This window comes from Lathamus discolor, chromosome Z (assembly GCF_037157495.1).
Source record: "Lathamus discolor isolate bLatDis1 chromosome Z, bLatDis1.hap1, whole genome shotgun sequence".
NCBI lineage: Eukaryota > Metazoa > Chordata > Aves > Psittaciformes > Psittacidae > Lathamus > Lathamus discolor.
In genome coordinates, this window is record NC_088909.1 from 6222737 (window position 1) to 6487273 (window position 264537).

Here is a 264537-nt window from a genome sequence, read left to right on the forward strand (position 1 = left end):
AAAAATAATGAGAAAGTTGAAGCCGAGTAATACCAGGTTTGTATTTATTTATACTCAAATGGTAATATTAATTTATAAATCGATCTGTAGATAGATTTATTTATAAATAAACATAATTTTAACAGTTTAAAACAAAATACAAATATTTATATCAAAACTGTTCAAATATGGCAAAACAGAGTTCATTTTGTAAGTTATTTTGTGAAAACAAAACAAAATATGACATCATTTGACCAAAAAGGAAAAAAAAAAAAAGTCAATTTAAAGAATCATGCAGAAATATAACTGGATAAATGGTCCTTTATAGGATCTATTAAGAACAACCATCTCCCTGTACATGACAGGCACCAGCTTCCACTGGTCTGGCAGCACAGATGGAGGTAACACGCAGAGTGTTGACCTGATAACAGAAGTCTTCTGCAGAATGAGGAGACCTTGGCTACTCTTGTGGAAGGAGAGCCTCAGTTACAGAGCAAAGGCAAGAGCTAAAGCTGCTTTTCGATGATTTCTGTAGTCTAATAGCCAGACTGTAGCACTTGGCATTGCAAGAGCAGTATTGTTGCAGAAAGTATGTATTTTTCTAAGAAAATAGCCAAACCAAAGAAGCAGCAGAAGAAAATCCTTGCTAATGCAGAAAAAGAAAAACAAAAGATTTTCAGCCTCCTCCTATAGTGGACATCAGCAAGGTACTTTGATGTCAAGGAGGAAAATGAGTCAGCAGGATCAGAAATGACCAGGGCTGCAGGAACAGATGTCTTCTGCATATGCAGAAGTCGTTGCAATGCTTCTCCATCGTGCATCGCACATACGGTCTGCTCTGTCTTTAGCTTACCTTCTCGTGAAGAGCAGCTTGCTACCCCCAGAAGATGAGAGATAAGGTCAGTGGGAAAGCAAGGTGTTGCTACACTGTGGCTAATTCTTTTAAATATTTTTATCAAAGAGAGGAAATAATGTGTGCAGAGTAGCAGTGGTTCATACTGGGTCAGTCAGGAAGTGTGGGGCTCGGTATTTAAAAGATAATTTTGTGTCTTGTTTATCTCAGGGAACAAAAGCATACAAGAAAACTTATTTTAGCTAAAGAAAAAAAAAAGCAAAGTTTGGGTTCATATAGCTAGCTGAGTTTTCAATGGACATCATGTTTCACACTAAAGAATGTCACTTTAGGTGGAATACACTGCATCTGCATCTGTAATTGTTATAGAAATGCCAAAGAACTAAAATACTTGGGTCATAGCACTGATAACAGCAGAACACAGGACAGGAAAACATTGAGAAATTATTAACTCTCTCCCTACAGGTGAAGAGCAGAGGCATAATTTGTTTAAAGCTGTTTCGTGTACATATAGCGAAAAAAAGCCCTTATAATGAAAAAAGATAGTCACTGTTTCTGCTGTCTTTGCCTGCCTCTTGCTGTCTCTACCCCAACTTGAACCATGTAGATAATAAAGAAGAGGCCTAAGGCATCTGAAAACACAAACCCAAAACTGACATTGTGAATATTGCAAGTAGTGGAAAAGAAGGAATCGGCTGGAGGCATGTCTTTTTAAATTACAAACCAGTTTTTAATCTGGCCTTCCGTGATCATTACTTATTAGCAGTAAACTAGCTGACAGTCTTTACTGCTGTAAATGTTAATGAAAAATTAATGCAACAAAACCACTCAGAAGCTCACAACAATATTTCTTGAGCAGCAGAGTAGGCTGAAATAAATACCCAGAATTCGATCTGCATGTTACACAGGTAGTTACATCTATCTTCTGATGAGGAAGCTGGAAAAAAGTGACAATTAAGCAAAGCATTGTGTGTTTTAAAATTTGTTAATGAAAAATCTACAACTAGTTCTTGTTATGACGAAGAGATAAAGGAAAAGCTCTGTTGTGCCAAAACATTTATGGACACCTTAAAATACATTAAGACTTATCACATTTGATTTACAAAAAAAAAAAACAAAGAGTAATCCATTTGTCAATGATATACTAAAACACTAGAAAAAAAAGAACGTTTTGCAAACAGAAGAAGAATCACCAAGTTTTATGAAAACTTCTGTGATTGTGAAAACCTCCATGATGCTTAAAAAAAAAGTCCACACTCTAATTTCTGTTGAAATATTCAAGAATGTTCAGAATAGTTGAGAGTAGAACTGCCTTGGAAATGCTGTTCTTGCTGACATACCTTTTACAAAGTTTTTTAAACCTTCAAACATCGTGGCTTTGTTTATGTGTGTGCTGAGAACAGATCTGCTGCCTTCCAAGGCATTATCAAAAATGGTGTTTAAGCACTCTATCAAAAATCAGGCTCTGCAGAAAACTTAGGATCAGGTGGAGACAAAACAAGCTGCAGTTGCTCCTCAGAGTGTGCAGAGCTCCTGCATCACACTGGTTTAGCCCTACCTTCTACTGTTCAAAGCAAAGGTGGACGTTTTGGGGATAGGCAGATTCTACTAGCATAATGAAGATTTTTTCTAGTTAGTCTTCCTACAAAGTGGAGAAGACCAGCAGTCTTTCTGGATTTATTTTATGTGAGAAAGACATGGGAGATATGGCTGTACTTGTACAGAAGTGCTAGGTTACTGCAGGATGAGAAGGTGGCCCAGGCAGGGTACAATCCTAGTTGATTTCACAGGAAATGGGTTTTCTTAAGAAATTACAGATATATTTTTAGCAGCTGATTTGCAACATCTTGTTCAAAAAAATACCCTAAAATCCAAAGACAGGCACTCTTTATTTCTGTAGGGTTTGCTTCAGGCCCTTTAGAACAAAGACCATAATAATAATATGGCCAAGGACATAACTGAGTCTGTGGTTTTGCAGCATCAGGTCACACTTCAGACACCACCATCTGATGTGCTGCCATTGTGTGGCCACTGTCAAGCCACTTATATTGAGATGAGAACGGTGCTAGCTCATTTGCTTGTTCATACCGCTACAGGAAGAAGTCAGAACAGAGCTAAGCAAAAGTCTTGCAAAGCATCCAGGGGAAAACAGTGAACTCTATGGAAAGCAACTGGTATTTTCCTTCCTTATTTGTTCTCAAATCGTTTGAGCAAATATGATGGAGGTCTAGATGTCAAAGAGGACAGGGACAGTTCTCGGCAGAAAGAGCTGCATAGGCATTTGGAGACAACAGCAGCACTCACAAAGACTGTAAGCCTTCTTCAAGGGACTCAAACCATCTCACTACAGTGTGGTCTTCCCAGTCCCCTGGCCAGACCCCCTGCATGGATGCAGATGCTCTACACAGCACAGGTTTTGCATGTCGGGGCAGACTTCTTCCTGGGGTCATGGCTGCAGCTGCACTCTTCTCTCCCCAGCTTTAAAACACCTTTGGGTGTCTTTGGTCAAGCCACTTTGTGCCTCAGTTTCCCCAGCTGTAAAACGGAGAAGGCGATATTTCTCTTTGCTGGGATCTGCTTGGAGTACAGGAGGCCGTATTTGCAAATACAGTACTTATCAGCAAGACAACCCTGCAAATGCTAGTATTATCATTGCAAAGACATAGCTATTATGTTACTACTGGAATGGAATCTATGCTAACAAAAATTATGTTTCTCTATTTAGAAACTAAATCTGTGTGAGTGTAGCACTTAAAAAACAATTTGTGATTCTGAGGCCAATATGCCAGCTATACTCATCTGTATTCTTCTTTTCTCAGCCAGCATATGATAGAATCATGTTAGCAAAGAAAGAACGTTTTGAAACAGCAGTTGTTGATGGCAGCTTTAGCATCTTCTATACTAGTTTCCCGAAGGCAAAGGATTATGTAATAAAAAGAAAGTCAATATTACAGCACTGAGGTTTGAAATTAGCGTGATAAATTTAATTTTAAAACAATCCTGCCACTATCATGTACTTACAGATGATAAAACATATCAGAGCAGATGATTTATAGTGTTGCCATTAAGAATATAATACGGGAGAAGAGTGCCAAAGTAATATTCCTATTCATATATATCACGTTACGTTTGTATGTCACTTCTGTTGCATTTCCTCAAGTTGGAAGGCTATTGTGTGGAGACTGTAAGCCTCAGTCACCAAATGTGGTCCAGGTCCAGTTCCACTCCTCCTGCCTAGAGCTCTCATATGGGATAAATCAGCAAACCTCTATGAGCTCCTGGCTACTGTGGTTCCAAGCCAGTGACCCAGAAACACCAGTGAGCATCTTTGCATTATTCACATCCCCAAAGTTTTCATCTCCCAGGAGGTTAAAATATAACCTATGTTATTTGTGAGCACTCTGACACATCTTTTGTTACACAAACCAGGATTCATGCGCTTTCTTTTAGTACCATCAATGTCAGCCTTCCTTTTAATGATAAACTAGTAATGGCTCAGTGACTCCGAACATACCAGGTGTTTCCATCATCAGAACCTATTATGTAGTGCATTTCTATGAGCCATGAAGAAGGCACATCAGTTCACAGGGGGAGAGGAGACATGACTGCTTTTCTTATCACTGGGGACTGCAGAGAGGAAGGAGCAACACAAGCTTCTCTGGCAAATGACTTTGTTTCCATAAGCTGCACTATATGCAGCATTACCTTTGGGCATATGAACAGGACACTGAAATAGAGGTAGTATCCCCATCCTGAGAACAACCCCTCCTCAGCCTCTCATCTTTGCTGTGTCTAATAATCTATTTGTGCTGCTGCTTCTTCTGTGATACCACAATGCCACTCACTGCCTACATCCAGTATTAACAGGCTTTCTGCTCGGGAGTTGTTCAGTGGAAATGTTGCTATTTCAGCAGAAGCGCACAAGTTTCTGTCTTGGCTTCTCGGTGCCTTTCTTCATGCTGGGCACCCACTGCATCTTTTTTGTCTGGTCTCTTTCAAAGGGGAAACATAATTGAGCAGCTAAATCTAACTGCATAAGCAAAGTCACCTCCGGACACCCCAACAGCCACTTGTGCAAGATCTACTCCAGCCCTCTGACAGCTAAGAAAACTTACCACAACTGGAAGAGACACTCTCTTTCCATCTGTGCCACAGCCCTTCATCCATCATAGAAAATGAAACTGCATGACATGACCAAACGCCTTCATCCCACCTTCACCAGTTACATCTGCTCTTCCCAAGGGTGCTGGTTTTTGCACAGACATAGGGTAAACCAGATCAAGGAACTAATCCAGAGTAACACCAGCTGTGTTTTGTTTGCCTGGCATGAAGAAAAGAAGGTTGCCTTTCTTCTGCCTTCCACTTCATACAATTATGCCATTACAATAGCTTTTAGGCCTCAAAATCTTCACTTTCTCAGTTTCTCAGTGATTTTTCCCAGGTTTTAACTCATCCATGCAGGCTAGTTGGTGCCTGGTGATCTCTTTCAAGATAGTTTACAACAAAGATGGATTAAAGATCAACTCAGCTATTAGCTTAGCAGGTTGCTAGCTTTACTTTCTTCCAGAGATAGTCCAGTTTAGCAGCTTATCTTCTAAAATCTGCTCTTGCACATGTGGCCTATATTTGAGTATGGTACGTGTCTCATGATAGGGTAGTTTTACTCCTTTGCACACTATATGTTACTAGCCATTGTACATTCTTCTGTTTTAGTAAATGCTACAAGAACTCACATAGTTGTGCATCATATTGCAAATACTGGGATTTAGCAACAGGGAGGTGAACAGTAAGAAAATCCCTGTGCTAAAATTAAGCTTAAATAAAATGAAAGCAAAGGTCTACTGTTATAACTAGAAATGGATGTGGGGTACTGTACTGAACACATTCAGAGTACCAGAGTTTCGCATAGGTGAGAAGCAAACTGAATTTAGACTTCCTTGACAGTTAGTAAGATCTATAATTTGATACTTTCATTAAATACAGTGTTTACTGGTAACAGCAGGAAGAAGACCATAATGCAAACAAATTTTTACTATTACCATCAGGTTGGAGCATCATTCTTTGCTATCTGTCTAGGGCTCAAGGCTTTGTTAGGTCTTCAGCATAAGTAGTGTTTTCCTAGATGACTTGCTCTTGGGAGGTCTTGCTGATTAGCTTCCTAATAACTTCGGATGGAGAGCATTAGTGAAGATGCTATATAATAAAAAAAACACTTACCAAAGAGCAGACAAGGACTCCCTTGCACAGATTGATAGCTTGGTTTGTTAGGTGGATATTTCAATTTCAAGACCTGTCTTACAGAAGCTCAGATTTATTACTGAACGTGCCGAAGTCCATTGATGATCAATTTTCTGTATTATTACTGTGGAAAGGGTTCCATCAGCACTTGCAAAGCTGGCCATAAGCCTGTTTTAGCATTCACAAATGAAAGATGTCGTATTCAAACCATGCTTTTGAATTTGCAACAGAAGATGCTTATTTTCTTGCCTAGAAGTGCCATGGGAGGGCAGCAGAGATTGTGAACCGGGGACCTGTTCTGCCAGGACTCTGTGTGGACAGGGCTGGGTGGCAGTGACTTGAAGGGTGTCCCTGGCCACCCTTGGCTGCTTTGGTGGCTGCTTCGGTTGCTATTGAAGACAAGCTGCAGGGACTTCCCTACCCTGCACCTGAAGTGTCACGGGATGCAGAGGCTGTGAGGAACTGAGCATGGCATTCAGAGAATAGATGATAAATAAATCTCTACTGGGGCCATAATATTTTAATCTTTTATTGGTTTTTATTTAGTTCTGATGGGAATATCAAGAAGCACGTACAAAGCACAACTCAACCTGGCAAATGTCGCATTCCTGAGCTGAAACATAAGCACAAAAGCAGCTGAAAAGGAAAATAATAAAGTTTGAAAGCCTGTTTCAGAAGAGACGTATGTTCGCATCTCTTTCATCCTGTGTCCACAACTAGTTTCCTTTAGCAGCAAGTTTCTCCAAAGCAGGCACAGAGACTGCAGATTTTCAGCTTCTCAACAATTTATAAACAAATATTTATAAATACATTAAAAGGGAGTAGGATAGTGGGAAACACTGGGTGGTTTACGCAGTGGCAGTGCTACTCTCCCCACATACAATGCAAAGAGCGGAAACAATGCAGAGCAGCCAAAGCCTGCGTGTAACTTTCATGCCTTGAGCAGAAAAAGCTCAACACCGAGATTTTGGCTGCACCTGACCCTGATATGCAGAGTCTCAGTTAACTCTGTTTGACTTGGTCATACTCGGCGACTATTTTATGAAGGAAACGGTGTCATTCATCACCCCGTGAGGCCAAACCACAGCTTCAGTTCTTTCCTTGCTTATTTGTGCAGTTGCCATGAGGTGGAGCCGTCCACCAAATCCCAACCAACGCGACCAAGAGCTTTAACTCTGATTTCTTTCCACTCCAGCAAGGGTGATCCTACACCTGTGGCTGTGTTGGTCTGTCCTGATTACTCTTGGAAAAGACACTTTATCGGGAGGCTGAGAGGGCCAAGTACAATTCAGAGTGGATAAGCGCCAACACAAAGAGGCAGGTACAGGTGCTTTTCTCTAAACTGCCTCTTGACCCTGTAATGATCTTGTCCCCTATAATCCGAAAGCTTCAGATGTTCCTACACGGCTCCAGTGTGCTTCCTTTTACCTCTGTGCCCAAGGACACTATGCATGCTGGCTGCCAGGCTGGATTGCACTGCTCCACCCAGAAGTGACTGCAGGTGTCTTAGGAAGCCAAGCCTGTTCGCAGAAACTGGTGGGACAAAGCATCTCAACATAAGTCTGACGGCAGCACAGACAAGGATTGGGTGGATGTTTGAAACTGGTCCAAGGCAAGCACTGTGATTCGGTTTCATTTGGACCGCTCCACCTTGAAATAGCTATTCTATTCCTGGTATAATTTTCCTGACGGAAATTTGAAAACCTGCAAGATTTTAATTTTGCAGGAACACTATTTTCCACTTAAAAACAAGCATGTTGGAAAAATTCCCAAGAAGCTCTGAATAATGAGGCTGTAATACTGACAGGCGTAAACCCTGTGATTGTATGTCTTTCGATGCCTGGGGTCTATTTAAGCTGTGAATCCCATCTGTTATGCACAAGGAAGGCTCCTGAACATCCTGATAAGAGAGGTGTGATTTTTCTGGAAATACAGCGTACAATAATGTTTTCTAATATTTGGTGTAATAAAGGAAATATTGTCGTCGGTTACCTCACTGATCTGTAACTTTCTGTTGGCAAATCTTTCGCAGTAAGGTTATAATAACATCACTCTTTGGCATCTCTGCCAGATACTCAACTCTTTATTTTCTGTTCTGTCATATAAGCTGAGTAATTTATATGCCTGTTCAATACAAAAGGTGGTTATTATATGTTTGAAGAAAGAGATTTGACAATACCTGCCTTGTAAGAACTACCAGATGAGTCGTAGAGAGGAAAGGCAAAGGAAAATGCTCTAAATCAAAAGGTGATAAGGCAGTTTTCAGATGGAAGATTAGAACATTGTTCACGGTTCCACAAACAAATATGTTGAATTATACACAAAAAGCCACTTTCTCGCATCTGTCCCCTTGTTGCTGCAGTCCTTTTAGGGACATAAATCCCACTGAAGTCAAATCGTGTCTATAAACTGAATTCCAAAATTAATCCATAAGTAGAGTCTGTCATGGAAATGCTTATTATTAGTTTGATTTGTACAAGATGTATAGATATGATTTCAAATAAACATTATGGAAAAAATTACGTCAATTGCAGTTTTGTCTGAATAAGGACTGCACAGTATGAATGCTCTCCCAAAATAACACATCTGCAGTGATCTAAGTGGAGCTAAGCTAGCATTCCCTACACTGTATTTTTACACAGGTAATTTTGTGTGACTGTTTAGCCACATCTCTAAAATGGCATTGACTCCCAAAGCTTTGACAAATGTATAGCAGGAGAGCCCATTGCTCTACCCGGTGAGAAAAAGCAGTGATGGACACTGGCCTGATGCCAGCACTGCTCTTCAATCTATATAAAGATGTGAGTAGATGGATTTCAGCTGAGGGAGTAAAACCACTTCACCAGTTGCAATTGTGCTGAAACGTGCCATACAGGCCAGCAGCCAGGCACACAACTTGAAGAGCTTAAGTAAGGCAAGAAAAGGAGGTGACAGAAAGCCCCTTTGGGTATGGGACTGTGTGCCAACACAGCTGCAAGGGAGCTGTGGAAAGCTCCTGCAGATGACCACGGTAGGTAACCCCAGCCCAGCAAACAGGATTCAGAGCGCAAGGTATTAAGTATGTTGGATGCCAAGAACTGCTCATGCAAACTGCCTTAATCCTGATGAGCAAGGCAAAGGAGAATGCCTGAGCACCGTGGGAAAGAGCAGCTCATCATAGACAGACATGCAACACCATCAGACACTGATCTCCTCCTAAGAGGATCATAGGACAAGCCCACCCTGTTTGTGCTGGTCTGTACTGTCCTGCTTTCCAGGGCAGTGCTGCTCTACCAGCCAGCTCCTGGGCCACCTCCATGGGGATTATCCCATTTTCCCTGTGCCCTGGACCTCACCATGCAGCCCGGTGACCCTCAGCAACTCCAGGGAGCAGGTCTCCTAGGAGGAGCATCCTGCTCCTAGGCAGTACCTGGCTTTTGTGAAATTGCAGAGGGACAGCAGACCAAAACATGGAAAGCGACATGCATCCTCCTTTCATCTTCCCCTTCAGCATTTTCCACTCTGAGGCTGGAAGTCCAGATCCCAATTCAGAGAGTGAAGGAGCTTATCATTAGGTCTGAATTAAAACAGGAAGATTGTTGCCACTGAAGATGGAAGGGGACATTCCCTGTCTTGGAAAAGTTCACTTCGAAAAGGAAAAGCACCCTCACATTGCCCTGGGGAGAAGAACGCGGGTAGCTGCTCTTTTGAAGAGGCAGCTGGGGTAGGAGCCTTGTGGCAGTAGATTTAATCCTCCCTCTAGAGGAGCTGTTGAACTGTGAACATGCAGAAGTGGATTTCCAAGCCAAGCAATACCTGCTGCCTTGAGTGACCTACTTTTTTTGCATGCTATGTGAATAGGATGAGGCAATAGTTAATTTGGTGCTGAAAACTAAAACTGCAGGGCAGCAGCAACTATCACATGTCTGTGAACTACACTGGAAACCTCACTGCTCCATGACAGTGGTTACTGGACAATGCCCCACTTCAGACCTACGTTTTGGCAACATATCTAACAGGAGCACAGCCATTTTCTACGTTGAGCATAATGATTCAAATTCATTCATCAGATCCAATGGGAGTTTTTTTTTACTACTATGCATGGTAATTTAGCAAATGTAGAGGTTTTTAATGTTACTTCATAAATCACAAAAAAGTGAAAGGCATTTTCATGCTGAGCATCCAAGCAGTTCCATGCCTCTGGATGAGCAAGGCTGAGTGAGTGAGTGCGGCTGTCATCAGGATGAGCACACTGGGAAACCCAGCTTTTCCAACAGCATTGCCACATATCGCAAGCCACAGCAGCTATAAGATCCCATCCTGTGTCAAGTATCACTCTTAGCCTGGCCCTGTGCTAGCAGGTCTTCTCTGCCATTATTTCATCTCATCCATGCCAGCAAATGCTCAGCTGAATCTGTATTGAGCCATCACTAGCCAAGTTTTCACTGAGATTTTAAATGTTTGTCACCCATACAGAGAGGAGAAATAAGTTAACAAGTGAATCACTCTTTTGGACTTTGAATTAGTTTCTAGTGCCTGCACTAAATGACTAACAACCTTTTCAGAAGTTGGGTTTTAGTATATTTGCTGATACTTTGACTTGACACAGATTTTGATTTTTATTTTTGAACATCTGATTTTGTGGTATATTGGCCAATCAAAGCTCTTCTCAGAATGACCCCTAGAAGAAACATAACTCTGATGATGGCAGCTCAAAAGCCTGGAACGTTTAATCTCCCTTTTTTTTCCCCAGAATGAGATCCCTGATTCATGGGCACCAGAGCTGATCTCCACAGAGAGTCGCAATCAAGTCAACTCTTTCTTTGTAGCACAAAGGAAATCACATTTCTTTGAAACACCAAGGAAATCTGAATGTGTGTTCCTGTTTAGCATGATTAAGGTGTCACATAGCACTCCCACACACCCCGACACAGAGAACTTCTTGCCGGCTGCTGATGTCAAAGCAAATCAGCTGAAAACACAGAGGGGTTCTGAGAAACACAACTAGGACGCGCCAGGCAGGCTGCCAGCCAGCACCCAGTGTCATATAGACCAGGCAGCCTCAAGGGCCACCTCCACACAGGGCATCGGGACAGCACACCTCCTGCCCTCCTCCAGCAGGCTTTTAATACAGGCATGGAACACACTTTGCCATGTAGGAATTCCTGCATGTGGGATGCTTGTTGCTGGTTCTAAAGCCCTTGAAGCATTCGAGAACATCTCCAAGGGTATGAGTACATGTTCTTTGCTTTTGAATTTACCCATAACGTTCTGTTTTTGTATTTTGTCTTGGTCTCATTAGCCTGGAACATCTGTCTCTATCCCAGTCTCCCTCTTAGCATCTTGATGCCATCCTTTTGCTTTTCTTCAGCTCTTTCTTCTATATATTTTTGCTTGTGTCCTGTGGTTTGTCCACTATTAACATTAATAATTTAGGGAATTGTCTGCTTCTGCTGAAATCAATTCCTATGCTACTGCTGCTAAGTGCTGGGCCTGGGCCCAAGAACCACTATGATGGGACCCAAACAAAGCAAGAAAAATTAAATGAAAGCAGAGGAAAACAGGCCCTTCACCTTTTCACTATCCTGTGAATTTAGGTAGGGATGTCCAAAACCTAAGAAACACAAACATCAAATTCTAGTTGAAATCCCTTCATTTTCAAAGCTTTCCCGTGTATGTGCTTTGGTCCTGGTGCTGGAAGAAGTAGCCTCAATGCAGGAGTCCCACAAGGTCCATGTTACCTGCTGCTTAGATACAGGCAAATGGGACTGACTTGGTGGAAAATACATTGCTTAGTGCCTCTGCAGGTGTCCATCTAATGAAAACTGTAAAGGACCAAAGTGCTTGTGCAAAGCTATTGATCCAAGTGGCTCTTTCTAAGCCCCCTGTCAGACTTCCATCCTGCTGCTAGGGACCATTTCCAAGAGCTACACCAACCTTATGCAGAAGACCTAATTTTTAAGCTGTCTGCTGTCTTGATGGCAATCCATTTCCTTGCAAGTGGCAGAGGAAGTGAAGCATGTCGTGTCTCAGGGCTTAAGCCTTGTGGCTTGATGGGGATCAAATTATTTTGTTACTTCCTTCTCTAGCAGCTACACTGCTGAAGGCCACATGTGGGGAAACTGTCAACTGCAGAGGGCACGAACTCTGTATCAGAGAGACATTTTGTGTTCTTAAGCCCGGGACTTTAATAGCTCTGTGGGGGAGACAGAATAAATAACCAGACAATGTAGACAATGATTTCAGGACCAGGTATGCAGTTTAACTACGGCTGAGAGGATAAATTCATCTAATAAAACATCACTGAAGCTCAACTCTCATCCATGTTACTGAGCTACACAATTGAGCTTCTCTGTCCTTTCTCAAGCAGCATTTTAGCAGAAGAAGGACTTATACATTTAGTTTTAAGTAGATGGATTAAAATGCTGCCCCCAGACACACGCAGGCTGCAGCGCTTCCTGATGGCAGCAGATGCTGGCTAGCCAGCAGAGCACTTGCGCAAGGTCTGGAGCATGGCTCCCACCAGGAGCTGCCAGCACACCGCAGAGCACCCAGCCTGGCTCGTCCCACACCCACAGCTGGGAGGATTACCAGAGCACAAGAAGAAGCCAGCACAAATCCCAGCTCGTGCAGCCGGGAACAGGCATGCCGAGCAGGGTGTGAGCACCTCCACCTGCCTCCTCCTCAAGGGCTTGGCTGAAGTCCCTTTGGGGCCACAGGCCTGGATGCTGGGGACCCAGCACTTCACCCACAGAACCCTCATCTGGGTTTGGGTCCGTCCTTACTCTGGTGTTTGCTAGCCACTCACAGCACCTTATAGGCAGAGACGTGAGGATACGCTTTCTTTATCCACCGGTGTCTGAAGTACTTGGAGGCTGGGCAGAAATGTGGTGCCAGTTGTGGTGGGTTATGAACAGAAGCCAGAGCAGCGTACCATAGTCACATAATTAAATAACAAGAACAGATTAGGCAATCTCTGTGCTTCATGTTGACAAGCCCGAAGGAAAGAACAGAACATATAATCAAAAGTTGGGGGAGTTTGTTCTTTATTTTGATCAAAAGACAATATTGCAACAATATAAGAAGTGGCATAGCATGCACTAATTATGCTACTGTGGATATTTCCCTCTTGCAGGTCTAAGGATAAGAATGAGGTTCTTATTAAAGCCCAGGGGAGCAAAGAACTGGACGAACTGGCATTCATTGGGGATGAAGTACCCAATTCATTTAGTGCTTTTTCAATAGCTTTTGCCCCTCCATTCAACTAACCTGCGTAGGAACACATTCTGCTGTCACATCAGCAACCTGCAATCAGAAAAATGTGACCTGTAATTCAGCTTCCTCCAGGAACAGACCAATATCTGCATGGTCTTCTTAATCACAGATCAAGCTGAATTAAAAGTACAAATACACAATTTTCTCTCAGAAAACATCCAAGTCTTTGTTCTTTTGATGATTTCTGTAGAGATAGATAGTCCTGCTGAGTCACTGAGTTTTTAGTGTCATGTGCTAGCCCAAGGCAGGGGCTGCCCACTGCTGCCTGCGATCCCTGGCTGTGGAGCCTCAAATGGAGATGTAAGGAGCACCTGGTTGATTTTCTTGGGCCTTCTTGGCCAAAGCAGCAAGCCATGATTGGAATAAAACTGTAAAGAAGAAGTAATCTGACCTGTACCCAAGGCTTTTTAGCTGAATTGCTTCACTAACTTAACTAGCAACTGAACAGCTAGTTATCTGGCTACCCATTTCCCTGACCCAAGGATGTAATTTGGTGACTTGACTTACCACCATTCCAGGTACCAGTAATGATAGCTGGAGGGTTGTATTTTTTTCGCAAACAACTGATTTCAGATACATAATTAGTTTAGATCGTGTTAAAGATAAAAGAAGTCTGCTCCTGATTTTTGTCTCTATGGCAGTAAACACTTCTATATCAAGTAACGCTTTCTGCAGCAGTGACCTTGCTTACTCTGCTCTTGGGAACCATCCAGATAAATGAGGCTCTTTGCCTTTTTGAATCACCTTTCTTAAATGATCTGTGGAGAAAAGCTCTGCCTTAGAAGTGTCAACCCAATATTGCTAAAATGTCCCCAGGTCTTAGCAAACCCACTACAAAGCTTGACAAAATTAACCCAGCACCTTTAGTAAAGAAGTGCTGCCACATTCAAGGGGGCAGGTATAATGGGCTGCAGCAAGCCACACTCCACGCATGCAAAGAGGCACTTTACCCTGTTGTAAGAAATTGCTGGCTAACTGGTAGGTGACACTGTTCACTGGCATTGTCATTTGCCCCAACACCTTTCTGGTGGGAAGGCAACTTGTCATAGCCGAGATGTGTGTGGAGTTGCCTTATTTACTCTCCTGGGGTGGCATGAATCAGAGTTGAAAAGTGCAGTATGTTGAAGCCAGCCCGAATTCCCATGATGTGTGAGTGTGAGTCACTCAGCAGGGAGATTCTGCCAGGGTCCCTCCTGGACGACCCGGTTCTGCTAAACACGCCGGAAAACCCATGGATAAAAACAGCCCCAGTGACGCATGGGAGTGAGCAGGCTCCAGGCCTTTTTGGGGAAGCTTCTGAAACGCCAACGTTTCCTCTTGATCAATAATCTGGCTGGCAGAGCAGGGCTTTGAAGCAGCCCAGAAAACACAGCATTCTGCTTGCAGTCACTGCTGTTCCCCTGCGGGAAGGTGACAGCCTGCGTAACTCCAGGCGAAGGCAAGCGAAGGATTTCTCTTCCGTGTATATTTAAAGCTGGGCCCTCCTGGAAGAGCTCTTGCTTACAGGGAAGATAATACAGGATGTGAGCAGGCTTTCTGTAATGTGCAAAAAAACATAGACAAAAAAACATAGAGTCCCATCCCAAGGTCCCACAGCTGATTTCTCTTTCTCTTCATCATCTCCTTTCTCTCTTCTCTCCATCCTAAATACTGTTTGTGGAGTTATCGTGGAATCTGGGAGCAAATCAGTATGCATACTGCAGCCTGAACAATCAGAATGGGGGGTTTTGGCCTTAAAAGCCATCACTCATCTGATCCTATGCTTACCAGAGCTGACCCTGTGACCATCACAGTGAGGGCACCGCTGTCCTCAGAAGTGAGTTCCATGCTATCATCCCAACTCAGACTGCAAAGAAAAGACACTGACAGGAATATATCCTTATAAATATCTCATTAATTTTAACCACAGGCAGCCGTGAGTCATTTCCCCTTAACTACACTCCTCTCTTGTGACCAGAAATCGGGTAGTTGAGATCTGGTGCTGAGTAAAATTCATAATTATTTCGAAATAATTTGATAATCAATCTCAAAAATTCAGGCCTAGAAAAACCCTTCAGATTTGCTATTAGCTAATGGCCTTTACTCCTACCACAGCTGTATGATAAACCCAAGTCATTTTACTGCATCTTTTAGAGTTCAAGAAGCAGGTTCGGTTTCCGTTCTCTTCCCTTCCCTAGTTCTGCCTCCTGGTAAATTGTGTTGTTTCCCTGGCCAAACTAAACCTGGTGTGAGGTGATGCTCACCCTCAGGCACCCACCGCAGCGTGCCCTTGGTGGTGTTCCCCCCTGCTGGCTGGCTCCTGCATGCTGCTGCCAAAGTTTTCTCTTCCTTTCCTTTCCAGCAACTGGCTCAACTCAGCCAGCTCGGAGCCTGATTAATCGCAGCCCCTGAAGCCTGAAAGCCAGCAGTGCCTCGCATGCCAGCAGATGTTTCTCTTTTAGATGCATTGGTTCTTTCTTTTCTATTTCTGAAATAACAACAGCGTGACCAAGATCCCACACTGCAACTTCGACAATAAAAGCTGGAGCAGTACCTCGGCGCGCAGAGAGGCAACTGGGGGGTCTCTCTGGGTCACACAGGGCTGGCTGCTGCTGCATTTGAAGTGATGCATCAATTGCCATGATAAATCACTGGAGCCTTTAAGCCTGTACTCAATATCCACTTACAAAAAACCAAACAAAATTCCCCAGACTGCTTAATAGTCACTCAGGCCTGCCTTAAAATACACTAAAAAAGAATCTTTTCAATCAGCCTTCATAGGGTTTGTATCATACATTTTCACTGGAGGTGAATTCATAGCAGGACAGGCCTGTCAGCAGCAGCCACCAAAAGACCTTCTGCAATGCTGGAGGGGCCTTTTGGATCCTTTTGGGCTGCCAAAGCTGCTGTGGGAGCTCTGGTTGGGATGTTCACACTTGGCCAGCCTACAGCATGGCTTCAGCTGAGGGTAGCACTGAAATCAGGGCCGTATTCAGTTCCAGACCTCTTGCCAAATTGTTTTCCTCACTTCAGTCACTGCTCGTTAGCCTGTGGGTTCACCCTGGTGACTAATGACAACTCTTGTCTGGAATCAGTGCATTTCAGTGGAATAACCAAACTTTAGGGGGAGTTTCTCATTTGTACTGATGAAAGTGGAGGGGGGTTGAAAAGTGGTGGTGGTGTGTAAACACTATTGCTTCATCTCATTAAATCCCCTAATTCTCCATGGGGGCTGATCCCTGATGCTGAGTGCACTCACAGTCTTTTAACACATCCCTTTCAACCCAAACCAGTCTGTGATTCTATGGACCTGAATCATAGCGGTGGGAAAGAGTAACACAGAACTGGCCCGTGTTGTGCTGGCACAGCCTCCCAGCAAAGCAATGGCTGCAGATGGGTTTGCTTTGTGCTGCATTTCAAGCCATGGAGGAATGTGAAATGTCCCACGCTCCTGCTCCAGCACAGGTCACCCTCCAGCCGCTCACTGCACTGGGGATGGGACCATGCACACTGCGCCCTGTGGCCTGTGCTCCTCTGGAAACGGAGTGGGCTCCACACCACGCCGGGCTCCTTAAGCCCAGTGTCAGTCCAAAATGGGCCCCAAACCCCAAAGTAACCTCACTCATGAGCACATGGAGGCCAACAGCTTTGTTGAGGTCTTCATGGAGACACGGGCATCCACACCAGCAAACAGGAGGTGACCCGTGGTGCTGGCAGAGGCCGTTCACAGAGCCACCATGTGCCATGCTGATGGCAGAACACCCTTGTCGTTCCCGGGCCACGCTGGAGCTGCTGGGATGCAGCTAACCCTAATGAGGGACAGGGAGCGGGGTGCAGCTCCTCAGCAGCGGGACAGGGTGAGGAGGATGAGGAGGAGGAGGAAGGCCCGGGGCCGCCGCAGTGCTGTGTGCCGGCGCTCAGGCGGGTTTCCTTGGCAGCCGCAGCTCAGAGCGCTCACCATACCTAAGTGAAGATTTTGTTGCCATGGCAGCATTGATGTCATCAGCTCTGCAGTGCCTTAACCTCAAGAACAACTTTCTTCTTTCTTTATGTTTTTGTTTCTTCTCTCCCCCCCTCCCCCCCCCCCGCCTCCCAGTTTGGGGCTGGCTCTTACCCACTTGTTCATCCCCTGCAGGAGGTGACCCTTTCCATAGGCCCTGCAGCAGTGTCCACTGGACCCAGACCCTTCCTCACACCATTCAAGTTCACAAACTGACAGTGTTTCCAAGGATGATGGTTTGGAAGCTCACAAAACATGAAGGAGGTGACATGGGGAGAGGCTTTGCACTGTGGAGGTGGCCCACAATGGCAGACCTGCTCCAAATGGTGCTTGCGGCTCTCACCACGCAGGTCCAGAGGAGGCCACGAGGATGATCAGGGGACTGGAGCACCTCCCGTATGAAGACAGGCTGAGGAAGTTGGGGCTGTTCAGCCTGGAGAAGAGAAGGCTGCGTGGGGACCTCAGAGCTGCCTTCCAGTACCTGAAGGGGGCCTATAGGGATGCTGGGGAGGGACTCTTCATCAGGGACTGTAGTGACAGGACAAGGGGTAACGGGTTCAAACTTAAACAGGGGAAGTTTAGATTGGATATAAGGAGGAAATTCTTTCCTGTTAGGGTGGTGAGGCACTGGAATCGGTTGCCCAAGGCGGTTGTGAATGCTCCATCCCTGGCAGTGTTCAAGGCCAGGCGGGACAGAGCCTTGGGTGGGATGGTTTAGTGTGAGGTGTCCCTGCCCATGGCAGGGGGGTTGGAACTGGATGATCTTAAGGTCCTTCCCAACCCTAACTGTTCTATGATTCTATGATTCTATGAATGCAACAAGCTCACTGTCACCCCACATGACAGTGGAGCTGCTGCCACTCGCTTTCCTGTCAGGAGTCAGACAGACTCACCAAAGTGGAAATCCCACATCTCCATGAGGGACACAATGCCTGGCAGGAGCATCCAAAGGCTGCACAATGGTGGCACAGCTCTGGCCTTGCTGCTTGGATGAGCTCCCCACATGCACCAGCACAGGGTCCCCCCAGCACTAAACTAATAATCCCTCTTCAAATGACATCCAGCGTGGTGTCATTAGCTGTGACAGGGGGACCTGGCTTCTTCACCGGGCCCAAGCAAGAGGACTCAGACCTCTTCCAGCCTCAGGGATGCATATAATCCTGTTAAGCAAACCCTTGATTTCCATGGAGCATCCTTTAACTTCCATGTATCAGGACTATTGCTGTTAATAACGGACCATTGCCAATGTCTGGGTCAGGCTGTTCTAGCCAAAAGTATTCTACATTTTACCCAGTTCACTGCAATGTCAAAACAAGAATTTCACCTACATGACAGGACAGCAGTAGTGCTACAGCTCAGCTTGGCTTTCCTGGGCAACCCACTCACACACAGTCCTTTTCCCTGAGCCATGAGGAACTTCTCTTTTAGATGTAGCTGGGATTTTTACAAAGATCTGGTTTATTTTCATTGTTCTTGTTACACTGAATAAATCCTGCTTCTACATTAGCTCATCATGCAGAATGGGATATGCTCTTTTCCTTAGCAAGATCTTGATGGGCCTCATCCAGCCGGCTCCAGGCTTACAGGCATGGGGATGCTCACCCGGCCCCACTGCTCATCTCATCCATCAGGGAAGGGGAAAGCACCACAGGGTAAAACAGGACCAGGGAACAACACAAAATCAGTCAACAGACTGGTTTTTAAATACTTCTTCTCTTTTACAAAAACGACAGCCAAGCAAAACTTGCATTTTTCTAACATGATGCTTAAACTGAGATTCAGGTCATTGTGATACATGTGTTTCTTCAAACTTCAAGGGTCACAACCCTGCCTCTTGGAGCAGCAGTAAATAACAAAACCAAGCTCCAAGATCTCAAAGCACCTGGTAAATGAGTCAGTACATTCGTTATCTTTAATGTCATCATAATTGGTAAAATATGGAAAGAAAAGTATCTCTAAGCCAAAGTTTCTGTATTTTAAACATAACAAGGTATACTGCATACCAAACACACAAGCAACACTTTCATTAAAGTGGGACAGTCAGCGGGTCAGCAGGACCCAGTATTCAAAACAAAGTATTCTTTTCAAAAGAACTTAATAAAATTTAATACAGAAGCACTTACTTGCTGGTTTTGTCTGAATATATTTAAAATATATACATATAAAAACATAAGCCCTATTTTAAAGTTACAAATATATTTCGGCACTTCTTCTAGCTGTAGGTGAAAAGCATGAAAATGAGGTCTAAACCAAAAAAATAAGTAATAAAAAAAAGCAAATACAGGGCTAGCAGGAAAAATACCTGCATATTTAATATTACTGGCAAAAAGGGTATTCCAAGATCTGTTATTAATAAAAATGGTTTATCTCAAATATTTACTTCAGATGTTCCCTAGTCAATAGAAAAGAAAATGGAAAAAACCTGCGTGGTAACATCCTCTTAAAACAAATATTTTGATACATGTACTCTACTTAGTTGGAAAAAATCATTAAAAATTCAAGACACGGCAATATAGTTGACTGATGTGTTCTAAGAGGTACAGCTGGTTGGCTTTATAGGGGCTGGGAGAGGTCAGCATTGCCTTCAGCGTGAGAACGGTTGTAGCACTACGGTCCTATTCCTCATAGACGTATAGAAAGTTTCAAGGAGCTCTTTACTGAATTAGAAACCCTTGTACATACGAGCCAGGAGGTTATTGCTCCTAATAGCTCCCAGCTATCAGGGGAGTGTAAATCCCAAAGAAGGGAACAATCCTAGATCCTGTGTTGTCCAGAAGACAGCAATCTTGGGTGGCATTGCATCTATGCTTTGCTTTTGAGCCCATCATTCCTATTTCATACCTTTACTGCATTTATTTATATTTCCAAGAGGTCTGTACCTCTTCAGAGTCTTTGGAGGTATTTAGAGGCTTTGATGCTCTCTGGAAAGTGTAAGAAGTGAGGAGTATCAGAGGCACTTTCTGTGCTCAGTGCTAATGCTTAGAGATGGAGCCTCTCCCCTGCTTGGCAGGGGTGGCCCTGATATAGCAACAAGCCTGCTCAAAGCCCATTGACAAGGTTTGTCCAATCTGGGGACACACAGCCGGCTCTCAGGAGACCAGGATACCCACAGACCTCAACAGGGCACCGAGCAATGGGCAGATCAATGCCCTGAGGACAGCACAGATGCTCTTCCACACCCTGGTGCCATCTACCACATCTCATCAGGTCCCACAGCCATCACTCAGTTCCTCACAGACAAGGCTTGTAGATAACCCAGGCTCTCTACCCTGTGTGAAAGCACCATACGAACATGACATACCAAGTTCTTAAGAGGTACAAATACAGCCACACAAGACTTCAGGTCAGCAGCTGTTGCAGCACTCCCCTACAAGCCAATGCATGCTGAATTGTAAGGATTTTACACATACATTTTACTCTGAGCAACAAACACTGGAGGGAACTGACACTTTGTGTGATTTGAGGTGTTTTGGCTTCTGAAACTCAAAACATAGCTGTGAGCAGTGGAAGAAACAATAGGAAGGTAGTACCACTGCTGAGTTTTAACAAAGATATAAGAAAAATACTCCTGACACAGGCAGTGTTACAGCTTTATGTTCTTCTTTATGCTCTTTAGACTTGCATCAAAGCTATTGCACTAGATCAGGTTGAAAGCCAAAAAACTGCAGGTTAGACAAACCCCTGGTATTCACAAGTCCTGGGAAGATGGGCTGCAGTAACCTCCTAAATGAAATAGGGCAGCTTCTTAATGGCTCTGATTACAAGCCAGCAGCAGCTGAAAGGCAAGAGGGCACCATTATCCAGGTGAAAACACCAGGGCCCCGGTGCCACAGTAGGAAAAATAATCAGGGAAAGCTTTCTGTGCACAAGCTGAGACACAGCAACTCCTCCTATGCCACAGCTGTTCCTCCCCTTTGTAACCAATACAAGAATCCCTGGTCCAACACAGCCCTTAGGAGCTTCTAGCAATAATGCTCTGTAACTGCCATGGGCTGGAGGCCAAAGGCATGTGCCCTGGCCCAGAGATGACTCCTCTAAGGTGATACAGACCACATACCAGTTTACTTAACAACACGTTGATCACCTTTGAACTCACTCTGGTTTTGTTCAAATCAGAACACTGATTTGATGGCTCAGGAGGGGAATGAGGCACGGGGCAGTGATTTGTTGGAGGTCACTGCAGAAGGCAGGACCAGTGCTGTTGGGTGGGCTCACACATGCTTGTTCCCTGCTCACACCAGGTCATTGCTGGTATTCCAGCAACACTAACGTACAGTGGATGTCCAAGCTCCTTCCATTGCCCATGAGACTGCAGAACACAACCACTGTTACCGACTGCCCAGCAGGCAGAGCCTAGGGAGCAGCAGGGCAGGAGCCATCACCCACAGGAGGAAAAGCAGCTGTGTCCAACCTGTGCTTCACCGAGGCTTAAAGCTCTCCTTCTTTGGGCAACTTCTCAGTCCCTCATGCAACATCTCAGGGACATTTCTGGCTATTCAGGGCCCAGAAAGGCTTTGTAAAGAACCCGCCGTTGCCAGAGGAAGACAGCCCATACACAGCAGCGACTGCTCAAGGGGAAAAGACTCAAAAAGCCGACGGCTCCAGCTGTCTTGTTTCAGTAGGGAAAAAGTACACACATGGTTTATTCTCTTTATCAAGGGCCATCCTGTGACTGCTACTACTCCAAGAAGTGCTAGAAACACAGTACAAATCTTGTACTGCATGTTCTAGGATCTGTTTTGTGGAACAGGATAGAAAGCAGAATACAGATAAACGGAATACAGATAAACACAAGAGGATCGGAGCCAGGTAACATGATGAAGGTGAACATCTGCAGAATTGGTTTCAAGTGGGTCCCATTTGTTTAAAAGCTAAAGAGGTTTAGTAATTGTCTAGACAATTGAAGCAGGGTTGTGAAGCTTCAGCTGGATATTCTGCTGGCGTCCAGCCTGCACACCGGTGTGTTTTATCAAGGGCAGTGAGCAGACTGCAAACACAGCAGATTCCTACACTGTATGCTGCCCTGAAACACACCTTAACATACAGAAACCCCTCCCGAGTCTGGGTATGCCGCAGTGTTCCCAGTACTACTTCAGACTTCAGGCAACCAGTGAGAAGAACAAAACCCTAACCACAAATGCAGCTCTTTTGATGGCCAGTGCAAGGACTCCTGGAGCCTGGGAAGGATTAGGAAAGGTGCAGAGATAAATGGTCTAGGGTAGGGATGCAAGAACTGGCTGCACAGAGGCACAACTGTCCTCCTTCTGCACCTACCACAGAATCATAGGTCAGGGTCGGAAAGCACCTTAAGATCATCTAGTTCCAACCACCTCGCACTAGACCATGCTGCCCAAGGACTACCCCTTGTAGGTGATGGTGCCTCAAAACCTGATGACTGGTGCAAAACACCCCCAGATGCTCTGCTTTGCAGATGGGCGGAGAGAGGCAGTATTGGGGCACACTGAGGTGCACAGAGCAGGAGTGTTGGTTGATGAGAAAATGAACATGAGCTGGCAGTGTGCGCTCGCAGCCCAGAAAGCCAACCGTATCCTGGGCTGCATCAAAAGGAGCGTGACCAGCAGGGCGAAGGAGGTGATCCTGCCCCTCTGCTCTGCTCTTGTGAGACCTCACCTGGAGCATTGTGTGCAGTTCTGGTGTCCTCAATGTAAAAAGGACATGGAACTGCTGGAACAAGTCCAGAGGAGGCCACGAGGATGATCAGGGGACTGGAGCACCTCCTGTATGAAGACAGGCTGAGGAAGTTGGGGCTGTTCAGCCTGGAGAAGAGAAGGGTGCATGGAGACCTCATAGCAGCCTTCCAGTACCTGAAGGGGGCCTATAGGGATGCTGGGGAGGGACTCTTCATCAGGGACTGTAGTGACAGGACAAGGGGTAATGGGTTCAAACTTAAACAGGGGAAGTTTAGATTGGATATAAGGAGGAAATTCTTTCCTGTTAGGGTGGTGAGGCACTGGAATCGGTTGCCCAGGGAGGTTGTGAGTGCTCCGTCCCTGGCAGTGTTCAAGGCCAGGTTGGATGAAGCCTTGGGTGGGATGGTTTAGTGTGAGGTGTCCCTGCCCATGGCAGGGGGGTTGGAACTAGATGATCTCGAGGTCCTTTCCAACCCTAACGATTCTATGATCCTATGATAGGACAAGGGGTGATGGGTTCAAACTGAAACAGGGGAAGTTCAGGTTAGAGATAAGGTTCTTTAGAAAGACGTTCTTTACTGTAACGGTGGTGAGGCAGTGGAACAGGCTGCCCAAAGAAGTGGCAAATGCTCCATCCCTGGTGGTGTTCAAGGCCAGGTTGGACAGAGCCTTGGGGTACATGGTCTAGTGGGAGGCATCCCCACCCATGGCAGGGGGTTGGAACTGGATGATCTTCAGGTCCTTTCCAACCCAAACCATTCTGTGATTCTGTGCTTCTATGACAGCAGCATGGAGTGAGCTGTGAGAGCTCATGGCTCCTTGAGATCCCATCCTCATGAAGCCACCACCCTGCAGCTCTGGCGTCTCTGTACCTCCCACAGCATCCCCACATCACTGGGCCAGAGAAAGAAAACACAAAGCACGCAGCTAAAAGATACTCACTTACAGTTTATTTTTGCCTGAAATTATTTCACATCTCTTTGTACACAGCTACAGAACAGTAGTAGTAAACCATTGGTAAAAGCAACAGTGCTAAGGAAAATGTTGGCTTAATTTTTCTTCTTTCTAATTTGTTTTAATTCTTTCTTCCCATACTGCATCTTCATACAGCTTGGGATTTGAAGGGGGGAAAACCTGGCACGTTACTTGAGTTAAGACTCAATTCCCCTTTCACTCATTAAAAAAAAAGAAAAAAAGAGAAAAAAAAAAAAAGGGGGGGAACCCCATGATTTGGGCAGCAACAAAGGTTAAAAATAAAAAATAAAATAAAATAAAATGAACCCCCAAACAAACAAAACAAAAAACAAAACAAACAAACAACAAAAAAAAAAACACACAAAAAAAACACAGAAAACAAAACCAAAACAACAAAACCCAAAAGCTTGGCTTCCACTGAATAAGATTAAATATAATATATTTTTATATATAAAAAAAAAATAATAATTGGCTGCATGTGAAACCTTGAGGTGCTGAAGAATAAAATAAAGAAATAAAAGTGTTAAAACAGAAGAAAGAAAACGTCATTTTGTTTTGGTTTTCTTTTTTTAAATAAGCAGGTCTGTACAACGAAGGCTCATTATGAAAGAAAAGGAATCGACAGCGCAGATATAAAAGAAACCACAATTATTAAAAAAATCACCTTCTAAGCAATTGTGGAGTTTGAAAAATGTAGCAGTCACATTACAGACAGGTCAGAGCTATCAGATCAGCAACAACGCTATTTCTTCAGTCTCCCCAGAGGAACATGCAGAACAATGCGTGCACAGAACAGGTAGTGAGGGAAAGGGAAGGGGAGGGGGGGGAACAGAATGAACTGATGCACAACATGGAGGGAGAGCTTTTTTTTCTCTTTCTGAAATATCGGACGTACACAGAAAACAACGGAGGCAACTTGTAAAAGCTACAGAGTTTGGCGAATACCCCATTGGCAAAATACACGGTATCTCGTTCCTATCCCCACATTTAAACCTGACACAGTTTAAAAGACTAGAAAAAGCTTATAGGCTTCAGAAGGAAATGTGGCTTGTATTAATCTCTGCACCCTTCCCCCTACAACTATAACCCCATGACAGATATTTTCCTTCCTACTTTGTAACAGGAAGGAAATATCTTATAACAGTAGAGGCATTTCGAAGTCAGAAAGGACAATGCAATGAATGTCGTGACAGAGAGGGAGTATAATACAGTATGCGTTACTGAAAGGCAATTTTTCAAAGAGGACGAATCCTTTAAAAAAAAAAGAAATACTAATAACAAGACAGCAAACTAGTTTATACAGTTCTAAACGCAAAAAAGAGAAAGAAAAGGTAAAAGAATTAACAACTCATAAATAAAAGACAGGTCCCAGACCTGTTATTTGTGAACCATTTTCTTAAATAGGTGCATAATGTAAATCTTATGTACAAAAAAGAAAAACAACTACTTTGCGTAACAACTGCAGGACAAGGGGGGGGAGGTGAAAATCATACTGGTTTTGGTTTTCTCCTCTTGAGATTTCTGTAAGTCGGATTTTCTGGAGCAGAACTGGTGGCAGAGTTCTGACTGGCCGGGTGCCAGCCAAGGAAACCCAGGCAAATAACGACAAACAAATTATGCTTTTTCTTTTTCTCCACACCGCATAAAACACAAAGGCAAATAAAACCCACAAAGGTTTGGTTTGTTTTTTTTTTGTTTTGTTTTTTTCTTCTTTATAATCCTCTTGCTGCTACAAAGTTGGGTTTTTTTTCTTTTTTTCGTTGCTTTTTTTTTTTTTTTTTTTACTTTTCTATTTAAATTTATGTAGATTCTGAAATCACAAAGCTGAAAGAATCCATCTGGGTCCAGGCTTGCCCCTGTCCCCCCCCAACACGCACACACACAACACCACTCCTCTCCCCACAACCACAACTCCTGACACCAAGTCCCCAAAACTCACTGCTCTACAGGGATTAGACAAAAGTTATTTCTTAGTTTGTTTTTTCTCTGTTTGTTTTAAAAATCCTTTCCTCCTCGTAAGAAGTAAAAGAGAAGAGTTGGAGGCAGAGATTTCACCACGCTTCGGTGTAGCGGACATCCACTTCCTTCAGATTGGGTAGTTTCGCCTGTGTGGGAGGGTAGGGAAAAGGCAGAATTAATGACATGTTTAGGACTCAGGGATAAAGTTCCTGGCAAATCCACACCACCAGCATCCTGGGAGGATGGCTCTATCGGCTACAAAGTACAGGGAGATGCACTACACCCTGCAGAGCACCACTGCTGAGCTCAGCAGTGATCTGGAGCATACAGGTGTTAATGAAGGGACACAGTGCAGAGCCTCCATGGACACACAGGACCAAATCCAACTAGTGGCTTTGGTAGCATCCATGCACCAGTCACCATGTCCAGATCAGGTCCCATCCATTATACACAGGCTTAGCAAAACGGGGCTTGGTGCAACCTGCTCTAGTGGAAGGTGCCCCTGCCCATGGCAGGGGGTTGGCACTGGATGAGCTTTAATTTCTTCCAACCCAAACCATTCCATGATTCTATGAAAACCTGCTTGTCAAACTGTAGCAAACAGCCACATGCTACTTCTTCAGCCTCCACTCAGTCACTGCTTGACTTCTCCCTCCATGTATTAAAACAATCTGAGTGTGTTTTATCAACTTTTGGTGTCTTTGTAGTCTCCTTTCCACAACTCACTGCTGTTGGTCATATTGTTCCTCAATTACCCTGCGCGAGGCAGCGGCGAATCTGCTGTTTGCAGGGTTCCCACTTGCCGATCCTGTTTCCGTGCTCCCTGACCATAATCGTACGGCTAATTCTCTCAAAACAAACAAACACATTTAATTAGGCTAGGGCATAATTGAGGAGTTGGAAGTTTCTAGGAGTCATTATTACCTCACTCCTTGATTTATGTGCATGCATATTTTGATAAGAGCTAGTCATAATCCTACAGACACTGCCAGCAAATAATTTTTCAGTTAGGCAATAATGACTTCAGTAGTGGGTGTTTATTTATTGTCTGGTTCAGCCTGCCTGGTACATATGTGGGTGTCTGTGTGTGTGCAAGCGTGTTCAGTGGGGTGGGGGATGGAGAAGGGAGAGGAAATGTCATCACTGGCATGTGCCCGAAGTGCTCTCGCAGACCAAGGGGAGAAGAAGGAAAGACTTGTATCAAAAACGTCTTCTTTGAAGTCTGAGCTGTTCCCAACAGACCTACAACCATGTGCCCCTGGGGAAGAAACTATTACCCTTCCTTTAAACACACACATAGCTCTGACAAAAATGGCCACTTAGATAAATCTCAATGAAAGAGGTGAGACAGGGGAAAAAGTGACGCACAAGTTCCCTCAGCTTTTTTAATTCTCTGCAATCATCAGGCCTTTGCTCACAGCCAGTTTTGCTGTTTGCCCTGGCAAGTCACTTTCTCAGTTGCTGCTAAGGACTGCTAATGCAATACCAGAGCGGAGGGAACTGGTTAGGAAACATGAGTTTCGGTACAAACTTAGCAGCAAAGGGGCTCAGAAGCAGGGGCAGGACTATGGGAGACTTGATTTCAGAGCCCTAGTCCAAATGCAGCATTGACCTTGATTGTCCGTAAACGCTTGAGGCCTGATACAAGCTCCATCGTGTGAACCCGTCTGCAAACCAGCTGTTAATTCCAAGGGCAACTTCTTTGCATATACAATTGTGACACAAGCTTTGAAAACTTGGTCTTGAAAAATCCACACTAGCAGCGTTGCAACCAAGTCCCTGGGGGAGCCCTGGCTCCACAGCCAGAACCAAAGAGAGATACTGCAGTTTGAAAGCAGAGCAGCTGCAGGACTTGCCTCAAGTTCAAAACTCAACCCAAGTTTGTAAGCCTGGCACAATCGAAGGTTTCAACACACAAGACAACATAATGTTGAGTATATTCTTCAGCCCTTGAGTTTATAGGGTAAGACTTTGGGAGATGCAACTCACGCACCATCAGAGTGAAGACTAAGTCCACCTAAAGTCATGAAAGCCAACACATCTCAGGCAGTCTTTGCCTGAAACCACCTGGGCTATTCCCCTCCCACAGCTACATTCTAGTTCTTTACACCATTTTGTTGGGGCAGTTGTAAATTCATAGTACAAATCTCACACGTCAAACTCAGGAACTGGGCATTTGCACAGGTTTTTCTGTTTAAAGCCCAGGTCCAGTCCAAAAGGCATCAAAGATAAACCTGCACCTTCCCAATGCTTTTAATTCTCCCTTTGCATTCTGCATCATGGCTCTGTAATGCTGTTCACCCACATTACTTTTGATCCTGTTAAGAGTACAGGACACAGGACACACACTGGCGGTGTGAACTAGATTCTCCCTGTCTCTGTATCCTCACCAGAAACAAACAATATGCTCCTGTTTCTGAAACCTTTACTGTTGAAAGCACCGGTGAAAAGACTCAGTTTCTGATTCCATCTCATGCTTATCTATTCAGCATATTAACTGTTTCCTGAGTCAATCAAAGCCATCAACCTCACAATGCTGTTTTCAGTCATCACCTCCCCAAAACAACCCAGTTCCACCTCTTCAGATGGCTTTCATGCTACCCACTCCACGGGACCAGTCCTCTCTGCCCTAGGCACTACTACCATGTACTTGCTAACTGTGTAAGTCCTTGTCGGCCAGCTACTTTTCATCTTTAGTGGGTGCAATTCAGAAATACCTTGAGATCTTCGTAGGTATCTGCTGAAAGTTTGGTGCTGTTCATATTCAGGCTACACAGGCTCTTCATGGCTAGAACAGAAAACACACGGATTTTTATGATCATGCTGCATTTTCTTAAAATATCAAGCTTACGGTAGGTCAAAGCATAAACAAGACATGACTCTGTGCGGTGCACTCAGGAAAAAGCTGAATAGTGTAAAATATAGAAGTAAAATGGATAAACAGCTGTTTGGGCCCTCATCCAGGAAAAAGTCCCTATTTAGGAAGGGCCATTAAGCATATGCTTAAGTCCGCTGACTTCAAAGGAGTTCAGGCAACTTCTCATAATCAGTTTCCTGCACATTATTCTGCATAGTGCCCGTTCCCAGTGCATGGTGCACGCAGAGGCCATGCTGATCCAGCAGTCCTCCCTCCCCCCACTTCCATTTTAGGCTCCAGTACTTAGCAGAATAGTTTCCTAAGATGAGCCATAACTACTGGCCTGTCTGGCATGTCTGTGTAGGATCAAGCCTATTAAAGGAGCCCTTTAAACCCAACAGGCGAGGTTTATAATACACTATGTAGGAAAGGGTTTCATTCTGGCACGTCGAGCAGTTCACAGTGCACGGGGGAATCCTGAATGCTGCTTAGATGGCCCTGCTCTGCCTCACCCTGTTTAAATAGCAAGAGTTTCACCTCCCCAAAAAGAAGAGACAAAAAAGGGCCAGAGAAGGTACGAAACCTGCTGCTCACAATTGCAAAACTCACTAATAACTTGCTATGTGGTTTTGCAATCTTCCCCTCCCGCATCACAAGGTCAGACTTCCACCTGAAGGGACACCACACACAAAACAAAGCTGAGAAGTCTCAGGGCAACAAGTCACCACATGAGATCACAACAAGTGCCACTGGTAAAGTCAGAGGCAGAGCCAGAGTAGAATCTTGGACAGCAAAGCCCACTGAGCACTGGGCTCAGATCATCCTCCTGCTTCCCAGCCACTTGAGCGGGCAGGGAGGAGGGAGGTTTAAACCCAAACACAACCAAAGCCTGTCCTAAATCCCTGCGGAAGCAGCGCCCTGGCAGCCGAGAAATCAATCTTCTGTCTGAACCCACGTGAATTCCTCCGAACCCATGTCATTTTCCTCTGTAGCTTATTTTGGTCACTTACAACTAAGTGCCAGCAGCCCAGCATCTGTGACAGGCGTCTCGCAGAGGTTGAGCACTTGCAGCATCGTGAGGTGTTCAGAGAGAAGCCGCAGCCCTGCATCTCCAAACTGTGGGGCAAAAGCAGAATCGTTTTCAAACAGTGCATGAACATCACGTGCGAGCTTCTCAGTGCAAACAGGGCGCATTGAAACGAGGTTTGCAGATCAGCCCTCAAAGCCACACTCTGATTGTTTACCACAGTCTCAAATGACAGGAGAGAAAGCAAATAGTTTTATGCCCGTTTTTGCAGATGGGGAACAGAAAAATTAAGTGACTTGTGCACACTTAACCGCAGGCCATCATTTAATCAGAATGGTGCCTTTGAAGTCTGGACTTTGTATGAGGGCGTTCCCACCAGGGCTATACAAGATGGTTATGGCAGGCTCAGCCAGTTCCCAAAACATCACAAAACAAGAGCATAATGCAAGTGGTATTAATTAACTATTTTGGTCTCAAGAACAATGCACTATTGATTAGTAATTGTTCTATTGACCCACTTGGTTTCTGTTGTTGCTAAATCCTAGCTTAATGGAAACCAGGATATCACAAAATAAATGGAATTTAAACTTTTTTTTTCTTAATAATTAAAAAAAATAAAAGATGATACAAAAAGCAGGCTCTTTGTCCAATGAAATCAAACCCATTTTGAGCAAGAAGCATCAAAGTTTTCAAATCCCAAAGTTACATTGTTAGGACAAATCTGGAGGAGACGCAAAACAGTGTTAAAACAAGCAAGCAATCAGATTGGACTTCATATTCCCCACACAAAAAAGAGGAAATTTCTGGGATACAAAAGTAGTTAGGAAAACAAAACAAGATTATTTACATGACATTTGGGTGGGGAAAAAAAATGCTGCTTTTTGTGGTTGCACTGAGAATAAACATATTTTCAGTAAGCACTGCAAATAGGTGCTAACAGAAAATGGGGAAAACCCGTTCAATGGAGAAGCTCAGAGACTAAAACCAGCAGGGAAACGTAGAAGGAAAATTTAACTTAAAAAGCTCTTTCAATTAACAACTGAATAACTTATTCAGTTAACTTGGCTTCTTTTTGCTTACGAAATAGAATCATAGAATCATAGAATAGTTAGGGTTGGAAAGGACCTTAAGATCATCCAGTTCCAACCCCCCTGCCATGGGCAGGGAATAACCACATTCTCATTTATAGTTTCCTTCCATTTATTCATTATTTGAGTTTCTTTTTGGTGCTGTTGTTTTTAAAGAAATTCTGGTTGATCAGCATTCAGAGCAGTTCACTGCCTGCACTGCAAAGACTCTGCTTCACTTGACCAGATGAGCTGCACAGACTCCTTTTTGTCACTCCAAATGGGTGAAAGCTTAAGTATTTCTCAGATGAAAAGCAGCACAGCAAAATACACAGTATCAACAATACAACTGGAACATCCAACCCAAGCAGCGACTCCTTTATAATTGAAAATGTAAGAAATAATAAAAAAAAAAAAGTGGCAAAGAAAAATCAGCCTCCAAGATGAGCTAGACCATAGACAGGCCCTGTAAAAATAGCACAAACTCATTCTAAACAAGCCTCTTCACACTCTCTTCTTGTGCTGATGTAATGTGAAATTTCAGAATTAGTCAGCACTGGTTCCTGCTCTGAGTTTCAGTCTGCAAAGCACTTACCTGAGTTGACCACAGGTTCAGCTGCTTGAGAGAAGGCAGTTTAATGAGGTGCTCAGCACAAGCACTTGTCACATTGGTAAAGGCCAAGCTGAGGTTTTCCAGATTCCCGAAAGATCCTGAGCTTAGCAAGCGGGCCAGGTCTGCATCCTGAAAGCAAACCAGAGATGGATGAGCAAGACTATCGACTCCTCAGTGTGCAGTGTGCAGAGGTATCACGGATACTGTTAACCAGCAGGAGCTGCACAATTATAAGACTTGTTTACAGTAATAGAGAACCACACAGAGAAGTTTCCGTTTGTTTGGCAGGCAGCTGGGCTCTTGTGGCAGTGCTGCTTCACACACCCTGGGAAAAACTTATCCAGACGTGGGGACCGAAGTGTTCTTCACATGCGTATCCTTACGAGACACAAAGGCTTCAGTGGGCCTTTTAACTTAATGTTTCACTGCAGGTCCTAGATCCAAACCATACTCAGGACCATCACTTGGCCTCAGTGAAGTTAGTCTGGGTTTACACCAGCCTTAACTGCAACAGTGATAGGTCTCTTGCAGACCTGCATGTCTAAGATCCAGAACTGGACATCGTGAAATATGCTTTTTTTGATGCTAAATTCTGCCCCAAAATCTACCATTCCAAATCTGCACACCAGTATAAATCTGACAGCCTGAGGCTTCAACTCGTATTGGAAACTGCTGCACAGGCCCAAGAGCGGAAATACACCCTTACTTGTGTAAACTCCAGTTGTGTTGATAGAGAAAGTGCACGACTCCCCTCTCAACTCACCAAAACCCCTGTGCCACATGGCAAACATAAACCAAGTGTCTAAATACGTTAAGATAAAGCTTGTTTCTCTATTGACGTGATTAACTTACGGTGGACTTGGATGGCAGTGTTAATCTTGTGGGACCACCTTTTCTTTGCTGTAAGACAGAAGATATTTTAGTCAAACAAGCTGCCATTCTACATTTCAGACCATCTGAAGTCTATCAAGCTCAACATTAGGGCGAACCCTGCTCCAATTTCAAAGCTCCCTGCCAGCCCTTTCCCTTTGTCCCTGCTCTTTCTGCACTGACAGATTCTTTCCTGAGCGTGCTAGATGCAGGCCTGTTGCTACCCAGGGGACATCCACTAAATGCAGCTTCATGCTGTGGGTCAGCATTTTGTCTGATTCAGCCTTGCATTACTTGGTTACTTTCACTTTAAAGAAAACAGCCTTAAAATGCTGGGCTACGATAACAAAGGGGTTGAGGCTGCACAGCTGATAAAGTCATTTGTCTGACTTCAAAAAAAGCATATGCATTTCAGGCACGGGTTAAAGACAACAAATAGAAGTGCGAAGGAGGGAAGAGTAAGATTGTGGGTATGTCTGCATAGGTGAAAAAGTGTAGATCCCATCTTTAAAACTAAGAGGAAAAAGAAGAGGGGAGAATCTTTTTCTCATAGGCTCTTGCTCTGAGAACTAGACCTAAAGACCATCTCATGAAATGTTGTGAATGTCACAGCATTAAGAAATGCTGGCCAGCACTAGAACCATTTGCTATTCCTGCGTCAAAAGGTGGCAGAATTTGACAAGCTGACTTGCAAGATCTTGAGACATCAGGATTTCACCTTCTTTCACACGGATTCTAGGCAGGTTATTGAGTATCATTAATAAACATAGTATGGGATTAGACACATCAGTAAATATCACACAGTATATATATTCACAGTAAAATCCTCCAAATACTGCTCCCATCCTGTTGTTAACTGGGAATTTCACACCCTGCTCGTCTTTCTTTTGTACCTCCATTTCTGGAGAGGACAGACCACAATGTGCTATGGCAATACTGCATGCCCGGTGACATACCAGCTCTTTTAACTCTCTCTGCCTGTCACACAGCTGTTCATACATTCTCTTTCCCACGTCTGTGCTTTCCAGGGTAGAGATGATCTGGAGCTGGGTGTCGTTATTTTCAATGATGTTGTATTCCAGCATCAGACACAAAATCTAGCAGCAGAAAGAAAGAAGAGTGGTCACTGCAGTATTTATATTCAGTTGGTTCCAAATATCCTAATTACATTGGCCATGTAGTTTAAATTACTTGGGTAAGTTCTGAGAGCACGCATTATTCAGGCTAGATGAGAGGATCACAGCAACCTTTGCTGACCTTCCAACACAAGAAACCAATTTTTATTCGTAAAGAATGAACTCTGATGTCTGAAAGTCAGACTATCTATCCTGTCTTCCATTAGTGCTCATTCCTTCTGACTGAGAGGTGCAATTACTTTGCATCAGTCCTGGAAGATGGATTCATGCCACAGCCTGATTCAGAACAGGTACAATCGATCCAGTGTTTCCCAGGTACACTGGCTAGACTGCAGATTGGCACACTTGGGATATCAGCATCAGCACATCAGCAGCAGAGCAAAGCAGCTCCCTAAGTGCTGGATTTTCTGCCCCTAAGCGCAAGCAGAATGCAGGTGAAGTGTATCCTGTCTGCGAGGCAGGTTAAGGAAAGGCCAGGGAGGCTCCAAGAAAAGGTGATGCTGGGAGCTTGCTGCTGTGGCCAGAACACCTTACATCTCACTGGGAATATGCCTCACTCACCCCTGGGCAAGAGGCTGCCATAGGTGCTGCACAGGAGCAAATTAGACACCAGGGAATGATTCCAATGGGTTGCATGGGCTTAGGACACAAGCTGCACCCCTCATGCTGCCTTGCCTTTTCAGCCACACATCATGCCATTGCAATTAGAATGCAAAGCTTTTATTCCCTGCATCATTCTAATTATCTTTAATGAAAAAAAACAAGCAACATTATATTCAAATTCACACAGCGCACTCTGTTATTTACTGGATTAAATTAGCACACACAGATCTAGCTCAAGGAAAAACTGTAATTCCTTCCACCTATTTAACCATGCTCTATTTCCATTTAAAATGCATGATGCCATTTATCAAGAAACATCTTCAAAGAAACCCAGAAAAATATGTTTAAACTATTAGTGCAACAAAAATAACCAATCATAAGCACACAGAAAAAACAGTTTATTAATGCAAGTAAATAAGGTTTTGTAAATGCAGTACTTATGCACTGTTCATTTTGCATGTGGCAAGACAAGCATCAGGAATTTAGTCACAGAAAAGCCTTGTGGTTCTGAGTTCTGACCCCTCGCCACAGACTACATCATCATGGATGGCCATTTATTTCCCAACTTAGCTTCTCCAATTGACTTAGAGCAAACAATCTCTCTCCAAATATTCTCACACCCACTGTTCGTGTAATATGCACTGCAGAACAACAATACTCCATTGCACTTAATGAAGAGAAACATGACTGCTGGTTTTTGATATGACATAAACCTGAGCTTGGTTTCTATAGTTCCACTAGACCTGATTCTGGGAAACACTGGCAGCGTGAAACCTGAAGACTGCTCGTAAACCATAACCACGTATGTTTAGGGCTTACCTCAACCATTGTCTGGTTACCCCTTAAGGCCAGTAGCATGCAAGGTCCCAGTTTATTTTCAGCCAGCGAAAGCAGAAACTTCTTTGTTTTATAGCAGGATCCCATTAAAATATGCACCTATTTGAGAAACAGAGCTAAATTAGAGGCATTAGCCTAAGAAACATATATACCTCTGGAAGCGACATTGTTAAGACAGTCACACAAAACGTAGACAAATCTAAAGAAAAGGGGTCCCTCATTACCATTATGGTTGCAATCTCTCAACAGCTTTATTGCTGATTGGAAGTGATACCTAGTGAGATCTGAGGGAGTGGGTAGTTTTCCTCCATGAAGGAGCGCAGCTGACAGAGGCCTGATACAGGCTCCCCAGGAAACATCAAAGCAGCTGTGCAATTGTCCCCATCCCTAGTAACACGATGAACCCAGCCCCAGGGGAACCACAGGAGACTCTTCCTTCACATCTGTTTGCGGTCCAGTTTCTCTGGAAGTGCCAGCTGGTGAGCAAGGGTTGTGTGGGCTGGATGCCTAGGTAAAAGGCAGTGGTGCTGGCTGAACACTAGCCTTGCTTCAAGGGTGGTGACAGACAAAATCACCTGTTTGGAATGAGCAGACAGGAACTGACTGGGAAAGGAAGGAATGCCTTAAGAAAGCAGTCCTGAGCCCTAAGTCAGAGATGACTTCATGTGCTTTCACATGCTCTTGTGTCATTATCTTGCTTTCTCTCTTGCTCAGTTTTCTCTGAAAGGAAAGAAATGCTGAGAACACTGCCTGAGTAAAACTCTCTGGAGTCCACTAGTTGACAACACTGTCCCGCAGACTTCTACCTCCAGAGAGCACCGGATGATATCACATAGTAACACCTATGGCAGAAATGCAAAGCCACTTTTACAAATGAAATGTTAAGAGTCTCTTCTCACAAAAGATATTGGCAATATTCTTTCTCATTGAAAAGCCCTAGAGATTAGGCGCAGACAATTTCAGTTTCCCAGCTAAAGTCCTATTTTATGGCCCAGACAGCTGATTCACCAGTTTGCTGGCAGAGCACTGTGTGACAATTTGTAGTTTCCAATGACCTGGGCCGTAAAAGCTCCATTAACTACAGTTAAGTCTACATTACAATAAACTTGTAAACACGTTCTGTGGTTCCCCTGGTTCATAGTATTGCCTGGACTATGTTCAACACTGCTGAAAATATCACAACCACGCCATGGTGGGGTCAGTTCTATGCAGATCATGTGCTACCATGCAATTCTTCTTCCTCGTGGCTTCATTACCAGCAAGGCCTTTAGAAAAAACACAAAATATTTTCTTAAGCATCCATGTTTTTAAAGGTAACCTTTAAAAACAGTAAGCTTAACGCCAAGAAGGATTTCATTTCATGCAGTTATCATTAAGCTTTGTAGGAGGTTTTCTTGAGTGATGGAAAATACTGATGCTACCACTTAATGCAAGGTCCATCTATGATCAGAATGTTTTCCATACTTTATCATTAGTCGTTAGCAGCTCTTTAAGTATTTATCAACATCCTTGCAAAGGGCACAGAGTACTGCATATTGATGTATGTTAGCACTGTGCTCTCATGCACGCCATCTCCTGATGCTCATAAATATCATGGACCACAAAAGCTCTCAGGAGAAATTATATAATTCTGAAGTTTTCTTTCCAAACATAAAAGACAGAATCAGTAAAGAGGGATGAAACCTTTTGTGAACAGTCTTTGTCCATTACCTGTTTTAAAGGTATCTGATCCATCTGGATTAAAGCGTATAATAAGTTTTAAGTGCAGAAACAGACGTGCATGTTCAGCATGAGGGAGATGCACAAAGTATGGATCCCCCTGAAAGTCACTCCACTGTACACCCAACTTCAACAAATGTTATTCCCCTTAACAGGGAAAGGAAGTAATACCATTTCCATCTTACTTGGTATATGTATGGAGAATTAATAAACAGTGAGACTTACGTGACTTGACCCAGGCTGCACAGGAAGCCAGTGGCAGCATCAGCGATTAAAACTTATTATTTTCTGTCTAGTCTTTCTGAGAGTTACAAAAGAAATAACTACTAAGAAATAGAATTCTGGTTTCTAATTATACGTCCCCACAACAATGTAATTGGGCAGAGAAACCGCTAACATATTTTTATATCTATATATCCACCCTTTGATTAATTCAATGTTACTGCTGGCTTTAAATTCCAAGGTAGCCTATAAATGAAAACTATAGGTGTGGATGTGCAGAACAGTCTGTCGCACCTGCCTCCCAGTATTCCATATTCTGAAAGAGTTCTTTATACAGACAAACACATGTATTTATAAATACAAAAATACATATGCACACACACATATATATATGCATGGTTCTGTGCACTACACAGTGCAAAAACAACCAAAGTTCAAGAAGAGAAAGCTGACATATTAGCCAAATTGTGATTGCAAGGAATTTCAATCGCTTTGGTGATATAAAGATTTGGATTTCCTGGTGTGTATTTGTAGTTTACAGAACCATGACAAAACCGCATTACTTACTGCAAAGAAGTTACTAAACTCACATTATGGCAGACACGTACCATACTGGCAAACAGCTCCCCATCATCATCACATGCCACTCCACCAGGGCTGTAGAGCTGGAACCAGCCATCCTTGCCAGCCCGCACACTCAGCAAGCATGAGTGGACCTGCCAACAAATGAAATTGGGAAGGTTACAGTTCCTGCCAGTAAGCACGGGTGTCTCCCACGCTTGGCCAAAAGAAGTCACTACAAAACCAGGGTCTGCTGGAAATTCACAGTTAATATTCCAGTCTACAGAGCTACAGGCAAGTCTCCACTTGCAGAATCATTTTTGCAGTACAAGCAAGGAGGGAAGCTGTATCATCACTCACTGCATGGCCGCATTTGTTCCCTTTACACGAATTTGCTCTGATCTAGAACAGCTCCTTTCACTTGAAAAAACAAAACAAAAACCAACCTCATCCCCAAAAGAAACAAAACAAAACCACAAATGAAAATGAAACAAAAAGACTACAATTTCTGAACTTCTGCCATTTTTCCCCCATCCTACCGCCATGTGTGTCTATGCTTCTGATGTGATCTGCACACCAAATGCAGTTGGCCAATGGCTTGCTCCATCCAATCATTAAAAAATCTTATTACTCCTGCTATAATAAAACGTGACCAGAGTCAGGGTGAAGGAAATCCACAAATTAACAGGAATACGTAAGAAGCTGCACTGAAGAACTGGCACTAACAAGCTACCATTAGTCTAAATTTGGCCCACTGTAGAGATTACTGTATCTGTTCCCACAGCTTAATAGAGGAGTCTTAATTAAGGTTTTCTACAGCTGATGATGTTGAACAAGCTACACGTGCAGCAGTCAGCCACTATGAGGCTACAGATATGCACTCCTTCCAGTAACACACCTCCCACCCCCTTTCTCCTGCTAATTCATGGGAATTATGGTCATTTGCACACAATGTAACTGAAAAGCAGCCAAATAAAACCTGTTATTTCGCAAGCTGTAAGGGCCCGTGGATTTTGCTTTCCTTTTGTTTTTTGTATGGAAGAAAAGCCCTCAGAGATTCAGAGTGGGAAGATCTTGCTGGTTGCAGTTTACTGCAGCGCAAGGACAGCAACTGATGCCAGACAAGGAGGTCACAACACATTTATACATAAAGCAAGAAACCATTCATATTAACACCGTGTGCCCTGAGCGGCTATTACTCCCTAAGCAACATAAGCACAGCAAAACCACACCATGTTTTGAAACAAACTACTTAAGGAGAGATCTTCAGAACAAGCGTTCTTTCAGCTCCCCCTGTTAATGCTCCATGTAACCTGCCAACAGACTCACTTCTTGCCTCAGGTCTTCTGCAAATCTCTGAATCACATATTTCAGCTCCCTGGGGGGAAAAAAGGTAAAAGGACAAGAATAAGCAGTTGCTGGTTGCAGTATTCATGTGAGTGTCACATTTCTCTTCAATTACACTTCAAACTATATATATTCATGCACTTTACAGAGAAACAAGTTGAACTGCTTCCACAGGAAGGAAATGTGAGGGCTAAAAGTGATTACCAAGGACACTGTCTGCTCACAATAGCCTAGAAAAGGTTTCAGAGACATGCAGTGACAAACACGTTTGTAAACCCTACCAGCAATCAGTGCCTTTAGCCCTTGGGATACTGCTATCACAGTAAATTACAAAGAAAACTACATATTTTTATTACTAACAGAACATGCTTACGGCCCCTCACAGGTAAAAACATTAGAGACACAATACTGAACAATGCACCATTGCTATTATTGACTAGTACAAATACTTTAAGTAACTACCCCCCTTCGATAAAACAAGCAAGCCCCCAAAACTTACTTTGTAAATTTCTCATGTGCAAGAGCCCTGAAATTTAAAATAGAAAAGTATGAGGATTTGGGAGAAGGAAGGAAGGAAAAAACAAAGAAAGAAATGGAAAGGAGGATGGAAGGAAGGGAAAAAAGAAGAAAAAACAAAGCAAACCAAACCACAACCACTGCTCAGCTCTTTCCACATAATAAAGGATTTGCTAAGATACTGCAGCACACAAGACAAAAAGAATAATCTTTCCAAACAGATCAGGTAAAGTCTCTTTCATTAATCTAGGGGAGAAAATGAACGAAAACCAAAATATTACTTGGAACAAATCTTGTAGCTTTTCCTGAGTCCTGTCTAAGGACTTAAGACTAATGGCAGTGAAAGCTTTGAGTCAGAAGAAAGCTAGTAGAAGACTTACAATAAGGCTGTATCATTACAGAATTTTGGCTACCTAGAAGAGTCAAGTGAGTTCTTTAATTGCAGTATAATTATAGTATGGTCACAACTAATTAACATCATGCATCAATAAGGCAATTAGTGGTCATTCTGTGAAGTGCCTTGCATTGTGGTATGGTTTACACCTCCCCCAGGACACACGTTTGACTTAGGCAAATGATGTCTCTGTTGCCTATCTCCAAGCTCTCTCTGTAGCCCAGGTAACCCGGCACGGAGGATTAGACCTCTCTGATTCAAGACATCAGGTCATTAGGGGATGTGATAAGCTACCAAATTGTACAATTACAGGTTGTAATGTTTGTCCGTGGAGGTCTGCATTTTATAAACACTACTGCTCATTAATAGGTTTCCGAGGAAGCTTGGCTGATCCGTAGGGTAGCTTCTTCATTTAATGCAAAATACAAACGATACAGGTCTCTGTGACGCCAGTAAAGCATCCTCCTCCACTAAATCTCTCGCTTTGCTCTTCTCTGCACCAGGTTCCCTTCCTTTCCTGTATGCCTGTCTGCAGTTAACCATTTTTCTCTTCAGCATCATCTTAGAGGCATGGGAAAGGAAGATGAGGATGTCCCTCTGCCTCGAAGTAACCCTTAATTTTAAATGAATACTAGAGGCACAAAGCTCCTATTACCATCAGTTTTTACTTGACGCTATATTTCACCATAAAGCAACAGTAACAAGAGTAACCCAGTAAATACTAAGAGAGTGCAAACTTACTCCTTTGGAAATGGGATGGGTTGAAGCAAGCTGGCGAGGGCTGGTCTCCAGTCATCATAGTCTGACCTGAAAAAATGGACATTCTGTTAACAGGTTAGCAAGTTTTAAACATGGTGTGTCAACAGTAAGTTCAGAAAGTTTGAAGTTAAAGTTGGTGTAGGCACCACAACCCTTCTGGTTTACTGAGACACTCAAAAGATCCACAGTGACATTTCCCTTTCCATTTGCAGCACATTCTCGAGTGAGGCACAATACATCTGGTATTCACAATGACTTCCAGGGAGTCATTGTGACTTCGTGTTGATTTTATGTCAATTTAGAGACTTCATGAAACCTGTTGACAATTAATCACTAAGTAATACTTTCATCTAAGCTGGCACAGCAATTATCAGGCCATTGCTATTTACAGCTCTGCTCTGCATTTAATTGGAATTTTTTTAGTTTTGAGTGGTTCTTTTTTGCTATAAAACATAAGCTCATTTGTAGAAACAAACATACCCCCAATCCATTCTGACCTTGGCACAAAGGAATGGATCAATTCAAACAGTACAGAGTCTTTAGCTTAAGAGAGACTAACGAAGGAAACACTGTGATCACAAGAGTATAAATGAAGATAACCACAGCAGAGAGCTAAGGCCAGTGGAGCCAGTGTGAAGTGTCTGTTAGCACCACAGCTCCCAGCTGATGTGTTTTGTTTTCATCTCTGCTGTCAGTATACAGACAGTATAAAGTATACTGCGTACTGTAGACAGCGTATAGTATACAGACCAGTATACATATGGACAAGGTCTGTATGGCTCTGAGGAGCCATCCGTAAGGGGATGCTCATGTAAACTAGGATAAAGACAATGTACAATGTCTTGCATGAATTGGTCAGTGCAAACTCATCTGGCAGCATATCATCTCAATCTACCTGCAAAACACCAGCTGCTTGAGCGCGTGTGGTAGAGCAGGTATGCTTCTCGTGCAGCAGTAGCACTTTGCACACTGCCACCCCTCTCCTCCAAATGACCTCAAACATTTAGGGGTTAGTTAGCACTTATTAACTACCCTACCAATGCACTGCATGAAGAGTACAACCATTGTAGGATGGATGAAGGATACAGAAGATAAGAGAATTGGAAAAGTCAGCACCAAAACAGGGCACAGGACGCACCAGCCAAAGCCCAGATCCCGGAACTGCCTTGTGAGGCCACTCTCACTCCAATTTATACAATGAGTACACACTGAAGTAAGAGTAGTAAATCTCATATGGGGTGAAACACTTTGGGATGTCTGTAGAAGGCAAGGTACAAAGCCTACCATCTCCTCTTACTGCTGCTACCCTTTGGATTTCAGTTTGAAAAGTCAGATTATTGGCTGCAACTTATGGAAAGCTTGGCACAAAAGTATGGTGTTTCTTTAGGATAGAACGAAGTGTAATGTTCTCAAATGGACAGTTAACTACTGATAGCATTAGAAACAGACAACATACGCACAGGAACCATTCCAAAATAATGCTTTATTTTTTGCAAAGAAAAGGTTCTATCCCAGAGAAACTGAAGATGGATGCATTTCCAAAAGTGTCATCCATTTATAGAACCACTGAAACCAGAAGTTTCTATAAATTAATAATACGTATTATGTTGGACAGTCCACAAAGGCATGTTCATGGACATAAAGAAAACTTATGTGCATGAGTAGGGTATACTTAAGAAGCAACATCAGTGCTGGCTCTTGGGTCCTCAAAGAACTGACAAGTTCAATGAGCAGTCCTTTTCCTTTCTTTTTCTTTTTTCAATAAACATACCCCTGGAAATTCCTACTAAACCTGTGGCCAGTTTTACTCTAAAACCAACACATTTTTATTGATAGACGCAGACAACTTTCAGAACAGGCTATTGTTCTTAAAGGAGAGAAAAGGCTGAGTTAGGAAATTCAAAGGTGTTAAAGGTGTGTTTCCACATCACATGAGATACACTACCTACAAATCTTGCCTCAAAGAAGCCCAAGAGCCACTTGGAAGCCTAGGTCCTGTGACATCTCAGATTAGTGTTCATCACTAACATTCCTCCTTGAGCAGTCTGCGGAGTTCTGATCAGTAATAATGTGAACCAATCAATTTTTCATGGCTGATCTTCAAAGGAAATTGCAAGAGGAATTAAAAAGCTGCTTTGTAATAGACTGAGTGAAACTGCAGACAGAATTGGACAGTATCACACACTGACTTTTCTTGAAGCTGGGAGTTATGTGTGGCACCTATTTGCACGGTAGGTCTGTGAGAGAACAGCGATAATAAACTACAGCCTGTTTTCCTAGGAGAAGAAGAAAGGAAGAAAAGTGAGTCCTGTGAAACACAGAGCTTGGTCACATGAATGGGACCTGAACATAACATCTACACAGCCTGTAATCCCTTCAATCTGAGCTAGGAAACATGAAACAAACATAGCACAAGAATAAAACTAAACTACTTATTAAAAGCCTACGGTGTTTCTCCTCCTCCCACCTATTCCCTTTTCAAAAACATCTTCCTTCTGTCTGTGCTCATCTCATTTGCACTCTTCTTTCACTTCAGACAGTCGCTTTTTTCTTTTCTCTTTTTTTCAACCCATTCAAAGCTCTAGCACAAGAAGAAGTGTTTGAAGCGGGGAAAGAAAGGGAGATAGATTAGCTCTGGCTGCAGTTAACAACCACTGCTATGAGCTAGACAAAGAGGCCATGCCAGGAAGAGGAGGGAGCACCTGTGACAAACTCCTTTTGGAGCTCTTCAAAGGGCGATGGGCTGAACGCTCACACAAACATACAGCTTAAATCCCAAACTGGCCTTATAAGAGGGTCTTAGAATGACTCCCTGATGTACTCACCTGGTCTGATTTGCACGTTTAAGGTGAGAAGCACCATATGCTGGTAGGTCAGGGTGCCAAGTGGGTGAAGGCTGTCAGAGCAGTCACCTGCTGCAGCACACGGGTTTACTTACCCAGAAACCTATATTGGCCAGAACACTGGCTTAACCATAATAATGAAGCCCAGAATGCAGTGACTTTGCCTCTAGGCCATCACTGCTATTGGCCTGCCAACATAATACATTTTCCTTCCCCGGGATCACCTTTCACCAAAATGAAAACCTGCCCATGTGTCCTGTGCGGCACAAACAATCCAAAACACACTAGCAACCCGGGGCAACCCTGATAAACATGACATAAGAGAATCCACTTGGGATATTCAGAGCATGCCACTGACCTATTGGGGAATGCAGAGAAGGCAGGGGAAGCTCCAGTGGGGGCTTGCATTTGGAAAGCTGTCAGTCTTAACACCAAGAGATTGAATGCCCAGAGCCCTCTGTTTTTAGGGGGCAATAAAGACACAAGGAGCAACTGTGTGGAAGCAGCTTGTTTCTCCAGCTTGGCACAATCAGAAATCTTTCAGGTAACTCCTCTGTTATCAGAAAACAGTAAGATGACCAAGCCCTCCAGACACGAACCTTATCCCTTCTTTCCCTTGCTCTATATCAAATTCCCTACCAGACCCCCTGCCTTATAAGGCATAAATCTGCTATCTGCAAAACAGTGAGGCTTCTTTCTATGTTCAGCCTTCTCTGAGCAGGACTTCTTTGTTTTTCAAAAGAAAATGTAGAACCATAGAAAGGCCCTAGAAAGGCCCTGTCCTGGCTGCTGAGAACAGAAAAGGGTCTCTCCAAATGCCCAAACACTTGTACCCCTCTCAGGGTAAAGTCAGCTCCTTGGGCAAACTTGCATTGCTGTTTCCTGATGCTATTACACGGTGAGCAGTGTAGACCTGTTCTAGTCCAAGGAAGAGGATCCACAGCCCCTTTTACTGCAAATGTCAGTACAGCTGCTCAAGCACAAGTTTGGCTGTACAAGAAATTCTCTAATGCACGGGAACATTAACATGTAAGTAGGCGCTGGACAACACTGAGCATCTCTCAGATCTAATTTAATGTGATGAAACAAAAGATTTCAATTAATTTAGTGTATTTTCTACAGACCAGTTTAAGACTTGCAGCATTCAGGAGGCACTGACTGGCATCAGTAACACTATCAGAGTCCAGAATGCATTAGAGAATATTGACACAGAAGTTTGATTCACTTTTGAGCACAGGACAAAAATACCATGTTCCACTAGAAACTGTCTCCCCTTTAAAATCTGCCCTGACTTTGGGTCATCTGCCAGCATCCTTAAAGCCATCATTTTCTGGTCTCCTTTAGTATGCAGTAGCTATGTTCTGTTACTCAGCTACATTAGAAAGGGTCAAAAACGTTGTTGGTGAATTGGTAACAGCCACAAAGATGAACTTTCTTATCTGCACGATTATCCTTCTGTGCAAAACGTGAGGTATTGCAGTGATTATTAAATAACTGCTGTTACATTTTTATCAGTATTAGAAGAGCTCTTTTTTTCCCCAAAAAAGTAAGTATTGTGTAGGAGTTAGGTGAACAGTAAGATGTCCTCTGCTGAAGGTACTCTTAAGAATCCTTATTTATTAGACTTTCAATAATTAAAATCTGCCTAAATAAATTACTCCCTGCTGTCCTAAGTTGATTATGTAAAAAAGATATCATTGTTGGTGACTCTCTTGTTTTGATGATAATATTGACTCAGACACCTAAAAGAACAATTAAATTCAATGCTAAACAACTTATTTATGTTTGGCTTACCACTGTTACTAATAAGAACATTATTTTAGTGACTGCCTGCTGAGAGCTCAGCTACTGGATAGCAGTGGTCTTATAATTAATGTTTTCTTCCTACTGGCATGTTCTGCGACTCTCTTTATAGTCTCAGTTTTTCAAAGTACAGTAGTGCATCAGAAAGCCATCGTTCAAGAAGAATCTGAGCATGCAAGGAATAAGCATCACAACAGCATCATCTTGCATTTTTGTTAATAACTACCAGCCCTTCTACAATGCTTTTTTATCACTGGTTTAAGAGTTTAAAAATCAACGTTCAAAACCTTTACTTGTATTTTAAAGGTAAGGAAACTAAGGCACAAAAGGAAGCAACTTATTTAAGGCCTCCCAGCAAACCGGCAGCAGAATCAGGAGCAGAACTAACTTCTGCATTAATGCTCTCAGGCCAAAAAAACCCCAAGGGATGAACAAGAACAGAAGGGAACCTAAATCAGTGGCTCTGCCTCAGAAACCATCCTGTATTCTCACAGCTTGTGACCAAGCAGAAGGTGGACTCTGGCAAGGCAGTTGAGGAAAGCTGCACCAATTCTGTAGTATCGCTGGTCCTTCGCTATTCACATGTATTCTGTATACACAACCTGTGTGTACAGAATTACCCTTGTACAAGCTGGAAAATGGCACAAAGCTGCTCCCCACCTACAACCTGTGCAGTAACAACAACACTGTTTGTGTTGTTTTCCACTGTTGGTATTGAAGAGCTTGACTTTTAAAAAGACACCAAACACAGCAAAAAAAAAAAAAAAACCCTTATTTTAAGGTATAGAGTGAAATAAAAGTTCTTAGTGTAGGAAATTATATGGGAATTGACAGCTGGCATATCAACGGTTTAAAATGTGGAGAGACTGCAGAAGAACATGCCCATTTGTGAATTTGTTTATAAGTGTGTGTCAGCTGCGTGATGAAACCAAAACTGCCCATGCTTAGTGAGTCAGCATGCAAGCCAGCATCAGGACTGAAAGAGTTCATAGTGTTTATAGAAAACATCTAGAGTCAAGGGGATGGGAATAAACACACGATGTGTTTAATGTAGCACCTGGGTGTGTGAAGCCACCAGATGAAGTGAAGTCAGATGCTGTGCTATTTCAATGCAAACTTCTCTAAAGACAGAGGAGACTAGGCCAGGGAAAAACAATTAACAAAAACAATTAGCCTTCAGCAACTTCCTGCTCAAGAATCTAATGGGAACAGTATCTTGGATTCATCTGTTCTACCTCAAATTCTGTATGTGTGCTTATGGATGCATTTGCAGTGATTTTAAAGAATTGTGTTGCAGATTCGTAGTATGTATCTTGAAAAAAAATTGAAGCGTGGGACAAAACTTTCACAAAATCTTCCATTGCTTAAAAATAATTAATGTGGACATGTAACAGTTTTGCCGAAAGGCATACTGCAACTCAGTATGCTGTCAAAGCAAAGAGAGTTGTTTCGAGGTTGTTTTAGTGCAACTCTATTACAGGCTTCCATTCTGCAGTCCACCTTTTGTTTTTCTCCTCTGAATTTATTTATCTAGGGGAAAAACAAGCTTTTCCTGAAAAACTTTTTATTTTATGTTCCTTTTGAAGACACTGAGAAGATTTGCTTCCCTGGAAACCACAGAGCCATCAGTTTGTAAAGGCTATTTGAGCATTTGTTCACTAACAGAGATCTGCCGCACCAAAGCACCTGGTTGACAAACACAGGCTCCGCTCTAACACAAGTAAATCCAAACGAGTCATAAAACCTCTACAAAAAAGTGAAGGGAAAACACCTAAGTGGAAGACAAGATGCTGACCTCAACCAACTCCTGCTGAAGGCAGGGGAGCAGCGCTGCCTATCGCTGCACAAGCACTGAGCCTAGGACAGACCTGCTTTTTTCTAGCTCTGTATTGGGCAATCCCAAGAGCCGAGGAGGAGGCCAGTGGATGACTCTTTTTTTGGTGGGCAAGAACAAAACAGAAACCACTGACAACAACATCCCATCTTCTGTAACATGCCTGAGGCTCACTGTACAAATAAGCCTTCCGTTTTCATCTTCCCAATGCTATTTTTAGAGCGTATTGGCAGTGCCAGATGTCTCTTTCAAAGGCTGGACTCTTCAGAGCTGGAGTTAAGATTTATGACCATGTGCTTGCTGGCCAAAGATGTTGAAGATGACAGGCCTGCGGGAAGAGCCCCCCATTGTTAAGATGACATTGTTTGAAAAGCCGTTTAGAACAGTTACTCACAGCATCTTGAGTATTTCAACATAACAGCCAAGGATCCTGTCTGCCTGGGCACTCAGCTCAATGCTCAGGGTGCTGCAGGTAGGACTGACCATCAAGCAGTCAATCAGGTTGGGCTCGCTGTCATTGCCAGTGTTGGCTGTCATCTTCTGATTAGCTGTGTTGGTGCGCTCCATTTCCACGTGGATCTCATTTGAAGTGACAATAGGTGGTTTGGTGCGGGATTCAGTCACGGTGGCCTCTTGAGAGACCAGATCAGGACTTGTATGAAGAAGGCGGAGAGGCAGATTAGGCTTTCGGTCACACTGCTGCTGGCATCCATTCCTGATTTCCTTCAGGCTCGGTGAATTGTCTCGGCTGAATTTTAAGAACAAACAAATAATTTCAATGTACAAACACAGCAGCAGAGCAGGAGAGAGCGTTCAACACTGAGAAGCCAAGATCTTTGGCAATTTCCCACTGCATTTCACCCCAGCCCACTGAATTGCTTTCTTCCATGTAATTGGATTACTGCAATCAATTCAAAACATTAAAAAGCTCCAATAGGGCTGCTCGGCAGTCCCTATTCTATAAAGGTTCAAGCTTTTCATTACTCTAATTGGCATGTCAGTTTAGTATAAAGGTGAACTTTCCCATCCAAGTTGTGCAAAGCTGTAACAGAATCCATGCCCAAGTATGTATCTGGCTACAGCACATGCCCAGACATTTGTCTGCAGCCCTCACGTCTGGAATTCCTGTTGGACACTAAGCAGCTCCTGTCCGTGCTCTACCATGGGGGAAGTCAGATAGGCATAAATAAACAGGAAACATAGCAGAGGGGAACCCTCAGTGTCTACTGGAAACTGGCTCGTGTGCCAAGAGCTGTGGCATCTATTTTGTGGTTAGTCAGGAATCAAGTTTTCCACGAATAATGGAGACAGCATTTTGAAACCAGCTCATGTTCAGAGCTGTAGATACACACGGGTTAACACACTACCCCTCCTTCAAGACCTCAGCCTTCCCTTTGCTTTAGGTGTAACACGCACTTCATGCGCCAGAAAGGGAACAAAAAAGCCACTGCTCTGGGTAGTGCTTACTTCCCAGAGCCTGCTGTTGAGCACTTTCATCTGCTGCAGGCCTGAAAAGGCTGGTAACGGCTGCAGCCTGCCTTAGAGGAGTATCTCAAGAGTGGCCAAGCTCAGCAGGCAGCTGGCTGTTGAGTTTCATCCAGGAAGTTACTGCAGTACTTCTGTACTGGGAAGTGACAAGCTCCTTGCAGCAACAGCACTGACCCCATTTTCAAGCATGGGAGCTAAAGATGTGCGATAACAGATTGCCGTGTCTGCTGCCCCAAAACATGCCACAGTGAGTACAAGTGAATAAAGGTTCAGCATCTTTCAGGTTTTCAAGCAAAGAGCTTGAAATACAATCACGTATTTCCAAAACCATGCATGTGATTGACCAGAACCCCCACATGTAATGCCAGCAATGAGGAGACACACTCTCACATACCCACACCGATCTTGTTTACAGATGCCATGCGCTTGGAAGTAACATGTAGTCAGCTGGGAATTCATACTGACCTGTTGATAAATTCCTCGTAACACGAATAAATGGCTGCTAAGCAGACAGCTACAAGATTTGGCAGGACCCTGGGGTGGGGGCATTGTCCGGTTGGACCATGCATGCTGAAAAACAAACACCAAGGTGACATCACTGTGAAGACTTCTGCGGGCGAAAACAGTCAGACAAAATGGGGTGCCAGAACTGGATGCACTGCCTTGGGGAAACTTCGTAAGGGCAATAGGAGAGAGTAACTTTAACCCTCTAAATCCCTTGTTTATGAAATGTATCTCTACAGTCCCACCCCCACGCGAGATTTCACCATGACTGAGCATTATGTGGTCTCAAGTTAATGGGAATCTCTCTGGAGAGGCTCTGAGTCTAAATGTGTAAGAATAATGCACACACAGCCAAGTCCATGTGATTCCAGTGTGTAGCTAAGCAGAAAACCCCAGCCTTATTTGAGAATTAGTTTAAAATAAAAAATAAAATAATGAAAAAGATACTTCAGCAACATTGCCTCAAGGACTCTTCTGATTTATTTGCTGTTTGCCAGTACCAAAAAGCACCAGCTACTCTTAGTAGCCAGAAGAGAGATGAGCAGGGCTGTGAGAAGTAACACAGGTAAGCACATACACAGAACTTGAAATACACCATACATTAAATGTAACTAACCTATGAATAAACTTCTTCACCACCTCCATTCCAGCATTCAGCTCATTCAAAGCCAGAATATACTCCTGAGTAAAGAGCCGCAAACGAGGGCACTTCCCAAAATCCTGTCCGAAAAGGAGAGACTCAGTGAAGATGGTGAAACATGCCTGCAAGGGACGTCAAAACTGGGCTTTCAATAGAAATCAACCCAAAACACAACCAAATTCACTTTGTACTGCTGTCGTGGGTTAAGCCCAGCCGGTAACTCAGAACCACGACAATTATGCTGACAGCTTCAAGAGCACTGTGTCACTCCCTGCTGAAGTAGTGTTCTTCCCACTAATAACAGTGTGCTTACCAATCCTCCTCTTTCCCCCATACCCACCTTGAAACAAAAAGACATGTTTAGTGGAACAAAGCCCTACCTACACTTACATTTCTTTTGTACACTTCACACCTTCATTTTGAAATGGTTTTTTTTTTGTTGTTTTGCATTTTTGCTTACATAACTCCAGATTTTTTTGAAATGCGACTCAAAAGTAATTTTTTTATTTCCATTTTTCACATTCTATTTGGGATTTTGAGAAAATGTTTCTGACATGCAATCAGTAAGTGATCAAGTATAAAACCAGAGACCAGTTCTTTCTCCAGTGGTCTTACTCCAGGTACAATGTGATTTTGACAGATGAGCTGACTTTCTCCTAATCCTGCAGTCAGAAAAGCACCTGCTACCCAAAATCCCGCATCTCCACGTACCACTTGCTATTTTTAGATGTGAAAGCAGTAGATTCTACTGTCTGGCGAGTGTTCCAGCACATTTCTTCACATTTGCACAGGTGTAACCTTATTATACAGATGTTACTTAACTACAAGTTGCACTTAAAGCGGTCAACAAGGCCCACTGAGGACAAACGAGCCCTCCCAGTTATCCCTCAAGCAGCTGACTGTCGAAGAAGAGTCATCCTAGGAAAACACATAGCAAGTCCCTTCCAATCCTAACCATTCTATGATTCTAACTGAAACTTACAGAAATGCCACAAGTGGTAACACTGGAGGTCTGTAAAAGGGACGATACACTCCCAAAGCTCTGAAACCTTGGGTGGGATGGTTTAGTGTGAAGTGTCCCTGCCCATGGCAGGGGGGTTGGAACTGGATGATCTTGAGGTCCCTTCCAACCCTAACCATTCTACGATTCTATGATTCTATAAGATTAATAATAGTGCTTTTATTTTACTGAAACATTTGGGTTGAGCCTACAAACAGCTGAAACCCAAAGGTAAGGAGATGTTGCTGAGCACTCCCCAAGCAGCTCAGCACACAGCAGTCTCCAGTACTGCGCGTAACAGGTTCAAAGCAAGTATCAGCAAGACAAAAAGCTATCCTTGCTCTCTAATGATAGATCAATGGAGCACTTTCTCCCTATTTTATATGTGGGCAACTGTGGAACAAAGCTTGTTGTAAACTTATCGAAGACCCCAGGGCAAATCAGCACCAAAGGTGGGAACAGACAGCTAGGTCTCCTGCTCTAAGTACACTGAATCGCATGGGGCCTCCTAAGGTTATGAAGTTTACTGCAAACAGTACTGTCCCCCTAAAGGATAACTTTATTTACATGCACACACACATTCTGTAAAGGGCTATTCAGTACAGAAGTCCCTGAAGAGCAGTAAAGTGCCCAAATCCACTCCAATTAATACATGACACAGTAAATTCTCTGACTGCACACTGCGGTATAGGCATGTTGATTTTCAATCTGCAAATGTTAAGTATGGTAAATATACCCAGTTCTCTGAAGCTAACCAAATACAAGCATTATGCGATGCATTTACTTTTTATTTGAGACTCCTCAAGATCTCTGGATGCTTTAAAAAACAACAAGTGAGTCTGGAATCCAAGAATAACATTTACAGAGTATTTCATTGAACACTACAGAATATTCAAAAATGTTTGCATGTCTGCAGAGTGCAGGCACAGAGCCAGGACTGTGACCTCTTTGCCATCTTGGGCTTTCTCCCTAGTTGTGTAAACACAAGGAGTTAAATAATAATACTGTTATAAAAGTAAGAAATAGGAACTGTTTTCTGCTGGGGTCATACTATACACAGCAGGACAGCAGATGGTCTCTAAAATTACCTATCAGTTAGTGAAAAGAAGTTGATTGTGTAGTTACAGAGGTTTAAGATCCATCCTTGAGATCACAGCCAAGTCAACTGCCTTGAATATTTTATTTGCTATTCTTTGCTACAGCATTGTGAACTGAAATTTCTGTAACTTAAAAGCTATGCCAGGAAATGTATCCTCATCCACAAAGGATGGAGGGCTGGTAAACACTCAGAACTTCTTAGGAAAGGAATATGGATAATAGAATCATAGAACAGTTAGGGTTGGAAAGGACCTTAAGATCATACAGTTCCAACCCCCCTGCCATGGGCAGGGACACCTCACACTAAACCATCCCACCCAAGGCTTCATCCAACCTGGCCTTGAACACCGCCAGGGATGGAGCACTCACAACCTCCCTGGGCAACCCATTCCAGTGCCTCACCACCCTAACAGGAAAGAATTTCCTCCTTATATCCAATCTAAACTTCACCTGTTCAAGTTTTAACCCGTTACCCCTTGTCCTGTCACTACAGTCCCTGATGAGGAGTCCCTCCCCAGCATCATGGAAGAGTATCTTCAGAGTTAGGTGGAGAACACACAATGTTGCCAGGGTAGTCTCCTGCATTTATTTCAATCACTAAGAAACTGGAAATGAGAAGACAGCCTGGGAGAGAGTGATCATGAAACAGAGTACACAGTTCCTGGACTGAGGAAGAAGAATAGCAGAAACACATGAGGAAATTCAGGAAACCTAGGTAAGAACTCACTGGACATGAGCCTAAAGGAAAATGGAAATGCACAGAGCTGGGAGTGTCTTAAAGAAAAAAATGTTGAGGACCTCAGGTCAAAATCAACAAAGTCTCTATTCTGGTTTTATTATTTAATGCATTTTAAACCACTGTAACTACAAGGATGCCATGCAGGGAGTAAATAAGGAGCAAAGAGCCACGTGGGAGAGAACTGGAGCTGCATATACTGGCATTGCTGCCAAAAGAAACATTCCTCAAATCATGGCTTTGCTTAGATGCTTTTAAAAGTCCCACTGATTGCTTATTAGTTCTTCATTTACAAAGCAACACATGATTGCATGCAGCATTCACGCTCTGAGGGGTTAGATTTTGATATCACAGTGCTTTGCTCATTACAGGCAATACAACTTCTAATTACAAAAGGTATCACAGTAAAACTTCCCCAAACTGGGGAACTCCTGTAACGTGCACTCACCATGTTGTGTTTGAGAATCCTCTGTACCACTGGTGTGAACACTTCAATCACAACCATGGACCGCGGGCGCTCCCGGCAGTGCTGTAACGAGCAACAATCATTTTGTGAGCTGCAGAAATCATGGAAAGGGGTCTCCTCTTCACACCCTAGGCATGGATTACCCCAAGATTAACAAGATCCAAGGGCTAAATTAATCCTTCCTGGAATTAGGGTACTTGTAATGCTGCTCCGTCCTATATATTTGTGGGCCTCTAATGGAAGATTACCATGGGAGCTCATGAACGTGAGTCCCTTTTCCTGCTGCCCACTCTCCACAAAACTCACTGGATGTAGTATTCTGGGGACTTTTACCCATTTTAAGACTCGCCAGCAGTCTTAAAAGAAAATGGGTTGGGAAGAAAAAGATATGCAGACATAGGCAGCATAACGGCACAGACTTCCTTTCCTTGGTATCCAGGCTAAAAACCTGTGGCGGACCTTAGAGCGTACCAACAAGCCAGTCCCCCATCACAGGCTAAAACAAACAATCTTAATGTATCAACCAGAGTAATTTAGGTTGGGATAGACCTTTTGAGGTCATCTGGTCCAACCCCCTGCAATCCCTTGCCTTCAATCTGAGGCTAGATACGACCCTAAGACCGCTTTAATAAAATGCAACAGTCAGAGGAGTTTCTGAAACTTGACTTAGATTATGTAGGAAGAAGCTGCTGATTAGTAACTCTGGATGGGAATTATAAATAGCATCCAGAACGTATCCAGTCATCAGTAAGCAAATTTAAGCTGACACACTAACAGGCCTAGCAGAAAAGTAGTGTTTTCAAATCCAAAAGCTCTGCAATCCAAAGTACTCAGAAGTTTATGGAAACGAATGCAAAATACAACACAAGCATGGATTTACCAGAAAAGACGATGGGTCCTTACCACTTCCCCACTGCCATTAACCAATGACATAATACCATTAGGGCTGAGTTATGCATTATATTACCAACTCATCTGAGCACAATGACTCCAATGATTTTTGCATTAGCTACATAGAACATGCAGTAGGACATCTGTGGTACCCAGACTGAGGTGTGGGAGTCTGAAGATTTTTACTCTCACAGAGCATCACAACGATGCAGTCTGATGTACAAAGAGTATGGATCTATTTATCATAATGGTGCTGTTAAATATTTGGTTGTTGACCAAAAACTAAAATCAATTTGGACATGAGGTAAGGCACGATAGGAAAAAAACAACTAGCCCCTCAAAGAGCTACACTCATAGGCAACTGTGAGATTTCAGAAAGCAGAGCTGCTCTGATACCTTGCAGAAGAATTCACAGAGGTCAGGAGGAGGATGGTTGTTTTCCAACAAAGGTGCAATTGCCTTTAGAAAGAAAGACAGAAACAGAGAAGACAATTTAATCAGAGGATTGCAACTGGAGTTAACATTTAGCAGAGAAATTTTTTTCTTGGGGGAAAAGATCGCTTTTTAAAAGGAAGGACAAAAGTATCAATAGAGAAATTAAAGATGGGTGGGTTTGTTTTACATGTGTGTTTATTTTACATGTAAGCTCAGACACACCTTTGCTATGCATCCTCTGTAAAATCTTGCCTTTAACTATGTCAGTGCAAATATGTAACACACCACAACAGGAGCACAGCTTTTATAATGGTTTAAATGAAAACAGAAGCAGGGCAATTGCTTCAGGATGCAATACAACAAGGATGAATCAGGCTCCCTGTTTCAGTTACAACATCTCTCCAAAAGACAAACACCAACCCCCCCCCCCATCCTTACATCCTTTATGAAAGAGTTCAAGCTCTTTTTGTGAGAAATAAGTCATTACAAGTACCATAGTGCTGTTCTTACCTTGGTGGACCCTATTCATCAAAATCAAGCATCTAACTTTGCAAGCTGAGATTAACCATTCCTTCTCTGTTGCTACGCAAACCAATGTGCTTATGCTCGGTAAATACATTAGAGGTCATACCTGCCACTGAGGTTGTAATGAACTTATGTTGTTGTTACTTCCTTGGTAAATTAGAAAATGGCACTAGAATAATGTATTCTCTCTATGTGCTAGTGCCTTCGGGCTCTTCCAGTCTTGAGCTAAAGGGATTCCCAGGACCCATTTTAAAATAAGACTCTAAACACAGCAGCTAGGACATTTTGTATTAAGCAAGTGAACACCAGATATTTTATCTGGATGGCATCTGGAGTTTTACTAAGGCAGCCTGCTTTGTTTTTTTGTGCTCCCTCCTGTCTCCTTAAGGGTTTCAGCCCCAGCGACTCTGCTTACAATGACCCTGTTTTACAAAAGCCACTTTCATGCACAAATAGGCCAAGATTAATACGAAACCCGAGCGCACTTGTAAAGATCTGTTCTGGTTACACACAACATTTGTAAAGTTTCTGCTCATTATCATGCGCCATACTTCTGCAACTGTTCACTCCTCCTCTGGTGGTGGTCCAGCAACAGTGATCTGATGGGAGACTGGGACACTATTCAGTGAGACTAGAATATCCTTGCTCCCCAACCAACAACACCCGAGCTAAAGATCTCCCTTCAATCCATCTTTTGGAGTGTTTGCTGTAGGGCCTGCCAAATCACAGAGTCGTGTGCTGCAAAACCACCCAAGTGTTCACACCAGTCTGGTATCTGCCAGAGGATCACTGCATCAGAGATGCAACTGGATGGGTGTCAGCCTAAGGAAATGCACTTCATTGTTTCAGCCCAGTCCTTTCTGAATGTAGGGAATGACCACAACAGACACAGTCAAGTGGGTCATGACTCTGCCTGTAAGGTCAGTGTGAAACAGTGACAGCATGAAAGCACACTGTATTTTTTTATGTGTGCTCTGGGTAAAATCAGAAACTTGCTGTTCTGCATTGCCCAGTTGTGGCAACATATGCTTCCCCTTCCTTACCAGGAAAGGATCAGTTGCAATATTGATCCATTCCAGCACCATCTAGAGAAGGAAATCTGGTTCCACCTGCACGGCAAATCACTATGTACTTTCAAGACACTACATACATGGTATTAGCAATACTTCTTAAGAACAGCACAGATTAGCTGTGTAACAGCAGTGAACTCCGAACGCCCATAAACTGCCACATCCTTAATGGTTCAGGCACAACCTACAGTAGGGCAGGACTTGAAGCCATCGCTCAGAACCGATAAATAATGTAGGCAGAAAGGTCCCTTGGAAGCCCCCTGGTCCAACCTCCCCGCTCGCAACAGGGCCACCTTGCACCTTTCATTAAATCCTTCCCCCAAAACAACCAGGTGTAACTGGGGCCTGAATTTCCCTTGGCACCAAAGTGAAATGAAAGCTGCAGCAGATCTTGAAGAAAAGTAAAAGCCACTTCAGAAACTCATCTCAGTGGCTGCTTCCAGCTAAAATGGTACCTTATGCTTATTAACGCTTAACGGTACCTTATGCAGTCACATCTACTAGCAGCTACATGCCACCTTGTTATTCTGCAGAAAGAGTCATGGGGATGTGATAAGATCAGGTGCTGGTGAGGTTTTAGATTAGATTACCAGCAAAATCTCCTGGAAGTTGACAGTGGCTGAAATTAAATTACAGTGATGGGGAACCAAGTTCCAACTTTCTGATCAATCGTTGAGACTCTGTATTTCGATGCACAAAAAGATGGCATTCAATTCACTTATTTCTATGTCTAAATAAATGGAAACTACAGAAAAGAAAAAAGTTGAGGAAGGTATTAGTATAAATCAAGTAAGCAGGGGGTTAAACTGCTGTGCCACATACACATATCCACACTACACAAACAACCACTTGCTCACATACCATCAGCAATGGAGACATTCTGCATATGGTAGCATTAACCCCTCAGAAAAATCCTAAGCCTGAAGGTCTTATAGGGCACATCTGGAAATTATGGTTTTTGACTATGTGAAGTACATATATAGAAGTGAACACTGCACAGTGTAGCCTAGTAAGGACATCATTTTGGGAGATAATTAACACTGAAGGCGCTGTGCTTGACAAGGATACATCGTTGTTAGCCAGTTATGAAACAAGAGAAATGACAAAACCACACAAATCCCAGTAGAACAAATTGGTTTGATCCTGCCTCAGTTTACCAGCACTGGTGGAAATGCCTTCGTGTTTGCCTGCTTCACTGGGGCAGAAGCAAGCAGTAACAGAAGTATCAATAAACCATACAGATTTGTCCTTGGATTTTGTCAGAAAGATACTCACCACAATAATGCTCTCATGGTCTTGAGTGGTTAAGTTGTTGTTCTGAAAGAGTTGAATAGAAGAAATAAATGAGCAAAGAGTACTCTCAGTTGGCGTATCTGCGTACACAGTCTTCTTAACTACCAACAGCTAAAAGAAAAAGGCTAAAGACGTAAATTGCTTATTTTCAGAATAAAAATCATCACCTTGAAATCATTCTCTTCAAAGGAGGTCGTGTATTATCTGTTATGAGGGCTTGTGAAAGCTTCCGTTTTTCCCTCAGCACATTAAGATTCAAGTCACCAGAGCCATGAAAGCTGCGCACAAACACCAGGATGCCAGAGGAGGTCTTAATCAGTTGGAAAACTGAAGCTAGAATACATTTCTCAGAAATGTTTTCTTAAGACCAGCTGTATATTTCTCAGAAAAATAACAGAAGGATTGTTGTGGTGCTGTACAGCATTATGTTCGTGGCAGACTAACTGCTGCATTTTTTGTGAAATTCCTAGTATATACATTATTGCTACATGAATTACCACCTGTGGAAACGAAGACAATGGAAGTCCAAGGGAGATTTGTCACTCACTTAAGACATGAATCAGACCCATGATAAATTTATCATAAATAATCAAGAAAGAAACACAGTCAAGCAAAAAGCCCCAAGAGAAAAGTGTTTTGTCTTGTTTCTGGAAATCTACCTAACATAGGTCAAAATCTCCTCCTCCTCAGCAAGCACAGTTTCCACTCAAATCAGTAAAAGTCAGAAGCAGGCTCAAAGGTAGAATTTGGACAGCCCACGCTAAAATAAAACTCAACACAAACTTCCGACTTTTTGTCTCCCATCTAAATCAGTGACTGTAGTGACAGGATGAGGCATAACAGGTTCAAACTTACACAGGGGAAGGTCAGGTTAGATATAAGCAGGAAGTTCTTTACTGTGAGGGTGGTGAGGCACTGGAATGGGTTGCCCAGGGAAGCTGCGAATGCTCCATCCCTGGCAGTGCTCAAGGCCAGGCTGGACAGAGCCTTGAGTGCCATGGTTTAGTGTGAGATGTCCCTGCCCATGGCAGGGGGTTGGAACTGGATGATCTTAAGGTCCTTTCCAACCCAAACCATTCTGTGATTCTAAATGCAACAGTGCCTTACAGGAGCACTACTGAGGTTCATACCTCTGAGAGCAGCTTTGAAACAATCTCCAGTGGTGCCTGGTGAATGGACTCATCCTGAAGGGGAGATGACAGCGCCATGTCCACCAGTGTTCTGATCTCCTTCAACACCACCTCCCAGCGGCCTGGGTTATCGAGCACTTTCTTGTACTTGTAAATCTTTTTCTGCAAGAAAAGTGAAAGGGTCACACTGGCAACACCATCAACCCCTTGAAACAACTGACCGGATACGTGCTTCCTACATGCAACCGTCAAGTGGGCTGCTTTGTATTTTGAGTTTCGTCTTTTCTGATTGCTGTAAAGCTGTACTTGAAACATTAAATGGAAAAGAAAACTCTGTTTGTCAATACCAACTTGTTTTGTGGAAGCAATGAAAAACCATGGTTCCCTTTTTGTACTTTAACGTAAATTTGTAACTCCAAAGCATTTTTTCTCCATCATTTCTTCTTGTAAACACTTCACTCCTCAAGATTATAACAGACACCAGCTAGCGCACTGTTTCCAAAGCTGTAGGCCCTTTTAAAGGGAGGTAGTCATAAAGAAAGCACGGGAGAGAAAGGCCATCAAAGCATCATTCTACAGACGCTTTATTCTACACTGCTAATTGGTGAATTCACATTCAGAATGAATTAAGATCAATGTTATCAAAGTGCAAAATCCCAGTAAACCCACAGGCTCTTTTTTCGTGTCTTGATCCTGAAAAGTCACGCTGTCATCCTCCAGTTGCAACAAACTTGTAAAGTCTCCAAGTTTTCCATGCAACAACTCTTGCACTCTGAAGCATTCCCGGCTGCCTAATCCTATCTGCCCCACTTCTCTGCAAGCCCCTGCTTTACATCTAGTCATGCCCAAGCTACTTCACTGATTGCCCTGTCCACAGACCAGCAGAAAACAATTCTTACCTCCTCAGCAGCCATGTTTCCACAACTGACTGGAGCAGAGGCTGCTGTGTATTATAAATAGCGCTCTTTAGTTAAAACCCACCCTCCTAAATCCCCAGAGGGGCTTGATGCAACTCTTTAAGTTCAAGGAAACCATGACGAGTGTTACAAGGCCACTCCCAAAACCAGCCTGAAGGGTACATTGGAACCAGGAAAGGTTGCCAAAGAAGTCAGCGGCCCCAGGGACTGGTAGGGAAGGAGCTCTGCTGCTCGATGACAGCAACTGCCAGGACCACAGCACTGGGTTCAGTTCACATACCCTTCCACTCACCGCTATGTGCGAATCTGGCCAAAGCACAGTCAAGAAGCCTGGAAAGATCCAGTTTATGAAACTACAAAGTCTGGGCACTTCTATATGACATGAAACTATTAAGTGCTTAGCGCTAAAATTGGACCTTTAATTCCCAGGCAGCACTTCCAGGAAAATCACAAAAACTGCCCATGTGGTGCAGATTGAAGCTTGCAGACATAGCTGTGCATTTTGGGCTTTCAATAGCCTGTGTTTATTACACTTTGCAAAGGGTCAGCCTGCTCTGTCGTGTTTTGGCGCTTTGTTGCTTCTTGTCATTTCCCCCTCCGCTCACAGAGGGCAGCCCCAGCAGGAACCATACCAACAGACTGGCTCACTGTTTATCAGCTACTTCCTTCCCACCATGGCAGCAGATTTAATGCTCAATACAAAACACAGCCACCTCTGTACCCTACCTGAAACACAAGAGAACAATATGGAGAAATACAGATTTCGGATGCCTTGGGTTTGTCAATGTTGTTACAGGGGGGAGAAGAGAGTGGCACTGGGCTGACATGTAAAGGCTGATAAAGCAATCCAATTATCTTTTTAATTAAATTCATGCAAGTACAAAAGCACGCTGGCAGAAGTTCACACTTTCAGTGCATTTTAAGCCACTGAAAAGCTAGAGGAGCATAAAAACACATGCTGCAGACACTATCAAATGTGTTTGGGATTTCAGATACTGAGCAAAAATCTTTGTACTCAGTTCCTTGGGGCAGCGAGGGTCACCAGTGTTTTGAAGCCACTGGCATTACTTCTACCATAATCACAGATTTCTTAGAATCTTGAACCAGAGTTGAATTTCTATTATTCACATAGTGCCTTTTTTTAGGTCTTTTTCAGACCTTCCCCAGCACTAAGTAAAATCTAAACTTCAAAGCCAACCAGCTTTGTTAACTTGAAGCAACTCCTTTCTGACTAATTGAGGACACCAAAGCAAGCTAGCTCCTTTTCCATGCTGAAATTTATTCCTTGGTCCTGTACCATGAAGAAATCAAACTCAAAGCAGAATTCAAAGCTGGATGAGAAGCAGGAGCTGGGGGGGTGTGCAAGAGCTGGAGGACTGGGTTATTGCATCCCCGCCTATGGGCTGCCCCTTACTGCTGAAGGAAACCCTCTTGCCCAACAGGACGCTGCTCAGACAACCCTACCACAAATATCTTTCTTCCGCTGTCAAATCCACTCTTGCCTGGTGGGGAGGGAGCAGTAGGGGAGGTTTCCTTTCCCTTTTAGATACGTCCATTAACAAATAAAGTTATGATGATAATGACGTACATAGAAGAAGAGACAGCAGGAGCTGTGCTCCCTGCTACACATGAGAGACCTAAACAAGCTGCTGCTCAGACCCGGCAGACAGTGACTCTAAGGGAGCATCAGGGACAGCTACCTTTGCAGACCGCTGCAAGCAGGAACTCCAAACTAATCAGCCTCTGCTTCGTGCTTTCAGCACAAAGGGCTGTGCCTTACCAATGTCCTGAGCTGTAATCTGCAAACGGCATTGCAGAAGTCTGGAATGATGGTGGGAAAGCAGCGGAAAAGAAATAAATAAATGGAGGAGCCATCCCCAAGAGGGTTGAACTCTGCTGTCCTGAACCTTTGCCCATGGTTACGCTGCTGTTTTTCTCAGCAGAATGGTTTTCACTGTTGAGCGCCTTGCTGAAAGCCTCAATTAAAGCTTGAAACCTATCAGTCGGCTACAGAAGCGATTTGCTGTGTATCAGCAAGCACTTAGCCAGCACCAAGCCATCTGCTCTATTCTACCTGTGCTGACTCCAGAGCAAGCAGAAACAATAATCACTCACAGGCTTAAAAGCAACGCTGCCTGGTAAGGACCCGTACCTGAGAACAGGCATGTCAACACGTGTGAGGAGTTCACTCCCCCTGGATATAGGTGTAAAAGATGCCTTCAGTTGCTGAAAATACTCACACAACATTCATCTTTAACAGCGTACACTAGAAAAATACTGGGGTGGGAATCCAGTTTCTCCGGGATTTCACTAAAAGCAGCAGCTCCTGTGACAATTTATGTGAGTGAAAATAACACATGCCAACTTGGAATTTGACCCTCCTAGTTACTGACCAGCCAGAACCACACAGCTAGTGTCATTCCAAAATCTTGCTATGCTGACTTTAAAAGCAAAGCCACTGAATTTAGTAAGCACCTAAAAGAAGCAGCATGGGGAACTGACTGACACTGACAGGGCATCCTTCATTCTCAAATCACTCTAATTAATTAAGTCTTGCAGAAACCCAAAGACTGAAATGTCAGTCCTCTTTCAGAGGAGTCCACATGTGAAGAATTACTTTTCCAGTGTTATTAAGCAAGAAAATATGACAAAACTCCGTAAGCAGTGGTCTTTGCCAACAGTGCTCAAGAGCTCCTGAAGACCACTGTGAACAGAAAGTTTAGGAGAGCCTAGGAAACTTTCAGCTTTTTCAAGTAACATCGTTACATGTTTTTCAATCCCATAATAGCCTCATTCTGTAGCTCTCGCTCAAACGCCACTTCCATGGACAAGATGATAACACCGATGTAGTTGACATCTAGGAAAAAATGGACTCTAATGCACAAAATTGGACGACATGGAACAACTGCCTTTTTCAGCCCTAGCAAGACCTTTTATGTTAGGCACATCTCCAAGCACCTGATACAAAACGGGCAAGAAATTTAGCCCTCTTTATGACCAAATTTCATCTCTGCTTTGTTACTGGTGGTCAGGAAATGTTCTGTGCTCTCAGGAACCTATTTGCCCGTCAGCAAATAATATCATTACATTAAAAGAAAGAATTAATCTCCAACCCTATCCCAGAGCAGTGTATTGAACTAGCTCACTGCTCTTCAGCCCTTTACCACACAGCAGCACGCAACTCATCGCTTCTTCACTGGAGAAGCAGGAGCTACTGCAGGCGCATATGCTGACTCGGAGGGCTGCGTGTGCCAGCGATTGTTTATTTCTTGCTGAGCAACGAGGGCAGTCCCAGCAAAGGGAAAAGGTCAGCCTCCCGCACAGAGGTCCTCCCCAGCTCATCGTGGCGATGGCTGAGCCAAGCTAGTGTTACAGCTTCGTGTTGATGGTGCTTGTGTTAAATGGAGGTGCCTCTTGATAGATGCGAATGTACAGAGTGGGGGAAAAAGCCACAAAGAGCAACACCAGAAGGGTCTTCTTCACTATAGCAGCACTTATGTTGAAATGCTGTGCCACAACAGGAAGAGTTGCTTGTGATGTTCAACACACATGCTTGGCTCGTCCTACAAAGCCCAGGAGCTGCACCATGTATTCTTGAGCACCACCTGCTGGTATTGTGTCTGTTAACTCCTTACATTCATGGAGACATAGATGGCACGGCATCCCCATGCCATGCTACATCCATATTCTGCTTTTAACACTAGCAGGCACCACTTCTCTCCCCGTATTATGAGAAATATGCAAGAATAACTTGTTGCTAGGAGAAGATTCCCTGATAGCCAGAGGCTGGCTTAAATCACTAGGTGGGTCCACTGAAAGCCTTCTGAACTAAGCTCCTACCTGCAACGTTTACCAATATGAAGAAAAAGCATTTCACCTGAACAGACTAGGTCTATAAAAAGTCTCATTCCATGCAAAGGCCTGGAGCCATGATGAGCTTATAGAAACTTTTCCCAACCAGGGAATCCAGACTGCTCACGCTGCTGTATTTGTACTCTTCATGACCTTCCCAAGCTTTTGCACAGAAAGACTCATGTGCTGCTCTCTAAAACAGTTTCAAAACAGCAACAGCAAACTTTTGCACTGTACCATGTTTTCAAATCAAGACATTTTCTGTATTGTTCATTTTAGCCAGTGCTAAATGCTGAAGTACATCAGCTCCTCTGCTTTGGTGGCTTCTCTAAATGCAATCAGTTTGGTCAAAGCTCACTTGCCTGCAAACTCCTTGCCACAGGCCAGAGAACTGGGGGGAAATGCTACAAGCTAGACATGTCCTGATTTTCACTCAGTTAAGGTCTAAATAACACTTCATTTTTTTGCCAATTCATGTAAATAAATATCCTGATGAAATCATCATTATTTATTGCACTGAGATTGGCAGCCATGAATTATGCCCTGAATAAATATATCAAATGACAGTCTCTGCCCTGAACAGCTCATGGTCTTGATGATTTAAAGCAAGAAGGAGAGAGAGAGCAAGAAAACCAGGCTGTTTTCCTTGACGTTGTATGGGAATTCATGACCACAGCAGAACCGAGGTATTCTGATTCTCACACCTCCATATTAATTGCTAGCTCCTAAGGAAAAGCACCACCAACATGCACTGCGGCCTTAGCAAGCAATTTGAATGTTGATACCTACCCATTAACATCATCTTCCCTGACCCCCTTTTTCAGCCTACAATCATACACCTATTTTTCCCCAGCAGTCTCTAGCACCTTGCTCCAGACCTCACTAGTATCCAGGCAGGAACCCCAAACACTCAGATTGCACTGTCTCAAAGCCAACAGAGTTCAGTGGGTTCAGCAAGCGGTGACGTGGGTTCAGCTGTTACTAATGCACAACTGGAACAGATACTTCCCACAGGCATGGAGTTTGTCCTTTGCTCAGATGCCACTTGGACAGTACCACTGCAAAGTAAAGGAATGCTGAAGCAAACAGAAATTTAAAAGGATGGAACACGGATGAAACACATTTCTGCCTGGACCAAGTGCAAAGTGGATGTGGGAGCAGAGGGCTCACAGGGCAGCCTCCTTGCCTGCCTCCCAGCATGACACTGTACAGCTGCCACAGTAATGCACTGAACAACTTGCTCCTGAAACTCACTATATATATATATATATATATATATCCATATTTATGTATCTCCATTTCCTTTGCACACAGGTGCCACCTAACTGACCATCCCTCTGAGCTTCTGCTCTCCCATGTAATGACTACTGCAAAGATACCATTCAGCAACAAGCTGGGATGAGGGGATGGGAATGGAACGATACTCTTACCCAAGGGAAAAAAGGAAACTAGTAACACTGGGCAATGTTATTCACTGAATTTCAGAAGACCTGAAATTTAGAGGCTGCACTGAAAACAAATCTGCATGCAAAATGTGTGCCCCCCAAACGGGAAGGGAAGAGGGTGTCTTTGGCAGACCTTCCTACTACTAAGCAGAGAAACTAGGCTTTGTTTTTGCTGCTGGTGTCTTTCTCTCAACTCCCTGCACTGAGCCGGTCAGCCACTACGATGCAGGAGCACAGCTGGCTGATCCAGACGCTGCTCTACCTTTACAGCTTTACCTTTATTCGAGATGCTGTTTCCCCAGCTAGAAAATGCAAAAGGCCAACTGCGGTTCCAGCTGCACTCTGCATGGGCTAATGTGGTTACTACCGTAATCAGACCTGTCCACAGGGAAGACGGTTTTTGGCATGGCCAACATCGACGCATTCCCCGAAACCCTCCATCCCTGCTTCCATTTCCTTTTGGCAAACACTCCCATTCTTCAAGCCCCAGTTCCAGCACCAGCTTTACACTTCAGGTTGGCAAAACATCAGCTTTCATCCTGCACACAGCAACTGCTGTTCCGTATTTTTCATGTCGGAGCCAAGCTGGGGTTTGTTTTTAATGTTGCTTTGGCTATGCGGAATTCCACTACGACTGCAGACACGTTCCTAACAGAAACACAAACCGCTCCCTACTTGCAAAAAAGCAATGACAGAGATGAAGCTGCTATTTTGGGTTGCAAATCCCATGTAACATCTCTCCTCCAAATAAGAAATATTTTAAAAGATATTGTCTTGGGTATTTGGATGTTTTAGCTTGGGTTTTAAAGCGGAAGTCACAAAACACCTTTTCCTCCTGATCATGAGTAGGAGGAAACACTTCATCAACTTCAATACAGTTGAAGAACACAGTTGTCCCACACGTACAGGGAAGATCTGCCCTAGCTGAAGGCTGGTGGGTATTTACAAACCCTTCTGAATCGCTTTGAACTCTCATGCAGAATGAGCGAGAAAAATCTTCACATAGAGGTTGCTAGAGCCACATAAATAGGACAGGATCCAGACACGCTGCTTGATGTGCAGCACTGTAACAGCCTCTGACTCATCATCAGAGGGAAGATTTCGAACATGTTTAGGCACAACTGCCTCCTCCTCTTGCAGGACCTCACTGCTGCCTGCTGCAGCATTTCTGGCCCTTCTCACCAGAGCAGCAAATACTCAACACTGTCTGCATGCCGGGATCTCGATGTTCTGGCGCAACCCACAGTTTCCAGAGGGGTGCGAGCTTGACATGCTCCTGTATTTGAGTTTGTGCAGTATGAGCTGGAGTCAGCAAAATCATGTTCCATTTAAATAATAATAACAGAAGTAATAATAGAAAAGACTACTAGATGAAAAGCAGGACTGTATGTACGATATACAATCCATACTTTCCAAAAACTTCAGTGGACTAACTGCATTGCAGTGCATAGGTGAGGAAAAAAAATAGTGTTAAACAAATGAACTATAGCAGGCACTGTGTGACTGTGGAGTTGAGCATGTATCAAACAGAAAGCAGCAAACACAAAGCACTGTGACATTAACTGCCACCTAAACGCGGTCCTTGCTGAGTGCTTCTTTGTGCGGAGACCTACATTTACTGACCACATTACACAGTTCTTCTGACATCAAGCTGAACTGACCCAGGCTTTACATTCATGCACTTTATATTCCACACATGATGAGTGTGCCTGTGGAGCCTAGACCTTGACATCCACCAGCTCTCTGCCTGTGGTGGGAATAAACGACTTTGCCACCGCAGAGAAGAGATACGTGTGTAGGAAAAAAAAGAACATGCACAATCTTATCGCCACTGAACTTTGACCAGGTCTGCCAAATAAAAAGCTGTGTGCAAGGCTACCGTGGAGAGCAGCCAGGCAGCATACCTGCTGTGCAAAAACCCCCACACTCTGGCATTGCACCCTTCAGATCGCACTCAGGCAGGAGAGAGCTGGCCATCACCGGGAAAACAGGACGTTTCCTCATCTGCAAGGCTGCAAAACGTGTGCCAGTCACTGAAGGCACACACGAACTCTGCTCAGAAGAACTTGCCACCTGAGAAATCACCTCAAATTGGGATTAAGCAGCTGCTAACACATCAGAGTAACTGCTAACAGAAGATAATCTCTGCATGATAATCCATCCCCCTTCTATTTTCCAGGAAATGCCACTAAGCTTAGGTAGCACTGGGTAGCACACAAAGCAATTATTTCTTCCCAGATATGCAAACCGGATTAGAAAGCCACGTCATCCCTTTCCCTTATTACTCTCCATCGCTAGCAGTGGGCACCCTTGGCTTTTCTTGCCCGCCTCCCCTCTCACCAGTCAGCAGAACCTTCCAAATGGACTCTTACCCACCTGTTTCACTTTCTCCTCCTTGGCAAATGTAGTATTTTGCTGAATTTCTAGCACTGGCAACACCAAAAATGGCTTTGAAAATGGCTTCTCTCTCTTGTGCACCTGCATCATCAATGTCGTCAGCAAGAGAGATGTGCACGGCTCGAGGAACATGTTTGTGTCAGAAAGCTGCTGCAGAGCCTTAGGGAGAGCATAGGTACTGGATATGGATGTGATGCTTGCAAGCATCTTAAAAGGGACTTCAGAAATAAGGGTATTTCTGTCTCCACATCGCTGTGCTTTGGCGCTCTGAGTTGTCCCATTTCTCGCTGGGAGATACCAGATTCATAGCAGCATTTGCACCTGAAACCACCACTTTGTTCCATGTTTTTATATCACATCTTATTGCACCACATCATCACAAAACCCCAAAGTTCCTGCAACTCTTAACCAAAATGCCACTGCATCTCTTCTATTTGCTCATTGTCTCTCTCCTGTGCATAAACGGTGCATGACATCCAAGACTGAATCAAGCCTCGTGACATTCAGTTCTCTCATCCCCAGGCTAGCTTCCTCACAGAGGATCAGAGGCCTTTGGGGTGCTACCAAAACCATTGCCCACCTCACCTTCATGGACCAGCCAAGTCAAGTCAGTCACAACCACCCTGCTATCCTTGATTGATCCTGCCTCTGGTCACACAGCCTGATCTAGTATTCTCATGTTAAATACTACAGAAAAGTGCCACATAGACCAGTTTATGATAAACAGCTGTGATGCAATGGCTTCTGAATGAAGGGCATACTTTTACTAGCATTGCTTACTGTTGGTTGGGGTTCTTTTTCTGATTTTGAAACATTTGCTATTCTGGGTGAAGAAGAGACAAGGGGGTGTGACGGATGAGCATGTGACTTACTGCAAGAGCTAGGGCAAATGAAACCGGCTGTGACACAACACACTGTGTAAGGGTTTTTTTGTGGACATTAGCAGCACTTTTATAATCCTCTACTACATTAGAGAGTTTGTGGGTCAGGGTTAAAGGGAGAACAGAGATGGGGGACGTTACTGTGGGGATCTGTTACAGGCCGCCTGATCAAGAGGACTCTGCAGATGAAGCACTCTATAGACAGATAGGAACAGCCTCATGCTTGCAGGCCCTTGTTCTCATGCGGGACTTCAACCACCCTGATACCTGTTGGAGGGACAGTACGGCCCGGCACAAGCAATCCAGGAGGCTCCTCGATTGTACGGAAGACAACTTCCTTCTGCAAGTAATAGAGGAGCCAACAAGGAGAGGTGCCGTGCTTGACCTTGTGCTCACCAGCAGGGAAGGGCTGGTTGGAAATGTGACGCTCCAGGGCAGCCTTGGTTGCAGCGATCATGAGATGGTCGAGTTCGAGATCCCCAGGACAGTGAGAAGAGAGTGCAGCAAGGTCACTGCCCTGGGCTTCAAGGGAGCAGACTTTGGCCTCTTCAGGAGCCTGCTTAGTAAGGTTCCATGGGATATAGCCCTGGAGGGCAGGGGGCCCAAGACTGTTGGTTGATATTCAAGGATCACCTGCTACAAGCTCAGGAGTGCTGCATCCCAACTAGAAGGAAGTGCAGCAGGAGGGCCAGGAGACCTCCTTGCATGGATAAGGAGCTGCTGAGGAAAATTCAAAGGAAAAAAGAGGCTTATAAAAGGTGGAAGCAAGGACAGGCGGCCTGGGTAGAGTACAGGGATGTTGTCCGGGAAGAGAGGGACCAGGTTAGGAAAGCTAAGGCCCAGATAAATTAAACTTGGCTAGGGATGTGAAAGATAACAGGAAGGGATTCTACAGGTACATCGCAAATGAAAAACAGACTAGGGACAACATAGGCCCCCTGAGGAAGCTCTCGGGAGAACTGGCTACACAGGATTTGGAGAAGGCTGAGGTTCTGAAAGACTTCTTTGCCTCGGTCTTCACTGGCAAAGGCTCTGACTGCACCACCCAAGTCTTGGAAGGCAGACGCAGGGACTGTGAGAATGAAGACCTTGGGCCCACTGTAGGAGAGGATCTGGTTCGAGACCGTCTTAAAAATCTGAACGCGTACAAGTCCATGGGACCTGATGGAATCCATCCGCGGGTCCTGAAGGAGCTGGCGAATGAAGTTGCTGAGCCACTGGCCATCATATTTGAAAAATCATGGCAGTCAGGTGAAGTTCCCGACGACTGGAAAAAGGGAAATAGAACCCCCATTTTCAAGAAGGGGAAAATGGAAGACCCGGGGAATTACAGAGCAGTCAGTCTCACCTCTGTGCCTGCAAAATCTGGGAGCAGATTCTCCTGGAAGGCATGCTAAGGCACATGAAAAACAACAAGGTGCTTGGTGACAGCCAGCATGGCTTCACTAAGGGGAAATCACAGAATCATAGAACAGTTAGGGCTGGAAAGGACCTTAAGATCACCCAGTTCCAATCCCCCTGTCATGGGCAAGGACACCTCAAACTAAACCATCCCACACAAGGCTCTGTCCAACCTGGCCTTGAACACTGCCAGGGATGGAGCATTCACAACCTCCCTGGGCAACCCATTCCAGTGCCTCACCACCCTCACAGGAAAGAATTTCCTCCTTAGATCCAATCTAAACTTCCCTTGTTCAAGTTTTAACCCATTACCCCTTGTCCTGTCACTACAGTCCCTGACAAAGAGTCCCTCCCCAGCATCCCTATAGGCCCCCTTCAGATACTGGAAGGCTGCTCTGAGGTCCCCACGCAGCCTTCTCTTTTCCAGGCTGAACAGCCCCAACTTCCTCAGCCTGTCTTCATACGGGAGGTGCTCCAGTCCCCTGATCATCCTCATGGCCTCCTCTGGACTTGTTCCAGCAGTTCCATGTCCTTTTTATGTTGAGGACACCAGAACTGCACACAATGCTCCAGGTGAGGTCTCACAAGAGCAGAGTAGAGGGGCAGGATCACCTCCTTCGCCCTGCTGGTCACGCTCCTTTTGATGCAGCCCAGGATACGGTTGACTTTCTGGGCTGCAAGCGCACACTGAAGCCGGCCCATGTTCATTTTCTCATCGACCAGCACCCCCAAGTCCTTCTCTGCAGGGCCGCTCTGAATCTCTTCTCTGCCCAACCTGTAGCTGTGCCTGGGATTGCTCCCACCCAGGTGTAGGACCTTGCACTTGTCGTGGTTGAACTTCATAAGCCTGGCATCAGCCCACTTCACAGGCATGTGCAGGTCCCTCTGGATGGCATCCCTTCCCTCCAGCGTATCAACCGAACCACACAGCTTGGTGTCATCAGCAAACTTGCTGAGGGCGCACTCAATCCCACTGTCCATGTCAGCGACGAAGTTGCTGAACAAGACCACTCCCAACAACAATCCCTGAGGGACACCACTCGTTACTGGTCTTCAGCCGGACATTGAGCCATTGACCACAACTCTTTGTGTGTGGCCATCCAGCCAGTTCTTTATCCACCGAGTGCTCCATCCATCAAATTGAAGTCTCTCCAATTTAGAGACAAGGATGTCGTGTGGGACAGTGCCGAACGCTTTGCACAATTCCAGGTAGATGACGTCAGCTGCTCTACCCCTGTCCATCAGTTCTGTAGCCCCATCATAGAAGGCCACCACATTGGTCAGGCAGGATTTCCTGTTAGGGTGGTGAGGCACTGGAATCGGTTGCCCAGGGAAGTTGTGAATGCTTCATCCCTGCAGGGTTCAGGGCCAGGATGGACAAAGGCTTGGGTGGAATGGTTTAGTGTGAGGTGTCCCTGCCCACGGCAGGGGGGTTGGAACTGGATGATCTTGAGGTCCTTTCCAACCCTAACTGTTCTATGATTCTCTGATTATGTATGCTATGATGCACTCAATGCACTAATTAGATTGGAAGAAAGAAATGTACAGACAAAACCGTGCAAGAAAAGAAAATTTTAAAACAACACCTAGATCCCTTTTGCTTCTTCAAGCTTACTTAGGTCTTCTGACACCAAGAGTCCTCAACATGCATAATGGGGCCCCATGACAGCACTTTAACAAGGCACATAGCATGTGTCAACTCAGAGGGCTAGGTTTTCACACCCGAAGCATCATGAGAGGAAGATAATTACACTCCTGGGAAAGATTACCAGTCTTGTCCTGTCTTCATCAGAGAGCTCCTAAACCAGATTTTTCTGCAGCTAGAGACTAATTTTGGTGCCGCTCTGTTTTATTACAGCTCTATAGATGAGAAGTTGTGATTTGGTGGAACTAGTGGTCACCACGACCCGAAAGTCCTAACGCACAAAGTATTGGTCTTAATTTTAGCCCCGTAACAATATGGAGGAACAATTTACCAGCATAAAACCCAACCTCTTGGCCAGCAGAATGCTTCTCAGCATTCCTGAGAAGCAATCTACTCCAGCAATTGTGCTTGCTCCTCTTCAGAAATCTAAGTACACAATAACAAGCTGACCTGTTTCTGTAGCTGGTTTTGACACCCCTCTGTCTTCAGATCCACTATTAGTTTGAACAGGATAGCATCCAAGTCCAGAGGGAAAAATAAAGAGCTGGTCCTAACTAAGCTAAAGCAAGATAGAAAATAACTATCTAGCTTCTACTCAACTTTCACCACTAGGCCACAAATTGGCTTTTGTTCTGTCTCCTTAAAAAAGCCTGTTTTGGCAACACAAGAGGCATCTATGGGTATACAAAACCACGTGTACATATGGCTGCACGAGGGCAGAGCAGCTCCAAGCAGCAGCTCAGATCCAGGCTGGCATCTCAGCATGTTGCCGAGAGCCTCTTTCGGTTGGACAAAGTGCTGTGCTGACACAGATATGCAGCTCCCAGATTTAAAGTGATTCATGTTGAGCCAATGCAAAGCACAGACGATGATCAGCTGCCACTGCTGCAGACGTGTCTTATGGGAGGAACCTGATCCAAAGCCCCCACAAAGACTGAAGGATTTCCTAATGCAAAGGCAGTGAAAGCTTAAAAATCCCCTAACTGCTCTACCAGTTCTTAAAACACCACCAGTGTGTCATGAAAAAAATGAAAGAAAACGTTCTGTCAGCATCTTGTCTGTTCTTCATCTATTCATTCCCACTCTCCCAAAGCGAGATCAGTGCCCTTCTGCTGCAACAGCACTGTTGCCTCTTGCAAACTGAGATCCCAGAAACACAAAACAAGGCCAAGATTTTTCAAGTAACTTCTGATAACAGATGGCCTAAGACTGCCAAAGCCTGCATGGCAAAATGAGGACTAATGGACTCCATGTGCTATGAAGATATCCGAAGATGTCCTTCATGTGTACCCCTATACACACACACACAAAAGTAGTTGGGGAGAATACCTAACTACAAAAAAACCCATTAGGGATGTAAATGGCTGTATGACAAGATTTCCATGATGTTCCTCCTGAGTTTGCAATGAGGTTGTTTAGTCTACAGACTGGTCAGTATTTTCAGTCGTCACATGAAGAGCAAGGGGATGTCACTGCAGAGCCCCATGCATGCAGACACAGCTGCCTCTCATGTTATCTTCCAAATACAGAAGAATGAATCTTGGCAGTAAACATCAACCTAACCATGAGAGGGGGCATCAGGAACTGAAAAATGCCAAAATATGTATTTGGTTCACTGGAAAGCTCTAACTGGTACCAGCTTCCCAGCAGCACAGATGCGTTAACACTATACTTGGACCTTCCATCCATACCCTAGCCCCTTAAGTCCAGTATGAAACTCCATCAGGACGCTTAAAGTCCAGCAGGAGAGAGGCTCTGGCTATCTTAAAAGCCTGCTCGTGGTGTCCCACAGCTGGTACTTGTGCATTCCATAAGAAGAGTAAAATCACCAGCCAGAAATTTGTGGGCTGCTTTTTATTCATTAAAGCAAGAAACCCGCTCCTCCAAAACTCGTGTGTCATCACAACCTGCAATGCTTTCAAAGCCCCGAGGCTCTGAAAGGCAAAACTTAATTCCACAGCTGAGCTTTCCACCAATATAGTAATCAAAATACTATTGACTTGTATACAGACAAAAAAGGAAAAAAAAAAAAAAGGTAATTCGCCTAACTCTATGATAATTATTTATTATTTCACCACAAAATAACAGAAAATGGGAACTAATGTTCTGTGAAAGTACCTCAGCTTTTCAGCTAAAGAAAGCAAAGAAACTGCCAAGACAATTACAGTTGTGTGTGCTGTGTAACCACCAAAGAGAGGATCTGAAGTCCAGACACTACCACCTCAAAGAACTACTGAGCTCTTCGAGTAATATTTTCACTATGCAGCACAGCAAAGGGCTATAGAATTGTCACAGAGTGTCAAAGCTTCCTCTCTCAGATCATAAATCAGGTGATCAAATACAAATGACAGACATGGGCCCTTTCAACCATAACCAATGTGCTTTTTTCCTGATCTCATAGTTTTAAGCCATGATTTACCAAGATTTAAGGCTATAAATTTCTTTAATGCCATCATTTAAATTCTATATAAACCCCACTCCTGTATCAGCACTATTTTTAATCATTACCATGGTGACAAAACCGTAAAGGTGCTTTTTTACACAAGGAAGGCTTTACCACACTTTCAAGAACAGTTTCTGTTAACTTAGTTTTTTTTTGCAATTGTAAAGCACAGAAAAATAATTCTCTCTGAAGTTTCACCATTAGATACAAAAACTGATAGTCACCCAAAGCTATTGTATAAAAATATTCAGTTCTAAAAGGCAAAGAATTCATAACCTGGACACAGTAAAGCATAATGACATTCAGGTCAAGTATGACTTTGTATTACAGACAATCCCTTTACAATTCATAGGGCTGCTTGTGCATGGAAGTATCTATTTCCTGAAGACACAGATACAACAATCCCTATGAGAACCAGAGAAGTATTAATCCAAAGTTAAGTTTTTGAATGAAGGCCAACATTACTTGTTGCAGCATTCAAATGCAAAATGTTTGTGAATCCCAAATGACAGCGTTGCTCCAGTTCCCCAATTCATGGGAACCAAAACGTGGCAGTTTAAAACAAAGGTAATGTGATTGTTGACTGGAAGTCAGGGGCATGTATTCGTGCTGGGCTGCAAGAGCATGAGCACAGGCAGCAGGATGCGGGAGGTGACTGCTCCCCTCTGCTCAGAACTTGCGTGACCACACATGAATACTGTGCCCAGTCTGGGGCTTCACACAGCTTCAGACACAGCTCTGCTGTACAGGCTCTTATCAACCCTGTACAGCTTCAAAGTATACTCTGCACTGACTGAGGAAAAGGATGACATGGATGGGGAGAGGACCAGATGTGTTCAAAGGTCCCTTCCAATCTAAGCAATTCTACAATTAACACATTTGCATCGTCCATGCTAACAGATGGGTAAAACCCCTAACCAAGCAGCACTACTCATTAGGGGACAGTCAAGAGCTGGCTAATAGCACCAGTAGGAAAGACAAGGTATAGGTAATCCCTTCTTGAAGAGTCAGGTCAGAGGTGCGCAAAGCTCAGCCTGAGTCATGCTTCATACTTTACATCAGGTCTGTTCTTTCCATATTGTGTCAGTTCAGGACATTCCCCCAAAGGCTGTCAACTGACACATTTCATTGCTACATCATTCAGCTAACTAGAACACACAAGCAACCCACATCCCATGATGAGGGTGGCGTTCAGAGTTTACTGTCAAGCATGCTAAAAACCAACATGCCCTGGGTAACCTTTAGGTGTATTCCCTCTTCCTCACCACGTAAATCAATACCTGTACTCTGCATCAGAAGAGAAGACCTAAACACCCTGGAGAAGACCTAACTAATGTCTTTTTTACTGACAACAAACAACATGGTACTGTATTACAAGTGGATCTTTTAATGACTAATACTTCAAGCATGCAGTGTAACAGGGCTCAAAGTTTTTACAGAGAATGGTACCTCTATGTGCCCAGTACTATACAAACACAGAACATTCTAAGCCCAAAGATGGCAAGATACAACACCACAGACAGATGCTTTCTGGGGAAATGCCAAGGGTAGGTAGGCATTTTCTTGTGTGTGTCCTAAAATTACAAGTCACAGTACCCCTCAAAGCCAAGCTTACCTGTGTTCAACCCCTACAGAAGTAACTGGTGACCACTGTATCTAGCCTAGATCCACAAAGAGCAATGAAATGCACGTGTTACTTTATTTTGTATATTCACAGAAAGCGTTGTTATCTTTACTGATACACGGTTATGACTTATCAGCTTCCAAATACCAAAGATTACGTATCATGGTTTCAATCCAACCTCCTTGGTTGAAAGGAACATTCCTTACACAATGGATTAATGATTTGTTTCTGTGTGAGAATCTGGAGAGTTGTTAACATGCTCTGTTTATGCTCTAGACAATGACAGTTTGGTTTAGCCCTAACCTGAATGAAACCAGGATTTCTAAAAATTGGCGAGGGTGGCCAATAATCCTTGAGGAGTTGTGATACACACGGATATCCAGATTAAATGAGGAATTATGAGTAACCCTTCATAAGAAGGTTTAAATGGAAAACCCAAAGAGAAAATAACTACATAAGGAACAATCTGTTCTTACATCCATGCTTCCTTCAATGAGCCCAGCATTCATGGAGAAAGTCACATCTGAAAAGCTGTGTAAGCATCTTGTCATCCAACTAGTTAGTTGGATGACACATAAAACCACTTGGAGCTGGATCTAAAACATGGATAATTATGTGCTTGGTTTTCTTTTATTCCTGTTTATCTGCAGCATCTCTTTTATTATTCTCAGGATTGCAGAAAAAAATTATTCTTGATTTTTGTTTCAATGTTTGTCTCTAGAACAGAAAAATATTTCCAGGGTGCTGGGTGGCAAATTTAATTCCCACAGTGTCTTAGTCCTTAAAACTGCGCTACATAAAAGCTCTCTCACAAACCTTAGCACCTTCATACGGGACGAAAGGATAACCAGTACGTGCCTGAACCTAAATGCTTCCCCAGATACTTAACAACACTTCTATTCATCCCAGCCATTTTCCAGGTAGCTCAGATTATATGCAGCATCTGACTCCCAAAGGCTTGAAGCACAGGAAAAGGAGCCAGAAGGACACTGACAGAATAAGAACCTGCTCCCACAACTGTGATCTGCGGAGGGGCAATCCCCACTGCTGGGAACTCTCACAATATTAGTTTGCTATCTGTCAAATGGGTTCCTCCAGCCTTTTTTGGGCAGGGCAGCCAAGTGAAGGTCTCCTGCTCCACCAACATCTATACTACTACTATAGTGGGGCTCTGGGTTCAGCTGGAGACCCTCAGTGCTTCCACCACACAAGTACGAAAATTAGGATGTGCATCTCTGTTGAATGTTTTCCCCTGAATAACTGCTCCAGTTATCTGCACCAGTTTGCATCTGTGTTTTACATGCCCACAGAAATGTTTTGACCTATTATTTGTGAGACCACTGGACAAATATACCATTCATCAGCACAACCACCCAATTACAATACAGCTGCAGCGATCTTCCTGCCAGCTGGTGCTTTGTGTAAATGACCCATTCCAGAAGAATAGGCTTCCTGTTGTGTTTTTTTTTTTTTTTTGTGGGTTCCCTCACTACCTGCTTAATCATCACACCATACAAATTAGGGAGTGAGATGAATCTTGGCACCTGGCTCTTAAAGTCATAGGCTATGGTACCAGTAAAGCGATAAACCTCACTAAGGTAGACCACATAACTGCACCCTGCTCCCCTTCTTAGGTACACTGCTTGTATTGCCTCTTAGTTCTGCTGTGATCTCACTTAAACCTGCCAAATGTCAACCAAAGTAAAGAGCAGAAAGCTACCAGGTGCTCTTCCTCTGAACTGTTAAGCAACAAAACCCATCAGAACTATGTCCATTATAGCAAAAAGGAATTCATTAGTGTAAAGTACCTGGGCAGTGACTAAACCCTGTCACTGTTCTTATGGGAAAAAGCTACTTGCTATTCTCGGTAAAGGGAAGGTCTTTCAAATCAAGATAATGTTTCACTTGTTTTTAAGAAACGAACTTAATGGGGGTGGGGAGGGAAGCAAGGAAGCAAAAATAAATTCTAGTTTGCAACAAGTTAACTTACTCAGAGTTTCCCAAAATGAGAGGCTTCGTCAGGAGCATTGGAAAGTTTAAGAAATACTCCTTTAAAAACAACTCCCACAGAGCAAAGCTCCCTCTCCATGACTGAAAGGCATGTGAGCAAGCCAGGTCATTCTGTCTAGGCTTGCTTTTTCTTTTTTCCTTTCTTTCCACAGTTTAATTGATGGGGTGTGAGGCCAGGTTGCATTTCTACCACTCCTTACCTCTTTTTACAGAGTTGCAGCTCCGACCCAAATTTTCCCCTCACTGCAGGAGCAAAGCTGGCACATGCCATCGGCACATCATTGTACAATCCTTGCTGGGGCTGAGGCGGAAAAAGACATTCCAGCATCATTTCTGTCTATGCTTTCTCTGATCATCCCTGCCTGCCAAAGCAGGAGGGAAAATAACGGCCACATGGAGATACTGTCTCTGCATGCTTTAAGCTCTTTGTTATCCTCAGGAGTTGCAAAGAAAGCAAGACTGGCTGGGCATTGTGTTAATGATACTGTCAAGAGGCCAAAATAAAGTGCCACACCACAGCCCAGCCTTCTCCTATCAGCACTCTGGTCCCACACTCATTTAGGCAATCAGGGTAACAGGCTGGAGAATATGCCAGTGGTCTGGAAAAGATCTTGACACTTGGCTTTTCCTGATAAGAACCTGGATCCGCTCAGAGTATGATCCTGCCACACGCGGATGGCTATACAAAGCACACCAATGCTGTAGTTTTGCCACACAACTGTTCTGCAACTATCAAACACACCTACAACAAAACCAGTTTGGTGGGAGGGACTTACTTATATTCTCACATGTGGCTGCTGTCAGCAGGCTGGAATCTTGATAAGCTACACAGCCAACCTGGCCAGCTTCACTGGAGCCCTGCCAAGGACAAGTCCTGAGCTGAAAAGCTACTGCTTGTGTTTCCCACCACAAGACAGGAGAGGACAACCACATGCAACATCTGGCCAAAACTTGTTTCCAGCTGCATCAAAGATGCATACAGATTCCATCCAAAGGTCAGCAGCTACATTTCTCAATGAGGAATGCACTGTTTTTGAGACACAATGTTGTCACTGTGATCCACTTCCCTACCGAGGGCAATCAACCCATTGTTCCCACTGAAAATGAGAAAGGGCTCAAGACATCTGAAATCAAAACTGCCTTTAAACCAAAATCATCCTAAAGCATAAACACAGACTGATGTGTAACAGATTGATCCTACTTGCAGTAAGCAACTCTAAAAGACACCCTTTCTCCCTAGTTTCTCCGGAAAAGAGAAAAACAAACAAAACCCCCAACTATCTTCGGAGTCCAGAGCATGTGATCGGGCTGTAGGCATTCTGTAATGTATTATACTTCATAGTGCAAAACCAAAATCATCCTCTATACTGTTTAAATGTGTATTTACTAGCTATCTCTGAAGCCAATCGTGTTGATAAAGCTGGGCTATATAACAAGTTAATTTGTACACTTCATTCATGTCATAAACAAGTAGAAACTGCATACATGTCCTAATTTAGGGTTTCTGAAAGACAAGGACTTTATCTATTCTGGGCTCTTAATAATGAAGGAATAGGGAATGCTAAAAGGTAGAGGCAGACAAGAAAGACAGTGAAGCGCAGAACTTACCTTCCACTGCAAAGAATGGAACCACTGATCCCTCAGGTAACTGTTTGCAGCCTGTAACAAACAAAAGTTACAGAATCATTAGTTTCCACCAGTTTCAGATCACCCAGCCAAAACTAAACAAATCATCCATGTGCGTGCCCTAAACCCAATGCGGCTGCACTCACCGTATTCTTCTGAACTTTATGACCCTGTTTAACTTCACCCCTAGCCTCAGAGTGAAGGCAAATCTTCACTCAAAGCTACAACTTTACATTATAACCGGTTTACTTCCACAGAAAGCACGGAAGATGTTGCTGCACATGTAAAACACTGAACCAAAACCTTACAAAACATTAACCACCTATAAAACACTGTCCAACCTAAAGACTGTGAAAAATCCTCCCTGGTTTCAAGAGGTTTTGGTCAGATCTTTAACGTCTGCAGGACATTTGCCTTTGCTATTAACCACCGGGAGCAGAGTAAGGAGATTGGTTGACATTTTACACAGGGGGCAAGGCATCCATTTACTATTTTCCCTTCTAGTCCTGTTCCTCAGCTGGCCTCAGAGGCAATTCAAACAACATCTTAGCCCTTTCAGGGGTATTAAAACAGAGTGAAAAGTGTAGCACACGCAGAAAGACTCGCAGCTACATGCACAGACTGCTTGCAGCAATGGCATAGATGTTGCAATAATCACTCCCAGTGATCGCCCGTTTTTGTCCGTATTGAGCACAGCTGCCAAAAACCCTCAGTGTGAAGCCAGGTTCGTAGCCAATGAAAGGAATAGTTCAACACTCCCAAAGGTCAAAAGGCTCAGTATCAAAAAATATAAAAGCATCTACAGTGACGTAAATATGCATGCCTTAACAAGGTGACATAAGCTTGAAGTATTTGAGTGGGTAGAGATGCCCTTTGGCTTTTCCAACTCTACCTTGCCGCTGCCAATGGGTAATTTTTACTCACAACTCAAAACACTTCACACAACCAGTGAAAATTACAGGATAGCGTGTAAATTCACACTAAAAAAACAAACAAAAACAAATAGCGAGGTACCTCACCAGCTAAAAGCCACATACTTCCAGTAAATTACAGCATCATCCATGAAATTTCACTGCCCAACACCTTTTCAGGTAAGTATTCAAAATCCACACCATAGAATGCATTTCATTTCCTGACACTGGCTCAGTTCACTGATAATGGCAAGAATGCTGGAAGTATAAATGATGAATGGTTACCAAAACCATGTTTAATCTCAAGCTCAGATACTGATGTCTTGGTGACATAAATTTGGCCTGGTTTCTCTGAATTAAATGGAATAATGCTTGTTTAGATATGTATTACATATTATTTATTTATGAAATAATGAGATTCTATTGCTCCTCCAGTAGATCTCTAGGCAGTAAAGCAGAGTAAATCTATGATAAATAATCTTGGCTGACCACAGAGTTTATCAAAAACAAACTTCCCATTTCATAAAGAATGCTGACTTATCAGAATATGAATTTGCTACAAATAGACAAAAAATCCATAACTTCCTTTTCTTTTTTTTTCCCCTTCTCTGCATGGAATGAAAAACTATGAAAAGTTTCAGAGTGCAGATCCTCATGGTTTGCCAAAATTCAATCATTTTCTTCCCGTTATTTACACAGTATTTTCTGTATATGTGTGCTTTGTAACAGATAATGGCAGGGGGATTGAAACTAGATGATCTTAAGGTCCTTTCCAACCCAAACCATTCTATGATTCTATGATAAAACAGATCTTTTATCTCCATATTACAGAATTTAAGTTCAATTCAATATACTTCACACTATATTTTAATATAATAAAGGTCAAAAATAATTTGCCACAAAAAGCCTGAAGAACATTTTTAACATAATCAGAATGCATGAAGTAAATACGCTTAGATATTCTCTATATTTGTCCAGACATAATTCTTGTAAAAACCTCCACACTTCCTCGAAAAAATCAATTTGGAATGGAATTTTCTTTTTTTAAGAAAACTGTTTCATGGACGGAAACAAAAAACCCTTCATTTCAAATGCCAGCCTCAAAGCCCTTTAAAGAATAAGTAAAGCTGAAAGCTTTTGTAGGCTTGGATATGTATACAAAGAAATAGCATGAATAATAGTGCAATTTACGCATCCAGTAATTTCTTAAAAAACATGTGCAGATTGAGTATATATGATCTATGCAAATTAAGATATTGCTATTTAAAATGATGAAACCCAAAATATTCTAGGGAGATGAAGTGCTTGTCTCCAACAGGGAAAATGTCCATCTGATTTAGTCCCTGGTCTGACCACTACATGATTTGAACCAAAAATGCACTGAAGTCTAAAGTAAGAACAAAAGCTAAAGCCTAAATGGGAACTGCTGAGAACTGCTAATTATTCTGCTACTTCTCTGAGACACCACTTAGACCATTGTGTGCAGTTCTGGTGCCCTCATCATAAAAAGGACATGGAGCTGTTGGAACAAGTCCAGAGGAGGCCACGAGGATGATCAGGGACTGCAGCACCTCCCCTGTGAAGACAGGCTGAGGAAGTTGGGGCTGTTCAGCCTGGAGAAGAGAAGGCTGCGTGGGGACCTCATAGCAGCCTTCCAGTACCTGAAGGGGGCCTATAGGGATGCTGGGGATGGACTCTTTTATCAGGGACTGTAGTGACAGGATAAGGGGTAACGGGTTAAAACTGAAACGGGAAGTTCAGGTTAGATATAAGGAAGAAATTCTTTACTGTAAGGGTGGTGAGGCACTGGAAGTTGTGAATGCTCCAGAGAAGCTGTGAATGCTCCATCCCTGGTCAGTGCTCAAGTGTCCAGGCTGGACAGAGCCTTGGGCTACATCGTCTAGTGTGAGGGTTACCTGCCTATGGCAGGTGGGTTTGAATCAGATGATCTTAAGGTCCTTTCCAACCCAAACCATTCTATGATTCTATGATTCTGGGATGTCAGCAGCTACTGACTGTAAGACCACTACAAAGAATTAGCAAACACTATGTTTAGACAAATTGTGCAACCAACTGGAGCCTTACATAAACTGATGACAAGAAACTTTAATGAGGACAACAGCATCAGGCAGAGGTAGAACCACAAGTGGTCTGGACAAGAAAAGAAAGAACGTTGTAAAAGGCAAAACCAAAACCAGCAGAGGAAAGACTTGTTTAGCTTGACAGCAGCAGTATATGAAAAGCATTCAAAAAGTCAAACTAGCAAAGTGATCAGGTTTGAGGCGTGGGACCAAGCATTGTCTACATATAGTGCTAGCTACCGTAAACGAGACGTGACCAACCAAACTTGCATCTGGATCTAGGTTAGGAGTTTGAACCACTCTCAAACTAGAACCCTTCAGAATGTGGGTTGTCATTCAAGACCACTTCCAATGAAAACAAAGACAAAGACGACAAAGCAAACACAGAAGCAGAAAACCAAACCTTTAGGGAATCCCCACACTTCTATTAATGATTAGAACTCAACAGTCCGAGGCACTTGGCATCATTTCACCAGCATTCTTTCCACAGTGCTCACTAGAGATAGACTGAATGCATTTAACCCAACCACTATTATCTGCATGGAGCTGTCTGACATCGTCATTCCCTGCTTCTCCCAGGCAGCCAAGACTAATCCTTCCAGTGCACCCTTCCGCCTGACTGATTCCATCACGCTGCAAAACCACAGTGATGTGCAGGAAATGCTGCATCTTTTGCAGAGGACAACAAGGAGCTCATTCTTGCACAGCATCTCTTGTTCCTCCCTCCTCTTCTTCAGGCTTGCACTGAGAAAGGGACCACAGGGAGTATTTCTTTCTTACCCAAAGAACCGTGAGCTTCGAAGCATGCCAGGACGACAGAAGAGCCACCAGGCTCTTGTCAGTGCTCATCCAGACATCTGCCCAGATGATGGCCACCTCTGCACACAGTGACTTACTCAAGCATACACGTTATTGTGCATAGAACATTTTGGAGCAATGGGCACCGAAGTGTAAAAAAGTGGAGGAAACTACAATTCATTTATAGGGGTTGAACACACACATTTACAATCTTATCTGATGTGCACTCCTGGAGCCTAGCACTTCTGCACTGAAGTCATCACTTCCTAGGAATTGACACTTACATTTTTGTACTCCAGCTGAGGGCATAGCCTACTATATTTATTCAGCCCTAGGGTACAATAAAAAGGAGAAAATGAGACACAAAAGACTTTAAAACAGGCTTTCCTTAGGGATCCTGACCGCACAGGGAAAGTTGTTCTTATTCTCAGCCTTGCCCACACAGTGCATCCAGTTCTACACCACTGATCTTACTGCTACCTTTTCTACTCAAAAAAGGATTCAACCTAGAAATGTTTTACCTGTTGTTACTACAAGTAGTCAATGAGATAGGAATGAATCACCATGGAGACTTTATAGCATATCTATAGAAAATAATAATGTGGACCTTCTGTCTGTTTGTTCAGGCCACAATTCTGCTAAGTATTTTGTTCTCAAATGCGATGGCTTTAGAAGGGTAGAGGGAGGCACCTGGTATAAACTGATGGGAGCTTCTTGCATAATCAAGCCCTCTGGTTGCTTTTGCACAATGACAACACTGTAGAAAGCACTGTAGAGAACAGGAAAATGTGGCAGCAAAACTCTTAGAAGTGCAAGAAGATTCAGACTACTTGTAGCTTACTTATTATTATTCTAATGAGGAAGAATATTTACTTTAAGAATGCCTACTGTAGGTAATACCCTTTTTTCCTGGAATTGTGTTCTGAAGGATTTTATAGTCTAATTTTTGGGGTGTAAATGTTCAGTCAGAAAGCAAAAGCCACCTGGGATCAGCTCCAGTACCAAGTTTACTCATAGGATTAATTTAATCAGCTTCAAAAAGACTGCTCAGGGGAGCAAAACTGTGGAAAAGATTAAATGTCAGCATACACAGAGCTTTGGTCAACATGAGTAAATTTACATCTCTGCTCAAAAAGGGGAAGTATTTTTCTCTGCACCCAAACTACTTCATTTCTTAGTCAATGAGTACAAATACACTTCTTCATTAATAAGCAGCAAACTTTTTAAAAGCAGATTTCCTTCTTGTTCACGTACGTAGGAAACTGAACACTTTGTTTCACGCCAGCATTACAGCCCCTGCAGTGATTTCCACCCAGGCAAGGAGGAGGCAAAATAGGAACCTGTGTGCTGCTGAGAAACAGAACACTTGAAACTCTGCAAGAAACCAACCACTCCAGAAATGATGGTGAAGACCTTTAGCTAACATGCTCACAGCTCCATTGGTAATAAAACTTCTACAGCAGCAAGCATCAGCAGAAAACTTGTCACTTCTACCACACATGCCATGCTACCAAGTTCCTTTAACAGTAAGTTAGCGCTACACCATCCCTTTTTACTGGCATGTGTGTTACTCAGAAAGATACAAGAACAGGCTTGTCCATGTAGCAAAAAGTTCCCAGATTTTCCCTTACAACAGCGTCCTTCACACGTACCCTTTAAGGGATTTTGCCCTCTGAAAAGATGTGGCAATAAATGGGATTTGATGATCCAGATTTTGTTTTGTTTTTAACTCATCCTGTTTTCATTCTATGTTTCTCTCCCTTGCTTGCTTTCTCGTTAGCAGGATAGGATTTTGTTATGTTTCTTCCAGCTGATACTCATTAGTGGGACCCATAAAATATTGCAGGCTTTTCTGTACCAATTTATTATCAGCCACAGGAACAGCAGAGCAGCTCGGGGCTGCAGGAAGTCAAACCCTGATGGCACTGCTGCTTCATGCAGACTACAAAACCTTTATATTGCTGATGCAAACTCCAGATGCACCCCCAAAACACAGGCAGGCCTGTGAAATCTGCCACTCTTCTGGCTTAACTCAAGGTACAGAAACAGCTGCTGGTAACTGCTAGAAATGCTATTTTCCTCTTGAAAATAATACCCATCTCTGCTGGGTTCTGGTCCTGGCATGATCTCTCTACACCAGCAACATCGGCTGGACTTGCACTTAAAACAAAAGCCAGGTTTCTCCAAGGAGATTGAAATAAAACATTACTAAAAAACGGAGTGGAAACACTGTGGGGACTCCCTGGCAAAAACAGTGCGCTGGAGCACCAAGCTGAACGTGTGACTGCTGTGCTTGTCAAGGCTTCCTGCTCTGTTTGTTTTTCCTTCTGACCACACTCGATTGCCAACAAATGAATAAAGCAACGCCAGCCATACGGATGGAACGGGTGGCTTCGAGGCATTTAGGACCCATCCAGAAGAAAGGGCACCATGGGAAAGCAGGCAGTACTGTCGTGCCTGAGACACCAAAATCCTGGGGCCCTCTCTACAAGCGGTGCTAAGCAGGTCGTGAAATGACACCCTGGAAGTTCTCTCCAATGTCTTTCAAAAGGTTATTCCGATTATGTCACTGTCAGTAGCAGCATCCTCTCCACAGTCATCCACCCAGTACCATAATCAACACTGTGCTTTAAAAATGGAAGGCAGAAGAGCAGAAGTTCAGCCCCGCTATTACTAAAGAGCTCACACACTTCTTCAAAGGCTAAATTTAGCTCCTGTTTCCTGGCCTTAGAGTTTGTGGCCTACAAGCCAGCTTCAGCAACACCTTTTTTCACACCTGCTATGCCAATTGTAGGGAAGAGAATAACACCCTGTGAGAGCTGATTGCCTCTTATCAGAAGGACCAGGGAACATCTCATTTGGCAGGAGGAAAGGAAACACAAGTCCCTAGCATGCCTAGAAAACTGTCCATGGCTCCCCCAAAACTGACTGTGACTCCCACAAGGGACAATGGGCATCCCCAAACACCAGGCAGTAAAACACGCCTGTGGCTCAGACAGTTGTGCTGTAGCAACAAACACTGAGTGGGAAGCACAGGCACAAAGATGCCTTTTCGATGCAATCCCAGCCCAGATTAAGCTACTGCTGCATGAGAACCAAATCCTCCTCTGAAACCCAGGTAGACACATCCTGTTGATCATGATCTGATTTCCTAGGAGGAGCTGCATCACCTCCGGTGCTGCTTGTCAGATTTCATGTGTTAAAATAGGTTGGCATGGGTCAGTATTGCTATGGGAGGACATCAGGATGATGTAAGGAAAGGTAATGGCACTCTTCCTTCTCTGACTCATTACTGTGCAGTAATGAGCCAGAAATAGAGCTTGGTGACAGCAGACAGGGGGAATGAGAACTTGAACATGGACTCTTGTGTTGGTCACAGAATCATGGAATCATTTAGGTTGGAAAAGACCTTTAGTATCAGCAGGTCCAACTGTTAACATAACACCTCCAAGTCCATTAAACCATCTCCCTAAGCGCCACATCTACAGGTCTTCTAAGTACCTCCAGGGCTGGTGACTCAACCACTTCCCTGGGCAGCCTATTCCAATGCTTGACAATGCTTTCCATGAAGAAATTATTCCTAGTATCCAACCTAAACCTCCCCTGGTGCAACCTGGGGCCATCTGCTTTTAATCTATCACTTGTTACTTGGTAGAAGAGACTGACCCCACCACACTCTGTCCTCCTTTCAGCAGTTGCAGGGAGTGATCAGGTACCCCCTGAGCCTTCTCTTCTCCATCTGAACCCCCCAGGTCCCTCAGCAGTTCCCCATCACACTTGGGCTCCAGGCCCTGCACCAGCTCCATTGCCCTTCTCTGACCCCACTCCAGCACCTCAATGTCTCTCTTGTAGTGAGGGGCCCAGAACTGAACACGGGATTCGAGGTGCAGCCTCACCAGTGCCCAGTGCAGGGGCACAACCACTGCCCTGGCCCTGCTGCTGCACTGATGCTGGTGCAGGTTAGGATGCTGTTGACTTGCCTGCCTGGGCACAAGCTGTTAATGTCCAGCTCCATCAATCAGCAATCCCAAGTCCTTTCCCACCAAGCAGTTTTACAGCCACTCTTCCCTAAGCCTTGAGCATTTCAAGAGGTTGTTGTGACCCAACTTGATCCCCTCATCCAGATCATTGTTCAAGTTCTTAAACAGAACTGGCCCCACTACTGAGCCCTGGGCAACACCACTTGTGACCAGCCACCACCTGGATTTAACTGCATTCACCACCATGCTTTGGCCTCAGCCACCCAGCCAGGTTTTACCCAGCGAACAGCACACGCATCCAAGCCATGTGAAGCCAGTTTCTCTAGGATACTGCTGTGCGAAATGGTATCAAAGGCTCTATTAAAGTCTACGGAGACAACATCCAAAGCCTTCCCCTCATCCACTAAGTGGGCCACCTTGTCATAGAATGCGATAAGGTTAGTCAAGCAGGACCTGCCTTTTCTAAACCCATGCTAACTGGGCATGGTCACCGTGCTGTCCTGCACATGCCCCATGATTGCACTGAAGATTATTTGCTCCAAAACCCTCCCTGGCACCAAGGTCTTGCTGACAGGCGTATAGGCTCCCTAGATGTCAAACCACGCCAACAGTATCCCCTGCTATTAAAGAATTTATGATGCAGCATGTGCAAAACATATGCCATAATATGAAACTGATATTAATCAGAAATATTAAATAAATTGGGGGGAAGTCGAAACTGTTCATTTAAATGTTTTTCTATATCTAACCTTCATTTAGATCGAGACCTTACCTTGGGAACAAACAAACAAACTAACAAAACAAACAGATTTTACCAAAGCACACTTCAGAAACAGTACGTGTTTTGGACCAGTTCGACTTGTTCCACTATCATACACTTCCTCATACCAGAGTTGGACATTACATCAGAGAATGCCGCTGCTCCGACTAGCAGGGCAGAATGACTTTGTAAAAGATCGGAAGTCCCCATTTCCCATAAACATGTTGAAGTCTTTTGGAACACTGGAAATAACTGAAGTATGTAAGCACTAATTTCTTGGCATCTCTGTTTCTCAGCTCCTCAGCTCATCTTTTGGATGCTTAGACTCTATTACATGTACTGGAGAACATCAGCTGAACTCAGCTACTTGGTAAATCAAGTTTTTTGCATCTTGATCTCTTAAGTATACTAAACATAACTTTTAGTACTGGTTTGGATTTTTGAATACGCATTACAACTGTATAAGGGAAAACTATTTTTATATTCCCTTAACCTGACCACATTTGACGAATCAAGACACTACCGAAGACCAAGTCATACTAAAAACACTTTCAAAGTTTGTATTTTCAATTATGCTGAAATTCCCTTAGAGTTCTAATGTAACCTGATCCAGTCTGCTCAGCCAGTCAGCAAGGAACATAACAGAAGCCCAGCTCACTCCACTTTTTTCGCCAGTCCTATGAGGTTACATAAAGACACGGATCTTTTCCAAGAAAATACCAAAGCTTCCACGCTAAGATGTTGCTTTCTCACAAATGTAACTATTTGTGCGTTCCGTTTGTTGGTTTTTATTTAAAGAAACAAATGTCAGGCTGCTCCGGATTAAAGTCCGCACACCCTACCAATTTCCTTTAAACTCAGCAGGGAGCTGTGGGTTCCAACTTTTATCTTGTTTCCTATTAAGCAGGCCCATAAAGGCAGCTACCACAGACTACAGAATACTTAGGGTATTTGCAAAGACAGGTCTAACTATTTCAGCTGTTGAAACAGATACAGACATAAATGCTAGCCACTAAAGAAATCTATGGAAAAACCAGTCGAAATTATCACAAGAAAAATATCAAAATCATCCATCCACTTGACAAATGAGTTTCTTATTAATTCAGTTAATGGATAGGGCAAAGAAGATTTCATCAATAATGAGGACTCTAATCTAGCTGTTGGGAAACCATGGCTCATCTTCCTGTGTTCCCCAATGTCACACACAGTAAAGGCATTTCACACCACAGAATCAGGACATAGGTGGACTTGCAGTAGCCTGTCTGAAATTCAGACTCCCTACACCCCCCCAGTAATGCTTAAAATTGGTAAGTCATTTTGAGCCACAGAAACTCAACAAGCACCAAGCAGAGGTGCTCATATATGGCTCCATGTGCAATGAGGCACATGCCTGTGCTTCAAGGACATGCGGAAAGACACACAAATACCACCTATAGATCAGGAGAGTTAGATGTTCTCATGTCATCCCAAACATACTTTACTAAACCATTTTGGGATTAGAATGGGGGAATGGTTGCAGTATCCTTTTGCAGGGCTGAAAAACCACAGGATTACAACAGTGAAGAAAAAGAAGCGGAGCTCCAGAAATACACTTCACAAAGGATGTGCCCGCGAGCGTTCCCACGTACACCTCTAAGCATTTCAGAGTGGAATTTGCTATGCTGAAAATCATCAAAACCTCCTGACATTCCAAACCCCAGGCACAGGATCCATGTGAAGCGCTGAAGTGTTGTGTTGACTGAGCTGCTGCTAAACAGCTCTGTGTATGGACAGACCCATCAACCTGTCTGAAATGAAAGCAAAGGAGAGCTGGACCTAATATTAGCATGACTCGGTGTTAGTCATATTGGCTTCTGAATGCAGAGACAAGTTTGTTGTTCCATGTCTCTACAGAAGTCTATAGTATGGAAAACATAGACCAGCTTGGCACCTACCGCTGGGTTACTGAATTGACACCACTTGGGTTATTTTTCTCATGATCTGCAGGTCATGAAGAAAGTCACTTCAGAAGAGCTTTAACTAAATCCTCTCTAGATACAGATGGTGTCACATACGCTGTGGCCCTACAAGGGCTCCAGCAAACAATTCACCACTAAGAAATGATTAAACACTGGACTGTGCACCATGGATCAGTACAATGTGTACCATGATTCTCTTGGACAAAGGATCCAGCAGGCATGGTCATCACAGTCATGAGGGTATTATTCACTATGTTCCTACCTTTTTACCTACTGGACTACATTTTGTGCAAAAGTGGTATAGTCAATGTTTGAGTGTACACATCCCAGTACACAAGCTCTATTAAAATCAATCCTTTGGAGTGATTCTTACTTTTTCAAGAAAAAAAAAAAATCCTATTTGATTTTTCATGAGTTATCCACAGCTTAAACTGATCTTTCCTTTCCACTTCCTGCAGAAATTGCTCACCCAGTCTCTTGACAGTCCCACCTGCAATAGTGATGGCTGTATATTTAAGTGAAAAAGTAAATTCCCAAAGGGTAACATGTAAAACTGTCTTTGAAACAATGTGAAGAACTATGGTAAGAGTTAAGTTGGAGTCAACGCAGCCTGCGTTATGGCTGTTCAAAGTTCTCTGGGGGCACTGCAGCTGGGTTTTCAATTGCTTTTCTTTTCCTACTTGAAAGCAGCTCCAAAGCTCAGTGCTGTGGAGTGCTTTTCTGTCTCTAAAACTTGCAGTGACCTAAGGAGTCTTACAAAGCCTCACAAGTGGATGAGGAAATCTGGAGTAACATAAACACAGTGCGCTCTGTTTGAAAATCACGCTTAAGAGAACCAGCATATGTAGACATCCATACAAATGTACTGTATCTTCCAGTGAAGATCAGGTATCTGTTTTAAAAAGATACCTGTCAGAATCAGTGCAAGTTATGGGTTTCCTATATGAATTGAAGGATGACATTTTTAACTTGTTTCGTGCAGTAATAGGACTATATGTAAAAATACAATTGTTCCAGGCCCGCATCAATGTCCCTTTCCACAGAGTATTATAATGATGCACAAAATCAGCAAGAAGATTTAATCGCTGTGGCCCAAAATTTCCATTCTAACTGTCAAATGACATGAAGAGTTTCAGACTTATCACCCTGAGCAAATTTTCTGGTGGTTAGATAATTTGACAGCATCGAGTTCTCTGTCTTTTCTGAGTCCTTTTAGTTAAGATTTCATGCACAGCAAACAGAAGTTAAAGGATATTCATAGTAAGAGAGAAAGAAATTTGTACTTCAATGTTTACTGTACCTGCAGTAAGACAGTACCCCCCGGGATCGTGAGCTGTAAACAGTACTTAGGGGCATTCTCCCAGGAGAGCAGTTGAACGTCTTCAATAGCACTGTAGGAAATGGAGTTTTCCATGTACCCAGTTGGCTGCAAGAAAACATAAGAGAGGGGAAAAAATTGCTTAATTAGTCATCAGAAGTTTCACAATTTCAAGGTAAGAACAGTACTGCCGAAGTTATTCTTGGTGTTGAAAGTATCTCCAAGATATCTAATTGGAAAGCAAAATTCCTGTAAAGGCCATTCAACGGACAGATTCATCCAGACACCTTCATCCAACTCATTCAAGTGTTAAGATTACTCACACGAAAACAAAACCAGGTTAGACCGAGGTGCCCGAAATACAAAAATGTCAAACTGCATTTGTTCTGGACACAAAATCAATGGAACCTAATTTCAAGTTGAAGGAAGCATGAAGGGGTCTGGCCATGCATGTGCTACCAGTGCATGAAGAAGCGCCTCAATCACACATACAGAATAGCAGTGTACTATATTAAAGTAGTTTTATTCCATTTGTTCTTCTCTCTGGCTGCAAGGTTGATCAAGCACATCATCAAGATCTAGACTGCTACATTTGAAAGTGGTTCTTGGGGCTCTAAAGATTCAACCTTCAGCTTTTGGACTCAAGCAAATGCAGAGCAACCAACCTACTCATCATAGCCTATATGTAAGTACCGGTTTCCTTCACAGACTGCTGATGCCCAGTTTAAAGTGAAAGTCACAATTAAAAGATAAATAAGTAACTTTGCAATCACATATACAACATATAATTGGTGGTAGCAAGGAAACAAACCTAAACCTGAAATTCTTTATCAGTACCCCCAAAATTCTTAGGCATTACAGAAGTACAATTATCTCTGAGGTAACCTGAAACATCAATGTATGTACACAAATACATATAAACTTATATCCTAAACGTAAGTAAATACACAAAGATATAGCGTGTATCTATTGAGTATGCGTACACACACCATACTTTACGCAAGTCTTCAAGTAATTTGAATATTTACCAGAGGTCCTAGAAGATGTCATTTATTCCACTTTGCTACAGCATAAGCAAACACATCAGTATTGCTATGGCAGAGAAACTCTTTTTTTACAAAAATGATTAATCCCACCACATGGAACCCTTTGCATTGGACATGACTTGAAAGAGAATAAAGCTCATCACGTTTATGAATTATTTTCTCACTATTACTAGTTTACATATAAGTTAAAACTTCTCAAACTTACTCCCACTGTGCCCAATACATCAGTATTTTTAACCGACAGCCCTGAAATAAAGAAGGCAAGGGAGAAACCACATCTATTTCAGGGTCAAACGGGGCCGGCTCTTAAAATCACAACACAGGATTCCTGGGGGCGAGTGTGAAACAAGCAAGTTGCATTTAGAACGTGTCTGCTTCTAATTGGTACGGCTTTCTTCCATAAGTTAAGTAGGTGGTGCATCTGGGAATCGTACTTTGAAGTTATACACTTCATACATGTTCATAAGGCCATAACGTCATCTGCCAAAATGCAGTGAAGGGCCTGTCATCCACCTTTGCTGCTGCACAAAGTCAGTTGCTTTTTTCAGCAAGAAAACCCCAGTAAGGGAGGGAACTGAACTTTAATACCTTTCTCAGTAATGTTTGTAGTGGCAGTGCTCATTCTACACCAGCCCTCAGCGAAAACAATATTCACTGTCTCTTTAATGGAAACCTTGTTATGCAGGAAGTATGATAAAATTCTGCTTATTCATTTACCCACAATATTGTTCTACACTAGTGACTGGAATCCCAGTGGCTTAACGCTGATACTCTACGTCATGCATTGCCTACTGGAGAGTAATTATCTCGTTTTCACAGGAAGCCAAAGGCCCAAGATCCTTCGGTAATCAGCATTATAACACTCAGGGAAAAATATGAAAACAGCCAGCATAAAATCTAGTATGCTCAGGAGGAAAAGTTATCAAAACCATGCTCTGAAAGACTGGAGAAGGGAGAAATCCAGAACCAGCCAACGCAAATATGGAATGAAATGAATCAAAGCAATTTAAATTTCTCTCTGAAGGTGCTGACTGCCCTTAATACCCTCCATTAACTTCAAAGAGGATTTGAAGAATTCTCACAGAGTCTGTTCCCAAGAGAAGCCTCTTCTATACCTTACATATCCATTTAAACAGGAGTAAAGACAACTGATCCAGTTCAATCACAGCCATACACAAGTTATTTCATCCCAGGTATAAACCCCTTCTCAGAGGACAGTCCTTTTCATTAAGGGGAATGGAGAAACAGAGTTCTGCAGTTAGCAAAGGGTGGGAAGACTACACAGAATTACGCAGGTGGCTCATCTCTCCAAATGAAAGCATTGTGCCAATGAGGTAGTTGATAAGGCATTCATATGATTCCACTTCCATACCTTCTATCTAGCCATAACATACATAAAGCTTTAATAAAGTTGTTTGCCATCTTATTCCAAAAATTAATAGCTCAACTCTACTTTAATCCCTATAAGCACCATCATATGCACTATTTCTGTTTTCATTACAAATACCATGTTCTAGGAACTGCTTTCAATTCTGAAAACAGCAGCTATAGGCAGCTTCACCTCGGTTTTGCAGTCAGGAGTCTAAAGCAAAGTGATTTATCACTGCGTGGAGCTCCTTGAAAGCTCCTCCTCTAGATGGTGTCAAACACTGACAACCACACACACCAGAGCTGTACAGAGCTGAAACAGCTGCCCTCAGACCTGAGACTTCCCTGTCCTCACAAAGCCATGGTGGTCCTCACAGAGAGACCACAGCACCAAGGAGGTGAAGGTCAGCCCCACACAACGGTGTCCTTTCCCTAATCCCTGCACACACATGGAGGCAGGACAGAGCAGTGTTCCCCAGTTGTGTTTTCTCAAGACCAAGCACAGTTCAGCCGTTTATCAGGAAATGGCCTGAGGTAAAACCACAGCCTGAGTCACTGGCTCCTCTTAAAACACAGGCTATTTTGACATTCAGGTATGCAAACGTAGCTCACGGTGAATCATTGTGGTCGATAAATAAGCAGTGCAAGTGTTGGACCTTCTCATATTCCTGTTGGTCCTGCTTGCACACACATCCCCTCGTAGCTTCATCCTCACCCCCAGGTTGCTCCATGGGAAATTCAAATTAAAACAAAACACAAGACCAGAAATGTGGATTCAGAGACTTGAGAACACCAAAAATGAGACAGATCCTCAGCGGGTCACCACAAAGCATCCGGCATCATCAATACTAGTCTTAAGCAGCATTCCCACCTCCATGCAGCCACTTCTCTCTGCCCACACAAGTATTTGCCTGGCTGTGGCATCAGGTCCATCGGGGAGCCCCCATTCAGCTTTTGACAGATTACTTGAGCTCCTCTGGCCCCAGTTCCAATGGGAACCAGAAACTAGTAGGCTAACAAAAATTAGGGGGCAGCAGTAGGAAGGGAGTGAGCAGTGAGGATCTGAATATTTCAGTCTAATTAATAATATGAGACAGTCAAAACCCACTGCGTCTTTCAGCAGTGATACATGAAGCTCTCTTGAAAATGCCTTTATTCGAAATAACAATAATTCTTATTTTTTACGGCTATCAGTTTTGAATGGATATTTATATTTCTTGGCAAGGTCTGAAATTTATCAAACGGAGCAAGATAATGCACTGCTCTCATTCACTCTACAAAATTAATCCTGACTTTGGAAACTTTGGCCAGAGTATCTACGTATGTCAGCTTACAGATTTACAGTTGCAGTTTTAACTTCTGGCTGTTCGCTGTTGAACATGTTCTGCAAGAGACCCATAAATGAAGACGAAAATTATTACAACAAACAAAAACCCTAAGTCAAGGAAACATTTTTCTCCTCACATTAGCCTTTAGCCTCCTAACGAAACATGCAACTTCTCCGTTGGGAAATCAGGTATGTTTTAACCTCAGTGAGAACTCCATCTTTTTTCAGTTCCATAAAGATTTATTAATCATACAGCTTTGAAACAACTTTGTACCAGAATAGCCACAAACCAAAACCTACTATAAATCAAATCTTAGGGGAATCCAGTGCTCCCAAAACTTCAAGAACATGTAGGCTCACACGAAAGGATAGTTTTCCCTTAGTGTTTCTGGGAAAAAGTCAGCAGCAGCAGACTACTCAATAATGCAAAAATCTGCCTACTTGCTTTCATGGGAAATTCTAAAAGGGAAAGAATAAACATGATGTCTATTGTTAATACAGGGCTTGTATGCACTTACTCATATAATAATGCACTAAATCTTCAGCTGTGTATTTTCCAAAGAAAGTCTCTAGATAAGATAGATTCTACAAACATAGATGGTTATTTGCATTAAAACATATTTAGACTGACAACTCCCACCAACACAGCAACAATGAAGAATGATTTTCCCAATTAAATACTCCAGATGGTGGGGGGAAATGGGGTATTCCAGACCCTTGCTCTTCTGCTGACAGGTGCTTATTTCTTTCTCGGCTGCTCTTAAGAATGAGCCACGCTGCTGTAGCCCAGGGTGATGAGCATATTGTATTACAGACAAGTTTTCCATACCCAAATAAGATTCAGTCCTGATGAATAGCATGTAGGAAGAGCTGATTGGTCTCAAAACTTTGACGGGGGTGGAGACTATTCAGTCAGCACAATGAAGGGCAATGGACTCTGAAACTGATGAAAACAATGGGCAATTTCAAATAAATCTCTGTTAGGAGACATCCATGGCTCCAGACAACGTCCCTGCAAACACAGCTAGTTCAGATAAGGGCAATTAACATCTTTGTTCATTAACTCCATAACCTATCAGGCAACATTTATCAAGTTAAACAATTAGTAATACTGCGCCATAACATGCAGCGCAGCACAATTTGTCTCACTCTTGATATGGAAGAATTTACTGCCATGCACACTTGTCAGAATGACTTGAAAGAGTGTAAAGTCAACGTTAATCTCCCAGAGATTGATGTGATAAGAAAAAAGGCTGAAAGACTAATGGCTGGGAGACACCCAACCCTGCCCCAAAGCTGCACAAAGGAATTTCTGAGCTTCCTTGGAACAACACCACATCTAATCCATCACACTTCCCGGACCCCCAGCCGGCCCATCATCACCATTCCCTTCCCACTCCACACAATATGTAGGAGATTTCATATGCTGAAGCATAGCAAAAAACCTCATTTGCTCTACTCATAGTGAGTATGACTACATCAGGTGAAACAGATGCTTAATCTAGGGAAACTGTGGAGAACGGATCTCTCCATGGGGCGAACCTGAATTATTTCTGCTTGGAGCTGCTGTGCTCCAAAGTGCTTCCAAGTTTGGTAGCGTTGCTTGGTGGGGTTTTGGTTGGTTTTGCAGCTTTTTGATGCATGGAAACAAATTTGGACACAGAAGCCCGAATCTTCAGGCTCTACCCATCCATGTTAGTTGCAGCCTACAATGTACTAGTGCGTAATTAATGATAGGAAAAAGAGGGAGTGGTTTTCCTACATTTGTTTGTGTGCAGTGACTGTGTCTACAAACATCCATGCCAGTATGTGTCTGTACACATGTACACACACACCTGTATTTATGGCTACACATAGATAAAAGATAGTAGAAATATATCCCGTATTCTTCTACACAAAAATACATCAGCAACTGTCATATGCTCAGTCCAAAGCAGCTCGTGACACAACTTAACTGAGAAAAGCCAGATCCCCACCTGTGCTGATCATCCAAAAGGCTTCAGTGGAACTTCACTGATTTATACCAGCTGGGAATCCAATTCAGAAATTCAAGAGAAATTCAACCAAATCTAGCTTTGCCGCAAAAATATGCATAAATCTCTTTCCTCTAAATATTTAAGCGAAGTAAGACCAGAGGCTGTCGCATTAACTAACCTTACCAAACTGATAAAAATGTAAGAGCTGCCAGTAAGAAACAGACTACCCCAAACTGTGCAGGGAGAAAAAAAACCCTTCTAATCTGCAGTGGGCCTGAATTACCAATTCTGTGGAGCTATAGAAAATGGACAGGCCAAAACTGTTCCTCAAATAGCTGATAAAAAAAACTCTGGTCTCAACATTAAGACATGCGAGCTACAAAATCTGTGAAATCAGCACAGCAGACACCAGCAGAGGGAAGGACTTCAAATTGATTCGGATCTAAAATAAGTTTAAAGCACAGAACTTCATCATTAAGAAGCAGGAAGGGAAAATAATGTCATATTATGCGATATGTACCGTGACATATGGAAAATGTCATTATTTAGCTGAAGTGCATATAGTTTTCACTAGGGTTTTGTTTTGTTTCATTTTAATTAGGATATCCTTCTCTTTTACTGTTCAAAGCCAGCTGAAGGGGCGCTTCTGAGTGTTCAGGTTATTTTACCCATGGAGCTATTTTAATTTCTGGTGTAAAATAAAACATGTATATTGACTTTCTGAAGATGCTCATCATCAAGATGATCCCATTAAGAAGCCAGTAAGAAATCAATCCCTTCTCTCTGGCTATCTCTGCATAACAAAAGCAATCCCACTGGGACTTCCAGGAACACTGAACACTCTATCAGTTGCAGTGCTGATGTCCAAAAACCTCTCTCTGAGGTCAAGCCTATATGGGAAACCTTGCCTCCCACTTTCAAGCCACTGCTGGCAGAGATGAGAACGTGCTGCAGGGTGCACCCCATGCAGAGCTGGAGGCTGACCACAGCTCACCATCAAGATGGGGGCCAAATCCACCAGGTCACTGCCAATGGGCAGGAAGGCTGCTCTCAGACCAGTGATCAGGAGCAGGAAGAGGAGGGAGCTGTGTTTGACACAACCTGACAGACAAGAGACTTTCAGGCGCTGGCCCAACTCGCCTGCCAAGGTGGAGAGCCTCTGCTTGGGGCAGCAATTCCCCAAGCACGCACTGCAAACATGCTAATAAAAACATGAGCTGCAGCCCTCAGCCCCTCCCAGTGAACACAGGAACTTGAACAGAAGAATTCCTATCCCCTCACCAACCCAGAGGAAGAAAACCTCAGGTTAAGGTTGCAGCTGCATCATCCTCTTGATCATGCCCTAGGTGACATGAGAAGCCTGAGGGATGTGGGAAAGAGCTCAGACTTCCTGACTCCAACTATGTGAATCAGCTCCAAAAGCATCCTCCTCCTCCTCCAAAACTGCATGACCATAAGGACCATTCCTTAGCAGGGTTCATGCTCTCCATCCCTCTGCATCTATCACTGCACTACACGACATCCCCTCTGGGGAAGAAATACCTGTTAACCTTGATGAGACAGGTAGGTTACTTATCCATCTTTGAAGTTAATTCAGGAAGGGACCCCATGAGCCAAAACACACTAGGTACACATCTTCTTCAGAAGCAGCAGTAAGTAACAAGAGCAGCAGTGACTTACTGCCGAAGACTATACACACATGTACTTCTGTGAAATGACTGACAGAGGAATATTATAAAATCCCTAACTTTTGCCCAGAACATGAAACATCTACTGACTGCTAAACAGATCTTTGCTAAGTCACCATAGCAACGATGATGTGACAGAAAACAAAACCACATCCACAAACTGTTCTTTAGTCAAGGCTGCTCTCTAGTTTCAATTCCCTTTCAATAAAGCAGCCATATCACATGCCATGAAATGCATCAAACACTGATAAACCAGAGCAGAAAGAGTTGTGTGTAAGGATTTCACACCACATAGACAGACACAATGTATGCTATACTAAAATGCCACCCTTTAATGAGTACTTTAACAGGGGCAGCCCTGAGAGCTGGAAATGAAAGCTGCTTTCACAGAATTGCATAATGGTTGAGGTTGGAAGGGTCCATCAGAGGTCAGAAAGTCCAAGCTCCCTACTCAAGTCAGGTCACCCTTAACAACATTACTCAGGATTGTGTCCGGATGGCTCTTGAAACTCGCGAGGCAATGAGACGCAACAACCTCTCTGAGCAACCTATTCCAATGCTCAGTCACCCTCACAGTAAAGTTCTTCCTCATGTTCAGGTGGAACCTAGTTTATGCCCATTGCCTCTGGTCCTAATGCTTGGCACCACTAAGCCTCTTGACACCCTCCCTTCAGATGCTTAAGCACACTGATCACATCTCCCCAGATTCCAAATAAAAAGTTGTCACATGGAAAATAATCAGCGTGCTAAATAACTGGAAATGTGGACAAACTGACATGTACCACAAACAGGAGATTGCTGTCCAGCTGTGTTTCTCAGAACTCATTTAGATAATTGCGGTAGCTTGGCCCTGCTGCATGCTGTCCTTGCACTTAAAGCAGCTTTTACTTCTGGTTTACAGATCTCTGAAGGCCTGTCGCTCATTATCTCTCGTAGGTCAACAGAAGGTTAAGAAGGAAACCACATCTGTTATCAGTAGGGTCACATCCACTGTGCAGGGATCTGCACCTCCCATGGAAAAATGCAGGGTTTTACAAAGCAAGACGGCTGAAGGCAGCTGCAAGGGAAGAAATATATTCACCTCTGTCACCTGTGCATACGAAGTTTAACCTGAAAGGTGATCCAAGTATAAAGTACAGAACTGGGAAGAAGATGAGCTATGTATGACCCCATGCCCTTTAGAAATACAAAATCTGACTCGTGGGCTCTGCGATCCTGACAGTTCTCATCACCTTTGAAAGGCACATACCAGCTCATTTCTTACTACATTTTCTTTGCAAGACCTAGAAATGAAATTGTTGGGGAACTAAACATAGCATCAATATGTTATACATTAAGTTTTTTGTTTAAACAAGTATTCACTTATCACGCCCATGACTTTTACCTGCGGAGCCATGAAACCCCTAGACGTTGTAATAGTCAGATGGTTTCCATAAGTAATTTTTTCCCTTAATTTTTAATTCGTTTTTAATTTCCAGAATGCCACATCCAATCTCAAACTGATTAACAAGTACAGGATAGGGAGTGCAGTAACCTAACTATGCTTCTGAATTCCCAACAGGGAATTTTCTATTTTGACCTTTTTTTGGAGAAAAGACAAGCAGGTCTTGAGTTCCCAGCAAAATATTAATACAGCTCCCTGATGTACATTAGATAAAAGAAAGGACATGTAGCTGAGCCTTCAAAAAAGCTGTTTGTCTGTTAATGACAGCCTCACTAAACTCCCGCTGTTATTAGGCAAAAAACCCCAGTGACCTCCTCAGGATGAGTCACAGCCACTTGGAATCACCTTCTGCTTCGGGACGAGGTGGGAAAACTTAAAGTGCCAACGTTCTGTTCCACATGTCTTATCTTCAACACTAATTTGGATGGTTCTACAGAGTTTTAAGTGAGATCCAGCTCTGACATCTGCTGCAGTGACTCCCTCTTGATTCTGCCTCTCCCTCAGCATCACACAATGACACTGACACTAACGGAAAGCGTCCCTCTTGTCAGCAGGAAGTCTTTTGCAGAACTGTGCTTGCACACTGCTGGCCCTACCCATAACCTCCTCCACCACTGGTCTTCCTCATTGTTTAATGACTGACCCAGTGTTTGTACTGGGAGGGAGTGTTGCTATTTAAATAGAGGGTAACTGAAGTATGTGTGATACCTCGATGGAAGGGAGATGGAGGGGGGATGGAGAAGGAGAGGGCAACTGCAGTGAAATATCAGAGTAAATATTTGAGAAAAGCGTCACTTGACTGGTAAATGCATAATAGAGAGAACACAGAGCACCAGTTAGAACCTAAATTACCTTTGTAAGCTCCACTACTATGCAGAAGGATACAGTGAAGTATAGGAAGTGATACTGTTTCTTTGGTTTAAAAATGGAAATTGAGTATTTCACTAAAACCATAAAGGCATTGTGCTCACAGAGAATGAAGTGGTTATGAAACTGGCATACCCAAATAGAAAACATTTTGTTCCAATACAATTACTAGCCTAGTAAGTTGTTTTCCAAGATAGGTAAATACAAGTGCCTAAAGTGAAGCATGAGCACCTGCTTATGAAAGGTGCCATTATCATCATCCCACCACACTTCCTCTGAAAAGCAGAGAGCTTCCAAAGTAAGAGCAATCCTGCAATCAGGCACTGTGAAACTGGCAAACCCTTTTATCTGTGTGGCTCCTGAAAGGCTAGAGAAGAATTCCAAAGAATTGCAATAGTCCCTCCAGGGATCACAATGCATGTGGCTCTAAAGAGGTGCACCTTCACTTTATCAGATACTAATGTACTGCTCTTCTCTTTCACACTGTTTTTCGGAATCCTAAACCACTCGAGTCCTCCAACAATATTTTCTGTTCCAATTGTATGATTCAGCCCTCAACAAGGCACACTTATCTCCTCTGTATCCTCTGATACAGGGTTCACACATGGGCAGTGAAACAGCTAAATGTCCTCACAGCTTCCGTTTCAAGAGATCAGGCTCACAACACATCAGTTTATGCAGATATGTCTCTAGGTGATGCAATTTGGGGGGGAAAAACAGCTACTTACCCAGCCATCAGCTAATGATACACATCTGAAGATGAGAAGCAACACAAGTGCTTCCCAGGCTATGGGACAGATCAGACAGCTTTCTGGATTTCCTCTGCCTGTTTACTTGACCATAAAGATTGCTACACAACAATACACAATATCAACACAGAGATGCCTTATACAGTATCACTTGAGAATTAAACATTCAGTGAAATAAACCTCTCCCAACAAAACAGCTTTTCATATTAGACGAGGCTGACTCCCTGCCTTCCTTCCAGCTTCGTATCAAAATCTGCTTTAAAATAATTCCAGCCTTTCAGACAAGCTAGAACTTCATGTTGTATAAGCACAATGTCTGCAGGTTTCACTCCCACCCTTGGCAATTATATTTTGGTTTTCAAGCTCAATTACATTGTCAAGTCAGCTTTCCTGTGTATAATTCTGCAGCAACATCCTTGCCCTGTGTCAAAATTATTTTATTAATCTATTTACTATCTCTAAAGGAAATAGCTGGCTCCTATAAAACCTTAAACATTGCAAACAACTGTGTAGCCTGAGTTTTCCACTTAGGGAGGAAAGGGCAAGAGAAATGTACTATTTCAGAGCTCTGACATCAACAACCAGACAGTTATTAACAAGGAAATCTGAACAATCCTCAGTGAACTGTTTGCCAAAGTTTAGCTAGCCACGGATTTTCCAATAGAAAACTATATGAAAGTTAGTACTAGCAAAGTACATGAACACTTACGGTAAGTCTGAATCCAAACCACCAAGGACTTACAGCTACCACTGAGTGTTACGATGTGGCCTCTAAACACTGATGCAAACACGAGTTGCTTCCTCTCTACGCCATTTTGGTTTTAGCAGAATACAAGAGCTTCCAAATTAGATATATGTTTGAACTCTATACCTGAGCTCACATTAATGGGCTTTGCCCACTTCTGCCTTTATCAGCTTTACCCAAGACAGGAATGCGAAAAAAGGATAATCATTCCTGCCCTCCACTGTTCAATTAAAATCCTCAAATACCATTGCATATCAGTATTTCACCGCTGCCACACAAGGCGTAATGGTGATGGAGGAGGAGCCCTGCTCCCTCTAATCCACAAAGTAGGTTTTCTGCAGAGCTAAGACCAGCCCTGCATTACATACTTGCACTGCTTGCCTGGACAGCGGAGGATCAATGACAACAGGACAGCTCAAAAGCACAACCAGCTACTTGCACTGAACTGCATGGATTTGTTTCTCGTCTTTCAGTTCCTTAACATTTTATTTGATAACTCTTACTAGCCATGACTGAACAAAAGGGTATGTATGAACTTACTGTTAATACCAGCTTTCTTCCTTCTAATTACTTTGGCTACATGTTCTTACAGCATTAACAGAATCTCATGGCCTTGTTACGTTCGAAAACACAGAGAAAACCAACCAGAGCAGAGTTCAGTAGGAAAGGTTAAGCATCAAGAACATAATTACTTCATTTTAATTCACACATCTTCCCAGACGTATGTAGGAAACATTTAAAGAAGAATACTTAATCTAGAGATTGTTTATCGATCATTTCCCCAGAGACAAAGAAAGAAGTTAAATAGAAGGCACACCATCCATGTTAACCTCTGAAGAAGGCCCAAGAGATCAGCAGGCTTCAACGAGACATTATAAAGGCATTTTAGGGAAGTATTGTTATTGGAAAGGAAATAAAAAGCTTGCATAATACGGTAACCTCTGCCTTTTTCTCTAGCTTGCACCCTGCTGAGAAAGACCTTTTTGCTTTCTCTTTCTGAAAAATACATAATTTAAAAATGCGTATATCTGAACTCCAAATCAGACTTTATTCCTGCTTCCTTTCAACAAATTACCAGCTCGGATTAGAAACGAACGAAAAAGAAACTAAAACCAAATTCAACACTATGAACTCTGTAGAAGACTACTTCCAAATATGACAATGTTTTGTAATATGTTGGATCACAAAACCCAACTCAAAAGTTCAGAGAACAACTACGGAATATGCTTCTTTGCTTCACATTTAAGCTGAGAACCTTAACATCAAATGCCATTCTTTGCAAAATAAGAAAATCAGTCTCAGATCCAAAGTATTGATATAAAGTTTGATTCTGACCTGCATCCTAACACCTCCAAAGCCAATCCTAGTAATTGCCTGCCAATACCTCTCTCAGAGTACAGATCAAAGTCTTTACTGCACATTCAGAGCCATTCCTATGATGCAAGGATTAGGCATGAAGAAAGAGTCATATTTTCAAAGGTGCAACTGCCTATGAGCATATCTTGTGCATATCAGAGCATTACCAGCTCAGCCACAAACATCAGTGCCAGACAAACCACACCTCTGAAATTCTTGTCCTGTCCCCATTTTCTTTTTATCTCATCTAAGCACAGTCTCTACATGCCCAGTTACGAGGAAGATCCAGGTAGTCATCACCCCCTCTATGCTTCTATTTTCATTAATATCTTCATCAATATTTTCACTTAATTTCCAGTATATCCTTCATTTGGGAGGTTATTACACAGAGCTGGAAACACAATGTTCCAGCCTGCTGCTGTGACCCCTGCAAGAGGCAGCGATGCACCAGGATCGCCACAGTGGCAGCAGATGCGCTGGAGATGTCACTGAGTTCTAACAGCACCTCCTAAAGCACAGCCCGCACAGGTAATCCTGGCAGTGATCTAGCACTAGATTAAATACATTATTGTCAGTCTAGAAATAGCATATTTGACTTTAAATATACAGCTGCAGATGCACACAAGATTCAACATCTCATAGGAAGTACTCTCTTCAGGATGAATATAAGCCTTGCCACTTTTAATAACAAAGGCTGCATCATGAAGCACCAAATTAGTTATTTCAGTAGCTGTGACAGGCTTTACTCATGAGAAGAGAGCGAAAAATAACTCTGTCCTTCAGTAACCAAGAGCAGCGAGGGCAAGTCATTAGGAGAACTGTTGCTGCGCTTCATTTAGAAGTCCGGATCCTGCAGATGTATTTTGAGACAAGCAACCAGTGGTTGCAACAACATTCATTACACAAGTAAAGAACTGCGTTTCAACACCTAACCTTGTCATCTATTCCCTTACTCTTTCATGAACAGAATGAAAAGCTAGTGAATTGCCAATTGCAAGTCAATGCAAAACTCACTGGATGAGGTTTTGAGGACATCAGACTAGAACATCACAATGTTTCTTCTCAGATGTTAAAAACTACGGTTCCTGACTAATGCTGCACCCATTTTGTTTTCCTATAAGGGAAAAAAACAGATTAGGTCAAAGAGGAATGGCAACTGTATTGTCCTTCCTGAGAACTAAGTACCACAGGCTCTCGACACTGCCACAGCAAGTACACAAACCTATTGACAAGGCCTGTTATGAGAATTGTCCATCAGCATTACCAGACACGAAGCATAATGAGCCATGTCAAACCATTAAAATTTTGGATGTGAAGAGCTGAAGATGACACTTTTACTGCCAAAAATACCAGTGTTTCAGGCATACACACACACACAAAATCATACATTTCACTAGTGGCTGCAGGATGAATGCTACTGCTGATTTTGCTCGTCCTCTCAAAAGCATTCAATCCTGTTCTGAGCATCCTGACACAGTCCACAGTTGCTGAAGGTCTACGAGAATAAAAGAAACCCCACAGTGACTGAAGCTTTATGGCATTTGTTTTTTCCCTAATAACCTACATCACACAATTGCTCTCCATACCACCTAATTAAAATACCTTTGAAATGACAGTCCTACAGGAATCTTGAATGCAAAGTTATCAGACCACTCCCAGAGATGACTCCAGCCACTACCCAAGTCAGACACAGAGGATCAGCAGTTTACATGCCATTATACTTTAAGTTTGGACTCCTTGAGATCTTAGTCGTCCCATGAACCCCTTTAATCAATTAACAGCATTCATTAATATACACTGGCATTATTTAGAAACATAAGTTAGCAGCTCAACCCTCAGCACAGCTTTAAGAAGGCTGAGACTGAACCAGGCTGAGGATGGAGATGACTTGGGCAACGCTCTGTGTCAGAGGCTGACACTTTTGTGCTGAGCTATAACCAAATCTAATGCTCTTCACAAAGGAAAACATCATAGGTGCTCACTGGAGTGCCCAAGACAAAACTAACACTGTGCCAAAGAAGTCTGTGCTTTAAAAAAATCTCAGAAATACCCTATGAAATATTACAGTGTTTTCTTATAGAGGTTTCTTTGTGGTTTTGTTTTGGTTTTTAATATTAGTGCTACATAATGCACCAAAGACCCAAAGCTAATGGCAATCACAGCTGAGGACACAAAGTCACTTTGCTGCTCTCACCAAGATTCTGCAGTTCACAAAATACAAAACCTTACCAAGCGAACCCATCAGCTTTTACAAGTCTCTTGTATCTGATACAATATTAAGAAATGAGTATGAAGAGATGAGTTTAGCACCAGCCATCAGAAAGCAGACTGCAAAAAGAGCAAAAAACCCAATCAAATAAGAATAAATCAAATATAACATCAGCCACATTACTCCTTTTTTCTAGCAACACACACCTCCAGCAAATGGAACAGCGAATTTGCAAATCCAGTAGCACTGATCAGGAATGATGCCCTCTCAGATTTTAGCAAGAATTCATCAAAACCACAGAACAAGATCTCTTCCATCAGAAGAATGTAATTTAGAACAACTTTCTATGGCCACTGTTCAAATATAAGCCTTAAATTCCTCAACAGGGCAAGAATACTGAAAAACTGAAACCACTCATCTGGCAAATGCAATGGCAGGTCTTTTGTGCTCCTATTCTTCAGCGCTGCACTTTGTAACTCATGCATAACTCATACTCATAGAAAACTGAGGAGTAAAACCACCATACAGTGACAAAGAGCAGAATTTAAAATAGTCCCTTGCTAGATGTTTCAATCCTCTTCTGTTAAAACAGTGAGTTTGTATTATGCTAAATAACAAATTACATGTCTGCAGAATCCCTTTTCAATTATGAGCTAATTATTTCTATACAGCAAAACAAAAAACCCGAGCTGTGTCTACTGCTTCGCTCAACTTCTTTATAAATTATTCTTAAAGAGCAAATGAGATCCTTCATTCCAGTTGTATTTCAACGTGATCAAGACTCACTCCTTACAGCTCAGAACCTGTAACTCTCTTTCATTTTAGGGACCATTAGTAATAAAAGGATGCCAATATTTTAGCTGGCAGTTGAGCAAGCCTTTTAAGTTTGATGTCTACAGTGTCAAGGGACAAGTAACTACAGAACTTAATGTGTGCAGATGAACAACTGTTTAAAAATCAGCAAGAAATTCAGCAGCACCCGGTGAGGATCTGGGCTCCCTGAGTGCATTCCAGTGAATGCTCCCACTTCGAACCAGAATGTGCCCATGCACAAGGGTGTGAGCCTGAGATAGTGACCTTAAGGGACCAAGGGGAGTTTAACATCTACTCTCTACATGCTTAAAAAGAATAGGGGGAAAAAGCACAGCATACCTTTCAGATTTCTCTGTACATTTTTGGACAGTCTTTCTGAATGCTCGCTTCTTAAGCTCGGGTTTGCTGTGCTTGGCAGTCACTTTTGTGTCTTTTGCAACACTCTGCACACACAAACAGCCTGTGGTTTCATGCTTTGCTTCCCATTTAAAACTACCACTTAAAACAGTAGCTTTATTTTTGTTAAATAAAAGCTTCTTTTTTTTTTCCGAATTCTGACATCTATTTCTCTTTTTCAATAGGAGAGAAAAATCATTTTTATAAATGACACCAGAGATTCCTAGGAGTAGTATTTTTTCTTCACCACTTTGATTCACTAACTCTCATTTGTGCTATTCCTCAACTTTTTGCGCTGCGTTCCATAAAAGCAATCACAGCAGGTATCATAATGTTGACTTCTTGGGCATTAGGCTCTGACAACACATATATTTTGGTTCTTGAGGCTCTGAGCTACAGAGAAAAAAGCTTAGGTAAAGAACACAATGTAATGTAACACAAACAGAACCACTTTTTTGCAAATGCTTATGTTGAGCGTAGAAAAACAAGTCAGATAATTTCTCTACATGCTTTGGGTGCTCACAGCAGCATCTGCTTTTGATGTCCTAGGCAAGCAAGCCAAAGGCCATTAGGTACCACCACACAACACAACAGAGACAGCTCCAACAACACACCAGTTCCGCTCCAGCAAGACGTCCCAGCTCCTGCCACCAACAAAGCAGCCGAGGCTGGAGGGAGTCTTTGTTTTACTACTCTGTATCACAGAGTAATAGAATGGTTTAGGCTGCAAAGGACCTTAGTATTGTCTAGTTCCAGCCCCTTGCCAAGGGTAAGGATGCCTCACCCTAGACTTTCTCACGTCAGGCTCTGTCCAACCTGGCCTTCAGCACTGTATCAGTGTTGTGAGGCGAGACTTCTGAAGATGCTTCTCTGCAGTGACATGGCCTGTCTTCTCCACCCCAGATTATGAAAACACTGTCAACCAAAGAGCTTCCTCCCTCACACAGCCTTCCAGGATCAGCGAGGGGAGAGCTGAACCCTGCACTAGCACTCCCTAATTGCTTCAGCAGAAGCTGGAAGACGTCAGTGACTGGACTTTCTACTCCTTATTCCCTGAGAAATCAAAGAAAAGTCTGCGGAGAGCAAGCCTTCACTTCCAGGTTTGGTGTTAAAAACAGCTTGATCTTTGGCCAGCCATAGAAGCAAGATAAAGACGACCTTGCATGCAGCATGCTGTGCTGCCTGACCGGGGCACAGCAAGGGTTACTCCAGCAAGCACTATGTCAGCGAATGGACCGAGAGTGCTACTGTAATCGCACAAACATCTGCAGCTAAACACATCCCATGAGGAGAGGCAGACCTTTCAAACAACCAAACCTGGAAAATCAGAAGCATTTTAATTGCATGACAACGGAGAGGAGCCTCAGCTGCTAAGTCTGACCAGCATGTTGCTGCATTTCTGGCAGCTTTGCCCTGGCTTCCAGCAATCTATGCTGCAAATTTTAACAGGTAGCTTTGACCTTTAAGGCTCTTGAGGGTTTCTGAGCTCTATATGCTTTCATTTAGGCCATGCCTTAGACTGTATCACCCTCAGACTTTCTTGCTTAGCTCATTCTGAAACTCCTCAGCTGAAGGAAACCAAGTATGTCAAATACGAAAAATAAACAACACAAACCCATTTGCTGCCACACAGAGATAGCCACTTTATTTTATACAAAATAGTGAAAAATGCATGGCCTCAATCTTGAGGAATCTGTCAAAATATAATCATTTCACACGTAAGATGCCTTATTGTGAAGTAGCAGCAGCTGAGCTTAGTTTGTTTTCTTAAACTGCCTAAATGAACTTGGCAAAAGTTAGGATGGCACCACTCATAACACGGCATCATACAAACTTACACTATGTGCTATTTCTACAAAGCAACCAATCACAGCCTGCAAGTTCCACATCCTCACAAGCACAGCTAACCCTAACCTCCTCAACTAACACTATTCACTTATCAGCAAAGAGAACGAGTTCAAACAATGTTAATAGTTCACTTAATTCAGTGGCAATCACTCCATAAATTGTACTGGTGTCAGCTTTTGATGAAGCACGGGCTACTGCATCCTTGCACCATAGAAGATGCACATACTAACCACCACAATGTGGGCAGTACTGATGTGAGTGCCTCACACAGCAAGAGCACGAGGGATGTTTCACTGTAAATTGCATTAAGTGGTGGAGAAATAAGGGAGAAATGTACCCTCTAGGAAAAGGGACAGCGTTCACATTCCTGCTCTTGATCTGAACGCTGTTGTTATGAACGCAACACTGGGGCTTTGCAAAGTGACAGCTGGCTATCAATGAACAGACGGAAATCAACGTCATTCAGCCTCGAAATCGCTTTGTCTATCCCATTTAATTTCTTTGTGCTAAAATCTTTGAACACAGCAAATACAAAGCCACCGTGTATTTGCCTCTGTAGGGAAGAAGCTGGTAATAACCACTGTCTAGCACAACTGTGCCTGGCATGGACTGTCAGTGATGAGCAGAGTCAGAATGAAGGCCAAAGGAAAAACTGGGTCAGGAGTGTTAAAGCACCTCTGACCTCGCACGATGTCCCCAGTGACCAAGGGACGAGATGTGCAGTAGTGGGAGGCTGTACTGTTGATACTCCAGCTCTGTAGATAAACAGAAAGATTTGATTCTGCAAGCAGATAAACAAATCTCTTTCATTGGAACTAAAACAGATACATTTCAGAGCAGTGTGTAACTGCCACTGATCCTTATCACAGAGTCCCCTTTTGATTTCAGTTTCAGAAAAAGATCAGCTTACACACTGCAAAACAGTGCTGCCGCTAAAAACAACTCTCTACTTACACAAGCAAAGCCGTGGCTAACCATATGTGGGATTATTTATCTATGTCACGTATCTGTATGTCAGTGAAACCTCTATTTCACCAGCCTCCTTCTCAAAAAAAAGGCATCAGAAAATTAAGTGCAACACGTTTCTTTGTTCCCCTACTATCCTACTGCCAACTGGAGAGAAAATGGGAGGTGCCACAGGCATGAAAGGAAATACTAAAACCCAATAGAAAACACACACACCTAACTTACATGCAACAGCAATCTCCAGAACCACAGATTATAACAAAATCTGAGAGGCTTAGAAGGAAATTACATATGACATTTGTCCAGTTAGGAGAAGCAATGCAAGACAAACCTTCTAGAAAGAGATGGGCATGCAGTTACACAGCACACAGCACAAGGATGTAAGTAGTCAGTAACGGTGGCCACTTGTACAAAGAACAAATGTCACTTAGTCCACTGGGACTCAGCAGACCTTGCTCCCCTTTGGGCTTCAGTCCCTGTCAGGCTGGATATTCACTTTCCTTCCCTGCGCCCTGGGTTCCCCATCCTCTAATATGAAGGAATTTTCTTTGTAAGGCACTTTGAGATCCACAGATGAAAGGCACGGCAGCAGAACTAGGTCAGACAGTGCTGATGTATACAATTATCTCTGCAATTTACGTGGCTGGAAAGTGTAATTAAAACTCTAGATCACTTTTCTCAAAGGTTCAGAATAAGACAGGATGGTTTTGATTCTAAAATATAAGGCATACATTTGCACTTCGTTTTGTATAGTTGCATAACGACTTTTTAAAGTAAATGCTGCAGTTTAGAAGAAAGCAGAGAACACATCTAGGGATTAGCAGCTGCGTCATTTCCTATGACCTATCTATTACTTTACCAAAACCTTTAACAGAAAAAAAAAAAACACCACCACACACACACCGACACAAACTTCCTGTACTCTAACCACTGAATGAGCAAGCACAGTTACACTTCAAGAGATCCTCTGAGTAGCTGTACAATTGCACAAGCCACTGCATACAACACCCAAACCCAAATCCCAAGCTGTCGGTTTCCTCCCGTGCTACCTCACCATAAATCTAAAAATAAGGGCCACGCATACCAGTCAGACTGGGCTACATGGTTTCTCTTGAAAGACATACACAAGCTATCGGCTTTACAGTGACATGCAGTGATAACACAGCAGGCACATTTCTTCTTTATCTCCTTATAAAACCAAAGCCCACAGCTTTCCCTGATCTCAATTACTAGTAGACACAGCACAAAAACCCCATAGACACAGCACAAAAACCACCAGGGCAGTTGGCAGGAGCTGGCACCCTTTCAAAGAGCATCTGTGGAGAAGCCCAGCAATGACTGCCACGGGATCCCTTAGAGGTGGTCTCACCACAAGGGCAGAGCACCGCAAGGACACTGTTTTTCCAGCCCTCTGCCCTTGCTGCGGGCACATGACATCACTCGGCCAGGCTGCTCCACCAGCAGTAATTCCAGCCAGAGGAACATACCAGCCACTCATAACCAAAATTATCAGGCTGAATCTCCAACACAGCAGCCAACACTGCCTTTGAAGTGGAAACTGAAGCCCAGGGCTTTTACTGTGTGAGAAGGGTGCAGACAAACAAGAGTCTGCCTTGGTTTCCTGGAAGAAAGGACAGGAGTGAGGGAAGCAGTGCATGGCTGGTGAGGTCTGATGCTTGATTCAGCTCAGCACTCCGCCTGCTCTACCTGCATGCCTTTGCACAGGGGGAGCTGGGATGTTTGTAAAGGGGTGGAGGTGTAATAGGGAATGGCAGCTTCTGTGACCAAGAAACGCAGCCGCTCACAGAGGCAATGATTTCTTCACCCACCACCTATTTCTACAGACAAGACATCCCTACCAGCTCCCCAGACTACAGAAGGACAAGACAGAACAAATGGAACAGAGATTGCTGATACCACCTTTCTTTTTATAAAAGCTGGTCTTTAGCACTGGCAGCATGGTACAAGCTATGTTTCTAGACAACAGTTTAGACCACAAAGAAAATACACAAATCTCAGTGAATCTCCCCAGAAGTTACTGATTTCAGTGGGCTGAATTACGGGGGGACAACAAATGACAACAGTGAAGCAACACTTGCCCAGAGCTTTTTTTCTTGTTATACAGATAAAACCATAGCTAAAAACATTTTACAGGCCAGCAATACAGTGAAAACACAGGAAAAAGACCACAGGTAAGTGCATTATCTTTCCTACTACCCAAATGGTTAATGCTAGTCTGGATGATCTCCAATTGCATCAAGACAATATACTCAAAATGAAAAGGCTATGTAAAAGTCTCTGTTGGAGCCCTAAATGTTAAGGCGTTTTTTTTTCTCCTCTACCTCAAATAAGCCAGCTGTTATTTGAATTTATTGGTTAAATGGCAGCAGAGGACCATTCAAGTAAAAAGAAGCAATACAACCACAAGGGAATTTATTTTACGATTTGCAACAAGGTGCAAATCCTGCCAAATACTTTAAATAATCAGAGCAAACCTAATTTCCTCTCACTGGAAGGACAGAGAGTATATAAATCCAGGAGAAACAGAAAAAAGGTCCTTCTCATTTCTGATCCTCATGAACTGTCCTTGTAGCAACTCTTGACGAGTTATGGTATCACCCTTGCTTTTGACAGGAAAACTAGGGCACAAAACAGTCATCTCTTCTTACACAGCATGAGAAGGATAAAAGGATACCTTGCCCACAGGTACCCAAGGTGCTGCAAGAACTCTTCCCAAAAATTTCTTCCCCGGCAGTCCAGGTATCTAGTGCCATTTGGGACACGGCAGGACCCAGTGGCCTTTGCAGAAGAGCTCAGGTCTACTACAGTTTGTCACATAACGCCACTGTATGCCCTAGATATCTTTAAGTATATAGATGGCCCCTTATTCTTATATGGAGGCAACTGAATCCCATCCTTTGTAACTACTGTTCCACAAAAAGTTAGTGACTGTGTAAGACTGCACCTTCTCCTCCCTGTTTCAACACCATTAAACTCTAAAGAACATTAAAGTAAAATGAAGGTGACAGAACAAGGCTTTCCTCAAAGTGCTGGCACTGGGGAAATGAGAAATAATCTGTTAGAGATGCAGTCGTATACACCAGCTGCACAAGCCACCATTGAAATACTCCTTTTCTCCTTTTGGCATCTGTCAGAGAACAAACTAGGGAAAATAAGAAAGCAGAGGCTTTAATGGACAGAGCAACTCTCCCAAGGTTGTTTATGGCTTGCCTCTTGTTAAAATGTTTATTTGTATTGATATATTTAGACGGGGTTTAAATGCAAATGCTCCCTTCTTCATGCCTATCTTTCATGGAGTCCACCAGTTACATCTGTTAGTATTTATACGAGAAACAGCAACAAAAAATTTGCAGCTCTTGCAAACATGGGTAACCAACACATTATCATGTGTGTGGCTGTGGTGCACTTATACATTCCTTGCGGAGGAGATGAAAAGGCACAACCAGGCTGCAATCTCAAAGCACCACGCAAGAACAGCTACTCCAAAGTGCCCAAACGTCAAGAAGTCTCTGCTGTTCCACGGGAGCTCAGCAGCTTCCCCATGCACGCTGAAGCTGCAGTGCTCACTGTGGCTTGGTCCCAGGAGTCTGCAGGCAGTGAAGGTGGTACTCTGCTTTCTACAGAGCCAAATGAGTACTCTCTCTTAACATTTCCTTCTGACTGAGGGCAGGACAAGGCAAGGGACACACTGACGTGCTGTGATTTACGCCAGTGACTGGCTGACCTGGATGGAGGCACAGCATCAGCACACTATCAGGGATTTTTGCAGGAATTCTGTGGTCATGCCTGATTAATTACTTTAAGAAAGGCACCTGATGTTATAAACATTGATCTTAACTCAAGGAAAAGGAGTCATCAAAAAGGCCATTCATGCAAAAAAAGACATTTTGCATTCATACAAAAATACACTCATGCAAATCCTTACAGCAGAGCCTACACCCAGGACTCCTGTCTCTGCTAGACCTTTACTTCTGTACCAGACAAGCCTGAAAAGCAAAACTACAAAACTGGGAAGGACCAGCACCTCAGCCTACAGGTACAGCAATGAACCAACTCTGATCATCCCCACTGCATGCCTCAAGCTAGCAGATGCAATGGGCCACACTACAAGGATGGGGCACTCTTCCACTACCCAGCTCTGATTTACAAAGATCAGCCACCAATAGGCTATCTCAGAGACATTGTTTTATCTGAGGAAGGAGAAAGGAGACCTCTCCTCCTCCACCGTGGCCAGGACCTCCCGCAGCAGGGCTGGTTGCTGAGGAACACGGGAATCATTCATAAACGCGGCTGTTCCAACAAACAAGCTCAAAAGTGTGGTCACTGTATATTTACACAGTTGCTTTATCTACTGCAGCTAACACGGCATGTTTGCTTCGGTTTTTAAAAGTACAAAGTACCCACAGGCAGGAGCACCACAGTGAAGATATATTAAATAAATAAAGAGAAACCTAAAGAAATGCTCACCAAGGAGGGGAAGACTTCACCAACTCACCTATGAAAACAGGCACCACAGTGTGTGCGGAGCAGAGGTCTGCAGGTCAAATCCCACTGATCATCCTCAGTAATGACCCCTTCCCCCAGAAAAAGTCAGGCCTGAAACACTTTTACCTCTAGCTCAACATTTTTGGGATGCTTCTACTACAAACTGCTGTTGTCCTAAGAGCTCAGCGTCAAGAGGAGAGAAATGAGCTGAAGGTCAGCACTGCCAGTGCTATGTAAACAGAGAAGAGAGACCCAAGCCAGGAGGCAGACTCACGTATAAGGGTTTCCACTTGCACACAGCTGCTGCCTCTAACAAAAATCGATCGCTGGGTGATTGGAAATGGGCTGCATGCCTGGCTTGAGGGCCGGTCGGTAAATGCACAGCATGAGTGTTGCTTCCAGTACAACTTTTTGTAAAAGTTGTTGATTGGAGATCATTTGTGTTGTTGTCCTTGCTGTCAGCCCCTAGCAAAATGTTAACGAAGTTTTCTGTGTGTAAGATAAACGAGTTCAAATTCCATGTGTCAAAAAATCCCAGTAGGAACCGCGAGGCATTGACAAAGGACAATCAAATGAGCAGTAAGTGTGACAGACAGATTACACAGCTCAGGACATCAGATTTCTAGGCCTGCAATTAACAAAAACCTCCTCGCAACTCCTGAATTAACTTTGGTCAGAAAAACTACCATTAACTTGTGAAGAAAAAAAGGGGGATAAAAAAAGGAAGTAGATTTCTTATGCATATAAAGAATACAGAAAATACCTCAGGGTAAACAGCTAGTTAAGTCAACTACCTTGTCCATTCAATCTTCTAAAATAAAGATTAAAACCTCAAAAAACAAAGCAGAAAGGCTCATTTGTGTTTAGTGCACAGAGCCGTGTTCTACTCTGATCTATCAAATACTTGAGATATGACCAAGTTTCCTACAATCAAACATTGATTTCCCATCAATTCTTCGTGACTAGACATTTGCACTCATTCCAGCCAACAGGACCTAGGCATCTAGGATACAGACTTCTGAAATCCCCATCACAAGCAAGCTTAGAAGAAATGTAGCTCCTCTGAAACTAGCTCACAAGTATCTTGGGCTAGTCACATAAAACTGGAATCACCCAACCAGCCAGTCTCTTTCAGAGCTTATCTTCCAGCCTATCAGTTTCCCCTCAATTAAACCTGGCTATTAAAACTTAACTGCAAAAGGAGCTATTCATTAAAGTTTTGTCACATTCTTGGATGAAAATGCCCAAAACAGATGTGAAGAGTTACAAGATTTGAAACTCACAACCAGACCAAAAAGGAACATAAACAATTATGGTACATTTGCACACAGCATGGGAGATTCCCACTCCTCCCATCTCCCTTCATGCTCCAGCGCTCCCTTTTCAGAGGATGGCAGCTGTTAGCAAAACAATGAAGGAAGCATGAGTACAAGAGTATTTACACCAAGAATAAAAGATTAGATCTCAACAAGCGATTTTCTCTCCTACTTACACAGGCCAAGTACTCATGCATATATATGCACACACAGAGACATGCACAAAGGATTCTGGAAGAAGAGAGGATCTTCAGCACAACTGCATCCTTATCATCATAAAAGCACAGATCACTCTTAGTCAAATATTGTTAGAAATTACTAGATGTTCAAGTTCGACTTGTAATTACTATTTATACACTAAACAGTAAAATGATGATACACCAAACTCCTGTATTAGCAACACACACACCATAATATAAGCCACACACCCTAGGTGTGTGTGAAACAGTAGGTAAGTCTTCCCAAATTTATTTCTAGTGTACATCGAGAGACAACATTCATAACAGGATAAACGTTAGTGGAAATGGTATCAATATGGACATTCTTTTGAATCACAAGTGTACTCTACAAAGTAGAATTTGAAAAAATCACCACCAGTTATCTGAAAATATTAAATAGATCTAATGTTTCAAAACAACACCTCACGACAATGTACTGTCAAGTAAGAACTGAGTTCAGTCAAAGGACTGAGTTCAGTATGTTCCCAGCTATGGTAAAAGTACTTTTTTCTCCCACAGCAAATGTACTTTATATTTGCTGGAACACCTGCCTACTTCTAAAATGCTAACACTTAATGACCAACAAAAATTACAAGCACCAAATTTCCTGACAAGCTTGAGCAAATTATGTCTTCAGTAACCACCATGCATTTCTGTTCATGCCCTTCAACACCCTCTGCTCTCTGCCTGGTACTTTGCACTTGTTCGCATCAGTTATTAGCTGGAGTTAAACATAATCCACACACTAAATCAGAAGTACCATTTCAAAAAAAACCCATAACTTGTTGTCCATGTGCAGTTTTTGTGTAACTGCAAGAACTGTTCCTAAACATGGGCAGACACAAAGTGCAACACTTGAACTCATCTTCACCTGCCCTGAACCAGCAAATAGTGTGTGAAGTGAAAAGAGCAGAGAAAAATTAAGGGACTGGACTGAAAAGGATAAAGAGTGGTGTTTTGAATGTAGCTGATGGAGGAGTTTAATAATCCCAGTACCTGAGTTTACTGGGAGATCTACTACGCAGGTGGTGACCTTCATAAGCACAGACTTTTATCAAAAGGTGTTCTATGAGAATGTTAAAACGCCACACCACACTGCAGCATTCACATCAAGTCTGTTCTCTTTGCTTCTGTCACACTCTCGAAAACTTGAAAACTTCACACAGTGCTGAAATGATTGTGAATACATCTGTACACCAGCAGGTATGGAATACAGAAAGCTATTTTTCTGCTCGTATTTCAAGGGAAAGGTTCCCCAGATTTCTCAGGAGATACAATCATAAAATCATTAAGGTTGGAAAAGACCTTTAAGATCACCAAGTCCAACCATTAACCTGGCACTGCCAAGTCCACCACTAAACCATGTTCTTAAGTGCCACATCTCTATGTCTTTTGAATACCTCCAGAGATGGCGATTTAACCACTTCCCTAGGCAGCCTGTTCCAATGCTTGACAACCCTTGCAGTGAATAATATTTTCCTAATACGCAGTACAATATCCAGTGTATCTTGAGGACACTTCTTTTTGTCATAGAATCAAGCATGGTTAGGGTTGGAAGGGACCTTAAAGATCATCTAGTTCAAACCTTATCACTTGTCTTATCACTTGTTATTTGGGAGAAGAGACTGATACCCACCTCACAACCGCCTCCTTACAGATAGAGACCAATAAGGTCTTCCTCCCTCAGCATCCGTTCCTCCAGACTAAACAACCCCAGGTCCCTCAGCCATTCCTATCAGTCTTGTGCTTCAGACCCTTTGCCAGCTTCACTGCCCTTCTCTGGACCCACTCCAGCACCTCAATGTCTCTCTTATAGTAAGGGGCCCAGAACTGAACACAGGATTTGAGGTTCAGCCTCACCAGCGCCCAGTACAGGGGTACAATCACTGCCCTGGTCCTGCTGGCCACACTATTGCTGATACAGGCCAGGATGCTGCTGCCTTTCTTGGCTGCCTGGGCACAAGCTGGATCCTGTTCATCTGGCTGTTGATCAACACCCCCAGGTCCTTTTCCACTGAGCAGCTTTCCAGCCACTCTTCCCAAGTCTATAGCACTGCATGGGGTTGTTGTGGCCCAAGTGCAGAACACAGCAATGAGCCTTGCAGAACCTCACGCAACTGCCCACAGCCCCTGGATCCAGCCTGTGCAGATCCCCCGGTCCCGGTACTCCCTACCCAAGCAGTATAGTGCGCTTAGGCCATGGGTGGTCCTTCAGAAGCCAATTTGTCTATCTGCAGTAATTAACAACTCCTCTGTGCTCCCTTGGTTTTCCATTTTGAGAGCCCTGCCCAGGGAGGCAGCAGTTCCTGGCAGCCAGTGCTGGCACTGAAAGCAAAACATACAGATGCCAATTTCTCAGCTCAGTGAAAGACAGTGAGAGTAAGGGCAGATAAACTGAGCTGTCTGTCTCTGAAATCTCCCGTGTGAGGTCTCCTCCCAACACAGGTCTATTGCCACCAAGCAATCCATCTCACCTTAGCAGAGCACTTGTAGAAAACAAGGAAAATCACTTCTCTGTGGATCAAACTTTACAGCGTTGCCTCATCACAGACACTGGGCTAGGAATTGATCCACCACACATTCTCTTTTCACACGACTGGGGATATTTATACTGGCCAATAAAGACTATGGGTCAGTTTGGGGACCAATGATCTGAGTCCACAAATATACACTTGGGATCCATAAATATCTGTAGAACCTTCCCTAACTGGCTAAGAACAGCTGTTTAAGGAAAGGCAACAGTAAAAACCTCCCTTCTCAATATGCTTTTACTGGCCAAATGTTTTACGGTAAAAACTTCCAAACCTTTGTGTGGTTCATGGTACCAGCGTTGGAAAGGCAACATGTCATCCATGTTAGCAAGTCAGTGAGCTCAAATGTGGTATTATTTGTGTCAGACTTGCATATTAGCAAAACTTGCTGGTCTCAGTTGCAGGTACTCTCAGTGGAGTTTAAAACAATGAGCAATTAGCTCCCAAACAATGAATGGTGGAAAGCAACTCCTCCCAATGAAGTTAGTTCTTTAACACTTGCCATCACTCTAGAAACTGGAAGGACATTCCTCTTTTGAAAGAGAAATACAAGTTAGCAGGGTCTGGCAACACCCTTGTTAAGAAAACCTGAGATTTTAAAACCAAAATTTTAGCTTTTTAGCTAAAAGGCTACTACAACATGCCAGCTGGTCTTGGGCACTGTGTAGGGTATCAGGATGAATTTACAACTGCAGCTATGACTTGTAGCCACAGAGGCAAACAGAATCTGCTTTTCTTCTCTGCAGTCCAGAGAGGAATCTATAGCCTGACATGAGCTCAGGGAGATTCTTTCCCTGGGATACAAGGTCATCGACCCACCTTTACATTTTACTTTCGTAACTCAAGGCTTCATAAAACAGGACCCTGAAAGCCGAATCTGACATCAAGTTAATCCTCCCTAACGGCAGTGTTGCCTCCAAAATTTAATACATTACCTGATAAAGGGGGGAGAGAACACATTCTCACAGAGACACAGATTGCACCACACCTTTCCCAGCAATGTGATGCTGGGAGGAGACATGCATTTTAATGTACCTGGTGTTTCAGCATACATCTGAAGAGTCATGCCTTCCTGGAGCAGACTGGTAGGTGGCTTGCCAGTTCCATGTCCTGCACTGCTATTTGCGTCCCAGTGGGAAACAGCTGAAGATAGAGACAGAGCAAAGAGCACGAACTCCCTGCTTCAGTTTTCAGTCATTCATGGTTAGGCTTGTTCTTTTCTTTTTCTTTTGTTTTGTTTTTAAGGGAAAATTCACACAATATTTTAGTTCTAAAAATTCTCAATTATAAAACCATAGTTACAAAAGAACTCTATAGTTAATCCGTAAACTTTACAAAAAGTGGCAAAAAACCATATACCTATACTAAAGTTTATAAGGTTGAATTTATCGTAACACAGCCAGAACTGGATGAATGCCAGGTAAACAAAGCCCTATCCCTGCTGAAAAGCTTAGCACTGAAATGCACTGAGCTGCAAATTGGTTTTCTCTTTGAAAAAACTCTGGTGCTTGGAAAATGAATATGATGGAGCCACTTCTATAGCTTATGTGAGCCAGAACAACATAAATCTCTGGCTGAGAAGCCAACTTCACAGTCCTTTATTTAACCTACAGTCAGAGAAAAGGGACAATTTTTCTCGGGCAGAGTCGTGATCTAACCCCTTCCCTCCTTCTGCATTCCATTTCTGCTTTCCCACTGATTGCCCCTCAACCGGGCTGGTTCAACCATCTGCAGGCCTGGGAGGTCAAAAATAATCCCCACTCCTTTCTTTGAGCGCTGATGAATCTCTTGACCTCACTCACAGGCTGCCTGTAAACAGCTGGACCACCCAAGCAAAGGGTAATGTGGGGTGGGAATGATGGGACAGGAGGCCTGAGGAGCTTCAGCCAGCACTTCCACAGACACAGCTTTTCATCTGTCAGCTTTTGTCAGTGCAGCAATGGCCTTTTCCACCAGCTCCTATAACGGTACCCTCTTGTAGAGAGCCCCCATATTCACACTTCTAAAACTAAATTCTGCTTTGCTTTTAAACTCAATCTCAAGTTTTTGCACAGGTTTATAGATGACTTTTTTCTATTTGCAGTCTAGCATTTTCTTATAAAGCATTTTCAAGTACTTGATTTGGCTTCACAAGACATACTCAGCTGGTTAGCCAAGAGAGAGCTGATGGTCTGTATCCTCCAGCACCCATCCTTGCACTGTGTTGAGAATGACCAGGAGTATTTTCCCTTGTGCACAGATTTAGGAAAGAATACACAGCTAAATACATATACACTGGATCCCTACATGTGCAGAACCAAAAGCACTGAGCAGCTATTAACTCCTGATGGCACCAATGCTAAAGGCAGCATTGCAGACTGTACAGAAAATGCACTCACCTGCTTCATAGATGTGTGCATGCGTTTCCACTAACTGATCGGCAGCTCTGACAAACATAAAACAAGTATTTTGGGCAACATTTATTACAACTACCTTCATATTTACAGCTTCCACTGAAAGCTGGTTGAAAATTAACTAAAACTTTTACCATTTGCCCAAACTGAAGAATCCAATGCAGTGAGGTCAACAAGCAATTTCAGCTTCACAATTCACACTACTCAAAATACTGAGTAACTCCACAATTCTACAGAATTTTGTATTTTTTTAAAAAGAATCAAAATTCAAAGACTGGGAAGAAATGCCAACACACCAAGATCAGGCACGTGCAGAAGCACAGGAAGGAATTAGCACCAGGGTCTCCCACACCATTCAGCACCGGCAGCCTGCTGCATCTCCCAGCTCTAAAGAGCTCTGCTCAGGTAAATGATGAAAAACAAGTCAAACCCAAAAAGCAGAGCACAGAGTTCATACCAGATGTGGAAAAGCAGTTGCTTTCCTCTATGGTCAGCCCTGGCTGTGAAATAGAGGCTGGCTGTGATAGAATTTCAAGCAGCAATGACCTATTTCAATGTTTTACCCTCCCAAGCTCAACAACAGCTGAGAACACAGGACCTGGGCTGCTCAAGTGATAAATACGAGTAAACTCTCTATCCAAGTATCACAGAGGTTAGGCAATGCAGTTCAAATCTGGAGCAGCATGGTGAGATGCAAGAGCCTGCTTTAAGCTGCTGCTGGAGGAGGTTATTATAAAAGTAAGAATTCCTAATGAATCTAAGCCTGTATGTGCCTACTTGCTAGAAAGAGCGCCGCTCCAGCTCCCACCAGTCAGGTACAAAACAGAATCACTATCTGGTGCTTCCTAAAGAACATTTAGACACTGTCTCAAATACAGCAAAGGGAACTGCTCTCCTTATGCTGCTGATGCTTATCTCTGTCCAAACCAAAAACACAGTGTTAAACTCAACTGCTGTTCAAAAGCACATTTTAGCATCCAAACAGGAAACTGGGATAGTTTTACACTGCTTGTCTTGCTTCAAACTATTTTAGCAGACAGCAGTTCTCAATCTCTAGTAGCACCAGTAACATTTTCCTGAGAAGCTGAGTGCTCCTGCCCATACATATACATGCTCCTCTACTCACAGCTGCATGGACAACTTTAAAAAGTGCAAAAGCAAAGCACATCCAGCAATTGTTTCCATTCAAAATGCCTTCTGTAAGCCAAACTCGGGGGGTGGTGCAAACAGAGGAGATGGGGTTTCCAAATAAGGATGTTCCACTAGAGGCCAAATTTGAGAAACACTGAGCATTCCGTAGTGCTCTTCATCAGCATCTCCAAAGGGCTACACTCTACTGGAAAACCGGGCATTTGTCGAAGAGACTAACTTCAGATTTTGGCTAAGATTACCAGCTTTAGGTAGGCTCTAAACATGAGCTAGGACACTTCACCTGCCATCCCATATTAGTACATTCAGGCACATCTGGTTTCAGAAGCCTAAGCACTGGTGTACTTGTACAAAAGCCTCTCCATTATTTAACAGAAAACCCTGAATACATACACGCAACCGTTGCCTGCCGACCTACAATGAACTTGTAGACATATTGATCTTATCTAACAGATGAGGTTTGCACTGACAGATGGACAATGCTACTGTTAAATTAATTAAAAATTAATACCATTAATGTTGGATGAGCATGAAACCAATTACCTTTGAGGTAAGGCACTTCTAAATAGGGGGAAAAGGAAAGCAGTTAATGAGGTTTGAAGGTAGTATCTCCCAGCACCTTTAAAGATATGTCCTTCCAGTTTTTCCGTTTTTCTTCTGGCTTTTTTTTTTCCTTTGTCAATGCTTTTGCTAGCCTATACTCCAGTATTATCTATTTTATTTAGTTAGCTAACTGCTATCGTACTTATTCAAACTTATAGAATGTAATGGCAATCCAAACCATTTCAAGTTATTTCAAATGTCCATTTCATAGACTACAATGTAAAGGTCAATATTTAGAGAACAACTGAAAATACATCCAATCACTCCATTTTCTACCATTCGCTTTCTGTTAGCAAATATCAAGTTATTCTCTCGTTCAGCTTCTTCTAACTGGCATTGGTACAATGCCCATAGATGAGTTCTCATTCCCATTCTCTTTACACTTCTGAGGCAGAAGATTCAGGCTTCTGGGTAACATGCAGAAGGTAAATCTTTCCGACGTCACCACCCGCACAATTTTGTGAGTGTGCCCATTGAACCATTGTTTGCAATCAAGTCTTCGAAATTACTAACCAGGGCAAAAATTCTGCGGTGCCAAGAAGTCAAGCTGAGCTCGTCATTTCTTAGTATCCACAACTCAATTAGCTGCAAATACCACACCAGCAGCAAAACAGTGTTTCAATTCTGCTGGCACATAAATCTACAAACTCATTTTAGTGTTTGGATTTAAATCAAGTAACCTCTCCACTACATAAATCAGAGCTTGATATTTAGAAGTATCTCCCCAAAAGAAAGATAAACAGGGGTTAGGGGAGATTTGGAGAATTTTAAGATGTTATTTTAAATCTGAACTATTAGATCAGTTGCTACTGCAATTATCAGTTTTGTGTTTTTATATCCAACAATGGAAGATTAAACATGTGGTAACAGAAGATGACTGTATCTCCACAATGATGCCCAAATATTAGAAACCTGATAGGCACTCCAAGCCTAAAAGGCAAAGAAACTAAAGAATAAAACTTTCTAAGGTTGTGCTGGACAAGTCAATCTAAAGAAATGAGGACCCAGGTTATTATAAGAATGCTCTTCTTGACTTCAGTGACAGCACTTACATGCATAAATTTCAGTCATATATATAAAGGGCTGTCAGAGGGCACAACATGCACACATTTTACTGTTTATGATGATCAAGACAAACTGGCAATGGATTTAGAGCTTTTTGCTTTAGCCCCAGCTGCAAAATTAGCTCAAGTATAATGTTTGAAGTTCAAGGTGGTAAAAAGCCTTGTAGCCCAGAACCTGCAAGGGTAGGTTACTCATAAAACTTCATGTCTTAGGATGTTCAAACAATTTTAAAGGGACTTTTAGAAAGCAATTTCAGTGGCAGGCACAAGTAACAGACTGCCATGTTTTGGCATGAATATGTACAACCCAACCAGCTTTTTGTAGGTCTACATACAACACTGGTATTCTGTGTTTCTGCTTAAAATGGCTCAATTACAGCACATTAATTAACACAGCATTTAATTAAATACATTTAAAATTAGTGACAAGGGTTTTTTAGCTGCCTTTCCATGCAACTATTTTCCCCTTAGATTGTATATAACCCTCTTTTATGTTTCTTCTGTGAGGGCAGAGAAGAGGGAAAAAGGGTGAGAGCGCTCAGATCAGTTTCTAGAGCATTTGTTTTCCTAACTTCTGCTCTTCACCCACTTTCTTTGACTTACATCCCCAGCTATTAGACATAGCCCCAGAGCATCAGCAGATCTTGGCCGAACTGCTCACCCAAGCAGTCCAAGGCAAACTGTTGGTACTCACTCCGTAGGACAGGCTCCACTAGTAATACCGGATGGGGAGGGCATCTGAAGCACTTGTCACGTAGGCTGTCCCTATGGCCTCTTCAGCTGCTGAACTACTTATTAACTTTGCTGCATTGGATTGTATAACAGCTTCTCTCTTTACTTTTTTAGTGTGGCACAAGTCACTTTCGACATCAGAGCCGCGGAGCCTCCATGCCGAACACAGATTAACACAGCCTGTTTGTGCTCCTGTTGTCACAACAAAATTTAGACTAGTGACTTGGTTTCAAAGGTGAACTTAACAACAGATATGAGCAGGTGAAAGGCATCATGATGAGGCCGCCACCCAATTTCACCACAGAGCAGCCCCTACATACACAGCAATACAGCTCCATCGCCGGTTTGTTCTTTGGCCTCTGATCTAAGTCCTCCAACAGGAATATTGATAGCTGCTGTGGCAACACGGTTGTCTGGCATTCTGTTTGAATTTTTAGATGGCATAGATACTCAGGAGACATTCACAAAGAGGTGATGCAACGGTGCACAGAGCCTCTCTATGTAATGCCCACAGCATCAGCCCAGGTCTTTGCTGCCTGGTCATAGCACAGTCACCTCGCACCAAAACATGCCTGTGTGCAGAAGGGGCATTCCTAGAGAGAGCACCACTTGCATCAGATGTGATCTGAGTCTTCCTTTGAAATCAGTTTACTCATTCACACCCTTGATGCTTTATCATCTTCTGGGCAGTTAAAGGGAGGGAGTATAAAATAGAAAAAGATGTAATTCAGTTGTAAAAAATTGCAACCAAGTTGCACTACAATCCAGGCAGGCAATATCAATGCCAGTAAAGATCAATACTCCCACAAAATAGTGTTATGCTGTGCTTAGAAAGCAGAGGGAGTAGTAACAGATACCTAACACAAAAACACCCTACTCTCTTCAAGAATAGCTGTGAAAGCAGTAGCAATGATTGTACCATATGAACAAGTAATTACTGTCAGGACTCCATCTGGATCAAAAGTTTGGCAACTATTTTACTAGAAGGAGTATCTCCAAGTTAAAACCAAATTTTGAGCTATAAGCCAGTACCTCCTTGCAATTCCTCTTTCTCCTTCCTGTACAACCACAGCGTTTATCTAAGGATTTTGTTCTTGCTGTTGTTTCTAGTTCTTATCCTGCAGAACTTTGATTCGCTCAAGAAATTTTAACTGAAGATACACATAGCATTATTGCCACTGCAAACAAAGCCACTTTTCACTTTCAAACTATTCTGTGGCACCCTTGTCTTCCCAATAAATATATGTAAGATAAAAAGAAAAGCAAACAAACATGCTATCTAGGTTTGCCTCTCTCAGACCCTAATGAGACTGATGAAAAGAGCAGAAACAAGCCCTACACAGCTGTGAAGCTAGGGTTTTCAGGTGAAAACAGGGTGATTCAGGTTAAAGCTTTGTTCTGCCCAATTTCCTGCCTTTTATAAAGCTCTTCTTAGTGCATAAATGAGATCATGCAGGAGGAGGTAATTAACTGTACTTTCTCACTACTGCTTACCTTGAAATATCTCATCTACACAGAAACGTCCTCAGAGCAGAGACCCAAAACCCACTCTCCCTCAGTCAACAAAACTACACAGGCCAAACTAAATACTCTTTTAGATTACAGCTTTTCCAGCATTCACTGACAGAATTACCCCCCTGGCAGAGGACGAACATAAAAAAGCCTTACTGATGAGCTAAAACGTCCCATCTCATCCTCTTCCTCTAGCATTGTCCATCAACATACCTCTAGTGAAGAATCTAAGAACAGGGAAACGCAGTGACTTCCCCTGTAATGCTTTTCCAGCCTTCAGTAATTCATGACTCCTCTGGACAGAAAAAAAAAACCCCGCACAGATCAATTCCACTGCAAAAATCCCTTAAACTTCATTAAAATAAAAATAAATAAAGAAACTGAAAAAAAAAAAAAAAAAGAAAAAAGAAAGAAAAACCAAGGTCCGAAAAGCAAGTTTTCAGGTTTTACCAGACTTCTACCATACTCCAATTGTAAGGTCCTTATTCCCCCTTCTACAGTAAGAGCATCTTCAAGGACAGAAGTAAAATAACCCCAGCACAACCTGGAAATTGTGTACCACACAGACAAAGGAACAGGCCACAGCTATCAAAAGAGCTTAGAGAGCACATGGAAAGTGATCATTTTGCTTTTGTGCTTCTACTCCGCTCAAGGAGCTTCTTGTTTGGAGTGGCACGCTTCAAGTGAGTATGTCAATATTGACCAAGAGAAGCTGGTTTTAATACAAGTTACTATTAATTGCTGGGGTTTTTTTTCTTTTTCTTTTTTTTATGGCATTTTCCTTCTTGAAATTAACTTGTGAACAGCTGAGTACATTATTACATTTCAAGTTAGGGCTCTGTTTATGAGCACAGGAACAAGCCAAGTTCTGCAGAGTAAATATAAACAAAATAATGCTACAGCTCCACCTGTAAAGGCTTTTATCATATTCACAAGCTCAGACTGTAACTCAGGTTTTATCTTCAGCCCGTAACATTAGTAACTCATCAACCATCAACCACTTCCTGCTGAGCCAGCCTCTCTGCTAGGCCAGTTGCCTTGCATGGCTCCTGATGTCTCACACCTCAGTCACTCCTTTCTCCATCCGAGTCCTACGACATGAGTGTACTCATTTAAGTGACTATTGCACTGAAGACAAGCCCACTGCACTAGATGATTAATACTTTTATAAACTATTGTGCAAAGAGTTAAAGATTAATACTGTTTCACAGGGAGGGAAACCAAGGTGGAAAGAGCAAATAAATACCATTCTGGAGACTATGTGCACGGTCAGCTGCAAATCAAAAATTCCTAGGGTATCACTCAGCTAAACACACAGAGTTATGATAATAAGTGGAAAGAGATCGACTGAAAAGTGACCAAAAGCAAACACCCACTCAAAAAGTTTCATGTTCAAGCAGAATTAATAACTGATTAACCTAAAATTGATTAATTAAAAAGGTGACCAGAGTCACTGTCTATTTTTGAGGAACATAACTAATTCTTCTTAGGTATTGAGGACTTGATACAACCTTGTTTTTCCTCAGGCATCTCAACAACTCTTCACCCCTCTGGCATTTCCACTGAAATCATACCCCATTTCTGGTTCATATGAGATTACATCAAACAGGAAATAATGAACATGTGTGTCTGTTACAGACCCTTCAACAGCTGAGGAGCATGAGCTGGAGCTAAAAAAATATCACTAATGTTGGAGCTTTTCAGAATCCAGTTCCACTCTGTGTGAGCATCACTTGTACAAGAGGCTCATTTAAGAGGAAATCACACTGCTCAGTAAGTGCCATCCCCAAGAAGTCATCAGGATTTGGATGGCAGAGGGACAAATAACACAGTAAGGGTTGGGGCCCAGGCAATACTGTTCACCTGGTTTCCAACCACCTCCTAAGTCCCCGTGCAGGTCAATATGTATGAATCACATTCTGAGATAGGCTAGTAATCAATACAATACAGGAAGATGGTATGCTTGAAACAGATTTAGCAGTCTTGTGTTTACTTCTCAATACAAAAATTTACTCTGTTTTAATCTTACAGACTGGCTTACTAACTATAACTGAAGTATCTTCTGCTCTGATCAGAGAATTACCCAAGAAGTTGAAACACTTGGTTATTTATGTGGCACAAACAACTTTATCCAAGGACACTTATTCTTCTAGAAGGAAATAACCAACCTCAAAAAAAAAAAAACAAACGGAAAAAATGCAATGTCAGCATCATACTGTTTCCTGAACTGTTCTATATTAGGTAATACACTATTTTCATCTAGGATACACCTAAATTGTGCAATTACCACAGTACCTCACCTAAAAATGGGAAGACGCCCACCCAAGTCTATTGCTGTTCCAAGATGAAGGGAAGAAAAGGGCAAGCACATTCTTCAAGGTTTTTCTGTGTCTTACCATAAACAAATGGTACGAAATAAACATCTGAAAGAAATGGTGAGCATCCAGACCCTGGGAATGAGTCGGAGAGGCTGATGGAAAAGCTGCTTTCAGGGGTGTCAAAAAATGTAGTGAGAAGGAGAAGCAAGGTTAAAATAATAGTGAAAATACTACGAGGCCATTGTATCAGAATGATCCACTATGAGGGATTAAGGAAGAAACTCATTGAGACCCCCTGGCCTGAACTGACCAAGGTATCTCTTACCCCTTGACAGCAAGGCTCCTGACAGAGGCCGTCTTTGTTCATCTGTACGGCCATCAGCCCCAAGATAGGGACTAATAGACAGAGAATCAGAAAATCATAGAATAGTTAGGGTTGGAAAGGACCTTAAGATCATCCCGTTCCAACCCACTACCATACCATGATATAGGGAATACAAACAGAAACTGATGAAACATTCTCATTTACTGCACTGAAGACTAGTGACCATATCTCAGATGACAGGACAAGGGGTAATGGGTTAAAACTTGAACAGGGGAAGTTTAGATTGGATATAAGGAGGAAATTCTTTCCTGTTAGGGTGGTGAGGCACTGGAATGGGTTGCCCAGGGAGGTTGTGAGTGCTCCATCCCTGGCAGTGTTCAAGGCCAGGTTGGATGAAGCCTTGTGTGGGATGGTTTAGTGTGAGGTGTCCCTGCCCATGGCAGGGGGGTTGGAACTGGATGATCTTGAGGTCCTTTCCAACCCTAATGATTCTATGATTCTATGATTATATGTATACGAAAATCTTCAAGGCTCCAGAGACAACAAAGCTAGTTTTTCCTAGCACACAGCTCTGCTTCGCGTTAATCTATTGTTGCATGAGTTAAACAACAAAAGTACTGCTGCGCTGCCAAACCGGAAAACCATGCGTTAGAGAAAGCCAAAGCTTTCACAAAATAGTATTGTGGGACGCTGAGGAACAACTCGAGATTCGAGGTCTTTCCAGCAGTCACAAAAATAAAAGGCATTTAATGAATGTTAGATTTTTAACTGTCTGTAAAACAGACTGCTCAATGTCCAGAACATACATAAACGGATAACGTATGCAGACCGTTCCTGTCAGCAAAACCACATGTCATTTACAAACAAGGAAGATTAGCTAAAAAGAGGGCTTCTTTTAAAAAAGCCCTCTCTGTCACTGGAACTTGTGCTCCAGAAATGCCATCTGCATAGCATCCCTGGCAACTGCTGATTTTTACAAATAATGATCCAGCCACAGAAAGAGCAGCCACTTGAGGCTTATTCTAAGGACAGTCTCAAAAGCCATGAAGGAAAAAAAGAAAGGACCAGCCGAGTCCAGAACCAGACAACTTTATATTGTATAGCATAATCAGTGAAAACTCAAATGCTCTTCCAAAGTACAACAAAAAACATTATAATAATAATATATATAATATATATAATATATATATAAATAATAATATAATAATAATGAGTTAATAATCTCTTTCCATGGTCAGCACACACAAACACAGCCTCCTACTAAGGCCCTTGGCTATCTGCATCATCTAAGAACAGCAGCAGCAGCAGAAGAGTCATATCACATAACAGGCAGGACCTCATGCTTTCGCTGGTCAGATGCAAACACTACCTTAACAAGGGCCGTAAACAAGCTGATAAAGTCTGAGGTTTTGGGATGGGATTTTAAAGACTGGTGACCAGGAGAACCCTATGCAAGTTCCATGGCATCTCATTTACAGCATGCAAACAAGTGAAAAGGCCTTTGGCCATGGGTAAACTACAAGGAAAGTTACGCTTCTGCTGCCTTTTATGTCTCCCAATTTAAAACACATAATTGTTTTAAACGGCCTGTTGGTTGCATGTTAGGTTCAAATTTTGGTCATTACGCTCAGGTAATGAATCAAATTCCTCAACCATGTTGTTCTTAGAATGTGTTTTTGCATAATTATTTCTTTTGTAAAGAGTAGGCTACCACAGAGAGCACTTCTGGATGCGGCACAAACACTGCCTGCCTTTCTTCCAAAGAGATGTTTCATCTTTAACAGTTTTCAATGCAGAATTACCTCGGTTACAAAGCAAGCTTTAAAAGCAAGGTCACTTGAACTTACGAAGCACCCCATCATTTAGTGACCCCAAGTTGAGGTTGCAGTACCATTCACTATTCTAAATCACCTCCCAGCATTTTAACCAAGTTCAGCATAGAACTGGATTTATAATTCTTCTGTTAACAAAAGCACAGCCAAGACTCCCGAGACACTGCTCCAGAATAGCAACAGGCAATAATTTATGCTCCTCCAATTTATGATCAAGTGTTTGCATGAGAGAAATTCCATAGGATGTTTTACGTGCTCCTAATTTGAACTCAGAAAACCAACATCAAAAAAAGGAGCCTGCCAAAGGACTGCCATCATCTCACAGTGTCCCTGTTAAAACTTCTCTGCCCAGGAGAGGAAAGTTACCAGACTGCTGAGGAGCTCAGGGAAAGGCAATGTTTTTGGGGCATCCCTACAACTAAAGTATCAAAAACTGGAAAAGCACTCCCAAACAGCAGTGCTGGTGACAGCTGAAAAAGTCTTTACTTGCTGAAAGCTTCTGGTCACTATCAAAGTAGGCCAGATTCAAAATGGAATACAGTTTAAAAGCTTTGGTAATTAGTATTTTCCTCATTTCTGGAGGTTTTCATACAGGTTCAAACTGCCTCTTTAAATACTTCTAAAGAGTTCTTGCCTTATAAAGAATTGCCCTGCATGCTTAAAAACCTTAGCTATGTCAGCATTTAAAGACAGTCGAGTGATTTCAAACCTGTAGCCACACGAGTGATGTGCACGCACAGCAGACAAAGAACCCAACACACAGGTCCAGTAAAAGAAGCCCCGTAGCATCTAAATCTATAGGTTATATACACACAGGACTACTATCAGGACCCAGAAAATGGCTATGAGGGTAACCTCACCATAACCTGCACTGCCCAAGAGTATCCACAATGGATAGTAAGGATATGGAGAGTGTGCTCCATAAATGCCTGACTTGAGTCCCAACTACACGACACCAAATGACTAAACCTGAAGAGGATGAATCACTCTCAGCAGCCACTGAATTCAGCTGACACAAAAGGATTTTAGCAGACTGGTTTAGACACCTTTATAAGAAGCTTTATACTGTGTAAGTCAAGTAAGCTGAATACCATCCTAAGTCTTTCATCTTGGGTCAGCAGCCTGGCTAAAGTAAACCTGTCCCCAGCCCAAGGAAAGAGTGAAGCAGAAGAGACGAAATCATCTTTGCCTAGAGATATCAAGCAAATATACAGAATTTTTTTTTATTTTTAAACTATTTTTATTTTTTATTTACATTTATGCTGTAGGCTATTTCTTTGCATTTCTCCACAGCATCCACCAAAACAAGGCACTGAAGGTAGTAAACCTTGATTGCCATATACCTTCCATTCCTTCTTTTTTTTAATGAGGCCAATCTGCATTTGTTTTTAGTAATACTAAAACCAAAAATAGTACATAAGATTTGCTATCAGGGAAGATAAGGAAAATGGATTAACCACTCAAAAAACATTGCCCTTGATGAGAAACTTAACTTGGGGAAAAAAGAAGCAAGTCAGCAAGTCCTCAAAGGCTAGTTTGGCAATGGGGGGAAGTTTCCAAAGCCTAAGCTTAGGGGACTGCAAGGCTTTAAGGCAGCTTGATTTCTAGGGTGGCAATGCTAAAAAGCATCGTGTAGTGCAGAAAAAGCAGCCAATTCTGCTGTATGTTTCTGAACTCAGGATAAGCAGAACTAGTAAAGCGAAGCCACACGAGGGGGACCTGCAGGTCTATACAACAGCCAGAAAGCAGAGAAGAGAGGGAGGAAAGCGGCAGGCATCACATTTCAGCCCTTAAGCATCTCATGTCTTTGACCCTCTGTCTGATTCCAAGCTCAGATACAGTTCTGACGTCCAAGGTGTCACCCTATCTCCAATTAATCAAAGGAGAGTCCTGTTTAAGTAGCCCCTTCTCAGGAATCCCATGGCCTGGCTTGGAATTCGATCTCTGCCATAGCTGTCAACAGATCCACTTCTTGCTTCTCCCTTGCTTTTGTTTTCATCCAAGGCAGCTCAGTAAGCCTGGAATGAAACATGCACAGACAAAGCACAGGGACAGTGGGCCTTTCTAGCAGGAAAGAAGCATAGGATTTTTGCTGTGGTGAGCAATGACTACCTCATGCAGGTGCAGAGGACAGGACTGCCAAAGGTATGCTAAATGCTCTTAAGTTGCCACTTAAGACCACGCAGTTAAACCTGACAGTCAAAATAAATACTCACCCTGCTCTGTTGGATGAAGCCCACTGTTTTCTGATTTCAGACTTTTTAATTGTTTACCAAGCCATCAACAAACCTTCCCGCAGTGCTCCCATAAGCATAAAGCATCTGATCTTTAAACAAACTGCCTGGAGAGACCAGTTTGATAAGCAGTGAAAAAATAATTATGCCATTGAGAAATCAATTTATTCTTGGGCAGAAATGTATTGCAGCAATTATCTTAAACAAGGGGTGAAGTCCATGCAGAACCACTGAGCCAGACTTTAACACAACACGCTATGTCAGTGAAGTATGAGAAAGCTGATGGTATTATCATCTCTGTGTAAGAGATTAAGAGTCAGACTGACATATCTTTTCCAATGACTTTTGATCAAAACATGCCTAATTGTGTAAAGGGAGGTCTCTGCTCGCCAATAGCTATGGGTTTCAACGAGAAACATCTTTAGGAAATCAATGCCCAGCCTTCTCCACACACACCTAACCTTTGTCCTGTCATTCACTGCCATCCATCTCAGATAAACACCGTTTCTTTCCTCACAGGTTACACCCATTACATGCAAACTGTAAACCAAAAACTTCAGAGCCTGAAGTTATGAGAAAAACTATATGAATTCTTGTTCTCTACCAGAAAAGCTGGAACTCCCCCACTTTTCCCCAAATAATCTTCTACCCAAAATATCACAGGCGGATCTAAATATGGACAACTGTGCAAATCACCCCAGGACTTTGTGGTCTAATCACCAAGATCCTCTCGCAAGGGCTGAAAACCCTCAACTCCTACCTGCTCACAAGGGAATCAGAGACATATATTTTGCAGTTTAAACTGAGACCTGAGGGCTAAAAATTAATGCTACAATCGAGAAGAAATCTGCAGGTTGATCACATTTTTAACCCAACTCTGCAGCTGCTCATCCCAGTCCCAATGTGAATCTGGGAGTCCTCACAGTTGAAGGCCAGAGAAACATGAGAGCTCCAATTGAGAGGAAGAGGAAAGCAAAAATGGAGCTGCCTATTGTGGCTCATTCTAGCTAAGACTAAAGAAAGGGCTTGGTTGTGGGTTTTTCTTTCTTCATTCCTTCCTTGCTAGTCAGTGAAAAAGAGAAAACTGTGAATACGGTTACAGATGGTAATCACAAATTAAAATCATAGAACAGTTAGGGTTGGAAAGGACCTTAAGATCATGCAGTTCCAACCCCCCTGCCATGGGCAGGGGCACCTCACACTAAACCATCCCACACAAGGCTCTGTCCAACCTGGCCTTGAACACTGCCAGGGATGGAGCACTCACAACCTCCCTGGGCAGGCCATTCCAGTGCCTCACCACCCTCACAGTAAAGAACTTCTTCCTTATATCCAATCATCTAAACTTCCCCTGTTTAAGTTTTAACCTGTTACCCCTTGTCCTGTCACTACAGTCCCTGACAAAGAGTCCCTCCCCAGCATCCCTATAGGCCCCCTTCAGGTACTGGAAGGCTGCTATGAGGTCCCCACGCAGCCTTCTCTTCTCCAGGCTGAACAGCCCCAACTTCCTCAGCCTGTCTTCATACGGGAGGTGCTCCAGTCCCTTGATCATCCCCGTGGCCTCTTCTGGACTTGTTCCAGCAGTTCCATGTCCTTTTTATGTTGAGGACACCAGAACTGCACACAATGCTCCAGATGAGGTCTCACAAGAGCAGAGCAGAGGGGCAGGATCACCTCCTTCGACCGAAGGTCACGCTCCTTTTGATGCAGCCCAGGATACGGTTGGCTTTCTTCATTTGGTCTCTCAATTTGAATCTACTTCCTGAATCTTTTGACTAATAGACCTTTCGCTTTGCACATCTCTCACAACAGATCAAAAACATAAAGCCAAGTCCTACGGAATGAGAATTACATGAAAGGCCTACCCCACTTCCTCCCTCCTGACATCTCTCACTTGCAAGCACATTGTTTTCCAAATACACATTCAACTGGTAACCAGTCTTGTTTTCTCAGATGTCCACAGAGGAGAGCATAATCCCACACTTTCACACAGATTTTAACTAGATTAGAATACTTCACTTCTCTGTCCTAGTGGTGTATTTTGATTCACAATATTTTCACCCATTTTCCCTATGGAAATACTTTCTGGTTTGTGAAAAACAAAGGGAAGGATTGACTGAAGAATTTCTAACTAGTCCATACCTGAGAGAAACCTCAATAGCTTCTTCGACCTCACTTGGCTCTACTACGTCTTTTAGGGTCTGGTTTTGCCTTTGGCTTTCCATTATTTGATCACTATTAAGTGATTAAGCACGGAGAAATCGCCTCCATCTTGCAGATGGCAAATCTAAGATATTAGAAGTTTATGTTAAGTAATTTTTATATGCAAGTACTCATCAGATTTTGTGCTTGCCCCTCTCCCATCTTTCCCATTCTCCTTGCAGAATGTTCATGCACACTTAGTCTCATTCTTCCCGTCTCAAAGAAGTACGATGCATACTGCACTGGGAGATCTCATGGCGAGAACTACTTCTTCTATTGTATTTGTCATGATGAAACTGTGAGCCCCTAGTACAGCTGTCTGAATGGACCCAAAGAGAAGTCTCTCTCTCCCTGCTCCTAATCAACTAAAGGATAGCTGCAACAGCCCACTGGGAAATGCAGAGTTAAATTTTGGCAAAACAGGGCATTACCCTCCTTAAAGCTGGTTCATGTGCTGAAAACCCAAAGCCAACACACTGGGAATAGGAAATAGAATTACTGAATGTGCGTCACTGCTTCTAGGTTCCCCTTTTCTCCTGCTGCTGAATTACTGTAGCTTGCATGTTCTCAAGGGCACAAACTTGATTAACAAAAGGAAAGCCATTCACCCAACCCACTGAGCTGAAGAACTGCCATCATTTTTGGTGGAATTTCAATGATCACTTCGTTCAATGAAAAGAAAAAAGGCTACTGGGGCCAGTAAGGAACAACACACTCTGCAGCATTTTAATAAGTTAAGCCATTATAACTTGCTCAGCAGAAACGTCAAGAGGTTTTGTTTGCTTAAAAGGAAACAGTTAAAGTAGCTGTTACAGTATTTGCAGTGACTCTTTCCCCAGACTCAGAGCTATTAATGACTGTAATTCTTGCTAGAGTGTGATTTAGCAATAGTCACGTTGACCCGGTGCAGCGTATCATGGGACCATACAGCTTCAGAGCACTCAGCAAATATTAACCTGGTTATTCCTGAAGACACGGAATTCCCATTTCTATTTTTCAGGTGAGGAAGCAGAGACTGAAAGTGAAATGGTGCCGCACCAAAACATCAGAAGATGAGAAGAGAGAACCAGGTCTGGGAAATAGTGTCACGCTTGCAGATGAAGCATCTATTCTGTAATAGAAATGTCATATTTTGATTGCAGCACAGCGACTTGCTTAAATCAACCATGGTATTTCAGCGGGACTCACATTGTGCATGGCTTGTGCAAACCAATACTAAAGGTCAGTGTATTTAACAGCTACATAAAGTTAACATTGTTTATTGAATGCTGCTGGCCTAATGCAGTAAAAAAAACAAAACACCACAGACACAGGGATTTGCTCAGGATGACCACAAGTAGAGCAAAACCCTGTTTAGGGTGAAAAAGAATGAATGCCCTCAATTCTTTAAATAATACAGCACCGCTGAATGTCTGCAATTCTGGTCAGAGCAAGTTTCCCATGTGCAGTAAAACTCTTCCTGAGGAAAAAATGGCTTTCTTTTTCGGGAGGTTTCAGCCCCAGTGTTTATCATTCCTCTGCTGCTCTTCGAAAGACCCAGACAAACAGAACAGAAATCTGACTCACTGCAATGGAGAAAACATCACGTTCATCCTGTGAGTTAAGGCAACTTCTCCAAACAGAATTACTCCCTTTGCTTTCATTCCTTCCAACTTAGCAATTTCAGGTAAATCTGCAACACTTGGCTTCTTACTCTCCACCTTCAACACTGGGAAGATTATAGTATTAATCTTCCCCTTTGTTGGTACCAGGGGGTTTCCAGTTCCCCAAGGGACAGAAATTCCTTACAAAACAGTCAACAATGCTAATGAAATGAAGAAACAATTGTCTGGTACCATATGGAAATTAGTAACAACATATTTGCCAGGCAAGTTGGTAACCTGCTTTCTAAAATTCACCTCCGACCCTGAGAGGTAAAGAAATAATGAACAAACAGCAACAAGAAAGTTATGGAACACAGGAACTGACAAGTGTGGTGTTTTTAGTAGTACTGGAGATAGAGATACTGACTGATGCTGACCTATTTTCCTGGCGTTTATTACACATTCATACATGTGACTGGGAAAACAGATTAATAATGCCACATAAGATACAGAGGATCAGAAAATATCTTCAGCACTGCAGAACAAGTCACCCATGACTAAGAAACAGCATTTTATTGAGAATTCTTTGGTGAATGAAACTGAAAGAGAAAAGGCTGAATGAGGTTGAATGTTGAACCTTATTTTCCAGTAGCACATAGTTAAATGCTTTATTTCATATTTGTACAAGGATTTTAAGATATAAACCTGTCACCAAGTATTAGAAACATCATCTCTCAAAAACCAAACCTGAAACAATTCTGTACATTTTTATTTTTTTTAGTATTTTCAAGAGGGTGCATTCTTTTATTTGTACAATTTGAACACAATTTGACTTGTAAACCCTTAATCACCAAACATGTCTAGTAACAACCGGCTTGCATGTTAAGAGAAGGTTCTATCAGGGTTACAAGTGCCTGTATACAAAACAATTCTTTTTTCAATATAAATTAATTTCCATTGTTCAACCTGGACTTCTGAAGCTCTTGTTCCACTTCTTGCTCTGACTCAGACTTTGCATATGGCTTAGTACAAGAGTCCATGGCTCCACTTCCCACCAAAGATACACAGATAACACTGGCCGATTATAAAGCCTATCATGACAATGCACGTCATGATTTATCAGATTCACTGGGGTAACAGTCCACTATAAATACCTTACAAAGTGGTAGAACTACACCAGACAATCTTAATGCATACTAATACACACCCCTTTGTACAACACCACACCAGTAAGGAGTTTGCCACTTGACACCTACTATATACAAACCTAAACTACCTTACTAATATCCTTCCTTGTAAATTACGTTTCCCAGAAGAAAAACAAAGCACTTTCCCATAATAACACCCGTTAGAAATCATGATCCTTAGCATATATGTTACTTATAGAATCATAGAAGAGTTAGGGTTGGAAAGGACCTTAAGATCATGCAGTTCCAAACCCCCCCCTGCCATGGGCATGGACACCTCACACTAAACCATGTCACCCAAGGCTCTGTCCATCCTGGCCTTGAACACTGCCAGGGATGGAGCATTCACAGCTTCCCTGAGCAACCCATTCCAGTGCCTCACCACCATCACAGGAAAGAATTTCTTCCTTATATCCAATCTAAACATCCACTGTTTAATATATATATATAAAATATATATATTACATGTATTATACATATATAGTGGTTTATACACTAAGAATATAGTGTTTTATACACCAAGTAAACATCATCTTCAGAACTGAAGTCTCAAGATCTAATCCAAGGGCCAGCATAGCCAATTCAATCACCCCCCAATTTATTGCCTCAGGCTCCTACACTGCAGTTGTGTGAGGTTGTAGCTCAGGACCAAGGCATGAGGATCCTGTAAACATTTACCATCACAAATAGCTCTGTCACAATGAAACAAGTGTTTGCCAAATCACTTCCTAGTGCACCTCTACCTGGCTTGATAGCTTCTTGGCTCTGATTCTGCACACTGCAGAGCACTCAGTTTCCAATAGGATTTGAGAGCATGCAGTATTTTGCATGATCAAGACCTATGAGTCCCAGTTGTTGATTCCTCCGGCTCTTAAACTCATTCTTAGCGTGGTCGACACCTAGTTTCATTTCCATTTGGGACTGCTAGAAAGCAGTCTGAAATTAGCACACAATTCCAGCAAGCTGGTTTTCTAAACACATATCCCAAATAGAAACAAACCAGACATTAAAACTGAAACAAAATAAACCCATTTTGTCATAATTTCAGAAAAGCCTTTTGTCTCCAGTACAAGTTCATTGCCATTAATATTTGCAGTTTACATTTCTGTAATTCAAAACATTTTGCTTTTGGTTGGCAGGCTTTACAAATCCAATTCAGTAAGCCATCAGTCGCATATACAGACTGGGGCTTCCTAGTGGGTAGCTATTCTTATTTGTATTATTTAAATTCCTTCCTATTGACCTGGACAGCACGCAAAATGATACCAAAGCCATTTTACAAATGTAAAATTTTAAGAGGAATCCTCCAAAATTCATGGGGTTTTCTTCATATACATCTACTATAAGTCATTCAAATGGCTGCAGCACAGCTTTTAAACACCCAAGCAAATCCTCTTTATATTCTGCAATTTATGAATACTCCTGCTAGCATCTAATGGAAGCTTTCTGTTGGCATGTCACTGCAAAAGTCTCAATGGATTAAATTAATTAACATGCATTCAGTTGACAGTTTAGAATAAACATCTACAATTTCCAAAAACAAACAAAAAAAAGTCAGATTAAAAAAAAAAACCCCACATTAATTTCCCTTCTAGTTTTTCCTTTGCATTAAAATCCTAAAGCAGACTTCTTGTTACCCTGTCACTGACCCCCATGTACCGTGGCAATGGCTCTGCAGGCAGAGGTAGGCTAAACAGGGTATCAGTATTACAGTTTACTATCACCGAGATGACTACATGTGTAAGAAGCACATTCTTCCCATCACTGCACTTACTCCATAAGGAAGCCAGAAAGGGCACCAGGCCAAAGTCTGGTAGTTAAGCAGACACGCTATCGGGTTTCCCACATTCAAAGAATCTTGCTGCCAAGGAAGCATGAAAACTGCTTCCTACAGGCTGGGTGGCAGCGGGAAAACGAAGCGAAACCTGGGCAAGCACATTATGGGCACTGATCTGCACATGGCTTTCAAGATTTCTATCTAGCTGAGTCCAGCTCTCAAAACACAGGAGCTTCCTCTTATCACCCAGCAGCTCTTTCATTTTCAGCCCCAGTTCTTTTATCATTGTCCCCTGACAGTTTTATCTCCAACAATCCCTTTTTCGAAGGCCAGAGGATCTCCTGAGCAGTTTCTAATCTATCTGCAAACACACATACAACCGTTGTGCCTGCCACAGCCCTTCTCCCAGCATCTTTACTGTTTCCAAAGGGAAGGTCTGAGCAGCACCAAAGGAAAGAAAACTTCCTGTGACTCTAATATATACCTCCCGCTCTGTCAGGCTGATTCCCAGTTCCTGCAGGGCAAAGCACAAAATTCACCTCTGCATCTTTCCTGATGTGACAAAGAGTGGAACCTGGTTTCACATACCCAGGTAACTTCTGATGTGGGGTGTATCATGCAGATAAGTGTGCTACAGCAGTTCACCAGCAGCAGAAGACCAGACTGAGTCAGGAATTGGTTTCCTGATCCCATGCCAGCGAGCTCAGCAGGTCAGCCCTGATGGAAAGGTCACTCTCCAAAACAACCAGGTCCACTCCCTGTGCAAGGAGCCAACAGACAGAGCAGAGAAGCTCTGACATGGAGTTCAAATGAGGTCCACTCTCGAGGCGAAAAGCCCCACAGAGTGCACAAACAAGGGAAGCCTATGGCAACTGGTCAACCCATGCCTTATGTTCTACACAGAAAGCAAAACAGCCCTGAACACCCAAGAGATGAGCGCCAAACACGGCATCTCACAGGAAAGAAACTTGTGTGTATACAAAAGCTCCGCTAAGTGATGAAAGAATTACAAGACATGCCAGGGCTGAAATGTTTCCTTTTCTATGGCATTTCTCCGTAAAAGAGCTCATTTACTGCTGTCCCTGGTATTCATCGTTGCACAATAACTTTGTGATGGCACGTCGAACGGCTACCACGTAGTGTGCGAACGTGCTGGCCAACATTTAGCTCACGTTAGAAAATTCATCATGAAAGCCATTAGTTATTTTAATGCACACGGCTGTTCTGGCTGCCTCTGAAAGGTAAATTTTGAGCAGGATCTGCTAGTTACCCATTTCCTTTTCATACAGAATCCAGCCAGAAAGACACACACTGGCTTGAAGACCAGACAGAACAAAACTGATTAATAAAGTAATCCTACTAGCCCAGATAATATGTAATACAGTCAGGCAAGTGAACTTTCCTAGATGCATTTCTGTCAAACAAGGTCACTGCTATTCCCTTGTCAAAAAAGGAGCCTTCTTTTACTCTACAGAAAAGCTTTCCATTAGTATTCCCTGAGCAGCCAAATATGCATATACAATTGTAGTGAGACTCCCAAAAAACACAAAATGTGGCCAACACAGCGCATTACTGGAAACTCTCATTCCCTGACAGCACTGTTAGGCTCCTGCGTCCTACCTGTTTTGACAACTTTCCATACCAAAAATGATCAGCTACACCAGAACAGCCGGCAGACCACACACACACAAGGATACAGTGCAAAAAGCCTGCTGAGCCGAAGGAAAGCTTCACATCAATTTCAGTGAAAGCTGGGTCTAACAAAAGGTTGATAACAGATATGGTTGCATTAAACTTATCTGAACCTGGCCAATCAGAAGATAAAGCTTAAGGTTTAAACCAACAGATCTCAAACCCGCTGATGTCCTGCAGAGGGTTTGTGTTGCATACTGTTAAGTCTACTTCCCTCCAGCAACTACACTTGTTCAACATAACACTACCTTTCCAATGTTTTTATCCCCACATAAGCTGCTTCGCAGTCACTAGAATGTCGAACAATAGGTCGTTCATTCAGTCACAGTTTATTTGCATGCAAGGCGAATTTCAGTGGAGTGCTTAAATACAATGGAGACAAGTTCTTGCCTAAGGAAAGATAAACTACAGTCAGTCACTTTATCCTAGAACTTAATTCTCATGCTTTGGGGGTTATGTTTTCCCCGTCAACAGTTTCTAAGCCATTCAGGCAGAAACATTTGCGAGAGAGCACTACAGAATCTTCCCTTTGGTTGCTGTCTAATTGTAGACATGACACACACCTCTAAACAAATTCTCCTGCAGTGCGGTGGTAATGTGAATCCTGACCCAACAACAGGAATAATGATGAAGAATCACAGCCCTAGCAAACATCACTGGTGTTTTACCAGGCACTGGGTCCCAAGTAATGCAGTTGCTTCAGCTGCACGGATGTCGCACGAGCCTCTGTTTAAATACTGCAAAGTGGTAATCTCCTGCTTTTGATACTTTGAAACTGAGGAGGCAAAGGAAAATATCTGAATGTGCAGTCCTGAGGTCAGAGCTAAAGTTTGATTTGGGTTGGTTTGGATTAAGGAGAAACGTCCAAGAACAACCCACTGATTTACTTTATTTCAGGACTTGGCACACAGCTTGGACCCAGTTCAAAATCCAATGACACCGAGCCAGAAAATGCTACAGAAAGAGCAGAGATAGGAGACATCTGGACTGTGTTAGGAACTTAGAGCCACAAAGCCCTTTAAAAATATTCTCTGCTCACGTTGGGACTTCGCTTGTTTTTGTTTCGAACAATCCAAATGTTAAAACTGTGTTTCACATTAAAAGTAAAAAAAAATTAAAAAAAATAAAAAAAAATCCAAAGCAAAAAAAAAAAAAAGCCCCAAAAAATCCAAATCCCAACCAACAAAGCTTCCTCTCCCCCAAGAAGGGCAACCAAAGCCAATTAAAATGTAAAAACATTATTTTATGATGGCAGGTGAAAAGTGAACACTCCTACAGTGAAAGTGGTAACTTCCAATAGCACTGAATAAATGCTCCTGAAGCACCATTTTCAGTATTATTACATCACTGCAAACTTCTCACACAAGCAGGACAGCAAATGTGTCCGATAAAAACCTCTGATCATTTAGGATTCCTGCTCCGACACACCATTTTAACCTATCCAGTGAGTACAGAAGAGTGGAATTACTCACATAAAACTCTTCTTTATGTCTAAAATATTGTGGTCTGGGTTCTAGGAGATAACTGAAAAGAAAAATATTTAAAAATGACCATTTAACCGTTTCCATCTTAATTCCATTTTAATTGTCATTGCCCATGGCAGGAGGGCTGGAACTAAATGATCCTTAAGGTTCCCTCCAACCCAAACCATTCTAGGATTTCACACATCTGGCAGCAGTCATGCTGATCACTACAGCTTCTTAAATACAATGGGAGTACAATGGGAGCTGTGCACTCCCATTCCGTAAACGCCCTTAGAAAAATTAATTAAAGATGGATTTGGGAACAGAAAAAGTTACTATAAGTTTTTGATGTTTATTACAAAACTAGAATAAATACAAGATTAATTATTCAGAGAACGCTAGCACAAAACTGAGCAGTTTTATAAATTAATTCCTCAAAAATTCCAGTTGATGAAGTCTAATTGATTAACCTTTAAAATAAATACATAGAGTAAGCAAGCCTGCTAACACCACCTCTCCAGTGGGAAAGCAGGCAGGGCTCCCAAACACTTTGCTATGGGTCAGTGGTAGAGCTGGAGGAACACAGGAGCCCTTGGAGCTGATAGAAGCACCCTGACCATCCCTTGATGAGAAGCAAGAAAACAGACACCTTAACTTCGGCATTTTAGCTCAGGTAAAACAACCACTTTGTTCTTATTCTACACTTTCCTCACCTGCAGCTCTCGTATCTTGCTGCAGCTGCCTGACCACTTATGCCAGAGAAGTGCTGAGACGCACACCACACAACACACGTGTAGTAGCATTCTCATCTGTAAGAGACTGCACCTCCACTAACTGTACTGAATGAGTACCTCTTCCCCCTGCAAGGAAGAGATCAGTTGACTGTGCAAGGTTTGTAACAGAGTGCTGTGACCTTTTAAGATCCCACAAAACATGGGCCAAGCCAGCATAAGAGGAATTTCTCTGCACAAACTGCACTACCAGGAGCTTGTTGCATATGAACAATTCATCTTACCTTAAAATAAGTGTTTTTTAATAAAAGGCAAGGTAATTCTAGCCCAAGCTGTCTTCCAATACAAGTTCAAGCAGCACACTTTAAAGTAAATAACAGGAAAAAAATGAATATTAAGAGAATAGTCTGAGCAGTCAAATTCAACACTTTGACCAAAGACAAGGCTCAAATATATTCAAACAGGTTTGAGCAGAAAGTCTTTAAGGTGCTCACCAACAGTGAAAGCTTCTGATAAAAGCGGATTTAATTTTAAAATAAGCTACTTTCCACCCTTCCGATTGTTGGGAATACTTTCTTAAAATAAACGATAAAAAGAAACTCAGCGGGTATTTCATTTATTCCATATTTTTGATTATTTATATTAATTAATAGGACACAGTATCCCATTCTTCCAAGTACATGCCTTGGCACAGCAAGGCCTATTCTGCATTCAGCAACATGCAACATTTCCGGCAGTCCAGCTCCAGGAATAGAAAGCCAAGGGAAGGCAAGACAGCCAGATAAACAAATCATTCGGATACCTGAAAACCCTGGAGATACTGCAGCTATTGTCATTTTACACCTAAGCTCCTCTGAGACATTCTGACAGTGCCAAATGTAGATGAAAATAATTAACGGGCTTCTTGGAAGTGAAAAAGAATTCACAGAATCACGCTCTTAAGCAAACAATCCAGATACTAAATCCTTCACAGGACATTTTTGCCTGCACTGAACACTGCCCCGTTCAACACAGTACAGTGTTTGTTGACTGCACCACATTTGTCCAGCGCTCAATGACACACCTTATTGAAGATTACCAGTTGTGCCATCTGCAAATTCATTGGTTTCTCATAGGTCTGATGCTGCTTCTACAGCCTGCAGTCATTTGCAACAGCAAAATTTAAGTGTGAACTTTTACCAAGCCTGTATCACAGCATTTTGTCTCTGCGCAGGTGGTAAAGTCAGCTCTCATTCAAAATATTTATCTAAATCTAAAACTATTTCAAAAGGCAAAAAGCAACAGCAGTACAGAAATGACAGAAAAGATTACGTGCTAAAGACTGCACCTTTGAGTGACACCTCTGCAGCCAACTAACTTCAGCCATGATGCTCCTGCAGAGACATCTAGGAAGTAAAGTTCTTCCAAACCAATGGAGTTGGGCCAAATCAAGTTAACCCAATGGAGCTGATCAATCAGATCAAATCAAATCAAAGGCCAGCAACAAACCAACCCTGCAGACAGTATTCCTCTTCTACCTTCCCATAAGAACTCAGAAAGCCAAACCAAGAAGCACAGATGCAGGCCGGAGCTATAAACCCCCAACTACATTTCCTATTAGTCCGCTCCCCTAGGAGCTCAGGAGCGTTTAGACTCCGAGTTGTGGTTTAAGTCCATTTGTGTTCCTCAAGTAGAAACATCTTCATTGAAAAGAGACTCATCCTGCACAGCCATTCGCTACTGAGCTCATCTGTGAGAGACACGGACTGGCACATTTCTATGACAACCAAAAAGAAAAAATTAGCAGCTTGGCACAATTTAAACAGCTTTTTAAAGCCTCCCTATTGTTCCTGAGGCTGCGTTCTCTTCCTCTAGCATGTATAGTTATCTTGGATATACTGCCCAGAACATCAGCTCTCCCTGAACCGGTTCTCTTTCCATTGGGGAAGAGAGATTTTGTAAGATTTAAATTCAAAAACTAAAAGAATCAAAGGGCGTACTGTCCTACCTAGTTTGACTGAATTAGACACGCGTATACAACCTAAGGAGACAGTCCAAGAGGGCCCATAGAAGTCTGAATCAACAGAGTGTTCCCCAAAATATCCTCTTTTTAAAAAGAAGGAGGAACTTCTTTACTGTGAGGGTGGTGAGGTCCAGGAACAAGTTGCCCAAAGAAGTGGTAAATGCTTCATCCCTGGCACTGTTCAAGGCCAGGCTGGACAGAGCCTTGAGTGACACGGTCTACAGTGAGGCATTACTGCCCCTAGGAAGAGGATTGGAACTATATGACCTTAAGGTCCTTTCCAACCCAAACAATTCTGTGATTAAGTCCCAGTAGCTTGTTTTGTTTAAAGATCTTGCTGTGGATTAACTCAATCAGAAAAAGCAAAATTACCATTTTCTCTCAATTAAAACCAACAAAACTCAAAAACAAGTTTCACCATTTGAAAACCATCATTCCTTCCCTTGCTGGATCTCAATCTGGGTTCTTATTTTTACACTAAGACATCCCAATTTAAGAAAGAAATTAAAGGTAGGGAGGAAGCAACAGGCACAATATAACCGGTACAACGGTTTCTTTTTCCACCTAGTAAAACCAGATGGATACAACCGGGAAAACATGACAGTATCTTCTTCCTTCTCTTCACAAGGATCTCATGCCACTATACCCATGATGACACAAAATTATGCCATATTTCAACCAAGATATAGGCTTCAGCTCAAGCAGCTTGTACACTTTCTTAAAGCACTGCTTATTTAAAAGTTCGCACACTAAAACAATTGAGCACCAGAAAAATAAAGCAGCTCTTTGTCTGACATATGTTGCCAGTCAATGCAGAATTCACATTGTCCTTATGTTTGTTATTCCATCCCCTCAGATCAGTGACTGCCAGCTTACACGATTCATTAATTATAAGTAGTTAAGATTGTTTTTAGTACTACGGTACAGATGCCAAATCACTCTTACTGATTCCCAACAAGAGAGAAAGATGGTATGAGTAATAACAATGGAATGGACTCGCAGGATCTAGACATGCCAAGCCACAAATATAGTGCCAGAAGAGTAAGGTTTTTTTCACTCCCATCTTAATTTTTTGAGATTTAGTCTCAAGCCAGACTCTGCTGAACAGGCAGCCTGATGGATCTTCCGCTAAGATTCCTTCTTACTCGTAATAGCTCGTGCCATGTGACCACAGGAATAATAAACCACAGGAATAAAGAGATTATTTTTTTAAGTCATAGAAACCTCAAGTGCAACTTTGTCTGTTATGGCCAAATTTTCTCCTGCTATCATTAAAGGTTTCCCAGTTACATATAGACTGCACCCATCAAGTCAATGATTTTCATCTCGACAGTGTTTTGACTTGATCTTTTACTCACAAGTCATTTTGTTTAATTTGCTTCAGACATTTTTCCACACACGATTCAGAGCAGTGATACACCGCCAGGCAAAGTACTGAAATGTTCCCAAAGGCATAGATGAAGGAAAACTCTGTTATTAGTGGATCTAAAAGGTACTTCTTATTACTTAACCAGCTTGCCACAAAAGAGTGTAGGTAGCACATTACTTTTCGCGGTAGATGTGAGCTTGAGTCATGCAACAGAAACCACTACAACCTCCTGGTGGAATCAGATGCTAGAAAGACAAAAGGCATCAAAGTCCAGCCCTAAGGTCTCATTGATTCTCTCATAATTGAGGAGAGCAGTGGTACATAAAGCTACAAGAAAGAGCATCTCCTTTCACTCCAGCTCTCCTTGCTCAAGGATCAGATCAAAAGCCGTAAGATACAATGATCTTCAGAAATGCTTTACACTTGCAAATTCAATCCATGGCAGAAAGCTTCACAGAACCACAGAAAGTTTTGGGTTGGAAGGGATTAAAGCTCATCCAGCTCCAACCCAACCCAGGCAGGGACACCTTTCACTAGACCAGACTGCTCCAAGCCCTGTCCAGCCTGGCCTTGAACACTGCCAGGGATGGGGAAGCCATATTTTGATTTTGACCAATTTCTAGTCAAATTAAAAATAAAAAAAAAAAAAAAAAAAGTGTATCTAATTTTTTTAAGCAGTAGCTATTACACTGTTAAACTGTATTTTTCTGTGCAATGTTTCCCATGTCATAAAACCAACATACGGATAAAAACTCAGGCTGAAGTGTTTTAAGAGGCCATGTGATAAACTATGGCAAATGCCATGGGACTGATTCCGTACTAGCTCTCACCTGGACTTGCAATGGACAAGACAGTTGGAAACACAGGCACTCTGGTGAAAAAGAGAATTAAGGTACTTCTGATTCTGAAAACTGAGATATTGCACATGGTAAGACTGATTTCCATAACTGCAGCACATTCCCTTCTCCAGTTTAAATCTGCAAATGGTGGGCTGCACTGTTTATTTTCTGCTGCCTACACAATGCATCAATCTGCCTACTAGGAGTACGTTACTATCTGCAGGAGTATGTTCCCCTGAGATACGTATACTCCCATCCACTCCGGAACAGGCAAAGACCACACAGTATCACACTGTGTTTCCAGCTCTCTCCAATGGTATCCTATGCCACATCCTCTCTCTCCAGTATAAAGATACGTCACTTCTGAGACCAATGCAGTCATCGCAGATGGTGATCAGTTACAAACAGGAAGCATCCGTCCTTCTGCTGTATTTCACAGATGAAACCAGCACCAAACAGTTCCCTCATCTCCACTGCTCACTTCTGTGCACTCAGAAATGCACATCTTCACACTGTTGTCTCTGTCCCCACAGCAGATAGAGTGGCAAGAAAAAGTTCAAGCTACATGGCAAGTGGTTCAGTACGGCAATACACTGGGCAACATACACAACTTCTTTTTACAACTGTTAAGATTTACTCACAACCACAGAGTTCCTGTTTTTTCCCTATACAGATGAGACTTCCAGTTCCCCGATGAGGAAATGAAGTGATGTGACATTAAGCAGCTCATGAATCTCTTCAATTAATGCATTCTGCACAACGGAGACTTCCAGGGAATTATCTGCAACCACAGCACTGCCTCATTCCCACTGTCGTGTCCCTGAGAATGAGTCACTTCAATTCCCATGTTCTTGCTGCAGGCAGAGACAGAGTCCTCTGTCTTCGTTAGTCTGGTTGGAATCAAACACTGAAACTACTTGCACAAAACTTTAATTAGGATTACCTTATTTTCTGAAAGCATAGTTACCGTCAGCTCTGCACTCCTCATGCTGACTAGAACTTAAGGCTACAGGAGACAACATTCCATCCCACCATCTTCAGGGAACAACTGTACAGGCTTATAAACAGTACCAAGATAGCAGGAGGCTTGCAAGCCACACATCTCCAATGCTGAGCTGTATTACAAATCAACTGCAAAGCTATCCTGGCACAGGACCTAAGCTGCAGGAGGAAACAGGACAGCAATGGCTGAAGCCAACATGGGTAGATCACTCTGGGACCCAAATACATGACCAACCTCAGCACCATTCCACAGTGAGACCCAGGGCCACCACTCTCGCTTCTGAACGTGTCAGCCCTTTCTAGTAAGTCATGGGAAGTGGAAGGGGGAAGAAGAGAGTTTTGAGATAGGAGGTATGCCTTACTGCTCTCCATCATACGAAGGGTCGGGAAGGTCTGCTAAGCCTGCAACATGGCTCTCCTAAGCCACCAAACTACTGCAATATTTAAAAGATTTAAAACATATTATTTACTTTATATTAAAAAAATAAATTGCATTTAAACAATGCCAATTTAAAATATATTTTATCATTATCAAACTGGTTTAGGGGATACAGGAGTTTGACAGTGGCTGCTTTTACACATTTCTGGATACTGTAATTTTCATTTAGAAAAAAACTTCCCAGAAAAGACACAGAATCTGTGTTAGAAGTGTTTTAAAGCTTGAGAAAGCCTTTGCTGAATACAGCTAGTAGTCTGTATGTGTTTCATGCGATTTGCAAACAAGAAACACTGGAATTTTAGGCCAGGAAGATGTCATTGACTAATGGGGATTCTCCCTTCCCTCTGGAGTATAGGTTTATAGAAGAATAAGATCATGTTCTCCAGGCAAGTTTATATGAAATGATTCATCTCCAGCCAGCTGCAGTCAAGACATCTGCTTGTTTTCATTTCACTACAGGGAGCTTCACCCCCCTCCTTACCTCCAAAGGCAGCCAAGCTCATATCCAATTGTAAAAAGAAAACTTTTAACAATTTCAGAACTAAAACTTGAGAAATTGGGTAAATCGCAGAGGCCACAGATGCACCTCTGCCCCACCTAAAGCACTCCTAAGAACATGAAGTGAAAACTAGGCTGAGGAAGTCCTATTTAATCAAGTCTATTGACCTTAGCACAGAGGCATCACTGCTGTATCCTGTGCTTTACAAGCAGATCTGCCCAAATACATGAAGGTATTTCTTTGTTTTGAGAATCCCTCACACATTCCACATGGGATCATGCAGACGGGTCCTCGTGTGGTCAAATAAAGTTTGTGAACCCGTGCCTTTATAGCTTTTCCATATTAATCCGCACTCTGGGCATATATCCAATTAAAGCCTCATGTATAGATCACTAGGTTACTAACTGGCTTGCATACTTGAGGACAGGGGAAATAACAAGCTCATGACTGCATAATTTAACACTGCCTGTGCTTTCACTTTTACATACACAAGTCTTTTTTAATCCAGTCTTACCCTAAATAAAGAGTAATAAGGTTTGCTGATAATACAGTTGGGTCCCTACATGCTGGAACACACAGTAGCTCGTGGTGAATGCACTTACACTAACAAACTCCAGTGCAAAGATGACAAGGTCTTTTCACGAGCACACTACAAAAACAGGAAGCAAACTGGAAAACTTCACAGTGTTTGGAACCAGCAGAGCATTGTTTGTACAGGCTTTTCTAGCAAATGCAAGAGAAAATAAAATGGGTAACATGAAATCAGAGCACAGCACAAGAGTCTCAAGACAACAGCTCCCTAAAGATCTCCAGGTTCAGACTATACAGGCAAGAAGATGCACAGGGTAGGGAGGTTTTCCCCCTTATTTCTGCTAAGAAAATCTGACAAATAAAGACAGACAACCTCCCAGACTCTTGACATTAAGGCTAGATAATGTAACACAGCACTGTACCTTCACCTCAGTTAAAGTGGGTATGATACACGAAGAGGTATTAGGAAACACATAATCCTAATTGTAACACAATGCCAAGTATTTCCATGATTTTTTAAATACAGTAATATTTTCTAATACTACCATATTAAAGTATTTCCACAATTTTTAAACTGCATTCAAAGGGAAGATACAATGGCACAAGCCCCACACACCATGGGCTGCCCCAGAAGGCCACCTTCACCTCATATGAAGAGGCTGCACCATGCACTACATCCCTTCAAGATGAGTCAAAAAGCTCCAGTCACAAGCATGCTGCGGTCACTAAGTCAGAGACTTCCCCTTTCAGCTGGAACACACAGATCTGATCTGTGACTTGAGGCTGCTTTGTTTAATTTTTTTCATATCATCACCTCTTTTCTTTCCCTTCCCCACTAAAGTCCACTCAGCCCATGCTGTAGTACCGTAAGTGCTTACAGCCTGCACAATACACAGATAATGCATGCAGTTGGTGCTGCCTCAATCCCGGCTCAGCACAGGTTTAAAGCAACAGAGGACTGATTCTGTATTTGGGCAAGCACCAAGGAGGACTCGGTGCTTTCCCACCTCATCTGTCTCCATGAAGGAACAGCTTTATACACAGTCAACTCCCACGATAGATTTGATTTCACCAGATTTAAAGTATATTAGTCAACCCAAGTCACTGGGGACATTTGAAATAACTTAAAATAAATCAAGAGAGGATTAATTTCAAAGGAGGCATTGACACAGCACCAAAAGAAGTGTACGTTGGTGTTAGGAGAGAAGCCATTAGCAGTATTTCTCAATGCCAATAATTTTTTCCACCACAAACACTACAGCAAGATGTTACAGTCTTGGGGCAAATGCTGGGCTCCAAAGGCAAAACGGTTACCTAGAAGGGGTATGTCAATATTTAATACCAAAGTGCATGTCTGATCCTGCACATTTAACTTCAAGCTCTTCCAGCTTTATTTCCTGTTTCATTCACAGCAATCAGAAAAGATGGATTGTCTAACCTTAGAAAACGTGTTTTCAGTCAGACAAGACATGTTAACTGTGTCCGTCCTTTCACCTTCAGCAACAAAGTTTTGTGCCAGCACATTTTATGTTTTCTTCAACGTCCACATTATTTGGTTGCAAAGCAGATGGGATTGTCAGTGCCAGGAATCCACTCAAGCCACTTACTCCTCTGGGAGAAGAGGAAGAGCCTGTTCTGAGCTTCTGGATGTCAAGATACTTTTTAGTTAAAAAAAAAAAAAAACCCCACATAAAATTATTAGCAGAGCCAAAATAAAAATCAAAAAAAAAAAAAGGGGGAGTTGAAAGAAGTACTGAAAGTAATGACTAATAACTTGTACTTGTGTAATCTATTTCATCAATGTTCCTCACCTCTATATGCCAGGCAAAAAAACTGGCTGTGTTTCATAACAAAAATGATCAGGAATACTACTTCGAGCCCTTACGACACAGCTGTAGCTGCTATTCCTTTTGTAAGGAATGTATGAAGTAGTATCAGAATTGCTGCACTGAAAGAATATACTGAAGCTCTTTTGGCAATACTATAATCATGCCACTATAAGCTATACACTAAAGGCAGAAGTTTACAGCAGTTGCACCGATTTTCGTCTTGTTCAAACAATGACTGAACATCTGTAACCTGACATTGTTTCCTCTTTCTCCAGACATTCAAATAAATCTCTCTATGTTCTATGTTACTGTTGGATAAGGAGCCCTTCATCGAACATGATTCATCTTCCACAAGGAAGGTACTTAAACTATGGGCATTTCACAACTGAGTGGTAAAACAAGGACACAGACGGATCTTGTTCAACACAGTCCATCCAAGTAGATGGAAATCTCCTCTGCTGCAAAAGTAAATGCTGTTCTTCAAAGAATCACTGGGCCTTTCACAGTTTTGGTCCCCTCCTCCCACTTTTTCTCAGTGCCAAAATACTAAGCAAACTGTTGAGATGACAGAACACTATAACTATAGTCACAGCATCGCGGAGCCAGAGCATTCAAAGCAGGCTCACACCCGCAACTCTCCGTCAATCTCTGACATTCAATAGGCACAGAAACCTCTCGTTGTGCAGCTACCTTTCAAGCTGACAGGACAACTCAACACTGAGATCCCCAACTAGAATAACTGCAGATACCAGAAAAAGTCTGCAGAGTTGCATTAGCTAACACTGATGGCTCAGAGATCCACTGTTTAAGAGCCGACACATTTCCACTTTCAGTTTCCTACTCTTTTTACAGCTTACACTGTAGCAAATAGAAATCTGGTGTTTTGGTATGACTCTGCAACCCTGTTCTTCTCAAATGATTCCTAAATTTAAGAGCTCAACATCAAAAAGTTTGTATGGTAAACCCAAGGTATGAGAAAGGAAAGAGAACTGCCGATCTCAAAAACAAATCTCAACACCTTGCTTCTATAGTAATTTTGAAACATCATTCTCACGCTGAAAATTTCAGTGCAGTCAAGGTTTCCCTGACTTACTCTTTACTGCTGAATTCAATCTTAACAGCCTCTAAATCAAAAGCTAAGTGGTAGGCTGTCAGAAGTGACTATTAGGGGAACGTACAAAGCACGCACGCCTCAGAAAGCAAGAGACTTGAAGTGATTGGCACCTGGCTCCACGACAGGTATTTTCTTTGCAGGAAGATGGAAGGGTAGCAAAAAGAACACAACACCCTGGGCTACATTCTGCTGTCAGTCACTCTCCCACACTTCCACTGATTTTAAAGGAGGTTTACAGCCATTAAGAAAACAAATAGCCATCAAACTCAGGAGGGAAGATGCAGCCTGCCAGCCAAAGCAAAGGAACTTTATTTCTGCTCCAACTAGTGATTTACTGTGAACATTAGAGCAAGGCATGACATGCTACTGGTTCTTGATGTCCAACCTACGGGTCAACTCCAACAGTGAACCATAGATGCACACACCAACTGCAAATTAACCATGAACTAACAGTAGCAGACATGTCTCAAAAGTCTGATCTACATTCGCCTCTTTGTTTTCCCCATGTATAAAAATACAATTAAGCCCTTTGAGATAGCTGAAGTACAGTGAAACTGAAACCCAGTGACTTGTAGAATTAAGTCATCATACTGTGATCCAAAAAATGGGTTTTTTTCTGATTACTGTAAAGGCCAAAAATTTTTTTTTTTTTTATTTCATTCACAGAAGGTCAGACATACATATTTATGGAAAAAACATACACACCCTCAGTATTTTGATTTAAAACTTGGATTCCACTTGGCAAGTTTCGTAAACTTGGTTTTTTTCAGCAGTTTTTACTCTACTATTAAAAATGCCTTTCCCTGAAAACGGATAACAGTCACCCAGTCTTATGCCAGGTGCTTGCTCAGATAGAGTAAAACCATGGCCTGCTCACAATACATGAAGACTGTATTACAGCAGCAAACAAAAAACTCCACTACAGAACCCCACTACAACAGGAACCAGGTGGGGCAACTGACACCTGCAGATCCCTAAAGCTTATATTCAAATAGCCAAAAAAGACAAAGACTGGCAGGAAATGGCCACTGCCATGTGAAAAAATGGCAATATCACAGCTTTATCATTGAGAAATACCTGCTCTGTACTGTCTGAGCCGTACTTTGCGAACATACCATTGGCATCTTCAGCAGGTTTAGTGGGGGAAAAAAAAAAGAGTTTTCTTCTCAAAATTACCCAAACTGTCTACCTGCACATGCAATTACCTGATTTAGCTCAGTTAGATGTTAACTGTCAATACACAAATAAAGAATGAGGTAACTTTTTGGTTTACAGAATTCCTGCCTTGCTTTTGGGTTAACACCACCAGAAACCTCATCCATAAAATCTGCACAGACAAATGTGCACATCAAAAATATGTACAACTTCTAAGAGGAAACACGTATTATTTATGATTATCCCTTTCAAACAGTTTCTCTTCAGGCCTAAGGAAAACATTAGGCAAAAAATAAACATGAAATAATTATATTTCTCAATACAATTATATATTCTAAAAAAAAAAAAAAACACACAAAAAACACAGAAAAACCCACCTCTGATTTAGCTTAATCTCAGCTTTCTTCAGGCAATGTTTATTGTGCTACATGTGCATCTTTGTAATCAAAATCCTATAAACCTAAATCCATTTCTGTGTGCTTTTAGGGTCTGAGGTTTAGGTTTTTTCTTCAAAAAGAGAAAAGACTTTATTTTATTCAGCATTTCTCTAAGCACTGGAAATGCAAGCAGCAAAAGCCCTTTAGTGACAGTTCCAAGCTCTTGACATTCCCATTCTTAATATCATGGAATTAGAGGTCTGAAATTTTAGAAGCATTGGATATTCATTTGTACTTCATCCTTTTTAAAGCCCTGGTTATTACTCTTCTCAATGAGAGTGAAAGCAATTTCTCCTTTTAAATTTTCCTTCCGATGAGAAAAATCGCGTAGTCTCTCAGTCACAGGAACAAGAGCTTTAGAGAAACTGCAACATACTTTGAAAAGCACAAGAGCTCTCACCCCTGAAACAAGTGGCAATTCTGAGCAGACAACGGAGAGACACACTTCAAGGGCCATAAAAGGCTCATTCCACTCTCAACCTCAGATTCTGCCACTGCCTACAAAGTGAAAATGGCTATAGGTGGAAATGAGGCAAGATGACAGCAGAAGCAGCAAGAAATTGGGGGTGTCCCCTATAGAGGATACACCCCCATGCAAACTTCAGCCAGGACCACATTCCACAGCAGTATTTCAGCAAATTTCAAGACCAAAATGGGAGAAAAAAGAGATCAACTTGCAGCAAGCAGCGATTTTTTTCTTAATAAACCTCCATTGCCTGGGGAAGAGAGGCCGGGGGGAGCTGGCACAGGTCCCATAGGGCAGCAGCAGTGGCTGGCAGGACCTTTCTGGGAATCCTGAATGAGAAAGGCATGCACCCCAGGGCAGTGTGTCCCAGGGCCAAGCCAAATCACACTTCCCTGCATCACCGACATGGTCTCACACTCCTCCCACAGTACGTTCACTTTTCAGCTACGGGGATGACGTCGGTAAGTACATTTGCTGACCCACCACAACTCTACTGTATAATTAAGCATTAATACACTGCAGCAAACCATGTATCTTCCCCAGCTTTGCAGTGCATGAATGCACAGAGAAAGCACTTGGTCCCATGGTCTGTCATGCCTTTATGAGGTACGCTGCTGCCCATGCCAGGGCTGTCAGACAGTGGTGAGCAGTCCTCATTAGTTTCTCTGTCCTCAGCCTCCGTATTCAGTAAAGTCACAAACTCACTTTCCATCATGACAGCACCTGTCTGAATATTGACATAAAAAGGGGTGAAGCAGCAACAGCTTCTACACCAGCTCTGTCCAACAGTGACGTTTCTAAGCCTCTTGCTCATGAAACAGCCAACCAAAGGAAAAAAGCAGGGCTCTATTCTGCAGAAGCCTGGCAGCAGAGCCAGCCATCCCCCGCAGCCAGCAGCCAACCTGAAAGCTGCACAGTGATCTTTCCCTGAACCTTCCTGGCTCTCTGAACAGCACATCCTGCCATTCACGTTACAGGCAATGAATGGTAATCCCTCTCCTCATATTACCCTACTGATTTCAACAGAGCGAGACCAAGAATGTACGTGACCAAGTGTACTTCCAGTTCAGATTTTATTCGTTGCAACTTGACGGGTTTCTTGAGCTCAATTAGTAATGGCACACATCTAGCAGACATGCTCAAATCCAGACGAAAAATGTGCCTTTTTTCCTAAGATTCTCAAAAACACAAGAAAGAAAAAAAACCCCAACTTAAAATTATTTTAAAACATACTGAAAACTGAGATGAAAGCAGAAGTAAATAGCCTGCACCATGAACTCATTCCCTGGACACTACAGTCTGTGGACTGGCATGTTAACCTGCTTTTGTATTTCCCACCCTATCAGTCCTGTCCCATTAGACATCGGACAGCCCAAGCAGCAAAGTCAAGAAATAACTTTAATTAATGGAAATGCCAGTAACATCAGATGTCCACAAACCCCAAAACAAGACCCCCTTTCACCAAAACCTAAAAAGCATTGTTAAATTATCCTGATTTTTAAGCCTATGTAGTGAAGGCCTTTTAATTTAGCATCTGTTTCTGACTCCATGTTTTCTCTCCACAACCACAAGAGCTGAAACTTCACTCACTGTTGACGTGTTTGGCTATAATGTATGCTTTTCAATTGTCTTTTCCTTTTCCTGGTATTGCCCCTGCATTCTTAAATATTGTGCAAAACAGGAAAATTTTACGCAATGATTTAATAATACATTGTTTTTGGCAGCAATTCCAGCCTACCATGTTTCCCTCTCTCCTCTTCCTCAACAGTCTGGCGGACTATACACTGAAACACATCAGTTCCTTGATCCAGTTAAAAGACAAAAAAATCTGCAAAAGGTTCAAACAGAGAAAGTGTTTCCCAACCAGTTCACACAGATTTTCCCAATGTGACCCTGGAAACGGTTAAGCACATACAAAAGACAAACTGACACAGTACGGGACAGATGAAGAAATGAACAGCACAGGCCAGGACAGCATTACTGCCAATGACACTTCATCGACAGACTGTACAATGAAGTTATTGAGTGCACATACCTGCACAAGCACTGTACATGCTTTACACGTGCTAAAGTATCTATCAAGAACACAACTGTTTGTGGAATGAAGCACTACATATCTATAAACACATGCAGACACAGAACAAACTGATACAACTAGCACTGTTCAAAACACTAGTAAACAAGCCACAACCTACCCATGCAACCCACAATCTAATTACGTGTAAAGACTATGAAATATTTGAGGGAAGTCTCTTCTTTCGTAAATCCTACACAGGGATGTAAGTCAACGCCTAGTAATCCAAACATGCTTTCTAACACAGAAGGAAATGAAAGTACCTTTTTTATTATATGTTAAAACTCACCTGTTATTTAGGAGCTTCAAAAGTATAAAGCAATTACATGCATTAAATAGCTAAAAAATAAAAATAAAAATCACTCCTCTCTATGTACTAAACCTACCACCATTCTCCTCTGAAATGTCCTTCGGCATATACTGTTCTGGCAGTGATTCTGGTGAGACTAAGGCTTCAACCTGTTCTCCCACTCTCACTAACAACATAAACCTCAACTTGCAGTGTTTCCCAACCAGTTCACACAGATTTTCCCAATGTGACCCTGGAAACTGTTAAGCACGTACAAAAGACATACTGACACAGTAGTTGTGAAGCTATATGTGTACTGAAGCTATATGTGTATCGACACATATTGACACTTGCAGTTGAGGTTTGTCAGTGCAAATGGGACTCAACCTGGCCTTTCAACTCTGAAAAACTGAAGATCCTTTTTGTGGTTTACAGAATCGTAAAAAGGGTTGTGTTGGAAGGGACCTTTAAGGAACATCTCATCCAACCCCCCTGACCTGGGCAGGGACATCTTTCACTAGATAAGGTTGCTCAAAGTCCTGTCTAACCAGACCTTGAACACTTCCAATGATGGGGCATCCACAGCTTCTCAGCGCAGTACTTCCTTTCCTAGAAGGACCACACCCCGACTTCACTGATCTGATGATCCAGCATCACCAGTTAGAATGTTCTACTACAGAAAGATGATCTCACAGTTCCACAAAGGCCCAGCCCCAGGAGGGATCCTGAGCTCCTCCAGTCCCTGCTTTGATACAGGATCAGGTCTCCACTGAGGACCAGAGGCAATTTAGAAGCTTCCTCAGGGGGGCTATTACCACCATGCTGTGGCTATCACCACATCTTTACTCCCCAGCCAAAATGAAAAATGAGGCAGAAGTATTTCTGAGTATCCTTTTTGCATGTAAAATTTACTGCCTAGGTGTTAACACTAATAGCCTTGAGAGTTCTCACTCTATCAATGAATACAGCTTCTGTTTTCATATTTTATATAAGCTCTGTGATATATAAACACATACCTTAACACTACAGACTTATAAATATGCTTTTTAACCACTGTAGGAACTGTATTTTCAAAGGTATGTTTGATAGGCATTAAACAACTTTAAAGAAATACCATTTTAGGTTTTCTTATGCAGAACTACTAAGTAATACAGCAATAAAATAAGTCTGTCACAACAGAGTAGCGTCCCATTAAATCACCAAATCTTCAGGAAAGTTTGGGTTTCATTACTGCAGGCACATGCCTACCTTTACTTCTGAAACAGAATCTCAATTTCAGCAGCACAGATAACAGAGCAATTTGGTCTCAATTTGCAGAGAACTCTAAATTATCATGGTTATACGCCAATTACAAGATCCAGTGTTCTCTCTGATGTGCCTGAAGAAAATACCTGACAGACAGAAACAGGACCAGGCAAATCATGTACACCAAAAACTTCTTGTCAAATGAAAGCAGCCATCTGCAATAGTAAAGAATGAGAAATATTAAAATAGCCATTTATCATTCAGATAAATTCAGATAAAAAAAAAATCTTAAATTGCTTAGTTATTTATGTGTTCATACTTCTTTATACATGCCATGATGGCAGGTCTATCAAGCTAGTTTTATTCACATTTGTAGAGCCCCATCAATAACACAGGGCTCAAGGACAGTACCTGGTTTACCAAAAAAGTCAGTTTACTTTTTATTATTATAGCTAACTCATAATAATAATTCTATTTGGGATCTGGCTAATGCTACAATATTTCAAGGAAAGCTTTAAAAAAAAGAATCTTTCAAGATTGTTTTGAAACTTCTGAGCTGTGCACAATACTTCCCACTTGAGCTAATTGTTTTTCAAGGGAAATTTAATTTTAAAAAGTGTGTTTTTCTAACTAATGGGAACCTGTGCTAAAGTAAACAATGAGTCCTGCTTGCTGGGTGTTTTTGCTCTATCTTTACCAAAAGTAGGAAGGAAAGACATGCAATAGCATGCTGAAACACATGCAGTAGCAGAATTGTTGAATTTCAAATAACAATTAGAAGACAATTTTCTATTCCACTTCTACTTGAGACAGATCATCCTGCCCTGCCTCATTTAATATTAATTGGTTATGTTCCTGTCTCTAGAAGAAAATATAAATGCAGCTCCCTAATCCACTTACTTTCTTGTTTCAAATATACTTCTGATTAGCTATCTTGTCAACAAACTCCTGTCCTCACATGCCACTTTTGTATAGAAAAAAGTGTAAAAGACACATCTTTTCAGGACCGTCACCAGCTCTAAATATAACATTACCTTAAACTCAACTTACCTGCCAAGGCAAAGCCAAGAAACATTAAATGGGCATGAAAAGCCGAAGTTTCCACCTCCTTGAGGGGTATTAATGAGTAACTTCATGGCTTCAATTATGTCTTATCTTCCCAGATGGGAATTAGAGAGGTCAACCCTAGCCAGGGAAAATGAATCGCTTGTTTATTCTTCCCCTGTCTGCTGCGCATACATATGTATCACAAGTCTTTCTTGCAAGCCAGTACTCTAAAACTCATTGTCCGAAACATCTTCTCCCAAGTGGTGCAAGAAAAAGAAGGAAAGAAAAAAGCAAGGCAGAGACATGAAAGGGACAAGGCAGAAGGATATTAAAAGCATGGAAGTTCAGTTATGACAGCTACCTTTAAACTACTGAAAATTAAATTTTAACATAGCTGCTGAAGGTAGCCACAGGGTTATTCTTCACACACACAGAAAGAGAGTCACACAAGGAATACTGAATTGGATTTTATTTCTGTCTTTGTTTTTACAATCGCTGCCCTTCAAGCTGTGCAAGGACAGATCTCGCTAGGAAAACAAAAATTAGTAAGAGAACTACATCTGAGTTTGGTAGGTGTTTACAAAATAAACATTGGCTGTCCCATGGGGGAGAAAGTCAGATTCATCCCCAGGCAAGCCGATGTCTGGCAAACAGAGTTTATGAGTATCAAAATTTCCTACAGGTACTTCAGCATGTACATTTTTAAATAAATAAATAATTGGAGTTACAGATACGTATTTACTTTCACCAAATAAATCTTAACCAGAATGAAAGCCTGGCCAAGATGGGAGTGAAACTGCAACAGTGAAACTGTAACTGTGAATCTGTACTGTATTTTACCCATTCTTTCACAAATGAGAAATGTGAAGCAAACAATGGAAACAACACATGAATAAATAAAACTCCTATCACCTACAGTTACGGAACTCTCCACTCCACAAGCAAATACTTTTCCAGCGCATATACCGATTATTTTATTAACATGGACTAACTTTAACAGGTGTTTGCAATAACGTCAGGAAAAGCACTTCATAGAGAACATTGTTTTCTTCCTCCCTAAATTTGGCTAAAATAAGAGTCCCGATACCTGTTCCATCACATTGTTGCATGGCGCTTCTGCTATCTTGTCAGCACAAAACATGTAACTAATTAAAAAACAGGAGTAATTACCTCTCACAGAAAAAAAAAAAGTATGTAAGGTCTCATTATTCAGACTCATATATGGTCACATACAGTGTCTACTCATGGAAAAAGCTGCAGATGAACCACCCGTACACAAACTAATGCAAACTCCTACTTTACAGCTCAGGCATTGACAAGTAAGAGCTTGTGAGGAGTAGACTTGAATTCAAATACAAGTCTCAAGCGACAACAAAAAGGACAGAATCGACACATAACTTACCCACTGTAGTCACAGACATAATTTGCCAGATCTGGATTTAGCTGTCATTACAACTTTTGCTTTCAAAAGCAAAACAAAGTGATGTTATTTTCCTGTTCAATTTTATTCACGTTACATAGAATGCAGTAAAACTCGTCATGCCAGAGGATTTGCAAAGGGATGATGTGAAGATTAATTACTAGCTGCTCATAAAGCACCCTGCCTGTGGAAAGCCCTATGTGTAAAAATGACCCTGTTATCAAAGTTGTTGAGTGCTCCCAGTGCTCGCTTTCAGTGAACGGTATGGATATTTTTCCACAGCTCCTGAAAACCAAATCAGTTGTGTTTAAATACCTACCTACAGTTTCAGGAAGTTTTGGCATTGTTTCTGTACCTCACTTCTGCAGGGGCTGGGGGTTAAACTGCCACGGATCGGATTTTGCTCAAATCCTACCTTTTCAGCTCAAAAAAAGTTACATCAAGTATCATAAAACCAGCATCTGAAAGATACCTGATAACCGTACCCATGCATTCAGGCAACAAGTGAACACGGACCTTATCCCAGTGCCCTAATTACTTTGTGGAAACCAAAGACACTGTTTGAAATAATAGAGCACAGATATTTCTGTGACCAACGGTATTTACTTGGTGAGTTAGCGCTGGAACAAAATGATAAGGAGCAAGACCAAGCACAAAGAGCACTGCTGAACAAAATGGAGCCTGCAATGGTATGTATAACGTTTTAGTACCTTCTTGCTGTTTATATACACAAAATAATGAGGAACAAGAACACCTCAATGTTAATTAAACCACGACCCCAGAGGACTTCATACATTTTTTGAGAGATGGTTTCTTTGGTGACAGGTTTGCCAGCAGCTAGAGTTTGGAGTCTCCTGTACAAACACAACTTCATGCCCTGTATTGTCACATTGCAGAGATTAACATCTGAAGCATGATCATGCCTCTCTCTACCGGCATCCTTCTGCTCAGAAATAATCGACTATGCATACCGCCTGGAAAATGCCTCCACTGATACTCACCTTCTCCTCTGTGCTGATGGTATCTTAATACAATGAAGAAGCGCAGAAACTCATTGGGCTCATGTCTTTTGGGGGTTTTATCAATACTTGACCAAGTTTTTCCTTCTCCCCTTACACCGTAGTTCCACCAAAGAAAGGAGACATTACCTTGGAAACATCCTCGACAGCCCGGTGGAAACGGCAGGCAGGGGGTGTCATTATGGCACACAGAATTGCCCTGTTAGAACAGGCAGCTGGCCTACCTGAAGGTTAAAGAGGCTCCCACCAAAAACCTGGTTGGAATACTCCACACCAGAGCATGATGAAGGGGAGACATTTATACGTGCCCCTGTGTGTCAAAGTGTGAAAAAAATCCACCCTCGGAGCACAAGCCCGGCTGCATGAAACCCATTTCAACACACCATTGACAGAAATCCACACAAAAGCCAATCCACTCTCTCATACCATCAGTGTCCTATAGGAAGGCCAGAATGAAGCCATTGAGAAAAATGAGACATTCACACATAAATCAAGAAACGACAGCATCTTACTGCTGAATGATTAAAAATCAGTGCAAAGCATGTTTTGTGTGTGGTTTTAATCACTGTTAGACATAATACGGGTGTAGTCACATCACATTCTATGTGAATGTTCAAGTAACACTGGCCGTGAAATTTTAAGTTGCATGTGTAAACGTGAATCAGATTCTTAACGACTGTATTCCATTCTGTTGTACAGCTTTTGTACTGGTGATATCACCACCTTGCATTTTTCTCTAGCATCATTTTTCACTAGGAAGAAACCCTGAAGGAATCTCCATGTTTTACGATCACATTACCAGTGTCTGGGCAGGGTATGATATGACTGTCAAATCAGAGCCCCAAAACGAGGCCTAAACCATGCAGACGGTGCAAACCGCGAGCCTTTGCTCTCGAATTAAAAGCATCTCTCACCTCTAAACTGGCCAACATGCCAGCAGGGATCCGCCGGCTTTGGGTTGGTATGTCTTGGTGTAGCGATTTCGTGTCAGTGTTATGTTGAGATGGGAGGAATTAGGAGAAAAACGGGGGGGAGGGGGCGAAAGCCCCAGCGATACTGATAGAAACAGCGATAAGAAGGAGGTTAATGGACTTGCCTGTGAACCCCCACCGAAACTGCAGGATTAAACATCCGCAGCATTACGAAGAGGGAACCAAACCCCCGCAGGCACTCCGGGAGCCCCCCCTCCTCACACACACTCACACAGAGCCCGGGGGTCCCGGCGCGGCCCCGCCGCACACATCGGCACAGGCGGCCCCGTCCCCGTGGATGCCCCGCAGGGCGGGGAAGCCGCCGGGGCCGCGTTGTGGCCGCCCCCCGCCGGGCCCGTCCAGGCTCTTACCGTGGCCGAGGCGACGTTGTTGTCCGCCAGGGTCAAGTGGTGCGGCTCCCACCGCCGCAGGAACTTGGAGGTGAGGATCTTGCTGAGAAACGTCCGGGGGTGCCGGATGACACACACCTGGATGTCCCCCTCCTGCAGCAGCTTGTACCTCATGCCGTTGCAGTGGAGCGGGGCTCTCCGGCACGGCGCGGCACCCATTTTATTCCCCTCGGGAGCGGACATCTCGCCCAGCAGCGGCTTGCTCTCCTCGGTCTGCCTGCGGTCACTGGCCCCGCTGGAGCAGCCAGTGCGATCCATGGCAGAGCCCCTCGGGTCCGGGTGGCGCTCGGTGGCAGCCCTTTGGGGACACCGGTCTCTACGGGCGGTAGAGACGGGTGTAACCAAATAAAATTAAGATAAAATAAAGATTAAAAAAAGAAAAAAGAAAAAAAAATCAAACCACACGGGGTGGATTAAAAAAAAAAAAAAAAAAGGAAAAATTGTGACGGGAAAAAGAAAAAAATGCTAAAGGAAGATGGGGGAAGGGAGTGAACCGCACCGGAGAGGGCAGGGGGAAAGGGAAGCGATAAAAATCGTTATTCGAACTTCCCAATCCGCCCTCCGGCGGGTCTCCTTCGCCTTCAGAGCGCCGCGTCCATGCTCGCGGCCAGGCGCCGGCCGAGCAAAAAGGGTCGGCTCCCGGCGAGGGCTGCGGACAAAAGCCGGCGGCGGTGGCTCCCAGCGGAGGCTGCGGAGAGTCCGGCCACGGGTCCGTCCTTCCCCGCAGGCTGTGTCCGCGGCACTGAGCGGCGGCGGCGGTCGCGGTCTGCATATACGTGGGTGCGGGTGTGCGGGAGGGGTGCGGGGGGAGCGGGGGGGGGGGGGGGGGAGCGGGGAGAATGTGTGTGTCCACGCGCGCCGCCGCCGCGGGAGGAGGAGGAGGCGGCGAGAGCAGCGAGCGCTGCCGACAGCCCGCAGCCGGAGCCGCGCCGGGCTCACCCGATTGGCTGCTGCGGGGTCATGTGCCGCCCTCCCTGACGTCAATGGCGGCGGAGCCGCCGAGGGCAGCGGCCGCGCGAGGTGCGCGGGAAGCGGCGCGCGCGTGTCCCTCGCGCCCCTCCCCTTCCCCTCCCTCCTCCCCCCCCCCCCCCCCCCCCCCCCCCGCAGTCCCTGCCCCTCCGCGGGGCCGCGTCCCGTTCCCTTCCGTGCCCCTGCCGCCAGGCCCGGCCCGTTCCGTTCCGTCCCGTTCCGTCCCGTCCCGTTCCCCGCCCTCCGCCTCTCCGCGGTGGGGCGCGGCTGGAGCAGCGAGCGGGAGGGTCGCGGACACGGGTGCCGCGCTCCGCATCCCCGAGCGGGGCGGCTCCGCCGCTGCCCCCCTGCCGTGAGGGGATCCCCCAGCGCGGCGGGGTGTGAGGGAGAGGCGGCGGGGCCGGTGAGGGACATTAGTGAGGTAAATCTCGCTTGGGTTCGTGCCCCCGCTGACGGGAGCCCCGGGGGTGGTCGTGTCTGCCGCGGGGAGCGGGAAGCGTGAGGTGCCGGTGCGCGGCAGGTTGAGTTCCGGGGGTACGCGCTGCGCCGGGCAGGGGCTTGTGCGGAGGGCGAGGGAAGCCCCGGCCCCAGTGGGCGCCGCTCGCCAGCGGCTGCCGCAGGTGTTCCGTTGGGTGCACGGCGGGACCGGGAGCCGCTGCGCTCCGCTGAAGCGCTAGCGAGGGAAGGGCAGCGATCGGGGCGCAGGTACGGGAGAGAGGCAGCTCGCTAGCGCGGTGGTGAGTGTCCTGTGATGGTCCGAGAGCTAGAACAAGCCACCCAGGAAAGAATGCTGAACTCCCTTGCTAGGACCTCTAACTGCTTAACAGCTCAGCTGAGCGCAGTGTGTGTGCCGCGTAAAGAGGAATGGCACCGTTCATACTTGCCTATTTCTCAACTATTTAAAAGGTAGCTGTAGAACTTGGGTTCCCTTTCCGATTTTCTCATTTGAACAACGAGGTTAGGACTCTATACACTTTATATAGCACATGCACTTGCCACTAAACTGTGGAACTCATCATAGTGGGTATTGCAAAGGTCCAGAATTCAGAAGGAATTCAAGAGGCTGGTTTATTTAATGCTAGAAAAATACTTGGGAGAAAGCAAGTTTAAAAGATGAAGCTCATTTCTAGCTGAGGGAGGTTGGGAAAGGGATGATCTTTCTGACAAGCCAGTTATTTCACACCGTGTACCTGTGGCTGAGTCTCTCGTGGCATCTCCTAGTGCAAAAGATCTCAAACGAGAGGTGCCAGCAGGTACGAGGGGAGCCATGGGCCCACCAAAGAGAAAGCTCTTTCATCTGATATGTTCACATCACGAGTCACAGGGATTATCTGTGAGAGAGGCAAGCTGCAGCTAGAAAGGTTTGGGAGCTGTTGCCATAAAGCCTTTTGTAGTGACTGCTGTCAAAGACAATGCATGACCGGTTGTACCACAATTAGTGCAGGCATGTCCATCACTTGTGTTGTTACAGAGTTGAAACAGGCTTGCATTTGACAGGAGGATTGCTGTTTAAACATTTTCAGGAGGGAAGGCTTTGTCATCTATCGATTACTAGCAAATTTGAGGGACATTTTTGTTGTATGTTAGCTACAAAACTGTAAAAAACTAGGATGTTTCTGGAGTACTCCTAAGTACCAGGTCATAGAAGGATGCAGAAGTACACAATTTGGCAAAGGTGAGCAGAAAGATGCTCATTTAGTGACTAATACAACCAACAGGAAGACAGAAGTCTCTTACAGAGATTCAGATTGTCAATATCTCTTAGCCCTGGTAATTACTTACCTCCCGAACTTAAACCAACCCACTAGGTATTGTGCACTAAACAGTACAGGTGGTTCCCACAGAGTTTTGGATACCATATACTGCTAGGGGTGAATGGTGCATGTATTTACACTGAAATAAAACCAGATCTACTCATAATTGTAGCTGTATGCGCATCTGCAAAAGAGATGACTTGCAAACTGAACTTTAAAAGGACAGCTCTATTTATATGTAAGCTGTTTGCTGCAGCAACTATCTTTTTCTAAGAATTTGTAGGATACTCATTACAAGGGAGACCTGTTCTTTGACCCAGCGCGCAGTAATGTATCAATAGTAGGACTGTGCGCATACACTCATCTGCATGAACGTATCTTCCCTCAGCAAGAACACTTCCCTCAGCAATAACTGCAACCAGAGTGACTATTTAGGTGAAGGTCTGTGCAAACTAGCCACCTGCTCACCACTGCTTTAAATCTACCGTAATTGTCATCTCTGAGGTCTGCTTGCCAGCAGGAGGAAGATTTGTTAAGAGGCTGGTGTTCTTAAGTGAAATTCCTGGCAAATTAGAGCAGATGTTTTCCACTCATGTTGCACAGAAGGTAGCAAAAGAAAAAAGCAGGGCTGGTCTATAGCGGCAACCCACAAAACACCTAAAAGGATCCAAGTGTACACTGGAAATCCACCATTCCAAAGTATTGAAATCCACTGAGATATTGCAAAAGCCCACTGCATCAGGCAGTGCTGCTCCTGTCCATGACGGAGGTCCAAGACCTCAGAGGGGCTCTGCTTCTGCAGCTCCCCCTGAACCCATGCTCTCAGGATGCAGGTGTTCTCTCTCAAGTAAACTTGGCACAGCATGATAAGATCAAGGTATTAAATCTCACACTGCCTGCCAGAATGGGGCAACTGAAAGCCCTGTCTAGGCAAGTGAAATTCAAACACACTGCTTCCTGCACAGCTTGCCAAAACGCACATCCAACCTGCACTAAATGGCTGGTGTATGACCCAAGGCTAAGCACATGAAAATTAACACCCCTCCTCATATCTCTTATAAATTACACCAACACAAGTTGGATGAAGTGCATTCCTGGCTTTGTGTTGTTCCTCTTCTGGCTCCATGTGGCCCAATAGACATCTCAGATATACATGCTTGGCAGTATTTCAAAGTGGGTTTTGGGGATAGCTGTATGTTTTGGTTTTCTCCTCAGAACCTCAGTTTTGTGTGCAAATCAAACCAGAAGTTTATTGTGAAAGTAAGAGATATTCATATAATAAAACCCGAGCAAGTAAATCATAATAAATAGTACATCAGTGGAAATGTACCTCTAGTTATTCACAAGGTGCTTATGGGTGTGCTGTTGGTTTTGAATAATTCAAGAATTTGTGAGGTTTTCTACAAAATATTTCATTTCTGTGCTGGAAAAGCAGCACGGCCTTTGGAAATAAAAACTGAGTAATTTACTGCCATTGATAGTGCTATCAAGTAGTCCTTTGAAGTCAAGGCCTCTAGATAATTTGAAGGAGGAAAGAGATAGAGACTTCTTCTGCTCTGCAGAAATATAAGTGCAGTTGGACCAAAATGGGGGCCGGGCTGGTGGGGAAGCAGGCAGAGGTAAAGAAGAGAGGTAAGTGACAGAAGGACAGTTCAGATCTGCGCGCCAGTCCTGTGCCACACTCCTGAGCTCTGCCTTTTAATTTCCTTTCTTTGTGTCTTGCTCTGTATTTATTATTCACTGCCATTTCATAATAGGCTTTGTAAAGAGAATCATCACTTCCTGAAAGACACCATAGCCTGGAAAAAAATTTGCAAGTACCAGGTCCAGTCTTAATAAAAAAGCACATTTCAGCATTTGGTCTCTTGTCTGTCTACGCGCAAGTCCACCAGGTGTTTTGCAGAGGCCACTGCTGAGTGCCAAAAGAGAAGTACTGTGCTGACATAGCTTCTTAAACTTCACAGCACCAACTTATAAACGTGTTAAAACGAGATGATATTCTGAAGGAAAAGAAGACAGCAATTTTTGAGTAGTGCTCAGTGCCAGTAATACAGCTTGTGTAACAGTAGGGGGCTTAGAAGACGCATGAGAAAACTTAAGATGCCAAAACCTATGCAGGAAAAATATACTGCCTAAAGGCACCTTGCTTGAGAGTAAATCCACACAGTGGCGTGGGCCAGATACAAACGCTGAGATGCCTCAAAAGGCAATGTGCTTACCAGGGGAGAGAGCACTGTCCAGAGGGGCTTTGCTGGATTTGTTGTACACTTTAAAAGAGAAAACAAGAAAAAGGAATAAAATACACCCTTAGTGCACCTTTTAATTATTCCTGATTCATTTTACAGAATGTTACAGTATTAACAGATGTTTTGGCAAACTCTTTCCCCAAGTCTTTTACTGTCTCTCACTGAAGTTTTCTGTCAAAGGCTGTGACAGCCTACCACATTCACACTTTCTGTCAAAAAACATTGCTGCTCTTGTCTACTTACTCTGTCCTTGGGAATTGTCTGTACAGAGGTGCGAGATTCCGTTTTTCCAGGCAGAGAAGCAGGCACTAGGAATTCCCAGCTTGTACTCAATATCCATTCAGACTCTCACACAGCAGCTGTGCCTTCTCGCGTTTGAATCCTCGATGCACATTACAGGTAATGGAGCTTTCTTCCTTTCACCGCACAGAGGTGCTGTGTGGATCATGGAATTCATTAGTCAATGCTTGCAAATTGCCACTGTTGACTCAGAGCAAATTCCTGCTATAAGACTCACTAGTCAGCTCATTTTCATAACAATGCTGTATTGTTAAAAAAATACTTTAAAATCATTCTTTAGTGAAACTGGGGAATACAACACATTCAAGCAAACATATAAAACATAAAAGAGATGCTGCCTTAGTAATGCTAAGCGGCCTGCATTTGAAGTTTGTTTAAATTAATCAGCATGGTGGTGTTAAGGGGATTCAGTAAGTTGTAAAACTTTGGGAGACAGAATTATTTCCCAAACAGAATTGTTTCCCTAAAAGGGGTGACGGACATTTAAAACCCAACTAGATAAAGATTAAAGAAACCACGCTGCAAGGAGCAGTTCTTAGTTCCCCCTAAGGGAAGGAAGGACTTGATTGGGTACCATTTATCACACACACAGAGATTACATCTATAAGCATCTCCTTCTTTTCCTCAAGTTTCTCATCACCCACCTCTGAGCTAACACTAATATTGGAGGGCACTTCACAGGTGGAGTAAGTAAGAAATCAGACTCTGATGTGAACTTGTAATTCTCTGACATCTCTGACATCCACATTTCTAGTCCTCTGTTTCACTCAGTAGCAGCTGTATTCTTCCCAGCTCATGCACATTACATTATGGGTCTAACTGCATGCTGCGCAGACTCTGATGACAAATATATCTTTGATTCCTCACTGACATAATGCACACTTCTGAGTGCATGATGCAGAAATCCTACTTTTTTTTGCCTGTCACCATCAGATGTTCTCATGTAGGGGGATGTAGGATGAAGCTGGTGGTAGCAGTTGCTAGAAGGAGCCTGCCATCTGCTGATCTGAACAGTGCTCCAGTCTGACTTTCACCTGATCTGGTATTAGTAGGATGGAGCACTACACAAAGCACATAAAATACATCTAAACAGAAGCAGCATCAACAGACCTGCTGTGGGGAAGTGAAAAGAGGAAGTGCCGAGTCTATAACCTCAGATAGAAGTCTGAATTGGACAAACAGAAACAGGCAACTAAAAAACTAGATAGGAAGGAAATTAGCAGAAGGTGTAAGGAAGAGGGGGAAGAGCCTGAAATGTCCTTTCTGCTTTACTGCACCCGATCAGGTAGGGTAACTAAGGTATCAGCTATCCTTCCCCTGTATTCACCCTTCTGAGTGACAGCAGCCTTAAGTGTTGAACTGCTTCCCTAAGAGCATCTGCCTTCTTCCAGAGCCACACACGCACCCAGGCATGGAAAAAAAAATGGAAAAAAAGAAGAGCTCCCAACCAAATTCATCAGGCTGCCATCCCTTTTTCCTTTAGTGCTTACTGCCATCAAGATGTATGCAAAAACCTGCCACTTGGCAGGACGTAGTGAAAAGTCACCATTTCCGTTAGACTGTCTGCATTATTGTTCCCACCCCTAGCTAATATTTCCTATTTCATCAATAGGTCACATCCTACCAGCCATTCCAAGTTGTGAATGCACATCAGTCCAAAATGCTCTATTAATCTCTTACGTATAAAACATCACCATAACACAAATAAGCATTAAAAGTCAAAGGGAAATGGGATATGATGCAGAGCTTGAGAGCTTGTCACAGTGAGATGAAGTTTCCCCAAAACAGATGAAGAACAGCTAAAAAAGAAAAAGGTAGTCAACACATCAGAGAAGCGTATCTTCACTCACTGAACCAACATGCTGGGGAAGTGAAATCAGAATTGGACAAAATGCTGAAGCACTTGGATTCTTTTCTGAAAGACCTGGGGGGGGGGGGGGGGGGGGGGGTGTGTGGAGTAGAATAGAAAAGAGCATCAAGTATTAGCAGGATTAGTATTCACAGATAGATACTTCCTCTGGTGAAGAGGTGTCACAGAGTCAAAAAAGAGAAGATAAATTATTATCCTTAGTTACTGTGTTTATTACTGAATTTCTGTGTTAGAAAAGCTTAAAACCAAAGTTCAGAGAAGGCAGCCGAAACTCTTCCACTTGACCTCAGTTCTTACCTTAGTATGAACAGGGTTATAAAGCAAAGTACAAACTCCAATCTGATGATGGTACAGGCTTGCTGTGGCTTTGTTGTGCTAAGCACCTTGTAAATATATCTAATACAGTCCTTGGACTAAGAGGTCTAAGAACGCCAATACAAAGGGCAGAGAGAATCATCAATTTAATTTATCCTTCATGACTTACAGATTCCCAGATGCAAACTAAAAGGATCGGCTGTTGGGCTACACTGTGATAATTATATGCTTTGTAATTTTTACCTGTCCATTAGCTGGCTATAGCTGATTTCTTGGAAATATAATGTGTTTGGGGGCTTTACAATATAAGGGGAGACAGAGAATAAAAGAAGGGCAGTGCTTTGCGCAGGACAAATCACTCAGTGGCACATCAGGTGGGAATGATGTGCCACAGAGGAAGAAGATGACAAATTGAAAGAATCCTCTGAAAAGAACAGATAGTCAGTAATGGACAGGCTGTACCATATACCTAGAATAAATGTTTCATGCATCATAACCGGGGGGGAAGTAAAAAGCATAGAAAAGAAAAAAATCACATATATAACTTTGATAGTCCTCAAGGTTGCAGTTGACTTACAGAAATCGGAGTTTCTGAGTTAGTACAGTATTGCAAAATGGAAGCATTTTATATGATCTATACATTTGGCCTCCAGTAGATAAGGAATTTTTTTAATATAAATACATTAAGTGAAAAAAAAGGTAGGCTAAAAGGTGAACACCTTGACTGAGCTTTTCACTAGTGCTATGTAAAGCTTTCAGATACAAACGCAGAGTAAGACACTGAGAAAACATCACCTATCTAGCACCAGCTCTTGGAGCCTTTAGTAAACCCTGAAGAGCATTAGCAATGGTACAGGTGTTACTGCAAGGCAACTTGTTAATTGGTTAACTCCATCAGCAAATTGCACCGATGCAGGTATCCATTTACATGTTTACCACATCTACACAGGTGATGGGAGGAAAGGGAGGAGCTGCAGGAGTTAGTGGATGTAACACCTGGGCTAGGTTACCATTGTCAACAGGAGTAGAATAAGGGCATTCTATGTGTACTGGGTCATGTTTGTGTGTACAGACAGCTGGGGTTTGGCCTCTGTTTGTCCTGCGGTCAAGGACAGAGGTCATTACAGTCCTAAACACTACCCAAATTTTAACAGTGAAACAAGAAATAAAATGTTTGGTAGGGTTAGCAGGACTGGGGCAGTGGGTAGAACGGTGCAAATAGGGATTATGGGGCTGATTTAACATGTTTAGAGGCCTCATACTATTGAATTTATACCTCAGTATAAGCATATTGAAGATACTATTGAATCCCATGGTTTTAGGTCATCTAAAGAGATTACAGTTAGCTTAGCAGTAGTTTTTAATGAGAAAACCTTTATGTGGGCCAGAAAAGAAAGACATTCAGCTGGTTTGCTTCATGCAGCTGTTTCAGTGAGCTTCTATATGTGGCTAAAATGCCTCCTGAAGTGGGTGTGAGGGTAATCAAGTACCAGGTGTTAATGGACTGCAGTATTTTCTAATGCCTTGTATTCTGAGGACAATGAGCATTTGAGAAAAAGTCTATTTAACACATTGGGAGCTGTGTAGCTGGGTTCTGGGAATACTTCTTTCCATGATTGTACACAGGGAATTCAGACTGCTTTCATGTCTTTTAGAAAGAAAAAAGGAAAAGAAGGCTGAAGAGCAGTCCAAAGAGGGAGTTCAGGGATGCAGGTTCCAGGAATCATGCCTTGCCTGGGAACAGGGGATCAGGCAAGACTGCTATGCTGTTATCATACTGACCTTGGTTATGAAAGCATATGGGTTCACACTTGCAATGCAGCAGGAGTTGCCATGTCCTTGGATAAGCCAATTAGTCTGCAAGATTGAATAAAGAGATATTATCACCTTTAATATCTGGTGCTGCTACTGCCACTGCTTTTCAAAAATAGTCTCCTGTGCGCCTTAAAAGTGATGATTTCATTTGTCAACCAGTAAAACCCCAGCTTTAACCCATCTGCCTGCCCTGTGTGTATGTATCTGGGTAATTTAATAAATGCTTCTGGGTGTTGATTTACGTCATTGTACCTCTATATAAGCATGCCTCTGTGAGCATGCTCTTGGTTGATTGTGAGCGCCTATTGTTCGTGCTTTGTGTGTCTGAATGTGGTTTTGTTTAAAATCTTCCCCTAGAAAAACCTAAGAGTCACACGTTTCATGAGGTTGTTTGTTACTTAAAAAAAAACAAGGAAAAGAAGAAGGAGACAGTAAAGGATAATTTAGAGAGAAAAAGGGGTAGGTTAGGCTACAGTTAATCATCTGCCTCAGCGTTCACTGGAGAAGATGGGGGAGTTCATTACAGACATTGAAACATCTCAGGGGAGGGTAGTATAGATCATGCTGGAAGAGAAATAGAAACACTAAATTATCTGGAGTCTCACAAAGCGATAGAGGCAGATGTCATCTGACCCCGAAGCAAAACCAAGGTGTGCCCAGGATTCCCTTAGAAACTGTAAGCAGAAATAGAGAAAATTATTCCTAACTGCTATCAGTGAGGTAGATCTCTGGGATGCCAGCTTAATTTTGAGCCTATAACCTGCTTCCAGCTGTAATTCCAGCTCACAGGGGAAGATATTATTCTGAGTTAGAATGCAGAACAAAAAAAACCCAAAACATTAAAATCAAAGTAAATGCAAAATTTCCCAACATGACAGGATCCCTTGAAAAATAAGCCTTAACAATGGCCCATTAACACTATCATAACATGAATCTCCTCAAACCAACAGCTAAAGGGTTCAGATGGATTTTCCAGCTCCAGTGCCCAGATCGCTTTGTACACACAGCTCGTTTTCCTGCATTTAAACAATCATGGGCCTCACTCACAACGCCTTCGCTGCACTTTTTGGTCAGTTCAGCTGCAGCATAAGCAACTGAACCCAGTGGCACTTCACCAGGGTAAACAGCAGTGGTCCTGTGTGCAAGACAGTGACATCCTCCATTTCAAGCAGGAGAAAGACAATTCCCATTTTGGAAGCTGGTACACATCCTAAGACCACAGATACAGTCACTGCTCATGTCTTGATATACCAGAATCAGAGATTTTTGGCATTGGTGGCATTCAGAGGACAGCAAATCTGCTCACACCAGCTTGTATTGTGCTGTGTTAGACAGACACTGCAAACACAAAAATGTTTCTGCATGGAAGTGCTGGGTATATTACTTACATCCTCCATCATTTTGGCTGCCATCCAGCACTGTTCCTGAGAAATACCTGGGATATTTCCTATATACCTCTGTTTGCAGAGGGACTCCTACGCAGCACAACTCTTCCCGGTAGTGCTCTTAGACAAGAATAACATCAGCTCTGATTTTTGCATGCCTTTCCTACAAAAGGTAAAACAAACTGAGGAAACTGGGACTTATATCCCCACATACGATCCTGCAAGTGAAAACTAATTAAACATTTTTCTGCAATGAAATAATCTCTTTCTTACAGAGAAAAGCATGACTCAGGTTTTGAAAGAGTTGGACACTTAACAAGCTATCTTCCCTATAGAAGTTTACACTAAATTCGTAAGCCTTTGATGATCCTGTTCATGCCGGTTCTTTGCAGGAAGCTTTTCCCATGTTCCCAGACACATTTCCTCTAATTAACATCCTCCATGAAGTCACTTCTTTCCACCCGCGCATCTTTACCCACCGCCCTGTGTTTCTCCAGCCTGCTGCCAGCCTGGGATGCCATCAGTGACCCCTCTGCAGAGACCCCCAGTGCTAGCAGCCACGGCGTCCATCTGCCCCTAAAGCCCATCAGGCTGTTCACCAGCACTTAGCTCTGTGCATTAAGAGGGGATGTTGTCAGCCAGCGCTATTGTTTTTAACAGGAAGCAAGTTTGGCCGCCTCTGTAATTGAGATTGTGGGCAATAAGCAGGGGTGTGGTGTGCAAAGCAAACAAGGCAGGATTAACAGCTCTTTTCACTTCTGGACAAGGAATCAGTATGGCCGTGTCCCGCAGGATCCTGTCCCATATTGGCTAGGGCTTCTCCTCGTGGCCACAGCCAAGAGTGAACAACCAGCGTCCTCCTGACTTTTCAGCTGGTGAGTGAAGATAAAAGTCCAGGCCCCCATGTTCTGACAGACCTTTACAAGCTCCACATCTTGAAATGAGATTATGAGAGAAAATCAAGAGCAGTCTTTTCCTTTCAATAGGTCTTTAAAAACAATAACCAGGCTTTACTGTAAATTCATTTATTTACCCTCTGCGTGCCAATTCCCAAGTTGATATCTCCTCTATGTACCAAGGATATATATAGATCTAAATGTGTCAAGAAAACAGAAAGATTTTATTTATTTTGCATAAGGGCAGCAATGTGGGGAATTCTTTTTTCCAGGAAGAACTCATATCTGAGAGGTTATTAAGGAAAGACTATGAGGTAAATAAAATCCAGATTATATTTAGCTCAAAGGAGGTGACAAATACTGGTCAGGTTGACCATTGCCTTGCTGAAACTCGTTCAGAAACCACTGTGAAATAAAGCACGAAACCAAAGAAAATAGAAGAGCACATGTTCAAGGTAGGTCTTGTCTATGCTAAAGTGAGCAATGCTTTCCTGTTTATTGCCAGCATTTTTAAAACCTAGTTGTGAACGCAAAGAAAGGGACCTAATGTCAAATGCCGGCCTGCATTCTGCTGAAATCACCTGAACTGCTGGTTTGAATCTCCAGAACTGTCTGAAAAACCCTCTCACTACACATGGGACTGTTAAAGACAAACATAAAACCTGCATCCCTTGTCCTGCCACCTCCGTGGGGCCACACACATCCTTCTGTACCTTACCGAGGCCAAGTGTGGACATCATTCCCCATCACAGCAAATGTGGATAGGGCAGGCTGGATGGAGCAGGGGCAAACAGAGGAACCCTGCAGGTAAGTTTCCTTGCCTAAATCCAAGTCTGTGATAAAACTGGCCCAGACATCAGTGTGGCAGTGTGTATTAGCTCAGGAACAAATTCAAAGCAGGGATGAGGCAGCCATAAGCATTCATACCCCTGGATCCAGACATTCATTTAATCCCTAACACTTTACATGCAGGGCTGAGCTTTTGGAGATGCCCTAGATCCATCCAATGATCAAACACACTTCAATTCACTCACGAGGGAGAAGTACCTCATTTCACCAAGGAAACCCTACCCTCTTCACAGCTCCCTTCTGGGCCATCCCTCCCCACGGGGCAAGTGGGTGCTGCTGGAGGATCATCATTCTTTCCTGGCACAGCCCCTAATCCACCCAGCCTGGCTGCAATGAGATAGCTGGCTGTTTGGGAAAGAGCAACCCTGTGGGGGGAGAGTTTTTAACCAATTCTTGCCTTGTTCCATGTGAGGAAGCCACAAAACCTCTCTCACTGAGGCAGCTGGTAAAATCCCCTCCTTTGTTCAGCAGCAGAGCAGAAGGGACATTTAGCCAAAGCAACTGGAAAGTAACTTCAAGAGTTATTAAAATCCGCAAGCACTTGCAGTCATTTTTGTGCACTCTACTGAATGAACATATAATTATCAAACGATTCACCCACCTCTTCTAGGTTGTTGGGGTTATTAAGTGAAAGCAAAGGACTGTACTGCACACCTGAGATAAAAGAGCCTGCAGAAAGCTACATGAGACTTTGCTATGCTAACAGTTGCTGTCTGCAGTCAGAGTTCCTTCTCTAAGCAGTTGAGCACTCTAAAGTGCTTGATGGGACACCGCCTTTGCCTAGGGATAGATTTTGGGTGAGATTTTGGAAGAAAGGTTTGCATACAAGTAGTGTTTGATCACCGCTGGAATGCTGTTTTCCTGCTAGACACATACACTGATTTTGTGACCCTGTGTTCTTTTACAAAAGAGTGACCTGCAAAACCCCATCATTTCATATCTCAAAGTGGTGGGGCAATACAACCTACATAACAGTAATGAGTCATTGGGAAAGAGAAGGATCAAGCTCCAGGGATCTCCTCCTCAGCACAGGCCTGCAAATACACTGGAGTGATTTGCATTCCACAGCTTGCAGAATTCACAGATAGAAATCAGGCTTGGCATGGCTAGGATAACAGCAATAGTTAGCAGCAGAACAATGAACCACCCGGGAAAGTACGTACCTACCTAGATTCAAGTAAGGAAGTCACTTTGGGGAAGATGGTTCCTTGGGGATTGCCTGCACAGGGAGGTCGGCACAAGGTAAACTGAGGTTTGAACCAGGGTGTGTAAATCCACTCCAGATAAAGGTGGTGTCAACAGTCTGGTTGTTCTCAGAGCAGTGGATGAAAATTGCCTGTGGCTTTTCTGGCTGTACTAGAGTGGAGGTCCCCAACAATCAGAGAGCTGGAACAGTGCTTCCTAACTCTGCCCATAGCCTGACGCCTTGGCTTGTGCAGCAACTGTAGATGTTATGTTGCCTGTTCCCTCATCCATTGCAGGGCAGAAGTTACTGCCCCTATAACAGGAACGGGAGATGCAAACCTTCAGGTCTTCAAGCCCCCCAGGCCTTTCTTTACTGGTGCAATTACATGAAGCAGTGTGAAAGCTACACCAAATTTGGGATGAAAAAGCATGACAAAAGCAGCACTGAATGTCAGTGTGAGCCACCAGGCTGTGAACACAACCTGTGGGCACAAACAAAGCATGGATTCAGGTCCTGTGATGCAGGGCTCAGGCTATAATCGCAACCAACCACTCTACTCCCAAAAGTCGGGGTGTGGGTGACCTGCAGTCTCCTTCTTCAGAATGGCAACCCAAACATCAGCCTTGGCTGCAGTGACCATGAGATGGTGGAGTTTAGGATCCTGTGTGGGAGGAATAGAATACCTAGCAAAGCCACAGTTCTGGATTTCCGAAGGGCCAACTTTGGCCTCTTCAGTCAACTGCTAAGGGAAGTCTCATGGGAAAGTGTACTAGGCGGTAAAGGGGCTCAAGATAGTTGGTTAGCATTCAAGGACTGCTTCTTCCAAGCTCAGGATCGGAGCGTCCCAATGAGTAGGAAGTCAAGTAAGGGATCTAGGAGACCGGCGTGGTTAAACAAGGAGCTGCTGGGCAAACTCAAGTGGAAAAGGAGAATCTATGGATTATGGAAGGAGGGGCTGGCCGCTTGGGAGGAATATAGGACAGTTGTTAGAGGATGTAGGGAGGCAATTAGGACAGCTAAGGCCTCCTTGGAACTCAATCTTGCTAGTCGGGTTAAAGACAATAGAAAGGGCTTCTTCAAATACATAGCAAATAAAACTAAAACAAGAGGCAATATAGGCCCACTGCTGAACGAAGTGGGTACCCTGGAGACAGAGGATATAAAGAAGGCAGAGGTGCTGAATGCCTTCTTTGCCTCTGTCTTTACTCCTGCAGACTCTCCCCAAGGGCCCCGGATTTCTATAGCCCCAGAAGGAGTCAGGACAAAGGAGGAGTTTGCTTTGGTAGATGAGGATTGGGTTAGGGATCAGCTATGCAAACTGGACATCTGTAAATCGATGGGTCCGGATGGAATGCACCCACGGGTGCTGAGGGAGCTGGCGGAGGTCATTGCTAGGCCACTTTCCATCATCTTTGGTAAGTCGTGGGAAACGGGCGAGGTGCCTGAGGATTGGCGGATGGCAAAGGTCACACCAATCTATAAGAAGGGCAAGAAGGAGGACCCGGGTAATTATAGACCGGTCAGCCTTACCTCCATCCCTGGAAAGGTGATGGAACAACTTATTCTTGACTCCATCACTAGGCATATCAAGGATGAGGGGGTCATTAAGAACAGCCAACATGGTTTTATGAGGGGGAAGTCATGTATGACCAACCTTATAGCCTTCTATGAGGAAGTGACTAGGTGGAGGGATGATGGTAGAGCGGTAGATGTAGTTTTTCTTGATTTCAGTAAGGCATTTGATACTGTCTCCCACAGCATCCTCATAGATAAGCTAAAGAAGTGTGGGCTTGACGATCAAGTAGTGAGGTGGATCGAGAACTGGTTGAAAGGAAGAAGGCAGAGAGTTGTGGTCAATGGCGCAGAATCTAGCTGGAGGTCTGTGACTAGTGGAGTTCCTCAGGGGTCGGTGCTGGGACCGGTGCTGTTTAATATTTTCATCAATGACCTGGATGAGGGAACTGAGTGCACCCTCAGCAAGTTTGCTGATGACACAAAACTGGGAGGAGTGGCTGACACACCAGAGGACTGTGCTGCCATTCAGCGAGACCTGGACAGGCTGGAGAGTTGGGCGGGGAGAAACTTGATGAAATTTAACAAGGGCAAGTGTAGAGTCTTGCATCTGGGGAAGAACAACCCCATGTACCAGTACAGGTTGGGGGTTGACCTGCTGGAAAGTAGCGAAGGGGAAAGGGACCTGGGGGTCCTGGTGGATAGGAGGATGACCATGAGCCAGCAATGTGCTCTTGTGGCCAAGAAGGCAAATGGCATCTTAGGGTGCATTAGAAAGGGAGTGGTTAGTAGGTCAAGAGAGGTTCTCCTCCCCCTCTACTCAGCCTTGGTGAGGCCGCATCTGGAATATTGCGTCCAGTTCTGGGCCCCTCTGTTCAAGAAGGACAGGGAATTGCTTGAAGGAGTCCAGCGCAGAGCCACAAAGATGATGAAGGGAGTGGAACATCTCCCTTATGAGGAGAGGCTGAGGGAGCTGGGTCTCTTTAGCTTGGAGAAGAGGAGACTGAGGGGTGACCTCATCAATGTTTACAAATATGTAAAGGGTAGGTGTCAGGATGATGGAGCTAGGCTTTTTTCAGTGATATCCAGTGATAGGACAAGGGGCAATGGGTGTAAACTGGAACATAGGAAGTTCCACGTTAACATCAGGAAGAACTTCTTTACTGTAAGAGTGACAGAGCACTGGAACAGGTTGCCCAGGGGGGTTGTGGAGTCTCCTACACTGGAGATATTCAAGGCCCGCCTGGACAAGTTCCTGTGTGATGTACTGTAGGTTACCCTGCTCTTGCAGGGGGGTTGGACTAGATGATCTTTTTAGGTCCCTTCCAGCCCTTGGGATTCTGTGATTCTGTGATTCTGTGACCTTAGGGGAAGGGAAAAGAGAGGCGGTCTTTACTGATGCTTACTGATGGTAACTTGTAGGTATGGTTTTGCTGAGCCCTTTTAAGGGAGAAAAAAAAAAAAGGAAGAAAAGACCAGAAATAGGGCTAAGGAAGAGCAACAGAAAGGGAGCAAGCCCCAGCCAGATGTGCCCAAAGCTAGAGGCTCTGATCGGACTTCCCTGTTCCTGCACCCATCAGACATATGACCTGGCATGCTAATACTGAAAGAGCATCAGAGGAAGTGGGATTTGGCACAGTGTGCCAGCACAGGGATACAGATGCATTCGGTCTGTAGTACAAGACCAAGGCCATGTGTGTCTACAACACCACAGTGTCTTTCTCCAGCAACCTCTGGCCTTGGCTGTGTTAGCTCTGGCGTTCAGCACCAGAGAGGAAAGACACATGGTGTTGTGATGGACTGCTCACCCAGTCATCTCTCCGTTCCTATTTTTGGGGGCAAGGCCATCTCAGTGCCTGCAACAGAGCCACGTATGGGGTTTTTCCCACTGAGAGGCTGTTGTGGGTTTCCCTGTGGCCTGGCTGAGAACAGCTCCTTTCTGAACAGAGCCACGATGATGCTGATGTGGCAGAACAACCCTGCTGCCACGTGGGAGGGATGGATGCTGCAGCAGGAGGACCTGAGCCCAGCAAATTCCATGGGCCACCCCTGCTCCTAAATTCTCTGTCCTCTGGGAATGCTCCAGATTTGGTGCCTGCGTCGGGGACCCCTGGTAGGCCATGGCACTCTGAGCCCCAGGACATCCATCAACAAAAGTGGCATTCAGGATTCACTTATCTTGCATGCTGAGAGTAAGTTTACATGCCATTTGCATAATGCTTCGGGTGAGAAGTCTCAGAGGAGGTTAGGGTGTCACTTGTCACCAAATTGCCTTGTGAAAGCAGATTGAGATGTGTGAATCTACTAAAGAGGCTTGCTTAAATCTCTGAGGGAAGCGACTCAGCCTTGTTCCTCCTGCCATCAGAAGTGCGGAGGCACTCACCTGAGGCTCATCTTGGAGATTATGGCACATTTCTGCTGGGCAGCAGAAGAGGGTTAAGATGACCGGAAAAACAAAGTGAGCAGGGAGGGCTAAAGGTGGAGCAGTTTCATTTTGTTCAGACTTCCTCCTTCCAGCAGCATCTCCGTGCTCTGAAGCATTACAGGTGAGATCTCTGTGCATCTTGGTGGGCCCTATGGCAAAAGGAGGTACTCATCTACAACTACAGGAGAGTTTCAGAGCAGGAGTATGGCAAAAAACTACGTATCTTACAGAAGTCAGCTGACAGCAGCTTTTCAGTGTGTCAGAAGCTCTAAGCAAAGTCCTTCCAGTTGTGACGGTATCAGACGCTGTGTGGGCAGCCTTCCCACCCCTTGCCCTAGTCTGCACCCTGTTGTGGTGGGTCTGCTCCCCAAATAACATCTGGAGCTACTGCAGGTGCTTCAACAACCCCTGTTCAAGGAGGGCTGAGAGCCTTTTGTTATCACGGATTAGTGCTGCACACCAACTCAGCTCTGTTCTTTCCCCTCTCAAAACAAGGAACAAGACAGAAGCATCTTCTCCAAGGAGATCAGAGGATGACCTTGAATGACTTTCTGGCATGTTCAAAGGTCAGCCTTTCTTCAGCCTGCCAGTCACACAGATGGTGCAAAGGAGGACAAGGACCAGAACTGAGGCCATCACGGAACTGTCCTGCATCCTCAGTGCTGGACCATTTGCCTTCATCTCCTCGGAGTTTCTTGTAACAGTTCACCTAACTGCTACCTGCAGTTCATTTACCGATAAGCAACACATAGGGCACTTGCAGTTAGCCAAAGCAAGAAAACAGTTAACCAAAGGAAGCAGGTAAGACTTTAGATTCTTTCTGGCCCCAAACAATATATTGTCTAAACTGAACTACTACCTTCGTGGCTTTTTCCGGCATGGAGCAAATTTCAACTACCATAATTTCAAGTTTCTAGGAGCTTTTTGTTCACAGGAAAAAATAAATGGTTAAGATTTGAGGGCCTCAGTATAAACAAAGCCAGATTGTGTTTATGAGATTAGGGTTTAATATTTGTGGGCAATATTTGTGAATTTGATGACACCCATAGTTTAGTAGGAGTGCAGTGCAGAAACACTAAATCTACTGCGTGCTTTGGACAAACCACTTAATCATTCTGATTCATGGCATCCAGTGCTAATGAGAAGAGTCTCCTACGCTAAACTTATCACACATGCAAGCTTTGTTTTGCCAATCAGGACTGTGCCAGGGAAGTGCAAATACCCAAAGATTATAGGCAATGGGGACGGGTGTAGCAATAAGGATGAACTTGGCAATTACGTACCTTCAAGAGAGAGGAGAAACTTGTTTTGACTTGCAAATGGAACAAACCTGTCATAGCTGTGATAAGAGTCACCCAGCCTAGCAAGAACTAGGGGTTTTATTCAAGTCTCTTTAATAAACTGGTGTAGTGGGGGAGTGGGGGAAGAATCTGTGAGCAGCAATGTTTAGAACACACTCACTTGGTCCTCCACATTCCCTTATCTGTTCTGCTTTCAACCACGTGTCATTCCAGGTCCAAACAAGGCTTCCCTGTCTGGCAGCCTCCTGCATTCACAGGGGCCTTGCAAAGTCAGACCAAATACAAAACCTAAGCATAGTTTGTCAGACTGGGGCCTTACTTTGCAGACTTAATGCTGCTTATACCCCAAGATCAACCCCAAGAGCAACACTGACATGGCATGTTGGAAACGGGGTGTTGGTTCACAGGAGTACAGATGCCTGTGGCTGTGATGATGTCTATTTCCTCTATGGAACTATGTTGTTCTAGTGTTCTCTGACTCACATAACTGTCTTTTCCAAATGGTTACATGCAATCATAAAGAAAGACAGGGCATTTCTCTATTCATTTAACCACAAATCCAAGTACGTCTACAGAACTGAACATCACAAAGAAATATTGTAGGAAGATGTTCTCTTGCAATACTGCCAATGGCAACAAAAGAGTGGAAACAGAGAAGATGTGTAGTTAAAATTCACTGCTACAGATACAAAACAATTTGGAATCATATTATGCCTTCCTTTTAAAACTCAAGGATAAAGTAGGCAACAGCTATGCTACTCCAAGTAATTCTTGGCATCTATTTATTTATCTATTTAGGCAAGAAAAAGTTCCCTTTTAGGAACTTTAGGACAATGCATTTGTACAATAAAGTGCAAATCCATGGACCATCTGTCATCTCAGAACAGGGTCAGAACTTTGTGCCATTTTAATTACAGCAGCTTCAAGGAACAGGTTAAGCTAAGATAATAAAGGAAGTCCAGAAAGCTGGAGTGAGCAGTCAATAACAGGTAGCAAGAAACTATTAGATTTTGGCTTATGTCAGTCACTCAGCTAATACCTGGGGAACATAAAATGTCATTCAGCATAGAGGAAAAAGTCAGGAAATGCTGCCCACACTGAACCAAGGAGTGGTGCGTTGGTTCTGATGCTGACATTACATCCCTGAGCAGAGAGAAATGGAATGTGCCTGTGTTTCCTAAGATTCCAACTTAGGAAAATACTACAATGGCATAATGCTTTCCTGTACCAAGTAGTGAGTCCAGCCTATTTCTCTGAGCAGGGCCAGTTTAACGTCAATCACTGCCCCACACCTGAGGGGTTTGTTTCAGGCTGCTCTTCCCCAGCCCTTTCCTGGTCTCATTTCTTAACACGTGGGTTTCACAACCACCCGGCTGCAAACCAGTTTTGTTTTCGTTTTAACTTGCACAACCTTCCTGCTCCCTTTAGACATGTATAGGTAGTGGGGGGTTCGCTTTTCCCACTTCCATTGAAATACTTGTAGTAAGATGGAAAATCCCAGGGAGCAGTTGGAAAAATGAGAAGGCTAGAGTACTGCACACCAAAGGGAAGCAGCGTTTGCTAACTCCTTCATTTTATGTGCATGTGATTCACAAACTGCTTTATGGAAATGGAAAAATGAGTGAGGAATCAGTCAGGTCCTGACAAAAATTAAACTAATAGTAACAACCTAATTTCCATGAAAACGGGCTGGTCTCCAGAGCATCTGCCAAGAGCAGACAGCACGGTGCTTGCAGCTTCCCTTTGTTTGCTCTTCAAAGCAGGTAGAGTGAGGAATGTTCTCATGCCTCATGGCAAGCTCTAAGATGTGGTACATGACTTTCAGATGAGGGAATTTCATGTTTCTCCCTGAATATTTCACACTATGACAGCAAGGAGAACAGCACAGATGCAGCCGAAATGAGGAGAAGATGAGCTGAAAGGCTGAAAATGGATTCTTCAGCGTTATTCGGTAGTACAGGGAACAGAGAGGGCAACTGAAACCAACGTGAAAGATGTAATTGCAAATCAGCAAAACGTGCTGAAGCACAGCTAGCAAGAAGCAAAGAATCACCCCATCTGATGCCCTTCACAGAGGAGAGCATAGCTCTTAGCTCCATGGCCAGCTGATGGGGATAGGCCCTTTCCAAGGAGATATTCATATCTCATAAGCACTGTCCAAGGACACATTCAGATTTCATAGATTGTGTCCAAGGACGATTCAGATTTCCCCTTTTCAAGGAGACATTCAGATCTCATGGGCCCTTCCTAAGAAGACATTCCAATCTCAGACCCAACAGCCCTTGGAGGAGCATCTCTCTCTCCTCAGCACCAAGTGAGTCACTTGAGGCATGAGCATCTCAAGGAGAAGAGATCTGGGCCAAGCTAAGGAAATCACAGCGCAGACCTCCCCATCCCTGCGAGGTCACCACATCCAGTGACGCAAGCAAAACCAAGGTGAACACTGACTGGGGGCCATGGGGCCATACCTAACCCACTGCCTCATCGCATGTGCACTGTGCACTTACTTCGGTGTATGGGCCACAGCTCTTGCATCTGAGCCTGCAATAAAGAGGATGAGCAGGAACTTCAAGGACTCAACCATACTTGGAGAAGGGGGCTCTAGGGAAGGGCATGGACAGGGAGAGGAGGGAGGTCTTTGCAGTCAGGAGATGCTAGCCCGGATTTGAGGAGGTGGGCAGCACCGCTCGAAGGAGGCACCATGGTAACGCCCTCAGCCTGTCGCTTTGGTCAGGAAGCTTTTGTCATTTCAAAGCACTTCTGTTGTTTGTGACTCCTGCCACTGACTGGAACAGGCGAGCGGATGTTTATGGGGTCAGCAAAACCCCTGCTGCACAGGGCCCTGAAGGGCATCCTTATTGCCTGTCCTGAAGCAAATCTCACTGTGCTTCAATGTGCTCTTACCTTTAATTGCTTTTCTATTCCGGAGGCAGGAATAAGGCTCAGGAGAGCAGCAATAGGCTGTGCAGAATGTCAGGGCCATGCTGCCCGCAAGGTGAACCGTGCACTCACCGTGTCCCTGGGGTGGGAGAGCTCACGTAGGCACGAGGCACAGCAAGGGAGGAATGGATGAATGGATCCAGCCCTGTCCTGAGCAAAGCACCCAAGCCAAAAAGCAGCCCACAGTCGTAAGGACCTGATGTGCTGCAGAGGCAGCAGGGGGGATCTGCTTTCCTCCTCAAGACAGAAAACATCAAAGTTGCCCTTAAGAATGAACAGGCTGTTAGTGCATTTAGAAAAGCAAACCAGACTGATTTCAAAGCCCTCTTTCCAGAGGTCCTTCCTGAACGTGCATCACATGCAATGGAAAAGGACGGCATGCCTGGCAGTTAGCATTTTTCACCTGTGACCCGGGACTGCTGCCTGTTTAACTCCCTGATTTTAATCCGATGACATGCCCCAGTGAGAAAAAAATCCCTGTCAAGAGTTTGGAAAGGAGCTGGAAAGAAGCTAAAGTCACGCTCAGCACTTCCCCTTCCCTGCAGAGATAGGAGCACTGCTTGGCCTTTCCTGGCGATAAGCATATCCTGGTGGTTAAAAATACCTTTAGTTCTTACCGTAAACCCTCCATTAGCCAACTCCTTCAGCCCAGCCCACGGCACTGGGGTTCACAATCCCTTAGAGGCCGCACGTGACAGAGCTTGGCCTGTGGCACATCCAGATGCTCTGGAGAGAAGGCAGGAATAATGTCACTGGTGCTGCTGGCATTGCCTGGAGCAGCAGAAGCTGGTGAGTGGCAACCCCTCATCCCAGCTTGCCCCTTTCCAGGACCCTGCATTACCTTTAGACCCTGCCTTCACAGCAGCTTCCAGACAGAAAGCAAAGGGTTGTGTTGGATTCTGAACAGCAATGAATTCTGTGGTGGTCAAAGGGTGGTCAAAGGGCTGACTTTGCAACACAGAGCTCAGCAAACAGCAGGGCTTGCCGATGGATTTGAGATTCCAGAAGCCAGGAGCCAGTTACCTCCTCTGCAAAGCTTCTCATCCTTCCCACATCACCTCCTTACCCGGAGAACTCAGCCTGGGGAGAGCCTGCTTGGAGACCTCTGCTCTGCAGAGGGCACAGCCACAGCCTGTTACCAAGCAGGCACCAGTCCTAGGAAGAACCTGGCTCAGCAGCGCCGGGGCTGCTCCCACATCCCAGCACCTCCACAGCAGCTGCATCACCGCTCCTGACACGTTCCTGTTAGGACAGAGGTGGTGGGATGCTCTTCTCGCAGGTTTGGATAGAAGCGGTCCACTGTGATTCCCTGTGGCAGCGACACGCCAAGCGCTGCTGTGTAAACGCAGCACACAGCTGCCTTGGTTGTCCCAGCACCGTGCATTTGGGGTGGCAGAGGGGGGCCCTGCTCCAGGGCATTGAAAGCTCCGGCTGAAAATCCAGTTCAAGGAACCATTCCTGGATTTCTTCTGCAATATTTTAGAAGAAAACTGAGGAGGTAAAAAGGGGAAGAGATGGAAACTTCAACCTTTATCTCCTCTGTGCATAAAAGGTAAAGGAAAACCAGGCAGCAGCGCTCTTCCCTTTCTGTTAGCATTCCAGGCTGTGGAATAAAGATAAATCTCAAGTTCACCCTCCTGTCTTTGTTTCCCAGGACTCAGTAAGACAGGGGAGATACGGCAGAGCCCATCTACGCAGCCATAACCATGGGAACACCAGCAACAAGGGTAAATCAACACAAGATTCCCTATCATCAGCCTATATTTACACTGGAGGCCTCGGGCTCCCTGCACCAAACTGGCTCGTGGTTCAGAGCCTGTGCTTTCCTTGGTATGGCTGTTGAACTAAGCAGGAAAAGGTTTTTATTGAGCAAATATCCACCTTTCTGTCCTAACACCCATCATCCCTGTTAACATATGTGTTCAGAGCACCCAGCACTCCGCTGTGGCACTGCCTTCCCACCCCACTGCCCTTGCACAAGCTACCCCTAACCTTTCCCTTGACCCTACCTCACATCTGGCCTTGCCTCAATATCCTTTCATTTAAGAGAAGGTATTCAGAGCTCTGGGTGAAAGAATGTAATTTCCTGAAGACCAGAAGCACAGGACTGCTGCAGTCAGTTTACTGCAGTCACTGCACTCCCACCTCTCACCGCAGACAGTATCCCTCCTATTAATAGTCTGGTTCTTGTGCCTTGGCAGAGGCAGCAGTAGCAGAAGCAGCGGCTGGTGCACCAGTAAAGCGAGAAGCGCAGCATGAAGGAGGCAGATTGTTTAAGCTGGGTTGCAGCTGCTTGGCATCAAGAAAGCCCTGAGCTCTGCACTCACAGAGGCTGTGGCTGCATGCTGTGGTGCAACTGAGGATTGCCATAGACAGGGCAGCCCCGTAAGGAGCTGTTTGTACCCACCCCCGGGAGCGCTTGTGCTTCACATCTTTTCCTCCTCTTCTTTCAAAGGTGATGTGGAAGCACCAGTACCTGTGAAGAGGGCAAGTGAAGGGGATGCAGGGGAGAACAGAGACACAGAGAACAGTGAGGGTGAGCAAAAGCTCCTTCCCATTCCCATGTCTCATGGAGTGGCCACCAAACACCCATGGGGCCACAACCATAACACTTACTGCCCCGACAGAGCCAGAGAGGGACCGTTCCCACCTCCCCTGATTTCCTTAGCCTTTCCTCCTCCATTTGTTTCCTTTGGGTTTTCCCCTTTCATTAAGCTTCTGGCATGTAGAAATGTTAAATAATAAAGCAGATAACTCATGGGAGATGGTATTTATAAAATCTACTGCTTTCTTTTTTTCTTCCTTTTCATTTTTCATAAGACCTTGAGAGAAAATCTTGAAGTACGTCCTTCCTTCCTTTTGAAATTACAGAGAAAAAGCATTAAGGAGCAGTCAACAAGTTTTTCAAACCATCAATGTTTTATTTGGTTAGTTTATTAAACACCTTTTAAGACAATTAATTTTGGTCTGTACCCTTCTATAAAATAATTCAAGTTCTGAACAAACCTCCGATACATAAAGCAAAGTTACTTTTACCATATGCAAATTTCAGATCAAAATACAACACTCTGATTTCTTACATTTATAAAACCCGGTCAAATACAAACGACATTAAAAAAGATAAAACACTTTCACTGATCCTTGGTACAATATTACAGCACAATTTGCACAGTGGCAACTAAGTCCCCAAAGCACAAGTCAAACACTTTAGAAAGGGAACCTCCCTTTTGTCACCCAACATTATACTGAACACGTAAACGAAGCGAGTGCTACTTAACCCAGGAAAAGTCTCGTCTCCCTTTTCGTCTCGTGAGCCACAAAGCAATGCTGCAAGGGAGGTTACTGGTAAGTAACCACACAGCTTCCCTGCTCTGCTCTTACACATGTTACGTGCAACTACTCCATGAAAGCAAATGGATGGAGGTGGACCAGACTCTGCACTGGGCAATTTATGGCAACCAAAGTAAACCAAGGAAAGTGTATTTTCCTAAAATCAGATCATAAAACTACTGGGAAAAAAAAACAAATCAATACCAAATTATCTGTGGGTACAACTGGAGTAACTGCCTTTTTCTGCGCTTTCAGGACATATAATACAGACTCAGAGTGTTTTCAGCTGTTGAGAGTTTGTTCCATTGCAAAACTCAATGTTCCAGCTGTAGGTCAAAGTGCCATTGAAACTGCACATTTTTTCTTCCATTATGAGAACCCACGGCGGCATGCAATGTTCATTTGCTATTACGCCTAAGCTTGCACTTGCTCTAACCTATGAACGAGGCGGGATCCCTTACAAAACAGGAACAAAAATACAGACATAAAACTATAAAATGGAGATGTCAGTTGACAACCGTTCTGAGGAAGCCTTATAATAACACCGCGAGAACAGAACGTAAAACCAGAGCAGTAACAGAAGGGTCTGATGCATCAGACTTGGGTTACACTTTGCATAGGCAGTCAGGGCAATTGCACTGCAGGGCAACTGGAAGGTATTTTTACCTGCAGCTCTGCAAACCCCTTCTTTATTTCCCCCCAGACCACTAATTTCACTTATAATTCAATTGTAAGTTCAGTTCCTCTAGTCTCAGCTAATGTAAAAATGTGCATGTAATTAAATGGAAAAATACACTATTTCTCTTTCTTCTCCCTCCCCTAAACTTATGTCTTCTCTGCTGGGATACGACACTTCCCAAAACCTTTCATGTCTGTTAACATTAGTATTATCCCAACAGAATACAGAAGGAGAATTACACCGCACAAATAGTACATTTAAATAATGCTCGAGTGTAAACAATACAGGATGGAAACAGCTTAAAAAATCCCAGCAAAAACTTAATTTCCTAATTTAGTCTTTTACGTGCAATTAAAACACTGCCCTTCTCCCAAAAGATCTCTCCATAATTAAGCTACATGACTAGGCTTATTCCCTTAAAGCTACATATCCATGCTACAACTCATTATATTGACTTAATGCAAATATCTGTGGGGGAAAATTAATTTACAGGGTTAATTAAAATCTTTGTAGTATTCAAAAGGAATGGTAGTAAAGGGATCAACCATGGAAAATGTGGTAATACGCATTTTTAAAAAATATTTCCAATAATTCTAACACAAAACACAAGTATATTTTGAAAAATGCATAGAAACCCTGTCAATACAAAAATCCCCACTGGAGTTACACAATTAAGCAATTTTAATCTAAGTATTTTATGTGCTTTTCTTAAAAAGGCCACTTTGACATACAAATACAAAAGAATTTACAGAATTCCCCCCCCCCAAAATAAATTATTTGTTCCTCAATTAAAAATACTGAATATGGAAACCTAGCAACTCCCTTGATGCCAGCTGCTTATCCGCAGTGGCAACCTCCAAAGAAAATCTCCAAATCTCCAAATAGTTTCAATCACCAAAAGAAAGGAAAAACAGCTTCAGACTTTGTTCTGCCTAGCACTAGGGAAAACCTAGTTTTGGGACTGGAATAGGCTGAACCCCTTGCACTGTACGTGCTGGGGTGGGAATGAACACACAGACAACTGCAGAGATTTTCTGTGTGTCTCCCATGTTGTGCATGCACTGAAATCCCCTTTTGAAGTCAGAGAAGCAAATCAAGCCTAACCTGAATCAAAAAAGACCGAATAGTGAATGGCGTCAGGAGGGAGAAGCAGTGTGACGTACAAAGTGAATTAAGTTAGTAACAAACACAGGTGAACTACTCAGAAGAACACATGTAAAGGTGAGAAGAGGTGATCAACTAGTAGTGAAGACCCGTTTACGGGATGTAGAGCTAGGGGAAAACAGTGTACCCGTTTCATTAGTACTTAAGACAGGGCAGAACAGGAACACAGAGAACAAACTTAACTGGATAAATGAAGCAATAGGAGAACAAAGAAACTTTACCAGCAGTCATGACCACATGGCCATTTATCCCCAAATTGCTATGGAAGCAGCAAAATCAAACTCACATACAAGCAGTGGAAATGAAAGCTCAGTTGGGGTGAATTGCAGATCAAGTCACAGGTATTCTTTACTGTAAGCACCACACCCGCACCTGAACAAGACAGGAGCACTAAAGATAGACCTACAGCTACCTGGAGGGGCACAGCAAAGCCAGAATGCCTTCAGCAGAGATGCAAACATCACCAAGTGGCCCCTAACTCTCTTCAGAGGGTAGCCCACCCTGGTGGGTTTGCAAGACAATCTCCAATTGACAACAATACAAGACTGACAGGAGGGATACACTTTGACAGCACATAATTCAGTCAAAATGCCTATAAACCAAATGGTGAGGCAGGGAGAAGTAGGAAAATCATTGAACAAGAGTTATTTGGATGCAAGACTCTTGGGCAGCCATTGTGTACAAATTCTCCCAAACTTGGACCAAGGATTGGCTTTGGAAGGACACAAGAGCTGTGCAACTTCTGCATCACAAGGAATTCAGCTCTTTGTTGTGCTATATTGCATAGTTTGACTGAGGCCAAAGAGCATTTACGTCTTTATTCTTCCTTGGTTTTAACAGAAATAACGCAGCATACTCATGTCTGAGGATTCCAAAGCCTGGCCCCAAGCAATTAATGGATTAATTCCTAGAGCAGTTCAGGAAGATTTCTGGGGTGGGCACACGAACGGATACAAGCAAAAACTCCACTCCCACAAAAAGCACAAAGACCCACAGAAAACGTAGCCCATAAAAAGCCTGTAACAGTAAACACATCTGCAATATAGAAGTCCAAGCACAACAGCTGGATGATGGGAATAAACCTTGCTGCCAAGCTGCATGCCAGCGATGGTCAGCAAGACCAGGTGAGTGTTTCTACCACAACACACTGATGTATTTTCTGTAGAAAAAACAGCAATATATTCTGACAATACCCTGGTACTTATCAAGATCTCAGATTTGACAGAACACTGAATTCTTATGAGAGCAGCACCAATGTGGCATTATGTACCAACGCCCTCCTATTACTCAGTTCATGGAGTACAGATACCATAGTTGGATTAATCAGTGTAGTTATTTCTTTCTCTTACTCTAAAAGAGCACATTTTTACAGTGCAAAGTCAAACTAAGTGTACTAGTTATCATTCACGTAATATATATTTCAACTCGTTAGCCCAATCCTACAAGATTTATGGTACTCAGTAAAGACGGTTTACAGAGGGAAAACTCTGAAGGCAGCACATGAAACATGAAGTTCTGCTTTTGCCTTTTGAAGACAAAATTAAAAGTCTCAGCTTGTCAGGCTCCCACTTGAGATTATTCAGCAGTTAGCCTACAAACTGGGACAAGATCGTACATTTCTGTTTTCTCAAAAAATCCCCAAAAAGTGCAGGGGAAAACCAAGGGACTGGCCAGGAGCTCACCAGTTATTTAGGGCCATAGTTGCTGTTCCACCCCGTAGAAACAGTTCCAAAGCCTCCAATAATTTCAGGTTTCAATAGAACAAATGCAAAATGTTAGATCTCCTATAGCACTCAGCCTAAAAACCTGTATGTCTTACACTCATGTAAGGGACAGGGTGAACCCATCTTTACCCACCCTGCCAAGGCGCAGCTGCAAGGCTTTGACTCTTGTGCACAAGCCTGACAATGAATGGAGCTGCTCTTCAGCCTCCCCTAAAACAAGAGGATGGAGGATTTCGGGGTCCCCCACTTGGTGGCTGTTTTTCAAAGCATGCTGCAGGTAATGCAGATACTCCTCATAAAGGCCACCAGCCCAAGGTTCCTGGCGGTCTGGGTGAGTTAGGATGGTCCAGAGAACAGCACCCAACATGTCCTACAATCCTAGAGTGGTTTGGGTTGGAAGGGATCTTAAAGTTCATGTAGTTCCAACCCTTTCTGCAGGTTCAGCACACTCAGGAAACTGGAGACTTCCTTCCACTCAGCACCTCTGCGCAGCAGAACGACAAGGCAATCTGTGGCCTCTTCAAAAGGCTAAAGGGCTCTTAGATTAACAAGACTGAGAAATACTAAACTGGGACTGTGAGGCCTTTTCAGGCCGTAACCTAGTATCTGGAGATGGGACAAGTTCAAACACTACCCCCAGCTCCTTCCTACTGCTCCACACAGGGCAGGAACACCACTTTTTGTCCTCCACACACAGAAAAACCTCTAGCAGTGATTAATCACCAAATCCATAAACCAAACTGATGATATGGATTAAACAAAAATACACTGCAATAAGGATGACAACAGAGGTCCTACCCAGGACTGAGGCTCAGCTCTACTCCACAGCTGCACACACAAGAGCCTCCTCCTCAGTCCCATCAAGCTGATTCCACTCCAGTGATGGCAACACTCGGTGCCATCCCTCCTCCTGCCTCCCAACCACTGGCACCAGGGCATGAGCCGAACAGACCTTGGCAGCCAGATGGCTCCGGAACAGGCTCAACTGAGGCACAACCTTGAGCCTAAGACACAGTCCACACCTGGCCCCCTGCAGACTGATGGAAACAGCCACATGGGTCACAGTGTCCCAGGCAGGTAGAAAACAACATACAGCCAAGACCTTGAGAGCAACACCATGAAGATTGGTATTTACAGAAGAGACATAGTGATCCCAACAGAAGGCTCTGGAATTAGCAGGTAATCGGTAGAGAGCCTTGAATAGCTCTTTGTTTCGTCCCTACTGTTTGTGCATTGGCCGGTAAGATGATTGCGACGCTTAAGTCCAAGTTAACATGAGCTGCTACTTAAAAATTGTATAGGACAATGTTTCCCATAAAGCATTCGGGTTTGCCTTTATATAAAGGAGAAAAAGGCAAATTTTTCCCCATTACATTTTGTGTTCTTAAGGCCTTTGATAGTTCAGAAGCTGTCCTTATGAAAAGGGATGTTTTTTAAGAAAAGACTGAACACTCCAAGAAGAAAAGACCAACCCAGAAACCAAGCACGAGCTATCAGCCTACATTAAAGTCAAGCACAGTGTAAGGAATTTGGAAATATGTCAAAATAGCACCTTTAGAAGCAGAAAATACACTTTTTTTTTTTTTTTAAATTCTTCAAGCTAAGCAAAACCCTGCACACCTGAAGATCCTAAACAGATGGGCAAGCACATAATGACGGGTACAGAAGGTGGGTATCTATTTGGACACTTTCTCCTCTGTAGGTGAGGAAACAGGAAACTTTATGGAAAAAACCCCAAATTAGACATTATAGAAAAATCAGTGAATCTCTATTGAGATAATCGATCAAGTTCACAGGCAAAGCAGTGCAGAGTAGAGGCAGAGAGATAACCATCTGATCTCTCCTTACGAGAGCAGAGGCTTCTATTTTCTTACAGAGATTTTTTTCCCTCTTTACAAGTTGCCAGGACAGTCTTTCAATTACTTCTCTCATTTACACGTATAATAGTTACTTTTAAGTAATTTACTTTTTTATTTACTTTTTACAGCAGCTACAGGTCTTTTTGTACAGACAATGCAGTTAAAGTAAACTCTCCTTGGACAATGGCATCATTCTGCCCCACTTCTGGTGTGCTTTTAGCTTTTTGTTGAAAGACAATATGCAACTTGAAACAAAACAAAACAAGAGATGTGACAAAGCGAAAAGGAAAACAAATGAGGTAGGTGGGAATAAGTGTTTTTCCCCAGGGAGAAGGCAGCAGACTTCCAACCACAAGTAACGCTCATAGAGGGGAGTGGGCTACAGATGTCCTATCTACAAGGTTGCTCACAGATGTCCAGGTGATCTCTATTCTGCTCACATTAGTTTTACCAGCTTGATGAAAACTCATTTAATCATTTCATCACCTCCCCACGTACACCAAGTGGAGTCAGAGGATGCAGAGGTATGCAAGAAGCCAGTGCACAGAGAGGTGAGGGGTGTGTGGATGCCCCCCAACCCCTAGCAGCTCTTCCCAGTGACTGTTAGCAAAAGCAAAGCACTCAAGATGTATATCTGGGCCAAGAGTGAAGGCAAAATCTTGTTAATAAAAGTGAAGGACAAAACACCTGCCACCAGCAAGCAGTGTTATTCATGGTGTCAGTAATCTGCATGTTTGGTCTGGACAAGGCTTTGAGGATCAATTCTCAGCCAACCACAGCCTCGACTCCCAGCAACAACCCAGACATGTTCCATACACCAAAGGCAACAAGGGGTAGCAATGACATAAGCCCTGTGCGAAAACAAGGCTGTTACCCCATAAGATGCACACAACAAGGCCATGTGCAGTAAAAGGAGAAGCTTGTTTTGCTGATACTTTCTTCCCCCTGGACAGAACCAGAACACATCTTGGTGTTTCTATCAACTAAACTAACATACAGAATAGTCAACATACATTGCAAAATACAATCTCAGACCCTTAAACAGAAAAACATTTCAATTACAAGAAGTAAATCATTAGGTTTTGGAAGTCAGGGAGGAAAAAATGCTTAAAGTTGACTTAGCAGCAGCAAACACAAGCTAGAACAGATCTTGGTTTCTCTAAGCCATCTAGAAGAGTCCTTCGGAATGCTTTAAGACCAGTTATGAAAGAGTTTGAAATTGAACCTATTTCTTAAGAGGGTACCTCCTTGGCTTCCCTTCAGAAAGAAACCTTAACAAGAGCTTTAAAGAATGCCAGCTCTGTTCAATTTGAGCACCTTGCCAGCTCCCCTGGTGCTCTGGCTTACATACTCTAACAATTAAGCAGACTTACTTTTTAAAGACCTAAAAAAAGCAAAGCAAGTGACAAGGATGACAAAGCTTTCCTGCTATCATGTGTAGATTAATAAAACAGATGCTGCCAAGCCGAAGCTTTAGCATGTGAGATCATTAAGGTGCAAACCCCAAGAACAGCAACGAGGTTTCTATGGCACATATGCCTACCACATACCACATGCTACAATATGAAATTTGGAATTTCCAAAACGGCTTTTGCTTTCATCAGGTCCAATAATGTTCTAGTTCTTATTCTATTCTGAAATGAGCAGAGGTGGCAGCGTGCTAACAGAATGCACAGGAATTACACTTGGGAAAGCAGCCCACTGTGCAGCCTGCTTACATGTTATCAGGCTTTGACTGGGTTTGGAACTATTGATGAACGTAAGTTGCCTTGACAAAAGCAGAGGATGTCTTAGGATTAATTGAGAAGAATGGGACATAGAAAGGCAAAGAAAACAAACACAAAAAAAAAAAAAATCAAGGGCATTATGTGATTATTCAAAGCACCTGGTATTAAAATGAAATAAAATTACATTCTCATGCTTAATCTTTTAAATAAGGTAAATAACACAGAGGAGGTCTCTTTTTACCCTATTACTGTAACCAGATCCATCACAAGGGCTCAGTATACTCTCATCTAATTATGACAATTCAAGGCTGCAGGTAGGCAATGGCATTGAGCTTGTTCAGTTCCTGATACTCTGACAGATGTTCACTGTTTACAGGAACCGCTGCAAAGAGGTTTAGCCTTTTACACTGGGAAGTTCCAATCTCTGTCTCACTTTTCAAGACATTTCAGTAGATTACTTCAAATAACCTTCAAATAACTCCTTTATGTATTTTAATGATTAATAAGCAGCTACCTAGAATAAGCTGTTTTAAAAGATACCTTTAAGATTTTGCATCACTAACAAAGTTATAACATAATCACCTGTTGGTAGCAGTTTATACTTTAATTCTCCTACCACCTTATTCCTTTTAGCAGATGTTTTTAGCTAGGTAGGCACTTTGCATGGTTTTAGTCTATTCTAACAGCTTACCTGTTCATCAAAAATTTGGAAGAACTGATTACCGGAGTACAACAGCAGTTGGATTTCAAAGCCACACAGGACATGGCCGATCAGAGAGGTCACCTTAAAGCCTGGGTGCAATCTTTCCTTCCTACATTAAGGAATTCCCCAGAAAATAAAACCACCAGAACCCACAGGGATTCTGCAGAGAAGGTGACCAGCCTGTCAGCAAGCTTTAGAGCACACAGCTCAGATCCCTGCAGAAAAGAAACAGGGCTTACCCAAACCTCACTGGCTTCATAGCCATGTCTCCAAGTCAGCCTTTACTGACTCACCTTCCCAATCCTAGGTGACCAGACAGATCTCCCTTCTCTTTCCCAAGCAGCGTGCCACAGAAACACACGCCCTGCTGACACAGCTCTCAACTCCAACAGCAAACAAGGAAGAGCAACAGAAAACGGCAAATGCCAAAAGGCCACAGCACTGACAGCTACAACACCAGCCTGCACTTGATCCTTAATGGTAAAAGGAAATACTCCATGTGACGATGGAAACAGTAGCTTTACCTGCAAAACAAACATGTATACAATTAGCACCCGGCCCAACCACCTGAAGAAGCTGTTAAGTATACCAAAGAGTTAACAGAACACAAACACCAAAACTTTGATGCTAACACTAGAAGCAGAAAGGATCAGCATCCTAAGTCAAACAGAACTCATTGGAAAACATCGCTGTGAGTGGCACCAAAACACACCTCAGTTGCCATCGTCAGTGTGCCTGTGCCCCTGGGTGTAGTCACGCTTCCCGAGACACTGCATTCTTGCATTCTTTCTGCAGATAAGATTAATGCAAGCAAACTGCACTTTATCTAAATACTAATAATTTTAAATAGTAAAACCTGTTGTCAGCTGCCATTTGTTATGTACTTGCATGGCACTAGTGCTCTAACAAAGTGTTCGTATGCATCACAGGGAGTGATGTCTCAAGGCAGCTGTGAAGAGCAACACAAACCTGCAGAACAGTATTAAAATAAAAGATTTACAGTGTTTTAAATAACATTCATTCAAAAAAAAAACCAAACCAAAACAAAAACCCAAACATAACAGAGCCACTGGTCTTCTTTTGGAAGACAGTGAATTTTAAGCATCTTCTATATTTTAACCAAACAGTTGAATTTTTATACACAGAGGAACCCAAAAGTTTGGCACTTGTAACAACTTGCATTTGTTACTGCATCCTACTCTTTGCATGGCGTATGAATGTTACCAGAACCCACACAGGCTGTACAGCCACAGGAGCCATGGAGCCAGGCAAAGAAACTGCGCTTAAACCAGGGAACAACTCTCCCTAAACCCCTCACTTTTGTACTTGTGCATTTACCAAGTTGTTCAGGCACAAGAAATACAGCAAAAGAAAAGAAATTAAGCTGGCTGGTGCTTTCTGTAAGGGGTTTTTAATGCAAGCCAGGTGCTTCAGCAGCTTTGATGAAAACCCTCCTGCTTACACCAAGAACTCTGCTTCAGAAGGCAGGCTGTACCATGTGCAAGGAATACACAGTCAAAAGCAAAAGGAATAGAGCTTGCCCACAGTTACCAGTGGGTGCATTTTGTCAATTAGCTTTAGTTTAAGATTCACTGCTGTCCTTTTGCGTAACCTCGTATTAATTTGCCTTCAATTTAAAGATGAAGTACCCTCAAAGTGACAGAAAGTCACCTGACCGGGAGCTGATAGGTTTTAGTTATTGTGGAAATGCTGTAACAAATAGCTGATAAAATATACAAGAACAGGTAAAACTTAACAGAAGACTTGTCAGGATGCCTCTTCATCAAGTTATTAAAACAGAAAGGATGAGAATTTGAAATCCAACACTGACTCTTCCGGAATACGAGCATCTCACAAAGCCAGATAAGGAACAGAGAGCAGGCCAAGCCTGTGCCGCCCTAAGAAACCCAAGAGATATAGTTTATAAGAGGAACAGCACTTTACTTCCTTTATGCCTGTAATCATCACTCCTGCTGTGGAGAGCAGCCACAAGACTACACACATAGAACGTGCACAGAGAACACTGCTGTGTGCTTATGGTACTGTCTCTTTTTCTCCCCACTTGCACTCTCAAACTTTGGATTTTACCCTTAAATTAGCAATTCCAGAGGTTTTCAAAAAATAGCCTCTGGCACACAGAAAAAAGAAGAGGAAACTTTTGGGGGGGTTAAGAAAGGATTAAGTGAGGATTAAGCCACTGCTACTCCCATCTTTCAGAACCCCTACCCCGTATTTGGTGATTTTCTGATTACAATCATAGAATCCTAGAATGGTTTGGGTTGGAAGGGATCTTAAAGATCACCCAGTTCCAACCCACAGACTGCAAACTCACAAAATGAATGGAGTTGCTTCCCGTAGGGTTCAGCCATCACATGCAGGGGGTACACAACCACAAGGATAGCTGGGGTGGTGGCACGCACCAGTGAACCCAGTTCAATCTATAGCGTTTGCACATGCTCAGGAAACTGGCGACCTCCCTCCACACAGCACTTCTGCTGCTATCAAAGCCTCCCTCCTCTACTGCAGTCAACTGTTTCTATCTTGGGAAAAGCCAGGTCAGGTCCCCATACACCATCAGCTGTACAATCAGGCTCCCCCTGAGGAAAGGAGAGCCTCGGCTTCAAAGCCTTGCTCCAGACTGGGAGGTAGCAGAACCTGGTTATTGCATGTTTCAAGAAATGCATTCGTCAGTGGGCTTGCAGATCAGAACTGGACAGACATAAGTCAGAGACCCTGAAAGATGCACACACAGAGACTAGAGCATCTCTAGGGTCAGCCCGACGGACAGCAGACATTGGCAATAACCCACACTCCCTTAAAGCAAGGCCGAGGAAGCCAACTGTGAGATCTAGGGAGTGTCTTCTGCTTGAGCATGCACCCGGAACTCCAGGACACAGGGGCTCTAGAGACTTGATCCCTGGCCGCCAACATACATGGCTTAAGGAATTAAGTTTGTACCTGTTTGAGGTGAAGAGGCTTAAATTTCTTGGTCAAATCATACTGAGTGCATTTGCGACACACTCCAATTACTAGATTTGTTGCATTTATGTTAAAATTAAAAAGTAGGACTACTTATCGTTAATCCTACTTTAAGTGTAAACATTTCGTTCAATAACTTTAACTGCAAAACACTGCTACAGCATATACAATTTGGATTTATTATGTGCATTTATTACTTGGGGCTTCTGGATGCTGAATGACTTCAAACATACTGGGAAGCTACAGGGACTCAAGAGATAGCAGCCTGCGATATTCTGAATAACAGTTTCAAACATTTTGTAAGCCACTTAGAAAACAGCTCAAAAGTGAAATAGATACTTAGGAAACATTCATCACTTTTCAACATGGGATCTTGGCACTTGTCTAAGAAAAAAAAAATAATTGAACGATGTAAGATTTTTCAAAAAAGGGAAGTTTTACAGATAAACTAACAGCACTTGATTTATTTCACAAGACAGCCAAGGATGGAAATAGTTCACATTTCTGTAGTAAAGCATTATATATAAATTTAAAATCTGAAGACATATATATATATACACATACACCAAGTTTACTGCAATGCATAAATATATAAACTTTCTAATACGCCAACCAATATAGGTCAGAAAATTGATGTATATAGTTCAAGTTTTGCAGCACTTCAGCATTGTAAAAAATAAAAAATAAAATAAATAATGGTCAAGGGTTAGGCTGCTGCCCTCTTTTTATCCCCCATTCTTTTGCTCAGGATCCCAGTAATTCCAACTACACACCAGCGCTATGGAGGGACTGAGCAGAAGTGAAGAATGTCTCTTCAAGGAATATTTAGTGAAATATAACTATTTTGTACTACTTTGGGATTGTATTTCAGCATATCTAAGATGATCCCATAAAGATGAAGGTTTACACTAGCAACTGAGGGCAGAGATTGGTTTGTCTGAGGTCCACAGAGTTGCAGAGTGGAAAGTATTGTATGTAGTTATAATACTGGTTATACAAAGCCTTTTTTTCTGAAGGGCAGGAGGTCTTATTTCTATTTCCATCTCCCTCTTTTTATTCGTTTTAAATAAATACACGTTATGCCCCACCCATCACAACAATAATGAAATTAAAAATTGAGGTAAAAGTGTTCTACCAGCTGATCTTGACTATGAACAAAACTCAGAAAAATACCACTACTGATGTGAACAAGACTTAGTAAGAAAAACAATGCAAGACACTAAATTCTTCACTGTAATCATACCATAAAACCCAGCTTTCAAAGTCAGACAGCAGTAAACAAGACCATACCTTAGCACAGAAATCATTAGTAAACCAACTTTTGATCACAATTTAAAGTCACTGTAGAAATTTTTCTTAACTTTTAGTCCAGAATCATGTTTTCTGAAAAACATATACAGGCTTGTCATATTTCACCTTTGTTCTATCAGAAATAAACTGCACTTTTCTATAATCCCCAGTCTTTAAAACCATTTTTAGTTAGCAAGTGATCTGAAGTACAAAGGAACACACCTATTTTCTTTAATTTGTCGAGTTTTGCTGATTTTAAAGCAAAAGCTGCAATCATTATTAACCACTGCAAAAACCGTTTCCTTTTGACTTCAAGGAAACAGCCACCAGAGCCCACACAGGAACACATCCCACCCACCTGTACACCAGTTCATCAGGCTATCCAAATGACAGCGTAGAAAAACACGGTTTACTTCTCTGTAGTATACTATATCCATTTCAGATTAGTCCATTTTAAATATATTAAAAATATTTGTAGGAATGAAACCATTGCAAATGAATGAAAAAACCGTATGTACACACCTCCAACATATTTAGGCACAGACCTTAACTTTTGAGAAAGGATTAGAAATCAAAGGTGCAACAACCAACATCTCCTGTGGCATTATGGTCAAACCAGTATACGAGAGAGGTTGGTTATCATATAGCTTCTGTGTATTACAGCTATCCAGTCCAAGATAGCACATTAAGTCTTATCAGTTCCCCTCAGGGGAAACACATCTTAAATCTTACTGTCAATAAACTTCGCCAAAGGAATACCAATTCCCACCTATTTCAGACACAAAAAAAAAAAAACTCCTTCGATAACACAGTTCTACTCTTCCAAATGGCTATGACTGAAGGTGTTTCCTTAATCCCCTTTTAATATTCCCCCCTCTCTTCTTTTTAATGTATACTTAAGTTATTTGCTCCCAAAACAAGAACTGAGACTCAAGCTTTTTAAGCATTTAAAACAAAAACAGTTACCATACCAAAGCACAGCATACAGTGTAAGTTTCAGCTGTAATTTCTCAGCTTTTCCTTTATATAGAGCTATATTATGGTGGACTGCGCAGAATTCTTCCAGTCTCCTCCTCTGTCAGCATACAGCTCACGGAGAAGGTACTCGGATGCGGAATAACCCCTGTTGAAGCTGCAGTCGAAAGAGCTTGCAGTTTGCGATCCGCAAAGCCGCGCAACCGGTGCGGCGGAGGTCTGATGGGAACAGTGGTTTAGTGCGCTGCCAGGTTCCCGTGCTTCTCTTAAATTCTCTAACATAGTCATAATTTGTACCTAAAGTCACACATGCACACACAAAAAAAGAGATAAAATGCTTAAAGCATAATGTAGCTACTGTCACATTTAACCTGTAATAATGCAAACACATGGATAAGAGCGTGTACAGAAACACAAATCTGTTTCTGGATGCATGATTGAAATTATTGTCAAAAGGAAACTACTACAACATTTTTATCTACTTAAATCCACCACATTTGGAATTCTGCTCTTTTATATCTTGTAGAAAGCCATGTTACACATTCATATACCTACATATGGCCATGAAAGCACGCTGTCTTTCAAGTATCTTTTACAGTATGTGGCCAGATGTTGAAAGCTGAATATTGAACACGAATATGCTTACTAGTACACATGTATTCAGTTAGGATTTAGAGCCTAGAGTCACTATCGCATCCATATGAACCACTGGATCATGTTCCCAAAATGCACAACTACCTGCTTACCACTGCAAAGGCAGGAGAAGCACCTACAGGCACTAACATTTTTAATTATATTTATACAAATGCATAACATACTCTTCGTCTTGATCTCTTATGATCTTCAAACTGCTAAGCAACCAAATGCTTTAGTGCTGAATCAGTTTCTGAAGAGCTCCAGTGTACAAAACCAAACTGTATGTTTCTGTATGTCCAACATAATTAACCACAGTAACTTATCAGAACATAGTCCCAGCCTTTTACTCTAACAAAATGCAGTCTAATTAGTGCCAAACAGACTGGAATAGTGCCAAGACTGGAAAAAGATAAGCAACAGAAGGTTATTACGTCTAATTCTGACCTGTATCAAGATCTCCAATCACATATATGCTGGCTCCGATGGGCACAGCTCCATACACGAAAGAAGAACTAGTTGGGATACATAGGTTCTGGTCATTTAGATAAATCCACCTGTAAAAATAATAATTAAAAAATTGTGATTTTTATTGAGCACATTAAAAAAATCTGGCAATTAAAGGAGGGCCCAGGAGAACCTCTGTCCTCTGCTGGATACTAGGGGAAACCTAGTGACTGAGGATGAGGGAAAGGCTGAGGTACTTAATGATGCTTTTGCCTCAGTTTTTAACAGACAAACCAGCCATCCTCAGGGTACTCAGTTCCCTGAGCCTGATGGCACACATGGGGAGCTGACTGAAGTCCCCATAATCCAGGAAGAAACAGACAGTGACCTCCTGCTCCACTTAGATGTATACAAGTCTATGAGCTGGATGGGTTCCACCCAAGAGCGCTGAAGGAGCTGGCAGAGGACCTTGCTAGGCCACTCTCCATCATCTATCAGCAGTCCTGGTCTAGTGGGCAGGTCCCTAAGGATTGGAGGCTGGCCAGTGTGATGCCTCTCCACAAAAAGGGCAGGAAGGAAGACCCCAAAACTCCAGACCTGTCAGCCTGAGCTTAGTGCTGGGGAAGGTCAAGGAGCAGATCTTCCAAAGTGAGATAATAAAGCACCAGAAGGAAAATGGAGGGATCAGAACCAGTCAGCATGGGTTCATGAAGGGCAGGTCCTGCCTGACCAACCTCATCTCCTTCTACAACAAGGTGTCCCTGCTGGTTGATGAGGGAAAGGCTGTGGACATTGTCTATTTGTACTTAAGTAAAGCCTTGGATACTGTGTCCCACGGCATTCTCCTGGACAAACTGACTGTTCATGGCCTGGATACAAGGATTTTTCGCTGGGTTGGAAACTGTCTGGATGACCAGGCCCAAAGATTGCTGGTAAATGGTACTGCATCTCGTTGGTGAGCAGTCACTAGTGGTGACCCTCAGGGCTCGGTGTCAGGGCCAGTGTTGTTTACCATCTTCGTTGATGATCTGGATGAGGGGATTGAGTGCACCCTCAGTAAATTTACAGACAACACCAACCTGGCTGGGAGGCTTGATCAGCTGAAGCATAGGGAGGCTCTGCAGAGGGATCTGGACAGGCTGGATCAATGGGCTGAGGCCAATGGTATCAGTTAGCTCAACAAAGCAAAGTGCCGAGTCCTGCGTTTGGGCCACAACAACCTCATGCAATGCTCCAGGCTTGGGGAAGAGTGGTTGGAAAGCTGCTCATGAAAAAGGACCTGTGGTTGCTGACTGACCGAGCTGAACATGAGCAGCTCGTGCCCAGGCAGGCAAGAAGTGAACAACATCCTGGCCTGTATCAGCAATAGTGTGGCCAGCAGGACCAGGCAGTGATTGTACCCCTGTACAATCCACAAAGCCACTGGTGAGGCTGCACATTGAATCCTGTGTTCAGTTCTGGGCCCCCCACTGTGAGAGAGACATTGAGGTGCTGGATTGGGTCCAGAGAAGGGCAGTGAAGCTGGCAAAGCGTCTGGAGCACAAGACTGATAGGAATGGCTGAGGGACCTGGGGTTGTTTAGTCTGGAGGAAAGGATGCTGAGAGGGGACCTTATCGCTCCCTACAGCTATCTGAAAGGAAGTCGTGGTGAGGTGGGGAATCAGTCTCTTCTCCCAAATAACAAGGGATAGGACAACAGGTAGCTGCCTCAAGCTGTGCCAGGGGAGGTTTAGGGTGTATATTAGGAACAATTTCTTCAGAGAGGGTGATCAGGTATTGGAACAGGCTGCCCAGGGCAGTGGTGGAATCACTGTCCCTTGGAAGTGTTCAAAAACAGTGTAGATGAAGCCCCCACAGTGATATGGTTTAGTGGTGGTCTTGGCAGTTCTGAGGGAATGGTCTATGATCTTTTGACTCAAAAGTGATCTTCTGACTCAAAAGCAGAGTGTACAAGCTCATTTCTTATGTAAAGACTGTCTAGTTCAGGACATCCTGGCAATTCCTAACCAAGAAAAGCAATTGGTACTGCTGTATGAGAAGCTCATAATACTTGATCCTGAAGTTGTTTTATTTCTGAATCACTCCACTTATCTGTATAACCGGCCCATAATGAGTTCTTGCAGCCATCCAATATGACTTTCTGGAAGGAAACGGGCATATAAGGGAGCCTCTTCTACAACAATAGATAGAAGACTGGCAATTAAAATTGTAATGGATTTGGAGGAAAAAAAATAAATGTCTATTACCTGGAATTGAAATAGATTTTCCTGATCACCCATCGGACTCTTTTCAAATCATTTTCTTGCTCCTACTGTAACCTTAGTGTTCATTTCAAGTGTATTCTCATTTCAACACTGAAATCAGCCTGACCTTTCTATCAAGGGAAAAGCAATTTTCAATGTTGAAGCCTTTGGAGACCAAGTAAGTAGTTTCCTCACCCAGTGGGACACTGACTTGTAAAGATGTCCCATTTATCTAGAGCTGTCAGCATCCTTTCTGTGGTTCTGAAACAATTTTGTACAAAATGCTGCTGCACTTCTGCAGATGCTCTCACAGTTACTGTTTAGAGACCCTAAAAACATACAAATCAACGGTATTTTAGCACAGCAATGCTATTTAGCATTTTTAGTTACTGCTCCTAGATCTTTTATTGAATAATTTACAGAGAATACAAAAGCTTGAAAAACTTTTTAAAAGCATCCCATATATTTTCATGTCCATACACGGTTAATTTGAGAGAAATTAACATCAGGAAAAATCTTGACAGATACTGCTGACCTTCAAAAATTCTGCATTATCTTAACCCATGATTCAGAAGCAAACCTCTTTTCCGGCACTGAAGAATATGCTGCCACTTACTAATTATCTTGGGGAAAGAGATCAAATTTTAAAGGCCAAATGAAATGCTCAGCTGTCCAGTACTCTCTGTGCTGTACACGCAAGGATTCTGATTCTGTAGAAAGCAAGGGAACGTATTGTAGCAGTCACAGAGGAACTAACAGCAGCAGAAACAAGAAGCCCTCTACACTGGTTCAGAACCCCTGTTACAGAGCAAACCACCTCATACCATGTTACATTAGCTTCTTTTCCTGACTGTGCAATAGGACACAATATTTTCACTGGTTGTTGTGGTTTAAGCCTAGGACACTGGTTTTTAGCACTAAGCGACCTAGAAATTATGAAAACTGAGTAAGTGGCAGAAAAATGCAGGATGACGATCGCAATTTCTTTCTTTTTTCTTTTTTTCTTTTTAAACAGTAGATACAGGCCCACGTTAAGGAAGAAAAAAACCACAATTAGACAAGTTTAGTCTAGCTACTGACCAAGTTTAGGCTTGGAAAATATGTGATTTTCATGGGCTTATCTGCACTAGATACTCAGGGCATCAAAGTTTAAATAAAAATACCCTAAACATACGAGGCCCAAGCATATTCCTACTGCTTATCACGGAAGAAAGACATTAAAGTATGTGCAGTTGCCCGTGCAAAATCATTGTCGCTCTTTCTCAATGCATATACTTTAAAAACCAGGCAGAACTTTTCAGGAACGCTTACAGGCTTTAGCAGTTGAAACTAGGAAGGAACAAAGACAGGAAGGGCAAGGGGTCACATCTCTTCAGAATTTGACTAAGCTCCAGCACCATGTGGGTTGTGCCTGCTGTTTGAACAGCATGGAAAAAACACCATGGCAAGAAATTCACGGTCTTCAGGAATCTGAAGACAATCCTTGGGACATAGCTCTTGCATACTTCCCTGGGAGGGCTTTACTCAACCCGAATCAGAGAGTAGCAGGGAGGGGATGCATGTACCTCTGTAACCACAAACAGCAATGATTACTCTGAATCTGAAATATGCTTCCACTAGTGTTGAAAAAAGAGGAAGGAATCCTGATTCTTTTTTCAGTCTTAAACAAAATCATCCATCCACACTGCTGTGATTAACAAGCAGGATGGCAAGTATTTTGTTTCCAAGCGAGAAGTAAATAAAAGAAAATTATACAAAATCAATGTATTCCAGACACATCACCTAAAGCTTACACCAGCTGTGAAAGGAAGCCTACAACTGAATGAGAATCTTCTCCTTGTTCCTCTCCTCTAACAGTACTGTCAGTCACTTCATTTTCTGATCACATTTGCATAAGCATTCTTCTAATAAAATTCCTGCACACTGAATGGAAGAATCTTCCAAATTACACATACTATCTAATTTGATAGGTGGACCACTCGGTGGATAAAGAACTGCCTGGATGGCTGCACACAAAGAGTTGTGGTCAATGGCTCGAGGTCCAGCTGGAGACCAGTAACGAGTGGTGTCCCTCAGGGATCGGTGTTGGGACCGGTCTTGCTCAACATCTTCACCGCTGACATGGACAGTGGGATTGAGTGTGCCCTCAGCAAGTTTGCCGATGACACCAAGCTGTGTGGTCCGGTTGATACGTTGGAGGGAAGGGATGCCATCCAGAGGGACCTTGACACGCTTGTGAGGTGGGCTGATGCCAACCTTATGAAGTTCAACCATGACAAGTGCAAGGTCCTACACCTGGGTTGGAGCAATCCCAGGCACAGCTACAGGTTGGGCAGAGAAGAGATTCAGAGCAGCCCTGCAGAGAAGGACTTGGGGGTGCTGGTCGATGAGAAAATGAACATGAGCCAGCTTCAGTGTGTGCTCGCAGCCCAGAAAGTCAACCGTATCCTGGGCTGCATCAAAAGGAGTGTGACCAGCAGGTCGAAGGAGGTGATCCTGCCCCTCTACTCTGCTCTTGTGAGACCTCACCTGGAGCATTGTGTGCAGTTCTGGTGTCCTCAACATAAAAAGGATATGGAACTGCTGGAACAAGTCCAGAGGAGGCCACGAGGATGATCAGGGACTGGAGCACCTCCCATATGAAGATAGGCTGAGAAAGTTGGGGCTGTTCAGTCTGGAGAAGAGAAGGCTGCGTGGGGACCTCAGAGCAGCCTTTCAGTGTCTGAAGGGGGCCTATACAGATGCTGGGGAGGGACTCTTCATTACAGATAGGGGAAGGGGTAATGGGTTCAAACTTAAACAGGGGAACTTTAGACTAGATATAAGGAGGAAGTTCTTTACTGTGAGCGTGGTGAGGCACTGGAATGGGTTGCCCAGGGAAGCTGTGAATGCTCCATCCCTGGTGGTGTTCAGGGCCAGGCTGGACAAAGCCCTGAGTGGCATGGTTTAGTGTGAGGTGTCCCTGCCCATGGCAGGGGGATTGGAACTTGATGATCTCAAGGTCCTTTCCAACCCTAACTATTCTATGAGTCTATTATTCTATGATACTGTGTTTCTAGATTTAGTTGACTACTTAAGATACGCCTGAAAGCATTTCCTTATTTTTGTGATGTTTCAGGAGCAAAAATAATACTTCTAAGGAGTTTTTACCAAGTATTCATATTGCTTCTGAACAAGTATCTCTCCCTTATCTCTCTCAATACCTGCAAATTTTCATAATGCTTCTGAACCAGGAGCTCATGAAGAGAAGAATGCCTACACCACTTACAGACCACCAATGGCTATACTCCAGAACACAGATCCATCAGCAGCTCTTGCAAAGAATCTTAAAGCCAATTTGTGCTGTATTAAATATTTCTAAATATTCATATCAAAAACAAGAAACCCAAACCACCACAGTGTTTAAAGACAGCATCCGATTCTCCACACACTTATGCAATACTAAATGGCATATTATAAATTAGAAACTCTGGCAGAAGGACTGACTGACCCATGAAGGTCCTTAAGATTAACAAGATTTCCTGCTGTTTACAGAGTAAAGCAATGCTGGAACATCGAGTGAAGGATACCCTTAAAACCCCATGAAAGAGGAGATGGAGATGTAAATCGATTTTTAGCTCAACTGGTATTTTAAGCAGGGTACAATAAAGCACATTGAGAACAAAAAGCTCAATCCATAGCCTTTGGAGGTAAAAAAAAAAAAAAACCTACATCCTGCAGACCTGCACTATCATATTTGCTATTTGCTATCCTTTGGTCATCTAAATTTATTCACGGTTGTGACTCAAAAAATAGACTGACAAAACATTTTTATTAACTGAAATTAACAACAACAACAACAAAAATCTCACTTCCAGAAGTACTTCAAATGTAAGAACTATTTTCTACATTATCCTGTCCACATCTCATATATATGCTACTACCCACACTCACTTCATTTATTTTATTACTTGCTTATACTACATAGCTTAACAGGAGGCTCAGTGTTTACTCTTCTGCCACCATGAAGATCTCAGCACATCTCTAGTCTTTAGAGAAGTCTGCGTCATGGTCAAGAATAACAATTTTGGAAGACTGTGTGCTGTGAGTTATTCTGGAGTAAGTTACTGTCAATGTAAGCAATATTAAACAAGTCTAGTCCTTTAATCCAAGTCAAGCCAGAATTATGCCGTTTATATGAATTAATATGTTTATATACTGATCTAAGTACACACTTAGACATATACACTGAGTCAAACTCAGATCCTCATGGACTCTGGATGATGCCAGGCCCTGTGTTCTCAGGTAACGAGAGCCAAGGCACGTATGAAAGATGATGCCGATCACGCACGTGTGCCTTGCTGCACGTACCTGCAAGCCAACAACATCTAATGGCTGAACTCACAGTACAAAACATTCCTTCCATTCAAAAGGCGAGTGCGTATGGTGGAGTTCTGCACTTACTTAAAAACAGCTGGAGAAGTCTGTAGCTCATTACAAAGCATGTAGTACAGAGATGTAAAAAAGCACTGAGTTTTAGTTTGAGACTGCTAGGATTTGTACACTGTGCTTTCTGACTCACTGCTGCTAAATGATCTTGCAAACACACTCTTCCTTCCCAGAGATCTCTTAACCCAACACTTTTAGACTTCTCTGCGCAATACACACATACAATGTCAGTGTAGTATTTCAGTATTACTCCTCCACTGTGACCACAAAAACAGTATACGTGCTGTAGAGTCTGAAGGTGTTTATATCACAGAACCCATCCCAAAAACTCTCTGAGGGTACCAGGGTACAGAAATCAGGGTAAGTGTTCGACTCCAGGAGGTGGAGCAGTGGTGACCAACCTTATAGCCTTCTATGAGGAAGTGACTAGGTGGAGGGATGATGGTAGAGCGGTAGATGTAGTTTTTCTTGATTTCAGTAAGGCATTTGATACTGTCTCCCACAGCATCCTCATAGATAAGCTAAGGAAGTGTGGGCTTGACGATCAAGTAGTGAGGTGGATCGAGAACTGGTTGAAAGGAAGAAGGCAGAGAGTTGTGGTCAATGGCGCAGAATCTAGCTGGAGGTCTGTGACTAGTGGAGTTCCTCAGGGGTCGGTGCTGGGACCGGTGCTGTTTAATATTTTCATCAATGACCTGGATGAGGGAACTGAGTGCACCCTCAGCAAGTTTGCTGATGACACAAAACTGGGAGGAGTGGCTGACACACCAGAGGACTGTGCTGCCATTCAGCGAGACCTGGACAGGCTGGAGAGTTGGGCGGGGAGAAACTTGATGAAATTTAACAAGGGCAAGTGTAGAGTCTTGCATCTGGGGAAGAACAACCCCATGTACCAGTACAGGTTGGGGGTTGACCTGCTGGAAAGTAGTGAAGGGGAAAGGGACCTGGGGGTCCTGGTGGATAGGAGGATGACCATGAGCCAGCAATGTGCTCTTGTGGCCAAGAAGGCAAATGGCATCTTAGGGTGCATTAGAAAGGGAGTGGTTAGTAGGTCAAGAGAGGTTCTCCTCCCCCTCTACTCAGCCTTGGTGAGGCCGCATCTGGAATATTGCGTCCAGTTCTGGGCCCCTCTGTTCAAGAAGGACAGGGAATTGCTTGAAGGAGTCCAGCGCAGAGCCACAAAGATGATTAAGGGAGTGGAACATCACCCTTATGAGGAGAGGCTGAGGGAGCTGGGTCTCTTTAGCTTGCAAAAGAGGAGACTGAGGGGTGACCTCATCAATGTTTACAAATATGTGAAGGGTAGGTGTCAGGATGATGGAGCTAGGCTTTTTTCAGTGATATCCAGTGATAGGACAAGGGGCAATGGGTGTAAACTGGAACATAGGAAGTTCCACGTTAACATCAGGAAGAACTTCTTTACTGTAAGAGTGACAGAGCACTGGAACAGGTTGCCCAGGGGGGTTGTGGAGTCTCCTACACTGGAGATATTCAAGGCCCGCCTGGACAAGTTCCTGTGTGATGTACTGTAGGTTACCCTGCTCTTGCAGGGGGGTTGGACTAGATGATCTTTTTAGGTCCCTTCCAACCCCTGGGATTCTGTGATTCTGTGAGATATTCCAGTAACACTGCACCCTCTTCTGGCCAGTAACAGCACTCCTGCCTCCCAGGGCTGAAACTGCAGCCTTCCAAAGCCACAAAGCACAAACCCCTGATAGCAGCACCCACTGCAGAAGCTGGGCCATTGTCCCAGTCTTCGCTGCTTTCCATTTCCAAAGGAAGACACACAACCTGTGTACTACCGCAGTGCAAGCACACGTGTATTTGAAGTTAAAATGTCTAAGCTCAAATTCTATGCAGTGGCAGAGCAGAAAGGCAAAGTCTGAGTATCTCAGCAGCCCACAACACATGCCTCCTGCAGCAACTCAAGATCCAGATTACCTGCTGCTACTGTCTGCCCTCCCTCTGCACCAGCACAGCGCTGGTGCCACACTACATATGGGGTGTAAGAACAAGACCTGAAGCGGCTGGACGATTATTATGGTTTTACTTGAATCCTGTAACACCTCTAGGATGCCACACATCAGAAGCACTGCCGCGCTGCAGCCAGCAGGTGGCACCAAAGATTTTTCAAACTCCGCTTTGTGGGAGCTCTATCTGAAACAACCTGCACAGGTTCAAACATCGATCAGCTATAAATGCTTGGAACAGAAATGCATGGAATTTCCTACCTCTAGCTTAGGAATTCCCAAGATGCGAATTCCTGGGGACAGGGTTGGATTGTGGAGAAGCATCCCTGTACATACTTCTTCCACTTCTCCAGATGCACTCACAAGGAGCTTAAAGCATGAGTACCGGTAGGGGGCAGCGGTACTCCAGCACTTCGGGGAATTGTAGGGTGCAAGAGAACGAGGCATACTACCTGTATGTTCAAGGTGTTTCTCCTGCTTAACGACACTCAAGACATGGTGGCTCAGGGCTTTAGGACTGGTATCTTAGAGGGACACGCCACTGAAGCAGACAGCCCTTTGTAACAGCCATATTGTGTCAGAAAAGGTAAACTGAACAACAGAGGTGCATGGCACAAATGTAATACGCTTTGAAGGGCTGGGGGAGCAGACAGGTGAGTGTGTAAGGCATGTATTTTTTATCTTTATAGTTGCAGTTAGTTACCTCTTAAACTCATCATGATAAAATTCAGATTTGCACGTCACCATCTCACTGGCTTGACTGTCATCACGACTCCTGACGCCGCCAAATACATAAAGCTCAGAGGCAACTCCACAGGCCACTGCCCCAAACCTGAGAATCCAAATGAGAAAAATAAGTAAATGCAATATACCAAAACAATTCCTTATATCCTTCTGAACTTTATCCATTTTCTAAATTTATATACACACATACTCCTCAGGTTCAACTAGATGAGTCATATAAACACCTGATTCAGACCATGTAAAAGAACAAAATAGCAAAGTATTAATCCCTGGAAAAATCCTCAAGTTCTAGTTCAACTACAATTTCTAGTATTCATTTTGCATTAGGGAAGTATTCCTTGCAACATCAGGAGTGTGTTTCTACAAAATTCATATTTATTGCCAAAATGCTCATCTTTACTCAGCCAAGTTAACTACAGGCCACCAGAAAGACATGACGAAATCCATAGGTCATCTTCAGGGATTCATCAAGGAAAAGACAACTCCTTCTCACCAGAGTGTTAAAGGAAGAAGTTTGTACACAGCAGCCTAGCTCTCCCCTTCCACTTTCACTCACCTTCTCTCTTTCAGAGGACAGATTGCTGTCCACTGCTGAGTCCTAGGGTCATAACACTCAACAGATTCAAAGAGTTTTCCATAGGAGCCTCCACCCATTGCATAGATTTTCTTCTTCATAGCTGCATAGCAGCCAATCTTGTAGAAAAAAAGAAAAAGCAGATCTAAAATGACACGCAAATGTGACAGTATTGAGAGCTCAAAACTAACTATATGCACATACACACACAGTTAGTTGCCTGCACCACATGCCTAACAATGCCACACAAAAATCGTCAGCCACAGTTTTGTTCTGGTATATAAAGAAAGCAACTACTCTCTCTTAGTTCATTTTGAGACTGTTATAACTTCTACTTGAAACAGGAGGTTGGAATATATACATATATGTTGGCATTAACTATTAAACAGTAAGTAATGTGATAACATACAATGTAGTTTTTACCTTTCTAACCATGGTCAAGTCTGGCTGCTTGGTCCAGGTCCGGCTATAAATATCATAGCTCTCCATAGAGATAAGCTCCCTTTCACCGTCCTCACCTCCCAGGATATACAGAATTCCATCAATTTCTACCACACCAAAATTATGTCGGGCCTAAGGAATATCAATAAAGTCAAGACTGTAAAACATAACCACCACTGGGAATAAATCAATACAATCTTTTTTCCGTGTATCTGTCTGCAAAAGGTTATTGCTATTATGCCTGAGTTTAGGTTTCGTTTGGGATTTTTAATGAAGTCCTAAACTCCAGAATAAGATTATTAACTTATTCAACTAAACAAAATAAAGGGTATTCAAAAAATACAGAGCAGCAAAAGCCAAAACAGACCACAAAGAAATCTAAGCACAGGGCTTGGCCCTATTTCAGTTTGCACAGTAGCGGTCTCTATGATGAAGCTGTTGCTTTCAGGTCTCAACAGCAGCAAAACTCAGACCCCATTATCTGTGAAAAGGCAGTTCTTCTATTTTTTACGTAGGAGAACAGCTACCCTCAGTCCCACAGCAAAGAGAAAACACAATATATTGTAGTCTTACTCACAGTAAGCAGGAAACAACGCATTGTTAACTACAAATGTAGCCAAAACTACAAGCCTTTGCCAACCAGAGAGTAATGAGGAAAATCCTGTTGCAAACAACAATTTCTTAATAAACACCCTATGCTGATTTAAGAAGATAAAAACACAGGTGTATTAAGGATGTATGTTTACAAATAATAAACTGTACTTTTTGATGGAATGCAAATTTGAAGAAGGAAGCATTAACTCAAACCAAACCTAAACAGGTCTGTGCAATCCAAGTTCTGTACGTTGGCCAGTCCTCTCTCCACCTTTTCTACACAGTCCAATTCCTTTGTCCATTTAGCAGTTCTCTTGTTTTAGAAGGACAGTGTATACTATATGACTGTTTGGTTATGAAATTCCTGAAATTTTGTAGTTCATTTTTACAGGTAGGTCTTCACTAATTGTTTAGCTTTTCCAGATCCAGCAGTCAATACCAGACCACAAGTATAACAGGATATAAACACAAGTCTGTCTGTAACATGATTTTGAATGTGTAAGATGCAAGTGACTGAGATTCACAGTAAAATTCCCAGACGAAAAGGAACATCTTGCCAAAATAAAATCTTAAATCCCAACAGCTAGATAGAGATCTTGCCTCATTCATTGGTGGTAAGGAGCTCCATGAATTGGTATCTGGATCGTATTTCTCTCCAGAGCTTAGTGTTCCCTTGTTTTCATCCTGACCACCAAGCACGAATAAAAATCCTTCTGTAAAACAAAATGCAACATGAGCTTAAAAGCAACACTCACACCTGTACACTGAGTGAGACAAAGTGACTGGTGAGCTCTATCCTGGAATTCACTAACAGATTCAGACCAGTCACAGGTCAAACTCTGGCCTGGAGAAGGTAAAGCATATACTTATATCTCGACTAAAGTCTACCCTTGTATGTACTCTTCAACATACTCAGTGATGCAGCAACTAGAATTTCCTTAAAACACGGAATACTCCTGGAGACACAGATGTAGCAGATTCCCACAAAACGTTGGGGGAATAAGACACTCAGATGACAGGGATTTTCACAGAATTAGGTAATGTTTTGGGCAGACAAAGGGGAAGCATGAAATAACCCCAGTGCAGTCAATCTTAAAGAAAAAACATACGCTTATTTTGAGGCACTGGTAAGTTTTTATAATATTGACTTTACAAATACAAAGTTCCCCTTTACCTGCTGACAATACTCCATGATTGATCCTTGGAATACTCATAGGAGCAAGTTCAATCCAGAGCTGTCTATTGGGATCATAAAGAGGACACATACACCGCATCACTGAGGTTGGTTTCCGTGATCTAAACACAGTGGTGGGGAGGGAACAAACAAAAACAGAAAGACAAGACAGTTTTACGAGTTTACCGTTAACAACTTGTGTCCAAATATTGCTTGTCCATTTTCTAGTGTATTTGGCTTTCATAAAGTGTGGCATTTTCTGGTAAGGAGAAGACCCTCAAACCAAATGTGTGTAAACTGAAACCAGATGGACTTCATTCAAACTCTATCTGCCTGTAGCATTTTTTATGAAGGAACTTTGAACAAACTAAAAAGAACTGATAGAAAGTACTAGTAATGTCTGAGCAAACCAATGACAAACTGACATGAACTGTTACTGGACTACTTCATTACACCTCTATAAAAAGCAAACATCTAAGTGCTGAACTTATTTAAATAGGACAAAAACCTCCCCTCCAGTACAGGAGGCACCAAAAACCAAAAGGGATTATTGTGCGGATGTCCTGGGTTCAGCAGTAGCAGTCATTTTTCTCCTTCTTAGTAGCTGGTGCAGCGCTGTGTTTTGACTTTCAGCCTGGGAACAGTGCTGATAGCACCGATATTTTTAGTTACCGCTCAGATGCTTGGTCTGGCCAAGGACTTTCTGAGCCTCATGCTCTGCCAGGGAGGAGGGGAAGCTGAGAGGAAGCAGAGACAGGACATCTGACCCAAAGTGACCAAAGAGGTATTCCATACCACAGCACGTCATGCCTGGGAGGTAACTGGGAGTTACCCGGAAGGGCACTCTCAGCTCGGTAGGGCTCGTTTTGGCAGGTGGTATCGTATTCTCTTCCCTTGTTATTCCTCTTATCATCATTGGTGTAGCAGCAGTGATTTGTGTTATACTTCAGTTACTGGGCTGTTCTTATCTCAACCCGTGGGAGTTACATTCTTTCGATTTTCCTCCCCATCTCTCTGGGAGCGGGGCTGGGGGGGAGTGTGGACTGCGTGGCCAACTTGCCGACAGGCTTTAAACCACAGCAGCGGAACAGGAATTTTCACGTGGCATCTCAGATGCACCAATAATAACTTTTTGGGGGGACCACAGCTATTATAAATGAAACAGTTAAAGCATATTCATTATTTTTAAGATTTACTATAAATGCTTTTCAGATCATCAGAAAAGAGTTTCTCCAACTATCTGTGCTTGAGTATAGCCTATTCAGTTAAATAAAAACCAGTCAATACCTACCAAACAAACACCATGTCCTACTCCCTAGTACACGCTGAATGTTAGAAAATTATCACAAAATAACTATTTATTGCTGTATCACTCACAAAGGTATTTTAGGTGTGTCTGACTCACTTAAAACCAAACTCAAATGACAGAGTAATAAGCCCATTAGGTGGATATATTCCCTCCACACTGTGTTTTCAGACATGCCACAAATGCTAGACACTTGTCTCTTTACCAGCTGTGACAACCTGTGGTACCACTTCATACTTACACTCGTTCTTCTCCACCAACAGTCACTATACACTCCGAGTAGCCCCGGGGCTTGAAGGAGGCCAGCATTGCCTCTCCCTGCTGCGGTGGTGTGAGGGGAATATTGTTGCACTCTTTGACAATCTCCCTTACCAGCGGTTCACACATCATCTGCTCACGTAAATATGCTGAATCTAAGCCGGAAACCCACACCGCTGACATGACATCCTTCATGTGAACCTAAAGGAAGAGAGAAATGTCAGAAAATCCCCCAAGCTTTACAGAACACCTCTAAGGCACTCCTACATACAGGAGCATCTATATTCATTAAAAGCTAAAGTTTCTTGATATTTGGAAGTAATAACAAAACTTACAACATAGTGTCATTAAGAAAACACAACATCTTCACAGTTTCACTACAGAAGTGCTACTTTCTTTCTCCCCACAAAATCTGTATCAAATGCCAGAAAGTTACCTTTTTATTTAATACTTATTAAATAATAAAGGCAGCAGATAAGACATCATCAACACAGCCCTCACCCCGTTACTGCAATCCCACTGTCTGCATTTCAGGTCAAATTCAATTAGTTCAATAAATGCAAGATTATTCCTGAACGAAATGTCTCTATTTCAAGTTCCCAACAACGAAAATAAACACTCCCATTTGGGCCACATTCAAAATATGAACATTTGAATGTCCTCACCTTTCTTGATTCAGAATCATGAGAAATCCACCTAATCACTGCTTCAAAGACGTATTTTTCATTTCCAACATTAAGCTTTTCCATCGACAGAACTTCTTTCAGTTTTTGAGGAGTCAGTTCCAAGAATTCCTCCGTGCTGCTGACATCTCGAAAGTGAGTTTCCAGATACTCTGAGGCAAGGTAGTGAACATGATGCAAACAATAGTGCAGTGCAAAGTCCCGAATACCAATACAGTTCTCAGCAGCTATGCAACCTTCTAAAAACTCACAGCAGAGAGTTTTTAAGTCTGTAAGCAGCAGGAGATCAGCTGCCTGTACCACATCTTGGATAGTTTCTTCATTTAGCCTGATCTGAAAGAATTAATTTAGAAGTTATACTACTATCTCGCTCATTAATTTAATGACATGTCTGCATTCATTACAGTCATTCTCAGTGGCTAAAAAATTGTATTAATGCCAAGGTAAAACTTAAGAGAAATTTGTATGATAGAACACATTCATAAATTAACACAGGGACTGAAAGCCATTTGCTTGACAGGAATTTTGTGCCTGAAGTAACCATAAAAGTGCTCATCTACACTGAAAACATAAAATTACTTTTGCCTCAATAAATAAATAATTATTTAAAATGCATATACAGAAGATAATGTCAAACCACATCTGCCTTTTCTTTTTCTCATAAAAATTAAACTCATTCAGCAATCTCCATCTCCAAATAAACTGGACACACCAGCTAAGGCTACTGGCACAGAGATCTGAAGGGACATGCAACCAGAGGCCAGAGAGGTGGGCGTGAGGATCAGTAAGGGAAGATGCCTGATGTACTGCAATTTTCAGTGCCAGAGTATCAATCTCTTTTGCTCGCAAACCAGTTCTTTTTTACAGCTATCAAAGACTGCATGTTTTAAAGCAGGTTACTGAAGGCAGCCACAAATTTCAGCACAAGCATTTGACATTGGCTCATTTAGAGCCCTTCCTGGCTGCACTTGAAGAGCAGAGACAACTCCTGCAGAACCTACTCCCTCTACTTCACATGACATACCACTCTATGGAAGTTTTACGACAAAGCGTTAAAACTCAAAAGGTTTATCTTTCAGGACAGCAGTGTTAAAACTCATGTTATTTTACTAAATATTCAATTTCTGTCTAGTTTATTTGAATACCATACCTGGCCACTGAAGATGTAGTCTAGTATCTCTTTCATGATATCGACAGATATCCCTTCAAGTTCAATCTTGTACGTTGAGCCATCATCCTTTGGAGGATTATAATTCAATTTTGTTCTAAGAGAGGAGAAGAAAAAAGAAAAAGCTCACAACTTGGACATTTCTTGATCTTGGTTTCCTGAAGAAACAAATGCTAGGTGTGGATCATGTGAGTGGTAACAGGTACGTTAAAACTTACAATATGATGTGAAAATTGTCTCTCAAATTAGCACAAAAAAGATGTATGTATTGTCTCTAGTATCACTCATCAGATTTCCAAATTCAACAAATATGTCAGCCTTCTAAGCTACCCATGTCATCAGAAAGCCAAAGTTAATTTTTCCCAGCTCACCCATCACAAGCACTCAAAATTTTCACTCAGAACTTCAAACAGAACAGCACCTCTGCTGACAGATGAAACACGAGAATTTGCTTTAATAAACGTGGAAAAAAAACTCAAAACAAACTAAAACAAAAAACACTTTAACACCAAAAAATCATTTCAATGAGCAGATGTGACCAGAATATACACTGGCAGCACAAATATTTGGACTGAATTACCATTTTGTGTAGCTTATGAAGTTATCAGTCTAATGCTATGCCTGGCTGTAACTAATGCAGCCCATGTGCTGCTCAGCTGAGCTTTAAATACTCATTTGCATCAGTGGATGCTTCACTTACGAACAATTTCTTTAGAAATACCAGGGAGAGTTTGATGTACCTTTGAAAAGAATGAAGGGGAGCTGGGGGAAAAGATAATGAAATAATAAAAATAATACAGCAGACAGAATCATTTTCCATCTTCTGTTAGAGCAAACACTTTTTCTAGGAAAGACAACTTCAGGTGCTCAAAAGGGAGCAGTCTCCACCAGTCTAATGAACACAGATACAAGAGCTAATAAAAGATCATTTTGAACACCTTTTTTTCATGCTTTAAGCAATGAAGAATACATTATATAAAGACCAGAAAACTTATTTCACTACCTTCACATCTCTATCACAGCACATTAAAATAAAAGCCTTAAAAAAATTTTGTATTCATTTGAATATATTCCTAGATAAAGTTTCTTAATGTGAAAAGCTGGGGCTTTTGTAAGATGAAAGAGTCAGTTCAACACAGTCTTCTACTGTCCACACTCATACTAAGTAAGTATATAAACAGGACTTAGCTAAGGACAGATTCTGCTTCACTTACTCATATCAGAATAAATAAGTTTCTCACGAAATAAGATGTAACTTGCATGAAACAAAATCCTAGATTATACCGAGCTATTTCAGAGTGTGAATAAGGATGGCAATTTTAGCCCTGAAGTGACTCATATTTGTGGCATTGCTCTCGCATGGCTTTTCTATGCTGCAAGATACCTATCACCAGTGAGCAGAACCTCCAGGAGATACTACTCTGATGAGTGCATACAACTGTATGAGATCTGAAGTTAAGCTGCCTCACTACGTTTGTACAGCACCTAGCACAAGTCATAATACAAATAACAATGATATAATATGGGTGAAGAAACTGATATTTCCTAACACTTGGAATGAGATTAGGAAAGTTAAGCCTATTCTCTAAAGTCTACATGACCTCCAATAAAGCGCATGCTGCAATAGCTAACATTGATTTGCAACTTGACAGCTAAAAACTCCTAAGCAGAATGTACATCACAAGCAGTACTATACAACATGCAGCTCAACTCACACCATCCTTGCACATATGGAATGTGCACTTTTCATGCCTACAACCTCCAAAGGAATGAAAGAGCATGTACATACAGAGTTAACACACATTTCACTCTAAGAGAGTGCCAAGGCTTCTTTACGCACATTTTCAAAACTATTCAAACTACATCAATTTTATACCAACTAGACTCAAAAGTTTTGGGTTTCTTGGTTTTTAATAAAAGCTGCATCTGGGATGAAATCGTATTTTCTTTTAATTTAACATAATATGTATCAAGGCTTGCAGCATCTGGCTTCCTTCACAAGAGAGACAGTCAGATGGTATCTGGACCTCATACGTATCAGGTACTCATGAGTAGCTGGTACGGTTAACTACACAGTGGTATCTACACAGAACCTGGGTAGTCCAACACATGGTGGGGCTCATAATGGATGCAAAGCATATAACAAACATGTTTCATGCCAGCACTAATCGGGAGATTATGGAAAGGACTGGTGCTATTTATCACCATCTTCCATCTTAGCATCACCCGTACACACCCAACCTAAATCACCTCATTGCACGGACTTTACGCTGACGCCTCCTGGTAACAAGAAAGTGTTGTTCAGAGGTTTTGGGTCTTATCAGGCTAGGTGTTCTAATTACTGGGTACGTTTTCTGGCATCAACAGTTGTTAACCTGAAAAGAAACAAACTAGCCACTGATGCAAGACCACAACACAAACCCAAAGCAGAAATGTAAAAAGCTTTGTCTGTCCTGAAAAGCAGTAGGTAAACATCTGTCCCATCACTTTAATTTGTTAGTTAATAAACTACTAGGTTATTTATTTCGGTACGGATTTCTGACATTAGAACTATTTCCAAACAGCAGCTGAAGGTACTCTTTGTCCCTCAAGTACTGCAGGCCAGCTCCTGGCTGTTGGCAAGAGGGGAGGAACAAAATTATGCAAGAACTTATTATAAGCAGGTTTGGGGCTGGAAAAGTTTAAGATAGAAAATTGTGAGTCCAATGTGGAAAGAAAGCTGGAGGAGGAGAATAAAGTAGCAGGTGTGCAAGTGGAGGGCAAGGAGCCACACGTCCTCTTGCATCACACAGCGTCAGCTGTTACGAGCACCCACACCTTGTTCACAAACTGAGATCTGGGCATCTTTGCAACAGACAGAACAAGAAAGTTTCAAAACGCATTTGTTCCCAGTTCAGAGCAGAAAGCTCACAGTGGTCCTGGTCCTCTCTTAAATTTAACTTCAGAAAAAAGGTTTCTAGCTGTGCTTAAGCAGATAGTTTCCAACCTGCTAATATCCCATGAGGGAGGTACTTTCTTTCCACCATGCTCTTCCCCACAGTGATTTATTCAGCCTATGATTTGTGTGGCTAGAAGCAGCAACCAGCGAGCCAAGGCGCAGAGAGGGACCCAGCTGCAGCATGACTGCTTCTAACACATGCACGTGAGAGCTTCCTACTCTGGATAGCATTTATTACTTTAAAAGCACTCTAAGCTGCCAAAGCTGCCAAACCACAGTAGAAAAGGCTGCCTTAGTCTTCCTTAACTCAGATGCAAGAGCAGAACATCAAGATTCAGAAGCAAATAAAGTTCCCACAGCCAATCAGAAAACCTGTTAGCTAGGAGCAGAGCAGAGCCAAGACACTTAAAGAACTGAGGGAAACAAACCAAGGCAGCTTCTTCATCCTGTTCTCTTAAGTAATTTAATTTTCAGCAGCTTGACTCCATCCATGTTTTAAAACAATGTTTTCCATTTTTTTAATTAAGAAGATCATCATTGTAAGTTGAAATTGCTTCCAGTAACATAGTGTTCTATAAATGTATAACATCCACACCAACATCCTCTTGTAGCTGGTCAGAACTGTTTGGCGCATACTGCACCTTCAGTAAGTGGCTTAAGAACAACTGGGCTTATGTTGTGTTTTGATGTTGTGTGCCTGTGACAAATTTAGAATCTGCTCTTCCACATCACTTAAGGAATACAGTCCTAATGAGTCATCTCAAATGGCACTACATGAGGTAGAATGAGGAAGAAAAATTCAATACCTCTTCTGTCTATGTAAGCAACAATATAAGCAAGGTAAATCATTAAAATGAAAGCAAGGGCTTAAGAACAAGCACTGCTACTGCTAGGAGTGACAATGCGTATCTAATGGCACAAACCAGATTCAAATAATTAAAAAAATACCCAAACAGATAAATTAAAAGACTTTCTGCAGTTCTTGTTAAAGTTAAGATGGATCTTCCAACATACACCTCACTTTAGAAGAGGAAAAAAAAGAAAAACAGTCATACTTCCAACCTTGCAGTCAAGTTCCCTGTGAAAACACTGTGGTGGGATAGTTAAGATGTACAAGGAGCACATAGAGAAAGGGTTCATGCGGCTGAATACTCATTTTCCTTACCTTTTACAGTTGACAGTTTATAGGAGGGGAAGTAACAATTTACAAAACCCCAGACAAAACAACAAACAAAACTAATAACAAAACAAAATGTTCAGCCACCACTGATAACACTTGCTTACCTGATTCAAACATATTCTTGTGGGAATATTTTTACCTTTAAAACCTTTGCCTTATTTGTAAACTGTTATGAAAAGATAACAGATGTGTTTCTACAACAGTGACATGAATTATACTGTTCCCTTTATGATCTTTCGGAATGCTTTAATCCTTAAAGCCCTGGTGTATTGGTACTTAAACAGGTAAAGAAAACATCTGTCTGCAAAGACTGCCTTTGTACATGAGAATGCTCTAGACCACGTTCACCTCAAGCAGGTTTATGATATTTAAAGTGAACAACAGCTGAAAAATCTGGGAAACAAAAGACAGACACTTTGCTTTTGATGCTTTGCAACACAATACTTTTACCCGCTCCCACGTCATCGCACTGCAAACAGTGCTCTTCACTGACCTACTTACACAGCTGTAGGAGGGTGCCAGGAACCAAACTGCTGGAGACAAGAGGGAAACACTTGGAAAGGAGCTCTTTCCAAATTAGTGATTTTGCTCCAGATTAACCATAAGGACTAGTCTACACAAGCTTTGCCAAGATTGCGACACTAGCAAACCTTAGTATTACAGTAGCAAAGCCATCCTTCCAATCCAAAGAGTAATAAAATTGGGGTTTGGTAATATATCCTTTACCTGCGCCACTGTTTGGGCCTTCTCCAGAGAGCATTAGCAATTTAGAATGAAGTTATGCCTCCAACAAATGTTTCCAGCAAAGACATGCACCAAACCCAAAACATGCTCACAAGAATGACTCAGTCCCAAAAATGACAAGCAAGTACTTTGAGATTTTGCATCATCAAGGAGAAAATGTAAAAGACTCTGCTTTTGATACAGTCTCCCCCTGACCTAGGCTTCCTTATGCAGGCTTGAGTCTTCAAGTACAAGCTTTCCATGCAAAATCTCATTAAGTCAAATTTAGGATTGACCATTTTAACGGTGAAGGTTTTTCATTTGTCTGCCTTTATCCCTGCAACATTTTCCCCCATGCAGGCTCGTCTTTCCCCATGCAAAAAAAACCCTTAATAATCACATTATTAAACAGATCAGGCACAAAAACATGATGCAGCAGTTCACTCCACCCACTGCCATCCTCCAAAAAGATATTTTACAACCAAATCAGAAGGTTTTCTTTGAGGTCGCACCCTGGCCTTTAGCACCACACATTAAAGACAATCTTCACCACACCCTGCAAGGGTGCCAGCTTTCAGGATTTGGCTATGCCTCTCTATGTCTCTTCTTAAGATTATCTGTTACCTGCACCTTCAGGTCTCAAGGCAGAAGTAGTCCACCTAATAGCACAAAAACCTGCAGAAGTTGCTTTGCTTAGTGTAAGAAAAACAACAATAAGGAATAACTTAATTTTTTTCATCTGTTGGAAAGTTTAAGTCAGGCAAAAAATTTAATGCTTCTCCCCAGAAAGAAAAAGAACGAAGTAATTCCTTCGGCAACAGCAGCAGAAGGGACAGCAACAGAGCAGTAAACGGCTTGTGCGCTTCACCCCGTTTGTTTACCCTGAAAATCTGAAGTGACTCTGACTACACTTAGCTCATTCAGACCTAGAGACAATCTAAATTGGAAATCTACCCTCAACCAGCACGTCTTGCCTAAACATGCGAGTTAGCCCTAAGTAGACAGAACACACACTTGACACAGTCCCCAAGAATGGGCCCTTCAGCCTCTCAGCAGCAGTAAGAACCTCCCATCTCATTTTACTTCAGGGTTTTTTAAACAACTTTGAAAACAACCAAGCTGAGCTTACAAACAAGTCAAACACAAACAATGCAGATGAGCTGGCTGCCGGGTACAGGCGGTTCGTGCCATGCACCTCGTACACAGCTTGGCCTCACCTATGTGTGCAGCTGAGTAGACCTGGTTCAGCATTTGGCTGTTCAGATCTTCTCACATGAAGCACAAATCTATTACGTACCAGCCTCTATTAGAAATACCTGACACTGGATTTACAAAGGTGGTTTGGGGTGTTGGTTTTTTTCCTTTCTTTGTTTTTAAAAGGTGGGAAAAATATTATCTAATCTCTGTTTCTCTACAGGCAGCAGACTACCTGGCATGAAACACTCATCACAGCATCTCCTTAAGGAATTACATCTGTATCATATTTATGCCATTTTGGTGCTACACACAACACTCAAGTATATTCACTAAATAGACAATTCCCGAGATTTCCATTCCACATCAACTGAAAATTTAGTTTTCTTCTAAACAGCACTATTACACGCAGTAGGTAGCAGTTTGGAACTAGGACTTCATCAGAAAAGCAAAGGAAGACATTCCTGGAATGCAATTTTAAACCAAGAAATTAACTGTATCTTACTTAAAAATATGTCTTCTTTCAAATTAACTCCACTTTTTATCTTCCTACAAAGGCTCTTTTAGAAGGAACAAGTACAATATCATGCCCATGCTGTTAAATTTACCATAAAAAATATTTAAGAAATGCAGTGCTGTGTAGATCACCTCTAATAACAATAATCCAAACATTCTTGTGACTTACTAAGATCATTATTTGGAAAGCACCAATGAACCTGCAGAGAAAACATGGTTTAACCAGGGTTTTATATCTCATTTATCCTTACAGTATTTCTCCTATGGGAGAAATAAGCATCAGAGTCAGAGAAAGATTTTCATCACTGATGGTAAATATGAAGTCGAATGGACATTACAAGTGCGTGAGTAATGCAATGGGACAGCTCGAAGATGCAACAAATGCTGTATTTCTTTGGGAATCCAACTGAGGGAGGCACCATCCCTGGGCATGGTGGGAGCTGGAAAACACATATGTGAGACTATCACAGAAAGTGATGACATAGCCAAGAGGAAAGAGGAAGCAGAAGTGTGGATTTCACTAGCACAAGAAGGAAGAGCCAAGAGTCTGCAATTTAGAGCACTGACCATGTCCATACACAATAGCAAGCGCTGTAAGAAGCAGCTTAAAGTCATTCAGGGGATGTAAACCAACATGCCTGAGGACATAAAACTGCCACTAACTACATGGTATTAAGAAGGTATTTCCTTCATAGGCAACAAGCAATTCTGAGCTGACCATAACAGTGATTTTTTTCTTAGTTTTCTTGGAAATATTAAGCAGCGGCACAGCTATAATACGGAAGATGAGGAGGAGACTGGTGACTCCCCTATGTATGGGTAACACTACACTCGTACTCAGTACCAGCACAGAGAGAAAGCTTCGTACAATATATAAGAGGTCTGAACAAAGAAGGGAAAAAACAAATTCTTTAAGTCCATCAGTTATTTTCCACATTTGTCAGTTCACACGAGGAAAAAGTTCCCTTTGTAACCACAGCTGAGACCAATGCAAACGAAACAGATTCAAGGAATAAAAACAAACACAAAACCCAAAACACAAATCAAGAAGTTCAGACTCATCAACTCCAGATCCTCCTCCAGACACAGGAGCTCTTGCTCAGCCACAAAATACATTTTAAAGCTTGTAAGAAAAGTCATTAATAAAAAAAGGTTCTTTTAATAACAGAAGTTTTGCCAAACAGGACAATTAATGCAGGTGTGTAAAGGCAACCTACAGAGTATAAATTACCCAGACATCCCAAGCAGCTCCATCCTGCCACACCTCCTTCCACCCCAACTCGCCTCTTACATCAGGCACGCAGATGAACCACATGTCTGCAGATAAAAAGAAAGGACAAGCAATTTCATCTCAAGTTCTCCTGCGTAAACAGATGCTCTGATTTCCAGTTCTCCCTTTGTCTGACGTGTAGGAGCAGCCCAACTCTATTTTCTTACTATTTTGAGCTAAGAGCCTTATTGCTTCCTCCCTTCAGGCCATCTTTAGGGGCTTGTTGCAGCAGGAATATAATTTAACAACTCCCCATTCAAGCCTGGTATAGTGATTTTTAAATCCCTTTTTAAGCCATAAGTTTTTAAACTCACCTTTATCACTGTTGCCCCCCAACTACTTATGCAAACATAATACACATTTAGGCACTTCTAAGTTATACCAGGTAGAGAGTTTCTGGACAAGCACTATTTTGATTTATTGTGTCTCAAAGTTACAGAGACTTTACAACTCAAGTTATCACTAAAGCATCACAGGTGACAATTTAGTTTCATTTTTCTTTTAAAAACAAATCCAAAACAAAACTAGGCTTTAGGAATCTGGAAGCAAATTGTGACCCCATTTCTTCCTGACTTCCTATAGCCAGGACTGCCTGTAAAGTCCCCAGGAGGCTGTCAGATACAGACTCCTTATAAGAAACCTTGAAGACAACATGACTTTAGAGCCCTTCTTGATAGACCAGTAACCACAGCCCTGCCCTGCATGCCCAGTGAAGACAGAACAAGCCCTGGCACAAGCGCAGCACGATTCAGCCACAAAAGAACGTGAGAGCACAGGGTCTTGACAAGCAAGTACCTGCCAGCTTCAGCAATGGTTTGTATTTGTGACTTCAGTACTAGCCCCAAATAGAAAAAAAGTTCTAAAACTCTACAAAAAGTCTCTGTAAGTGTCAGTAAAAAACAAGCAGGTATCAGGAAACGAGCAGCAGAAGCTACTTGCATGCCTTGGCTTCCACCTTGCCTTGCTCTAGAATATTTATTGTCTAACAAGTGTAACAAAAACTGCCAAGTCTCACCTTTTTTGGTGTGCTGCAGAACAGACACCCTGTCCCACTTTTCATACCAGCACTTAGGGATGCTCTGAGACACCTTACACAAGGCAGGCTGCCTTCTCGTGGTTTCACAGCAACTCAAAAGTGTTCCAAGTGCCAGCATACAGAGGAAAGGAAAGGAGATCAGTGATGGGGACATGTCCCATCACATGTCTGTGGAAGTCTGTTTTGGCACTGGCACAGTTTTGGGGCTGTGCAAGAGTCTCACAAGGCCTGCAATGTTTTAGGGATGTCAGAATGTTGAACAGCACAAGCGAGAATATGCAAATGCCATCAGGTTACTTCTGGCCAAAACCCATTTACAAGTAGTACAGCTATTTACAAGTAAATGGAAAATAATGTGAACTTAATTTTACATTTTCATTTTGCTTAGCTAAATTATGCTCATCTGGAAAAAGATGAAACTATGGTTACTGGTCCATCAATAAGCTAGAAAAGCCTTGCTGAACGGTACAGATTACATACCTCCACCTGTAATCTGTTCACACAGATGCATGAAAACCAAAGACAAAACTTGCTCAGATAACAAAAACATCTTATTGTAATTTCTAATACTGCACCACATTCTCTGCATAACGACATTAAGTGCATCTAAGAATCTGAGCTTAAATATCCTTGTTTTTAAGGTGGTTCCCAAATGTTCCCTGTTATACAGGCAAGCAGACTGTAAGCTAGCAAGTATGAAGAGCTGCAAGTTTCAGCTGGCCAGGAACAACTCATGCCAGGCAATGACAGATCTGTGTGGATGAGAACATCTGCTGCTGCTGAGGATACCAGGAATACTTGGACCAAATCTATCCTATAAAAGGTTCGCAGATATACGTTAACAACTTACGCCAAACTTACTAGTGCAAGCATGGTTTATTCTGGTGAAAGCACTCCTATGCCACCATAACTTACACAAAATAAATTAAATCAGGGCAATAGAATTATATCTACATTAGGGCAATTGCCAGGATACAAACTGCTAGAAAGAAGCACAGGCTTCTGGTAGATTTCTTACAGAAGAGAAAACCAAGAACTAACTTGGCTCGAACCTAACTTCTCTGGGACACACAATAGCATCACTTTGAGTCAAACCACTCTCTGTCCTATGGCAGTTTCTTCCTGAAGAATCCTCCTGTTCTCAGGCTCAGGAACACACCACAAGATGTTAGAGATATGCAGGAAGACTTCCCTGTTTTGCAAATTACAGGATTTGCTCCAGGGGCAGAGGGTTAGATAAAACTTCACATATTGTGCAGCTCTGTAGGAATTCTCACAACTACCCCAAACTTCACTGAACTCAAGAGAGCTACAAGCAACTTGGCATTCAGCAGTTGAGGCAAGACCTCAAGAATCAAATTACCACTAAAATTTAAAGTCCTACTGCTTCCACAGGCTGAAAATATATTCATGAAAGAGGCATTTGTTTTCTTCTGTACATGCAGAAGCTAGCTTATGGGCAAGAAAGCCACACAGGACCCGCGACACCAGTAACACTTCCGTGTGTTTCTGTGTCCCCTTCATACCACCTGTCCTCTATCCGCTGAAGCTGCTGTTTTTTAGCTGCATGGATAATTCAGTTGCCAAATAACTAGAGGAAAGCCTCATCACTATAATTTACAAGTGTCCTACTCATAACCAGTCAGCCAAACAGCTTCCATGCAAAACTAAAAACAGGTAATGCTCCTCTCTCTGCGGCTTCACAAATCCTTCAGCACACACCGACTCTGCTCACACCCAACCACCCCCTGAGCCCATGCCTTCTTACTTTCCTACTCACACCCTAAACTAAGCACTCATGCAAACCCTACACGGATTCTGAACTTGTCCACCAACTTGCCCACAGCCACAAAACATAACAACACAGCCAGATACAGAAAACACCACGCCAGCTCATACTTCCACTGCTTCACTGCTGAGTACATTTGACATATCTACTCGTGTTTCTTCCAAGTTTCACTTCTGAATTCAATAATTGGATTTTTCTGAGGTTTGCACTGGAATTTTTCAAGTGAGAGCACCCCAAACCAACTGGCAGTTGGAGACTGTAACAGGCTATGGTACCAGAGCATGCCTTGGAATCATCTACCCTTAAAATACAAGGACTTAAGTCTTGCGTCTCCTGCAATAACTCTTTATATCAAAACCTAGACCAACTGTTTTATTTAAAAGTCAACACTCAAAATAAATGGGATTTGCACAGGCTGGAGATGAATTTTATCTTCAAAAAGAGCCACTAAAATATTACTTTTGGCTGGAAGCTCCATGCTCCAACACTAGCAACCTACCTGACCAATTCTACCCCATGTGGAGACCAGCTGGACTAAGAGATAGATCCTGGAGCGATAAAAAAGAAGAGAGACAGGCAGCAGGTAAAAATTAGGCTCTGCAAGGGCTGGTAATACAAATTTGCTTCTTAATGTGCCATGCAAGAGCTAGGTGAACGTATCTTTGGTATTATACATCTTGCAAGCCTGAGGAGAAAATCTGAGTAAGCTTAAAAACAAAACAAAAAAACACTTAACCATATTTATATTTTAAAGCATGTAACCTACTTTCACACACAGTTAATAAATTCTTTCATGGGATGTGACCCTGAATAATTCTGAGTTTAAAAAACCCACAACTCTAATGACTACAAGCTTTGTTGCTACTGTAGTTATGTCTGGCGCTTTTACTCCTCACACATGCTTAACTCATATTTCCCCAGCCCCTTTTTCCGAGATGAACAAAATGCAGTACTTAAAGATTAAAATCTGTGAACATGTACTTCTCCATGGAATAATTTACAGTATGTTTTAATTAAGCAGTCTTCTTCCACAGTAAAAAACAGCATATTTTCTGTAAACACTACAGGAAAGATACTGAGATGCTGGAGCAGGTGTGGAGAAGGACATCAAAGCTGGTGAAGGGTCTGGAGAATAAGTCTTACCAGGAATGGCTGAGGGAACTGGAAGGGCTTAGTCTGGAGAAGAGAAGGCCCAGAGGGGATGTTACTGCTCTCCACAGCTACCCTGAAAGGAGGCTGTAGTGAGGTGGGGGTCGATCTGTTTTCCCAAGTTACAAGGGATATCACAAGAAGTAACAGACTCAAGCTGTGCCAGGAGAGGTTTAGACTGGATATTAGGAAAAATTTTTTCATGGAGAAGTGCTCAGGCATTGGAACAGGCTTCCTGGGCAAGCGGTGAAATCACCACCGTCCCTTGGAAGTGTTCACAAACTGTGTGGATGAGGCCCTCAGTGACATGGTTTAGTGGTGGTCTTGGCAGTTCTGGGGTAATGGTTGGACTTGATGAACTTAACGGTCTTTTCCAATCTAATTGATTCTCTCATTCTAAACTCATCTTTCTGCTACAGCAGAACAGCAGTTTTTCCAAGAATATGGCCTTTTTCCACCTACGGCAACCCTTCTGAACCTTAATTTCAGATATGACATAAAACCATCTAAAATAAGATGACCAGCAACCTAAAAAGCATTCAGGCATTTTGAAGAGTATCAGATCAACGGTTCGTTCCAATTTCATGTCTTCCATTTGTCTTTCACCACAGTCTAGAAAACTGCTTCTTAAGACAAGCAGTGAAAAAAGTTATTGGTAGTACACAGGCTCTGTGAATTTTGCAAATTCTTGCTGATCTTCCTTCTCTGTGAATTTTATTCCACTTTTCACTCAGCTCTAGCTGGGTAGGTAGACTGACTAGCTCAAACCACTGCAGATAACTGCTGCTCCGTCCACAGTCAGCATCCCCTTAAACTTTAGTCACCAACTGAATATTTTATTTATTTTTAGTTTATTTTTGTACTTGAGAAAGTTGGAAGTTGTACTGCAGAAGTCACCCAAAATACGGCATTCCCTAAGAGCAGATGCCAATGTGACACTGAAGTAGGTTCCATCTTATTCTTAGAGTAGCAGACAGACTCCCCATCCCCAAGTCAAGCAAATATGCAGATCTTATGACAACTTCAGAGGAAGCTACAGCTGGAAAGAATGCCCAGCCACTACCAAAAGTCTGTTACAGACTTATGATAATCCTGTGCTTAAGTGATACCAGTCTTCTCCTACTTTACAGAGACAAAATTAATGTCTTCATTACCTGCAAATTATGGGACTTAAAAACAAAAACCCTTCAGAATTAATCACCTGTACGTTTTGTTCACGCTTCCTTACATGCAGCTACATGCTATGAAGATCTTATGGTGGGTATATCCTGACTTGGTGTCAAGGGCGTATCACCACTGAGTGTGACAGAGAAGTTCAAGCTGCTGTTGACAGCTGCAGCAGGACCTTTCATTAACTGGCTTTCACTGAAAACACAGGCCAGGATAAGATGTTTGCTGGGCCACCTTGGAAACCGTGACTGTGCTAATACAGCTCCCTGTCAAACGGCTTGGTTTGGCTGCACACACTGCTGGCACTCACTGCCAGGAGTCACCGGCTCTCCCGGCTCTGGCACCTTTGGCAGCTTCCAAGCTCTGTTCCTGGATACTGTGAGGGTGCAAGGGCACAGGAGATGGGGAGACAAAGCAATCTTCTCTTAAATTTAGAATCTGATGTACTTCAGAATCCACCACCACCCCCCGGAGCTCCGTCGTGCTAGGAGCCACCAAGGAGAAGACAAAAGAGGCTGAGGCGCAGGCGGGGGAAGCCCTGGCAGCGGGCACACCGCGCACAGGCACCGGCCCCGCGAAGTTCCTTGTTTCTGGGTCGGCTGTTTACACCAGGCGTTTGGCAGCACTTAAACCTGTTCAGGGCGGTTTTACCCGGTAGTTAAACACGCCGCCTCTCGCACCTGCACGAAGCCACAGTTCAGTGAGCGGGCGGCTCCTCCAGGGCCGCTCGGGCACGGGGTGAGGCTCCGCAGGGCGGGCACGGCCGGGCCGCGCTGAAGCAAACTCCGGGCACCGCAGGCCCGCTCCGCCGCCGGCCTGCCCCGGCTCCTCCGCCCTCAGACGAAGCCGAGCCTGCTCCTTACATAACCGGCCGCCCCCCGGAGCGCGGCCTCCCGCCGACTCCCCGCCCGGGCAGGGCGCGGGCCCCGCCGCAGCCCTCCTCCCCCGGCCGTACCTGATGTAGGGGCTGGCGGCCGCCAGGATGTTCTTCTGCACCGGGATCTCCTCCCCCTCCAGCACCAGGTGCGCGTCGCAGAAGCGGCTCTCCTCGCGGAAGGAGCTGAGGGCCCGCAGCAGCCTCGCCGGGTGCTGGGGGTCCGACACGGCGCTCGACCCAGACATGTTACCGAGCGAAGCCGTGCCTCGCCGGGCCGGCCGCCTCAATCACTGCCCTCACACCATGGCTTCCAGCCCGCCGCTGACATCATCTCCCTGCGCCGCCCCGCCCGCCGGCCTACCTCTGCGGGGCGGGGAGAGGCGAGGCGGAGGCGGCCTCGGATGCCCGGAGCGGGGTGACGAGTTGGCGAGGGGCGGGGGCTACCGGGGGCTACGGGCGGCTACCAGGGGGCTACGGGGTTACCGCCTGCCGGCCTGACCGGCAGGCAGGCAGACAGACAGACAGACAGACCGACTGAGAGACCGTCCCGTGGCCTGGTCGACTGAGGGACTGACTGACGGACAGGCTCAGAATGTGGCTGAACCCGCCTGTGTTTATGTCTTTCCCCCTTCCTGAGGTGAACATGACAGGCGCTAGCTGGGGAGGGTGAGAATTGAATTCAGAGAGACCCTTTGGGATAGCGCTGCGTTCCACAGCTGCCCGCTGGAAACAGCCTCGTCCGGCAAGAGGATCTTCAGGTTGGTGGGCAGGGGTTTAGGCCATATATTTAACGTGCTTAGTTGCACATTAAAAGACGATTTGGTTCCGTCTGCTGCTGCTTGCTTTAGCAGCATCCAGTGTTCAAGTAGCGACACCATTTACGTGGAGTGGAAGTGTTTCAAAAACTGACTTTTCCAAGGAGAGCAAATGGCTCTGCAGCCTCTGCGCCCACAGTCAAGGGTAGAAATGGGTTTCTCAAGTTATGAAATACCCCAAAGGCCATCACACGTTCTGTTTCTCCATTGGGAGAATAAGATTTTCAGGGGTCCTGACCTAGCAAAGCAATGGTGGGTCACATGTGTTTATTATTTGCATTTCTTTAACTCAGTGATGTAAAAATGCCTGTCTTTGTAATGTGGAAAACTTTATTGTATAATTCATCCTAATCCAATTCAATGGTATCTCCAAGTGACCGAACCACTAGGAAGAAGAATAAAGGTATCTGGAAATGTCCCCATGGGGAGAATAAATGAATGAGTTCACAAAGGCAACGTTGTCCTTCCCAAGCTAGACACAAAGGTGTTTTGTTCTCCGAATGGAGATCTCAGCTGGGACATGTGCATGTGCAGACGCAGCAGCCGAAGCACTGCACCAAGTCCTGCCCACGGGGAGTGTGAATAGCCCTGTTTAAGCCTGTGTTTTCAGTTCAACCCTTGCTCAGGCGCTTTCTGACTGGAGAGGGGTCACTGAGAGCATACCGTGCTCTGGGTTTGTTGTGCAGCTTTGAACAGGGGTTTTAGAAGCAGCAGAGGATACATTTCACATCCTGATATGATGGAAGGTCTAAAATTAATCTGCATGAAACACCAGAAACTTTTTGCATCACTTCTTGTTATAACATACCCATTTAAAAATATTAGAAGGTCACTTCTTCTGGCTTGGGTATAATTATGCAGGATGCCAAGTGTAGAATGAGGAAGAGCACAACAGGTCCAGAGGACGCATCCCGAGCTCTCTTTGAGAGTAATCAAAGCAGAGAGCACTCTGCCTCCTGACTGTGGGTGAAAGATGTATTTTGCTTGTTATTAATACTTGGGTAATTGCATGCTCAAAGGAACAGTGGTTTAAATTATTGCGAAAGCTGTCATTGAGTGGCCTGGTTATTTAAAAAGAGAAACACTGGTTTGTTTCTGTGCCTCCTGCATGGGTTGTAATGTAGGAAAACACAGTTGTATTTCTGGTTTTTAACTCGTCCTAGTAAACAGGGCTCCTGCTTCCTCCTGCTGCCTATGTGGGGCAATGGGACAAGGTGTAACAGATAATATCCACTTCAAGGGAACAAATTAATTATTATGCTTTGTTATTTGTTGTATTTAATGAAACATGCTGATAAAAAAAAAAAAAAGGACAAACCAAAGGGCCATTTGTAACATCCTTGAAGTAATTATATGTATGCATACCCATGGCCTGATTCTCTTGCTCAACTGTTTTTTTTCCTTTAACAGAGCTATCTATCCTTACTGTCTTTATTTGTAGTCACTAAATTTAGATTTTGTTTTTATGCCATTACAGTAATTTCTCTAGTTTCATTGGGCTGATTCATGACTTAAATTGGTGCAAAAGAAGAATCAAACCTATCAGTCCCTCAAGATTTCATTCACAGTGAAGGGTGTCAGGGAAGCAAATCAAATGTCAGGCTCACTGCCATGTGCCAAGTTACCACAAAAAAAAACCAACCCACAAGCTTTGCCGCCATTTGGCAAATCCTATATGCATTCCCCTTTGCTATTGTCAGCCCAGAAATGGTAGTGTATTACCCTATTCAGGGTAAATGTTTCATCAGATTACTACTGCAACTGTTAAAAACATTCTTGAAGAAATCTGTGATTAGCCATATGTTTTTTATCCATATTGTCCCTCCCACAGGAGGATACAGGGATTGGCAAATCCAGATTTACATCACTGTTTTTCTCTTCAGGGTGACTACAGACTTGATGCTAATCAAATCCTGTGTAATACTCACCAAGGGACTTGTTCTGCTCACAGGCAAGGTGCACAACAAAATGACCACACTCTAGCTGTATAACATGCACAGTTTATTAAACAAGCACACTAAAGTGAATAAGCGTACTAAAGCAAAAAACCACACTAATGCGAATCAGGTGTGTATCTGTGTATTTATAGTGAATAACTACAATAAAGCAAATCATATATATATATATGTGTGTAAGTAAAGCACAGAGGAAAATTAACAATGCATTAAATCATTACTGCATAGACAGAACAGAGATTAAGAAGAAATACATTACCAATCACCACTAATCATCATCCAGGCCCATCTTCAAGCTGGGAAGTCCCACTGCAGCCAATGCCAGGAGTCTCAGGGACTGGGAAGTTCGTATGTGGTGCATCCACCTATAGGTGAGGCTCTGGATTTGGCTACAAGAGGGTCCCACTTTTATACCCTTAGAAAAACAACTGGGTTTATGCCAGATCTGTAATTGTTTACTCATGGGGCCATGCAGTTTCTTCTGATCTCACTGTTAGCTGCTCTGAGAGCACTGACCACGTGCTGCAGCGTGGCCAAGTACTAAGGTCATAGGACAGCTGCTGTTTTCCTGCCTCTTTCTGACAAACAGGAAACATAAACATCTAGACTCTACCGAATACACTTTGGCAAAAAACATATTTTGTTATGTCTCTCAGTCATGAGGGGGAATCAGCTCTCAGCTAGGTTCCCATTCATTACAGGAATACAGCATACTTTGTTTAAAAATCATATCCAAGACAAGTTCTTATAATTTATTTTCTGTGGTCTGCGGTATGCATGAATATAAGCAACACATTTGCTTTCTTGGACTGAAGAGAACAAATCTGATTTGTTTTTATGATGAATATTCCCATCATGTGATCATCTAGAATTAGCTCCTCAGATATCACGTAACTCCTGTATCCAAACTCATGATCATCTGAAAGCATAACACTATGAATTCTACACAAGAAATTCTGGAGACAAACTCTCAAAAGGAAATCTATAGTAACCGTTAGACTTTTGATGCATTACCACCTTATAATGCCAGAAGAATTTGTGGAGACTTGTTAAATCCAAACTTTCTGAATTAGAAAAAACAGCGCCACAGCTGGTGTCCTTTGCCAACAAAAGAAGTCACTTTTCTATTCCAGTGCTTGTTCCATATTACTTACAAGAATAAAACTCAGTTTCTTCTTCAGAAGATAAAGTTCTCTTAAATAGTAGGATTAATATGCCTTGAAAACACTGAAGATAACTATGTATGCAGACACACCTTACTGAAATTGTCTATTTCCATTTCATGGAATGTATAAACATCTGAATGTCCAAAACTGCATATTTTAACTGTACAGCTGACCACAGTGAACTCTTGTTAAATGAAAAATAGCCTGTATATTCTTTATAACATCAAACTGCAAAGGCTCAAGCAGAGAAAGGGAGGTACATTTGTTACAGAGCAAACAAGAACTGTGGATGATGTTGGTTCAGTTCCTGCCCTACTGTAAACAGCTTACATAATGACGAACCAGTCACCAAAGCCCAGATACCCGTGTGACGGGGAGATAGTAAATGGCACTAATTTCATCCTGTTTCCTACCTGTGTAAAACACTGTGAGCAGCAGAGACCCAATGAGAGTAAGTATAAAGAGAGGTACCTGAGTAGTATGTTGATGCATACAGACCAGATGAACACCTAAAATGCATGGATGTACACCTGATTTTCTCCATCAGTAAAAATGCCTCTAACAGTAAAGGTAGCTGTAATAGGAAAATACAGTTAAAATTTAAAAAGCTCTCATTTAAAGAAAAATCAATTTCCCAAATCAGAAAACAAAAATACGTTCAGGGGATTAGGAAATGCCATTCCTATAACAAAAGCCAGTCACAGTATACTTGGCATTTGAACTCTGTTGAGATGTGATTTTTAATTGTGACTATAAATGAGAGTTGTGTACTTTTATTAGGAAGCATCTGTTACAGGCAATGATAAATCCATGTCTGAATATGGATGCTTCTACGCAGACAATAAAGCGAATGCCTGGCTATAGCAACAGTAGCATGTTGTTTCAGATACTGTGTAGTTCAGATGAGGTTTAAATTGGATCTTTCACTCTTGTACCTAAACAATTTGTTGCACATGTGTATCCGAGTTCTGCTCTCATTTATGTATGTACTGTTATTAAGAGACTAGTAGCAATTGTAATAAATACTGCATTTCTGTTTAGCTTTCACACAATGTAATTATCTAGTTACATGAAATACCATGTCAGATATTCTCCTCAAGGAAAATTGATTTAAGTGGGAAGTGTTTAAGATTTAATAACACTAAAGTATAATTGAATGCTACATAAACTCATATATTCTATTTCTAGTTACTCATTTTTGTCAACATTAAAGGGAAAAACAGCAATTAATTTATTAGCAAAGCTGGGGGGGGGGGTTAGGTTCTAAATTAAAAAGTTGTAGCACCTCAGTTTAATACTTTGGTTATGGTGGAGTTTAGGAAATCAAGCACCAAGAGAATGCATTGCCATGAGTTATTAGTATCATAGCAGATAGTGAGGTTTTATGGCAGGAGACAATTTCCATTGTGAGCTGCAGTTTTGAAACAGTCAATGAAAGTTACATGAGCTGCAGACACATGTGACTCATGGTATGCATCACCCTATAAATACAGTACTTTATTTGTTCAGAAAGCTATATTCCACCCAAATAAATCATTTGTTGTTACCTTTGTCTCCTATTCTGTGCCCCACAAGTTGTATATAACATTAGCATTTCAGACTGATTATTCTTCTTTTGGAGTAGTTATGTACCATTTGTGCATATAATTATTTGTAATAAAAGTTATCTCTTATGACATACTATATATAGGTATTGAAGAGTTTATATTTAGTCATTTCTTGTCCTAAGATAAAATGGTTCCTGGAAAATATTATCCCCTGTTCCATATAAGGTTGTCTTAAGCTTGCGTGATAGGGTAAGTAGCATTTTACTCAGTTTCAGTCTTAGAATCTTTCTCTGGTATAAACATTCCATGCAGGTCCAGATGCAGTTCTACATCTATTATGGCTCGGCCCAATTCTTTGAACGTTTTAGCATCCAAGATAAGTAGGAAGGGTGCTTTCTTGGGATCAGACACCACAATACAGGTCAGAACAATACCTGTGACATACAAATGAAGAATTAGAAGACCATAACAGTTACACCAAGCAGAAAAACAGTTCTTGTTTCCTAAGAATCTTAGGACACAAACTGAAGGTCTACTGAAAGTGCTAAAGAACTAATGAATGCTTCCATTCTGTGCTTTTTCCTGGTCTACCTGCAGTTCATTGCGAAGGAAAAAGGCAAACCAACACTGAATTGTGTGCCTGGCAGTTATGGGACTCATCCTTCCAGCTATTTCACATTTGCCTTTGCAAGGAGTCACTTGAGAGCAGAACTGGATCAAGATTTCAGGGATACTTGTAGTGCCACTTCATGTTCTTATCTGTAACAACACTGACTTCCCACAGCTTCAGCAATTACAAACTATTGATAACTCCACCTCCAAGGCTCTCTGAAAAGTCCCAAGCATTGGTTTTATTGTTTATGTTTATCCTGGGACATTACACAAGCTGATTTTAGTCTAATATTGCTTTGGGTTTCTTTTCTCTGTGGGAGTAAAATGGCTGGTGCTAATTTTAACCTCACAGTGCAAGCAACAGCCGAGCTTCCTTGACTAAGAACAATGAAACTTGTTAGATTAAATGCAAAACTCATGTAATCCCAGCTTTCAGAATGTTGTCATAATTTTACCATCATCCTCTTCTTTTGCATCAGGGTTGGGAACAAAAACGGGCTCAGAAGGCCAGCAGTGGTCCTCTTCCCAGTGGAGCATTTCCTTTGTCTGGACATTGAATTTTGCGATCTAAATTGTTGTGACCAGAAAAGAAAAATGTCAGTGACCCAGACAGTGGTTTATTCCAAAAGTACAATGTGGAGGATTAGCTAAGAGCTAAAGAGCAGCAAGGCATGTGCTGTAACAAGAGGGAAACACTTGGAAAATGTTAAACTTTGGAGTTACATTTAGTGGCTGCAAAATCTAACAATGTTCTTTTAATTCCATTTCATTAGGTTACAATTACAACTTTCATTTATGGGCTTTAAGTATTTTACAAATACTTAGACATCATGGGAGAACTTCAGTATAATTAATGCCCTAACTATAAAGAGGAAGAGTCCAGGGCCCAGACATTTAAGTGACATGCACCAAATTACTGCAATTCTGTAGTAATTCAGGAAACAGGATTTAAACCTTCTGTTTTCTAATTCTGTGGATTATTTTCATTGTGACCTCAGTATTTCTCAAGTCTTTCTTATTGCTAGATAGAGTATATATGCCAGAACAAAGGCTATTAATAGTGATGTGTAAAGATCAAACCAATGGGGCAAGAATTCCACACAGATACTGGTATTTACTGAAGATTTTCATCTCAATACTAATGGATAAGTGCCTGACCAAACTAATCACCAATGGGGTTGCATGGCATTTTCAGTTCAATTCTGTTAAGGCCTTTTCTTTACCCATACAGATGCAGTTACATTCTTTTCCCTTTTGACCTTTTTAGTCAAAAGATACGTTTACACAAAAATGAATCTGTCCAAATTACTGGAGGAAGAATTTGGTAGAATTCTTCCTTCTAACCACGATTACAGCAATTTTGCTATCAGACCTTACCTAAGGATCATGTGTGGTTGTTGTGCCTCCATTCAATAAAGAGCAACTGACATGTTGTTCTTTATTGTGAAAAAAAAAATGTGATATGAAAAAAAACCCTTCTAACAGCATTTTTTATTACATTTGAGTCAAGCACGGATTATCTACATTGAAAATCACAAACTTGCAGATTTGATTGAGCTACTCTCAGAATTACTGCAATAAATTTCCTTGCATCATGCAGAAATCCAGATTTATTTTGTAATCAGTTGTGGTATTTATATACAAGAACCAACAGTGACCTCAATTTGCACTGCCTTACAGTCACAGAATAAGAATTATAAAGAGTCTGTCCAAATTATACAGAATTTGTCCATACCTAACTGCAGTGTTTAGAAGCTTTAACTTGATGTTGAAAACAAGAGTTCAGTTTCTGGCCTCAGAGCCACACACTTTGAATCAGCATGTATGAATGAGATTAGGCTGGTTTTTGGGCCAAACTGGGAAACCATGGTCTACTTATAACTGCTTTAATTTGATTTGTTGTCTACAAATACAGTTTATGACTTCGTAAATGTTAATTATACCTTTGTAGGAACCGGACTCCATTTGACTTCCGTTGCATAGACATACTTGTATTTTTTGCCATTATAGTCATAGTTGATGCGAGGCAGTTCTATCCCTGGGTAAAATAAAGTTAAAGACTTAGGAACAAGTGAAGAAAAATTACTCAAGTATACATTTACATATGCTAATCTTCAGGATGTTATACCCTGTGAAGAACTTTGACAGTATGTTGAATAGATTTTGTATGCCTGAACTTCTAAAAAGCTGAAGATGGATATTAACGTAATAAAATTAAGCCAGGGTTGTTGGTTAGTTCAAAAATGGCAATTTTTTATTCTTAGGGATTCATTATACTAGAATTTATGAGGATTTGGGGGTTTTGTTTGTTTAGGTTTTTTTCTTTCTTCAGAAATACATGAGACGTCAACATCTGAGATATAATTGGAGACTACCATTCTAAGGAATTACTTTCACTTTAGGTAAATATATATTCTTTATATATTCCGGTTATTATCCCCTGAAAAAAGTGTAAAAATTCACTTTCAAAGGCAATCTTTATAAAATACAACAATAACTGAAGTTACTATTTACAACGGACCTATTTAATTAAAATTACTCTTGCAACAAGTAGATTTGCAAGCTATATGAACAGTTGTAAGATCAGAGTTGGGATCCTGTGTTAGTATTAAAATGATGTAACTTCAGACATTTAAAGGATTTCACTCTTGGTAAATATATATATAAGAGGTTCAGGGTCATACATTACTGAATAGCCCCTTAGGAGGGAAGTAAAGAAGAAAAAGATTGTCAATAGCTACACTAAATGCATTAATTAAAAGTTTTGTTTCTTTTACCTTCGTAAAGATCTTACATATATAAAGAGCTCTTAGGCATTATTAGAAAGCATCTATGTGTTTTTAAAATAACATATTTGAGATTTGTATAATGGATATGTCTCACCTTCACACAGGGTTTCAGGCTGGCAATAGATGCTGCCATCTTTCTGTTTTACAGCAGTTGCGGTAGATGGAAGTTTGACTAAATTAGAACCTACTTCAGCATCCTGAAAGAGACATATGCTGAGAAAGTAATATCTCTAAGAATAGGCTTCTAATTTAGATATTTCATCAGGTTTGATATTAATATAGACAATTTGGGGATTAAAGAAGTTCCTTTGTATGGTGTTTATCTTGTAGCATTAGATTCTGACTTCTTCATTAGAAAATCTTGTTATATCAAGAGGATTTGAGTATATCACAGATGAATATATCATATTTTTAATAAAGCCTTTAAAAAAGTTTAGATAGACGTGGCTATGCTCCAGAAGAACAATAATTTTATTTCATAGTTTGTGAATTTAATTAATGACGATGTGTTTCAAGGAATTAGGTATCTAATTCCCATTACAAGTCACCAAAGTTCTTTTGCGCCTCCTATAAACTGAGTGCAAAAATAGGTGTAAGGCACTCTCATTTTTAATACACTATTGCTGAATTTTGAAGATTGAAGGGTAGTTTGGACAGCTGGTGTGATCCAACACACCCTTTGTCATTGCTGTGTAACTGTTTTTGAGACATGAACAAAGCAGTAAGACTCTAGGATGTAGAGAGTAAAGTATTATCCCTTCCAACTGTATCAGGCTGAAACTTGCTCAAGTTGTTGGGCAGTATAAAATCCTCCCTGAAAACAATGATGTAAAATGATGTTTTAAATTAAACTGAAAGATAAAATCTTTCCTCTTCCTGATAAATCTCTCCCTTTAATGAAATCTTCTCATTTTAATAAAACCATTTCAGCAGTTGGGAGTGTGAGTATATGTAGGCTTGAGTAAAGTAAAGTGGAAGAAACAGATTGTGCAAAAACTCATGCATGATCTTCCAGTCAATGGCCAAGTTCATAAATCTGCTCATATTTGACAGCATTTTACAAATAATATCACTGGTAAAGGAATGCTCAATAGCCCTGTTCTCCATAATGGGTGGTATTTGAACATACATCCATGTGACTGTAGGTTAGGCTGTTCATGCCGTTTCTCACAATACATACACAAAACAAAACTCCTGCACACCTTGTGTATACAATATTTTTAAAGCATTAGAAATTTGCATGTAAGGGCTGGCAACTAATAATTACCCATTATTCACACTGATGTATTTTAGATACGTGATCAAAGAACAGATTAAAAAGACATTTTCTTTCTACCTTATCGTACTGTAGAGGAACAACAAATCGTTTGCAGGTTGGCATGGAGGTAAGCTTGGTATTCTCTTCAAAGTCTTTACTCAGGTTTTTTAAGTAGAACATATCATATAAGCTGTTGTCTGTATAGGTAATAACATCAAATACAATGTGGCCATCCTCTTCATAAGCATTTACATGGTGAAAAAGCACCAAAGCATCTGTATAGAACTTGGTGGATACTTCTTTTTTAGTCCTTCTGTCTACAAAATGAAACCAAGTCTGAAAGAGAGGAAACATTATTTTAAAATATTAACAAAGAACAAATAGTTATTTAGAAAACTGTTTTCTAATGGTAGCTATCAACATTCTAATGTGTTGTTTGTTTCTGCTGAAGCAAATTAAGAACTCAGGATTTGCTGCTAGGAGACAAGAGGTTCCAAGCTGAAAACCAAAAAATGCCAAAGTAACATGAGTGTGGAAAAGCTTTAAAGTAATATTACTGTTGCAAATTACATTAGACTGGCTCTCCTGTCAGATGCAATATGTGTGATTATTATAATACTATATAATAATGTATATTATCCACAATACATTGTATATATATATATACAGTATATATGTATTCATGTTGCACATCTTTTTTGCACAAAAAAACCCCGCACAGTAGCATCCCAGACACTTAAGTTTTGTTCCTGGCCCCCAAAAAATACTGTATATTGTGGACAGTATACAGTATTATAATGTCTATTATCCACAATACATATATAATGTATATATATACGCATATGTATATAGATAATGTATTGTGAAAGGGATGCTAGTGTGGTTTTGAATTTCTGTGCTAGCACACAGTATTTTTAACAATGCCAAACTATCCTCTTGGTCAAACACTTCAGCATCAGATATTTATTTGTGAAACTTCTGAAGACAGGAGGTAGTATTAAAAAAATACAACTTCTAAAAAGATGTGCAACATGAAAGTCAAGGGTTGAAAAAAAATGAGGCATTACTGAAGCTAATGGACCAGATGAAAACCAGAGCAGTGTGGAAGAGACTGGCCTGGCTGATTCCATTGCTCAGCATTAGAAAAAATACCTTCTCTTCCTTATTATAGACCAGGCAGGAAGCCCAGCTCACGCCTCGCATGTAAGCAGTTGCCAGTTTGACCATATCCAGTTTGAATGGCTGCTCCACGAAGACAATGTAATTTTCTGTGATTCCAAAGCTATGGTAGTAGCTTGGGTGGAGCAGAGAGCGAGAGTGGATGGAGCATAGCACTTCCAGGTGTTTGAAACAAGATTTCTTCTTTTCTCTTTCTGAATATGAATGATAAAAAATAAAATTATAGTTATTATAAATTCCAGTACCATCCTGTGCTTGGATTTCTCCCATGTATGAAGTAGAGCAACACGTTCTTCTCACTTTATTCCTATTAAGAAAGTGACGTGTTTACTCTTGCATACCTAACATAGGTATTTGTATCTGAGTGAAGAAACACAGTAATATCTCAATGCTGGATCTATTTAGACAGAGCTCCCCTGCCTTAGTATTTGATTCCACTGTTTACTGTCTTCAGAAGTTCCAGCACAGAGGAGAAAGATTTCAACTAAATCAGCAGATCAAATGCCCCTACGTTTTTGAACTTCTAAGGAGATGATCCTGTTTGGTCTATACTGACATTTGTTTGAGCCCCGGCTAGAAATGACAAACTTATCTTTCAGCTGTGGAAGGCCTCTTGGTTGTTCAACCAAGGGACAGACATCATAGTAGCAGCTGATTTTAATAGCCAATATTAAAAAAATATTGTCTTGAAGAAAAAATAGCAAGCAATTTGCTCTGTGAACAAAGGACTATTTCAGCAAGGCCTAGCATAGGCCAGGTTAGAGAGGAATTTACTGTCTATTAGGTATTGTCTGGTATTATGCTTCCCTATAATTGCGATATCAGCATTTTAAGAGCATTTTCATTTATGAAGAAAATTAAAATTTGCAACTTAAAATTATGTGTACTGTTAAAATTATATGTAACATTATATGTATGTTAAAGTTGTTTCTGTTCATTCTCTTTCTACACATCACAATACAGGGAATGCAAGTTCTTCTAAAAGAGTTACTTCACCCTAGTAATATTCAAAGTCAAATTCTTCTGAATTTGTAACAGCACATGCCCAGACCAGCTAAGCAGTTCTCAGTAAGTTAAAATTAACAAAATTAATGCTGTTGGTTTCTAGAAGAGCTGTATCACCACCCCCTAACCTCGGAAGAAAAGAAATTGCTAACAAGTTTCTAGAAAATACTGATGAAAGAAGTATCTTACCTGGCACAGAGGGAGGAATTTTAAATATAACATATTTTGTCTTCCCTTTATCAACTATTGAAGTACCCATGTTGAGAATATTTCCCGCACTGTCATAGTGTGGATGAGAAGTTGCCAGATTTACCGCTGTGTATTTGCTGTAGTCAACCTGGAAAATCATACAATAGGAGATATTAGAGATGTGTAAGAGAATTAAAATTTACCTAGGCTAACATCATAAATCCACCAGCTTTTTATCACTGTCAGCCTTTATTAGTCCCACATTTTCAAAAGGTCTTGAAATTTCAACAAGCCAAATTACTTACGTATGTAATCAAAGCAATTTCCTGATTCAAGGCTAAAGCAAGTTACAGAATCTGAGTTACATTCACCTCTCCCTTGCAGCTACGTAACACAACAGGAGGACTGGCTAAAGAAGTTACTCTGCAAATGCCCGTTTAATCCTGAAAGCAGTTTATTTAATTGGGCTGTGAGTCTAGCAATCTTCTGGATCAAAAGGTTTCTATTTGATTTAAAGTTTAGAAATTGTACTCTTAGAGTACTGTGTGCTAGAAAAAACTCATTGTATCTTTCAAGATTGCACTTTAATAATTAAGTAATATCTTGCATAACGTATTTGACAAGTAGTCATATAACTGACCTACTGAATTGCTCCTTATGTAAATCATTTGATAACTACAGAGGCATAATAATGGAAATCATCCAAAATAACCATGTCATCATGGTATTATTCCTGCAACCTTGCTAGATTACGTACAAGTAAAACCCCAGTTTTTCCAAACTGCCTGGGATTTCGTTTTGAACTCATGAGTTCTTGAAACAACTGGTATCTTCCCGATTGCACTTTATCATGAATTCAGAAGTAAGAGAATGTTAGAAGAAGAAATGGGTTTTTCCAGGTTAACATGTGTCCTGCACATGTTTAACAGACCCTTATGAGCCAGCCTGTAACTTTATTCATTATCAGACAAGGAACTAGAATGACAGACAGACATTTATACCTTCTCTAATGTCTCCAGAGTCTGTGGATTAATTTTCCTGATGAAGTTAGTCTCACCGGTAGCATAAAAATCATCCCCAGTTTTCATAATGTTGATGAGGCAGTTATCTGTGAACTCAGGAATGGTGTGAGACAAATAGGAGAATGCCCTGTACAGAGAGAAAATTTGTGAAAATCGGGTCAAACAGTTTCTATCCAGAAGCTGGTGGTTTTTTTAGTGTATGCCTTCATAAAATATATGGATTCATATAATCCCTATTTTAGCTCCTGTTGCTATCCTGTACAACAATTATGATTTCAAAGAAGATTCAACTTCACATATGGGCTTGACAGTTTTTCTTATTAGTGTAGGATTTTATCACATTTACCTGAAGCCAAACCAATGTTGCTTATATCCCTTTTGAACTTAAAATGCCAGCACTACCTGATTGTAACTGAAAGAAGAAAAGCATCTTATCTCAGGGTAGCAAGGTCATCAGAGGTAGTAGGGCCAGGAAGGAGAGATGGGTAAGCTACTTGCATTTATTAGGGAATACCCACGCCAGTTGTACAAGACAGGTGATAGTAACATGATGGTTTACACCTTGCCTCTCATACACACGTACAAAGCTATCATACTTCCTAACAGTATGAAAGCAGCTACTGCAGTAATCCCCAGTGGTTCTGATTTTGAATGTTGGATTAGCTCAGGCCTATTGATGTGGTCCTTCAAAGCACTGCACCTGACTCAAGAAAGAATTGTAGTTTTTCATCACCTTTTTTTTTTTTGTAAAAATGGTATTTAATCAAGTTTTCTGATTTTATTTCAATTAATGATGCTTTTCATCTTTTTGTTGAATGAAATTTGTGTAAATGCCTTCGCCATCTCTTAATCGGTTTCTCTTCTTACAGATTATCATTTTTATAAACTCCTGCAGAACACTTGAAAAAGGTTTTTTTTTCAAAATTACAACAGAATATTTGCAGTAGTGAATAAAACACCCAATACTGCTGCTAAAATAAACATAAATGTTTGCCTTAGAATAACCCACAGAGAGTACAATGCCTGGATCTATCTCTTTCAATATTTAGCAATTGTAAGCTTACAAAACATATTTTGTGTTTGTAAATGTGAGTCCAGGGCAAACAGAAAGACATCTGTCCTGGGGAAAGAAGTAGGCAGACGAGTTTTGCTGGAAAAAAACATTGCTTACTTGGCAAATATGTTTTTGCATGGATCTGGATAAGCCATAGTTCCAAACTCAGACACCACGATTCGGTTTGCTTCTATATTGCTGTTGTATGTGTCACTTCGGAGATACTTGCTTCTGTAGTAAACTTCACCTGACAAAGGCCAAACAGGTTTCAATCACATTTAATGCAGAGTTCTTTTGAAAATTAGCACAGTTAAAGTCAGAGTTTCGCAAGCAGCTGTCCTTTAGCTAAGAAAAGTTTGCAGTGAAGCCAACAATGCCCCTAACTCCCTGGTTTGGAAGGCTCTCTCACCTCTCTAAGGAGCCCAGGACTGTTGTTGTGGCAGCTGAGATTGACCAGCAGTTTGGCTATAGTCCTTGACTCGTAACACATTTGGACAATACTGGAAGACTGGGGAGAGGAAAGGAGGGATTTGGATAAACTATTCCAGTAAACTAAGACAATCTGTGTGAAAATGATTATTTACCCGTTAATGCGCGAGTGGTGGTAAACCTCCTGCATTGACAAAATTAAGTTATGAGAAAGTAACAAATCACATGAAGGAATCAATATCCATCCTAAACAATTTAGGTATGGTATATATATAAATATGGTACACTAGAATTGAACTAACTGAGCTCTGTTTGCTTTAGGTGAGTAATATAAAATATACTGGTCATTTCTTTATAGGTTATATTGTTAAAGATGTAGAGTTGAACATGCAAGGAGATCCTACAGTTACATTAAATGCCTCCAGTCACAGAAACAGAAACTAACAGGTAAATACTGGGAACAGAGGATGAAAGGAGTAAAACACAGCTCTTTTACAGATACATACTTTTTGCATGAAGAATCTAGGTGTAAAAAATCCTGCCCCACATTGTAAAACAGCTGAGTGCGTATAAAGTGCTTTAGCTGAAAACAAAATATGAGGTTGGCTCGGATAGAGAAGCTGCCTGTTTTCTCTCCACAAATATGACAAGTAGGAGGACTGCTTGCAGGGGTGTCAAGTATACATAAGCGAGGTTTGGTATGTTAAGTGACACAGTGGCCCAGTTTCTTTCCTGGCCGCTGTTATAGCTGCAGCCAAATCCCAAAGGGGTAATGTTAGGCTTCTTTGAAACTAGGCTGTTCATCCACAACAGAAAAACCTTTGGGTATTACAGTTCTTGTACTGGTTGATCCAGCTGGAAACTTGGAAGCTCTGGGTGGAAGGCGCAGGCTGCCCTGCAGAGACCAGCTCAGAGATCAGGCTGTCCTGCAGTGCAGACAATTTTGAGCTTTGGCACTCCAGAAAAAAGGAAAAACATTAAAAAAAGGTGAAATCGCTTTGCAGAGATGTTCCTGCTGCTGTGGAGGCTGAGGTGTAAGTATACGTTTGGAAAGACCTTCCCCAAGGTGGCTACCACCTCACCACACATGCCACGCTGCAGATGAAACATGCAAACTGATAACACTAATCAAATTGGGAATCAGCAACACAAGGCACCAAAATGTAGGGGCTTTAGGGTTTGGTTTTGTTTTTTTTTTAATCTGATGTGCAAGAACTTACCATTTTTAAATGTAAAGCTGTGCAGCAGAGCCATGCCATCAAACCAGTGGTTATACTTTGTGTCCCCGATTGTGTGCATCCCTGGGCCATTTCGGAGAAGTATCCCTTGCAACCATGTGGGCAACTGACCTATAAACAAAAAGGAGACACCATCATCCATTCATTTAGGTGAGGAGCATGTTAGAGGATAATTCTCCCAACAGCATAGCCTTTATATAGGCAGCTACACTACGGATGTGTCAAGATTTGTAATAGCATATAATTATGTTGGAGTTTGGATTTACTAAAATACGATCTGCTAAAAAATGTGGCACTAGTAATATTCTGCATGAATATTTCTGTATGAGATCACTATAAGAAGATGAAATTGCTGGAATAATTTGCTAAATAACAGGAAGTAAATAAGATCAGACCTTCCTTTCCTGTACTCAGATTTTAAAGTGATATATTTAAACCTTTGTCCTTAAGCCAGGAAAAGCTACAGCTTGTCAGAAATAAACATATTTTATAGGTTATATGACTTGCATCCACCTTCAGTACATCAATTTCAGGCTAAATGAATTCCAGTGAAAATTTCAGTAATAAAATTACAAAGCATAATGTAGTGTCATTTGGGGAGTGCTTTTGTGACACTAGTCATAATGTTGGTGTTTTGAACAAAAGAGTCAGAATATTATAATGAAAATACATAAGTACTGTTGAGGTTTGAATAAGAAATGTTCCTCATCAAAACCCCGCAAGAAATACATTGCCTAGCATTTGACACACAGAATAACAACAATCAAAGAATTTAATTACAGAGCTGAACAAAGCATATCAGATTGATATGCTTCACTTGCTTCTTTGTGTGTATGCCTCCTGAGGGAACACTGAAGATCACATACTGTTTATCCACACAATGCCTGTGCTGAACATTGTCTCTGCATAAAATGCTATTCCAAACTTTTAATTCCCCTTATCATTTAATCCCATGTTGAACATATTGACACACTTTGTAATTAATACTCCCTTTACAGCAGATAGAAATGTCCTCCTATGGAAATGCTCAATTTTGTTAAAGCTGAGGCAGTTGCAGAGGAGTAACAATTGTTTTGCTCTAAGATTTTCCAAGATCCTAGAAGGACTTTGGCCACTTTCTAAGAGAATATTTCCTTTTTTGACCATTTTAGGGAAGGGAAAGAGAGTCATGTGCATTTATTTAAACAGGTTACATTAAGGACACAAGTTAAAAACATCCACATGCAAAGGAAGGATATGGAGTAAATATCAGCTTTACACAAAATATATTCTCAGCCAGACTAACCAACTGCATGCCACAATACTCATACAACTTCATTACTGTTGTGGTTCTGGAATATGTGAGGAAGATAAAATATTGTTGACATAATGGATTGACTATTATTATTACTATTGTTACTATTATTATTACATTCTGAAAAAGCCTTGAAAACCAAGCCTTTCTTGCCTAATACAAGAAGTTCCAATGTAATAATCGTAGGGGCTTTTTTATGAGATGAACAAGGTTTAATCTTTAATACAGATAACTGCACAAAACCTGAGTAGCCAAAAATAGTTGATGAGAAGACAGTGAGGAGTTAGCAGAAGAAAAAATCCTTCAGAGAGAATAGGATGGTGCTCTTAAAGAACATATATATTCAAAATAGATACATCGCTTTTGCTTGGCTGACTAGTGAATATTGATCGCTGAACAAATTTAGTCTGCTTATATGCCTAAAATACAAGCATTTCTCTTCTTTCCACTTCCCTTCTTCCTGTTTTCTGTTATTTGGCAACAGGAGACTGTAGGCTTTGCTATTTCCTCAATAATACAGGTGACTGCAGTGTATTTAGTGTAGTCTTCTGTGCCCCTACCCTCCTACTAGTGCCGTTTAGCACTCTAAATCTCTGCAATGAGCATGGGCTTCGGTGCTAACACTGAGTTGGGTTGACTGCATGTGGTCTTGCTGCAACCAATCTCTCTTTCACTATGGTGAATCACAGAATCACAGAATCCCAAGGGTTGGAAGGGACCCAAAAAGATCATCCAGTCCAACCCCCCTGCAAGAGCAGGGTAACCTACAGTACATCACACAGGAACTTGTCCAGGCGGGCCTTGAATATCTCCAGTGTAGGAGACTCCACAACCCCCCTGGGCAACCTGTTCCAGTGCTCTGTCACTCTTACAGTAAAGAAGTTCTTCCTGATGTTAACATGGAACTTCCTATGTTCCAGTTTACACCCATTGCTCCTTGTCCTATCACTGGATATCACTGAAAAAAGCCTAGCTCCATCATCCTGACACCTACCCTTCACATATTTGTAAACATGTAATACTTCTGCTTCATATGACGTCTTGTGAGATTTTGACCCAGTTCAACTGTCTTCTGCTTTGGGGCCATCATTCAAGAAAAGCAGATATTTCTGCAATTCAGTGAACATCTTGCAGCTCCTAGGACTAAAGACTTTGTTTGGAGATTATTCCTCTGTGTCAGAATAATGGTGCTTATTAAGTACCAGAACAGGGACATAGAATAATTTTTCTGGAATAAATAAACACAGAAAAAGGGCATCTTCTTTTTAAGGCACTGAGGATTTGATGCAGCTTCTGAAACTTCTGGTGTAATTCAGTGTAGTTTCTGGGACAATTCCAATATGAGAAGCACAGAGCAAAAGGTTAAGTTTTTAGATGAAAGTTCATCCTACTGGGAATTAAGAACTTCTGTAAATCACACTGGCATCAATCAGCATCCGAAAGTCCTTAAATAGCTTCAGAAATGTGGACTTTGTATCATTTTGCTTCAGATTTTCATCTGAAGTGGAAATAATAGTACTTTTCTATACCGCATGAAGACACGGCAGTGGCACCGTAAGATCTCCAAGTATGTGGACGTTATTAACTATCATAGCAACAGGGTCTCATGGAGCCAAAATACTGGCAGGGCTCAGGGTTAGCAAAATATTTAAAGAGATCAAAGTTCTCTTTAGTTTTCATAATTGGAAAATAATTATTCCCATTACCAATGAAGGAATATTTACCGAAAAATGAACGCTTTGTTCAAATAAACCACTGCATAGTACAGATCAGGTCTGATGATACACGGTTTGTTTGCAAACAACTTCAAATGTTTCAGTAACAAGTTTTTATTGTGAGGATCAAAAATTAAATGGCATAAACCCACTGCAAATCGTAGCAAGGCACTTTGAAACAAAGTCTTTTCCGATTCAGCCACCAAACTGAACAACAACAACAAAGTCCTGCAGCACATATTGTACTCAGGAAGTGACTTTAACATTGATATTAGATGTGTGTCTTAGACTATTTATCGCAAACAGTGCAGCATGTATTTACTAAATAGGGGTTCTCAGCAACAAACCTCTTTTTAAATGTAGCAAAAACCTCTTCTGTAAAGTATAAAACAGCAGTGAGAATAATCATTTGATCAAGTGTTTATCCCTAGAGAGCCTGTTAAAACTGCTTCGGTAAAGCATACTCCGCACAGATTGACTTCTGAACCCTCTTTTTAACGGTAGAGCATTGCCTCCATTACTGCTGCTTTCCTGTTCAGCAATACTGCTGCTGAAGAGTCCCGGTTTTAGTGACTGTCTCCAGGAGGCAGGGAAGAGTGTGAGCAGACACAGAGAGGTTAGGGAAGGGTTACAGCAAGGAGAAACCGAAAGCCAGAGCAGAGCCATGGGGGAGGGAGCGTCTGTCACCACATTAAACCCCGAGACTTGTCCCTCACCACCAACTCCAGTGAATCCCGTTCAGACTGCTTTGAAAAGTACACAGAAATGTGAAACGAGGAAAGCGCTGCAGCTGGAGCACAAATATTATCTGAGATCAGTACTTTACACAAAACTCACTTTTCTCACTTCTGCAGTTTCCATTTTCCAGTGTTGTGTTGGGTAAACAATGTTGAAAACACCAACATAACCACACGTATTAGAACAGGTTTTCTTTCACTTACCTTGCACCTTAGCTTTTATGGGCTCTGGATGTTCTTCTTTATTCCTACCAAATATGATCTCCATCTCTCATACAACAAATGTGTTGTGGGTGCTGTGCTCAGCCGCTGCTGCAGCCCTGGCGCTCCCCTCCTCTCTGGGCTTAGATCAGCACTTGCCTCTTACGTATAAGGATAAGGTCAAACTGCAAAGAGAGCTAGTGGCTCGTGGCTTATAGATCGACAATTTATACTAGCTGATCTTTAATCCCTAGCACATACACTAGAATTTTGCCCATTCTTATTACAATGAACTCACTGATTCAAAGGAGGAGCAAGAAAAACCTGTTTGCTCTCTAGGAATCTGTGCGAAGCAGCCAGGCACAAACAGGAATCAGGCGGAATTAGTCTGGAACATCACCTTCAGCATTTCAGGCACAAGTTTAGATGCCATGAAGGCGTGCTTGCTCCATTTGGCAGGTAGGGAGAGGAAAAGACAAGAAATCTCTACCCACTATACTGAACTTGGCTTTTGGGGAGTGACAAACATTTCAGAGCAGGGTGTCATCCTTTTGTTTTCACTCTGTGAAGTTTAAATCAGGCTATAGTATTAATTAACAAAATATCATCACTAACAGTCATGTGCTGTATTTCTTTGTATACAAGCTGTTCCAGAGTGAACTGAGTGGCGCGTCTTTGAATTAAACATCTTTTCACAAATATTCACTATCACATATTCTCCCCTATGTGACCTGAATCCACTCTGTGTAAGCATAGCAGGCACCATTAAAAGTAAAGGGGATTTTTAACTTCATGCTTTTGTTTCTAGATAAGGTACTTAACTGAGTTCAAGGTTGTTAATTTTAAAATCCTCTGGGAAAAGAATTATTTCAATATAAAGCATGTGATTGCAGAGCAAATCATAGGCTCCATTGAACATGATGGATAAAAAGATTCTTTGCACAATCATATATTATGCAATTCCATGAGGTTACCCTAAGATCCAACTTTTCAGCTAAATCAGCAATGTTCCAGAAATGTTTTAACATCACTTCTTAAGGCTGACTGATGTATTAGAAATATATGCGTTTATTTTAAAACTGAATTTGTGCTACAGACTGCTCTGACACACTCATTATATACATTGCTTCTCTGTTGCTGACCTGTAGTATGTTTGATGGTTTACCTTCATTTCAGAGCATCATCAAGACAGCACACCTTTGTCTCTGTTTGAAAAGCACTTACAGAGGCTGGTGATAACAAAATAAGAAGGCATTTTAAAAAAGAAAATACACGGGGTTTGTTGGAATTAGTAGTATAACAGCAGGACTGAACCAGGAGGCTATAGGGGATGAAAGCTATCATAGTCCACATACATACAGATATGCAGATACATATACATACACTATATATGCATGTGTTAAGTATACTTCCTTTATGTGTTATTATGTGTTATTATGCGTTAACTTCCTTCTGCAAGTAATAGAGGAGCTAACAAGGAGAGGTGCCGTGCTTGACCTTGTGCTCACCAACAGGGAAGGGCTCGTTGAGAATGTGATATTCCAGGGCAGCCTTGGTTGCAGTGATCACGAGATGACTTTGGCCTCTTCAGGAGCCTGCTTAGTAAGGTTCCATGGGATATAGCCCTGGAGGGCAGGGGGACCCAAGACTGTTGGTTGATATTCAAGGATCACCTGCTACAAGCTCAGGAGTGCTGCATCCCAACTAGAAGGAAGTGCAGCAGGAGGGCCAGGAGACCTCCTTGCATGGATAAGGAGCTGCTGAGGAAAATTCAAATGAAAAAAGAGGCTTATAAAAAATGGAAGCAAGGACAGGCGGCCTGGGTAGAGTACAGGGATGTTGTCCGGGAAGCGAGGGACCAGGTTAGGAAGGCTGAGGCCCAGTTAGAATTAAACCTAGCCAGGGATGTTAAGGATAACAGGAAGGGATTCTACAGGTACGTAGCAAACAAAAAACAGACTAGGGACAACATAGGCCCCCTGAGGAAGCTCTCAGGAGAACTGGCTACACAGGATTTGGAGAAGGCTGAGGTTCTGAATGACTTCTTCGCCTCGGTCTTCACTGGCAAAGGCTCTGACTGCACCACCCAGTTCTTAGAAAATAGATGCAGGGGCTGTGAGAATGAAGACCTTGGGCCCACTGTAGGAGAGGATCTGGTTCGAGACGGTCTTAAAAATCTGAACGCGCACAAGTCCGTGGGACCTGATGGAATCCATCCGCGGGTCCTGAAGGAGCTGGCGAATGAAGTTGCTGAGCCACTGGCCATCATATTTGAAAAATCATGGCAGTCAGGTGAAGTTCCTGACGACTGGAAAAAGGGAAATAGAACCCCCATTTTCAAGAAGGGGAAAATGGAAGACCCGGGGAATTACAGAGCAGTCATCTCACCTCTGTGCCTGGTAAAATCTTGGAGCACATTCTCCTGGAAGGCATGCTAAGGCACATGAAAAACAACAAGGTGCTTGGTGACAGCCAGCATGGCTTCACTAAGGGGAAATCCTGCCTGACCAATGTGGTGGCCTTCTATGATGGGGCTACAGAATTGATGGACAAGGGTAGAGCAGTTGATGTCATCTACCTGGACTTGTGCAAAGCGTTCGACACTGTCCCACACAACATCCTTGTCTCTAAATTGGAGAGATATCAATTTGATGGATGGACCACTCGGTGGATAAAGAACTGGCTGGGTGGCTGCACGCAAAGAGTTGTGGTCAATGGCTCGATGTCCAGCTGGGGACCGGTAACTAGTGGTGTCCCTCAGGGATGGGTGTTGGGACCGGTCCTGTTCAACATCTTCATCGCTGACATGGACAGTGGGATTGAGTGCGCCCTCAGCAAGTTTGCCGATGACACCAAGCTGTGTGCTCCGGTTGATACGCTGCAGGGAAGGGATGCCATCCAGAGGGACCTTGACACGCTTGTGAGGTGGGCTGATGCCAACCTCATGAAGTTCAACCATGCCAAGTGCAAGGTCCTACACCTGGGTGGGAGCAATCCCAGGCACAGCTACAGGTTGGGCAGAGAAGAGATTCAGAGCAGCCCTGCGGAGAAGGACTTGGGGGTGTTGGTCGATGAGAAAATGAACATGAGCCGGCTTCAGTGTGCGCTCGCAGCCCAGGAAGCCAACCGTATCCTGGGCTGCATCAAAAGGAGCGTGACCAGCAGGGCGAAGGAGGTGATCCTGCCCCTCTACTCTGCTCTTGTGAGACCTCACCTGGAGCATTGTGTGCAGTTCTGGTGTCCTCAACCTAAAAAGGATATGGAACTGCTGGAACAAGTCCAGAGGAGGCCACGAGGATGATCAGGGGACTGGAGCACCTCCTGTATGAAGACAGGCTGAGGAAGTTGGGGCTGTTCAGCCTGGAGAAGAGAAGGCTGCGTGGAGACCTCATAGCAGCCTTCCAGTACCCGAAGGGGGCCTATAGGGATGCTGGGGAGGGACTCTTCGTCAGGGACTGTAGTGACAGGACAAGGGGTAACGGGTTAAAACTTGAACAGGGGAAGTTTAGATTGGATATAAGGAGGAAATTCTTTTCTGTAAGGCTGGTGAGACACTGGAATGGGTTGCCCAGGGAGGTTGTGAGTGCTCCATCCCTGGCAGTGTTCAAGGCCAGGTTGGATGAAGCCTTGTGTGGGATGGTTTAGTGTGAGGTGTCCCTGCCCATGGCAGGGGGGTTGGAACTGGATGATCTTAAGGTCCTTTCCAACCCAAACTATTCTATGATTCTATGATTCTATGATATATACATATATGTGAAAGAGGGTGTGTGTGTGTACTGAGATGTAGATTACTTGTATACCCAAAGCCAAGTGAAGGATTTATCAGCACTGTTAGAGACTGAAAAGTAACTGTCCAGTTCTACTTTCACTAAGCCATGGAGACATTTTCTCTGTCCATGTTCTTCTGCTTTGCTTTAGTACTTTAATTCTCTCCAGTGCATCCTCCTCCATTGTCATGGCCAAATCTCTCAGTGCTGCAACTTTAATTATCTGACCTGTGAGTGGTCTAATATGTGCCAATAAGATTTGCATGGAGCAAGCAAGCAACAAAAAAGATAAATTCAAGTAACTTGCTTTTCTCCACCGTGACTGTTCATGTGGTTTAATGTTCAGCCAAGATAAGATAATTGGAAACCTTATTAAAAGTTGTTTGAATGGAAAAACAAGGTGCTGCAGATATTGAACAGCTCTTGAAATCAACCTAAATGTGCTTTGGTAGCTAATTTCGGGTGTCTGAACCTGAAATTTTGTCTCATATTTTGTTCAATTTAAATAAGGAGGCCTTGCAATGTTCCTTTATCCTGCTTGTCAGTGAAAAATACTTCATTTACCTTTCTTTTGTCTCCTTTTTTCACCATGTTAATGACAGATACAGTTTATTAAGGTATGGAGAGATCAATTTTCTTGCTGAGTAATTTTCTTATAATTTTTTTACACTGAAATGGAGAAATATCAAGGTATTGATTTACAATAATAATGTGTAATTATCAGCAGAAGTACATGTGGAGCAGGTGACTTCTCTAATTTTATTATTTCACAGTATTTCTTCTCCCTTCGTAAAAATATGTGTTTGGTGGGAGAGAATGGAGGTTTGTAGAGCTCCACATTCTAGAAAAAACAGAAGAAATACAACCCTCTTTGGAGAGACTACAGTGGCTCTTTGATCTTGGCTTTACCAGGCATGCTGTAACTCATATATAATGTTTACCAAAACATTATAAGCTCATGGAGACTGTGCTGTCTTACTCTTCTCATTAGGGACTATTGAAAACATAATCCTTAATGCAAGTGATCCAGTTTGACCAGACTCTATTGATGTTTGACCTTATTTACAAACACTGCTGAATCCTTCAAACACAAATCTTCCCCCAACCATATCTTGCATTTCTCTTCAGTTTCCTCTTTCTCTTCACCCCTCATGACAACATTTTTGAAGTTACCAGCACCCCACCACAGGCAGGTTTTCTTCACTGTATTCTTTTCTGCCTTAAGCTGTGCTGAAGGCTACAAACTCTTTCCTCTTGGATTCTTTCTACTTTTCACTTCCCCCTGTGGAGCAAAGCATTACCCTGCCCAGCACTGGTCTGGTGGTACCATGCGGTTGTGCATAGCTGGGGATGACACTTAGAGTGTGACCTCTGTGGTCAAAACAAAACTTCCCAAAGAAAAGGAGCTGATTCACTAATTTTCTATTATAACAATAATGCCATTGCCATGTGTCTACCCTTGTACTTTCGGTTCACTTACACAAGAAGCAGATTGTTGCCTTATAAATCAGAGAGACACCAATATTATTCCTTATCTTTATATTGAAATGTAAATACTTAATCTCAACTTTCGTCCTATAAAATTTGAGTTTTAATTAAAGCCCATTAACAAAGGTCAAATTACCTGATATGACTTTAAGCTGTGCTAAGAACTTTCAACTATCAACTGTTATCTATTATTACTAAATAAAGAATCCAACAGTAAAACTGATAAGAGCTTAAGAGTCATTCTTGCTGAAATCACACCTATGTTACTGTTGCTGCGACGTAGATACAAGCTCTTATCTTTGTTAAATACTGACTTATTGACGTGATCTCATTTCAGAAAAATACCCCCAGCACTATCTAAGAGTACATCTCTTGCACTGTCCAAGTATACCTGCAAGCACAAACTACCAATATAATTTGTTCAAATGGAAATAATAGTTTCCATATATTATTGTGAACAGGTTTTGTCTGATTCAGAATACGGTTTTGATCAGTGTTGTTTTGATCAAAATGAGTGGTTTCGTGAGGTTTTAACTATTTTCTTGATGAGATTTTTTGAGATTGTTGTAAGATTTCACTGTTTTTGTGGTAAACAAAAAGGTTTACTTGCTTTTATATCTATATCCTCATATTTTTAGCATAATCATGTTTTTAATACATATCACCAGGTAAGTACTAAATTACCACATTTATGACCAAACGTGGTTATTTAAATGACCACACCAGAAATACTGATGTGATCATTTAAATAAAAGCACAGTTTGCTTTAGTACTAAGATGCTTCAAGTGCTGAGGCACAGAACTACTAGCCTACACATTCCAGACTGAGTCTGCCCACTGATCATAATACTCAAGGATTTAAATGCCCAAACACTTAAACCCATGATATTCAAACAAGTAAACAGCCACAGTACCCACATAAACTTCCCCACCATGAGACTTTTACAACCTTATCTGCATGTTTCATCCCAAGACTATTTACATGTAATATTTAATATGTTACACAGTTCAGTAACGTGTTTTCAAGCGGGCAGAGCAACATGAAGGTTGGTGTTCACTCTCATGGCTGAAGGTGTAGAAAAGGTATTACAGATATTTACAGTGGCTGAAGTTAATGCCACTACACATTGTTCTACCTTTTAGCCTACTGCCTTCTTTGGAAGAGCATTAAAAAAACCCTAAAAAGAACTGTTTTCTGGTTTTAGTCAGGTGGTGCCTGAGTGTAGAGTGCTTAGCACAAGAGCAGTGATCCTGGACAGAGAGACTGCTGGACCTCCAGTCTTCTCAGTGTGGGGATTGTGAAGCTGATCTCATTTGTGAGGTGTTGAAGATCTACTAACGTGAGACATTATTAACGACAAAAACTTGTAACACAGCTTTTTTCTTCCTGTTTTCATGTCCTGTAACTCATGACAAGCAGACGAAAAATGTGTAACAAAATGAAATAACACAAGAGATGGAAGCTGGACTGCTTAGAAATATGGCCAGTCTAATGCTTATGGGAATGTGGGATCACAGCAGAGACACCAGTGGAGTTGTGATGGCTATTGATTCAAATCCAAGCAATATATATATATTACTTTTGCCTCTCTGTGTGCTAGGAAAATTTCAGTTTATTTGTACTTACCAGTTAATATTTTACCCAAAGACAGTACCTTTAATCCTTTAAATAGTTCTCTTATAAAGATACCAAGCAATGGCTCACCTAAATTGTGCCACTTAGTCATGATCACAAGAACACATGAGGTGTCAGCAGATGCTTCAGATAGTTTTGCTGCTTTCTATATGAATTCATAATAATAATCCTACCTCAACAGTAATAATCCATCTCAATGAATGTTCTTTCAGGACACACATATCCTTTTCTTCCCAATAGTCTGCCGTGGAAGGCAATAAACCATAGGAATTAGGTGGGAGACAGCAACCGTATGGCAGGTGGGAAAAGTCAAGCTACCAAGAAACAGATGCTTCCAAAGGGGCAAATTCTAGGAGATCCTCAGGGACTTATCCAGGCAGCACCTGTGCCAGAAGGGAACCGTACACGTCCTGTAAATGGAATTTATGTCCAACCCAGCAACTCCTGAATATAGTCCCACTTATCTTTTGCTGACCCCATCATGTCAGGCATGAATGTCTAATTTAATTATTGCACCCTGTAGAGATAAGAATTGTCTTCCTTTTTTTTTCCTAAACAAGATAACATCAAAATTGCAATTTGGCAGGGCTTACTGGTAAGTTCACTGTGTTGCCACATGGCAAATTAGCCAGCAGAGCAACAACAGAACCAAACCCTTTTCAGTTAGCAAATAACTGAGTATCAGGACAAGCAGCCTGGGAGAGAAGCAAGGAAGGAAGCGTGACTGTCACCCAACTTCTTAAGCTAATCGGGCTTTTTGAAAGCCAGCTGGAAAGACAGAAGATGTAGGTGTACCCGCGGGCTTTTCTCCATCCCTTTCTGGACAGTCTGCTCAGTACTTCCTACCTATCTGGGTAGTGACGAAACAAATGTTTTCAAGAGGCAGTGCTGGACACCACAAAGGTGTACATGATACACTAAAATGAACTCATGATCGTGTCTCTGGCTAATGACACCTGAAAAGAATATCTTTTTTATACCTCAAAGTAATATAAATAATTTTTCCATTTATATGATTATTCAGTTCATACAACAGAGATTATTTCTGTTCCTGATAAAATCTGTATATTACATTCAGTAATATTCAAGTATGTAAAGATAGTAATAACCTCCTACAGAGAGTAAATTTACTCGCTCTTCCTCAAGGCAAATGAAGTACAGCCAAGATGAACAGGGGTGTGCTTTACTCCTTCCTATTGGCAGCTCTTCACTTCTGAAATCTTCAAATCAAGTACTTTCTGGTCTCTGTTAAGGGTTGTCAAGCTATTCTGCTGTGCTACAGTGCCCTTTGGAATCTGTCCTGGGTTCAGCAGTAGCAGTCATTTTTCTCCTTCTTAGCAGCTAGTGCAGTGCTGTGTTTTGATTTTTTGGCCTGGAAACAGTGTTGATAACGCCGATGTTTTCAGTTGCTGCTCAAATGTTTGGTCTGGCCAAGGACTTTCTGAGCCTCATGCTCTGCCAGGGAGGAGGGGAGGCCGGGAGGAAGCAGAGACAGGACACCTGACCCAAACTGACCAAAGAGGTATTCCATACCACAGCACGTCATGCCCAGGGAGGTAATGGGGAGTTACCCAGAAGGGCTGGGACTGCAGGGTTGGAGGAGGTATCGGTTGGTGCTCGGCTGGGGGGAGTGGGGCGAGTTGTTGGTCAGCTGGTGTTGAGGTGTTGAATTCTTTCCTCTTGTTGTTTCCTTTATCATTATTATTATTGGTGGTAGCAGTAGTGATCTGTGTTATACCTTAGTTACTAAACTGTTCTTATCTCAACCCCTGGGAGTTGCATTGTTTTCGATTCTCCTCTCCGTCCCTCCAGGAGCAGGGGGAGGGCAAGAAGGGGGGGAAGCAAGCAAACGAGGTTTGTGGTTGGGTTTAAACCACGACAGAATCACAGGATGTTCTCAGGCTGTCATGATGCAGCTCTAATCTGCACAAGGGTACAAATCAGGACCAACCTTCAGTCAGTGGTGACACCATACTTCTCCTCCCAGTTTGTGCACAAGCTCTCCAATAGCCCACTGAAACTCTGGAATTCATTTTTCTTAGGCCTAGGACACCAAAGGTTGAAAATAGAAAAGTCTTATGAATGAGCCATGTTCTAATAGCAGCCGTTGGGTCATGGAGATAGTTGCAGATGTATCAGGGTACCCTGAGGTATAGAGTTATTGGTTACAACGAACAAAAACTCAGGCTTGCATTTTTCAAAGACTGCAATCCAGTGGCTGCTGCCTGATTTGAGGCATGGAAGGCTGATTTGCAAAGGTGTCAAGGCAAGCCTACCACAGTGACATATGTTAAAAAAGCATTGTGTGTGCTCATCGTCTGTTCTATCAGAATGTAGACATATAAAGCTAAACTTTCCAAATGGCATATAATTTACATATGTAAGTTCTAGTTAAAAAAAATTAAAAGTTATTATGACTTTGAGATTTCACTACCAAAACTGAGCTGCTTTTAAGGGGTTCAATTTTAGGTGTGGTCATCACCACCTGAAAGGTTTCCTTATAGAATTTCATGGTAGGCCATGATTATTTTTTTAACAGCTATTAACTTTTTCAGCATTATAAACAAAATGTGCTTCAGAATCCTTTCACCTCAACAGCTTCAACTTACAAAACTACAACAAAAAAAACTAATAAAACTTGAAGGATCTATTTGAAAACCAGGAATAAATCATTCATTGTTGTCTTTTTGGTGTTTTACATAGCTTCTCTGAAGAAACTTTATGCCCATCATCTGTTGTAACTCCTAAGGGCAAGTTAGGACTCTGTAAGAGATCTGCAGGGCCCCCTAAAACAATTCTGAGAAAAATGAAAGACTTATTCCAAGAGAGTTCACAAACAAAGGAGTTATTCATAGCTTCATTGCAGCTTGGAGTGAGGGTGTGAAAATATTGAGAAAGCTTTGTCACTGATTTCTAGTTAAAGCTTGCAAAACACAATTGCTTTTCAAGCCTTATTTTAGCTGGCAATATGTTTTAGTTCAAGCCAGTGGTAGATAACACGTGCTGTAGGGTGGCTGCTACCCCAGCCATTCAGGTGGACAGCTGTAACTGAGCAAGGATTAACAGGTCTTGGCTATATGCAAAAGGCTCACGATGCTTACATACAGACTTCTTTTATGTGAGTCTGCTCCAGTTCTTCAGAACTATGCAACAGGCAGACAAAAAACAGCAGATGAATGGTTTTGGTGTATCCAAAATCTGTGTAGCTGACATTATGCCTGACACATGCCTGAAGTTTCTGGAGTGGTTTTGAAATGCCTATTAGGAATCAGCTACACTTCCATGGGCAGCCACAAGAGGAGAACTCAGTGTAATTGCCAGCCACCCACTTGAGACAATGAGAGAGCTTGCATTAAGCACGTCCAGGACTGCCGTTCCACACATGAAAAATGAGGTTATACAACAGGGTGCACCAATTTGTCTCTTGCACATAGTATAGGTGACTAATAAAGTAACTTCTTAACTATTTAAATTATTTAAATTTAGCAAGCTATACAAAAGCAAATAGCAGGGGGGGAAAAAAACCACCACCACCACCATCACCTCTGCCCCATTATACTGTGAAGCTTCCATGCAGATTTATGGTATAAGAAAATCGTGTCTTAAAACTGTCTTTCTGATGAGGAAGAATGCAAAAGGCATGTTTCCTAGAAAATGGTAAATTCAAGGAGCACTGTTTATTTGTAATCAAGCCATTTTTCACTTAGTGCTGAAAAAGGCTTTCAGGAATTTTCTTTATTCTTGAGGACCCCAATTGCTAATTTCAATACTTTTAAAGCAGCATTTTCTCTTCTGTAAATGCTTTTCTTTTCCTTGTGGTAAACAAACTGGCTGCTTTACAGGCACTAAAATACATGAAGTCAACAGACTGCAAAAGAGGGAAACTGTCTTTCTTCCATTCCCCATCTGCTGCAGGCAGCTGAAGAGTTACTTATAGCAACCATAGATTAGGAAGAAAGATCACATTGCTGTAGACTGCCAACAGGAGACTCACTTGGAGAGCTTGGCTTTATTTGTAGACATTTCCAAACATTATTTGTTCTTTTTTTTAGGGCTTGTTTCGAAATCCATCAAAGCCAGAGACAAGTCTTCCTTTAATTTCAATGGCTTTGGAGCAGATTCACAGAGGATAGCCTGTGGCACCTCCAGCTCCTGCATTTGTAGGACTATGTTTATGAAGTCAAATTTCCAGTTGCAGAGAGAGAACTGGACGATGCTACAGAATCCATTCATCACAAATGTGAGCCAACAGCACCTACTGGATAGTGATGCCTAGTCTGCATCGCTCAGATTGATACATTTGAGCACAGTCTCCCTCATCACACCTATATGTTCAGAAGCAGACTGTTTCTCATATTGAAAAGGACAAAATGGGAGGGCTGGCTGCCAGCTTCTGCAAAGCCTGGCAAGTCAGCATGACCCATGAACAAGCAAGGACTCTGAAGGAAGTATCATGAAAACATACAGCTGCCAACAAGCTGAACAGCAGCCGCCTTTACCCTGACTTTTGCAATAGCTTCAATATAAAGCGGTTGGGTTTGGGGTTCCCAAACTGCAGCCATTGAAGTTCTGTATGCAGGCGAAAAGGAACTCATTTGCAGACATCCTCAGCAGAACCCCCAGTTGATAATCATAGTCATATGGTCTCTTCCAGGAAGGGGACTGGTGTCTGGGCACTGACTGGGCCATATCCATCAGCTAATTAGAGTATGGATTGGCTTCTCCAGAGCTGGGAAATCCAGTCAGAATATTCATATCTCAGCCGCGCCATACACCCTCCCTATTAATCAGTCAGAAGTAATGCGGGATCTGCTCCAAGGGTTCCATGGTTCCATAGCTAAGGTAAGCCTTGATTTTCAAGTGCAGTTGGAAAAGAGACATCCCTCCACCACAGTGCATTTCTCTACCCCTTTCCTCTCCTCCCAACAACTGTCCTACACATTAAACGCTTAAGAACTTTATCTTGAAAACCCTGACCTCAGTTCTGCTTCATTTGTGAGCAAGATGAGTGAACTGAAGGTCCAGAAAGGATTTGGGATTGAAAAACACTCTCAAATGCTTACTGGATGCAGTACACATGCTTTAATTTGCAAGAAAGCTTTAGAGTTAGAGCTGCCTGGCATGCTGTCCGATACGTGCATTACCTTCAGCTCAACAGTGCAGTGCAGGTGGCATTTCTGCAATGCGGGAATTCAACCAAATATCTCTGCTCCCTGCCTCTCTGTGATTCAGTAGCTGGCTCACTCATCCGTGTCTAAATATAAGTGCATGTTCTTTCAGTGTCAGGTTATGGTGGTATAAATTATTAATAATTGCATCGAATTCGGTGGAGTTAATGCCAAGCACAGGAGGATCGCAATAGCTAAAGACCCTTATTTGGACTGTATTTCTGGTCACCCAGTGGCCTTGTAAACCTGATGGGTATCTTCTGTAAGGAAGTTCAGAAGCACTTAGGGATTTCAGGTCCTAAATGTTGCTGGGCTGGCTTCCCAAAGTCCATCAGCAGCCTTTGGAACGTGCACGTACGGCTCCCAAGCAGTTGTGATGATTGAAGCATCTTTTCTAAATCATTGTTTTAACTTCTGGCCTTCTCTTCTACCTTCCAGCAGGTATAAATACCGTAGTTCTATATAGTTAAGAGCTTAGCTTTCAACAGAATGCTTTTAAGGTATTTCATTTGGGGTGTGGAATTCTAAACAGACACAACACTTCAAAACGATGCTTACTTGGGACAGTAGGGATTAACCTGTGCATGTGTAAACAGGTGGACAGGACATGACACAATAATTACAGACATTGCATTAGCATCCAAAAGAAGCACCTCAAATTATAATTATTGAAAATAAAGCAATCCAAAACTATTAAACGTATCTAGAGGACCACTGCTTTTTCCCATCTCATAATTCCTTGTGTTTCTCCTTTTGCTCATTCTCCTCTCATTCTTACTATTTTATCTCTTTGTTGTTGTAAAGATCTCCAGGTTTAACGGTCACACAATGATGCCTTTGATGTAGGAGCTTTATCTCACTTTCCCATACGTCCAACAGCAGCATATATCAACTTTATCTTCTCAGCTCATGAGAAAAGCAATACTCTGATTAATGTCTTCTTTTCAAACTTACTTCACATGGAATGAGACATTGATACAACAGACCTCGCAATGCCCAGTACAATGACTTATCATCAATACATGTGTGTATC

The 264537-nt window shown here is 42.6% G+C and overlaps 3 protein-coding genes and 1 long non-coding RNA gene across 7 annotated transcripts; all 4 read right to left on the reverse strand.

Annotated features, from left to right (window-relative positions):
- Positions 1 to 23882: 23882 nt before the first annotated feature.
- CMIP (c-Maf inducing protein) lies at positions 23883 to 163460 on the reverse strand. 2 transcript variants are annotated; one of them, XM_065661544.1, is made up of 21 exons: positions 162504 to 163460; positions 90202 to 90327; positions 78396 to 78446; positions 58173 to 58334; positions 57025 to 57066; positions 54116 to 54178; positions 52811 to 52891; positions 49505 to 49608; positions 48850 to 48954; positions 47291 to 47644; positions 40399 to 40464; positions 39247 to 39273; positions 38730 to 38778; positions 37448 to 37555; positions 34881 to 34997; positions 33279 to 33419; positions 32305 to 32352; positions 31435 to 31581; positions 29756 to 29861; positions 28606 to 28676; positions 23883 to 26034 (listed from the first exon to the last, which is right to left on the reverse strand). In XM_065661544.1, the coding sequence occupies exons 1-21, from the start codon at positions 162798 to 162800 to the stop codon at positions 25981 to 25983; spliced, it is 2319 nt and encodes a 772-aa protein (XP_065517616.1). In that variant the 5' UTR covers positions 162801 to 163460; the 3' UTR covers positions 23883 to 25980. The 2 variants fall into 2 exon arrangements, with proteins under 2 accessions (XP_065517616.1, XP_065517615.1); XM_065661543.1 differs by having other exon boundaries at positions 37430 to 37555.
- LOC136004739 (uncharacterized) lies at positions 155127 to 162477 on the reverse strand. Its single transcript, XR_010608585.1, has 2 exons — positions 155806 to 162477; positions 155127 to 155237 (listed from the first exon to the last, which is right to left on the reverse strand). It is a non-coding gene; the product is annotated as an uncharacterized LOC136004739 (long non-coding RNA).
- A 35200-nt stretch (positions 163461 to 198660) lies between the features above and the next one.
- On the reverse strand, positions 198661 to 231605 carry GAN (gigaxonin). 3 transcript variants are annotated; one of them, XM_065661689.1, is made up of 11 exons: positions 231319 to 231602; positions 217381 to 217495; positions 216213 to 216563; positions 215531 to 215748; positions 213984 to 214105; positions 213410 to 213522; positions 212198 to 212347; positions 211757 to 211893; positions 211160 to 211288; positions 201816 to 201925; positions 198661 to 201032 (listed from the first exon to the last, which is right to left on the reverse strand). In XM_065661689.1, exons 1-11 carry the CDS (start codon positions 231483 to 231485, stop codon positions 200851 to 200853), a joined length of 1794 nt encoding a protein of 597 aa, XP_065517761.1. In that variant the 5' UTR covers positions 231486 to 231602; the 3' UTR covers positions 198661 to 200850. The 3 variants fall into 3 exon arrangements, with proteins under 3 accessions (XP_065517761.1, XP_065517763.1, XP_065517762.1); XM_065661691.1 differs by lacking the exons at positions 198661 to 201032; positions 201816 to 201925 and adding an exon at positions 204527 to 204768 and having other exon boundaries at positions 231319 to 231605; XM_065661690.1 differs by lacking the exons at positions 198661 to 201032; positions 201816 to 201925 and adding an exon at positions 208968 to 209054 and having other exon boundaries at positions 231319 to 231605.
- A 2430-nt stretch (positions 231606 to 234035) lies between these two features.
- Positions 234036 to 251583, reverse strand: BCO1 (beta-carotene oxygenase 1). The gene is made up of 11 exons (XM_065663168.1): positions 251449 to 251583; positions 247481 to 247609; positions 245949 to 246078; positions 244757 to 244904; positions 243756 to 243903; positions 242535 to 242755; positions 241461 to 241718; positions 240219 to 240321; positions 239279 to 239373; positions 237791 to 237902; positions 234036 to 237157 (listed from the first exon to the last, which is right to left on the reverse strand). Exons 1-11 carry the CDS (start codon positions 251510 to 251512, stop codon positions 236985 to 236987), a joined length of 1581 nt encoding a protein of 526 aa, XP_065519240.1. The 5' UTR covers positions 251513 to 251583; the 3' UTR covers positions 234036 to 236984.
- Positions 251584 to 264537: the final 12954 nt, after the last annotated feature.

Excerpts from the sequence above, each read along its gene's own strand:
- CMIP (XM_065661543.1), bottom strand. The coding sequence starts at position 162,800 with ATGGATCGCACTGGCTGCTCCAGCGGGGCCAGTGACCGCAGGCAGACC. Across the intron at positions 34,998-37,429 it reads TGGTACGTGTCTGCCATAAT|GTGCATATTTTAATGGGATC; the intron begins GTGAGTTTAGTA and ends TTTCTCAAATAG. Across the intron at positions 33,420-34,880 it reads GTAACCAGACAATGGTTGAG|ATTTTGTGTCTGATGCTGGA; the intron begins GTAAGCCCTAAA and ends TTCTGCTGCTAG.
- BCO1 (XM_065663168.1), bottom strand. The coding sequence starts at position 251,512 with ATGGAGATCATATTTGGTAGGAATAAAGAAGAACATCCAGAGCCCATA. Across the intron at positions 240,322-241,460 it reads TTCCTCTACAGTACGATAAG|GATGCTGAAGTAGGTTCTAA; the intron begins GTAGAAAGAAAA and ends TGTCTCTTTCAG. Across the intron at positions 237,903-239,278 it reads GGAGTCCGGTTCCTACAAAG|ATCGCAAAATTCAATGTCCA; the intron begins GTATAATTAACA and ends ACAACAATTTAG.
- GAN (XM_065661689.1), bottom strand. The coding sequence starts at position 231,485 with ATGTCTGGGTCGAGCGCCGTGTCGGACCCCCAGCACCCGGCGAGGCTG. Across the intron at positions 215,749-216,212 it reads ATGATTCTGAATCAAGAAAG|GTTCACATGAAGGATGTCAT; the intron begins GTGAGGACATTC and ends CTCTTCCTTTAG. Across the intron at positions 212,348-213,409 it reads CCTTACCACCAATGAATGAG|GCCCGACATAATTTTGGTGT; the intron begins GCAAGATCTCTA and ends GATATTCCTTAG.